Source organism: Gymnogyps californianus, chromosome 10 (assembly GCF_018139145.2).
Source record: "Gymnogyps californianus isolate 813 chromosome 10, ASM1813914v2, whole genome shotgun sequence".
Lineage (NCBI taxonomy): Eukaryota > Metazoa > Chordata > Aves > Accipitriformes > Cathartidae > Gymnogyps > Gymnogyps californianus.
In genome coordinates, this window is record NC_059480.1 from 12552666 (window position 1) to 12808617 (window position 255952).

General features: G+C 37.7%; 1 protein-coding gene across 1 annotated transcript; it reads right to left on the reverse strand.

Moving 5' to 3' along the window:
- Window positions 1-30086: 30086 nt before the first annotated feature.
- Window positions 30087-240315, reverse strand: SLC9A9 (solute carrier family 9 member A9). The gene is made up of 16 exons (XM_050902352.1): window positions 240141-240315; window positions 230708-230910; window positions 226541-226618; window positions 225850-225926; window positions 190663-190778; window positions 182429-182534; window positions 155778-155916; window positions 154838-154943; window positions 144376-144464; window positions 124070-124183; window positions 122105-122216; window positions 116417-116570; window positions 88713-88761; window positions 83141-83220; window positions 30842-30947; window positions 30087-30324 (listed from the first exon to the last, which is right to left on the reverse strand). Exons 1-16 carry the CDS (start codon window positions 240313-240315, stop codon window positions 30103-30105), a joined length of 1926 nt encoding a protein of 641 aa, XP_050758309.1. The 3' UTR covers window positions 30087-30102.
- Between the last annotated feature and the right edge of the window lie 15637 nt (window positions 240316-255952).

The following is a 255952-nucleotide window of genomic DNA, read 5'->3' on the forward strand; positions in this document are numbered from 1 at the left end:
ATTATAAAATTTTTCTATGTTGCCAGCTTGCTCCATCAGTATTAGCTCATTTGACTGAACCTTCTTACCCTTGTACCAGGAGGCCTCTTGGTGATGAAGGTGTGGGAAGATGATGGGGCTATTAGTACGGTGTAGAGTGTAATAACCTCACATCAGATGCGTGCTGCCTATATCTTGAGACATGTTTTAAAGTAAGTGCAGTCTCAAGTGAAAGTTTAGTCCTCTAATCTAGTAGAGGACAGGTTGCAGTATAGAAGGCTGGAGGGGTAATTTCAGGACACTGGTAACCTGTATGTAAAACTGCTGCCTTGGCCTCGAGGCTGGCTTAGTTCACCTGGGAACTGTATAACCAACTTGTATTGTGACATTGCAGACACCACAGAGTAAGTAATCTGTTTAATATTGCTTAATGGTGAATTTTTATCTTGAAGGTCCCTGTACTAGTGAATTACTGATAAGGGTAATGGGAGTTATGCTGACAAGCAGATCCCAAGGATTGGGCTTTCTTGTATTGTAGGCTATTCAGATCTCTTGAGTTTTTCAGCTATTAGTTTTTCCATGTCTTTAACGTGTTACCAGACAGAGTATGTCATAACCCAGGTGCCCTCAGCATTATTCACACCAAACCTTTCTTCTGACAGCAGGCACACTGTTCCAAGACTAGATCTTGCATCCATTAGCATTTCCGCTGTCAGAGCGAGAGATTTTGGGAGCAACAAAAAAGGAGATTGAGGGGAGGGAAATGCATTAAATACCTGAGATATGAGCATGTTTCTAAGCTCTTATTGCTTTGAAATATTTAACATGGTGAAAATATTTCTGTTGACATCCTTTAAGCGGGAGCATAGGTTTTTAACAAACTGTACCTCACAATTTGTTAAGGACAAATATTTTGAAGTTGCTGCTTTGCTAGGAGTGTATCAAAAGAAGGATGGTAATACAATCTTAGAAATTCCATTTTTTGTTCAGTTACTTTTTAAAATCATTATGCTTCTGACTTGAAGATATGGCATCCTTAGTGTATTGATTTTCATATTTTAAAGTATAGATTGGGTAATACTTACATAGCAGTACTGGTAGGTCTGGCATCCTGCAGTTAATCAGATGTAAGATAAAAAATTTATAGGTTGAAATGGTGTATTTTATTGGAATGGCTGATGCAGTTGGAAAAAGTCAGAAAGCTTTTGGGCACAAGGTCCCCACATTAGGCTTGACAAAATTAGTGCAAACTTCAAGCTAAGGACATTAGCTGAAGAGCTATTGCACTTGGCCTAGCCTCCCTGTATTAATCAGCTGAATAATTTCAGAGAACTGTATGGGTAATTGTAGGTGTGTAAAAGTGGTGTTTTCTGTAAAACTATTCATGTGACTGTTTTGAAGGGCTGTGAATGTATTTTGGAGGCAGGCATAATTGCTGGAAAAAAGATTTTTCAGCTTGTTTGTTTTAGGACCATAGGCTGCTTCGAGGATAAGGCTGCTTCAGGATAGTTCAACAAAAATATGTTGGCCAAAACTGGGATTCACTGTGAAATAGTCCATGTTTAATTTGCTGTGGTTCAGAAGGCTCTTGAAGAGACTTCTATGTTTTGTACCTTCTGGGAAAATTGCTCTGCAGCCAAATCTGAGCCTGTGACTAACAGCAGGATAAGCACTGCAAGTCATAATCCCACATTAAATTGTCAGTCATAGTCAATTTTTTTTTACAACTAATTAAGCTGTGGAGTTGTTGAAACATAGGGCTGATTCCAAAGGGGGAAGCATTTAGTTGTAAAATAGATGTATGGTGGATATAAGGCTTGGGGTCTGATCTGTTAATCCCACTCACAAGAGGAGAATTTGGAGACAGAAATCACTTGTTTCAGCATGTGCTTGGAGGGCCTGCTCATTATCAGGGGCTTCTGGCTTTGTAGTTATTTCCCTACCACTCAAGTGAAAACTCTTCTTGTAAGTAAATTCAGTCTAACATGAAGGCTAATAACACCAGAGCTAGAAGTAAGTTTAAAAAAAAAGCCATTGTGTGTTGATTTATGCTAGACAAATACTGAAGTCAGAACAGTACCTGGTTCTGTTTCCTGTGTGAGCCCATTTAAAGGCATGAGAAGAAATATGCTCAAGTATTTAACCTATGTACTCTAAAAAAATTGCAAACTTTAAAATACTGTTCTCAGATTAAAAAAACCCAACAAAACACAGTAGCCTGACACCAGTGTCACAGTGATAATTATTAATGCAAACAATCGGTGCTAGATGAAATAGGTATGACACTTCTAAATGGACTATTCTCCAGTCCAAACCTAACTCTATGGATATTTTGGTGTATGTAACTGATTCAAGCTAGTCCTTACATATTTTTCCACCCTGTTGTACACTATGAAAATCATTAGTGCTCAGCTGATGGAAGGCTATTCTGTACTCATAAGGAATCACAACAGAAAAGTTCCTATGAGAAACTGGTACTTGAGGAGGCTGATGCAGCCCCTGCAGCAGCCATATGAGATGATTCCCTTTGGGAGATGGATCAGACCCTTTGCAGATTCTCCTGTGTAGGATTGCCTGTTCCAGCAGCCCCGTGTCTGGAGACTCCTGGGAACACGAACCTAATGACATCCAATACATCTAAGCTCTGGAATCCAGACCCAGTCATTCAAAACCATATAATTGTTAGCAAGAAGTTATTCATCCAGTGTGAAGTGTCACAGGGGAACCTCTGTATTTGAACTTCTGTTTTGCATTTGTGCATTTTACTCTGTGGAAATATGTAAAATGAGAAAGGCAGCCTAGAAGGACAGGTGGAGAGAAGATGGGTAAGGGGAATAAAACAGTGTGGAAGCAACATCAACAAAGGGAAGAGGCTGAGGGCTGCAGTATTAATAGAAGGGGAATTGCTGACTGACCATGAAGTCTTGTGAACAACAGACCTTTACTCCACAAACTGCTGTAGTTTGTAGTGCACTGATACACTCTTCTTTTTCCTCCTTTCTCTCAATGAACTCTGCTCATGGCCTTGCTAAGGTTTAATTCTTTGCTTTGTGGCTCATTCTGGATCACTTTAAGGTCCTGCATAAAAGCAGATATTGTGCTGCTGGGTTGAACAGATGAACTTGCATTATTTGGAATGAATTTTTAAGTATAATTTATTATTTTTGAGATCATAAGTCTACAGTGTTCCCTTTCAGTAGAATAAAGATGTTTGGATAAGGATAGTGCGATTTACAATGCAAATAAATTATTGATGGGAGGCAACTAAAGAAATAATGTGGGCTCCTTCTGCCAGTTGGGGTTTAAAAGGCAAGAGTTGCAAATCCTATCTCTTCTTCCAGGTTTGTTAGAACCAAGAATATGGATGTGAAATATTCCCCGTACTATTAAAAGTCTTGGATGTGTTTCATTGCAGACCATGTGGGCACTGTTAGCACCATTTTGTCGTTCATACCTGTCAGCCATGGGAAGAAGAATGCAATGCAGGAAGAAAACTGACAATCTTGTCTTTATGTTGCTAACAGACTTTTGGTGTTATGCTTCAGTACAGTATCTGTATCAGTCCTACCTCCCTGCAATGCTACAGAGTCTTCTCCACCTCAAAGAACAACTCATGGCCACTGTTAAAAGCACTGGGATTAAAGGGGTGGGGGAAGGGGGAAGAGGCTTCTACAAGGCATATCTAAGTACTTAATACCACAACCCAGCATTGCTTGTTTCTTTCTCACTTTCATTCTTCATTCAAGTCTTTTTAAACATGATGACGGGTGTATTTCTTTGCTTTATCTAATTGAATTAGGTAGTTACATTAAAATTGGCATACAGTAAGTTGGCAAAACAGTTATTGCCTACAATAACGGAGCCTGGGTACTGAGCACAGCTCAACATCCTTTCCTAAAAAGAAAACCCACTCTTGAACCAGAGAAAGTGAGCTGAATTTGCAAAAATGTTACCTTTTATTCCTTGCTAGACCCTCTGAGATTGCTCCCAAATCAATTCACTCTGCAGAACAATGGAGCCATTGTCTCCAGGCTGGCAGTGGTCATTTGCGCAGCTTGCCTCAATGAATATTTTGTCAGAACGTTTTTTGCATTGCCAGTCTTCTATGCTAACTCCCACCCCCCCAACTTGGAGCTAATTAGTAATGCATAACAGAGGAAGTGCTGCTTTTCTTTTCCTCTCCCCAAAAGAATAATTTGCCATGCTAACAGATAACTCTTGGCACTATGAGAACAGGCCACAGAAATGTTTTTCTTATAGTAAAGATGCAGCAGGAGGAATGGGCTGTTTTCTGGAGGTTCTCTTGGGATTACTTGCATGTTGAACATCAAATAGACCATGGAAAACAGTTATTTAACTGACTGCTTATGTTTCTCAGAACTTGCTTTTTTCCCCTCTGCTCTTTACTGTGGTATTTCAAAATTGGATATTCTTATTATAGCCCTATTATAAAACCAATGGTTCACAAGACCATGCTCTGTCATGCCCACCATGTGTTAGTTTATTATCTAAAGTTCCTCTTTGCTTTCCTTCTTTTCTCTTCCACCCACACCCCAGCACCCCTGCAAATTCTTTTGTGGAGGCTGCTGCTGTCTGAGCCCTTTAGATGAGCTCTGAGAAAAGTATTGCGAGCAATGCAGTGGCCTCCTTCGGGCTGTGTCTCTTCGAAGATGGTAAAATGTAAATTAGCTGTGTTTGTACAACCTGAGATTCCTTCCTGTTTTATAGCTAAGAATGACTCAAGTAAAAATCTAATTTACAACATAGTCTGGGGCAAACAATTATACACCAAGGAGAAGTGGCGAAGGGGGAAATAACAACAAGCCCAAACAACATAAAAACAAACGTATGCTGTGAAAAGCCACAAGAACTGAAGGAGGCAATATAATAATTTATTAAAAACTGTATAGGTTTTTCCTTTCCTTGAAGGAAGAGAGCCACTGTGCATTAATGCTGCCCTGAACAAAGCCCTTTCATCTTCTGGGGATGATTTTGTATTAGTTGGTATTAAAATAATTCTAATTAAAATTAAGGCTGTCTTGAAATCACCTAAAGATACGGTCGTCCCTAATTCCTGATAACTTATTCTCCACATACTGCTTTTCATCACTGGGCATTGTGTTGTGAATTGCATCCTTTTATTCATGGGGAGTCTGGCTGCCATCTCATGCCAGAGTAATTCGTAAGGTTGCTCTTGATTTTGTCAGCGTAAGTGAGAAGTCATGTTTGTTTCCTTTATTAAAAATTCCAGCTTAAGGTGTTAATTACCGATGATAATGAAATGGATATAGCAGTAAACCTGAGCAGAAACTCCTACATTTGCTGCAGAACTTCTCATAATTGTTCCCTGGCTGTTGGAATTCTTGGATCTCTGGAATTTGATTATTTGTGAAACATGGTGCTTGCTTAGAAGAATGAATTCTGCAACCTGTAGAAGACCTCATCAAATTGGGTGAAACTGCACATGTATGAGTTAAAAGGGTTTTGTTGCTGGTTGTAATCTCTAGTATTGTTAATTAGTGGGCTGATGGACAAGACCTCTGTTACTGTCTAGATTTTAGTGTAGTAAAGTTATCACATGCATGATCCTCATCCTATCTTTCCATGAATGCAAAACTTCTATTAACTTGAATATGATTTCAATTTAGCATGATTTACTAAGTAAAGGTTTTTGTAAGACACTTATGAAATAAAATTTTACTGAAATAGCTGTTTGTTTGAACACAACAAAAGATGATGATGAAGCTACTCTAGAAAATATTTCCCTGAGAGCAGTTTTGGGTTTGCTTTTGCAAATAAATCTTTCTTCAGCACAGCTGAAAGGCAGTGTCAAAATGTGCTTGACTGTTTCAAGTTTGATCCTAGCAGGATCAAACTTTAGCTGTATATGGTTGTGAACTATCAGAAAGAGTTAGGAGGTCACAATCATGGAATTAAGAGAAGGGGTGAACACTGAGAGTGACTGAGAATGTGACACTTCTATCACTGCTAGAAACTAATATTGACACAAGGGGTTTCTTCTAAAGAATTATATAAGGTGTATGTTACTTTGATGGCATTCTTTAAAATAGTGATAACTTTTTCTATGTAAAGCTTGCTGTGTGGCATCTGAGAAGGTTGAACATAAACTAGTGTATGCTCTGAAGAGCTGGAACTCTTTAAGGATCATGTTTAAGCAATTAGAAAGACTTGAAGTCTTAGCCCTGGTGTCAGGACCTCGGACAACTGGAGCAGGGTCATCTCTGGTTGGTAGTGGTCTGTGGAGTTTTGCTTTTGGGCCGAAACCATGTGTGGCTTCTGCCCAGGCTCTGCCTGTAAGGCAGTGTGTAGGATCCTGTGATTATGATCTGATGACTGTTGACCATCCACCAAAAATCTTGTCCAACCTGCAGATGATCTCACTCCTGCAAAATATAGCAAATAACTTGTTTTGCACCTATTACGTTTTATTCAAGGGGATCAATGTGTCTTACAATAGTTCTCTATTAATTCTCCTATCTGCTAGTAAACTTATTTCATGGAAGAATACACTGAGACAGAAATTGCAAAGGTCACATAAGAAAAAAGTCAAAGAAGTAAATTCTCCTGTTTTATCTGTTTTTTAATTTTTAAGCATGACTTATGCATAATATTCAAGAACTTCTCCCCAGTCATGTGAGGCACTGTGCTTTCAGGTGAGGTTCTTCAGTAGCTTTATCACTAATATCAGCATTTGTTGGGAGGTTTCTGAGCAGTTTCACAGGAATGTACATAATCTTGCAAGACTGTGTGTTTATAAGGAACAGGAATGCAAAATTCTTCCAGTAGTTTTCAGGCACAGTTATTAAACTGTTTCCTGTTCTTCCAGTCCCAGTGATCAACTGTGGCATTAGCATCATGTGGGAAGTTGTGGCAGTGTGTCCAGGGTCAGCAGTTCAGCTTCTCTGAGGAAAAGCCAGATGCAGGCTTTAAGGGACTATGAGGAGTATACCTTTACTGCAGCCCAAGGTAGAACTGATCCATGTTGAAGACTCAAGGATAATAGCTGTGGTAAAGCTCCCCTCTGAAAGCAGCCATGCTTTGGGGGCATGGTCCAAGCTACTGAGTGCACACTTGGGATCCTGAATGGGCTTGTGCAGGCCCTGATGGATACCAGGAATCTGCAGTCTCACTGCTATGGATAACAGAGCTGTCTAGCTCAAAGCTAGTTTGAGTGTTTTCTCATGTACTGCAGATGCGGTTCTTGACTGCATTGCAGATAAACTGTATATATAACTTGATTTATGTATGTACATGTTTACTCACCCTGAAACAGAGAAACACAAAGATAGTATGCAGCATTATCCTTACTGTACAAAGTCTTCCAATGGCAATAAGCTGATTTCTAGGGAAGAGCTGTGCCTTATTTGCCTCAAACCAATAACATTTTCCAGCTGCTTAGTAGGATACCTTACAGTTTTGACATCAACTTGCATCATCCTGAAGATGAGTACATGCTTATGTGCTGCAAAAATAGTTGAGGAAGCTGTCTGTGACTTACCCTTCTTTGTGCCCTATGACACCAATGTAGTATGTGTGTGAGTTTCTTGCATTGGTAAACGTTGGGTGAACTAGATTTACCTCAGGTAACGAGTAAAAATTGGAGAGCATGGTGTATGCCCAAACTGTCAATGACCTTAAAACAAATTTTAAAAAGGCTTCCTTTATTACGGTCGTCTTTAGCTCTTTGAAGGTAACTGCAATTTCTACTTATTTTCAATGACATGTTCAAGCATGTGAAACTAGTAATATGCAGAGTGCCATAAACAATACAGTAATCTGTAACAAAAAGAACTGCTATGTGCACTCCTGGCAACCATGGGGGGAAAAATAGCAATTTAGCCAAATGTTAAGAGCAAATAATCTTGTGCCTTTTCCTGTCTTTTTGAAGTTTCTGTGAGCATACTGCAGAGCCAGACTTAGTTTGACATGGCTCTAATTAGTGGCTGAGAAAAGAAGGTGTATTTGTGTGCATCAGCTGGAAAAACGTGCCTTCAAGGACTCAGCTCTGTTGATCTTGGATCTGATTTCAAATTGGCTGACTTGCAAACCAGCCCTTTAAACTTAGATACTGCTTCAGAACGACTGCTGTCAAAACAGTAGAAAAAATAAACAAGAAAGTCCTATATATCTAACCCTGTAGTGTATGCAAAAAGCAGCTCTAGGAGCAGCATGGCTGACTGTGTTATAAATGATGTGCCATAGGCATCCAACTGTGTAGATGTAAGGCTTCTTCCTCTGGAAATGCATGTGCATCCCTTTGTTTTCTGAGGCATTATCCAAACTCAAATATACAATATTTTCTTGGGAATTGAACTGCATTTTAAATGCTCTAGTGGCTTCATCAAACAGTCTGGAAGAAACGCAGTTGGCTGCTATATACATTTGAAACTATAGGAACAATCGCACTTCTTTCAAACAGGGTCATGTGGGATAGAGATGAGAGAGGTAATGCTTGTCCACAGGAAATGGTGAGATTTCTGTTGTGTAACCTCCCAAGCTGCCCTGTGCAATTTCATCCAGCTGTTCCAGCAATGAATCCAACTTTTTCAGATGTATCCATACATTTATGAGATGATTCAAGCTTGAAGAGTTTTAATCTACTGCTGTTTTGGGCTAGCTTTTGCAAAAATGTATTTACCTACTTAGTTCTACAGTTATGAAGAGGCTGTAGGATTCAGAGAGCAGAGTGGTTTATAGACTGATGCTAGAAAGAGCTGCTCAAAAACTGGAACTTTGGTATAAAAACCAAATTGAAAACTTGAAAGGCAAACCCACCAGTGTTTAGATTAAATAAACTTTGTGCATGTACTTTTCAACACAATGGGAAACAAGTAAACACTTTAGCTGATCTGTTTTTCTTTGACATGAAGCAAAATAGACTTTTGGATTATTTCACCCTTCTCACTGCAATGGATTCTTAGAAATATGATTTCAGACAAGTTGAAGACTCATTTTGAAGATGTAAAAGCAAAATATCTTGGTATTTCCCAAGAGAATAACTTAATCTGAAAATGTCAAAATTAAGTATTTAAACCTCTTCAAGAATGCCCATCTACACTTTTGTTTAAAAACTGTTTGCTGAATTTGACATGGATTTGTGAACATTTTTGTTCCCTCAGAACTCCATTTCTCTGAGTTTGGTAATGGATGGGAGAGCAAATCCTCTATTATGACTTGTTATTTGACTGTAGGGAAATCATGCTCTCCATGTCTCCAGTGGTTGCGAGGGGACACTGCAGACTCATGTATTCAGTTATTCTTTCATGTAACAAGGCAAGCTCAGGCTTTGGACAAAAGCGGACCTTGTGGATTAGGTCTGCAGGGTTTTGTGAAGCTGCACGTAGTGTTTGGAAGCAACAGAGCTGGAGCAGCAGTCTGACTGATGCTGCAAAACAGAGCCATTATTCAGAGCAGTTCTGCATCTGTGAGTTAAGCTGCAAATTGCTATTGCCAAGCCTGATCTTCTCCAAGTATATACATATGTGTCAACAAATTAGAGCAGGAGTACAAGTAGCCTGGCACTCCTGGCTTGGTTTACTTCCAAATAAATGACCCACCGTCACAGTTTAAATTTCTCTTGGCTGCAGAGAAGCAGGACTTGAGTTTAATATTCTGGATAATAAACACAATACTGAATTAAAATCAGGATGATGCACCAGACAGGGAATCGTTTGTGCTGCCCTGCTGGTCTCTCTTTGGGCTTTTTGCCTACTGGCCAGCACCCAGGGAGCACAAACTGCTGCTGTTCACTCCAGGAGACCAGCAACTGAGGGAAACTGGTTGGGAATTAAGTCCTGCTTCCCATTCCTGATGATGAGAGGCACTTACTGAGTGCAGCAGGGGAGCTGAAGGTCTGTCTAGGAAAAGCAGCTTGCCAGGGCTCCAGAGGGAAGGGCAGCTGCTTGGGGAGGAGGAGCAAAGCATTGGGATGCAGTGGTGTGTAAGGCCAAGCCTGCAGCTGTAACAGCAAATGTTATTTTAGAAATCCTGAGCTGATTCAAATAACAGCCTGGCTGAACAACTTCAGCATGTAATACTGCTATGATGAAGGCACTGAGAGACCTGCCTGAATCACTGGGGCAGTTGTAGGTCAGCAACTAAGGAAGCAAAATGGAGCAGCCTGGGGAGAGGTTCCCAGGCTTGATCAGAGACCCTGTGGGAAGGGCAGGACTGTGGCAGCATTGGGTGCCCACCTGAGAGAAGGCACCCTATACCCAGAGAGAAACTGGGTGGGCATCAGGCAGAGGAGGCTGCTCTGTGGGTATGTGGGGACAGTGCAGCAGAGTAATGCTGCATGTGAGGCTGTCACAGGGCACTCTAGATGTATATAATGGTAAATACATTCACAAGGAAAAGACCATGAAAATGAAAGCAAGGGGACAAAGCCAGGAAGGCTGCTAATGTCCAATATGATGTACTCTAAAGTGAAAGTGGAGGAATGGAGCATGGAGGGAAAAATGGAGAAACTGGAATATTCCAGCATAGTGGGCAAAAGGGATTTGGTGGCTAAAAGTGTCTTGTGACTAAAAAGTATGCTTGCGGGAGCTGCTTCTACTACAAATGACCCTGACAACCATTGAAAAAAATAATTACATTCCTCTGTGCCATAAATATCTCCCCTTTGTAGAATGGGGACACTAACAATCTTCAATCTAATGTTGGGTGTGTGTGCCAGTTATTTGTGTGTGGGAATGCCCAGAGACCCAGGTCAGGGTCTGAGTCTTGTTTTACCAAGTGTTGTAAACAGCAGAAGAGCCCAGACAGCTTTAAAAATAATTAATCTGCAATTTAAGTGTATTTACTTATCACTGTAGGGAAGCTGTTTATAAGAGTCCCAGCAATATGTTATAGCTTAAAAAGGAGGACATAGGTGGGAAGTGAAGAATAACCGTGAAATGGCAAGAATCAAATAAATTAAGCTCACAGAATAGTAGTTCTTAGTCATAGACAGAAAATAGTGGGAACAGATTTCCCAATATCTGGCAGAACTGAGAATAGAGTCTTTCCTGACATTTCAGTGCAGATAAAGATTAAAACTAAATAGGACTTGGGATACTTAGGAGAAAGGGGCACAGAATTAGAATGGATTATGTTGCTCTTGCTGTGAGAACAGAGGTGATCCTAAGTTCTTAGACTAACTTCTGTGGCTAGATAAGGTGTGTACTGTTAATTTTGTGATTTGGAATCATGGTATTAAAAGGATTATTCAGTGTCCTGCATGCATTTAGCTGGCCCAAATGTGTGGTGTGTGTGTGGCTCTTTTCTAAATGAATAGTGTAGGCAGAGTGCATTCAATCCTGATCTGGTTAGAAGGAGGGTTGTTAAATGGGAAGTAGTTTATTGATTACTATTTTCACAAGCTGTGATAGCTTACCTTTATAATTTTGAGATTCTTGTTTTGCCCTTTCACTTAGTGCAAGGTCATGGAACAATTGATTTGGCATTTGGTACAATTTGCAGTTAAAGGGATGGAAACCATGGGTGAGGAAGTAGAATGGTTGCAGTGTTTGTTTTACTACTTCCCCCTGCTCTCCTCCCCTCCCCCAAATGATTACCTGCTGCATTTGCAAGGAAAACTAATAACCAGATTGTCAATCTACAGATTTCTGCTTGATCAGAGGCTCAGTTGGATCCAATAGTTCTTTCTCCAGCTGGTGCCGAAGACAGAATAGGATCCTTCTGCTGTCACCTACACCCTCCCTCCCCGCTTCACTAAGATAGCAGCAAATCATGTTGCATGCTTTTATCAAAAAGTGTAATACAGCATTTAGGGTGCAGTGCACGGTTATTCTTTATCCTTAGTTATTTTTGATCCTTTAAGTCTCTCATCTAACATGACATAGTTTTTTGAAGTTGTAAACCAGTGTAATTTGACTGTTGTCTGAAGATATAATTTAAATTTTTTTTAAAAACCACAACACACCACAAACCAACACCCCACAAACAATGCAATGCTTTCATAAGTGAAGATGCTCTATTGTGATGTTAGACACTAATTTGCAGTCGATGTAATCTGCCTCATAATGCAGCGGATTTCTCCATGGGGCATAGAGGTCCTGATGTAATTTGAGGGATGTCAAAGCTAGTGGGTATTTTCATGCAATATGGGTGGTAGCTTGGCTTTTAAGTTGGAAGCGCAGTAGCAGCAGCCCCGTGACAACAGCTCTGTTTGACACTTTTGCCATGACAAAGTTCCCTAGCAACCATGGCTGGCAAGCAGGGTGTGCTTGCAGGGATGCTGTACTCCCACCTCGGAAAGCTGCCCTCTGCATGCTGCCAAGGGATGGGGGAAGAAAATGGGCCAGCTCCAATCGGGACTGTGTGCCTGAACAACTGGATAGCAGCTGTCTTGCAAATGGCAGGCACCTGAAGAACTGCTTCTGTGTGCCTTGGTTTTCAGAGCTATAGTGCTCTCTAGGATGAAATACTTTGACAGATATTAGCCAGTGTTTGACTGCTATTGTCCAGAATGTATCATACTGGTTAAAGATTCCTACAGGAAACACTATTCTTGGTACTGGGGACAAGAATAAAATACAGACTGCACAGGTTTCTTTCCTTTTTCTTTATGAAGAGGAGTTTGTGATTAGAATAATCTGACATACAGCAGCTGCAAAAAGACAACCCAACCTCTGCAGTCTAGTGTCTAAGATCATTTTACTTTAAGGAAACACTGTAAGGAACAAACTGTCCCTAACTTTATTTTCATAATGAAAATAGAGAGAAAAATCTAATGAAGGCTTCTGTGATTAGTGATGCTCAGGCACTTAAGGTTCTCTGCAAATAGTAGCCCAAACCTTTCTGTGCAACCTCACTAGATAAGATTGCTCCTTGCCCTTTATTAGGGAATGTTTTCTGACAAGCCTGATTTACAGTGTGCAAAGAGTTAATTATATCCTGTGCTTAATGAGTTCTTAGTTTCTGAGAATTCCTCTGGCTGAGGCTGAGAACTGTTGACGTATTTCATAGGCAAACCATTTGCTGTTATCCCTGACTTGCTGAAAGACTGCAATTGCTTTACCTTTGTAGGTGCTGGTAGTGAAACAGAGGGGTGGATGATAGGAATGGGAATTCCCTGAGAAAATTGTGCTATAAAACACATGCTGTGCAAATTCCATGAGAAGCTGCTTAATTTTTGTAGCCCTGCTCTTTAAAGCTGCCCAGCTTCAGGAAAAGTAATTGTGTATAATGAAGGCTACCTGTGCCATGGAGCCATTTTCAGAGGAAAAGTGAGAGGAGGAGGTGGCGATTCCCCTACAGCTAGTAAAAAATGAAGATGCATGATTATTTCTTCAGTTCATAAGGGAACTGGGCTTCATATTTATGAGAAGACAAGCTTATTAATATTGCAGTAACCCATGGTCAATACAAGTATTACTTCATCTTGCTAACTACAGTTCAAGATGTGGGGAAGGCTTAATATGTTTCTTGTCATGCCTACCTAATTGTACCACTAATAAGAACTGGTGTTTGAGGGCTATTGACTTTCATGCCTCAGTGAGAGCTGGGGATGCCCAGCACTGGACAGGATGAAACCTTTTGGTTGTCTTTTTGCTGATGTAAGTCAGGAGTAAAAATCCACAGAGCTGCTGGCATGGTTATGGTGAAAGAGAGAAGACTGGACCACATGTTTATTTTTTAATGGGGATACTGGCTGTTGCAGTGGAAGTCTGCATGTATGAATGATAATGACGAATTGGGAAATGGAGAACAACATGTCAGGGAAACAGTCAGGAAATGGCAGTTAATATCAACTGAAAGGAAAATGGGCTGTGTACAGCACTTGCACAGCAAGGGTTGAAAAGGAGAGGAGCGATATAGTTAATATGGGTTCTCTCATCATATTTAATTTTTTGATGGGGATGAAAGCCTGAAAGTAAGCTGGAGGCAGCAGACTTTCTTGTCTAATTCCCAAGCACTTTCCTCTTTTCCAGTGTAACTAGGGGAACCTGGCATTAGTCATTACTTCAGGTGATTGGGGAGCAGGAGGGATTTATGGCTGAGAAGTGAAGGGTTTATAAGTCAGTCACAATTCATCTAATCACAGCCACTGAACTGACTTTAATTTGAGAGCATTTGGTATGTTGTTGGCAAGCTTTCCATTTATGATAAACAAAGACACCACACTAATGAAAATACTTGCCAACCCCCTTACCTCCTACACAAAAAACATTAAAAAGGCAAGTGGCAAAGACATGTCTGATGCTGAATTAATAGTGGCAGGGGCGGGAGAGCATCTATTGATCTGCTTCACATAAGCATGTCTAGAACTCAGATGGCTGTGTTAAGATGAAATAGCAGGTACAGAGAAGTGGTTTGATATTGGGAGAGAGGGAATCTGCCTCTAATAATTATACACATGGGCAAAGCAGCTTTTAAAGCAAATCAAAGTGAAGAGTTTGGTCCAAATTCAACTCTGCTACAACTCCACCGAGGGCAGTAGTGTTACACCAAGGATGGATTTATCTTTCAGACCCTCACAAAGGGGATGTTATTGAGGCTGGTGAAATGAATTGACAATATAGTGGGTCTCAGGAGGGGATATTCAGAGCAGTAAAAGCCCTGGCCTTTTTTGCCAGGCAGGTACTGCAGGCGGTGCAAAGGGCTCTGTTCCCCACAGTGCCACAGGGAGGGATCTTTCCTTTTGTGAAAGGGAAAGGCAGTGATGAGAGAGATAGATGGCAGCCTACCTGCCTATAGGAGTAGTCATTAACATGAGAGGAAATAATCAGCCCTTTGTCTGGGGGGGTGTGTGTGTGGAAACAGCCAGCAGCCTTGCTGAACCAATGAAAATGTTCAGTCAGGTTATGTGCATCTCTTTGCTGGGGCAGGAAAGGGAAGCAGTTGGAAAGACAGTGCAAAACTCATATGGTAGTGCTGTTCTCTGTTTTATTTAAAGTCCATAGCACTTTCAACTCCGAGTTCTTTGGCAACAGCTAAAGCTAAGCAGTACTAGACTTCCTCAGACAAACAACCTTCCACAAACAAAATGACTGTGAAGCGATTCTGTTGATTCAGTAAGTGGCACTGTTCTCCCTGGCTCAATCCTGTAGTGCTATGAGGCCAGGGGACACTGTGCTGTCACTTAGATCAGCAGTAATCCTGAGTTCTTGGTTACTTGTGACAGAAAAGATGCCTGCCCCTCTTTCTGAAAAATGTAAGAAATGTATTCATGCAGAGGGTCAGCTTCTTCAGCAACAAAAATGTAGGTTGTTCTAAGTGAGACTTACATCCATTGCTTTATCCAAGCCTGTAAACATGTAAGGGCTGAAAGTACTACTTCTCTGCTTAAATTTTCACTTTTAAAAGTGGAAGTAAAGAGAAAGGCATTCTTTGGTTTATGCTCTAGTCTCTTTCCTAGCTTAAGTGAACTTGGCTCAGGCGGTTCAAAAAAGCAGAAAAAGTAAACTCATTTTCTATGAGAACGTTAAAGCCTTCAAGTTTCTGAAGGGTGTAAATGCCAAGAAGAAAGAGGCTTCATTTTCATAATGAAGAGGAACATGCTGGGAGCAACAGACTGAAATTAAGGGAAGAAAAATTTAGGCTTTATATCATGAAACACTGTCTTTCAATGGAGCCTATGTGCCATTGGCACATTCTGAGGAAGAGGCAGAGCATGCCAGCAACTGGGTCTTTTAAAGTGGAAAAGGTGAAATGCTGAGCTGTGTAGCCACTGGTACTGGCAGTAGCTGGGGGATACCCGGTGATGGCATGAAGGTCTGAGACCTGCATGTTCAGTGAGACTCAGGTTGTCATTTTACTTGTGCCTTGTGCTCAGTGCTGGCAGGTGTGGCAGAGACTTGGGTCATTGCTGTGCTCCCCAGCATGAGTGATGCAGTGCTTTCCAAGCTCTGGGCATAGGTAGGCATCTATGGCTTCAGGTTTAAGAAACAGCCTGAAAAGCTATTGACTAGTTGTGAAATAATTTATTTTGATTTTTAATGCTAGTATGTTCCCCTTTAGCACTGGAAAGCTGAAGTACCTAGAGGAGATTTGGAGTCCTGAACTGGTGATTAGGTGCACTGCCTTGTGACAGAAACAAGGCTACAGAGATGAGGGAAATGGTCAAAACCAGCGTTGTAATAGGAGACTCAAACTGTGATTTGCAACCTTTTCAGACTTGAGGTAGAGACTATTTAGGTCTTGGTTCCTGGGGTAGGGACTGGCCCCTCCCAGGACTGGTAGTGCAGGGCCTGTTCTGCCCAAAGTGTCACAGTAATCTTGTGTGCAGAGTTTTTGCCAGAGGAGTAAGAAGCATCCCCTGATGCAATCTGCTCCCACCAGATGGGTCAGCTTTTATTTGCAGTGTTCAATCTCAGCTCTCTGCTAGGCATTATGGTGGGTTTACATTAGGACTATCTGTCTGAATACAGACTCCCCACCTGTCCTGGTTTCGGCTGGGACAGAGTTAACTCTCTTCTTAGTAGCTGGTACAGTGCTGTGTTTTGGATTTAGGGTGAGAATGATGTTGATAACACTCTGATGGTTTAGTTATTGCTAAGTAGCGCTTATCTTAAGCCAAGGACTTTTCAGTTTCCCATGCTCTGCCAGCAAGCAGGTCTGCAAGAAGCTGGGAGGGAGCAGAGCTGGGGCAGCTGACCTGAACTAGCCAAAGGGGTATTCCATACCATGAAATGTCATGCCCAGTATATAAACTGGGGGGGTGGTTGGGAGGGGCAGATTGCTGTTTGGGTATTGGTCAGCGGGTGGTGAGCAACTGCATTGTGCATTACTTGTCTTTTCTTGGGTGTTATTTCTTTTTTTGTTGTATTCCTTTTCATTACTATTATTATATTATTATTATTCTTAGTAGTGTATTTTATTTTACTTTAGTTATTAAACTGTTCTTATCTCAACCCATGAGTGTTACTTTTTTCTGAATCCTCCCCACCCCACTGGGAGGGGGAAGTGGCTGTGTGGTGCTTAGTTGCTGGCTGGGGTTAAACCATGACACCACCCCAGCTGCAGCTTGCCATACAACAGGAGCAAAGCAGCATATTTTTGTTGGAGTAAATGGGACCCCTCAGTTATCTAATGGTTGCTGATTTGCACATCATTGCTTCTGGCAAACGCAATTTGATGCTTTGAAATAAGACTAGATGAATTCAAGTTGTGCATTCATCACAACTTCCCCCCTCCCCTTGCTAAAGGCTAAGAAATGGAGCAGGAATGCACTGAACTGCATGTTCTCAGTAATGATGGTTCAGTGGGCAAGGAAATATCAGTGAATAAACCCTGTCTCAGAAACATTCTCCTTTAACTGCTCTAACTTCTCAGCTATGTAAGAACAGTGCCTTCAAGTCCCTTGTCCTCCCACTCCTTGGGGTACTGACTTTGGGTTCATCTTCCAGTTCAGCAGAAAAGATGACTTCAAAGGCTCTCTCCCAGCTTTGCCTCCCTGTGCCACAGCATGATTGGGTTCAGTGAAGGGCAAGCACAGCCTTCCCTGTGGGTTGCTTGGCAGCACTGGCAAGGAGGCCAGATGCATGCACAGTGGCATGTGGCGCCTGTCTGGTAAACTTTCTAAGCTACATTCTCCAAAATAAGGTGAAGAGGAGGCTCTGCTTATTCATCTGCTCCCCAGATGCAAAGGGAGGTGGTGCTTTAAGGTGAAAGGCAGACAGGGTATTTTTGACAGTATCCCCTTTAAGTTCAAAGATCAGCAAAATTATTTGATATATGCCTTCTGAGTTTTTAAATTCCTGAAGTCAAAATGGTCCCCCTCCTTCAAAAAAGTAAAATAAAAAAAAATGCAAACCAGGTTCCTAGTCAGAAGGATTTTTTCTCTCTGAAAAACCAATAGCCCTGGCAGTGCGTTAGAGAAATTGGCTGCACTGTCCAGATGTATGCTCTGTTCAATTCTTCAGATTGCTGTAAAACCTACTTTAGGTATTTGAATTCAAGCCACTGATGCAAGACAGGGAAAAGCAGCACCACAAAAAGGGAAGCATTTACAGGGCAATTGCCACTGCATGTGGCAAGCCCTTTTCTTAGCACAAGAACACTGTCGTCTGGGACTAACTTCTCATTAGGGTTAAACTTTTTTGCACATAATGATAAACCTGCAGCTGGATTCATACACAGATCAAGACTTCAGCAGGTAGATCTGAAATTAAGATCACACTGGGTCTCCATAACCTTCCCCTCTCCTGAGGTGAACCATACCCACTTTGCTTGCATCTGAGAAACAGGATGATTAAAACTTATGTATCACAGGGCTATTATGAACATTGCCAGCAACATCTGTATTGTCAACACTGGAAATAAAGGTGGGAGGCATGTGGGAGATAGCCGCCTAGGTCCTGGGTGGCCCTGCTCTGGTGGCAAATGAGTGGTTTCCCCCTGCTGATGTGCTGGGCAGGCAGAGCTGTGGTCTGCAAGCACTGCTGCTCCTTCCCCTCCTCTGGCACCCAGGACCCAATGCTGGTGGGAGCCCCTCTGTGACCAGGGCCTCCTCTCCTCTGAGTGTTAGAAATGTCTGTGTTAGCTCCTCTTGCCTCCCTGAAACTGAATGCCATTTCAAGTTTTAAAGTTTCCTAATTGCTCTAATTCATTTAAAATGGAAAAAAAATTGCAGAAAAATGGAAAATTGATGCTTCTCAGTTACTTTTACCCACTCAGCTTTCTCTCAAGCAATAACAGATGCAATAGATTTTATGGAAAAAGGCAATTATTCCACTGTTTGGTTTGAAACTAAATTTATAGTTTGGAATTATGTTGTCAAATTGAGAAAAGTCCAAGGGAAAAACTTTCAAGAAAATTAAAGCATTTCCTTCTCAAAGTAGAAGTCCAGATTTTATACTAGCAGAAGTGATTTTACTGGGGAAAGGATTCATATAGTTGTCTCTCAAAAAAAGTTTGTTTTCCTTTCTGTATAAACTTTTTATTATATGCATTCTTTTTTCCCAGAACTTTTATTAAACAAAATGCCAAACCAAAAAAACTTCCCAAAACCCAACTTTGCAAAGTATGCAAAAATCATACATCCCAAATGTATGATTCCTATTGTATAGGTTTCCTTTTGACATAGAGGTGTGATACTTGAAAATGTCTCCATTTTCTTTGTAAGGGGGGGATAAAACGAATGTGTTAGGCAAATGAACAGCTTATCTGAATGACTTATGATTTTATTTTTTAACAGAAATCTGCCAGCTATGTGCAGCTGGGTGTTTAATTCATACTGAATAACTTATGCAAGAAATTTCTTTTTCATATTCATAAATTCTTTTTTTAACAATCTTATTTTCAAGCTTAACTCCAGTTTAACAGATGCTTTTGCCCATGAACATATTAATAGACAGTTGTCCTTCCTTTAACTAGTGTGAGTTTCCTGGCTTTGTCGTCATGTTCCCATTTAAACCTCTAGGGGTTTTGAGGTCTTGTCATGGAAAAAGATGATTGTTGTGGGATAGAGCTTGTTTGGGTGAAGCTGACAGGGAGCCAGCAAAGAAGGGAAGTGAGCTGGTTTGAGAGTGCTGGAGTTCATGTGATAAATGACATTCTTTACTATCCTCTCACTGCTGGAGCAGAGAGATACTTCTTTATCTGGGAAGCCCTGTGCATGTCCTGCATCCCCAGTGGGGCTGTTGGCTGTAGCGGTTGGGCTCTGGGCCTGGAAGCAGCCTAAAAAGACTGTTAGCCAAGGTTCAAGGAGACACGTTGGTGTTTTTATAATGGCTAATCCTGGGCAGAGGGAGACAGAAAATCCTTGTATCTGAAGTCTTTTCCCCTATCTGAACTAGAATGAACTAGAAACCAGGACAAATGAAAACCTGAAATTTCTTATGAAGAACTAAACCAGTATTGTTTCATAACTTTCATCTTTTTAAATTTACTTTTGAATTTGGGTATAGTATACAATGTCAAATAATATCCCTTTATACTAATATTAATGCAGTAAGGATATAAATGTGCGAAATTTTAACCAAAACAAAGCAACAATCAAAATGATTAATATTGACTTCTGTTCTATGGAGCTTTTAGTGAAATCAGTACAGTATTGTGCAATGTTTGATTTTTGATGTAAAGGTGCTTTTTTTATTGCAAAACATCTGAACAGTATTTTTGATCAGTTCCATAGCAAGTGCCCTGCAACAATGAGAGCTAATTTACCTATGCCTGAGTTGCTCTGAATTCTGTAGCTTATAGACAACACTGCAGTGGAACAGCAAAGGTAAAGACTGTCCAAGGGGAAATGAAATAAGAAGGTGCAGAAAATGGACCATCAATGAATGTCAGTCCAGAGGACTTCTTGAGACAAGAAAGAATATTTTTATTGGGGGGGGGGGGGGGGAGAGACATGACTGATTCTGAGGGCAAGAGGGTTTTTGATTACCTTCAAAGGGGTTGATGCTTGCTGACCTTCACATGCATACAGCATTTTTCAAAGGTTTTGAGGCAGATCTGCCCCTTCTGAAGACACCAGGAAGGAGAGTGGGCCAGTGCAGGGGGACAGTTTGCCATCTGCAGGGAAGCATCAGCATAACACTGTGACAGGCACTGGGGATAAGTGCTGGGAATAAGTGATTTGTTTCTCTAATCTTCAGCGGTGGTGGCTTCTTGCCAAACCAGTTTACCTTGGAGGAAAATGTGGAAATATGAGTCCCTGCAGGAGGAAAGCGGGAAGGGTGTATTTCTTGTCTGCCTGGGATGGCTGTTGTCCGTGCAGGTGCTGGCAGGGCCTGGCCCGGCTCCTGCACCCTTGAGAGCTGGTGGAGCAGGTTATCCTTTGGAGAGGCCTTCACAGGAGCCTGCTCTAGTGAAGCTCCAATGCCTTATCCCCAGCACAGTTACAGGCACCTGTTACCTATAATGTCTGGGAAACTAGGGCAGAGTTTGTTGAGGCATGATGTGTCAAGTAGGTGGAAATGGGCCAAAAAGTCAGGAATAAGGGCTAGGAGCTGTACTTTCAGGGATGTAGATATTCATGCATTTTCTTCATGTGGCTATGGCTTAAAACTGTTTAAATTATATTATAGCTGTAGCTTAACTTGCTAATTATTTGGAGGTATTAATTTCTAGATAATACAAAACCTCTTTAAGGACAGTGTGAATATAGGTGATGTACTAGTGAAGCTGACCAGTTTACCTTCAATTAGAAAATCTTATAAGCCTTCTTAGTTTCAAAGAGTTTGGGCCTCCACTTAGTACTGCGGAGCTGTGTGGTGGCAAATTCATGTAAACCAGAGAATTGTTTCAATGTGGTGCAAAATTAAAGCATTAGAGCTTCAATCCTCAATTTACGCCTGAAGGAGAAACCTCATAGATCTTATGAACTGTTTTCCCTGTATGCAGTATATCCCAATATAAATTGCAGAGCTCATCTGTGTTTGTAGCTGCTTGTGGAGTATATTCTCTTCATGTTTTCAGAATTTGGAAGAACAGATGGTGAAAGCTTAGTCTAAATAAGCTGAGTCCCAACCAGGGTTCTCAACGTGAGTAAATCCTGGTTGTTAAAACCACAAAGAATCCAAGAGCTTCAGGAATTGCTTAACTCTAACAGCTACATCTCTAGCCTTGCACTACTGTGTCCTGAAGTGATACCTTTCTGTACAGGAAGTTTCTGAGAAAATCCTCATCAACTAAGGCTCTTATGAGCAAGAGTCCAAACTGTACAGAAGGCATATGCTGGAACAGCCATGGAAGAATAAGCTACACCACACATAGGCTTTCGCACAAATCCTGGCTCTCCTGAGAAGTCATGCAGGCTGCTCCACATTGCCTTGGCTGAGAGGCTGAACAGAAGATGAAGTCACCATTCCTCACGCTTGCCCAGGTCTTAGCCTAGTCCTCTCTGGGTAGTTGGAGTAGGCAGCTTATTGTGCTGATCAGCACAAGGTGTGTTTTATGCTGCATTTTTGTCTTACAAGCCATGCTGGGAGCAATGAGTGTTTTGGCACTTCCTATGGGCTAATTTCAGTGCAACTTTAAGGCTGCAATAGGTTTCAGTGTGAGCTGCTGGGTATTCATCACTTTCATGGGCTCCTAATTAAATAATCTAATTTTTGAATTTTAGGAGCTTGTTTAGATTCACTTTTAAAAATCATGGCTCAGTTTAACATGAAGCAAACATGGTTGGACAACCTTGGACTCTTAAAAAATTTAGTGGTGAATATGAACTGGGGGGGGTTATATGCTGCTCCAACCTATCCTTGATCAGGTTCCTGTAGGAAATGAAGGGGAAGTTACGAAGGGGAGGCTGTGCACTGCTGACAGCATCTGGATCTCCCCTGCCCCAGTCCTTGAGACTGGAGCAGTGCGATTGCACAGACTGTTTGCTGGCTCAGGTCACCCACTTAGCATGGTGGTTAGTGCAGCAGATTGAGGGATACTGAAATAACTTTCTAAGTAACCAGAAGTCATTGACAGGTCTAAAATCATCTGGAAAGCCCTAAGGACAGAATTTATTTCTATAGTGGTCTTCCTTACTCCCATTTCATACTGTGTTGAAAATTTTTTTAAGAAAAGCACCTAATGAAAGTCTTTGAGGTCATTCAGATAATACTCATGATACAACCATTTCTAAATCTTTCAAAGAGCCATGTTAAATCAGTGATGTGCTCTGGCTATTTTTAAGGGCACCAATGAATCTGTTTCTGTTTTTCTTTAATAAACCTTGTTAACCAGGGTTTAAATGGTTTCAGAAAATGGTGCCAAGTGTGTGTGGAATAAACCAGTTTCCATTAGACTTCTGATTAAGGTGGGACAGAAAACCAGCTTAGAAGTACATTATTACTTTGTTCATGCAAATGCATTCAAACTCTGTTTTGGACTGTATATTAATGGTACACACTAAGTGTGTCAACATTTGTTCACTGTGGATGTTGCATGAGCATAAAGGAATATCCCAAATGACTTTATAGTTATATGTACAGAAGGTGCAAACTTCTGTAAAATGGCCATAAGAGTGTTATTCCTTGGGAAGCTTAGCTGGAATACCTGCCTTTGGTTACAAACATATACAAATAGTGCTCCTTATGTGTTTTTTTTTTTGAAGTGGAAGTTAATTGTTGGCAAAGGTGGCTTACAGTTACCCTCCCAGAGCACCTGAACTACACTGAGTCAGAGAATCTGCAGCCATGTTCCTGCCTGTATAGTGAAATCCTCTTCCAGTGCTTTAAAATTTCAGTTTAGGGATAGACCATTGCATTCTCCAATGAACCAGGTCAGTGTGAAACCCTGCCAGATGCTGGCATGTGGGGGGCTTATGCAGAGGGGGAGGATGCTTGTTCTGAGCCAAATTTAGGGAGTTTGAGGGTCCATGGCAGATTCTCCATTAGTGGTGTTCAGGCCTGTAAATATCAGGGTCCTGGTGTTTGCAGACAGATCCTTGCAGTAAACAAAAGGGTTAAGAAACAGAACAGTGATTTTTTTTTTTTGCATAGGCCTTTTCAGCAGAAACTAGAGTACTAGTCTCAAGCACCCACTTCACACTAGCTTCCATCAGAAAAGGTGCTCCAGTCACTTCTCAAATCAACAGCTGCAGCAGAGCTCTGAGTACCAGGAGGCAAATGTGCCTGGACCATGAAATTAGTAGGAGAGCAACACCACTTTCCCTACTCTGCCAGCTGGAAACCTCTGCTTTGCTTGTTGCAGATAAATACAAGCTCTCCCATGGGTGAGGGAGCTTTGCCTCCAGGAGCTGCCCCAGGCTGTGGGAGTATGCACAAAGGGGGGAAAAGACAGCAGGTTTGGATTTAGGGTGTGTATTGGTGCTCTGCAGCTATTGTCTGTGTGCTGGCACCCCCCCAGCAGTGGGTGTAAGCTAGTGTGCCCTAGCTTTAGAAGGCTAAGCTGCCTTGTCCTTACTATAAGAAAAGAATATGCAGACAGATTGCTTGTATGACACTGACTGGCTCTGAAACCATGTCATGTCTGCCTTGCTGAGAATAGTTTCTGTAGCCTTTCTTAAGGGTTTTTGCTCCTCTTCGTTGCTGTAGTTAAAAATATATGAGCACTTGCTCTTAACTTTACTAGCCATAGTGAAGTGTCTAAAGGATATTGCAATGTGTTTGACCCACCTGTCTTTGGGCGTGATCTCTACTTGGGGTAGAAGTTATATAGTTCATGCACTCTTGCATCATATTGGTTTCTTTTGGAAGAACTATTAAAATTGTGTTGGGTGTGGATATCATGCGAAGGGGGAAAAGGACTTCATAAAATTTTGCTAGCCCAAGGGGTGGGGAAAGTAAAGTTTTCATCTTAAAATAAAGGTAAACCAGAGAAGGTGAAAGACAACTTGGTGGAAAAAAAAAAGAATAGCTGGTGAAGGAGGGAGAGATGAAATAAGGAAGACCGAAGAACTTATATCTTCAGTTGTTTTTCCACACTTCTGCAAATATCAGGCTTGTGTTGCTTTTATTGCTTTGCTAACAGTGCTGTTGAAGGATTAGCCTTTCACCTTGGGTCCTTTTTCTTCATTTTCTTTAAATTTGGTCAACCTTCAGCTGGCAGCAGTGGCTCCCTTTAGGCCTGTGGAATGCCTAAGTTTTTACAGTGCAGTAGTAATGTCAGGGATACGGCTCTAGCAAAGTTTTTAGGAGTGTTCTTCAAGCTAATTTTTAGTTTCTCACACTACTGGCAAATACTTAATTTGGGTTTTAGTCTGCAGTTGCTATGAATATCTTTCTGATCTTTTTCAATTTGAATATCTTTGGCACTGATTCTTCCCCCTTGTTCCCCCTTTCCTTCCTTCATCATTCATTTATTCATTTCCTTTTCTCTCTTATATTTTCATTTCCAGTCAGGCATGTATTCTAAAGTACTGGGTTATATTTAGAAGGTACTGTACCTCTGGAATAAGAAATCTCATTATGCTTATGGGATATTATCCTATTTCAACTCACTTGTGTATAACTTGTCCTAGGCCTGCATAATGCCTAATATCATGGCATAAGGTTATATCTTTCAGTGTTTAGATTGTTAGGCATAGTGATCTCTCTAGTTTCAAATCCTTATTGAATAAAGTACCAGTATTTTCTTTATGTCCATCTGCCTTTGCTGTAGCACACCAGAAGCAGACAGCTATGTGGTAAAGAATGATGTGGAACAGTAGCTGGAAAACACTCCTGGGTATTCTCTACTGCTTCTGGCACCAGAATTTCAAGCCCTGCCGGGTCATCAGAAGGATGATGTTAATTTGACTTGCTCAGATTTAGGATCCTCTGATGCCTGAAACAGATATTTGTTCTTCTGTGCCTCAGATCTGATTTTTGTAGGGGAACAAAGTTGACCAGTGACACTGAATTAGGTGGGGAAAATCTTGCCTCTGCTCTGACACTGGTGAAAAAAGGTTTATTTGTGAGCAGAATCATTCCTGTTGCACGTATTGTGCAGCAGAGCTTGTGCAGCACTCGCTGCCTCCTCTGGTGTGCAGAGGGAAGACTGCCCAGAGCCAGGGTGGGCTGATGTGGGAGGAAGCCAGTGTGGTTGTTAACAGTGGGAAAGCTGGAAGGGTGTAATTGGAAACATGAAGACTGTGGGTTTGTCCTGTGGAATTCCATGGAAGTATGAGACAGTCTTGGCTGGTGGCAGTGCAGCTGCAGTGAGCCCATGCTGATGGTGCCAAGGGGCTGTTAGGATCAGAGCCAAAGTTGGAGATGGAGACTTGACACACCTTGGGTTAACTGTAGGAATACCTTGGGTTAACTGTGCTTTTCATATGGCAAAGACAAACCTGGACCACTGATTGGCACCATGGAGCTGACAGACATTGTTTTGCTTTTTGAAGAATTTGTCTGTGCTTTGTAACACATGCCAGGATGTCCGGTAGGTTGTTTTAAATCTGGAAGTGTGACTTGCACCACCAGGCTGTTGAAGGGGATATTCGCTTGGCTGATGTCCATCGTTGCACTAGGCTGTCCTATTCCTTTAATCACTTGAAAGGGATGAATAAAGAGAAAGACAAGTACTGCATTGGCAGACAAAGCTTTCTTTCATACTATTCAGAAACTTGCACTCCAGTATGTGATTATGATGTAAAAAAATTTATATGTTAAAAACAAACAAAATCCCAAACACCAACAAACAAACAAGTATTCAAGGAAAACCATGTTCAGGTGTTTTGTATAACTCTCCTGAACAGTAATATCTACCATAAAGACTAACCATTGAGCTAAAGGAAGGAGGGGATTTCATGATCTGAAAATTGACTGGTATTGGGACCAAGGCTGTGGGCTAAACTAACATTTGCTTAGAAAGTTCTCCAGTTGATCCAAATTTCCAAGTTCTGAAAGACTGTTTATAAAATAAAAATGTTGACAAGTCTTTTACAGTTCACTGAGCAGAACTTGTGTCTGTTGGGATTATATTGCCAGAGATGAACTTGCTTGTGTTAAGTTATTGCAAATGCTCAGAACCGGCTTGCTGTAAGATGTTGAAAAGGGCTATTTTCCATTTCGCTAGAATGAAGTAGGGGAAAAACCACTTTGTCTTTAGAAGTAGTTTCCAATCTCTAAAGTGAGCATTCAGCATATTTTCTTTGTTCTCTGAAGTCCATAATTAATATTTGTATCCTAAGAATTCTCAATCTCTGTGAAAACAAAGAATTTTGAAAGCACAGCTTACGTGCATCTGAAATACACTTATGTATATTGCTGCATTTATGTTGTACCTAAATGTACACAGCAATCTGGATGTTACAGGCTCAGCATTACTTGATGGCTGATAGCAAAATACAGACCAGCTTTCAAAAGGAAGGACAGACCTACTGTACAGACTATCCTCAGCCCAGCAAGGCACATAAGTTGCTGAGTGGAAAGGATGTCAACTGCTCTCATGGCTTCAATGCAATTAGTTCAGCGGCTTAAGTTATGCACAGGGTTAATCAGTTTGAAGATAGCCCTAATGTGGTTACTATGGAAGAGTTTGAGCTTTTAACACAGCAACATAAATGTTTGCTTCCAATGGCCCCTGCTTTCAGTGAGGTTACCAAATGTTGCACTTCTCTGTGAAAGCTATCATAGTGACCTGATATTTTTAGTACAGTGTATTTTTGGACTGGCTCTGCTGTATATTCTGCTGCTTCTAACCTTAGCCAAATGCTCTCTGCAGTTCAGTATGAAATTTCAGTTATTCTGAAACCTGAAAGGTTTAGCAATATTGCAGACTTCCATCTTTCCTAACATTTTGGCCTTCATACTGACTATGCAGTCACTACATTTTGACAATATATTTTACATTTCATTTTCTAAGCAGCGTTTTATTAGATTAACTCAGATAGGAAGAATGGCTTCACATTCATCAGGAGTGACTTGCATGTTCAGTCCAACACTGTGTGATATTGAGTAGTTTAAATCTCCAGCATGTGAACTGTAAATTAACATTAAAGGCCTCTCTTAACATCGATTACTCTGTTTAAACAGTTGTGCAGAATTACTAGTTCCAGTAATTTCTCCTTGAATACAAATATATCATCTGTTCTAATGTTGTTTTAACTCTCTTGATCTGCATGTCATGAAAAGAATATCTTAAAATTAGGAAATGGCAAGGCTGAATAGTGTAATGGATAATTGCGGCTTTTATTGCCATTTAGTAGAAGTTGCATGTTTGCTTGCAGCTCAAATTACTAATTTTCCTAAAAGCCAATGATACTTTGGTTGCTGAGCATGGTCCCAGAGGATAAATACCCATCCTGCTAGGACCACTGATTCAGCCTCTTGATAGTCTTAGCATAAAAATCTGACCACTGAAAATGTGAAGTATGCACTCTTCTGTTGCAAGGGATGACTTCACTGAGTAAAGCAGCCCTTTAAGGCATCCAGGCAGAACAGTGTGGAGAGTATTCACTACAGACTTTTTTGATAAACAGAATTTCTGACCCCAGAGCTCTCCACTTATCACACTGTACAAGTGTGAGAAATATGGACATAGGCACAATAAATAAATCAGTAAAACCCCTGTGGAGTATGCTGCAGGATGCATTTCAGAGTAGAATCTAAGAGCAGAACTGTTGGTGAAGAGCTTGTTATTTCTAGTTCTTGTAGCAGTTGTGAAAACCAGCTTTGCATCTTCATAATACTGCAGCAGTTTATTGATTTGCACTAAAATCTAAGGACTGCGATCCATGCTTCCCAAGGAGCTTAGGAAGCCTGGTGACATGCACTCAATATTTCTGAAGATTGAAATGGGAAACTCTGGCTACTGAAATTGGGACTGTTAGCACCCATCCATGATGATACCTTCTCACTGTGTTGCCACATATTCACCTCACTGCAGTGTGTCTCTACCTGCTTATCCTGCCTCTATTATCTTTGTCTCCCACTGCATGCTGTAGGGTGCACAGTACTAGGCCATAAAACCTTATCTCCTTATCCACTCCCCATCCCTTCTTGCAACCTGCTGTGCATCTTTTCACACCTCATGCAGCTAAACAAGGCAAAGCAGGGAGTTAGAAATTCATTAGTTCTTCTCAGAACTTGTTATCATGCTTGAATATTACTTGTTTTAAACTACATGGGGATTAAGATCCTTTGAAGTTCCTTGATTAGTGTTTAGGGGAAAATAAAATGCCAGTTTAAGCTTCTGATCTTTCATAACAGCATATAGAACTCCTGTGTTCAAATTTATGCTTAAAACAGCTGTTCTAGAATCACATTTAACCAGAAATTAATTAGCCTGGAAAAGAATGACTAAAACTTGATTATATTTAAGTTTGTATTTCAGCTTCCATCTGTGGTGAAATCAAGACATATTCAGCTTTATGATCATTCATGGAGATGGCTTGATTTTTATTCTTATAGATTACAAATTTCTTGCTTGCTTGTTGTCTTTGTATATTAAGAATGACCTTATTTAAAAACTCCTTATGGTTTAACTTGCTTAGTAGGAACATTATCATGCACAGTTAGTTGAAACTTCTGTAGTGAGAAAAGGCATGTGCTCTAACAACAAAAGCCTGGCTCTATCCCTGTATTTGCACTGCTTAGCTGATATGTGCAAAAGCTGATCTGTGCTAATGCTTGATAATAGTATATGGCAGTTAGCTGTATGTATGGTTGAGCAGTTGTTTATCCAGTTACTGTGTTTATGCAGACACAATTAATACTGTCATACCTAAACTCTCCTCTTGTTTTTTTATCTCTAACCATCACTGTCCTCATCACTAGTGTAATATTGAGTGCCCAGCATACAGATAGACAAGTTTATCCTTGGAGCAATCAGTCTTAAGATATAGCTGTTTTGCAGAAATATTTGATTAGGAACAACTCACTTGCCTTGAACAATAAAAAAAAAGAAACAGTCTACTTCCTAAAGCATACATTTAGAATGATCTTGCAAAACAACAAAACTTTTCCCAGCATGTAAGCTGTGTGCTGTGAATCTATAAAGACAAATGCCTTGTGGAACTACTGCTGTTTAAATAGTGGTCATGCCTGTTCAGTGCAGCAATAGAAGGGGGTCTGTTGCTGATTTCATAGACTGCAGTATCTCCTACTATCAATGTTCAGTTTGTGGCAGCCTGGTGCAACCCTATGTGGACTAGGCTATAAGGTGCATTTAGAAAGCAACTGTGGGGCTGGTTGTCCAGAAAAGTCTATACTGTGAGCATGAAGGAGCTTGATCTATCAAAACTGAGCTGCTGCAATGCATGTTTTAAGTATTTTTAGATCACATACTCGTTGGACAAAGAATCTTCTGCTGCTTCCTTATAAAAGCAATAGCTGCTGGAGTAATATCTATCTGTGGATCTGTTCAGGACCAGCTGTATAAAAAGTGCTGTTGTCATGTGAGCACAAATATGTTAGGAGGCTATTTCTCTATTCCAGCTGACTGAAGACTATAAGCAACATTCAAAGGCCTATTTACATATGAGGGGCATGGTATGGTCAAGCACTATCTGAGACATGTGACTAATGGATTTACAGTGGGCTGGCAGTGCCCTACATGTTTATTAAAAAGCTGCTGCAGTCAGAAAACCTGCATATTGTTGTAGGTATATGGATGATGGTAAACTCTTTCCTGAGGGGAGCAGGCATTTAGTTGGTAAAAACTAAGTTTTCTTTGATTTTTTTTGTGGTTAGTACATTTTCTAGTCTCTTGTTCATGTAATAGTACCTTATTTCTTTGTTTTAGTCTTACTTCTTGTGATTAACATTACACTGTTCACGCCAATGAATTCATCTGGGGTTGACCTGCAGTGTGTTCAAGCTGGAGTTTGTACCCTCCTAATCCTAGGTCTCCTTCATGAATATCTTCCTTGCCTGTAGCCTGGGTGGAGCCTGTTCTGTCCTGCGCTGGCACTGGTATGTGAGCAGATGATTCATAGTTTTCAGTCAATTCATCATTATTTATGATGTGATCTGTGTCATCATCCTTCAGTTGATCCTGTATTCAAACAAAGAAAAAGATCTGTGGAAGGAAGACTCGAGGATTTTTGTTAAAGCTTAAATGAAGAACAAGTCTGATGCAATTCCACTTTCATTTTATTTCATGATTGGCTTATTTTTTTCAGGTGTTAATTTACCATCTTGCTGTTGATTAAAGCAAATAGTTGCTCACCATGTTCTGCTCTTGAGCAGTGCTGAGAAACATAACCTACCCTTCAGATCTTTAAGATAATTTCAGTGCTTAAATTTCACTGATGGGTAGCCAATACTTTCAGCATCTGGCTGAATTATTTAGAACATGTGACTCATATTTGAAGCTCACAGTATTAATGGCCATTCTTGAAAGCTTAGCACTGCACCTTCTGAGATCTCTTCTCCACAGCCATGAAGAAACTGTATAATTCTCTGCCTTAAAAGTAATAAGCTGTGGAAAAGGGACTTTTCCAAAGTGTTTCATTGAGTATGGCAGGCTTTGGATCACACCTTAAATGCAATTAACCAAGCTAGGTACTTACGCCATATGCACTGGGGCTGGTCAGAAGCCTGGCAACAGGATTACACCATTCAGGTAATGTTGTTGTGAGAGGTGGACCGGCATGGGTTAAGATAGGTTTTAGGTATCTGTGAAGTTTGTTAAAGAATATTTCCCACGCAGATATTGATACTAACATGCTTCTCTATTACACAAAGAAATTTCATTTTAAAGTATAAGGGAATCATTTAACTAAATGGAAACATAGAAAATACCATCTCTTTACCCACCTATTACTGCATACATTCACCTGTCATCAGTCTTGTCTAATGTTTTTAGTACCAAAAACAAACCCCCAAACCAAAAACAAACCCCCAAAACACTTGATGCTCAAAATCTGTCTTGAAGGGTACCAGAATGGCTGAAGGGGGTGTGTTGTGGGATACATAAACGCAGTAGGAGCTGGAAGAGAGGAAATGTGTACTAGATTATCCTGTTTACTATTCTCATGTACTGTTTGCTGTAAGTGTGATCTCATGCAATTTTAACAGGAAACAATTTAAGACGCAACTGTATCGGCTACTCTATGTAAGAACAGTAGTGAACATTTTCTTAAACACGTACTCAGCCTTTTGTAAAATCAGTGCATTTCTTCAATAGGAAAAGTATATTTCATCAAATAAGTTTCTTATTGCTGGGAGTGTACGTAAGTTGTTCTCTGTAATACTTTTTCAACATTCAACACATTTGTGTTACACTTCATACATCAATGCTGCTTTATATAAAATTATGTAAATAAGTTAGGAACAGGCTTTATGCTATTGTCTTGCACCTGTCTTTCCAGTCTTTTCATCCAAAAGTGCTTTATTGAGATAAAAGAAAAACCTGCTCATTTTGAGCAATTATCATCCTTGTATTTGTCAATAACAGCTCTCCCATGAGTCCCTCAAGTTGACTTATCTTCTCTGCTACTTTTACTCAAAGTAATTTTCGGTGTTCTTTGGGAAGCAGGTCTGTCAGCTACTTTTGCTGCTAGGGAAAATTTGCGTTATTGATTGTTGTCCCACTTTCTCCCCCCCCCCCGCTCCTTCATCTTGCTTTCTTGCTTGTGCTCTCTGCCTCCTTGAAGAGAGGAATAAATGTAAAACTGAGTAGTGACTTGAGCTCTGCAGCAATATTGTAGAAATACTAAGTAACAGTGGGTCTTAAACCTAACCATTGCAGTGCCTCCTTTTCTTTCATTATTGGTTGTTTATGGTATCACTGCTTTACACACAAAGTACAAATTCTGTATCCTGAAGAAACTTATGTAAGACATCCTTATGATCTCAGTTACAGATTGAAAGGCTAAACAACTTGCTCTGCTATCCTCTATACTACAGCCATGGAAGTTGTTCTATAGTATCTGGGTTTAGTGTGTGTGTTTGTATTTTTTTAAAATTAAATTGCATCTGTGAGAATGTGATTCCTTTATCCAAGTTCATATACTGAGTTAGTGTGAAAAATTGTCTACTTCAAAAAAGATTGTAAGACTTTATATTAAAGTCTTATCAGAACCATGACCAAGGTGGGAATCTCATGAGATCAAATTGTGTAGGGGAAGTTTAGATCCTCTTGGTTCTGTAAGAAGAAAAGCAAACCAAACAATCTTTTTCTGATCCACTCCAATCTTATTTGAAACCTCCAAAGTGTCAAGTAGTTAAGAGCTATTATTAAAAAGCAATGTATGAAAGCCATCAGAGTTGTTTTGTTTTCAGCACTTCAGAAAAACCTAATTAAAAGGCCAAAAATGGAAACAAGAGCCTAATTCTAGGTTTTTAGTCTTTGGAAATATTGGCTTTGTTAGTACAAACGAATTGTTTGAACTGGTTGTCAGACCTAGCATGGAAAATACAGGCTTGTAATGGAAGTTGCATTTGATTATACTGAGTTCTGTCTGCTCTGTTTTATTCTCTTACAGAGTAAGTAACTGAAGATGAATATTACTCTACATTTCCTCCTTAATCTGATGATCTCTGAGCTAGGCCTTACTTCTAAGCAGCCTTATAACTTTATAATGAGCTTTTATACCTCTCAGTAAAAATTTGAGTCCTGTTTTCCTCCCATGCTTGCATAAAGGCCAGCACTACACCAGACAGGAATAGGGTGTGCATGCTGAAATAGGCGATCTACTTGGCTGCCACAGTAGTCTTCAGTCTTTTGAGCCACCACCGCTTTTAGCATAAACTTTTCTGGTGTGTTTTAACTGGTCGCTATGTGTGTACACTGATGTTTTAAAGTTGAGTAGTGACTTCATTTTGGGCTGCAACAGGTCCTCTAAGTCCCCTTCCTTTTGCATTTGCTCTAACGTGTTCATTGTGTATTGTCCATGCTTCTGCTTTGAAGCCTTTTGAGATGCAGTTAAAGTGAAGACAATTTTCTTGTGCTTATTGTGATGCTTCTGATTCTGTAGTAAATTATTTATCTCTTTGTTCCTTATTTAACTAGTTGTTATTCAGCCCACTAAAGGAACTTAAATTGCACTGGCCTATTGTTTTAATAACCTATGCCATAAATGTTTCTTCTTTATTGTTGACACAGTTGCTTTATAGTATTACAGACATAATCACGTCCTTCAGTGCAGCATGAAAGAGGAATTCTAATCCATGTGTAGTGCTGGCATCTCAAAAGTATATCAGACATGGGTCTATAGCATTTTAAGGCTGGCAAGAAGTCTTATCACACTCCAGCTGCTCTGGTTGCATCTCCAGGGAGAAATAATTTAAATAGTGTAATAGAAAAAGGTAGGTTTTGCACTAAGGCTGCTTTAAAAATTGGAAGAAACTAAGTGTAAACCTCTTAGCATAACTCAGAAATTACTGCTGAACCAAATTCATGACTGCCTAATTCAGGGATAGGGAAAAGATAGCAGGAAAACACTGTGTCAGTCAACCCACTTCTAGATCTGCACTTCTGCCCTCCATGGGCAGAACAGCCCACCTGCAAGTCTCAGATTCTACACCATACAGTATCCTTGTGTTAATGAACATTGTTAATATTGTGAAGGTGGTAAGTTCTAAGTTGGGAAACTGAATTCAGGATGCCTGTATATGCACATGTATAGGATTTTAATCCATATATAGTGCTGGCACATTAGCATGCCTTACTTTCATAATCAAATACCAATTTTTCCATTGATTCCCCACATCTACAGGCTTCTGCTCTCAGTTTACATGCCCTGAAATGTTTACCCTGGGTCCCCTCATTGCTATTTGAACATCCCTTTGCTCAGGCAGTTCCAGTCTTCCCTTGCCACTAGCCAGGCACAGTTCTTCTCCCTTCCTGCCTCACTGACACCAGACACAACATCTAAATCTGTTTACCCCTTCTTGGTTCAGCTTCTGTCTCTTCTGAGTTTGACTCATATGATGTCCTCTTCTGTACTGCCCAGCAATAAGCAAAGATGACAATGCCATTGCAGACAAGACAGTTGGCAAGTATCTGAAAAATGTAGCCTAAAGTTGAACCACAGACAGGTTGTTTGCTGGGGCTAAGGAGGCTGAGCAATTCAAATAGGGGCTGTGGGAGGGTACAGCCTGCTCAATAGCAGCAGGACCTTCAGAATTTAGCTCTTGAAACGGAAGAGGGGTTTTTGTGAAAGTGTGTGAAGAGCCAATTTTTCAAAGTTTCACAGTGTGATCTAGTTTAGGCTGGAGTTTCAAAGAAATGGCAAAAGGCTTCTCCAGGGTGGAATATGAGATCTTTGCTCGAAGTATAGTGCATTTAAAAATAATCTCATGAGGACTTATCAGGAACAAAAACGTGGAATTGTGTGATTTTTATTTTTTTCTGCAAAACATTATGCCTGAAACAAACATCTGTTATGGAGATTTTCCTCCTATATAGCTACTGTTTCACAAAAACACAGGTAACCTGAACCAGACTTTTCAAGTGGGAAGTCTCAGGTAATCTTGATGAGAAACACTACTGCCACTAACCGTATTGCAGGACATTTAGGATTTCCATTATGCAGAAAATTCTGAGATTTTGAAATAGTTTTTGTCGTATCAGGATGAAAAATCAGAATCTCAATTTCTGTTTTCAGCCAATAAGCATCAAATGACCATACTCTGTTAAACTGATACGTTCTGTCCAAATTTTGAGAATGTTGGTAAAAATCACTATTTAACTTTTTGATAAAATGGCATTAGCATGTTCAAATAGGGAAAAATATTCTGGCAGAAATGTGGTGGCTGTTTTGACTCAGACTTAAAGGAGGTTCACTTTTCTTTGGAGGAACAGAGTCCTAGTCCAGCTGTGGCTCTGCTGAAAAGCATAGTAGTAAGTGAGAAATAACTTGTAATTGGGTGGGGGGCGATGACAAACAACCAAACCTGACCACAACAACAAAAAAACCCCAAACCAAACACCTCCCATGCCCCCTAACAAAGCAGATGATGTGGCCACAGTTAGAAATACATATGGCAGCTCTGCTTCAGCTCTCTAAAGCCCTGCGTTTGGCCCAGAAGGTGTTTTGCCTTTTGCCTCACCACACAATGGGGGCTCTGTAACTCAAGGTAATCCCATCCTCCCCAAAGGCAAATATGCTCACGCTGTAATATTTACTGTTAAAAATCCCCAAAGTACAGGAATTCTTGTGATACTAGTTAAAATTACATATAGCAATTTTTCCAGAGACTGTTTTCTTACATTGAACTGTGCTGTAAATACACATTTGTTAAAAGTATGTTATTTAATATTCTATTGCTAGGTGCTATATTTCTGCTGTAGTCATAAGCCTCTAGAGGTTAATGTCACCACTCCCAGAATCTATCCTTTGTGTGACATTTTTAAGATTTCTTGAGGTTTGCAGCCTTTTATTTCAAAGTGTCCCTTTCATGAATATTTTTATTTAAGTCTGAGTTTGTAAATTAGTTATGTCATGAGTTTAATATTACTGTTGTATTTATGAGGAAACATACATAAGAAAGGTATCAAAGAAAAGATGTCACTGCTGTTCAATCTTCTGTAGTAAGGACAAATGATGTTTTGTTCCTTGGTAGTTATTCTTTTTAAAAAGAGAATGGTTTTGATATTAGCTATATGATAGCCTAAAAAGCAAACATTTCCATTTTGGTAGTGTTTGAGTGGGAGCAGGCAAACCATGAAACTTTGATTATCTGGTTAAGTTCAGCATGTGGCTGGCTGCTGCTAACAGCTGACTGAGATTATTTGGTTACAACAGCTTGTGTGCATGACTGAGCTGGTGAGGCACAGATATCTCCAGGTCTTAAGTGCATGCACAGCGGATTAAAATCACCTGAAGAAGGAAAGGTTTTTTTAGAGGGGTCTCTCCTGACTCTTGCAAGAGAGGGTAATGGTTTCTGATGTACCATGGAACTTTCTTCAGAGGATGGGGATTTATCAGTGTAGACTAGTTGAAAGGTGCAGGGCATGGTTATATTAGACTTAATTGTTCGAATAACAGGTATATTTTTGAAAAGGCCATGAGATCCACAGTGGCTAAACATGTAAAGATAACCTAATCTGCACTGTGGAGAAAGCTGAGAAGGAATCACTAAATCTGGTATAAATGATATTTTAATTTATAGTTGTTACTAGTGAATTCTGTTCTAGTTCTTTGTGACTCTTCCTTCTTTTTATGGAGTGGTTTAAAAAAAAAATTCCCACTACTGTTGTAACTTAAAATACTAAACAACTGAGGATAAATGGAATCATACTGCAGTCCTGCAAAGTCAAATCAGGTCTCTTTTTTTTAGGTTCATTCTCTTTGTCCTTCTCATGTCTGAGAGCAGGGAAGGTGGATGAAAATCAGTGGTAATAAAAACTGGTTCAATGCATCCTTACAGGGAAGTCTGTCTGACTGTCAGATTCTAGAGCCAGATGTAGTGTGAGACCCAAAGAATTAACTCTGGCTTTTATGCAGAATATGGCTAAAAATTTGCTGCTTTCAACTTTGAAACTGGAAGCATTGCAGAAATGTGGGCAAAATGGAGGCAGTTAATAGAATTAATCTTAGTCGGGTCTTTTTTATACACAAATAGCTGCAGACTGAGAAGTGGCTTGTTCTCTAGTATGCACTGAGTAAAATGTCTGGGATATTTGCAGACCATGGGCTTCTAGTTGTGAGCTCACTGAAGCAGAGGAAAATTGAGACATCTTACTCAAGTTATTTGAAGCCTATTATATCCTGAGTATAACACCTCCATGCAAAGAAAAAATCTGAGACATAAATGGAGACTTGCTTATATAATTGCATGGGTAATGCAGCTACTTTTGAAAACAGAAGGATAGGGTATGCAAAAGAATAGAAGAATACTCATATAAGATTCAAAAGGAATATATGAACAGGCACTAATGTCAGACAAATTAACATTAGACAGAGCTTTTGGAAGATGCAGACTATGTGAGGCAGCTAAAGAGAAGAAAAAACCTCACTGATGTCAGTTGTTTAATACAAGGAAATGACCCTCCATCTAAAAAAATCCCCAACCAAAATACAACCAACTAAAAAAAAAAATGCACCAACAGAGATGCATAGGAGTTGGCTACATGCACAATGAAGAGATAAGACTGTTGTGCTAGTGACATCAGCATTGACATGCATGTGACTCTTCAGAAAAATGTGTGATTCAACGTTGACATCATTGGTAGGATTCATCTCTCCTATCTTAAGACACCTTATAGTAGGATATCTGAAAGAAATCTAATCTACCAGTCTTACTCTTTCATCAATAAAGAGAAATGGCCAAATCCCAAGGCAGTTAGTCTCATCCTGCAGTGCTGGAGTTAATTGGAATGAATTGAAACTAGGATGGGTTTCTTTCCCTTTATTGATTATAAAAGTCTGAACAAGTAGATTAGACTTAGGTGGCCAATAATGAAGTATCTAAAGTTTGGTGAAATGAATCTCACTTCAGGACATAACAAAACAGAACCCCTGATGCAAAATATAGGAAACCAAACACATTCTCCATACCAAGGAAACTAGGAGTGTATGAAAGGCATCCATTTGCATAATTAGAAAATACTATATTAAATACCTTTAGAAGAAAAAAGATAAAATAATGTAAACTTCTGTGTAATATGGCATCAAAGCCAGCAGCAGAAACAAACTTTAAAATCATTAAGCTTGTGAAAAACCTGAATGACCATGGAATTCATAAAAAGAAATTTCACCTCAGAGGAAACTTAAAGATTTCCTGGCATGTTTGAAGGCATAGAAAATTTCTCAGGACATTGCAAAACTGGTCTACCTGTGGCTTGGCAATAGGGTTTCTTTTCCTGCAGAAAAGGAACTTCTGCATATGGTACATCTTTAGCATGATTACAAAACTGGAGATACCATTGGCATGAGTAAGCTAAATTATTGCATTAGAAAGGATGAACACTGGTGTGACCTGGCTGTGCATAGACCCTTAAGGCCTTAAGACTCTGCCAGCTGCCTCAGATGAGATCAGTTACAAGCTCTTCACATGAAGTGCATTCATCGTATAAAATGCTTCGGCCCTGGTACTGGCAGAGAGAATGAATGTAGAAGAGCAAGCAAGTTAGCAGGGATTTCTGCACAGTGTGGAAGATTACATTTCATGAGAATGTCCTTGGCATCACCATCTGCCCGAGAAGTATTACAGAAAACAGATGTGTGAAGAATGAGGACTGGCAGTGGTTATGTGCCTTGCTAATGACAATCTAATACCAGTGGCACCACAAATCTAATCATTTCCAAGATGCAGGGAGAGTAAACCTTACACGCAGTGAAGTACAAGTACAAATTGGTTTTGATCAAGTGAATTACTTCAATTCCATCATAGAGGAAGAGAGAAAAGGTCTGATCCAAATGAAGTGAAAGCTATAAAGCTTTTAAAAACTTCTCATCAATAAATTATATCGGGTACAATGAACTTACACCTACTAAGACAGGTACTGAGGATAGCAATGGTTGTAGTGCCTCTACCCTGGGAGAGGAGAACTTGGGGACCAGGAGGCTGGTGGAAGGGAGTGGGTAGCAAGAGAGTAGTGTGAACAAGACTTTCCAAACAAGATGGGCATCATTCTGCTCAAACTAAAATCCAGTGAAAGCAAGGCAATAAAATGGCTGCTAGAACTTTGTAAGCAACAGCTGGAGTAATATTCTCGCTATGGCCCTCTGGTGACATGGATTGAGAGCTGAAGCCAGTGCACCAAAATTATACTCAAATAGGAAAATTATTTGGCATTTTTCAGGAAGTCAGATCAGGTATTTCATAATTACATAGATATAGCTGCATAATAACAGTTAAAATAGTTCACAGATCTGTGGAGATGGTTTTTGACAAATCTCCAGCTTCTGCATTACCAAGATTCAGAGGATGCTCTCACAGTTATAATGGTACAACTTGAAAGGGAAATATGATCCCCTATTGGAAAATCCTGTAAAGAACTTATTTTCTTGCACAATTTTGTTGAAGGATGAGCTATGAACATGGAAGAATGCTTGGAGGAACAATGCGTCTCATATTCTGATGCTTGCTTGTGTTTGTAAAGATGGTAAAGATGCTAATAAAAACAGAGAAACAAAAGTGATAATTCACTATCTTTTAGAAAAAAAAAATAGGATGATCTGTATAAAAAGAACAGAATCTCTCTTCCTCTATCAGAAGAGTGTGGAATAAGGAGTAAGGAGATGAGTGTCATGCCAGAAGGGAAGAGAACAGTAGCTCCAAAGAAAATGAAAATTCTGAAAAAGTGGTTTTGAGGACTGGTTGGTACAGTAGTGAAGATAGACTAGAGAGTTATTCTCTTGGCCTAGTATGAGTGTACAGACAGAGCTGTGATCAGGGATGTGTATATCCCTATAGAGCATAAAAGCAGGGCACCAAGGTGACCTGTGCTGGGTAAAGCCCATGACAAAGCTGACAGCAACAGAATAACATACAATGTATTCATGAAAATATATTCTTGCTTATTTGTACAGTTGTGAGAAACCATACTCATTCCAGATATGGAAGTAGATTCAAAACCTGTGTGACAAGATCAGGACATGGTTTAGCACTTTTGTGGAAGAGTATTTTACTCAGTAATGTGTTGTACTTCTGGCCAGTTAGTTAATGAGTAAGAGATGCTGGGAGTGACTTAAAAGCAATCTTACTCTCCCTATGCTGAGCTGCTAAGAGCAGCATAGCCTTTATAAAGCCTTGCTAATAGGAAGCTTGTTTAGTTTAATATATCCTCTGAGAATCTCTAGTCCTGCAAGCAGATTAGTCCAAAGATTTTTCTTCAGATTCTCCAGCAGCTTTTTCCAATGTGTAACCCATGTTATAAGCACAGTTAGCTAGCTGGATGAAGTTGGAAGTCTCTAATAGGTTTGTGAAGAAAGCACATCAAGAAGTGGAGGGCTGTGTTGAGGAAGGGGAGACATATTGCACAGGCATAGGTTCTGCTGTAATCCAAAGAAAGCCTTCTGGCAAGCCAGATCTTTGCTTTTGTAAAGATACTTTAAAACAGAGAAAGACCAGTTAGAAAACCCTTATGATACAGTGTTCTGTAAGAGGCATGCAAATTTCAGTGCAAAGAACAATTGAGGATAATGAATTATGGCAGATATCCTAGAAAAAAAAAAAAGATTTTTACTGAACGAGGATAATAGCAGCTTTTATACTGCTAGATGTGAAAAATGTGAGGTATTTATCCTAATATTACAGTTTAATTCTAAATAGATAAACCAGGATATTTTGTTTAGGAACAGTGGCAGATTAAAAGAACAGTCCAGAGGATACATATTAAGACATCAAACTGCCTTTTGGTGAGCGGAGAAGCTTATCAAATATAAAACAGAAATAGGAAAAACTAGCACTAGACTTCCAGTTGGGATAGTTCATCTCACTGCTGCTATCACCGTACTAGTCTGGAGCAGGATCACCAAACTCTTACTATCTGTCTTTGTACGAAAGACTTTCCTGTGAGCCTGTGAATGCTAGAGAAAAGTATGTTGAGTGAGGACAGTGTGCTGTGATGGAGAAAGCTTGAGACACATGGGGCAGGGGGCGGGTGAGGTGGGAACAAGATAGATTTTTGCAAGTGTGACAAGTGACTTCTATGGTTCTGTTAGAAATATAGTTGAACAAAGGTGGGAAAACAAGATTATTTTTGCTAGAGTGAAGATTTGAAGGGCATACAGTTTTGCGAAGCTATGGTATTCCAGATGAGAAGCTGCAATGAGAATTTCTAAGCCTTTCTTCTGTTTTACTACTTTTTTAAAGGAATGTGGGAACTTAATGAAATTAAAGGGCACTCACTTTCAGGCAAACAAAGATGTATGATTTTACAGCAGGTATTCAAGGTGCAGCAATCATTGCCTGAAGAAATCATGGAGCCTGTGATAAAGGGAAGTGTAATCTGATACTGTAACGCAATTACAGCTGTGCCAGCCAAGACAACAGCAGGTGCCAGACCTTAGGCCTCTGGGAGCGGTGAGGGAATTCCCCCACTCTTTTTCCATATGCACAAGATGTACTTGGAAGGTTTTATTTCTTCCATCTGCTGCTGGAACATCAGCATGATGGTATATAATGGATCTGCCACAGTACGAGGAAATCTGTGCCCTTGTAATGTTGCCATTGCTGTGTTTGGCTAAAGTATAAAATGCTTTTGTAATTCTTTTTAATGGATTATTTTGATGTGTTATTAGAGATGTTGCAGGTATTAGTCAGGCATCAGTTTCAGAGAGGTTAAGCTAGTCTCTTAAAGCTTGCCTACCTCAGGTCTGACAGTTCATTATGTTTCCAGTGAAAGATTCTGAAAACAGATTATGAAAGATATTTTTGTTTTAATTTGGCGTCATTTCCTTCTATTTATTGGTGCAATACACAGTGCACATGTACCAATGCTGGCACTGACCCAAATACAGGCAATAATAGAGGTGGGGAAAAGTACAGTGTAGCATGAATGAGCATGAGATTTTCTCATTCTCAGTGTTTCATTAGGGATGGAGAGGTCAGCTATTGGGGTTTCAGTCATGAGTTGCTCATAATACAAAAGCCAGCTATACTGTGTATGAGCAATTGTAGCTGTTCTGTGAATGTGATTTGGTTAAGAAACACATTCATTGAGGTCACTGCTTTTCTTTTCCTTTCCTACCTCTGACAACTCCTGCACTCAACTCCTAATCCAGATCTGATTTCAAAACTGTTTGCCACTCAGATTTCACCTTAATGGCTCGTTTCCAAATACCTTGACATTTTAATTGATTTAGACCTAGATTTGTATTCAAAAGCCTAACTCTATGTGCACTTATGTTCAGTTTATTTCCTTTTTTCACAGCTATTTTTTCCCCCACATAAAACCGATTTAATCACTTGCTTATCTCTTCTTTTTTTTTGGTAGAGGTATGGCCTGTTGTGATTCAGTGAACTTTAAAATTATTGCTTGGCTGTTGATGACAGCTTGGTTGGATGACAGCATTTGGATAGCTAAGCCTATTGATCTGTTTACCCCTGTGAAGAGAGCATAAGAAGGAATTTGGTCACTTGAAGGCACTTGACCTCTCCAAGTTCTTCCAAAATTTTGTTGTATGTAGAAGGGACCTGTTTTCAGCAGTGCAGTTAACTCCATCTAGCATGTTTACATAGCTCTGCAGTCTGCTGTGGAAGGGAGACAAAGCATGGTCCTTTCTTCTCTTGGGCTTCAGCTTTCAGGATTTATGTTAGCAGCTTGCTTGCTTTGGCTTCCAGGGATGCCTATGACTAAGACCTGGCAGATGTCAAAATGACTTCTAAGCCTGTGAGAGGAGCATGGATAGCCTGGCCCTGTAAGTAACTGATCTTCTGCAATGGCACGGCTAGAGCTAATTCAGTAACAACCAGAGCACTCTAGAGGACAGAAGATCAAGCAAACAACTGAAGTCTTGTCTGGACCTGTATTTCTCAAAGTGTGAAAGAGCTTTGAGCAGCAGCAGGTACGACATGCCTCCTGCTTTTCATATGAGCTAAGGCAATGGACCAGACTCGCTGTGTGTGAACTGCAAGAGTCCTGTAAGGTGTTTGGAAGTGAAAATCTGAATACAATATAGGTTAGTTTGATTTGCCCTTCTGAGGTGGTGTCAGTTGTGTGGTCTAAGGGCTGAATTGTTCATGTTGAAGTATAATAAGCTCTTGTCTAGAGCTTCACCATTAAGACTCCTAAGGCAAGGCATTCCCTGGCATGTCAACCAGTGACTGAGGTAATGTAGTCCTCCAAGCTCCTGTCAGAGGTATGCAATACTGCCACAGGCACCTGAATTAGCAAGGCTTTCCAGTACTCTGGTATGGACCACTACATCTAGATTTCTGACTTGTTAATAATCCAAATTGAAGGTTACCTATTATTTATTAGGAGGTTGATAACCTCTAATAGTTTTTTGAATCAAAATCCATGATGGTACCTTAATAAAAACCAACCCCCCCCAACCCCAAAACAAAAAAAACCCCAACCTCCCAAAAAACCTGTAGAAAGTGTGGAAACTTAAAACATATTGCTAAGCTCACTGGATATCTTAGCAGTAGCAGTCATTTTTGAGTACTTACTGCAGTGTTACATAAAATTCATTATAGAAATGGCTGGCATCAAGGTACTCTCTTAGAAGATACAGAGCTTGCAGTGCTCTACTAGGAAATGTGCTGCCTGGTTAAAGTCAAATTCTTCTAGCAAAAATGAAAAAGAAATAGGGAAGAGAAAAGGGTCAAATGTTTTGGTTTTTGGCAAAATTGGAAATTATTATTATCTTGCACTAGACATTGAAATTTTCAAGAAATTATTTTAAACTAGACTACATTTATCTTCACCCTGTTTACTGTGGAATCTGGAGACTAAGTATCAAATAGGCTTAATATTGCAAATTGTCAAAAATTATAAAAAAAAAGACCAGCCCAGTATTAGTGAATCACAATTAGTTTAAAAATCACATAATATAAATTTTAAAAATAAACTCTTATTTTCTGGTGTTTGGTACTAGAAACCTTCTCCAACCTCTAATATAGGCCTTGGAGACAGACCATTTTAGGCTGTATTTGGAACTTTTTTCCTGTGGCTTTCAAGGAAGAAAACTGTAACACAGTGACAATAACACCTATTTGACCTACATATAAGGCTGAGAACGTTTTTATAGAAAACAGATCTTGTCAGACAAATCTAACTTTATCCTTGGATGAAATTACAAGTTTGATAAAAATGACCTGCCTTTAATAGGCTTTGTTAAAGCATTTGGAATGGCATTATGATAAAAAATTAGCTCTCTACAGTATCAATAAGACATGCATTAAATTGACTAAGAATTGGCTGGTTGATAGACCTGAAATAGTAATTGCCAGTGGAGAACTGCCACGGATTGGTGAGTGTTTCAATGCAGGTTTTAGAGGGGTCAATAGAAAATTTGATATTCAATAATTTCACCACTATGAAGTTGCTGATGATAAAACACGTGGATAATGCAGACTAAATCATGATAAGGACAGAGCAGTCATGTAGACATACTTTGATTGCCTGGGAAGCTGGTCTTGTTCAAATATATTTCCTCTAATAGTGTTCCTGAAAACAAATAAGCAAGGAGGGCCAAACTTCCCTGCAGTGCTTGTGGGTTGCAGTGCCAAGACTTTTCATGAGCTCCACAGAAAGCGATGCATGCAAACAGTGAGTAGAGAATAAAACTAGTGTGCCAATGCTTCTGTATTAGACACTAGTGAGACCAGTGCTGGAATACCATGCCTAATGTGGTGGTCCATGTTTTAAAGTGGTTTTCAAAAAGTTGGGAAGGATGTAAGAAAGAACGTGCCCCCTCATTCTTCCCCCAAAACACTAAAAATGAAGGAAAAGGTAAAATAGTGACTCAATGAACTCTTTAAGTACCTTTTCATGAAAAAATACATGATACTAGAATGGTTTTTTTAAAAATAAATTAATGCAGACAATTAGCTAAATCTGTGCTAAAAGACACAAAACAGATGTTTTAACAGTAACTAACCAGTGGAAAATATTCCTAAGGCAAGTACTGAACTCTCCATTGCTGATATTTTCTCATCAGGAATGGATACCTTCCTGATACCTGGTATCCTTTAGCTCACACAAGTTTCTGAAATCAATACAGGATGAAATTTAAGAGTCTGATGTCCAGGAGTTCAGACCTGATGATGTAAGGCCCTGTGCAGCCTAAAATTTAAGCTTTATGAATTTAGTTAACACCTTAGAAGCCCATTGACACTATGGAAGTCATAGAAGTGCTCACCCAAGTTAATTCACTCTGGAAAGATAGTTGGCTTAGTATCTGAGAAATATTTAATCTTTAACCATCTTTTTTTGTATTTGCTTAATTTCTTATGTGCCTAGTTGTCCCAGGTTCTGTCTGTGTGACTACACTTGCTAAACCCTATCTTTCTAAAGCCCTCTCTTTCTAGTTACGTAGTTCTGCTTCATTTAGATTGCTAACGTTCTGTGGAAGCACATCATCTAAGCTCCTCTTTGTTCTCTACCAGTGAAATAAGTATTTCTTTATCTGTGTGTGAACCTGTAGTTCTTGAATGAGTTTTACAATACTGTATTGGCTTTGTACTCAATCATTAGTCAACAACAGACTGCAGAGGACTCTTAACCCATTTAGCATCTTGAGAAAATTGCTGTGTGCAAGGTATTTGGATTTAAAGTAACTTTGATTTTTTTTTAAACTCCTGTCTCCAACATATATGAATACAATTACAATAATGGACTATTCTCTCTTATTCTGGAAAAATATCTCCAAATCACATTGACTATCTCATGGAAATTGACACCAGTTCAAAGATTTGTCTATCTTTGCAGAACTGTGTTTTTAGTACGCTGTGGCAAGGCAGTTGATGGTGCATACGGAAAGCAGTATCCCAGCCAGGATATGATTAGTGATGGACAGCTTTCAGTGTGTCAAATGCTTATTTTGCTACAGGTGTCACACACAATAGGTGTCCCAGGCGATAGATACCTTCAGTGCTGTCACAGAAGCTGACTTAAAGCTGTGTTAACTAGACTTGATCTTCACAAACATCATGATGACAAACGTCTGACTGGTGAACAGTAGTAAAATTACCAGATTGTGGCAGTATCTACAATACTAGTTTTGTGTATGGCCCTATATCACCCTGGATAGCTGGGACCATCCTCTCTCCGTGCTGTGTCTTTCTTCACTCCTGTGCTATTCAGTTCCCACCTAGTGTTTTGCACAGCCTCTGCTTCTCCTGGAGAAGGGCTACTTTTCCCTCCTTTCTGCCTGGCCAGTGGTGCTACTTCCTCTGCTCCCCAAAGAGCCAGAGCAAATGCATGTGTGTGGGATCAGCTGGGGATGTCTGGACCTAGGAAAACAGCAGCAAAGAAGGAAGCTCTGTTGGGGCAGGGTGTTCCTAGTGCCTCTGCCCATGACAACTTCTCTCCTAGGGACAGATGCTCATCTTCTGGGGAGTTAGTGAGATGCAAGAGAGATACTACGTATGGTCTCTAGAAACCTGATTAGTTCCTTATCCAGAAGGCATAATAGCATGGCAGTAGCTAGTGTGTGATGTTTTGTGGGTATCAGTATCATTGAAGACTTTAAATGAGGTTGCCTCTCCTTAGTTTCACTTCAGCAGCCCAAGGGAACCCCCTGAGGGGACAATTTCCTTTCATCCATTTGGATCACTGGCATTGCCATGATCCAGATGAGGGATTATGACACCTTTACTAACAAAATATAATTTTTGCCTCTCTAGTTAATAATTTTCTTCCAGAGCACCACTGGAGCAGCTCCCTCTGCTACTTTTGGCATACACACCTCTAGGCTGCAGACAAGCTCTGTCTGCCCCTTCCTAAATCATGATTTTCTGTATGAGCATGATGGTGGGTGTTATTCTGGATTGTCATAGTAGCTCTTGACTATTGCATATCCAGGAAAGCTCTTTTTGATCAGAGTGAGAGACTCAAACTACAATTTCTGCGAGATGCTAAATTAACATTTATAATAGAAATATCTTTGATTTCTCAAATGAAAATGTTTCTGGGTTTAGATGCCTGACACTTCAATGAAAAGTCAGAATTTTCGAAGGGAATTTTCATTCAGTTGAAAGCTGCTTTTTCTGTTGAAAACAGTTTTGAGGGAAAATATTTGACCAGCACAGTTAAGACCCAACTATACATACAAATACAGCTTTGTCTGACCTAGGATAGTAGTCAACAAAAGAGGGTTTCTAAGTATTTTGGGTTGAGGATGGCTATGTAAGTCTGACCTCAGTACTAAGCAAAGTCTTTGAACACCTTTTGAAGGAAAAGGGTAATCCAAGGACATGAAGGTACATGGAAAATTGGATAAAATGCAATGTGTTTTTTAACAAAAGCCAATTGTGTCAGACTAGACCCGTATCTATCTTTGATAAGATAACTATTTGCTAGACAAGGCTAAAGAAACCTACATATATATTTGATCTGTTAAAGTAAAGCATATAAGGTACACTGCCTCATGGGAAAATATTATTCGAGAGACAAAAGGGAATAGTATACATTAGAAGATAGATAAGAAATTAATTTCCTGTTTGGCCAGCTTGGGTTATTTTACAAAAGGTGTTTAAAGGCGTATGGGGTGTGCCTCAGGCCCTACTCTTGGGAACAGCCCTGTTACATGTCAGTGAGGTGGTTGCATGAAGTAGTGTTCTTAAGCAGATTTCATAAACAGGTGCAAAACAAAACCAAGATAGCGTCACCAGTTCTGAGAAGGATTAGATTACTTAAGCAAAGAGATAATCTTAAGGACAGCAATAATGGAAAGGGAAGAAACTTAATAGTGTAAAATACAATCAAGCACCTAGTGACTAATAAAATGAGGACATGCCACAAAACACTCGTTTAATACATTTTTCTCCTTAGCTGGCAAGTCCTTATTTTTATATAACCAATAACATCACCTTGTAAGGCAAGGAGAGCTTCTTAGTAGTTGCAGCGCAAAAGCAGCATGGCTTTGAGTGTCAGTAAACATGCAATTTGCTCAAGAATTGCTTAGATAAATTACTTGGGCACAAGGAGATTTGTCATACCTCAAGAACAGCTTTTCAAGATGTTTCCTGTAATTTATAGATTTGGTTATGTGAAGATGCCACTTGAATAACATGGACTTATGTTTGTTTGCAACCCTGTGGATGTGTGTGCAAATATATTCAGAAATTCTCTTTTCAGTGGGGGCCATCAAGCATTACGGTGGAGAAATGGAATTTATTTGATTCATTAGGCTTGTGACATTTTTAAAAGCGAAAGCATGTAAAAAAAGTCAAAGCATTTGATAACAATGTTTTCCTATGTTTCAAGTTTGATTCTTGCTTAAATGTTTGCTTTAATCTTATTTTATTTTGACAAATTTGTCAAGTGTTTAATTACTAGCTGCTGTTTGCATACTTTTCACTACTAACTATACTCATAAGGTATAATTATACTTTACACTTCTGTCAGGCACCATATTTCAGCATGTCACAAATAATACTTGAACTTTACAAAAATATACCATCTTCTGAGTTCAGGAGATGGGAATCCTAGCTCAGCCAATGATTTGCCTTGTAAATGCATTTTTCAGTTTATCACTCTGTAAAACAGGATTACTAATGTGATATTTGACCTACTTGACAGGTCTGTAATCTGCTCTGTTTCTGAGAATTTATTAATGCAGTTCTCTGGTTCCAATTTAAAAGTATCTTTAAAATATCTTAAAAAGTTACCATTTGAAAAGCAGGGGCTTTTGTATCCATAGTTCAAACTCGAGATAAGTAGACAGATTTTTCAAAAGAACGAGACTTCTTACTGAGTATTGTGGCCTGTAATGTTAACTACTTTTAGTTCACACTGTGATTGTCCAACAAATGTGTGTGGGGTTTTTTTAAGGGGCTATGTTTTAAAACCTTAGTAGTATTATTGTTGAGACTGAAAGACTTGAAACTGGAAGAAATGAAGATCAAAAGGAATTAAAATAGGGTGACTTTTTATAAAAAAACAAGGTACTCTATCATTGGAGTGACTTAGTTCTAGTTTGAATGCCAAGTTTTTAATATCACCATCAGTTATGCTGATTTACAAAGTAGACAGAGGTAAAATAAGGCAGGTAGTATAACATTTTGGCAGTCTTAATCTGAGGCAGCATTTGAAATGAATGTGTTTAGGTGACACATGCAGAGTATGATTTGTGTCTTTATTTGTGGTAATGCCAACAACCTAAATAAACTTGAAACTTACTCTTACTCATTTTACTCAACTCTTTAAATCCACTTTACTCATTTGACTTGCAATCCTGGGTCTCAAATAGCTTAATCCTAAACCAATCTATTGAGAAGATGGTAAGAGGCACTTTCTATTAAAACCTCTAAAAAAATCTTATTGGCACAAGAAAGTTATCTGATTAGATCCTTTTGATGAAGTCAACTCTGACAGCAAATTAAGTTGCATGTCATAAGATTATGTTGTAATCTGAAAAAATCCCTCCCTCCTTTTGAACTGTGTGGTCTTTTGTGTATATTTTTGTGTCATGGTATAAAAGAAATGGAACAATACCAGAGGTTTGAAATTAGCAGTAGCAGATGGGTACTTAAAGGGAAAGGAATTGTACTGCTATCTGAACTCCTGTTTGTCATAATTATTTACTTCAGCTTCCTTATTGTAAGAGTTCATCCATCGTGGCCATTGAGCCTGCCTGTTCGTAAGTAATATAAATGGTACTTGGATACCTACACTATTATTTAAATGTTTCATCCGGTGTTGGCAACAGGTTGTGTGTACACACTGAGGAATGGTGTTTGATACCTAATCTGTTTTAGAATTAGGAAACAATTAATCTGAGCCTTCAGTAAAAGCTGTACATATTTAGCTTTGAATCTTTTAGCCTGTTTGCGAATGTTGGTGTTGTATTTTGTTTCCTAGTATTTGCGTTCATGTGCTTATGCAGTGGACAAAAAGAAGCATCTTTCATGTGCAATCTTTCATTTACAGCAATAAAAATAAGAGCAGCTAGCCAGATGTCCAACACACAACATAGCATTAAGGATACTCTAGAAGTTATCCTTCTGAACTGTTTTGCTGGTTTTGATTTTTGCTCTCTTCTGTAAGAATGGATCCACAGTATGTGGAGTTTACAGGCTTCCCCATTTTTTTATGGATCATGGAAAAGATTCATTAATCTTAATTAATATGGGTTTATGTGTATACTACCTAGGTTTTATGCATCAATTTTCTTCCAAATGTCTGAACTTTCCTAATCAATATTCTTTGTAGGGTTGTGTACAAGATACTTGTTTGGACCTACTAGAAATTCTGAGACTTCTCAGCTTTGAACTTGTTTGTGTTCTAATGAACAAAGTCCTGAGTGGCTGTAAAATACTTGATTTGATTCTTCATCCTCTTGACATGCTGACTCATGAATTCATGCAAGTTTGTTTAGGTTAATGGTATTATTGCAGATGAGTAGACACAAATCATTACACACAGCATATGAATCTGTCATCTAAACATTTTCCTTTCAAATGCTGTCTCTGACTGCTGAAGTGCTATACTGCCTGCCTTATTCTACCTTTATCTACTTTGCAAATAGTTTTACAGGATGCTTAGACAAAGATTTACCAGTGATATGTTATATTTTTATTATATGTTGCAAATGATTTCTCTTTTCCTACCAGGACAAAAATGAAAAAGGGAAAACTAATCATTGATCAGCAATTGTAAATGACAAATTCCAAAAAAGTGTGTTTAAAAAGAACTTAAAATGAAAGGGCTGACCCTTAAATTTCAAACTTCTCCAGCCTAGTTACTGTTCAGTGATGCTCTCTAGCAGGAGGAAAAATTGATTTTCTAAAAATCTGTAGACTATACTCAATAAGTTGGTGGTTTTCACCATATTTGCTAGTAAGGTAATGAAAACAATACTGCAATGATAATAGAAACTATGGAAATAAACTGTTGTGTTAAACTATTGGAGGCAGTTATTGGAGTAATATGACCCTGTGCTGATACTATGAGACATGATATTTTGGTGTCCTGTGGTAAACAATTTGGTGAACTCACATGATTTCCAAGATGACAGGTCTGCCACATTAAACAGAAAACTCAATCTGACTTTTATATGGTTCACAAAGCAGTGAAGTGTGTTGGAAAGTGTATGACACAAGAAACTAAAAGGTCTACGTTCTTCCTAGTCTTCTAATGACTTTGTTTCTGATATTTGACATGCCACTTAACTTTACCTATCTTCCCTTTTTTGTCTCTGATATTAGTGGTAAGGACAGTCATCTCATCAAGCACTTTGAAATCTATGAGTAAAAAACTTGTCACATATGATTCATAGGTATCCTTTTTGAAAGGTATTTGTGGAGGCGTTCAAGGGCTGAACTGGGGGGTGGGAACTGAGCCGCTCTTGCTGCCAAACACACTTGTTCCAAGTCAGAGCTGAGCATGGGAAGGTGGTGGTGGTGTACTGTAACAACATATGGCTGTCCTTCACTGTGTTTGTGAATATCAGTTACTATAAAAACAAGTTACACTCTCTCTCTGTATAATTCCTTCCTTTATTTTTTATTTCTAGTTATTTCTCTCATAGTATCAAGCTGATTGTCACTTACAGTAAAGCACTCTGACAATGTGAGAAAGGTGCCTGAGAAGCGCGTGCTTCCACTCCTGTCACTCTGGGACACTGAGGTATTCTCCTGTGAACCTTGTCAGTGAGCAAACTGAAAGGAGCCTGTGACACACGAAGTGGAAGGAATTTAAGACGCAGAAGGGTTTAATAGCAGAAAACTCTTTTTGACCTCAGAGTTTTGACAAACTTACAACATTATCTTATCTCAAGAGGCAAGCAGAAGACTTTTTTTCTGAAAGAAAAGATGACAGCACATTATCTTTTATGGCTGCAGTAACATTGTCTGAATGGGTGAATGAGGCTCCTGTGTTTGTTTAAGAATGAGACAGAACTTTGAACAGACCTAGCATCGTTTTGAGATGCTGTGTGTCAGGTAGTCTTATCTGCCTGCATCTCAGTTCCATCACTGAGGAAACCGAGACAACTCCTTCAGTCTTTAGCCATACCCTGCTGTGCTACACCAACTTGAGGTTCTGTCCCTAGCATCAACAACGTACAGAAAATACGGTTCTGTTTCCTTGAGGAATTGAGGCTGGCAGGTCCCAACTCCCAGGCAGTATTTGTGGCCCTGCTGGATGAAGTCATTCTGTTTTACTCTATATTGCATGGTCTTTACCTGCAGAGTTTGATTTTTCAGTTAAGATCTAGCAGTAGGTCCCTGTGTGTGTGTATGTGGGATAGCATTATGGGATGTCCTAACAAAGGGCGGAATATTAAAATACACAATACCAGTACTAATATTTTGATTCTTATTGGCAGTGTAGTGCTACCTGAAAGCACCCTACTTGGACTAGACAGTGTTGTAATCTAAATAGTATGTGTCATAAAACACTTCATGATCAAATAAAACATTATTTCAAGGAAATTAAGTATCTACACAATGGTCAAAAATGAGCTCTGTAGTACTCGTTACAAGTGCTAGTAAGTTTTACTTCATGGTATTCCTGTGACAATAGGAAAGTAGCTAAATTATTTGAACTCATATAAACATTTCCATTTTGAACATTTTTCAATAACCAAGGGATGATATTTTTAGGAAAGATTTGTGATTCACTTTCTTCTCCAGTTCTGGACCTGCCCTAATGATCTTTGTGTCTCAGATGCCAAGATAAACTATTGTACATGTGCATTTGGGCTTACACCATAAAACTTAATGAGAGCTTGGAGGGATTGGGAGGGACTAATAAGGGATGGGAATAGTGTAATTGGATGAATTTTGCATTTGGGTGTCTGTCAGGCAAGCTAGACAGAGGGGTTGGGGAAGGAGGCTCACCAACTTTGTTGTTGTCTTACACTCACTCCTGATATTTGGGTGGAGAATCAGGAGGTGAGCAATGCAATGGGAAGGCAGACGGAAAAAGGACTAGCATGTGCACTGATCACTGAAACATGAACAAGAGAGGTTTGAGGGAAAAAAGGATTTGTGGGAAAACAGTTTTTATCATAGCGCACACTGTGTACACAAAGGGCTGAATGACAATAGCAGAGATTTTCTAACTTTTGAAGCTGTAACACTGTAGCTTCAAAAGAAGAGCAAAGCATTTTGGTGTGCTGCTGTTAAGAGTGAGATCCTGCTAAGGGATTGCTGACTTATCCACTAGGTTTCAGACTTGGTGATGATTAGTCATGCTAAATCCCAGGGGCGTTCATGTACATAGTCTGTCCTCCCTTTTTTGTTTCTTTTGGACTTTCTTTTCTGTTCGCCAGATTTTCTGATTGACATAATTTTCATGGATTTGCCCCACCCCATCATCAATCTCTCACTCAGGATTAAGAGTTGTTCTTCTACTCTTGTCAGCGTCCTAGCTCACATTATCTACCTATTAAATTTTCCAGAAAGCATGTTCTTTATTTTGTGTTGCCCCTCATAGGTCCATTGAGTTTTCTTAGAAAAATACTTAAGACAAACTTTAATAGTTAAAGTTCCTGAAAATATTTTCTTAACTCTGTTATGTCACAGACACCCTTCTCCACCATACTCTCTCCAAAATCAAGCAAATCCTACACCTAAATGCCCAAATAAGATGCAATTATTGTTAATTATCAGTGTTTCAATACCCCAATCTATTCTGCTGTCATATACTGTCTGATAATTTCCTTCTATATCTTTCTCTGTCTGTATCTCCGTATGGTATTATATCTTGCAGGTGGTTGTCCTGTAGGGTGTGTGGGAGCTTTCTGTTTGGTTTCTGCACAGTGAGCATAGTGGAGCCTCCAGTTTGTTACTGAAGGTTCTGAGAAAATAGTATAGAAATAACAAAAATATAAACACATGATTTTGCATTTATATTGTGCAGGAGTTTTCTCTCACGATGTTAATACATACACTCTCCTTCACACCCCACTCCCAAATTTTAGGTATAAAATGAGATTTAAAATTAAAATGGTGCCCATTCATATGCTTGTACATTATTCAGTTGAAGATCAAAATTAAAATTAGAAAAGTAAAAAAAAAATCAAACCCTAAGAAATAATAAACAATGCTTTTATTGCTTTTCATTTTGTTGTCTTTCAGCTTGCTCTTATTCAGTACGCTTTTACCTAATGTAGGAGTGATTTCTTCAAAATTAGTTTCCCTTTGGCTTTTGGGCATTAATGTACTGATTTTTCTTTCTACTACTGAGTATTATCTGATCCTGGAACTGGCTGCAATGAATTACAGAATGTTCCTGTCAATCACAGCTGCTTGTCTGAGTTTTATTGGGGCTGAAATTGAAAATTCCTTAATAGTGTGATGTTGGAGCTTAGGTATTTTCTCACAAGGGCTAAATCGTGTTCTCTTCCTCCTTGCCGCTCTGCACAACCAGCTGCAGTGGTTATAATCTCATGCAAAGTGTTGGGGTGAACCTCTGTATGCACTTCACTTTGTGAGGGATGCAATAGTAGGAAGGAGGCATTAGCTGAGACTGGGAACTAGCTGAGTTCATCAGCTATTCTTAAGCACTGCAGCAACGCTATTGATGCAGCAGTTGCTGGAAGGTGAAGCTATTGCTGCCCTATAATTCATGAAGGAAGATTCTGACCCAATGCACACAGTCTCTTTTGCTAGGTTTTGCAGGATCCTGCTTGTTTCCCCTCTACCTGCCCAATTCCCAGGAGGTGCTAGAATAACATAACGTTCAGATATCTGTCCCCAAAGTAACAACTGTTATTAATAATTCATAATTTTGTTTGTTAGCCAAGGGTTGTGTTTACAAGGGCACTATAACTTTAAATCATGAGCAAAATTTAATGAAAACAGGAAAGAATAAAAAAGCATAAAGGTTTCATAAAGTGATGGTAGGAAATTAATTTGTAGAAAAGAAACTAAAACAAAATGCAATTGTGAAGTATGGGAAAAAACTCAACACTAAACCCACCATTTTCCTTATCTATGTGACAGAGCTGAGTAAAGGCAGTATTCATTTTTTATTTAATCTCTGTTTGTGCATAGCATAATATTGAGTCTAATTTCTGTCCAACTAAAGTATTGATCTCTGCTTCTTCAGAGAACTCATAAAGCAAAGATAAAACATCCTTTTTGCAAATTTTCATGCACCTTCTGTTGTATATTTGGTGTAAATAGGTTGTCACATACTTTGTGGAAAATCTGGCTGAAATTGATGAAATATAGCGTAAGCCAAAGCAGTCATAGGATTTCAAGTGCATCACAGTGGTATTTAGGAAATCTCAGGGAGTTAGCAAAAAGGCAGGATTCCAAAAACTGTAACTAGGAGGAAATAGTCTGCCTCGGGCCGGTTTTCAGACTCCCTTCCCTGTTTGCATTTCTGAGTAAATAAAACATCTTGGGAAAATAAGCAAGCAAAGAACCTCAATGTGTTAATGAAAGTCTGATGACACATTATCACAGCTGAGTGCAGTACTGTCTCCTGAGACTGTAGGCTGGTGCTGGATGCACCTGAGAGGTGCCTAGCAAATAAAAGGTATTGGCAACTGTCTGTCATGGTCTAAAGACAGAAGATGGTTATTGATGAACACCTGTCTAACAGCTTCTGTGAAGGGAGAATACCTTAGTCTTACAGGCAGAGTTCACTCTATTCCACCCTTTGGAGCACTGATATTTATGGGGTTTTTTAAATAATTTTTTAAATGGAGTAAACTCCTTCCTTTGCACCAGCATGACCAAATGTCACCTAGTCTCAGAAGCCTTTAAAAACATTCTCAATCTGAGTAATTAAACTTCATTTATATGATTAAAGGATTAATGAAGTAGCTTTGCTTACAGGCATGGAAAGATTGCAAAAATACTACTGAAAACACAGGGATAATCTCAGGTTTTGATTCTAAGGACTTAAGATAACTATTTATATGAAAGTTTGCAAAACAGGTGTAAGAAGTTCTCCAGTTTGTTTCAGAAACTTTTGGAGTCCTGTTCACATTGGAGTTTTTGATGAAGGCATAATGTGCCGATGGGTATTTGAATACACAGAATCCTATTAGCCTACTCATATGTCTGCACAGATGAATCTATTCACACCAGGAGCCAGTGCAAAACAGATGTTACCTTCAAACTGATTTGTTCATAAAGCTTGTTTATTCTGTTTGTGTTATTAAATTTTGGCATCTCTCCAAAGAACTACTAGAATGCTCAGACTTTTTGCTGTGTTTTGCTACTTAATTTGTTAGCTCAGGGCATGTTCATATTCAGAGCTGTACTACTGAAACTTAAATCAGGTAATTCAATCATAAATTAGGTATGTTGAGTGTGTAGTGCACTAAAGGTGTCCACTCAAGGTTTTGCACCACTTTAAGTCAGTTTTAAAATATCACCATTGAGCCAGTATGATTTTGAATAAAGATTGGGTGTAAGTTCTCCAGCCTGCTTAACTGGGTAATGCTGAGAACACAGGAAGAGAGATTTTTCATAAGTAACACTAGCAGACCAGCAGTCACATAAAACAAACTGCTAGCTGAAAATAGCTAGCAAGCTTATGCAACAGTCCTCCAAAGATGGATTGCTTCCCTTTTCTTATATCCTGTCTAGCCAGTGTGATTGGGCAGGAGTTCCTGTTCTGAAACAGGAGTACCCTGTGCCACTGCCTGGGCTGGAAACATCTCTTTTGAGAACAGAAAAACAAGTAACTCGTTTTCATAATCAGCTGTAAACAAAGTGTGGTGGTATTTACATAATAGTTTTAAAAATAATGTTAATGATGATTTACATGTAGTTATGATATCATTTTGTTATAATAGGTCAAGGGATTCAGTTCTATAGCCCTTGCTGATAATTGTTTTCTCACCAAACCCCCTGACGCTAATTTGTGTAGGTGCCATGTAGCATGTACAGGAGTTACAGAACTGCATCTGCTGAGGTTCTTATCAAAACTGTTTATGAAACTGACTCTTTGGGGTACTTGGGTGTTGTAAACACTCAGCACTGCACCACCTAACTCCAGGATCCCAAAGTGCCTGCTGGAATCATGGACTTTGGGCTCTATAGTAACAAGCCTTAGGTGTAGAGAGGCTTTGGAGTCTAGATGAGCGAGAAGCCACTGAAGCTGCAGAGGAATGAGATGCTGAGGGAGGGTGGGATGCACAAGTACCTCTCCCTGTTTAGCTCTCTGCTCTGGCAGGCATTCCTATTAGTGGATCTCTCTCTCTTCTTGGGATCTTGAACTGGAATCTGGTGTTAGACACCCTCTCTGAAAATAATGCCTCCTCCCCATAACTTCAGACACCTAATGGCCTGGGGGCTGGAGCACATTCAAAAGACTTGGTTCAGATTTACTCTGCCTGATCCTGGGCTGCAAGTTGAAACACAGCCAGGACTACATGGCATTCTGTGGTGGGTCTCTGTGTGTCTTGTCTGTTAATATTATTAATATTCATCTATTTTGACATGGTCTTGAGCCTCAGTTTTCTTCACATGAGGCACAGATGGGCTTTAGAGCCCATTCTTCTCTCTGCGTCATGGAGTATTTAATTACTTAGACAAGATAAAGTATCTGTAATGGGAGAAACTAAGATATCTGCACCTGAGGGGATTTCCAGAATTTTTTAAAAACTGGGATTCAGTCTCTGATGCAAAAGTGTGGCTCTTTATACCTTACATAGCCAGTGAGCTCTGCTGGGATGGGGAAAAGCTGCACTCAAATAGTCTTGTCATCTTCTGAGCATGCCTAAAGAATCAGAGCAGACTGGTGACAGAGGTAGGGGATGCCAGTTTTGAGTCATGCTCTAGGATGACAGCAGCAGTTATAGTTAGGTTGCTTGCTTTGCCCACTGGTGGAAATACAAACACCTGGGGCAGAAATTTAGCCACCACAAAATGTAGGTGCTTCTGGGGATAGTTCACAAATGAAGAGTATCATGTCTACCACTTAGGCTGATAATCATCAGCATGTGTAAAAGCTTGGAAGCTTCTAATTTGTTTTGGACACTTTCTTGGGAATTATAGGACTCTGGTATGCTGCTTCTCATGCCCTTTTACCTTTAGTTGAGTATACTGAAAGTAGTCCTTTAATTCAACAGTTTTGTCCCTTTGGGTTTATCCTATAAATTATGCTATAGCTATATGAAACAAGATTAGAGCCTAAATATACCAGGAGCACAATATATATTTTATTTTAGCTCAGCACTGCAACCATTTGAGAAAATTATTTACACAGAAACACAATAATAGTAGTAACTCATATGAGCCATCTATGCAAATCAAGGCAGCATATACTAAAAAGCAACAAGTAATTGATATCCTTGGGTGACAGACTAAAGAGGAAATAGAAAAGTGAGAAATATTGTACTAAATCTAAAAATTATTGTTAGAATTAGAAAGTCTGTTTAGGACATCTGCCTGCAAAGTGGAAGAATAATTTATGGAACTTCATTTACACTAGTTAGCCAAGAAGAGTATTTATTATGGAAAAAAGCCAGTTATTCTTTGACTTTGGGTTGGTCCTCTCTGCTTCCAAATGCAGTACAGTCCAGTGCTGAGAGATGTACTGCTTTCTGCAGGCTTAGATGCTTATCCAGAAGCTTATTGTCTAGTCATGCGAAGGATTTCCTGTACTGAAAAAGCCAGGTGTGTGGGGCATAGTATTTTCTAAGAAAGTGGGCCCTTTTCCCAGATTATAACTGCTTTTATTTTAGTATCCAGACAGACACATCCTCTATGTGTTTGAAGCTGGACACTAAAAAAAAAAAGTTGGTGGAGTCAATAAGAAAGGTGTTCATAGCAAACACAGGAAAATATAGCTAAATGTTTTGGAAAAAAATTAGCCTAACAGCTAGGTTTTGCCCACATTAGGCAGTTCTGCTGTAGGACTATTTTTGTGTAGTCCTAATGTCACTTTAAAATATTAGGCAAAATAATCATGCCTTACTTGGTGTCTCGTTAAAGAGGTGGAATAGTGCTCTGCCAGTTAATCAAAAAAATATCAGATGTACCTGTCCTCCCAAAATGTTCTTTATCCATAAGTCTTCTTGGACCATTCCTTCACAAGCTAAATGTCGTCTGCTCCTCTGCTTGGGACCCTGCTCCCCAGTAGCCAGGGTGATGGAAAGACGATCATCCTAAGTGGATTAAGCCACTGAGAAAAGCAGGAAAGGAGACAGCTGGTAGCATGGGAGACTTTCAGTGGGAACACGCAGGGAAAGGGGGAGGACTGTACAACTGGCTAATTTCCTTCCTTGGTCCCTCTGCTAGAATTAGATTCATCTAATATTCCTCATTTCACTGCTGAATTGAGCTAAGGCAATTTATGTGTATTGTCAGGTCACCATTTTAGTCACAGATAAAACAAATATCCTATAATTTCAAGTGAACCTCCTCCCCATTAGTCTTTTGCCTTTTTATAGCTTCTCTTCCAGATATTTTTCTCTTCCCCCATGATTCACTTTGTAATATACAGGTGATAACTCATCTTTCCCCCCTCCATTCAGAATTACATTCAAAATTTCTGCATTTAATATTTACACTGTAACTCAGCATCAGTAACAGCTGTCTTACAAAGAAAAGTGAAAAAACAGTATCTAAACCTGTAAATACTTTAAAAATAACTATAAAGTTTGACCTCTGATTACTAAGCCTGAAATTTGATTTTTATGTTTTTGTTCTATGCTTTTCTATGTCAGCTGAACATTATGATTGAATTAGGTTTGTGGATTACATTGCAAATTTCTTGTATAGTACTGAATACAAGTTGTTTTTGTGGATTAGTTATAAGTTACTCTAGCTTTTAGGAAAGCAAGAACTGATGGCACGGCTTGATATCTGTCCAAAGAACAGCAGGAAACATTCAAGTTTCTACTCTTGAAGCTAAATGTACTCTTTAGTTGTGACCTGAAACATGTTTACTAATCTACTGCTCTGCTGAAAGCACACTCTCCACTGAGAAAAAATTCCTTAGTGTTGTTTGACAGTTACTACAGTATGAGTAAAGCATGAAGATCTATTTTATTTTTCATTCTAGCTTGGATTTATTATCAGGCATTAGATCTTAATATTAGGGACTGAATAGTTTGTGCATTAGCCAGTATAAAATTTTATCTCGTATTATGCATTTATCATGTAATTCAATAGTATTTGAGACACATTCTGGTTCTCCTATGAGGAACATTTAAATAGTGTTACTTAGTAGAGAGATTGAATTAGTCCAGTATTTTATCTACATCTTCATAAAAAAAAATTGAGTTTTTAAAATGGAAAATGATTCCTTGATACTTCATGTGGAATGATACTACTTATCCGTCCTCTGTTCTGAAGTTCGAGATGTATATCTTTCACACCTATCAAAGTAACAGAAGCTCATTCCTCTGTATATGGCAGATATTACTGCAGGTACAGACATGTCGTCATGGTATGGTGTAAAGACACAGTGTCCTTAAATTGAAAGAAAAGCAAGCTTGTCGTCAAGAAAGTTGTCTTAATCTGGTTGGTAAATGTTACTAGATCAACATTGCTGATGGCATTTTGTTTTAGATTGGCAGACAGTATTATCTGCTTCACAGAAATATGACAAATACAAGGACAGATGAGGAAGATATCACTCACTCTGAGATTCTCATAGTGATCTCTGATGAAATTCAGAGCCACACCAGAAACTTCAAGATAAGAGAACTAAATCTAGCCTATGATAAAGATACCGGAAGGTCACATGTTATAGGTATATCAACCTACTGGTAAACATACGGATTCTTGAGAGGATTCAAAAATAGCAAAATAGAGAAAATTTCATAAAATGCAGATTAAAAGGAACAAAATATAGGGCAGGGCCACACTCTTTAGAACTTTTTTGAAGTCTAGGGATGCTAGTTAAGAACCAGGGCTTGGATCTATTCAGTTAATCTATGAAGCCTCTATGTGGCAGCTTGACATGAGATAAATCAGATGCTCAAAAAGCAGCATCCTGCATAAGCTTCAATCTGTTTAAAAAGTTGTCAACTAGTAAAGATGAAACACAGTTAATATTTTTAGTCATCTGAACAATGCAAGAAGGTGCATTTTAGCCCCATTTTTACCACCTGTAGTACTTTACAACTATAGAACTATTTCCCCCAAATTAGATTACTGCAAAGGTAAATAATATCACCTGATAAGAGCTGAAGGGAAAGAAATGCATGGTACCTCTCAAGTAACCTTATGTGCTTATTTGGGTTTTCCAAGAATAGCCAAGGTTGGCACTCCAGCTGCAGAAACCAGTGAATCATTCCCCTCAGAAAACATATACATCAGTTTTTCTCCCTTACAGGGGAAGAAGGGCAAGAAGAAAAACGTAATAATAATCCATGGAAAGGAAAAAAGTCTAACATGAATTTTCAAACAGTAAATCAAATGGTTATGTCAATTTTGGGGAATCTGTATTTTTAGTTACTGTAAGGTGTTCCTTTACATAATATTAAAATGTATTTTGTATTTGTGGTGGATAGGAAAATAAGAATAAAGACCTTTTAATGTTGGCAAGTGTGTGCATTTTGGAAAGGACAGATGCTATTAGATTTCTTCCCAGTAGGAAGTCCTCTGAAACCATCAGAATTCTGCATATAAGTAGGTCAAGGAAGGCTTCTTCCAAAATTTGTACATTTTAGCTGCAAATAGGAAACTATTCCTCATTTTCACGTCCAAAAGGCCATGTTAAACCTGACCTCGAGCTTATGTACAGTTTTGCTTGACCTTTATTTAGAATCTCTTCTGCTAGAAAATTGCCTTTTGCTGTCACTTAAAATATATTTCACTGTCAATGTTAGTCAGTATTCAGAGAAGAGCATTCAATCCAGTATAGAGGTACAGTGGAATCCTGACTTCACTGATGTCAGTGGAAATGTTTCCACCTATTCTGATGGCACTAAGATTTTCTTCCACCTACTTTATTATATCAATTGCTTTCATTAATTTTTTCCCCTTTAATTTTCCTCTGGATTACAAAAAAAGCATTCTTTTGAAAGCAGCATGTGTGTTTGTATATATAGAAGCATTCAGTTCTGTATTTATGCAATGACAGTTACATTTGCGTAACTGTAGTGTTTTCATCACTCATCTTTATGAAAGAAATGGTATTTTTTTGCTTCTCTTCAATTGCATAACATCTGCACAAAAGCAGAATTCTCAAACATGCTTCTTGTTCTGTTATTTCTTCTAAATATCAACTTTTTTGTAGCAAGAACAGTGACCCTGCCTGCAGACAGCATGCTGATAGCATAAGAAATGCTCACCTGGCCAGTTTTGTGGCTTGCTTCTCTCATGACACCAAATCTGATGAGAAAGTTTTGATAAGAGCTGGAACAATAGCAAAATAGGGATCTATCAAGTTACTGTTTTCTTTCCACCATTTTTAAGCATCTAGTTTTTCTCTTCAGACTGTCTACCATAACACAAGCATTTTTCCCATCTCTTGGCAACTACTGTTATATCCACAACTTGTGAAAAGAAAAAAAAAAATCCTCATAAAAGGTGTGAATCATCTTTGAATGCAAAGTTACAGGTGGAATTTATTGTTACTGCATCTGTACAAAGGGACATCTGGGTCAACAATTGGTACCTTAACTACTGTGTGTTGTGGTTTATTCAGCTGCAAAATGGGAACAGTAATATTTATATCATAGGTGATTTTGAAAGAATAAATATTGTAAGGTGCTTTGAGACCTGTGCTGACAGACTCTACTGATATATGCATTACAGACCTTTGGTTGGAAAACTGGGCCCCAAAAAAGCCCAAATCTGTATGTATTAAAATGGATGGAAAAGCTCCCCTTGACTTCACAGAAGTTGCATGGGTCATGATCAGCACCACTGAAGTTACACAGTGAAACTGTTGTGAACCTGGGAATGGAAGCCTAAGATCCCTTAACTTGCAAACCTCTGTCTTATGCTTAAATAGGTGGTAAAGTAGGGGCTTCCTTAAGATTCTTAAAACAGCAGGGGATTTCTAATTCGGCAGTTCTCGAATATTTTGCATATTTTGTGAAATTTACCTCCTAAAATTAGAGCCATTTTTAAGGGGGGGGGAATCAAAAGTTGTGCAATATCCTTGTTTTTTTATGTCTAAGCAGTATTAACAAAATGAAGACGTAGCAGCAGCATGAAAACAAACTTGCATACTGTTTTGATATGTGCTTCTCATGGAAGGATTGCTAATTGGTGAAAATGCCAATCATTACAGAAAGTGATTCATTCTCAGGAGTAGATGATATCTATTGATGCCACATGGCATAGAATCAATGGTGTGGGAACCAGTCATGACCAATATTTAAAGTATTTGGGAGAGATTTCAGTCTTCAAAGTAGGTCTTCCACAGAAAGAATTGCGCTTTTACCCTTTTATAAGCACAGAAAAGGAAGGGTTGCTTTTAGGGGAACACTGGAGTAAAGAAAAATAAGAAATTGCTGAAGGAAAAGGGGAAAAAAACCCAGAACTATGTATCCATATATTTAATTTTGGTAAGAAGGAAAAATAGTGCCTCTCACTAGTGGTGCTGGAGAACGAACAGCGACAGTTATGGGGGTGATCTGGTCTGAGCGCTGTCAGTGCTCAGTTGTTTCCCGATAGCTAGAGTAGGTGGGTCTTCCTAAAGCCCTGCACTGGGGAGTGGGGTGGTGCCGCCTCTGGGGACACAGAGCCACAGGGCAGAGCTGCTGGGTTTCACTAGCTGCATGTGCTGTGCTGAGAGAGGGTGGAAAAGGGAGTGGGTGAGCTGTACCTCTATTCTGCCCCTTTCTTCCTAGATACTTCCCTGAATGTTCCTCTGTGCCCTCAGCAGTGAAAGATCTTACTATGTATCTTATAAAAATTGTGTAGTCTCTTGTCCATTCTTGCCTCCCAAGACTGGAGACATGCCTTACCTCAATATTTGAAAAGCTGTCAGCTCTGTGAGCCAGGACATCGTTTTGTTTATGAAATGCCAAAGTTCATTCTTTTGATTTGTCACTTGTCCTCTAGATTCAATGATATACTTAGTACTGCTGTGAGAGGGGCAACTGCAGCTTCTGCAGGCTTCTCCTGCTACCCCCGAGCTCTGGGGGCGATGCAACAGCAGGAGCAGCATGGCTTAGCATGGCCCAGTTGTTAGGGAACTTACTGTTCTCAGGACAGGCGTTGCACTGCTAGAAGCAAACAGGCAAGAGTTGTCATAGTCATTAGTCAGATTTAGTAAGATACAGAACATGCTCTCATCTGTCAGGAATAAAGAGCAAGTTAAGTTTCATTAACAGGACATTATCAAACGCTTATGAAAAACAGAAAATAGGCTTCCATTCATCCAAGGTTATCAATTTGCCTTCCCCAGTAACTGTTAGTCACAGCCTGTTGGTATCACAGCTTATAATTTCCTAAGCAGTGGCTGTGCTGGTGGTGTATCTAAGTGAAGAATGAGAAACCTTGAAAGACTTGCACTTGAATTGTGAAGAACAAGATCTTTTAAAATTCTCTAAACAAATATAAGCTATTAAACATGTTGCAGCAATGAAGTGCTGATTTGCAAATGGAGGACAACTCAGTGCTTTTGTCAGAGAGGGAAAAAAAAAAAAAGGCAAGGATTTCAGCTACTTTGGAATTTCGCAGATTACCAGGAGGCAATTTTCTTAATGGAGCAGTGGGCAGCACTTCTCCTTTTCTTGCCATATCAAAACAACCATTGCAGAGAAAGGCATTTTATTCTCTGCCATGGAGATTTCTCCAGGTACTGGAGAAAATACCACAGTAGGCTTTTCTGAATCACAAGTTTGCTGGCTTGCAATTTTCAGGCTCAAGTTGGAGAGCTACATTTAAATATGTGATCTTGTATTTCTCCCCTTAGATCAGTTCAAAACACAGCAATTGGTCCTTGTGGGAAGAACAGGGATAATTACAGTGGTGGTAGACTCTGTGTGTAATTTTGGAACTCGCCTTACCACAGTAAATGGAGAGGTTTTAAATGTCTCAGTTCGGAGTTTTATTATATTGTATATGGCTTAATATTTATGAAAAGAGTTGTGCTTGGTTTTTGCATATATCTAATTCATGTCATTTAGTGCACAATCATATATGAAGAAATTTAAAAATACAGATTGTACTCTGTGTGTACGTATGGTAAAATCTGCACGTAGCTCTTAAAGTTGCCTCATGGCTGGTTTTAAAGTCCGTTGAAAATGCCATACTAATGGTTTGACTGAGAAAATGGATGATTCCAATAAAAACAATGAATCTTTGGAAATAATACCTGTTGATTCATGGAGATCTTTTAACTTACAGATTGGATCATCAAAATACTGTTTCTTCTATGCACGTGGTGTTATTAAATAATGGTTGACATGCAACAATTTAGATCAATCAAAAAAACGCTGTAGGGTGATCAAAAGGAAAGGATCTTACAGATTTTTTTTTTTAACCGGTCTACGAAGGAAGCATGACTTATGATGTTTATCAAAGTTTCAACTCTTCAGGTTTTATTAGAATCTCTTCAGACTTTTCAGAGAAAAATTATTGCCCACAGACAATAGTTGAAAGAGTCTTATTGAGGCTGAAAACATCAGAAATGGTATAAAGTAGTTGTGTTGCAATCTCAGTCAGTTTTAGCAGCAATTTATTAATTAACCTATGGTCAGATATTCTAGGCCCAAAGGATTCTGAAAAGAGGATGGGTTTCACAAGTGTGCCCCTAGAAGATTAGTATTCATTGGAAGCCTACTACAACTACAGAGTATTAGACAAGTGCTTATAGATGGTAGAATGGCAGCTCAAAACTAGCTACTTCTAATAAAGCTCATGTGTGTTTTTTTATTGTCTACAGATATAGGGGGATCTAAAAGGCCCACTACTTTGTGTCTCGTTGACTTTTCTGACCTTTGTGTGCCAATTTTTCTTTTCTTGTCTCTTCCCAGTAAAGCCTCATTTTAATTTCTAAATTTCTTTACAGCCACCATGACTGACCAGAGTTTCATCACGTAGAGAGCACATAATCTCCCTTCATAGATTTACTACAGCTTCCCCTTGTACTGTCGTGTATGCCGCAAGTACATCTCAACAAATAGTGAGATATATTCTGATTTTTCATTTTCTATACTACTTCTTTTGATACTGCCAATAAGTTATCTCAATGTCACAGGCATTCTGTAAGATTGAGGGTGTGCACATACTAAAATGTGTGCAAAGAAACCTAGATCTTATGAGATAGCAAAACAAATGATCAAGTTTTCATCTGAACTTTTGCTACTATTTTTTTTTTTGCTGCATTTAGCTAAACAGGTCATCTGTCCCAAATGCAATAGCGTATTAAGCAGAACGTCTTACCAGTAACCATGGTCTTTGTTTTGAAAAAAACCTAAAACTGAAACAAAACAAACCAACCTACTCAACATCTAAAAATAAGATTTAGGAAAAAATTATCAAAAGGCAATGAGGAAAATTAATAGTTCTAATATGAAAACATCAAGGTCTATTGGAAATTTCAACTTGAGCTGAGCTACAGATTTAAGGGCATTTCAGAATCAAATGAAGATGAAAGACAAAAAAAATAGGTAGGGAAACTACAATCACAACTGGATACTGACATAAGTGGAGCAAGAACTGGAGAACTGAAGTGATGCAGTGCTTCACAGAGGATGAAAGAGCTTGAAAGGAAAACCTAGATACTAACTCCTTAACAGTCACTAACTCAAAACCCCTGTGCAGAGCAACACTGAATAATTTCAATGAAACTGTAGTGCTGGTAGTAACATACGGTGATTAGAGTTGAAGATTTATTAGATCATCAAGGAAGAAAGCAGATATATTTTCAAGCAAATGTCTTGGAAAGAATTTGGCCATCCAGTGAAAAGGCTAGTGCTGTGACGAATGCAGAGATATCACTAACCAGTCTCTTAGAACTGAAGGAAATTTTGAACATGTTAAGGTGTGTGTATTTTGGCTACATACTGAAACTCATTAGGTGGTTAATCTTAAATCAATCAGTGTGAGGAAATAAGCATGCTAAAGAGAAATGTTAAATATATTCCTTAGCAGGAGAGCAAACTAGTCCCCTCAGCGCCTGAGAGAGAACTGAAAGAGGTTAACTTCAGTTCTGTAAATGCCAGCATGGGGAGGATAAGAGTGAAATGATGGTTAATGATTTTTCAAAGCTTGATCCATCATTCATGGCTTCTATGCAGATCTACAAATCATGATCAGCTGTCTACTTCCAACTGACCGATGTCGTCTTCCTTTGGAAATTGCAATAGGAAGGCTCTAGAATTAACTTTCTGCTGAAAGGTGGCTGTTCTCATTTCACACAGTTAACGTATCACCTTGTCTTTGTATTGTTGCATTGGTTGGTCTTGGCTTGTAATTTGCAGGTTAAGTTTGAAGCTGTAAGTGTCCTCAGCTTCCCGATTGCTGTAAGTTAGCATAGTCTGGCATTTCAGAAAGAGACTTGGGTCATATATTAATTTAAAATGCCATCATATTTGTGAATAGAGCAAATATAAATGAATGAATACAGCTTTAAATGTAGGCTGCCTTTTTCCCCCCCAATATATCAGTAATAATTTGCTGTAGGTTTTGTTGTGATATTTAATAATGTAGGAATCTTCAGGGAATACTGAAGCTGAGTGAAGTTTTTACTTGTATTTTCATTGATTACATATGTTTTACATGCACACTGACAAAATGTCTCTCTCCTTAATATCTGCCTGATCCCGTTGTATTGCCTGCTCTCTGTTCTGCTTGTCCCCACAACTTATAAATACTGTATATATATTAGGTTAAAAAACTAGCATATGCTTATGAGAGCATCCTACATCATGTAGCGCTCTACTTGGGTTACAGATCTTGAGGATGGTCCTTCCACTGTGAAAGGACACATGTGAAGGTTGTGCCCCTACTCTGCATGACTCTCTACGGAAGGATGGTAGCGTACGCTGGGTGCCCTGATGCTTTCAGATTCCTTGTGCTTAGCTTGGGTTTACTCTGGCTTTCACAGCAGACAGTCGAAAAGCATCTCAGCCTTCAGTAGGAACGGACTGCAAACACTATTCTTAGTTATTTCAGTGCCAGAAGAGCTCATTTAAGTTTAGTTTCTATGATTTCTGTTGCATCCTGGGGCAAAAGGGATCAGGAGTAGTTTTTTCAGCACCTGCATGTGAAGGAGGAGCAAGATCTTGCATACCAGACCACTCAGGTATCTACCCTTTCACTTGTCAGCACGCAGCGTACCTGTAATCTTGGCTATCGTTCCCAGTTAGTGATAGTTATTGATAAACACTTGTCATGGTTCAACCCTAGTCAGCAGCTAAGCACCACGTGGCTGCTTGCTCACCCCTCCCCCCTGCCACTGGGATGGGGAGGACGATCGAAAAAAAGTAAAACGCGTGGGTTGAGATAAGAACAGTTTAATTACTAAAGTAAAATAAAACATAATAATACCAATAATAATAAAAAATATAATTGTAATTAAAAGGAACATAAAAAAAGAAATAAAACCCAAGAAAAAAAAAAGTGGTGCACAATGCAGTTGCTCACCACCCGCTGACCGATGCCAGAGCAGCGATTTGCGCCTCCTGACCAACTCCCCCCAGTTTATATACTGGGCATGACATTTCATGGTATGGAATTATCCCTTTGGCTATTTTGGGTCAGCTGCCCCAGCTCTGCTTCCTCCCAGCTTCTTGCACACCTGCTTGCTGGCAGAGCATGGGAAACTGAAAAGTCCTTGGCTTAGGATAAGCGCTATTTAGCAACAACTAAAACCTCAGCATGCTATCAACATTAGTCTCACCCTAAATCCAAAACACAGCACTGTAACAGCTACTGGGAAGAAAATTAACTCTATCCCAGCTGAAACCAGGACAACACTGAAGTGTATGCTGGACCAAGCACCCTTCAAGACTGGCTATTTTTGCCTGGTACCACTATTGCATCAGTCTTCACAACCCAGTGAAACAACAGGAAGGAGTCACCAAGGAAAATTCTGCCCTCAGAGTAGTGTTAATACAGAATAACTGACTCCATCTGTGCTGGATTTAGCACTTGGAGCAAGAGCTAAGTTATGTCAGGACTCTTACCAGTTCCATTCATTCCAAGGGGCTTATTTTGGATTTAGTTTTTCATTGGGTTGTTTGTTGTTTTACTGACACTAATACAAGGTGGTAGTGAATGTGTGTGCTATTTTTGCATGTAATTCATCTATATACTTTTCCTGTATCTGATTTCCACAACAATTTGTGTAACTGTAATTTTAAAATAAAACATAATAGGCAGCATAAACACAGAACAAAGAAAAGAAGTCACCTCTATGCTCAGATAACACAACTTTTACAAATGTAATTAATGCATAGTCTAAGGGGACTAGCTGAAATTCTGTGCAGGATCATTATACCCCCTGACCTTCCAAGCTCTGTATCATTTACTGTGAAATTTGTTGCTAGAAGACTTTTCTCTCTCCTCTTTTTGCTTCTATTTCCCTGAAATGTGTGTGTTCTAGCAGCAATCATCAAAACTGCAGCTATTAAGACACAGGGTATAGAAACATAAGCATCCAATAATCTCCTGACTGTGTGTGATAGATCATAGCTCTTTAGAATTAGTCTTGAGCATTGTTTGATAGTTTTGCACACAGTAGCTCTAAAAAAATGTTCATTGCTGAGGAGCTTACACCCACCTCTAAGCAACTAGAATCCAAATTAATGATAACGAGAATTGTTCATACATCAGAAGGAGAAAAGAAAGCAAGAAAAGTAATTTCTCTCCTGAAGCAGCCTGTCTCCTTGAGTCTGTCAGGAGAAAGAACGCATACCTTAGGAAATCAGTCTTCTCTTGTTAATTCCAGCTGAAATGTCTCAAAAAGGTTTTTTGCAAGTGTTTTGACAGAAAGTACAGAGAAGGACGAGAGGCCTATTCCTCTGGTACTTTAGCTGGAACTAACACAGGAAGGCTTTTAAAAAGGAATATAGTGAGGGGGCTCCACAGTCAAAATGGGAGCTTATGCATTAATATCCAAGTTAAACTTCTACATCTGAAAAATTAAAAGCAAAACAAAATAAAAAGCAGGAAAACCTTGCTGAAAAACAGAAGCCTCTTAATGGATCAAAAATAGTTAACAAATGGAAATAAGGACTTAGACCTCTTCTCCAGTGTCCAAAAGAAAAAAGGGCTCACAAAGGCTGGTGCTGACAGCATATAATCTTACAAGAGGAAGTCAGGAAGGGCCCCATGCCCATAAAATGCAAAGCAAATAAGCATTTTAATTCAATCTGTCAAAATTAATTAGAAACAAGATTAAAAAACCCCTCACAATCAGATGAAGCATTAGCTTGTTAATGTTAATTCCTGTTCTGTTATTGTTTGTGATAAACTGAGTCATAGCTATTTGCTTTGCAGCTGAACTGCTCTACAGAATCTGAATTTTCTTTTTATTTACCTCTGAAAGTTTGAGTAGAAAATATCTGGCTATAGTGACAAGCTCATAGAGTATCTCCCCAGCTGTGGGGAGGGAGGTTTTGGGGGCAAGGTCTTGCTGAGGCTTCTGCTGCAGGAACTCCCCTCCCCACCCTCGGGAACTGCACACCTTTCAGGGAAGGGTTATGGGAGCGGGTCCCCGCTGTATCTTATGAGGAACTCCTGAGAAAGCATTTGTGATGCAATTGCGTTGAGCTTCTGACCCGATCTGATCCATGGCTATTTGCTACGGCTTCCTAGCTGTATTTCATAGCATACCTACTTGGTCTTTTCCTGCCATATGCACCCAGGACATAGTAGCTCTGGCTTGGCACTGCTCTCGTGCAGTGTAGCTTTTAGATTGCGATTCCCTTGCACATGGAGGCAAAGCAAGCATATGCATGCTTGCTAGTGAATGTGTAGCCATTTTTGCTCATTTACATTGATTAGACCTGCCAGTCTGTGCATGAAATCACACCCCAGACTTTCTTTATGCCTTGTGTCAGGTATGATCTGACCAATTCAGTAGCGATATTCCTGTAAACCCCACTGTGTGATGAAGGGCTGTTGTGCACTCTTGGAAGAACTGCTATGTGTCTGGACTGAGTGTGGTGAGATTTCGTCCAGGAGGTGTTTATTTTGATCAGACATATTTAATGTTAGGTAAACATTCTAAGTGTGTCATTATTGGAATAGCTAACAGATTATTGTTCTGTGCTGTACAAAGGGTGGATACGTAGATAGAGGAAGACTGAGAAAGCAGTCCAAGACATAATGCTCGTATTGTAGTTGCACCCATAATGTAAACATCCATGTATTTATGCTTAAAAAACCAGGATCTAGCTCTTCTATGTGCAAAAGTAAAAACACCACCATAAATACATGGCTGTCTTGTTGAATCTGTAGCAACAGAGCCTAAAGCAAAAACATATAGAGATGCAGATGTATTAATATATAAGAAGCTAAAATAAAAATGCAATTTTCAGCTATCTTTTATGTTCTTGGAAATATTGGCGAAGATGCATAGTCCAATAAAATGAACAGAGTTGGCATTTTACACTGTTAAGAATAAACCACAAGTCACCTGCATTATTAGCCACAAATCTTACGTTCCTAATCATATCCCTATGCATGGGAAAAGAGGCATCAAGGAGGTAGACACCTTAGTACCACTGTAATTTGGAGAGGGTTGTGGAGATATTTCATTTCTGCCTTATTTCCTAGCACTCTATAACATAGTAAGTTAGGTGTCCTTGTACCATCCCTAACTCACTGAGACAGCAGTGAACTCAACCAAAAAATCTCAGCTGTCAGATGAGTTACTGGCCATTTTTTACATAATAGTCTAGGTGTTAAAGCACTGATCTGGGAAGTGAAAGATCAGGATTTTTGGTTCCTCTTAGCTGAAGAGGGTTTGAATCAACTGTTTCTATTTCCTAAAAGAATATCGTAGCAGGCAAGATACAGACCAGCCTGTGTTGAGGCCATGCTTTCTCTATTGAATCCTGCTACTGAGGCTGCACCATTGTGTAAGTGAGAATGAAAGTGTGGGAAATGACAGTTGAAAAATATAGTCAATATGGACTACATATGTATGTATACATATATATTTTTTCATATTATTTTTATTCTTTCCTTATATTTTAAGATTTAAGGCATTATTGAATTGAGTATCACAAATAATTAAACATAAAAGCTGTATCTTTATATTGCTTCTTTAAATTTGTGTAGCAACCTGTGGAACAATCAGATCCAGAGTTGCTTTATGTACGTTTTCATGGATCATTAACAAAGAGTATTTGCTGCATAGCACAAAGTATAAGTCTCTAGTTTAGCTAGAAGGACCGAGCCCTAAAGACCAATTACATCTTTATTCACTCCATTTCCCACTGATACTGGCTATGATACAAAGTATCAATAGCAGTTTAACTATGTCTTAGCAGACTGTATATATGTATTTTTTACATCTGAGTTTTAATTAAATGTGAATGAACCTGATATGCATTCATTTGTGCAGCAATTGTAATCACATTTTATGCATTTGAAACTCTTGGATGCCTGCAGTACATGAAAAGCACTTTATGGGTACTTGCATTATTGCATATTTCATTATAATGTAATTCTATATTAGATATTCTATTTATGCAGAATCCAAAAATAGTTTGTGCTGTGTAGCAATGCAAATTTCAGTGAATAATCCACAAAGAATTTCAAAGCCTTAACCATTTGTGACATGCACTATTCTGTATCTTTAATGAGGACTCAACCTTTGAATAAATCATACTGGGCTTTTTTGAGTAAAAACCATTTCTGTGCTTCCTCATTAAAGAAGGGTCTATCATTTCTTATCTTAATCACATTGAAAATATTAGGGCTTATCGTTACTGTTCAAAATTCTTCAAACTGACTTCGGATGTTCTGTCAACCGTTAAAGTGTACATCAGGTTTCCGTACTCTAAGGCTGTGCTCCCCCTTCCCACGTGACAGCTGATCACTGGAGAATGAGAAACCATAAGCAGTTTCATGACCAAGGCTATGTAGCATAGTGCAATAGCTGAGGAAAAATCTACTTTCCCCATACTCTTTTCTCAAGGAATCCAACTTAAATCAAAGTAGAGTAGAGGGAATTTCTTTCCCACTAGTTTGGGGAAACAGTGGACATGAATAAGGATGCTCTGTTTTACCTAGTGTAACTGAGACTCTTAAGACACTGAAGCCAAAGACATGTCTGATAGAAGGCTTGAAGGTTGTGTATGTATTGACAGCTTCTCTTGTACTGGTGTAAAGACTAATGGACTACGGTTAAATTAATGATACTAGACTGGTGTAACAACTGCAGTTCAAATCATCTCTGACTTAAACCACAGGTCCTTAGCAGTGTACCAAACACAATACGAAACAAGGAAGGAACCTCTTCTTGAACTACTTATAGATGTTGCAAAGCTGGGGCTTTCTGTTCTTTAAAATAGGTAATACCGAGCAGAAGTTGGCTAATGAGGGTATAATAAATAACAATTTACTGTTTAAAACATCAAGATTATGGTCAATGTCAATGCGTTATTTTAAGAAATTCCGTATTTCAAAAAGTGTAGAGAAATGCTTCATTTTTCAACTGGTTTTCCCTACTTCTACATCCAGAATTAAATATTTAAAGTACCACAACATGGTAAAGAATCAGTTCAGAAAATCACCAGTTTGCTTTTAGCAGATTGAATGAAACACACCCTATAAATTTCTAATGAACAGACAGCAAAACACTCAAAGTCCATCAGCACTGGCTGGGAACTTTATAGAATTTGAGTGAGATTTTACCATTCATAGCACAACTGTGTTCTCAGTACATAATTACATGGAAGACCAAAAAAAAAAAAATCTGTAAAAATTGTCTGCATAAATAATACCTCCTTTGCAATAATTTTTAAAGAAATACTTAACAGATTAAAACTTTTTTTATCAGGTATAATAGCACAAGTTAAAAAAAAATTTGACCAAAATCATCACACCAAAACACTTATTCCATTCTTTCATGTAATTAAGTACACATTTCCTAACCTTCCGTGACAGTATTTCTTCCTTTTTGAAATAGCAGCTCCAGGACATTGAATCCACAAAATTTTGGTGGTATTTTCATGATCTTTTAGCTAAACTATATACACTTTTTCAAAGTTGTTATTTTATGATCTATCATTATTCTTCTCCCTCTGTGCACCTATATGACCAATTGTGACCAAGCCACAAAATAAGCATCCAAAAATGTTCTGTGTTCCCACCTATTCCTCTACTGTTCACCTTTAGGAATGGCTCCTTCTTCTAAAAGTAGAAGTAACAAAGTTCATAAAATAATTGTGCTGTCCCATGCTGTCAGAGACCAAACCCCCTCAGTCATAACATCTTCCTATGCCCCTCTGTCACTAAGAATGGAGAGTTACAGGTTTTATGGTTATGATGCTGGTATCAGAGTAGTAGAACTGGTGCCGTGATTGGAACTGCGGCTCATTTTCTTTATCTGTACGTCAAACTGGACTCTGTTTATGACAACTAGATGCATACTGATAAAGTTCTAAAAATACCATCACCAAAATGTCTTCAGCTTCTGGGCCTGTAGGAGAAGATTATATAAATCTGAATGCTGTATTTACTATGAGTAACTAAGTAGATCACACTGTGCAAAGAAGGTCAGGATGATAAGTTCTGTCAAATAGCCTTCACTGAGAAGTCCACAAACATGTTCAGCTGGAAGGAATGCTGCTAGCTTTACAGAAAAAACCTCTGCTAGGATGACTTAAATCTACAGAAATCAAGAGGTTCCTGAGTTCTAGGTCTATAAGAAAAATAAAAGGCCACAGCCTTGATTTTCAGAAGTGCTCTGCTGACTTTTTTAGGCATCTAAATTAAGACATTGTGTTCCTATGGGCACTATAATCTGACTTCGATTGTACTTGAAGCTTGTAATGTAATGCAAGATGAAAAGCAGCCTTTGTCTCCCCTTTTTGGGACTTTTGCGTCCTCTAACAGTATTTAAAGTGAGCTCATAAGATGTGATGATCTGCTACAATACCTCATGCAAACTTGTAGTCAGCCCTGAATCAGTATTTTAATTCTTCTGATTTATCCTCTCCACCTTCCCTTAGCATGCCCTTGAGAAGAAGTGCTGAATTAAGCACTGGTACTAAGATTTGTTGATTCACAATATATTTGAATGCGTGATGATGCACGTGTTCTAGTGAGTCAGGCACCTATTTCAATATCAGAAAATAGAAAATGGCTCTTGAGTTTCTCTGCTGCCAAGAATTGCGTTATTTTGAATCACTGATTGCCGGAGTGTTCTTAAAATTAGAGGCAAACAATTTTTTTTTTTCCTTGCACGTTTGCCTCAGCCTTGTTGGTAGTTCTGTGTTAGGGTGTGCTAAAGTAGTTTAACTCAACTCAAAACTGTCATAGCCAACACAAACTAAGGATACCAACAGTACTTTTTCCAGAGCAACCACCTCAAATGGGAAGAATGCCAATATACAGATGTCGTGGTTTAACCCCAGCCAACAACTAAGCACCACGCAGCCGCTTCCCCCTCCCCCTGTCCCAGCCGAAACCAGGACAACAGACTAAGCTTCCAAATAAGACCTGTATTGAGGGCCTCAGCCACACTCACTGAAGGCATTCGAACGTGTCAGCGACTTTAAGAGTTTTGCATCCAGATATTAGTTTTCCATAAAAGAGCTCAATTCAAGAATACTTTCTAATGGAAAATCATTAATGTGCCCTTTGGCATTCCTGGTAATAAGGATTCATACTGAATTCCTTTAGTCTCACAGCTTTTACAGGAATACCACTGTAATTTAACATTAATAATAGAACCTTACTAGGAAGTATTACCAATTTCTTGCTTAGGTGATGTTAGGATTAGCAATATCTTGCTGTGACAATTGTTGCTGTAAAAGAAGTGCCATTTATAGATGGTATTACATATGCAGCATGTGCTGCATGCATGTCCAAGCATTCTGATATGTGCTAAGTGACTGGAAAAGCAACAGTGAAATATACACATGCAGAAGAACATTTAAAACCACTTTAGATGTAATGCAAAGTAACTTTTTGCACATACAGGGCTATAAATGAAATAATGTGAGACTTGCAAGAAGGTTTAAGTTATGCTTGATTAAATCTGTGTTATAAGCTTCCGGTACTCTTATATCATACTTAGGTCTCCTGGGTGTTGTTAAGTATTGTCAGCCAACAAACTATAATTTCATGCTTGAGTGGACTAATACAAGCCTCGGCTTCTGCTTCTTTGTATGTTCAGACTACAGTATGCTGTAATAATAAAGTGAGAAGGGGAGGAAAAAATAAAGCAAAATACAAAATTGTCACATGGAATAATAATTAATACTTATCAGTAAAATCAGATAATGGCTTGAGCTATAATTTGTTGAGGTCAATAAACTGTGAGTCCATTTACTTCACTAGGCTTTAGATCAACTCCTTCAAGTTCTGTATTTTGATTTGACAGGTACTGTAACAGACAGCTATGCAGGTAGAAGTAAGCTGCAGAACTGGAAGGTGTTTTTTTAAATGTAGCAGTTTTTCTGGGTTGTGTCTTTTGTCCATGCTGGAACATTTGGCTCTTGGTTAATAGCTATTAATATAGCACCTCTATATAAAATATGCCTATAAGAGGAATCCTCTGTACTTAGTTCTGTCTTGGTAGCATATATGTGCTGAATTTCTCTTATGCTAAAGTGTAAATCTTGACGCTGTCTAGTTTTAACATGCTACAGCTGTATACGGTGGCTTCATACAACTGAAAATAACATTAAGACTGTAAGTTGGATTGCCTGACTGAGGCCTTAGTTGTATGAAGTGCTGTGTGCTCTTGGTGGGACTTGTACGCATCCACTGGTGTGCTGATTAGCTTCAGAAATGGCCCTTGGTAAATCTGGGGGAATGGCTTGGATATTTCGGCCCTCGGGTGTAGTGCAAAGGTTCCTCAGGTCAGGGGACTGATCACTCACCCACAGGCAGGGACGAAGCACGCAGTGGTGCTTTGCAGAGAAAGGGGCTTCTTTAATGCCAGCCACTAAAACATACTGAAGGAAATTAGTCATACTCAGTCAAAAATTTTCAGATGTGTTATCTCTGTGTCTAAAGCGCAGGTTTGCTGAAATAAAAAGTCACTTTCAGCAGTGTTGTGGACACAAGCTTTACCTGTTTCCTGCCCCCTTCCCCTTTACTCCCCTGGCTCTGGCAAACCATGTGGAAGGCGCATTAACAGCCTCTGCTGAGTGCCCTGCAAAAGCCAGATTTCTTAGGGCTCTAGAGACTCCAGTTCCACTTCTCTACTTTTTTGTCAACTTTCTGACCTACTTGGTAGGCTACCAGACTCCTATGCAGTTGATGAGCCTTGGAAACATTTCAGAAATACTAAAAACAAAACACTTTTGACTTTTAAAATGAGCGTTGGAGTTGTTTTGTACTGGAAAGATTAAAATGTTATATTTCTTCTATGAACAATTTTATTTTTAAATTTTAGAACTCCTTGTGGGGTGAGAATTGTAGTTTCTAGCTATTGCAGATTTTAATGCATTTTAATATATTTACATGAAAGAAACTGACATAGCTGCATAAAGACCCATGCATTTATATTGGGGCCACTGGGGTCTGTGAAACTGTCTTTATACTCAGTTGAGGTCCTTGTTATCAAAAATTGAGAGAACCACTTGAACAGCACAAACAAAAGGTGTGCTACGTCAAATGAGCTAGGATGTTAAATTGAAAACCTGGTGACTCTACTCTGAGTTGTCTAGAATAAGCTGTAGGCCAGGTTCTGCCTTAGATGCCATGCAAAACTGTTACAAAAATCAATGACCATTTGATGCAAAGAACAGAAAATAGAACCTGGCCCAGCATGTCTCTGATGGATGACAACAAAGATTCGATAGCAGCTTACAAAATGTTGTGGGTTGGTGTGGTTTGGTTTTTTTTTTTTATTTTACTGTGAATCTCTTTTCACATTAAAGCACTTCCCCTTTTCTCAGATTGCAACAATAATGACATGCTCTCCTTCTCCACTTGTCCCATGCCTGTACTGTTTAACTATTATTTTGAACATTGTTTTTTTTTTTTTTTTTTTTTTAAATCCCATAAAGTTTCCCTTATGTGTCTCTTTGTATCTTCCTTTAAAGGCAAAAGCACTGCATGCTACTATGAAGGCTTTAAAGAAATCAAGAAATTTGATATAATGGCTTTGCTACCAGCGAAGTAAAACCTTTGGCAAAAAAAGTCCTCTTTGAGTGACTTAGTTTTTGTATTATCTTATATAAATATAAGAGATAAAATTAGACTATGAAAAAGAATCTGATCTTTCTATTGTCTTCCCTTGTCAGTTCCTCTTCTCCCTAACTTCATTATTTTTTTTGCTTTTTTTTTGGCTTTAAACATGTAAATAGACTTTTCTGCAATGTACTGAATCTTAGTGTCAGGATGAACAATCTAAATAGTAAAAATTTCAAACTTTATCTCCTTTTGATTATATTTTGTGGAACCAAAATTCCTGCAGCTCCTTTCTTCCTTCAGGATCATGGTGGGGAAAGGGTGGGTTCAAAGACTTATATTTTGCAATAAAAATATCAAGAAACTATCACAAATAATCTTTACATATGTCTCTATGCAATGGAAGGGTGAAAAGGATCATGTGTCAAATATTGTAAAAGAACTAGAGATTTTTCATTTAACACTTTGTATTTAACTTTGCATTCATACTTGTTATTTAACTCATGTTTAGTAATTTTTTCTTGTAAAAATACCTGGACGTGAATGAGATTTTCAAAGAACTGACATGAGAGAAACTTTACAAATGAGAATGATTTTACTTGCATATTCAGTGTGGAATTGTTTAAGAACTATTTATCCAGGTTTCTTTCTGTGAATGGAGGACAAACTGAGGTCACTTATTATTCTGGTTAATCATTAGCCATGTTTATTTATTAGGTTAATTTGCAGAGTTTCAACAATCTTGCGTCCTTGGAAAGGGTCAGGAAATAGCACCAAATCAGATATACTGATTATCTGTGCTGTAAAAAGAACAATGCGTTTTTCTAGATCATGTGCTTGAAAATGTGTTGTTGGAATGAGTTTTGAACCAAGTTCAGGGAATTGTCGCTATTGATAAAATACCTTCTGGGGACCCTGTACTGCTCAAGTTTGCAGTGTTTGAGAAAGCCTTATATACTTATGATATAGTCAGCTGCTCTTGTGTCATGTTCATGTTATGATATCGGCTATAACTCATTTACTAAGATTTGTGCTTTTCTCTCAGCTTTTATTATGATCTGCTTGTAACACCTGCAAAACTGATTCTTGTGCTCTATTGGGATATCTATGCTATGATGTCTGCCTTTCCTGCTAGTCAACTCTACGTTACTGTTTGTGTGGTACCTGAATTTGCTTACATTGCATTATCTGATGCTTCTTTGATTCATAATTAGACTGAAGTCTCTCTGAGATAAGTTTGTCTTTTCTCTGAAAACTGTCTAGCAAAATGAGGTTCTGGTCCAAAACTAGAACGCTATGTGCTATTTTGCTGTTGTCACCAAAGTGATAAAGAATACCAAATCAGAATATTAGTAATTAAAAAACTTTTAGTTCTCAGGCAGGTAAAAGAAAATGGTGTGCACGTGCGTGCTTACAGCCTCTTGTCTTTTCCTTCCAAAGATGTGTCTCTCTGATATGAGAGTGGCAAGCCATCCCATAAAGAAAATTCAGCTGAAGACCACAAAATGCTGAATTTTTGATTGTCAGTTCACCCTGGAATGCACTTTTGCTTTTAGTAGCTTTTCCATTTTCTCACAGGCACAGAATAGTACTTATCTTACTTCATAGGCAGCCGTTATGCCTGTTTTATCCATGTACAAAGCGCAGGAGAAATAAAATGATAGGTGCGCTGATAACTTAAGGAGGATAAACTTTTGGAGTCTACAAATAATGCAATTCCTTTTGGCTGATTGATTTTCAGGTAAGTGCAAAGGACACAAACAACCTTTTTTTTAAACTGAAAGGAATGCATGTGAATAATGGATAGCTGCAGTTCAAGTATAAACACTTTTAGAAGTTGCTTTATGGAGAATTGGCTCACTCTGTCCCAGACTCCTGCGTCTATTCAGTGTAACTGAATGTTAGTTCCTCAGATTGAAAGGAAATCTCTAAAGAAGGAGAAAGCTCTCCTCCTCCTACTCTATTTGTGGCAGTGTGCATGTAAGCCACTCGAAAAGCAAAGCTCTGTGCAAGTTAGACAGCTACATTGCTATTTGGTAGCTTGGAGCAGTACCAAGGATGCAGTAGACCTGTCATTACAATACTTATAATACCCATACTAGCCAGCTAACAGCAATCATTGTATCTCTCTTGCTCCCTCTCACCCCTCACGTGTGCCAGAGATAGGCAGCATTAGTGCTCTGGTCATGTTGTTTAGTATTGGAGGACCACATCACACGCAATCTCATCCTCACCCCATTGCCAGGAAAAAAAAAAAGATTAGACCTGGCTGCAGGTGGGCCCAAGGCCTGTGTCTTGCAATTTAACACTTAAATATTCAAAGAAACTTACCGTGCATTTGAAGTCTTTGTCCCTCTTCCTTCCCTTCTTGCTTTCTTCTATTGTAATCTTGCACATGTTTTCCTGTTACGCAGTAACTATTTTTTCCTCAATGCAAGTTTCAGTGTGTACTATTAAAGCTCGTATCCTGCAACGTAATGTTGGCTTCTCCTTATGAAGACGGTGAGCATTTATGGTTGGAAACATCTTAGCACATACATTATGCTCTTTTTTTCTTTTCATCTTCAGTTTCAGTTATTTTTGCACTTTTGTGTTTTAGTGTAGCAATTCCAAATCCTTCCTTCTCCTCTCAGTATACAGCATGAGAAGCTGGGAGAACAGTGTAGTCATCTTCCTGACTGAAGCTACAAAACAGCCAGCGAGAGCAAAAATGCCCCACATGAGGAAGTGAGAATTATATGAATACAGAGAGAGAAAGAAGCCTTAGTGGACAAAAAGCCTTGTGTAAGATCAGATTGTGTTAAACCAGAAACAGCTGCAGAAGTTTAGTCTAAAGTAGCTGGAAAAACAGGTGAAGATTGTTTGCAAGACACTTTTTATTATATTAATTTTACCTTCATTTTTAGCAGCAGATTGTAACTGGGAATACAGGCCTCTGTAGAGGAGGAATTCTAACTGTAGTCAGGTACACAATGTCTTGGGACTAGGCAGGCAAAAAACAGTGATATTTGCTAGAGTAAGCAAGTAAAGAGGTTTGGGACTGAGAAGAGTTAAAAGCAAACTGCTACTAGCTGGGAGCAAAGTTACAGTTTTGTTGTGGGATGCTCTGGAATGGGACAACTTTGCTCACCATTTGTTTGAGCTCTGCCCTTAAATACACAGGTTCTTGCTCTTGCAGGATGAAATTTCTACCTACTTACTCATTTGTTAGTTAAACTTGGCTACATCTGCCTTGAAAAAAACAAACAACAATATAAAGCCTTGTATATAGTGCTGGATTATAGATCTTGTTTTTTCCCTTGATAAATTCTTGAAATACCTTTGTTTATTCCCTCACTTTTCTACTAGCCTTAAGTAGGATATTACAGCTTCAAATGGTAATGCATTGTAGGCTGTAAAAACAAAGAAGTTGAAATAAATTCACTGGAATTTACCTACTGTCAGATACCAAGTATTTTATTTTGCATTTTCCTTGTTTAAATTATTGAGATGAAAATCCAAGAGGATACCTCTAAGTACTTATATGATCTGTTCTTCATTTTTATTATTCCAATGTTAACATTTCTTAGCCTAGATTTTAGAGAACAGTATGTTTTTCTTAGATGTCAATACCTGATTCAAAGATACTTGCTTAAATGAAACAACCCTTATTGAACCCAGCTGGCTCTGGATCAGGCTCCTACTGTTTCTTTCAGAATAAAAATAAAATTTGATTCTCAAACAATTTCAGGGTTTTTTTGTATAGTTCTACCCTAGCGTGGCACGTTGCCATTGCCTAAGACCACTGAACTAAGTGGAAATCATTCATAAGGACAGCAAGGAACAGCAGAACTTTTTGATTTCCTCAGTGATATTTCCTCCCTCTTGCTTTTCCCTTGTGAAATAAATAGACGTAAGAGACGTTATTGCCAGAAGAGTAGGTAGATTTGTGTTAATGCCTAAAAGAAAATGTCAAACTATAGAAATGTCAATCTTGTATGCTTTTGAAGTATATAACCAGATATATTATTATTTTGCTGTATCTTTTCTTTGAAAACTTTATTATAGTACTCTATGCAATCTTGTGTTGGGCACAAATACTGTGCTACATGACAATTTCTTCTTCTAAATTTAGCAGTACAGCTTTAACATTAGGCAGGGAAAGGCAAAAGAACGTTTGGGTGGATAATTTCTCTCTCGCTGAAAAGAATGTCTTTCAGAAATAGTCATACTAAAGAAATGCTCAGAGCTGTGAGTCACAGCATTACTGGGTTGAACTATTATTCTGTGCAGGTATATGGGCATACATTTTCAGGATTAGTAAAATGTAGAAGTATTATTTGTAATAAAAATATATTTTAGGATAACGGCAGGGCTATAATCTCTGAAAATCTGAATTCTAAAGAAAGATTATGACTTGACTGGAACAGAGATTGACACTTAGGAATAAATTTGTTCTTTTAAGAATATTTTTTAAAAAATCACTTAAAATATTTTCTTGAAATGCAAAAGACATGGAAATTAGACCTTCTAGAATAAAGCATCAGACACCCATATCCAAGATCTCTACCATACAGGCCTCAGTAGGAATGTGAATAGAAGCACAAAGGCTCAGGAATCCAGGGAACAGGAAGCGAGCTCCAGGGAAGTCCTGGGAGCTACATCTTCACAATGGGTGCATCTTTCTCTGTTTGTAAGAGGTGTGCGTAAACCAACATTGTCTTATTTTTACTTTCTCTTGGGTAGCTACTGCTTTCTGAATATGCAGGCAGGCAGCAGCCATTGGGCTGCTTCAGTCTCCAACCTCCTGGTTTCCCCAACGCAGAATTTATACCCTATCTGATTAATAACTGGATTAATTTTATTCTGGAATTTAAAAAGCTTAATTTATTTAAACCTATTGTCTGTATACTACTGTAGGGCAGAGCTTCTTAGCTTGTTCTCACTCCCCATAGTCTTAATCAGGAATGTACTACCACTGCACTGCCCAGCTTCTCCAGACCTTCTGTTTCTTTGAACTTTCAAACTTTCTTCTCCTTACTAAACATGTTAAAATAAATTACGCTTTTGTTTTTGTTTTTAAAATTATGATCATTTTTGGATCCTTAAATATTTTGAAGGTGCCAGTAGTAATGCAACTATCATCTATGGCTTATAACAGAAAAGGATACTTATGGTCAAAGCCATACCATATTCTGAACAGCCATGCACTCTCGGCTTTGGTTGTGTTTTTATCCAAGTTAGATACACTCTGCAAAACAAACAGATGAATAAAGTGAAAAGCATTTTTATAACATAAATAAAACATGGAGTTCCAATATTAAAAATACATGTCAAACTGAATTACAATTAACTGCGCCTTTTTTTTTTTTTTAATTTAAAAAGCTTCTTTGGCATACAGATGTCATCTCTGTGAACCAGTTCAGGAGCAAATTGGCTCATATAGCACATTTCTCATTGCTATATACTCATTGGAAGAGTGCAGCATTTACTTTTATTAATGATTCCAATTTTATTAAGCAGCTGAGAAGCACTATATTCTGAGATCAATAAAATGATATTTCGATTTAATTGCCATTGTGGGATTACTTCAGTTTACTCCTACAAGATCAGATGCTTTTTGTGTATGTCTAACAAAATGTCATTCCCAAAGGGATCGTGACATTCTAATAATTATGACACTACTTTCCTTTCTGTGCTTCTTTCCAAGGCGAGAGGAACACGACTTGAGTCAACAAGACTCAAAACGCTGCTTTCCATTCTGCAAACTAATTCTGGGGCGTGCTGCACAGGTAGATAGATGCACTGTCCTTTTACTCAGGGTCATAATTTGGAATAATACGTTAGAAAGAGTCAACTGTACAAAGACAGCTAGTTTGGTTGTACTCTGGGCATCACATCAGTACTAGCGGAAGAATTAGTGGCAGGATGGAATTAGGGATGGGATTGCCAGTTCTCTAAGGATACTTCATTATAGTCTTGTTTGTGTTTTGCTGCAGGTTAGATTATTTTTTAATGGGAATATTTTTCTTTATGCAATTTTAAACCAATTTACCTAATAATTTTTATGTTTTAATCTAATAATACATTAAAAATGTAATTTTCTGTTATACATTAACATACATGTAAATTGGCTGATGATGATAATGTCAATGATCCTCAAAACTGTAAGGTCTAGTTCCAAGCCAACCTGCATATGGGAACTTTTACATTGATTTCACTGAGTTTTGAATAAGATTATATAGAGACAGAAACCATATTGTAGCTGTTATGATTTTGCTAATGTCAAAGGTGGTCACAGTGAACTTACAAATGCACCAAATAGGCCAAATATTATTAATGGGATCTGTTTCCTTGTTACTGAATTGAGTATTTTAGCAACTCCCCCTAGCAACTGGGGAGGCTGGAGGCAGGAAGAAGATGGTACTAGTCCCTAACTGAGCAGCAGAACTCTCTTCTAAGCCCTTAATATCTAATAGTGCATTTTGGCAAGACAGATACAGATTGGGTTGAAACATTTAAGCACGAAGTGTGATGGCAGACAAGGTCTATGTTAGGTCAGAACAACAAGAACACTGAAAGAAAGAGGGTGAAGGACTAGGGTGGACAGGGACAGAGATGAGAAAGAGGAGGACAGGCGTGGAAATAGACATATCATGGTGTGGGCTGCAGCAAGCAGCCAGTAAGTGCAACGCAGAGGAAGGCTAGTTAAAAACACAGAGAGTTCTGTAAATGGCCTGTGTGTCCTTGGTTTGACTACTGATGTTTCCAGAAGCCATAGTGTTGTTGGTTAATTCCTCTTTCCAAATGCATTGTATATCTAGTTTCCTCTTGCAGGAACAAGATTCCTCATACCGGAACACGAATTGTTCCCGTATGAAAGCAGTGGACAAGAAGTCTACACCAGAGTATAATTCTCCAAGAATTTGCTGGTCCTGACCTGAACCTGCTTTTATTTCTTGCACTAATGTTCATTGCTGCTTCGCTCCACACCTGCTCTGGTGGCCTGTAACCTCTGGCTCGTTTGAGCTCTGCGTTTGACATGTGTTGCACCTTCTACCTTTTGTATATGAAATCTGTGTTGTGTTATCAGCTTTTGCGTTAATGGGAATCTGGGTGTAGTTATGTGTAGTGCAGCTCCTGCATAAACAGTACAGTCAAGGGATGGCAGGAGATGTCGGGGTGAATGCTTTTGGGCTATTGCAGATCCTTGGATCCTATGATCTTAAACAGTAACTTTTCACTTTCCCTGCAGTTCAGAGAGGTAGAAGTAGGGGAGACAGTCCACCACCTATTCTGGACAACAATTTTTTCTCTGGGAAGTGAGAATGCCAATGTTTCTCATCCCTTACTTGGGAATTAACCATATGGAGATAATTCTCATTAGTGACTTGCAATAAATTCACCAACCAGCTGGCAGATGAAACTGATGGGGAAAGTATAAATTTCCTTATTATATGAATAAAGATATAGGGATGGTTAAATAAACTATGAACATTAGTTTGAAAGAGATTATATTGTTAGGTGTTTTGCAGGCTATTTAGTTTTCTTGTGAGATCAATACTACATCTACAACATTTTTCTAAAATGCTTGTAGAAAATGTATTCTTAAACTGTCTCAATAGAGATTAACATAGCAGAATTTCTGAGATACGTAAGCCCTCTGAATAAAATATGCTATTGACTATCTTTGCTTATGGGAAATTAGTTAAAAAGCTCACCGCCGTAAAAGCTTTTGCCTTTTTTTAATAGATCAACCTTGTAACTCTGCTTAGTGATTGTGTATCCTGCATTCTGCTTATCAGTTAGCTTTTGGTGTTTATACTCTGAATGCATGTGATATGCAGTAAACTGCTGTTGTTTATTTTTATATATTATTTTCTATACAATAATATATATAATCTGTAGTATGTATTATGTAATTCAGTTCTTTCAGAACTGAGCTATGACAGTTCATCAATAAATAGATATGAAGGAATAAGGAAAGACAAGGCAGAACTGACACAAAGAAACAGAGATGCTTTTGATGGATGAGGTCACGGTATGGTGAAGTCCAGATGCTAGTTATACATTAAAAAGCTCTACACCTTTGCTAGGGAAGGAGCCCTGGGTTCCAGGTCTTACAGCTCGAACTGGAATTTGCTGCTAGCTGACTGCCAAAATTACTGGTTGAGCCAGTCCAGAATTAGAGCGCAGTCAGAAGTCCAGAAACAACTGTGCACATGGAAGTCTTGACTAAATAAATTGAATTCCTTCAGAGAAGAGAAAATTGAATTTGTGGAAGGGAAGGGAGATCAAGATGAAGAGGTAGGAAAGGAAAAGGGTTATGCAGCTGTATAGCTGCTATTGCCTCTGACACAGTACTCATGAGGTGGAAGGTGTTTAAGGTTTTTTCTGCCCCTGAAAAATCCAGATCTGGTTACAGATATGGATTGAGAGGTTCCCACAGCAAGATACCCTGTGTCCTAGTAGTTAGAGTGGTCACAGAGGAGAAAGATTCAAATCTCTGCAGCAGACCTTGTGGCTTCCCCATTCTGGCTGAGAAGGGAAGAGCCTAGAGGCTTATTTTCTACTAATTTTGCTGTCTTTTAAACATCATCTTCTTGAGAAGATACTCAGTTCTTATTTCTGGTACAATCCCCCTGAAGCTCCAATGAACAGCACTGAGAGTTGGCATGTGGTTTAAAGTTCATCTGGGTGACAGCTTTAACTGGCAGTGGGAGATACTGGCAGTCGATATGTTATTTGTCCAGGGATATATGCAAGGAAAACAAGTGCTTTCGCTGTGAAGACACACTAACATAGGAAGAAAATGAAAAGTATGTAAACTAAATAAAAACATCATATTAGAAATAAAAGGAAAGAAAAAAAGACAACAAAGGGGAAGAAGAGGAATGAGAGATGAGAGGAAAGAGAAAATTAAAAGAAATAACCTGACATAAATTGAATAACCGTGATAGGTACTGAATTAAAACAGAGGGCTACAGAGAATGCAGCAAAGGTCTGAATTAGTAAAAGATTGAGATGTCAAATACAAAAAAGTCAGACAAATGAAAATAGAATACCACAGGGGGAAAAAGAATAATCAGAGCAGCAAAACTATCTTCCAAGATAAAATTTACTACTATAAGGAATGCTAGCTTGGACATGATAGGGCATGAAAGGTGTTACATTCATTTACACTTTCTGTGTTGTATTGCTGAGTTTTGTCAACAGAGATAGGTGTTAATTCACAGGGCACAGCTGGGACACTGGATGTGTTATTGTTATTCATAAACTTGATTATTTTCATTTTTAATAAAAGGAGAAAATTAGATGCCTATTGACTTCTGAAGAAATGAGCTTTTCACAAAACATGCATTCGGTCAATTTTATACTACATTCAGCATTCTCTGATCTTTGATAATTCACGAGTGCTGCAAAGTAGAATATTTCTGAAATGATATATCTTTAAAATCCAATCAAGATTAGATTAAGATTAAGGTTCTGTGTCCTGGCCTTGGTCAGAATTTGGGCAGAGGTGTTGCAGGAATTCCTACCAAGATGCTTAGGAGAGTGATATTAGTGATTAGTCCCCTCAGACTCAGAATAAATCAGTATCTTGGCGTGGTGCAATGGAGTGTTATGCTAGCCCTTTTAATAGTGACTGAGTTGTAAAACTAAGGATATGGTCAGATATGAATAATATTCTTTTTCCTTTTTTTCCAAGAAACATTAGGGCAGTTAGGCACCTGAATTCCATTCAGTTTCAATGCAAGTTGAGACCCTAAATGCCTTCAGATATGTGCAAATGTGTAAATGTTAAGAATACTCAGTATGTAAGATACATTAAAATTCTGCCTAATGATATCTTTAATGTATCTTCAAGTGAATAGAGTATCTTATTCATGTCTTGCCCTAACTTATTTTCTACATTTATATCACTGTTGGGTGATTTCAATTTCAGTTCCAGTTGTGCAGTCTGAAAGAGTGCATGGGATGGTATTACCTCGAAACAGGAACACAGCTAGTATTAGGCACTTTTTTGCTTTTTGCTTTGGCAACTTGTCAACTGTAGCATTGCCTTCTCCCTAGTCATACTGCTGTTCCACTTACCGTGCTGACGGACGTTATGTCTCTGTGTATTGACACTCTGTACATTTCTGCGGTTGTTGTAGGCAGTGCTGCGTTTGAAGCAATGCCATACATGTATGACAAAAAAGGGAAGGTGACAGATGAACAGCTGCAGCTTGTTAAATGGTCTCCTTTAGTTTAAAGTTTTCAAGTTCACAATGAACTTAGGGTTCCATGTGAACAATAACTGAAAAATATTTTCAGAAACCTGACCTACTAGAATTGAACATTACACATTCTCCTTTTTTATTCCAGGGGACTAAACGTTGTTCTGAGATGTCTCATTTCCATAAATGCAGCATTTGGAAGGTGACAAATATTTGGATTTATCAAGGCAATACTTCTATTATTTTGTTTATTAGACCTCTCAGGATATCTTTGCATTTATTTATAATTTTCTTCAAAACTCTATAACATTTTTGGCACAAAATTTTCATGAGTGCATGCACATTGAAAAAATATATCTCCTCTCTTTGTACCTTGTACAATAAAGATATTTTGCAACTCCTTTTTTATTTTCAACTTGCCTGTTTTAAACATTTTCAGCTATAACACTACTTTTGACAAACATGATCTGCCAACAGTTGAACAGTTTTTAATTCAGCATGTATGTCTAAAATCTTGACATACCTGGCTTGCAGCTTCTGCTTTCAGATCTTCATCTGGATCTATGCCAACTCTGTTAAAAAAACCACAAGAACAAAGACATATGGTAATGATCTGATGTATATTAGAGAGCTTTGAGGGTAGAAATGTTTCTCTTGTGCCACTCATTTCCTACTAGGTGAGAAATAGGGAGAAGAGCTGGCAAAACATTAAGGTCGCTTTTTAAATCAATGAAGTTCTTAAGTTTTTAGGAAACTTGAGATTCTTTTTAACTGCCACTCATAACACCTGAGATTAGATCTTCACCCTGGCTCTGATCCATATCTGGAGAGGGACAATCAAGTCATTAACCTGTGCTATGAAATCCTTAATTACTGGCAGAAAAGAGGCGTTGAGGAGGAACTGGAGTTACGTATGCGGAGGATAGGACTGCAGGACTGGCATTTCTTGACTGTGCTGCATTATGGATAGCTTGTAGCATTTGGAAAGGGCTTTACTTGGCACACAAGGTGCAGGGAAGCAAATCAGGGGAGAGGAGATTGCAGTGGGTGATTGGCCTGGTTTCAGCTGGGACAGAGTTAACTTTCCTCTTAGTAGCTGGTACAGTGCTGTGTTTTGGATTTAGGGTGAGACTAATGTTGATAACACTCTGAGGTTTTAGTTGTTGCTAAGTAGCGCTTATCTTAAGCCAAGGATTTTCCAGTTTCCCATGCTCTGCCAGCAAGCAGGTGTGCAAGAAGCTGGGAGGGAGCAGAGCCGGGGCAGCTGACCCAAAATAGCCAAAGGGGTATTCCATACCATGGAATGTCATGCCCAGTATATAAACTGGGGGGAGTGGGCAGGGAGGGGCAGATCGCTGCTTGGGCATTGGTCAGCGGGTGGTGAGCAATTGCATTGTGCATTGCTTGTATTTTATTGGGTTTTATTTCTCTCTTTATATGGAATACTTCACGAATTTGTGTGCAAGATGATGAGAAGCTGGGTGGTGTTTTACTAATATGGACAGAAAAAAAAAATTGGCTGTTAAAAGTGATGTGGTGGAAGAATTGACGTATTTTGAATATGGCTGATACTCAGAACTGAGGAGAAATGCAGCTGAGAGATGTTATGAGTTGAATGACAGAGGCTTGTGCTGATGTTCACACCAAGAAAGGAAGGAGAGCAGTGAGGGATGATGAATAACGAACCTTCTTATCACCAAAATCTGAAGCTCACAGCTAGGGTGACCAACAGCCCCCGAATGCCTCACAAACTCCCACATAGTATCAGGTCCACTGAGCCAATACAGAATTTACTGATGCAAAGAAAATGTACTCTTTCACTAGATATTCATTTAAGGCCGCTTCACTATTTTTCTGATAGTCGTCCTTCTTGAGTATATTTTTGCTTTTGGTAATAACACATCAAAATAGATTTTAAAATAATATTTAATATTAATAATTACATACCTCAGCATTCTTTCCCGTAAATATTATGCATACATGCTTATTCAGTCAGAGACAATGACAGGAACTATATGCAAAGTAGATGCTTTTTATATGTAAATACCAAATAGAAGAGAAAAAAAGACGATTGTTTCTATCAGAGCTCTTGAGCTTCAACAAATCTGGTTCTTCAGGCATAAATATTTGTATCTTTTTATTAAAAATAATGATCCTGGTGCTGACTCAACAAGGAGACAGAATAAATAGCTGTTTCTTTTCCTTTTTTTTGTCCTGTTCTTTAAATTGCTAGAAAAAGCTTCTGATGGCACTAACCTATTCATTAGTTGAGTAAAGCAAGTTAGGTATTTTCTATTTCATTAAAATGGAAACATTTACATCGGAAAAGAAAAAGAAACATTCCACAGAGGTTTAACCATCTATCTGACATTGGATTTGTTATTGTCATGTACAGAACAGTGGTGTCTGGGGCCTTATCTGTGCTCGGCATTGTAAAACTAAGCAGCGTGAGACAGCCCTGCACCGCAGAGTGTACAGCATAAGTACACCAGGATGTGAAGGCTGAAATAGTGGCACAAATGCAAGTGCGATGGTACCAAACTCATAAAAAAGATCAGAATCAGAAAGAGAATCCCAGTTTCCTAATTGCAATTACATGCCCTGTTTATTAGACTACGCTTATTCGCTCGATGTGTTCACCAGCAACACTACTTGGCCAATACAGAAAAACACCAGCAGTACAATAGTTAAGGGTCTGCACAGTTCTGGAAATAAAAAAATTCAAAGCATTTACGCATGATAGGTGCAGCTGAAAGGCAAGGCTACAGCACAAACTTCCCCGCACTCTCTTCTCCTTAATGAGCTTCACTTGACCTCAAAGAATCAGTCTCCTGGGACAGAAGTAATTTAGCCTTCATGCAGTTCTGAACTTACTGGAGTTGAGAAACTGCCAGTTCTGACTGATTGTGTGTGTTGGAGTTGTGATGCATTTATTATAGAATGAGCTAAGACAACAGAAAACATTTCACCCGGGACTAAAAGGACTGTAATAGCAAATGTGAAAAAGGGTAGGCAACGGGGCCAATAGGAAGCAGAGTTTCTGGCTGTGATATCGTTTCAGTAACAGTGATATAACTACTAACTAATCACATTGACAACAGGAATCCACTGGCATAGAAAAAAATCTGGATTTACAGAGTTTCACAGAATTTGTGGTATGCTTAAGCTTCTCTGCATGTATAATTTCTGATCCCTATAGTTACACAAATAGCTAGCTACCTGTTTTGCCTTGTTTATTCTGCAGACAATAGATTATTATAATATGGCACATATGAAGATACTCACATGAAATCTTAACAGGAGTATTATATTTAAAGCCAGAAAAAACCAGCAATAAATATGTAATGAAATCAGACTTCTGTCTTAGATTTTTCACATATGAAAAAGAAAAGAAGACTTCTATGCCACGTGAATGCTACAGAGCCACAGCTGATGCTTTCCTTTGGTCTGGTCTCTACTCTTGTTTAAAACACAGGGTCAGATGCCATTGCTGTTTTTTTCATGGAATAGTATCTCGCTACTGGAAATTAGTGTGGATAGCACAATCTTACCTATTGATTTAAAGTCCCTTGGGAAAAGGACCAGATCATTCTTTGCATTCTATGGGAGAGTTTTTAATGCATTAAAATAGCAATACATTTTTGTAATAATTTGAACATTAGCAATTTTATTAAGTATGCACAAAGCAGACTCAGTTCAGTCAGTTCTGAAATTGAGGCTAATTATTTCATATCCAAATATAGGCTTGGGAGCCTAACATCAGGCACCTAGCATTGAAAATCATGGTCTGCTATAATTAACTCTGATATACTTGACATGAACTAGAATGCTATTTTTACATTGTAAATGTTGAAAAAACAAAGCATAATAAATTATATGAGACAGTCAAGATAACTGAAATTAAGCACAGATATGCACTTCAAGTTTACATCCTTGACTTCCTCAAAAGACCTGCTAGATCTAATGCTATTGCCAGTAGAATTTGCAAACTTAAAATTTGTATAAGTTACTGTGAAGGCCTCTAAGAAATACTCCATTGTTTAATGTTTGTAGAAACATCTTTCCCCTTTTAACCTTCTCAGTTTTCCATTTCTGTGAGAAGATTTAATGGATGGTCAGAAAATTATTTTCTTCGTATTTTTTGTCCTTTCTTGCTGTCACCTTTGTCTCTGCTCCTGTTATCTTGTTTTACTTCTTGCAGTCTTCCTTTTCTGTCCTTCTGTACCACTTTTCTGGTTGCTCTCTATTCCTTGTTCATTTCTTCTTGGCTCTTCTAAATGTGGTATGCTTTTATTTCTGCCTTTCTATTTTTGCATCTTTTTATTCTATACATTAAACATTTAGGATGACTTCTCTTCCATAAAAACAAATGCAATGACTTTTTAATCAGATCTGTATTGCAGTGGAGTTTATCTACTCTATGTATTTAGATAGGCTTTAGTAAAGTCTTAGATTCAAATGCCCTAGATATGAAGGAATTAAAAATCCTGAAAGCTGCTCTGTGTTGTTCTTTTTTCTTTGGGTCTTTTTTTTGGGGGGAGGGGTGTGTGTGGTTTTTTGTTTTCAAATAATGGCTGGATCAAAACCTAGATTTAGAGGTTGTTCAAAGTTGCTATATTCAAAATCTGGAAGTGAAGCTTGTGACTTCAGCCAGCCTCTAGCAATTAGGCCTAAGCATTGCTAGGAACTGTGCATTAGTCTGCAGAAGTACCCTTTACAGTTGGCAGTATTTAAATCCCCATATGCTATCAACTGCATCATTTTTTTTAGCTACAGTCAGAATGCATTTGGTAATAAAAGGAGGAATTTGTCACCGAATACAAAGCAGTCGATAACATCTTTTCTTATGTGGTTTGAAATTAAAATGGATGGAAAGATAAATCCCAAATTGTCAGGGGAACCAGTAGTAAGAAATACAAAACCAATCCATAGGAATAGGGAATTGCAAATTTTTAATTCCCTCACTTCAAATCACCACAAAGTCAACACTGTAGGATAAAATCTCTGCTTTCTACAGTGAAGCCACAGAAAAATGTATAGACTCATGTCTTCATGAGGATTTAGGCATGCAGAACAGAACTTTCGGTGTCTATACTTACAAGTGTGATTCTCAGCCCTCCCTCACTTTAGGTGCCAAGAAATCTGTAAATAGAGACATTTCTCTGAAATCTGAATTCTAATTACTGAAATTCTACTTGTGGGCCTGTATAGGCTTTCTGTATTTGCAGAATGGAGCCTGGTTCATGCAAGTTGAATCTTGCTTGCGGTCCCACCTAGTCTAGTTTGCACCTACCATATACTCACTGGTTAGCTGTGCTCCAGATGAAGCAGCTAGGACTGCTTTTATTTGAAAACATGTCCTGAGAGCAAATAGTTGGTTCTATCTCCTTTTTATTTAATGAGGGATCAATTAGAGTGTCCTGCAAAGAACTGGGAAGCCTCGTTTCATCAGTCACTTCAAACCGAGGTGATTCTACACCACACCTCTCAGAAGTGCTGTAAATACTGGCCTGGGTGGCGGCACTATCCACTGTCCTGCTGATGTTGTCCTGTTGTACCAAACACCTTTCAACTTCAAGCACCAATGAAGCCCCAAGAAACAGTTGTTTATATGTGTATTATTTAATGCAGCTAATGATTTAATGAACAAAGCATCAGGCTTGGGAAAGTTTACAAGAGAAATGTCTCCTAATGTGAGTAACAATCTTCCCTGATCTAAGCGTATGATGGTGAATGTGTACCTGATGGAACATGATATTACAGAGCTGTCAGATAAGGGTCAGAATTAGCCATGTCTCTTCTAATTCCTTTTCTAGATCAATGGGGAAACAAAGGCAATTCAAGAGGTGAAAAGTCTGGCATCTCTTTCTGTTTCTGGCCTCATACTATAAAATGGGGATAATACTACTTCCTCCACCCCATTGCTCATCTGTTTTGTGTATTTAGCTTGTAAGTACACATGCTCTAAGCAATCTAGCTTAGAGCTATGATGTTGTTTAGAGCCCTAGGAGTGCTGCTGTGTAAAATAATTAATAACAATATTGACTTCTTGCTTGTCAAAGGTTTTACTGGAAGAACTCACCTTCTCAGTGCAATTGCCTCAGCCTTCCACTGGCTGTCTCACTGTAACTAAAAGAGTCTTTAAGCTTATGTCTCAAAAACTGCACATACCAGGAAGGGTTTTTTGAGTAAGTGATTTATAACCCAGTTTTCAAAGATGGCCATTAAACAGCATTTGCAACAGGAGTCTTGAATATTTTTGCATGAATAAATCTGAAGCTTGTAGTTATCCATCATCAGCATATTGTATTCAGTACAGAATTATTAACTGCAAAGACTAGAAACATGAGCAAAATCCAAAAAAGATTGTTTCACCATCTCTAATAAATCATTACAATTGAAATTAAAAAACCTTCAGGATAAGTAATGATTGCTCAGGCCATTATTCTTGTCCATGTGGCAGTAAGTGTGATGTGTATTCCTAACAAACTGACACCTAAAACCTGCTTTTGCTTCTAGATTGCTTCCTTGCTGCTACATACTGCTATTGCTGTGGACTGATGCTGCAAAAAACATCTGCTTTTTTTATAGTACAATATTTTGATTGACATAAACCCCATGGAGAATTATGGCATGAATATAGGTTCTTCAAAGTTCAGCTCAAGCTGATTTTGTTAATAAATGAAAAAACTAGTTTAAGGCAAGAATAATCACTTGTGTCTCAGCAGAAAGAACAAATCAGTTTAATTTCATGCTGAGAAGGATTAAAATAAATTATCAGGTAAATGATGCTTCCTAAATGGTTATGACAGCTGTTTGTCATGTGGCTAATGCTTTCTATCGTATATACACAACATACTGAAATAGAACAAAGAGTATGATTTTAAACCTGTAGAATCATGTGAGTAAGAGATAAGTGTGCCATAGTTTGACTTTTGAACTTGTAATTTCATAAAACTGGTAAGATAATTTTTTGGGAAATGCTACTGCAAAACATTAGTCCTACGGTCAAGGTCTATGGACCATTTTTGGTGGACATATGGAGAACTACTTGGTTGCAGAGTTGGTAATTAAATTAATATGATAACTGTATACTAAGTAAAGAAGGGCTGTGATGCATGAAGATAATGCATAAATGCAAATAGAAGATAAGGCTGAAGAAGGAACTGTAGTGCTCTATAAGAGATCCACAAGTTATAGTCTCTAGATGTGATCTTAAGTATCAAAAAGATTGTGAAATTGTGGATAATGTCACTGCATAAAATTTTACCAATCACTTCCCTACAGCTGTGCAGCTGTGTGAAGTAAAATCCTAAAATTTAAAAATAGATGATGGCTTACATTTACATTTATATCATGCACTTATGCAGATAGTAACTGGAACGATGAACTGGATCTCTCTTCTGTGAAACTCCCTCACTCTACTCTTTTTGCCCTTTGTTTTTGGTTTTCCCTTTATTTTTGTGTTTTCCTATTTATATATGCTTATAGTCATATGTTATTCCTGTAGCTTTCATTGCACTGTGGTATGAGATCCAGCTACCACGCTCTGCTTTGCCGAGTAACAATTCACTTGTATGTTTTATTTTTCTACTCCTGCCTTAGGGAGAAGAAAAGCCTTTCATAAAATGGTATTTTTAGTAGTCCAAATTTAGATTAATAAACTTTCTGTTTTGAAGTATGTGGAAAACTCCACCACTCTTCCCTCTTTTTTACATCCTTATCTGGAAAACGTGTATCTCAGATGCAATTGTTCTTCTAGGAACCTGGCAATGTTCAGATCCCTCTGGCAGTTCAGCAAAACTTTGTTCTGTTCATTCCTTAGTAAGGACTGGACCGTATGTCGTATGCTTGTGTGTCAGCCATTCCCCTCTCCTTGCCCCAAAAGAGCAGTTTTTCTTCATCCTTCCTTTTTCTAAAATGCCCCCCATGGTTTTTGTGTAGACTATGAATTGCAGTGTGAGGGGAGGTTTCCACAAGGCGCTCAGCATGGGCCTAACCGCTCCCATTCAAGCCAATGTCACTGGTGTCACTCTAATTCAAAAGGAGCAAAGTTAGACCAGCACCGAGTGTTTCCAAAGAGCCTTTCCTTAATATTTTTGCTATCTCTCAGCATTCCTGAGCTACACAGGGATGTGGTGGTCATTTTAATTTTCCACTTATTGTACTGGCATCACTCATCTGATGTAGGTTTCATTAACAGATTGACTGGTGAATGGCACTTCCTGGTATTGCTGTCATTTGCTATTTTCTCAGTGAAAGAAATAGATAGTTTCATGCAGCTCCTTTATGTAAAAAATGAGATCTATAGAGCAAGGTAAGCACTTTACTGCCTGCTTTTCAAGCTTTTAAATTTTGTCTGTAAGCTCCCTCTTGTTTTGAATAGCAAGAAGAGCAGAAAGTCCAGAACAGTGTCATAAGGTTACATGGCCATAGTCAGTTAATAGTCACTGCCCTTCTCAGTTACACTCTTTACTTATTGAACTCTTTACTTATTTACTTATGTGATTACTTGTAGGCAATCAGACATAGATTTATGGGCAAAGGATGGGAAAACTTGAAAGGACTGTAATCCTCCTAAATTTTTATTTTTAATCTCAGCCACAGAAAAAAAACAAACCCTCAGCAAATCCAAAATTTGGGATAACTCCATTGCTACCAGAAGCCTTCTAAAATGAAAATCTCATGCTAACAGTAGAATCTTTAATATTAAAATGTTACAAAATTATTAAAAATTGAGTTTGTTCGAAATTGGAAAAAATCTGTTCAGACTCAATTGAGATGCAGACACCTCTGGAGAAAAACGTGGTTACAAGGTCACATCACTCAGGAATACTACATTGCAATTAGAGAAACTGAAAAATAGTAACACATGAAAAATAATGTAACTTGAGTAATTTTCTAAAACTGCAAGATAAGTTTAAGCATGAGGAATGTGCATGATAGTAGCTGGGATATACAGTGCAGTTATCACTTTCTCAGTAAGGCTGCATTTTGCTATTTAGTTTTCATCTCAGTTTTGTGTCTCAGATGAGAGGTGGGACTCCTAGAATAAGAGGATCCCTTGATATCATATTATAGCATTGGTGCAGCATTGACTTAGGAGAAAGGATGGGATTTGGTACCTCTTTTAGTAGTAATGAGGTTGGTTATTCTCAGTGCCAACCCAGTAAATCCCAACAAAGTTGAGCTTTTGAAATATTGAAGCACAGCACAGAGTGGCAAGGCTGTCATGAGGTGACTGTGATGCCTCACATCCAACCTCTTTACCCTATAACTGTTATTAAAAAAAAAAGGGGGGGGGGTATGTTTTGATTTCCCTTACTTTAAACCAAATGATCTTGTATTTTGAATAGCACCTATTGGGACTGATATCAGTCTACATGTGTTAAAGACAAGTGATCGTGCAGAGCGAAGGAGGTACTGGTGCTTTTTTGCTTTAACTTAAGGTGTTGCAAAATGAAGAGGTGTAGACACACAAATGCATCTCTGTATCATCCTTTCAATAAGAGGCAGTACACAAAACAATATTGATCAGCCTCCACATGCTTTACAAAATTCAGTATTATTACCATACCTCTCCCCATGCTGTGAGGAAGTCTATAGATCAAATGCTCTGTACACAATTCTGAAACTGTATTAATAAAAAAACCCTGGAATATTATTAAAAATGCATTTTCAGTTAATGCAAAAAGACAGAAACACCACTGCATTACAAGAAGTATCATTTTTGCAGATAACAAATGTCCTAATTGCTACTTTTATGAACTCTATAGAGATGAATACAGCTTTCAAAAAAAAAAAAAGGTCAGGAATTAGGCCATTTTGTTGGCATCTTACTTAGACTACTAATGAGCTTTGCCAGCCAGGAAAAATGAGAACTGATTTTACAAAAGATCTGTATGAGGAAAAGAAACTGCGCTCAGATGTATTTTGACAATTTCCTACAGATGAGGCTAGTTAATTCTCGGCTTAGAAATAACAGTTCCCTCCAGTGAATTATGTCAATGATTTTTAGAGCAGTAAAATGTTTGTTCTGTGAATCACTTTAGGTGTCTGTTCCTTTATTTTCCTTGAACATAAACAGCACAGCTTTGGAAAGAAGCCCAGGCCATTGTAGATGCGTTACATTATTGCTAATGTGATTAACCCAAAGTAAAACATTAAATGCTCCTGGGGCGTTAGTCTAAATAATGAGATGACCAACTCTTCCCTGGGCTCACAGGATGGGGAAAAACGTATCATGCACTTCATCTTTCACATCGACATTTGAAATTTATCACATGAAGCTGGTACTAGGAGCAATTCTGTGTATAGCCATTGTAAGTGAAGAGTAATGCTGGTCAAGCTAAATGTATGCTACAGCCAAAACACACTGAGTAAATGCTACTGGCTTTGCTGCTGAGAACTGGTGGCAAGGTACCTTGCATGAAAGCTGTCACTGATCTTTCCATTTAGGCTGCTCTTTTCACAGGCAGTTTGTAAATTGGCTGCATTGCTTAAGTTCATGCTTAATTCCCTGTTTGAAATATGTTCACCTAAGTTCTGTCTGAAATGCTCAGAACAGCAGGAAATGATAGTAAGGACTTGTATGGATTGATTGACCCAAGGCTGTATAAAACAGATATATGGTATATTGGAGAATATACCTTCAAAGATATGCTGTATAATTGTTTTATCAAAGACTAAATCAAAATGGCATTTCTGAATTCTTGAAATGGTCTTAACCATGCAGCACAATGGCCTTTAGAGCTGATGTCACTACATTCATAAGCAGATACACTGCAGTTAGTAATCTGAGTAAGCATTGATAGGATTTTTTCATGTTTCCTCATCTAGAAGTAAATATTGTAGGACAGAAAGTGCTCAGTTAGCTGTAACTTAGTCATATAAATAGCCATATAAAAGAATAAAAAACCTGCTATGAAATTAAAAAATGCTTTTATTTTTATTTTAGTTATCTATTTTCAGATCAGATGCATACTCATTCAATTTTGCCAACTCTGGGCATTCACCTTTTTACATTTGAAATTACAAATCAAGCTTTATAAAGGAAAAACCTAGGGAAGTCTCAGAGTGAGTAAAACGTTATGTACTAAAATGGAAGAGTTTTGCCTAAATTTTCATTGTCTGATGTGTGCAGTGTCAACAATTATTAACCTTTCAGTTTTAACGGCAGAGAAACACCTCTGCATATTTGTGTTGAAACACTCTTTAAAGCCACTTTAAATACAGTAGGATAAACAGTAGTGTCATTTGTGAAGACAATGTTCTAAAACACTGCTTAATGGAAAATTTAACTTGTCATTCCTTTTACGACACTTTGCTTCTCAACATCAAAGAATAAAAAAATTACTCGAAAAGACAGCCATTTAATTTAATTTTGTTACTCTACCATTAAAAAACCCCCCTACATAGATTATATGCTCCTGATATAGTAAGTATCAATTAAAGTGTAATAGTCTTTTTGACAGAGAGTGGCTATATGGAAGTGCTGGAAAAGTATGCTCCCCTTCATCATCTAGTGTTTATCTCATTCCACGTTGTTTTTAATTCATGAATTGTTTTATTCCACTATAATCTTGGTCTGATAATTGCACTGTTTAGTTTAGACAGTGTAGATTTCAGCTGATTTTAAAGTTGCTTTTGCAATATAATCCTTCCTTCAGAAACTTGGCTGTCTTTACCAGTCTCAGGCAATACATTTAGATTTCATGTGGCTGTTTCGAATAATATTTAGGCCGTTCATATAAAAACTTATTGTCTCCAAAATAGATACTGATCTGTAGTCACACTGTTTACAATGCTAGACAATGCAAAAATTACTATTGATATAGATGTGCACGTGTGCATGCTCACAGACTCTCCAACTCTTTGTACTACAGAGGTTCCAGAGGGAAAAAATATTTTCTAGTGCAGTTGGCAAATTTGGACCAGATGTCATCCATGGTAGTGTAAGTTCTGCTAGTTACACAGTGATCATGGAGCAGTATATAGCTTCGATAGAACGTTATTCAGGTTTTTTGGTTTTTTTCCTTTTCAGTTTGCAGGAGAGTTTTACTTGTACAACAACAGTAACAAAGATATATACTTTTACCTTAGTTGCTGTATTTACCCAGAAGTATAGGAACTGTCCTTATTTCACAGTGTGTAAAGTCCCTTTCTAGAGTTCAGAAAGTACACTAAATACAAATTTTAGGCTTGTTTTTTTACTCTTCAATTTAGTAGTCTCACATTTTTAAATATGCATGACTTGGTAATAAATTCATTCATTTGGAGAGAATAAGAGCTTAAGTGGAACGGAAATGATCCAGAAGCCCAGGTCTGGTGCCCTAACATAGGTGAAATTCAACTTATATACATACATTTGCATTATGTCATGTTGTATTCAGAAGAATTTAGGAAATATCAGGTACTTATTTTGCATTTGCAAGTACTTATTCTGGGAAAGCAAAGGTTTCAAATGTCAATGCTAGCTTTTTCCTTTTGTGTCAGCAACTCAACTGTGGCTACAAACCTCTTGATTCTGCTAATTCCATCCACCTCAAGTCAAAAATTTCCTGATTTTCTTTTTTTTTGTAATGACAAGAATGCCAGTTCAGTTCTGGTTTGCTGGGGGCTCTCTCCTAAACATGTGCTGTTTTGAGATTTTTATGCTGCCTGCACCAGTCCTTGCGAGCCTTTTATGAGCACCCAGGAGGAGGGTTAGTCACCCCCTTGTTGGATAGTACATATTAACTGTGACACTGTAGTTAAGGTTGATAAAACACTTTCATTTTAATTAATTAAAGCCTTTATCTTTTTACAAGAGCATTTGGAGACACCCTTCAAACCGTCTAGTTTTGGGGTTTTGGGTTTTTTTTTAAATTTTTTTCTTCTTCTTATAACCATATACAGCTTGAGCATAAAGCCTGAAGCACCCTGTTGAAGTTGGCTGCCATTTAAAATGAGTGCAGTGGAAAAGGAGTGCTGGGAGGATGAGATAGGGAGTGTGCTATAAAGATTCATAGTTTTATTTTTGCTTCTTGTGTTGCTTTGCAGTGTTTTGGAAGGTGTTTGCTGCATTATGGTTAAGAAAGAGACTCCATTCCCATTGTGGTTTTGCCTTCTTGTAAAAATAAGAATAAACTACTGTACGTAGCAACTACGAGCCAACATCTGAATTCAAGCAGTGATGACAATGAAAGCAATAGCTTGCGTGAGATAATGAAGAGGCAAAGTGAGAAAGTAGAGTGAGAAATTGCCTCAATCGGGGATCCCCAAAGCACATTATACTTCTGCCTACAGGCCAAGAAAATAAATGAATGTTATTATGAGAGCCTGCACCAGCTGAGGATCTGTCCCCATTTATCCATTGCCACTCAGCTTCCCTGGGGCTCTAAGTAATTCTCTGTGGCTAGTGACTTCAGGCATATGTGATAGTTCTGTCGGTGTATTCATAAATATGTGATACTTTGATATTGGCTTCAGGTTCCTACCTTACCGAACAGAGCAAGAAAGCTTGATATAGCTGAAAGGCAAGTCTAATGCTTAGAATTCCACATGCCCTGCACCCTAATGAATCAGTAAATACTGTGAGATAGTACTTCTTAAATCTAAAGGATTTGCCTTGTGTTTGAGGTATAACGTTACGATCCAGAGAAAGCGTATATACAAGAGTTGAGTTGTAAACCACAAAAGCTGTTTTAATTTTTTAAAAGCCCTATAAAATATAATTTTTCCTCTTGTTGAGAGAGAACACTTATTGACAAAATCATCAATAAATTAGGCTTTTTAAAAAGGATTTTGTGTAATTTTTTGTTAGGATGATTGCTGACAGTCTGTTTAGTTTGGTACAACTCAGAGTGTGGTAGAAAATACCCCAGGAAGCTTGCTATCTAAAAGACAAAACTGGGAAGGTAAGAGACACTGTGAAACTCAGAAAAGATTAAATAATTTTACATTTTTAAATGTATCACTTCTCCTTTCTGGGACATGCATCTTCTTTCTCTTATGTAAGTGTAGTGCAAGTGGAGGTATATGTAATAAACTGGATTGAAAGCTGTGACATTTGCTTAATCTAAATTGGAGAACTTGTCACTTGTTTATAATTCAGATTTTCAATGTAAGTGATAGCAAAATGGCACACAGCCATTATGACTTAGATTTCAAAGTGATAGGGCAGTACAAAGAAACGCTCTGACAGAGAACCCAAGACAACGTTTCTTTCTCCAGTATTGCATTGAGCGTAAATAAGAAAGGATGTAGGCTGCAGACTGTCTTTTGGAATTAAGTTGAGCAAGTGAATGATTGTATTACTTATCCATGTGAGAGCATTAAAATAGTATTTCTGAAGATGTGAAAGAAGGAAAGAATGCCACTTTTTTCGTCAGTAAACTAAGACATGGCAATTGCACCAGATTTGGCAACTCATTTTATGGACTGAGAAGTTTCCTTAATACTTTCAGAATCGGTGAAATGTAAAACCATGCCCAAGCATCAGTTTCCAGAGGAACATAAGCACTGAGGAGCCCAAACAGCGCCCATTTAAAATGGGAGCTAGTCACATCAAAGCCTGAGATCTTCAGATCAATAAAGGACAGTCAGATCAATGGGAGATAATGTAGTCCCACTGATTTCAGGAGGAAAAAATAATGATCTTTGGTCTTTTTTAAAAACTTGATCTTAAGTAATTTCAAATATATGTATATGTAAGGGTCACTAGTTCAGAAAGCATGTGACCAATCATTCTTCTGTAGACTACTGAATAGGGTACTGGAAGACATGGATTCTGATCTTTACTACACAGAATATTACTGTATTTTAGTTGAGGACTCATTTTACATGAAACAGAAACACTTATTTGGACAGGAGCTGAAACCTCCCTAGGGAACACATTGTGACCACTAGTCTACAGAATAATTTTATCTCGTTTTCTAGTTCAGTTAATTAAAATTATTTTCTGACTTCTCTGCTTTCCTCATCTCATTGGATACATGTGCATACATGTGCAGAACTGGTGAGGTTTGGGCTAGAATTCCTCCAGAAAGGTGGAAGAAATACGTGTGAATTGAACGAGGCAGAGGAAGCAAACCATCAAGTCCGTGCCACTAGTCAATGCAGCAGGTGAGAGGGAGAGCAGGGCCTCTTTTGCTGTGTCTAAAATGAAAACAGAGGCTGCCACAGCATTTGTAGGAATCCCTTTGGGTGGAGATTAGAAAAGCTCAGGGACTGATCAAGACTCCGAGGATTCAGGCAGACTACCCAAACCTACACTGCGATTCCTGACCAGGCTTAATACACATGGATAAGTGAATAGCAAAGGCAACTGGGAAGTTTCAACGTCACAGTGTACAACACCTTGTCTACTTTGTAAGATTAGTTCAGGGGTTTTAGGATTGCTGTTTAGGGTATTTTACATAAACAGCACTTTATATATAAACTTTTATGTAAACAGCTGTTCTATATATTTATTTACATAGAAAATATCTTGGATTTATAAAAACAATTTTATGTACAATTTCAAGATTCCTTTATATATTATTTGTCATTACGTAACAAAATGGTGTTTGTTTACTCTTTGAGGAAGTAAAAAATGCAGAAACTGATAATATATTTTTAAGTGCATTGAAATCAATTACTTCTTGCTGAGATAAGAGGTAATTTTCTCATTTAAATCTCATAGATGTACTGACGAGCAAATCACTGTTGGGCTGTTTGTGCAGTGATAATTCACTACAAAAAGCCTGTATTATAGTGTAATTAGCTGTTTACTAAACGCTAAAAGCCTATATGGCTATACAGAGCCCAAGTTATTTAATATCTGCTTTAATTAACCTTTCACATTCAACTAATTCTGGAACAATTTGATAGGTTTGTTATCAAGGGTGCCAGAGTTTCCTTCCAGTCTACATTTTAAAAAAGAACAGAAAGTTCAGAATTTCCGGAGGAATGTTTTGGGAGAGTTGAAAGCTTCATGAAAGTTGAAGTCACACAGATCTCTTCTGTCACTAAGTTCTTCTGCAAACCAGTTATACCAATGTATGCTTTTATTTGTTTAGATTTACAAGAATATTTCTATCACAGCCCCATATACTGTATAAGTCCATTAAGGCATAATTCTCTTCCCAGTTAGCACCTTTTTTCTTGTTGGAAGGCAAAAGATATGTTAGTTTTTTTTTTTCTCTACACCTCATGTATAGTTTAAAAATGGAATTAAATGTTCATGCACTGCATAAAATACTTGCTAGCAGAAAGGAAAACCACAGGAAAGCTTAAAAAAAAACCCTGAGAAAGACTGAGATTTTTTTTTTCAGACTGAAATGATATTTTAAGTCGAAATGAAAACGTTCATCCCTTCAAAATGAAACATTCCTTTCATATTTTCTTGCTGAAGAAATTCCAATATTCATTCTTCTCCCCTTTTGCTTGACAAAGAATATACGCATTTTGGAAATTAAGCAAACTAACAAATGTAAAGAATATATTAATTTCATACCCTTCTATTTTTTGGGCCAGCTGACAGTATCACACAGTTCTTAAAATACGAAATTTCAGTGAGTTCCCAGAGCAATTATTTTGCAAAAAGCAACAGTATCTGATCAATAATAGAGAGGGTTAAGAGGTATCTTGATCAATACCTACAAAGCAGGGACATAAGATTCATCTTAGTAAATGTGGTCATTATTTTTTCTAGAGCCAGGATTTCGTACCATGTATTTATCTCAAACTTTTAAAGGCTCAAGTTATTTTTCTCTACTTTTTATTTACCCTCAAACAACACAGTTTTGGCATATGCTTGGAGTCAACTGGGTTTATGCTTGCACCTATTTAATTTTGGCAGACTAGTTAGAGATAGAGGTCCAAATTAATTTGGCATATTTTGGTAGAAAGTAATAAATCATCAGTTTTGTTCTAAAGTCCCAGATAATTAAGACGTTCCCTCGCAGTATTTCCAGATAGCTTTGTTTGATTCCTTATGTGTAGTTTGAACAACTTCATCACGTTGACTGCTGTATAGCAGCTACCTTTTGTGTGACAGGGAGATACATTTTAATGGAAGAAAAAAATGATTGCATGAAATGGAAGAAAACTTTTTTTTGCATACTCAGACATATCAAAGCAACAGTTTTTAAAAAGATAATGAAAGAAATACTTTAATTGACACAAATCCTGCTGGATGGATTCTATTCCAAGCTATAGGTTTATTTATAGTTTTCTGGAAATATCTATAAACTATTCTGGGGTTTTGGCATGTGGAAAATTCATCCTATCATTTATTCCTAGTAAACTGGAAGGCATAAATCTTTCTTATTGCTGTGTAATTTTCCCTCTCTCCTGTACCAAATATTCTAGCAATAAAAGTGTATCTTTCATTTCTTCATTCCTTTTCTGTTTTCAATAGCCATGTGGAGCTAGAAATACAACGTATGTGAGGTGGGATTTAAGTCTGCCACGTTAGGAGACTGTGTCCAAAATTAGACCCCTCTGGCCAATAAAGACCAACAGAGTTGACAGCAGGAGTCAGGTACGTGTCATGCACAAGTCACAATTGCAATCCAGAATCTCCCATTCAACAGCTGCCCAGGACTGCCTTTCACAGTCGGAGTTAGAAAGCCCAAGTCCTCTGTATTTTGGTCTTTTATTTTGTTATCAAGCACAAATGTTTATAAACCTTGTTTAGTATCATTCAGGCAAAATGCTATAGCGAATAACTCTGAGAGATCAAATGCACACCTTATCTTAGCAGGAAAGTACCTAGCAAATAAATGATAGGCATTTCAGGAGATCACGGAGATTCATTACCTGGGCGATTTCTCATTTTCAGATAGAAATGAAAGGAAATTATCCAATTTCTCTTTTTATAATAACATCCAATACATTTAACGTCCGATTTCATACTGCTGCTTGATTTATAGCATTTACCAGGCTAATTGTGCTCTAGCTACTATTATAAAAGCAGCTATTATATTAACCCTTTCAGCATGGGTGTGCCCCAAGAAGCATTTTCTTTGCTCACAGATAATTTCATGTGTGGTGCTGAACATCTCAGGGTTTGAAGCAGAATGCATTTCCCTAATATGTCTTTAGTCAGGAACACCAGACCATTTCCTATATTTCGTAGATACTATATACATACTGTGGGTATGCATACCCACAAATCCAGAACTGGTGGCAAAGACCACCAGGCAAAGGGAAAGTATCACATCTACCAATATTTTTGTATTAAAAAAGATTTTTAACTAGGATCTAAACCAATATTTTAGTCTGTGCTACTACAGGAGATCAAAGGGAATGAAGTGATAAACCAGAATCTGATCTTATGCTCTTTGTGACCCATGTCACAAGTAATCAATAGATTACCGTGCAAATGACTGAAATGCTTAATTACAATGATCTCTAATGTGCTTGACCAAACTTGAAATTGCTAATAGTTATTTATAGTGGCTAAATGTCTTATAGCTGAAGCTAAAACTCTGCCTCTTCCTCTGTCTTCCTGGATCCCTTGTTACCCATCTACTGGTGGACAGAGAGTGACTGACAGCCATGCAGTTTCCTAAGTTAACCCTAAACTGCTATTTTTCTGTTGTACCCGGAGTACTGTGTGGGAGCAAGGATGGGGCTCATCAGCAAAACTATGTGTCTTGAAGATAACACTCCTTTGATAATTGTGGGACAGTGTCTTCTCTGAGCCGTTGTTTTGGATTGTCCATGAACTCACACAAAAGCTTCCTTGTTAGTTTAGTTTTATTTGAATAATTTTCAAGGTGTTCTTTGCAATTGTGAAACTTACCTTTTAAATAGTAATGTAGATTTTGTGACCTAAGAGTCTGCACATAATATCAGTAACATCCTAATGCTGAGGAGAGCCTAGGGAGTCAGCAACATGGTTTCTCATGTATATGCTATTAGCATTTGTTAGTGCAGGAACATTCAAACTATCATCAGTATAAAAGATGCTTGGCAAAATGCTGTCCTTTAGATGTTCACAGGTGCAGACAGTTGGCCAGCTATGGGCAGGAGTAATTTTAAAATAACTGCAGCATTAATGGTTAGACTTGTTACATTAAATTACAGGTGTTTCTGGATTTCAGAGGTTTTGTTAAGATTTAAAAGGCTTTCCAGGCAAAGACAGTGCGATCTCTGTTGAAAGCGTGTCTGGGTTAAAAGGAACTCAGTGGGCTATAAAGAGGCTTGGCTGAAATTGGGTTCTCAAGAGGAGTGCTTATTGCAGCATGATTTAAAATACTGACTGTACTATGGTTAAAGAGGAATATGACCCTGGAAACAAAGACAGAGCTTTGTTTATTGGAGCTATTTCTGTTACTGAGGGGGGAATACTAGTTAGACTGATTATGAGTATTCTAAAAACAAAACAAAATAATAAACAGTACAAAGTGCACAGAAATATAACAGTACTTGAAAACATACTGCCTTTAATTGAACTGTTCATCTCTGTGTTGTGGTCGCTCGGAAATTACAGTTGAAGATGCTTAGGCTGACGTTCCATTTTCAATAGTAAATCAACAGATCCTTCGCTTTCACTAAATTGTTTTCCAGGACTCTAGAGGACATATGACCCAAAGGAATACGGGTATAGAAGACAGAATGTGCCAAGGCCAGGAGAAAACATTTAATTAAACCTCCTTTTCTAAACTGACTTACCTTCCTCTTGACAAATGGTGAAAGGAAAATGTGTTCAAAGGAATAAAAGTGAAACAATTAAGGTTCATAAAAATTTATAACTATTGAATTACAGATCATCTGAAGATATGAACACATGGCCTTGGCTGTTGCATTCAGAGTATCTCAAGGACTAGCTATGTTTCAGGAGGGATAATCCTCGTGCACCTATGTGAGGGTGAAAAAGGAAAGCTAAGATGCATTTACTCAGAGTAAACCTTCCACTTAATTTAGGAATAAATGAGGAGTGGTAGAGATCAAACTCCTACATTAATCTAATTCATAACAAATGACTGTAAGGAGACATACTATCTCATGCTCTTCTCTATGAGCAGAGCAGAATTAGGCAACGGAGTACAATATTCTGATGAGGCTTTTAACCAGGCAACAGGATCACTCCTCCTCGCCTCAGCTGACTGCAGCCTCTTTGCCTAGATCAGCTGTTAGGACACCATTCTTTCCAGTGCCAAGGTCACATCTCACCCCAGTAAGATCAGAGAAGGCATTGCTCTGCTTAGCATTACATGAAACTATCTAAATCAAACTTTTGAAAGTGACTTAGGAGCTTCACCTCCATTGAATTTCAATGTATTTGAAGTTTCTAAGCCACTTTTGACTACAGGACTTTGCAATACGGTGTAGAACATGTGTTACCCATGCAGCAGACTATTGCAGGTTGTGTCCATCCTCAGTATATGAAAGGCTTCTTCCTCATTATCAGGTAAAGATGCAGAACCCCACCCTGGATAGTGATGGAAGAAGCCTTACATGAGAGGAATTTCCTGTCAAGTTAAAGGTGAGCAGTTTCTGGTGATGGCTTGATCACTGAGTACGGTGTTGAGTAATACACAATTCTAGCCTTGTGCCCACAGCACAGCAGATGCTGCAAATAGAGGCTGCTATGAAAACCGTGAGTTTTAACATTGCTTGTGTCTTGTTTAGATCACTTTTAAGCCAGTTTGTTCTTGTCCAAAGACTTCTGTTTAGTGAACACTGTGGGATTAAGCATGGTAACATAAGAGTCCAGTTATATCACCACCTCTCCCATATATCCCATTCATACAGATTTCTACAAATGTGGTCTTGAAAGAGATAATTTTCTCTTATAACTGATTTGACAAAGGAGAGTGAATAAAGCTATCCAGATGCTACAACCATATGATGGCAAATCAGAACTTAGCTCTGGCAGAAATCAGAAATAGGTAGATTTTTAATAAGAAAGACTTGTATGTCATTATAAAAAAAGGAAGACAGTATCAATCTTTCTGTATAACTGGAAAAATATAGTAATGTAGGCAGCACCATCCATTTTGTCTAAAACAATCTGTTAATCCTTTGATCTAAAGTGTGTCCTTCTTTGTTCTTAGTCTGTGGAAAAGGAAGGTTCCTGCTCAGCACCTCCTGTTCTGGAGCCCTGAGGCTCAGTCATATTTTTACCACCATTTCAGCCCTTGAGATTTCTTACCACAACTGTTGCCTTTCTAGATAAGGCAGAACTCTTTCCAAAGCCCACAATATTTATTTATTTTTTTTTTTTTTTAATTTGAAGGGCCTCTTCTGGGAAGCAGAAAGAACAACTTTGGAAGCTTAAAGTACAGACCAAATCTGATCAAAGCTTCCTACTTGGCAGCGACGAGTGCTACCACTGTGGCATTGTAAACTGTCTTTCTGCAGCATCTCTTTGAACAAAGGGAATACTACTATAGAGTTTGGGAATAATGAAAAGAATATTTGTGTTACTGAAACGGTAGCACTATAATACTGGCCAAGGTCATGTTGTTACTCTAGTTGCTCTGTCACAAAGTTCTGTCTTTCAGCAGTCTATAACCAGTTGATAAAGGGCTGGGATAAGCACAGAATCTTACTCTACCAACTAATTTTTTTTTGGTAGACAGCCATGGTCACAAGCAGTCAAGCCACAGCATTTAGCCCCGCTGCCCACCTGCATCCCTAATGCGATATTCTGGTAAACATCCACACTACCTTAGCCTTTGATATTGGAGCAATGGATTAAAGTGTTGGATACCAAAGGAACCAAAATCTTGACTTCTTGAAAGAACAGCTTATCCGTGAAACGTTTTTATTGTGAAGGGATATACTAGCATTCTCAATGACGTTGAACTCTGCTGGCTCACGACTTTTGGGTGCTGATGTCTGCTGAACACTCATTTCCTGTTGTATTCAGTGGATTTGCAATATGGAAGTAGGTGGGAGTTTAGGAGTTAGTGTTTTGATCTTCCAACTTTTACACTGTAACACTGAATAATGTTATAATTTTATGTTTCAGATGTGATACAGTCAAATAGTTGGCCTTATTTCAAAAGCATTAACAGCTAAGCCAGATTCTCAAAATGTTTTGGATATAGCCCTATCATGTTTCTTCCTTTTTCATTTAGAAAACAGTGCTGTAGCCATACCACAAGGAAACCCCCACAAAAGAATCCGGTCTGTTTATGTTTTACAGTGGAACTTCTAAAAGTGGAACAAAAAAACCTCAGAATAAAACTTTAAAAACTTTCTTTAAAAATTTACTTTGCCAAAATAGCAATATATTATATGAGTTGGTAAGTCGTCCTCCAATAGGTCTTTCTGCAACTTTTAGTCTGAGTTCTTATGTTCTGTCGGTGTTATTCAATGCAGATTTGCCGTCAAAATAGATACAGGTAAACCGCTGTAAGGAGTATATATTTGGGTTGGTTGAATGATTCAGTCTATGAAGAATAAATAGACAAGAGACAAATCTCTTGAATTTGGTGGCTTCATATCAGTGATAGAGATATGTCTATGTGTAATCTGTAAGTGATTTTTTCCTTTCCTTCATGGCTGTAGATCTGGACGAGGGGTTACTGCATGCTTGACCCTTGCAAATGGCAGATTTTTTTTTCACGCTGATGACAATATTGCTCCCAGTTTACCTGCGCTCTACTCCTAGCCAGTCAGCATCGTTTCCTATACAAAACAGAAAAGAGTCTCCACAGCAATGATAGCCCTTTTGCTTATGTACTCATTTCAAACAGATCTGAGAACTCTTAATTTATAGGATGTGAATCCTCTTCTCTTATTCTCGTTACATGCATTAGATTGTTTTTTTCAGTTATATTTTTTACACTTGACGCATTTCTATGTTTTGTGTTCTCAGAGATCACTGGCTATATTAAGGTATGCTGTATTTATACCAGTGTAGTGTGAATGAACGACCAGCTGCTGCTCACCATCAGAGACCTTCTGGCTCCATCGATGCAGAGGAAGTTTTGGAAGTGTATAACCTTGACTTAGTTTTGTCTAGATGGGCAAAGAGAAATAGCTGTCTGTAGTTACAAAGCTGGAATCTGAACAGTGAAAAGAATAAGCAGAGCTCTGGGAAACCTCTGGAAGTGAATCCAAAAGTTTGGGTCAATTAGAAGTTAGGGAAGGCAATAGTTGGATATTAGAATAATAGTTTGTTTTGATTAATTTCATTTCCTGGGTTGGTGCTTTCTCATTGAAGAGTGCAATGAGGAGATTCTCCTGCTAAGAAAGTCAGTTTGGACAGCCTTGGTCATCCCAAAATAATGTGGTATGCCAGGCCTCTGGCATTACTATTTAGAGAAAGTTGGAGGTTTGGAACTGAAGTTTTAGGTGAACTAGAGATAGCATGTTTTTAAGGGCAGCCGGGCACATAGATATAGCCAGTTTCTAAAATACATGCCAAAGGCAATGGCCAGATAGGCACAGTATTAAAAGTTACTATTCAATGCTGCTTAGTATTTATTTAGAATATGGAATAAAAATCTCCTTATTCACTGAAGAACTGCTGCAAAGAGATGCACAAAGAGTCTGGACATCCCTTGACAAACATTTACACAGGAGGTGATGATAAATGAACAGGACCTAATACCTAGCACAATGCTTTTATAGGATGTGTTTTATTAACAGCTTTGTATTTTTGCTCTGCATGTCAGGAGAATCCTTTATCCCCAAACCTCTCATTGCAGATTTACTGTAAAATGTAGCGCGCTCTTTTTAATCAGAGTATGGGGAATGAAGGGAGACATATATCCAAAAGCATTAGCAGGTAATACTCAACATCTCTGAAGGCACATTTATTGAATACTTCAATTTGACTGTGAACTCATGCTTAAATGGCTATCTTTGTTTTGCTGTTGATGTATCATGATGATATTCTCATACGGTGATGCGGGTTTATTCATTGTCTGCCAAGGGCAGTATATTGTAGTCTTTTCACATGGGGAGTAAAGGCAATTTTTTTCTATTTACAACTCTCAGATAAGCCAAAAGACAATGTATTATTTAGGAACGTGGTGCAACCAATTCTGCTCACAGAATGCCAGCTGATAACACTGTAACAGGCTGTGCATATGCCTCTGTGCTCAGAAATGTCATGGTACTGTGCCAGACAACTGGGAACATTTAAATGGGACCCGATTTTCAGAAAGGGAACACTCAACACTTCCTGAAACTCAGAGTTTCAGGTATCTAAAAAAGGAGAGAGCTAAAATAAATAAGACATTTCTGAAAATGTATGTCTCATTCTTTTAGAACAAAGTTAAAAAATATTCAGACTTTGCCAAGAATTTTAAGACTCATTTTGAAGGCTACTCTGTATCGGTAAATATACTAGTAAAATAATGAGAATGATTGGTATGGATTTCTTTTAAAACTGTATTTTGACATATAGAGACATGCATACATAAGTTGTGCCATTAGCAGGTCAGATTTCCAAGGCTTTAAGAACCTTTCCTAGATTCAAGCTACTGTTTAAGTAGGAGCATATGTTTCAATATAATTTGCTTGTTAAATGAAGGGACCTACAATTGTGAACCTTAATAAGCTTGGGTGAACTCCTGGGATCAATTTAAGCTTCTTTTTGCAAAAGCTCTCAGCATAGCTGGCCTCTGCAACCTTGTGAGATAGTTGAGTGATATTGCTGCATTAAATGGGAGATGGAAATGGAGCCTTTTTTGGTAGCACATGGTTAGTTTTGATAATATATCTTACTATATGTTTTGGCAACAATTTGCAAGTGTTGTATAAGCTATACATATTCCTGGAATAAATCAGCTGGTAGTTATCTCTGAGGACACATCTTCATCTTTTCTCTAAAAATAGAGTGACAGATTATATTTACATTAAGTTGAATTTTAACTGGAAAAAAAAGAAAAGCAGATCTGATGCTATTGCTGTGAGGAGAGGTGGAAGATTATGGAAATTCCAGTTATTATGGAAACAAAGATTGATTTTTCAGAAGACTATTACTACTATTATTTAAAAATTGTCATTGTTCTATTCCCTTATCCTCTGTTGATATATGAGGAGTCTTGGTCACCATTATGAGAATTTCACAATGTAAATTACGGCGAGTGCAATAAATCATTGAAACATAGTATAATATGTAGACAATAATATACAATAAGAAGGCTGTACAGATCTTGAATACCGTCTTTTACCTTGACTAACACTGTAATGCATTATGGTAGAGCAAATGGTAAATATATTAGTTATTTGTTATTTATGTTATTTTTACATGTCTTCAACTTAATGGATGATAGATTTATTTGTGTTTTAAAACCAAAATGTGGATAAAGTTGGTCTGTAACATATAAACTCAAGCACTTATCTCTAGGATAAGACTGACTTGATCAGCCTTAAGGAGTTAAGAGCTGCATCTCCTGAACTACTGATAGGAACTGTAGCCTATTCCACATAGCTAGAGTGGGCACAAATTAAAATGTATGTGAATGAGATTCAATTAATCAAAATAGTCTCAGAAATCACATGTTCCTCTTTATTATCCTCTGAATGCCTCCTGTTCAATTAACTACATTACCTGCTGGATAATCATTTTATGATGAAATGGTTAATTGGCAAAAAAAGCATACTCAGCTTTGGACTGTTATTTGCTTGATCTCACTGTATTTTTGACCGTTCCTTTCTCCTGAGAAGGTTTACCTATACAGCAACTCGTAGGTTACGTAGGGAAATCCAGTGTAGTCACTGTGACCTCAAAGCAGCCATTCATATATTTTTCATTTCCTGTAAGTACTTAATTTTGATAATGTGAATAACTTTATTTCTAGTTGTTTAGATAAACTGATCTAGCACTGTGCTTTGGATTTGAACAATAGTGGTAAATCTGGTTCCCTAAAGCACTGGGGAATCACACAGAAGTGGTTTCAAACTGCCCTGGGAATGGTGCCTGACATAAGTTCACATCAATTGAACACTTAAGGGCTAGTGTGAGACCAGTCTTCCTCTTCTGTACTTACAGACATAGTTGCAGCATTTCACTGGCTTCATCCCTTTTTTCTGTAACTGATGACATACCAACCCATTCCAATGAGTCTCTTCACAGACAATCATATAATTTTTGTACTCATAATACAGTTTCCCTTGGCTTTTTGAGCTGAACCTTCCAAACTAGCATGAAAAATACAATCTCTTTCTTCTAATTTTATAAAAAAAAAAAAGTGGGGATAGATGCAGCTCAGAATTGCCGTTCAGGCACAGCTGCAAGCATACTGGGGGTAGTACACCAAGCAAGGCGGTGTAATTTGGAGCAGCCCCACAACTCTCTCAGCCAACCCAAGTCTGCTAGAATCCATACAAGTGTCAACTGGCATGAATTACCACCGCCTTTAAGTACAATTACTTAGTAAAATTACTTGACTAAAATGACAAATGCTGGTAGCTAAGGACAAAATTCCATATTGAGGTGTAATAAATTACAAAGACAGTTAAATATATTCACTAGAAAGAGAAATCAGAGCCTCAAGATACATTTGTAATTAAAGATATCTATTTAAAGTTTTATCTCAGTTTGACCACACATTCATAATTTATGAAGCTGTATGTTCTGATGTCAAGAAATTAAGCGGGAATTGTGAATGTAATAGCTTTATAGTAAGAAAATCTGTCTTCCAGTTACGAAAACAAATTATTTGATTGGTAAATCTGCCTGGCAGATCTGCTGGGATTCAGAGGATCCCCAAAGAGATAAGCATTTCAGACCAATAATGACGGTCTACTTTCAGCGTCTTTGGTAAAATCTATCGTACAGTTGGATAAAGAAAGAAGCACATGCTTGCACTGAATGGTATAAATAGTTAATATGAGAGTCAGCCCCTCACCTGTGGTCTTGTGGGCCTTCCCACCTCTGAGTAGTACTAAGTAGCAGAAGAAATGCCATTGCATCCAATTAAATTGCTCGTGTTAGTGAAAGCACTTGACAATGTTCATTTAAAAATTACCTAGAGAGCTAGACCAGGACAGGCATCTAGTGACCTAGGTCCTTAGACTAGACACATGACTACTACCCACCTCCTTTTTCCCTTACTGTATTCTCAAAATTATTCCTTAATCTCCTATTATAGTAATCCAAACCGATCTGGTCCACAAGATCTAATGAGAGTATTCCTTCTCACCCACATTTCTGTTACCATATAGAGCAACTCTATTGCTGACAGTGAAAAAGTGGCAAATCTCAGAAAGATGGCTGATAGTGGCAGAGTATATCCAAACTGTAATGAACTTGATTGACATTCTGGGACATAAGAGAGATGTCATGAAAAAGAATCAAACTGTCACAGAAATGGAAAGCCCCTATATTGCATATGGATGCCTGCATTTTATGCTTATACAGTACACTTGTACGCTAGTCCTTGTTTTTGTCTGCAAGCTTTTATCTATGCTCTTTGTTAAAGCTCCGATTTAGTTATCTTCAGCTGGTATTTTATAGCAACAGTCTGACACAAAGGCTTGTTAATCAGACGTAATTTTGTAAACAAGGAAAGCATATGCTATATATAGAATAAATGTCAAGAAATTGTGAATTACAAGCCTATCTTGATACTGAGGTTTTCTTTGGTGACCTTACAAACCATGGCAGTGAGTTCTAAATGGATTATGAAGTAACCAGAACTCAGCAATAGCATTACACTCTTACTGTTAAAGTGGGGTTTCAGAAAGCACATTTGGCAGGACACCACATTTAAATTGTACTCTTTATTCTACTTTCCTATTTCACTCTGTTTTCTCATTTAACCTCCCTTGTCATTCGTTGCTGTCTGTGAATACAAGCAACTATGAAGTAATTTAGAAAATAATATAGCGAAGAGGCATATATAAAACAATGAGTAATAAATTAATGGCTGAATGATGCACCAATGCGGGTAGATTTTCTAGTATATTCACATTATAATCAGAAATACATTACTTATGACATGTTTGTGTAATAAAAACATATTTTAGCTGCCTTTACAGCTCTTTCTTCAACAGTGAGGAGGACACTGCTAACATTTATTCACAGTTTTTAAAAGGAACAGTAGTGAAACAAACTCTTAGGAAATAAGGATGGGTCTGACCTAGGTCCAAACCCATAATGAACTTGGGAAGAACCTGTTTCTTATGGTCTGGAGCCTCTACCAGGTAGCCAAATGCTTCCTTTGTGCTTGTAAAACTCTATTAAAAAGCATATAAGTACGCCTTAGAAAGCTGTAGGAATTTAGTGATTGATCCATAGTGATTGAATTCTATTTTGATGGTTAATATTGTAAAGAGAGTACTAACCTGATCTGAAGCCACGCGAGCATTGGTGTTGTGCCCCCACCAAATACCCAGACTGTGAAAAACACAATAAGCAGTGCTGTTGTAAACATCATTTGTTTGGGCTGGGATTCTGTGTCTCGAATAGCCAATGCAAATGCTATTGCACCACGTAAACCTAAAAAAAAAAGACAAGAATGACAACTTAATGTGATGGAGAAACAGAATTTTACTCTTTTCAGCCCAAATCCAATTCCAAGGGCAGAGGAAATTTTTAGACCATGATCATACTTATAAAATGTGGAATTGTGCTAATTGAAAGGATGGTGTTTAATGCAATGTAAGTGACTTCGCAAAAGTGGACGATGAAACTACTCTCATATTCACATAATAATCACACATTTGTTTTACATCCACTGAATTCTTTGTCCTGAATAATTGCAAATTAAATAGTAATCTAGACTTTATGCACATTAAAAAAGAAATCTATTCCCTGTGGTTTTTTACTGACTTCAGTGGGACTGCTCATGAAATCAGGTGCAAGGGAGAAAGAGAGTTGGCATTAAAATCTGTACCCAAATAGGCTACCAATTTTTTGCTTGAAAAAATAGAAAATGTCTTTAAAATCTTTTAATGTGCTAAGAAGAGTCAGAAAAATTATGACTTAAAAACAATAAATAGTTTTTAAAAGATTATTTTAAGTATCAAAAAAGGGATGCAGAATAAATGTACATTTTTAGCTCTTAATGTACTCGAAATATTATAATAGTTGTAAAATTATACACCTACAGAGACTGAATAAACAAAAACTTACAAATGTGGAGAAAACAGCTAACAGTGAGTTTAAAAAAAGCCCCATAGATAGTAATAAGCTAACTAAGGAGGTCCTCACAGAGTGACACATTTAGAAAAAGAGGGGGAAAAAAGCCCGCTAGTGCCTCCAGCTCTTCGGATGCATGATACAAATAATACTCTACATTTTCCAATGCTTTTCATTTATCTATTTAAATTTACTTTACTGTTTTCTAAAAAAAACCAGGTATACAATACACACAGAATCCAAAAAATACTTTGCAAGTATCAAGAGATTAAATCTAATAATTAAACCTCTTGTAAGACACTGATGGTTTATGCAGAATCATTTAATCAACTGCTAAATGCAGCTATTTTTGGAGTCAAACTCTAAAGCTCTTTAAGATTATATAGCTAGAATGTGAATTATTTGGTATAGAAGATGGACAGTTTATCCAGAGAACAGTAGAAAGCTATTTCTGCAAGGAAGTACCAGACTGTAGTTACATTAGCTGAAAATGGTCAGTGGCAGCAGGTTTAAAATCTCTGCTTTTATGAAAATAACACTGCAGTCAACAAGTGGGTTTGTCCTTGACTTTGCTTTTATGTAAAAGACATCTCTAAGGATGCACATGCTTTACTATTTTCTTATGGGGAAAAAAATATCAGCTCATTTTAAACATGTATCTGAGGAGGGAATGAACCACTATTGAAATGGTCTTTTTCCAATGGTTACAGTGGAAATCTAGATGACTAGCCCAGATTAAATGCTTACATTATTGGTGGCTACATTCTGGTGGAAAACAATGCTGCTTTCCACAACTGCATCACAATGGTGTGTGCAATATCAAACCTAGAACATCTCTTCTGGTAAGAGGGAATATTAAAAAAAAAAAATTGTTAATGAATATGTTATGAAGACTCTCTACTTCTTGAGCGCTGGACTGGCTATTCTTCAGTTTAGAGAAATAGTGAGTGCCTTCACTGAATTTTTCATTTATAAAAGGCTCAACATGGTCTATAAGAGTTAATTCAGTTTCAAATAAAAACATATCTAGTAAAATAAATAATCAAACAAAGCATCTGCTTCCAGCTAAAGCAGTGGGAAGCAGATGAATATAACCTAAAATGTAAAGACTCAATGAGAAGCAAGGAACACTATTATATATATCAAAATACATTCCAGGTAACAACACAAAAGAAGGAAGGGAATTTTAACAACCTCAGAAGATGGTAAGATACTGAAATAGACTGAAGATAAGGAAGGTTAGGTTTTCTGTAAAACCTTACGGAAAAATACCAACAAAGCACAATAGAATGATTGGCTCCAACGGACATTGGTACCTCAGCTGCACCTGGAGACAGTGGCGTGGTAGAAGGAAAACGCTCTGATGAACCATTAGCAGAGATTCTCTCCCCTCATCTTTCAGAGATGCTGCACTGACAGCAGCTCCACATCTGTGCTGTGATCCACTGATCCTTTGGGCTCTATCACAGATTTCCTACCAGATTTTTCTGCTAGCTGTGCCAGCCATTAGGGATTTATCTTTAAGAGATATTCTTTAATGTGTCAGGGCCTCTAAAGAAAACCACACCCAGGGTTAAGCTTCAGAGGCCCACAGAATAGGAAAGGTGTGTCCTATTGGGCTGTTATCCACCCTTTGCTCACACTCCACAAACACACATCCCTCCAAACCCATCCCTCTGAAGAGCCTTTGAGGGCAGTAGTGTTTGTGGGTAGTGTGGAGAGAATCTGCCAGGAAAGGAGACTTTTTCTGTGTGTAGATCTGGTGTTTTGGTTTCAGCTGTAGTTCTCTGCGCTTTTCTTCCTTGCTTTCTTTTCTCTTTAGCTGATTTTTCATATCTATCTTCTTGGAAAAGTTCACTTTGGCACTTCCCACCACCATGTATGTATAAGTGTGCAGATGTAAATGCCTGCACAACAGCTGCCTGTACACAGGCATTCTTTTTCATTTTTCTTCTGCGTTTGTGTTCCACCCTTTCAGACTCTGCTGCTGCTGTAATGTCTTATATTAACAGCAACCACCCCTGTAGCACTGTGTCCCACAAGCTTCCCTCTTGCTGATTTATATGCTGTAGAGAAGAGGAAAGCACAGTAAAAAGTAAATAGAGATATTGGAAGAAGAGTGGAAGGTGCAGTACTGTACCTGTGAAATAGTCCCCTCCTGGTCATGTGGCAGTGATGCCCAAATATCAAACATGTTATTGCCATTAATAAATCCATCTGGATCTATTTTGTTTCCTTCCCTTTTAATTTGATTACCAGTTAAAGGTATCATAGCAGGGTCTGAACTGAAAGGAGGCAATTTTCATGCAGCATAGACCACTAGTTTACAGTGATAGCTCCCTTACAATTTAAGACATTAAAATACTTCTTTTTCACATAAGCAGAGACTGCTGGCCTGCTCATTTTAGCTGATGTTGAACTTAATTTGAGAAACTCAGGCTTAATTATACAAGGACTAATCTAGTTTTGATTTACCATGGAATATTATCAGGAATCCCAATTAAACATAGTTGTAAAAGTGAATCCATCCTCTGTAATGTGGTGTTAGAGGAGTGGCAGAAGCAGATGAAGAATAGAATAAATCAAAATGCTACATAATCTACTTCTAAGCCTAACTCTTCCACCTTTTCTCAAATATATTAATAATCCTCAAAAAGTAGAACTTAATGACTTCAGTAGAATTCTTTGTAGAGTAAGGTATACTCAAATACTAATCAACAATGTACTTGCCTGACCTTAATTGCTTTTTTCAGACTTTGATATTCATGGTGATTATGGCAGTAAAACTCAGTAAAGAAAGCAGTAAATGTTTGGTGCATTCGGTAATGATAAGATGGAAAACAAAACTAACCCCAAATTCGTTGTTTTCTACATCTGACTGTGTGATGCTGTGGTGAGTGAAGCCCTGTTTTCCCCGGGATCGACTAGAACCTGATGCTATACCAGAATATTGCTGCTGATCTTGTGCAGGCAATAAGTGTCTTCCTCCAAACTCAAATTCCATGCCTTGTTTAGTCATATCAGAAATGTGTCTCTCTTCTGGCAGTCATTGTCTTCTCTGTTTATCACTATATACAGTCTGATCAGTTTATAGTAAATAAGAATGTTATTGATAACTAAGCACAAATCTTAGTGCATATTAAAAAGTGCAATTACACAGAAAATCCACATATCCTAAGTGTTCTGTGAAGTGTGAACCTGCTGGCAGTGTGAAAGGCAGTCAGTCTTTATCGCTGTACTTGCAGATGATGCCACTTTTTTATAACTTTGTAAAGACATTTTTCTCTACAAAATACAGTGTTTCTTTGAAAACAATTAAAAATTACTTTTCTGAGTATTTTAACATTTACATTTTAGAAGTTTTCAGTACTACTCTTTTCAGTTCTCAGAAACTGAATCTTTTCCAGATTGTACTGGAAAGCTAACATGTGAGTGTGAGTTCTCACGTTCAGTTGTTGGCTGCAGGCTACTTTGTGCTCCTAGTTCTGTGGAGAATGAAATTTGACTGGAGAAAACAAGGACAGAAAAGTTGAAGAATAAGATATATTTTAGAAGATTTTTAATTCTGTACTTTATGTGTTGAAAAATAAAAGCCAAAACAGAGCCCAGAAACTAGATAACTAATGATATGAAGTTATTTTTTATGTTGTTGTCTAGTTGGCCACCTGCTTGCTTTACTGACTGATCTACATATACATCTTATGTGGCTAACAATCATAGGTGAGCAGGTGGTCTGAAAGCCAGTTCCTAGTGGATGTATGTCATCATCTCTCACTACAATCTAGCTGGTATTAACTGACATTTTCAGTGGCAGCTTTTAGCAGAAGGATTGAATGGATATAGAAATGAACTACTGTGTTGCTCTCTAGAGAGATGGAATTATATAGGCATAAATGAGGCACCCTGATGTGGAGTACTCCTGATGAGGAAGCTTGAAATGTGGTGCGTTGCATTTTACTTGTTATCTGGCTAAGTAGATCAGTGCACATCACGGCTGTCAATCTAGAACTTTTATCCATAAAAATTTGGAATAGGTTTTTGTATAAAAAGCAGGAAAATGAAGAGAAAAAAAAAGTGCTGACTTTCTAATTTTAGAAAATTATTTCATAAATGGCATTGGGGGATCTGTGTTTCTGTCTTTTACTGAACAAATATTTTTAGCTTATAAGTGAGTTTTTCCTAACTAGTATCAGAAAGTCAAGTGGAGGTATTTCTAGCTTGTGCAAGTCCAAAGCCCCAGAATCCAGCTGAGATTTTAACAGTTCAGGGGATGATGCACAAACCAGAGTAGAACATGGCTCCCTCTTCTGGATTTATTCTTTCTTTTAATTCTACAACGTTAACCAGAGTTAAAAAACAATAAAATCTGACTTAGGAAAATAAAGTACTCAAATATCAGGCTAGAATACATATGAAAAGGTCTGTGGAATTAAAGTCTCCTAGTCTCATGTTTCAAAGTAAAACTGTTCCTGAAGTTAAAGGAATTGCCAAAGACTCTGTCTGATTTGAGTATCAGTACGGACACCTTCAAAGTTGGATATTTATTTGCTGATATGTAAGCATACTGTCAGGTACACTACAGGTGCCTCTAAAACAACACAACATAAACCCATGGTATTCCCAAATTGTCATGGAAGTGTAGACAGATGGGGGACAATGGGTTGAAATACTGGCTTGCTGGGTGGTAGGTTTCCAAAAAGTTAATTAAAATAGGTCCAGAGCATAGAGAAGTTGGTGAGAATACATCCGTTTCCTTCAGTAGCTTTGAAGAGAGACTGTCTTGAGTTTTAAGATAATGACTTCTTTGTGATAGATGTGGCTTTTCTGGTGATAGATGACTATCTTTGTCAGTTTTTAAATGTGGACAGGAAAAATACCAAAATAGCACTTACCTGAAAACATCATCATGTGCTGAAAGTTCCTGGGAATCTTTTGTTTTCGACCCAAATTCAAAAGGAAAGAAAGTGGGTATATGTTGCAAGCTCTTGCTACAAAAACTGCCACCTAAAATGTAAGATGTTGAGGAAAATGGTGGAGGAACTACTGACAAAAACAGAATTAACTTAAACCCAGTATTTCTCCAAAGTTATTTTAAAACTGCAATTAAAATGAATATGAGATTATCTTCCTTCATATTTTACATGTCAGATCCTTCTAGTTCCAATTTCATTATAAAACTGTGCAGTGGCACAGATTGTCTTCCCCAGACATCCTGGTTTTATATTCATCATTATCTATCCCACTTCAATCACTCTACTTTTACTCATCACATTTGTATCACATGTGACTTCATCTTCAGTCCTTCAGTAAAATGCCCATCATCAATTGCAGAGATGACATTATCTCCTTGAGCAGCAAATTGCAAAGAATAAATGTGCTTTTGGACATGATTACTTTCTTATTTCCTTACAATTCATATTGTCTATATCCAGCACTCTCTGCTTTTTTTTTTTCCCTTTTTCTTTGGAGATTTTTCAAAAAGAGTTCTTTATTACTCCTCTGTGGAACGATCACAAAAGTTGCCTTAATTTGAAACACGAGGCTATTTCAGATTAAAAAAAAGACAATCAGAGCTCCTTATACATGCTTTTAGCAGGTTCCATCCTCCTGTTGTCTTGTGACTCTTAGGGCTCAATTATGGCACTCTTAGTCCGAGACGTGCTGTGGACTGTAGAATAGATGAAGTACTTGAGTGGCAATGTCTGTATGTATCATACCTCCTGGGCCAAGAGCTGCTTAAAGCTCCTATGGAGTTGGGAGAATATGCATTAGCAGTGGTTGCTTCACATGCCCTGTGCCTCAGCCGTCCAGTGCAACCCTGTCGCAGTCTTTGGCTCTTAAGAGAGCAAACGACAGAGCCAGGTCCCTGCCGTGCTCTGCAGCACAGTCCCCATCTGGGGTGCTGAGTGCTGCTCTCACGTTCAACTGGCTTCCTCTGCTAGGAGGGCAGGACACAGTATTGCACTTGCCTTGTGGTGGTGGTGGGGTGCAATAGGCTCTTGGAGTCCTCTCTGCCATCTAACCCAACCTGTAGCCAAGGGAGCTGTGATGCAGTTCTTCTTATTCATTTGGAAATTACATATAAAAATTACTGCAAGTAAACAGTATGATCCCAGCTTTCAAAGCTATTACAGTTCATCAAAAAGTGATAACCAAAGGGCTGCTGCTCTGAGCGAAAAAAATCATTCTGTAAATTGTCAGCATGAAAAGAATCGATACCACTGTACAAGTAAGCAACAGCTTTGTTGAGAAGCCGTGGCAGAATTAAAGACACAGACTCTTTTTCTTACCAGTCCTCTTAGGCACATGATGGTGTAAATAAATCCATGTACACTAGAGATATCAAATACAAAGAAGGAAGGATTTGAACAATGCAGAACTGTTTGCTTTTTAAGGACTTAATATCGTTTAAGTAGCTTTGGGGAAGTTCTGCCTATGGCACACAGAGGCAGCTCCACAGTTTGTGGATCTGCACTGGCTCTGGACAGGGAAAAGGATTTTGTGTGCCTGCACCTGTCCCCACAAATGTGTCCCAATACACATCCCAATTTCCCACCCCCCTTGTTAAACCAGTGGCAAAAGTTCCCCAGCTGGTTTAAAGCTATCTGCCTTGTAGCAGATCTGCAAAACAGCAACTGTCAAAAGACCGTGTGCTTACGTGCATTGAGCCAGTTATTGAGATATACATAATAAAGATGATTGCCTTTGGACTTGACAAAAAATTGATTTTTAGTATTTAAGGAACTGATTGGTTTGCTTGTTGACATTGTTTTTCACATGGACCACATATTCTTTATATATATATAAAAATACATATACATGTACATAGATATATACTTCTTTAAAGCAAAGGATACAAATGCACCAAATATAAAAAGAGGATTGAAGATATGATTTTGAAACGTGAATAGTGCAAGTCCCATGTAACAGAAGATGACATTCTCAGCCAAAAAATTCATGAACTCGAACAACTTAAATGAGAGAGAAAGAACACAATTATGACTCATGTCTGTAACTAACTACTGTTTATCACCAGGTTCCCTTGGAATACAGAACTATTTAGATGAAAGGAACAGAAATCACACCTATTTCAAGGGTGGATTTTAAAACCATCTAATTTGCTATACAGTATACGTGGTGTCTTTTAGCTTTAAAAATCATAGTTGCTTGCATGTTTTTCTCTGATTTGTGTATGAAAGCTTGACATAGACAACTGATAAAATACATAAACAGCAAGTAAGTTATACAAGCTTCAATGCAAACTACAAGGAAGTTGAGGGAATTTAACTTCACTCATGTTTACACAGGTGAGCCTGGGAAAGGGCTCCTGATGACACACATGGCTATGCGTAAGTACAGTACTGCGTATGGGTACGCTAAGGCCAAGAGAGAAAAAAAAAATCCAAAATGGACTTTTAAGAACCTGTGCATTTAAAATATAACACGATCTTTTTTATTACCATCAATATTATCCTGCAGATGAAAACTTTTATTGCACTGTATGGACATCAATATCAATTACTCATTTCAAACCAAACTATTTAAGATATCATTTAAACGTATTACAAAATAAGCCTAAAATACATGATTACGGTAGGATTTCTTCTGTGAAAAAACAAGCAAAGCCAAAATATTCATTTGCCTTGAAGGGATGTTCTTGATTGCATTTGCGGCTGATTATAAAAACTAATAAAATAAATTTTCATTTTTATCCATATCTGGAAAAAATCAATCATTGCTGCCAAATAACTACAGGAGAGAAAAAGAGATCTTTTCACTTCTGAAGTCACTTTTGGGCTCAGGAGACTATGCTAACAAATCCTGATGCAGAATTAGGGCCAAAGTTTGTCAGTCTGTATACAACCAGTCATACATCACTATCTGGAATGTTACTATGGAGATATTTTATTCATCCTTAACGGGCTTATGTATTTTTTGTAATATGTTTGTGCTTCTAAAAATAAATATCCAACAGCAGTCACTAAGATATAACAAAGGAAAAATGAGAGCTGTCAGAATCATTATTTGAAACAAATTTCAGAGGCAAAATGGCATAAAACCCAGTAGTATATGGGAAGATATTTTGGACCCCATGGCAGCACCATCAGTTACACCAAGCACATATTCCACAGCCCCGTTTTTGTGCTGCAATGCTGAACAACATGAAAACAAACACAAGAAATATTTGCAAGTTAGTAGACTGAAATTATTTAAATTAAATTTAAACGAGAGAAACCAGTTGTCAAAAAAACTCGAATATGGGATCTTGCGACCTATAGAAGTTATTATGATAAATCTTTGCATTTCCATTTTGGGAGCAAACATGATCCCACTGCTTTGTGGGAATGTCATCTGACACATTTTTCTAATGCTTTAAACAATGTATCAGGAGTGTCATGACAGGATCTACATATATATATATAAAATATATATTTTTGTATATATAAAAATCTTTTGAGGGGAAGGGTACTGTTATGAGGAGCCACAACTGCATACTTCAGTTGTTGGGATAAGATAAAGGTGCTCCAGATGTTTTAAAGCTGAATGATATTTCACTCTTCATTTACAAAATCTCATTCAAGACTTAAAGAAATGTAAAGTAGATCTACTATTGACGCATTTTGGAAACACAGTTTCTGAAACTAAAGTTTCTTCCTTGTATTTTCCAAACTTTTTGTTGACATACATCTTTTGAAGGAAAACAGATTTTGCTATATCATTGCTTTTGCTGTATACTCTTTCTCAATAATCTTCAACAGTGAATTCAAGCTTTTACTCTTGCCTGAAGTGCTTTCATGACATTACTGCTTTTAAACTTCTCACCCCTTGTCTCCCAGTAATCTGGTCAAGATGCAGTCTTTATGTATTTCTTGTAAATTCAGTTTAGTGCATCTTTTACATTTCCCTACAACTTTACCTCCTTTTCTGGCTATATGCATGCTGTTTTTTCCTACTTCAATGCAGCTTCAAATCTCCAGCATGATTTCAGTAAGTGATTCGTAAAAAGAAAAATCCCTAATTCTTGACTGTGTGTTTCCAATCAACATGGACAATATATACTTCCTTTGCTCACAGGGCCAATGTTTCCTGTGCCACCAGCACAGGTCTATTAGTTTTCTTAGCCTATATTTACAGTGTATGTAACACTTTTTAGCCGTCATCTATGTCAGATACATGCAACACTGTAATCTACTGCAGTTCTTGAATCATATTGCTGGACATCTACTGGTTTGTTTGCAAGAGCAAATACAATCCAAATCCCATGTTTTTTTCTGTGAATTTTGGTGCTGAACTGTGCTGGGGTTTTTTTCCCATCTTATCTCTAGTTTCTTTGTATTTTGATCTTCCACTATCAGAGCACTGCCTACTTGATAGAGGATTAAATCCAGACTAGTTTCCTTCCTTTTTATAGCAAAAATCCAGGTGTTATTTCAGTAGCTAATTTAGAGTAGACTCCTTCCTATTCCAGGCATAGCCGTGATATGCTCTGTCATGAAAGATTCAGCTCCTTAGAATGGTAAAACTAGCTCATTAACTTTATTCTTCTGTATTCCCTATATAGTTTGTTCTCTCTTTTAAAAAGTATATCACTAACATGACACATTTATTCATGGAGTGCAACCTATTCAGATTTCTCACCCTGAGTTATAAAAAAAAAAAAATTTAAAAAATATCAACTGCTTCAGAAATAGTTATTGTCATAAAAGAAGTGATATCTGAAGGCCTCTTCCTGGAACACGACACTTGTAGATATAACATGAAACTTATCCACCGTCCTCCAGACTTCACTTTTATTCCTGTATTCAGCGTAGTGTTTTATTTAGTGTTTCTTCAACTTCTGTGTTTTGTTCAACAGCAATACAGAGCCCATGGAGATACTCCATTAAGCACTTAACTGTCAGTGCTGCACAGCATAAATCCTATCAGAACAAAACAATTTATTCTAAAGAGATCTTCTAAAAACTGTGTTAAGAAACAGCTTCCATAGAAGCATTTTCCCAAATTGTCATGCCTTTCACACAAATGTTTCTGTCACTATTTTAAAGATGAGATGTCAAGACCTTTTGATGAGAAGCAGAAGAATAGGAGGAATAGGTTTTCATCTGAAATTTATAATTTCCTGGGACACCCAAGGAGTTCCAAGAAGAGTTGCACCATATGCATTAGCCTCTGAAAAACATTTTTTTTGTCTGAGTGGCTATAAGCCAGGTCCATGCTATGGTCCATGAGCTGCTTAAATGCCACTCAAAAATTTCCCTTATTTTGAATATATGTACTTGCAAGTGGAATTACTTGCATGGGGGGGGGGGGGGGGGAAGTTAGGCTTAGAATCCTAGATATCGAGTCCTTGGAAGTATTTTGTCTATAACCATAAATTCCCTTCCCTTGCCACCCGCACAGATGACTGACCTCTTTCTACTCTAAATGAAATTGGCATTAAATTGCTCATATGCTGCCATTAGTTTCCCTAAGGCTATCAGAAAATTATACTAGAAACCATTTTAATATACACATAGTAATAAAACATTTTTTCTGCATAAAACTAAAAAACCTCATTTGTAATGTGCTGTTTCTACCTCTCCACGAAGTCTATAAATCTGCTTATAGCTTTAAAGTAAGAGTTGTAATAAATCACCAGTGTCAACACATTGCAGAGTAGAGTATTAATTACAAAAAACACTGGTTCGGAACCAATCTGGGCACTTGGTTTAGGTGTTTAGCTCAGTGAGTTACTGAAACTGGTCTTTGCTTTGCTTTAGTTATTTTCTCTGTAAAAAGTGGATATTACAAAAGATTTATATTAAAAATGTCTATTAAAATTGACATAATATGTATTTAAAACCATGTCATTCACAAAATGTGCCTAGTTTTTCTATTACTCAGCCATTGTAAGTACTAAGAGGGATGTGCAAAAAATCAGTTTTAAGTTGGGACATTCTTCTGGGAAGCACCACTTGCAGTTCAGTTCTCACTGGCAGAGGAAGGAATCAATCCAGGTTATCTACACCTTAAGCCTTGCTGTAACCACTGAGTTTATCTTATACTGATGTTTTATTTTAACTCAAGTGAAAAATTTTATATGATATGAAAACTGTATTAGTTTTATCTTTTGAGCGAGATAAGGAAAGCACCTTCTTTTTTCTTCTCCTTCCTTCCCTCCACCCCCACAGTTAAGTTCAAGCGAATTAGAGAAACAAGCTACGCCAAAATGGGTTTTGCAACTTGATCCATTTTATAGAACTACTTAAATTTTCACTAAGTGTTAGAGAGATTATCTAGGTAAGTAATTAGTGCGCCTGGAAGATGGGACACACTAAGTTCCAATCTCAGCTCCAATAAAAATAGAATTCTTTAAAGGAGCATCAAAAGGAGAAAATGAACATATTCTATGCCACAGTTCCCTTGTGGTTGGGGAGATGGAAAATGGAAGATTTTTCAAATCCTAATATTTTAAACAGCATTTTTCATCTCAAGGGAATAAAGTTAGTATGAGAGTACTGGGTAAGAGCAGAATTACGAACAGCATTCTTTAATCTCAAGAGAATAATGTTAGTACGAGGGTATTGGGTAAAAGCTGAATTACATCCACAACTTATTTCCAGCAAAATTCAGTGAATTTTACTCACGGATGGCCATATTACATTCTTTCACTTGATTTAATACCTACTGAAAGAATGTCATCTACCTCTTGCAGGTACCTGCGAGCCTTCTCTAGTTGCATTGATTTTGCTAGCAACATGGAGGAATGCCGCCTCTCTAGGGGTTACATCTTACAGTGATATATTCTTGAATGACATCAAAATAGAGAGAGTTTCAATAGTCCAACAGCAGCTAGGAAGCTAGGATGTAAAATTGATTATACTTTTTAAGAGAGATTTGAAGGTGACAGAGAGCTATTAAAATCCCAAGCAGTCAACGTTAAGTGATGGTTATAAAATTTATTATATTTGAATAATGCTATTTAATTAGAACACAGCTATCAAAAATGTTCCATGAAGTCAATGATATTGATAAATCAATAGTTGATGAAAACTGCTTTTCCCTAACTATTTTGAATTAAAATGCAGTGAGAATTCAGACTACCATAATTTTTCTGGGATTGTAGAAGCCTTTATTATAGCCTAATTGCTTTATTTAATCTTTCTCTTTTGATTAGAGGTTTCAAAATCAGAAAAAGAAGGTTTGAATTTGAACCTCTTGCCTGAAATCCTTTATACAGCTATGATGAATCTTCACAGCATAGTGATACAATGCTCATTTCTAGAATAACATGCTTAGATGAAAGAATTGGCAAAAGTAACTCAAATTTATAATAGAATATAAACTTGTTTATGGTGCTGATTTTGATATCCAAGCATATTTGACTGTAAACTTACAAACACACTAGCAGAGAGAGATTCTTAGAAGATCTTTTATGTCCTGGGGCAAAATTCTGGCCTTTTTTATCAGTAGGCTTTGCTGCTGAATTCAATGAATTTCACCCCAACAGATTTATGGAAGGCTCACAATAACTTTCTGTTTCCCTATAGAGCTGAGAGGTTTAAAAGATTCGTAAGGCCTGAGGAAGAACTGGGAAAGTAAAAGGAAAAAGAAATAAAGAAAACAGCAGCACCAAGGGAGAGAAAAGGCCAGCAATATTTTGCGTTTACACAGTGTGGATTATTCTTTCTGGCATGACCTACACACCACCACCAAAGTTCAGCTTGGGAGAAGATGGATAAACTACTGGCACAGAATACACTTCTGACTAGCAACAGTAAAGAAAAAATCTTAGCCCCAGACATCAAGGCAAATCCTTTCTATTATTAAAAATGCTACAGGTCTTGAATGCCTTTGCTGGACAAAAGAAGTTTAAACCAAAAATGTTGAAAATTAGACAGCTAAATGAGATTTTTTTTCTTGTTCTAAACTACTTGGGGCAATGAAAATTGGAGGGAGAATGACTTAAAAAGTAAAACATTCAGAACTTCTAAAAAGGTTTGACCTCAGGGGTGAATGGAAGCTTAGTTTGGTTTGTATTTACAATGAATCTGTCAACATCATTAATTACAGGATTCAAATTAACCCTCAGAAAGAACTTTTTTATTAAATTTTATCAATTAATTGACAGGTAAGTGACTGTTCAAAATCTAAGGCTCAATATACTAATTTCTCATATGTCTACGGCATGGAGAGCAGTAGAAACTTTGGTGTGCACTTGTGGTAGTATAGCCAGATTCAGAGCCTCATGAGAATTTATACGTTGCCTTCAATACACTTTGGATCTAGCTGTAGAAAAATTATTTATTCTATCATTAGTCTTGCTAAGTTGCCTAGGAAAGGGGGTTTCTGCAAACTTTGTTGTTTTTTTTCAAACATGGATCAGTTTGTAAGAGAGGGAACCTTTTTAGATCACTATCTCCCTTTCCTGCAGCACAATCAACATTTGCTGTTATACATCAGGCATTAAGTTGTACCTAAAGATAACCCAAGAATGACACCTTAATGGAAGGTATCGCCGAAACAGAGAGGATGATGCTGTTGCTCCTGCAGCTTGTCATCTAAGTTATTATTTGGTTCACAGACTAGAAATACCCGTTTTCAAAGTGCTTATTTATCTTAAGTTCCTGAACTGAGATGTTGCAGGGACAAAGGAAGGAGGAATCATCAGTGCTCTGTTGTATCAAGATAACGTGCTCAGGGATTACTGCAGTTAAAGCTCTCTACATTTACTTCAGCTGTACTGTATTCTGTATTAAGGAAGGGTTCTGCTCAAGATGGGGCTTAAGAGAGTGTAGCTGGAAAATTGTTTGAAAGGATATAAAGACCTTTTGACTGGTCAGCAGTCAATGGTGGTACTAGAATCACTGTGTTGGGGATGAATTTGGAAATCTTTGGGAACATTGATGGCTGTTCCATTCGCTGATAGAGGGATAATTATGGTAACGGAAAATGAAGAGGCTATGAACAGCCTGTGCTGTCTCGGATTAAGGTAGTATTCTTATAAAGCTGAAATCAGAGAATAAATTATGTGTAGAAGAAAAAGACTAAAAAAAGCTGCAAAATAATAAGAACATCAATAAAAATGAAGCTTGAGTCTATGATCTATTCTGAACAACTTGAAAGATACTTTCTTAGAAGGCATCCTTATGGGGCAGTAAATGACCAATGAGGTGGAAGCAGGGACATTATGCACTGACAGTTAAGAGCTGTATGGAACAATGGTTAAAAAAATAAGCAAAAGAAAGAAACAATTTGTGGCTTTGCCAAAGCCAGTTTCACGTAACAAAGGAGACTTAGATGCTTTAAAATACGGCTGTTCTCCTTCTGGTCAAAGAAAAATAGTAATGTTATCAATATAATCTAGTTGTCCCTAAAATTGCAATGAACTAATACATGTTTTGGGTTTCTGCATTTATGTTAGAATTAGAGGAACTGCTGCTGATTTTTCAAAAGTAAATCACAAAATCAATCTCATCTTCCTCTTTTCACTCCTCTCAAGTGTTTTTTTTTTTTCCATGACTTGCCATCACAGTCCTAACTTTAAGCGATCAATTCAATTTCTAAGGAGGACAAATGCAATTTATTGCATTTCAATTTGCTGAGAGGAAATATTGTTTAATATTAATTCTTGAAGTGAGTTCATAAAAACAATTTCTTTCCTTGCCAAGTTTTGGGTGTTGGAAAAAAATTCAGTTAGTCTTTGACATATTAGGAACTAGTAACCAATATGAGTTCCTTTAACCTATCAGGAAGAAAAAAAAAAGATTCTGGTGAAGTCTATGGCATCTTTTCTTCACGCTTTCCAGCAAGAATCAAGACTGCAAAAAATTATCTGATGCTCATGACTGTAAGATTTCCAGTTCACCGCAAATCCAACATACTACAGGATAGATACTTGCTCTTTTTGCATCTGTTCTATAGAAATTATATTGCGGCTTCTATCTACCCATATTGATGCTTCCCTTTACAGTCTGTAAAACTGCTTCTGTGGAAAAATGCTGTAGAACTGTAAATCAGGAAAGACTCTATTTTACCTTAATCCAGAAAACAGTAGCAGTATTTGCATGTGTTTTTCTGATGACATGTTGTTTTGTTTTGTTTTTATGCAGTGCCTAATCTAAGATAAGAGAGTGTTTACTGAATAACTTCTCTACTTTCTGTGCCACAGTTATTTGTTCAGGGTTTTCCATATATATACTGTTTTGTTATATGTCTGTTTATAGAGGCTGGAGGGGAATGGACACAAAACCTCTTTCTAACCTTGGGAGAGCATTCTCCCTCTGAGAACTGTTCTTGCTCTACCTGGTGTTGAATAGCATGAGATCCTGATGATATTAAGCTCCACTTATTATTCTTAAAGACCTATTACTGATGAGCCAACTTTTAACTACATTACCTTGGCAGAATGCTACCCTATAGTTATATTCAGCAGTATTATTTGCAATTACTCTGCAGATTCTAGTATCAGTTTCTGAAGCAGGATACTGGATTAGTAGGTCCACTGATCTGCTCTTATATGTTTGGGGTGGGAATTTGGGGAATTCTTTTGTTTCATTTCCACAGTCATCTTTAAACAGCTTCCCTACCTTTTGACGTAGGCTACTATTCAAGAATTGATGATTCGTTTGGACAAAAAGACCGAGAAATGTGAATAGCAACTATGTTTTTGTGTGTCACCTTTTTTTCTTAAGTATTAGAGTACATGACTTTTCTCATCTAACAGTTCTCTATACTTAAAGATATAATCTAGAGTGCAGACTGTATGGAGATGAGATGAGACATAGAATGTGAGGGGGATTTGCTTGAACGTTAAGTGTGAAAGGTCCCATTTCTTAAATACAGAAAATGTCAGATACTTGCTGGTGGCGTACTTTTTGAAAACAGTACAACGGACCATCTTGTGGATAAAGCACAAGAAAGCTGTCAGCTGTCATCAAATACAAGTTAGCTTCGAAGTGGCTGCAACATTGGTACTTCCACTGTGAGTCAATAATTGCCTGTGGTGAAGGGCTGTCTAACACCCTGTGCTTGTATCTGTGAAATATATCAAAAAATTGTAGATGAAGGATAATTGGAGAAAATGAACTTAGAGGAAATTATCAGTGCTGTTTATATGTGCCTTTTGCATAGCACAGAATGTATGTGTGCGCATGTGTGTATGTGTCTGCCTACACTAATAGTATGTGTAAAGGCCAATGGAGATGAATATGTAGTATTAAGCACTAACAGGGCAAAGATTAATAATGTCAAAACTACAAAAGCTACAGCAGTTGGATGTTGTTAGGGTGCAAAGACTGAAAAGTGAAATCTTGCCCTCAAAGTAAGTGTACGCAAACCCAAAGCGAGCCCATGGCTATTTGAATTTAAATGATAGTTTCATAATTAATTTCAGTGGGGCAGGTTTGCATCGGGCTATAATGTGACTGGCTGAAACCAACAGAATAGAAGCTGTTGGAGAAAGTATCGTAAAGCTTTCCAGTGTTTTCAGGTCTACTAAATGGTGACGTTTTACTAATCCCACAACTGATATCAGCCAAAAAAAAAAAAAAGAAGAAGAAGAAAAAAAATAAATGCACAGTAAAACAAGCAGAAATTAAAAATCCTAAACTAAGATACACCTTGAACTGTACTTAAATCAGAAAGGTCAGGACACTCTTTATTTTACATAAAATTAAGTATCTCTAGTGAAAAGATACAACTAGTCATTCTTTAATGCACCTTAAAAATAACTCCTGATAAGAATCTGTAGGAAAGCAGAAGGTGGGTGGACTAGGGATGTACCATCTGGCACCTCATACAGAGAAATGTTTTTTCAAGAAAAGTATTAGTCACTACATGAGTGTGTGCTTCTGAGGATGCTGAATGTCTGTTTGGAATTCTCAAACACTTGGAAATCTTCTCAAGTTCACTGTAGGCAAAGGGTGGTCAATGCCCCCTAAATTACTGTGACTGAAGCAGAATTAAAAGTCAAAAGCTTAAATAGATGCTCAAACTTGCATGCTATTTTCATTATTTTAGGTGAATGAAAGTAGATAGGTACCAAAACACATGGAAAGACAGGGCACTTATTTGAATCCTAGTCATGATTTAGACATTTAATCTGAAGGACTTTGACTAAGGGCTTTTTAGCTCTTAATTATTTCCACAGACGGCACCATGAGAAAGAGATGAGCTATAGTCAGCTGTTTAGTATTTCTTGCACTGTGCTACCATTTTGTACAAATGTCTCTTTTGAAGGTAGCAAATCCATTAATCGTGTAATGGAAACACAGCTGTGCAGTCACTAAAAAGATGGGATGCTGGCAAGTGCTTTAGACTATTATAGTGCCTTATTTACATGTATTTATTTTCTTCTTGCAGCTTATTGTGCAACAATTTCAGTGTTAGCTACATACTTCTAAAAAGTTTTGACCAAGGCTTTTGTGCAGTTTTTTAGCTGACATGGAATTTTGCGGATGATATCCCTAGAAAGAGATTGTGAGGGATCAGAAGTCATGCAAGAATCATATAAGTTTAAAAGCAGAGATATATAAAACATATTTCAGATTGCAAGAATGGATCTTTGTCAGTAGCAGTTTGGTAATGTCAGAAATCACACAACAGCTCAGATTCCCTAAGGCCTCCCATTGCCCCAAGATTCTCTGGGCAGGGCAAAAGCATTGCCGTTTGCAGGGGAAGCAGAGGCCTCAAAACATCAGTAAAGCTGCTAGCTCCCAAACCACGCAGACTTCTTTTGGTGAGGTCAGTGCACATTTGTGACAAAACACTTGATGCTCTATAAAGATCACAATGTAACCTATCTAAGCATGCAAGAAATAGCTATCTTAATTTCTTTACCAAACACAATGTCCCCACGGTAAGAGCAATTATGAACACATTGACACGTACTCATGCAAGTGTAAGGCAACACAGGGTTATAACAAAGGAACCTATTAATAATACCCTCAACATTAAAAACTATGTAAACCTATGGGCTTAATAATTTTACTGCATTCCAATTTAGCAGTATAATATACTATGCATAGATGCACAAAACAGATGATGTTTTCTAGAGGTTCATTCCATAATTGGAGAATTTATTGATAAATCCTGTACTAAAATCACCTAACACAATAACGTGAAGTGTCAGTGTTTCAAAGTTAGAGAAAATTATTACCCTTAGGACATAACTATATTTTAAGAAAGAATCTGAGTGTTTTTACTTATATTATCAATATATTTGGAACTTCTTCATTTATAGCATAAGCCAAATCTCAGTAAAGTCAAGGGGCTTTGGTTCATGACATAAAACTCTATTAAATTAGTTTACCTGTATGAAAAATGAAGAAAGGCTTAAATGAAGAATCCTACCTTTATTTTTTCTCTCTGCCACAAATTGTCAGATGAGAGTTGTGACTGACTACACATTTAAGGGAATGTTGTAATTGTCAACTTTAACAAAACGCAAAATTGAAGAAGATATAATTTAAACTAAAGGTAACCATACATATACTCTAAGTATGTGATCTTAAACTGCACTCTGCTCTGTTTCAGCACTACATGTTGACGATGCAAGAATATGTTCAGAGCTCAGGATTAGGTTGAGTTTGGTTCGCTTTTTCGCCCTGTGCATTCCATGGTTGCAGTGATGAGGAGGGTGGCAACAATTAGGAAGGAACTTGATTTGACAGCCTACATACTTAGAGGAAATTCTCTTCACAAAACTACATGTGCTTTACAGAGGTGGGGTACAAAGCTCGATATTTGCATGGATGCAGACTTAAAAACTAGGGATAAGTGCTAGCTACCCACAGTAAGGAGAAACATTTCAGAGGTCACTCTTCAAACCTCTTGTGAGAAGATCGAGAGAGACACAATAACATGATCTGTGTAGGTATATAAACCAGCTTTTTGATTCTGCAGTAGCTTACATAGCCCATACAGTTTGACTCCACTGCACAGATGAAGACATACGAGAGTCTCATTTGTGATTCAGGGCGCCTTTCAAAGAAACTACAGCATGTGTCTCAGTTTGGAATTTCATTACATATTTCTCCATATGCCAATGAGATTTTGGCCTATAGGTTTTAATTCCAATTGGTATATGTTAGCTAACTGCTGGCATCTGCTACTGTGCTGTAAAGAGTAAACTATAACCTTAACAATCAAAGAACTTTATTAATATTTAAAGAAAATGTTTAATGTTTAAACAGATTGTAAAAACTTTAATGAAGCCATTTGGAAACTAGTTTGCATATGGCATTATGCTCCTTAGCCTACCAGCATCAAAAATGACATCATTTTTCAACAAGACAAGCTTCTCTGTAGAAATGTTGCTTTCGCTACAGTTCTGGGTTTCTTCAGGGTATGAATTACATTTCAGCATGTGTATTTTCCAGTTCCTGCACTTAAGCAAAAAGAAGGAAAGTTGTTTTCCTTTGTTTTTCAAGGGAAGTTCTCTTTTTCATAGGTCCAAAATACTATTTTTATTCATGGTGGGGGTGTGGGGTGGGATGTGTAAGATAGTAGAATATGGTATTCTGTACAAAATGCTGATGACAAAGGGACACATGCTTGATGGGAACTAATGAGGCCAGAGTAAATCTGCGCATTCCCAGTTAAGGAATCACTAAAGCAGGTATGCAAAGACAGATGAAAAATGGAGATTAAAGAGTGAAGCATAGAACTGAATATTCTAATGTGATTTCTGTATGTGGACACCCAATATTTTCAGTATTATGGATAGGATAGCAGCTAATTTATAATATAAATCATAAATTATGCAGCTAATTACTGATATACCATAGTTATAAAGTCTACTGCTATCAGTTTACTTGTAGCAATGTTTCCTAGCTGTTTACCATTCATCATGTAGCTTACAGCTAAAAGAGATGAAACAGTCGCAGCATTTCCACATAAATTTAAGGGGAGCCGCATGTAAAGAGTCTGCAGATTAACATTCTTTTAGCATGGTTAAGTAATTGGGAACATCAGTTAGATAATGAGGGATTTTGTTAAGAAATTCAGATTGAAAGACATGGTAGTATAATTCCTTTTACAGAAATCAAGATTTTCTTGTGTTGTTATGATTCTTCTTGTTAAACCCATACAGTAAGCAGCTTTAGCTTTCTTTATAGCATTATACTATTCTACAGGGTTCCATAAGATCTTATGGTACATCTGGTCAAACAATGCATCTGGCATGTTTCCAATCTTCAGCTTTTTCTGCTAAACACAGAAAATAGCTGTGTAGAGAACTGGAATTCATTGTACACTTCCTGTCAATTGCAGTCCATTTTAAAGGTAATAATTATTACAAGCACTATGCATGTGGTGCATATTCAATTAGAGATAAGAAGGCAATTTATAAACGAGGGCAGCCTGTTTTTAACAGACCCAGTGGCTCTGTAGAGATGCATTGAGTTAGCAAGCTATGACAGTCCAGCTCAGGAATACACGATTTAGCCAGCATGCCTGTGATGCAGCTGGAGCAACTTAGTGCCTCAGGAGGGAAAACTGGAAGTTATAAGGGAAAGCACAGGACAAGAATGAGGGGTTGCTTCTCTTCAGGGTACTTAGGCTAGAGCTGTAATGATAGCTAATATCTAAAGACGTGATCTTTTGGACTTTTTGAGGGGTCTAAGACTGTGACTTCTGTTGTTTTCGATATAAGTTAGGTGTCTTAGCAGAAATTTCTACCTACAATTTCAGGTATCTACTCCTAACAGCCATATGCTAAATGCAGTATAAGCCATTCTTCTTTTTTTTCACTCTGTGCTTACAACCTTTTTATGTCTGTATCATTTTCTTCTCTCAGAAAGAAAAAGAACAGGGGCATTTCTATGTCCTCCCTGATCGTTTTGAACAGCTGCAAAATGAAAGTTTTGCTATAGGCCTTGTCTCAAAAAAACCCCCAAACCAACCTGGGTAAAATATAAGAAAACAAGAGTAAAGTTTTTCCCTGATGTAACTCATTTCCAGAGTGTTTATTTTAAGCAAAACTGGCTAAAACAAGGGCAAAACTATACTATTCCCATACAAATAAATCTTCCCAAATGCTATTTTATTTTCTTATTCTTGTTATGAAGTAGCTGCTTCTTCAGACCTTTCTACTGACCACTGTAAGTTGGTCACCTGGACTTTTTCCTGAGCAGCACTGCCTGAAGCCCCAGTCTTTATCGCTTTTGAGTCTGAACTTGCAGGGGTTCAAGGAGTTTGGAAATTAGGGTTTTTTTGTTCAGCTGCAGAAAGGGAACCATGAGACAGAAGGAGACAGTGCCCATCAGAGCTAACTTTTATGCTCAGTCTCCACTTAAATGGAAGAAAGTACTTCACGCATGCAACCTGTTTAATGCTAACTAGGACCTCTTGTATACTTTTTGAAGAGTGCCAGACCTGAGTGCCATGTATTAATTAAAAAGAATTTCCAGTTTACCCTCAGACAGAGTATTAGCCATCAAATATGTTATCTTATATCAGACAGCCAATGGTGCTATATACCTCAGAAGATAATGAAAAAACATTCTAGTATGGAATTTTCCTGCAGGCACCGTGATTGTGGTGTGCTGGAAGAAGAGAGTCCTCCTGCACAGCATATATGCAAAGACTGATTAGAATCTGGTACTGGTGGTAATCTTGTTTGAAAGAAAACTTTCTTTTCTCTCAGTCTTTCTCTCTGCCAATCATTTATGTGGAAACATCTGACCTCTTGCAGTGCCTTAAAGGTCATTTTTTCCTAAGTGAGCAGCTGCCAATTAGGTTGCTCATCTCAAAAGGATGCAGAGAATTATGTTTTGTGGTGGTTGCTGCTTTGCTAATTATCGAGGACATTTTGCTGTAAGTAGGGTTTTCCTCAGTCTAGAAATACTCCCAAATTTTTTTAAAAGTCAAGAGACTGAATTGTAAGAGCCATTATATCCTGACATTTTTGTGGCCTTTTCTTCCTAGAAGTGTAAGCTAATTATCTATAAACATTCCAATGTCTGATAACAGAAAATAGTAGGCATTAACCAGAGATAAATTAATAGAGGCTGTGTGCTTTAGAGGTAAGCACAGCTCTAATTGTTTGGTCTCTTAAATACTCATACAAATAGCGAGACCAAAGCCACAGGGCACACACATGTCCTGTGACTGTGGAGGGTTTAAGATAAGGGCACTAAACCCACTTCTTTTTGTGCTGTTGTTCCCTATGATTTTAGAGGGCTGCTTCTCCCAAATACAATGTGGGTGCTAGGTATCTGCAGTGGGACTCCTCACAAACAGCAGATTGATGCAGTTTTGACAGTAGTAGTACATAGCCATCTCTACTCAGCTGCTCCCCGTCTCTCACAGAAAGATAAAAACAGTAGCTGCAGTTCCTGGTGTGTGCTTTTAACAACAACCTCTGCTACTGCAGCAGAATTTGCAGTGCATTATTTCTTTTCTTATGAAAAGATAGCTGATGGAAGAATCCTGTAAGATAGTCGTTGTATCATGTATCTAGAGAAAGGAGATTTGTTGTTTCACTTCTGAGTGTAGGTCTGCTTGTAACTTGTTTATGAGATATTTAGGACAGCAGAAAAGCAGTAGAATGACTAGATCACAGTGATGGTGCTTCATTTGGCTATAGTGAGCCAAAACCCGACTTCAGCCGCCTCTTTGCCTTTAGTCCTACAATGCTCTTTTTACTAAACATTGTCTGATGCTGTTCAGGAACCACTCCTTTGATTCATTGATTATTTTTTTTTTTTTTCCCCCTTTCAGTAGATTTGGACATCTCTATTGCCATACTTTACTTTTTAAGTTATACTCTCCTGTTCTGATTTGCTTCAGAAGTGAGGCTCTAATTATGGATGGAACAGCATCAAGTCTAAAGTCCATATTGAGGCTATTAGATGACCTATCAGGGTCAAGAGACTATAATGATTTGATTTACAGTTTTTGAGGAATTAAAAAAATATGTTTCATGACTTTTGTCAGCATGTTTCAATTAATATGATTAATTAGCATTAAATTAATATGCTTATAAACACAACCCTTTTACACCAATCTGTCTTTGGAATACAGCTCTATTTATGATCCAGCAATCAACTGATTGTTCCCTAGTCTGTTTCCTTGTTGGAAAATGTATAGCTATATCATAAATGAGCTAAGCAAGTTTTGAAAACTTAATGTATTTCCAAGGGATTTCCAGGAGGTATTAGCTGCTCCTCTGCAAAATGATGACTTCTAATAATCAGAGATAATCATGTCTGCTTTGTAGTGTGGAGATTAAAATTTGAAGCAATCAGTACTGTGGCCATCAGTAAGCAAAGCCCAAGGACCAGTCTGAACTTTCAGTCCTTCAGTGTAAGTTAATTTGCTCAAGCAGTCCTAGTAAGACTACATACTTTGGTAAAGTTACTCAGAAGTTATGCAGGACTGAGTTCTCTTGTTTTACATTTACCCTGTTCTCATGTTTATGTAAAACCTTGGAGGTAAAGGGCTGCTGAAATCTTAATGCAGCATCTTGTGCATACTGCATGCCCAGTGCGGCTGAACAATCGGGCCAGAAGCTTTTGTCTGTAAGGCAGGTGTTCCCTGATGGGTTTGCTATCAGGATCAGCAAAAAATGTAACTGTTTAACTAGTAACGTGGTTAGAAAGGCTGTTACACCTAATCTGAGAAAGCAACCTTCACAAGCTTGTTAGACACATGTATTTCAGAGGTGACTATGTAAACAAGAGTTAGGCGGGTGGAATGAATGGAGACGGGCAGGGCATTGTGTGGCATACCCCGTTGCTGGCTGGACATGCTTTCCTGTGCTCTCTAGTAATTCCCTGGCTCTACTTCTATAGGAGATGCATTTCAGAATTCCCTTTCCAGAATTTATAACTTGCTGGCATTGTATTTTGTCTGAAAGCAGAATTCTCTACACCCTTGCACACTTAACCAAAGAGAGGTATTGCCCTGTTCCCTGGTCTCTTCATTGTGGCTGTTCCCTGGAGTTAAAGAAGCATAACCAGAAAATGATATAACTCATAAGTATGATGGATAACATTTATAGCCATTAGAGAAAGTGAGAAGCCTCTCTTAGTACTCTACCACTAGGAAACTGTGCTGGTCTTAGCTTGGCATTTGAGTGAAACTGATAGAGGGCAGAGAGAAAAAAATAGCGAGAAATATCTTCTCTTCTGTAGAACACACAGTATTGTCCATGCGTCCCTTTCTAGAGCTGACCCGTTGGGATTTACAGTCTGCTCACTTTCACCAAACCAGTAATTTCTATTTATCTAGCAACACCCTGCCCAGCCACTGACTTACTGGCAACTGTTGTCTGCCTGCAGCATAACGTGAGGTTATACTAGCAGCTGTAAATAATTCTAGAGAAAGCTGCACAGAATCAAATAGCTTTCGATCAGGTTCTAGCAGTTTCATCTTCTCCTTCACTAAAGATATATTGGACAAATTAAACTTTAAATGTATGAAACTCAGGAGCACTCTGTTTGACCTAACCTTGTTGCCACGGATGGCAGTGTAAATTTTAATGTTAAAATCACTATGACCGTAGTCAGGTCAATGATGACGACTTAAAAATACTGCCATAAAACATCACTCATGTTAAAAACAAACAAGAAAAACACACAGAGAGAATGTTTATAAATGCTTAGTGAGAACTGGGATAATTGGATTGAATGAAAACTCTCTAAAGCCTACATTTTCACTAAATCTTTCTTATCTTACTTTTCTTACGACTGTTAAAATAATCCATTGTTTGTGAGAAGATTTGTGTTACTTTATACTTTCAGATTCTGTAAGTTTCAGCTGCTTGAAATCTAGTATTTCTTTTTCATGGAATGTTAAACAGTGATTGACTGGATAATAAAGGATACATGGGGACTAATAATTACCTGGCATCTTTTAACAGGCATTCTTAATAGAGGTTCTTATTCTCCTTTAAGAACTGTAGATAAGTTGTCATTTTATATCAACATCTGTAGAAAATCATACCTGTCTTTTTTTTCTTATCTTTTTTTTTAGAGCAAATGATGAGGTATTATGAGAAACGGAGAACTTGGCATCATGGCCAGAAATACCACCTCTATCGTTGTATACTGAATTTTACCATCAATCTATGAAATTTTAATAGCCAATAAAAAAACGTAAAGAAAATTGTGCAAAGCAGTAGAGAAAAAGCATTTGTTTAAAAACAGCTAACATAATTTCATGATCTGATTTACAGTTTTAAATCTAATTTCCATGTTTTTTGTTAGCTTTAGCTTCAGCCTTAACTCACTGTTTTGTCAGTGTGCATTACAGTTCACCAGTCCTTATTGAAAGATCTGTCGTTGTAACAAAAGAGAGAGACTGTTTTGGAATAATTCTATAAATGAACTGAAAAGCCCTTGATTTTGGCCAGTAACGAGTAATAAAAATGACTTAGATTGGGAGCAAAGCCGTCTGTCTCGGCAACAATATTCATTTAAAATGCACTGAAGTCACATATGATTATGAGAATGCCAAGTGTGTGGCTTAGTAAATTTGCTTGAAGAGAATTCTTGAGGGGAGAGAAAGAAAGAGGCAGTGCAGGTCTCACTGAAACAGCTGCATATGAAAGGGTAATCTTTGGATCAGAAAATAAATTAGAAGAATTCAAAGGAATTCAACATCAATTTTTGAACCATATCGTAAGGGAGGCTGAAGAGAAAAACAGAATAGAAGGGGTGCATAAAACTTATAGCTCTATAGAGAAACAAAATCCCTTTTCTGTGTGTTCAAGGGTAGATACAGTTTATTTTCACTATTTTGTTTGGCACTGTTGAATGGGAGGGGATAAAAGAGTAAACGTGAACAAAACCAGTATGCATTTAAACTAAATGTTAGTTAATTCTGTAGTTGAAAAGGTTCCTATGTAATTAAAAATACCATGGCCTTCCTGTTTCTCTTTCTCTCTCTGAGGCTATGCATCACTAAATCATGCAGATGAATCCCTGAAAAAGCCTTGTATTCAAATTGTAACAGTTATATGCAAGGATAGTAATGGTATATGCAATTCAGTATTTCTGCAAAATAGAAACAATTCTATAGTAGATATAAATGTTATTCCCTTATGATACAGTTACCAGAGAAAAGTTCTCTTCTCTGCTGGAATACTTTTCGAAAGCATCAGCCTCTGCTGGTATGAAGAAATGCAATTGAGAAGACTTATCCTATTCAATAGCTAACACTTTATTCTGGAAGTACTGACCAGAAACTTTTTTGTGATTTAAAATCTGAGAGAGTCTGACAGTTGAACTGATACTGTGGCCAGTATTTTTTCTATCAAACTGTTTTTGATAGAAAATTGGATTTTTGATTAAATTGAGATGTGCAAGAAGCAATGAAATTTTCTACATAAAACTTCCAATGCTTAAAACAGAGGAATTGCTGAAAAAGGTACCAGATTGCATCATGAAAATTATAGTCTCGGACCATATGTTGTTTCCATTTTGTTCTAGGAGATAGATTTTCTACAACCTGGGGTTCTTAGGACACATGAGTCAACGGTAAAAGAGAAGAAAACTGCATTTAAATGACTTCTCACAGGATCTAGGTAGTGGTGAGGTAGTCTAAAATTATTCCTTGTGCTGAAAAGTATTTTGAACATTGCAATGCCATATATGTAGTACTGAGAACAGCTCCAAGTTTTAAAAAATAATTACAATTGCACTAGTCACCTGTTCAAACAAAAAACAGATGACCAAATTTCTCTTGTCTCTAAACTCTAAATAACACAATGGAAAAAAAAAATCACTATCTTTCTAATTATGTCAGATTTTTAATGAGGCAGAAATGAAATGATGTCATTGCTCAAGTCTGTGGGCCAGACTGCAGTTTATACAGTCCCTTTGCAAAAATCCACATGGATTTACTCTCTCAGACCAATTCTCTCTTGTTTACCAGAACTCTTTGATTTCCTTAACTTCATAGCATTTTTGTATGGAAGCTAGCGTAAACTGTTATCTCCTTACCCTTCATCTCCTCGAACTGACATTTCAGGTCTCTTGGGAAGAACAGACTCTTATAGTTTTTGCTTATCCAGAGAATTGTTACTGTTTTCCTGGTAAAATCTCCAGTCTCTCCCTTAATGAAGATATAAGCCTCTTCCTTTGCATTAATGAAATCCCATCCAGCTATATTCCAGTGCCTCTGTCTATTCCTTACACCAGTTGAAGACACAAAGCCGGTTAGTTCCATGCCCTACCTGTTTAGTTCTCATTTTGGAATCTGGTGACAGATTGTTGTAGGTATAATGGGCCTGTGTGACTCCACAGAAAAGGACTGCAACAATACCTGAAATTCAAAGAAAACCAGAGTTAGCTGCCTCTATTTTCTTACTTAGGTTTGTCAAAGGGCTGCATAAAAAAGCTAATTAGTTAACAGCATTTTATAACAAAAGAACTTTAAGATATGTTTTATAAGAGCATCTTTCAAACAAACTAGAATTTTTTTTCTTTGCTAAAAATCATGAAGGTCTTGAATCTTCTAGCTGGTCCATCATGCATTCATAGCATTTCTACTGTTGTGTATTTGGCCCAAAACTGTAGAAAATTTGTTTGAATTAATACATGGTAACATCTGACCATAATCTGACTGACAGTTAGGCAAGACTAACATAATTGTAATATGAAGGACTTCAGAGTATTTGAAAATTTTGGCAGAGCCTGAATAGGAAAGGAAAAAATAATTTTATTACATTTAAATGGTTTGAGAGCGCTTGGTACTGAATGACTGCAACAGGGGAAAGTAATTTCCATCTGTGCCTGATTGTTAGCCTTATCGTAAGCAGTGTGTAACAATGTGCAAGGTGGACAACACCACATTGCTTAAAAGCGATGCTCTGGCAGGTGCAAGCTGCATTGCCCAGAATGACTAGGCCAATGACTGTAGCCATGTGACAGTAATTATACTTCCCAGCTTGTGGAAGGTCTCAAGGAGCAGGGCAGCAGGTTTATAAAGAATTATAATAATAAATTTGTATTATAGTGATATTTCTTATTTTTGAATACTTCCTCCCTGGCCCTGGTCCTAACTCACTAGAATCATTGAGTAATGCCACTGCTGTAATGCAGTATTATAATTAAACTGGCTGATAAGATTGTGACTGCAATTTCCTGTCAGCTCTGGACACAGATAAGGCAGAAGGAACCCACACAGGGAGACAATGGAAAACCAAAAATAAGCGTCCACCAGTAACCATATGTAAATGCCCATGGAGGAAGAAAGCTCTGTGCTTTTCTTAAACTTGGGACATGTTTTCATTGATAATTATTTATGCAACAGCTCAGGGCTTGTTCATGCCCATTCTGACCATCATTCCCCTGAAAACCTCCACACGTGTTTGGTGAAGCATGTGGAGCATGCAAGTTCTGCTCGGTTTCTAGATGCATACCACATGAGCAATGACTGGTTTTGCACAAAGCCAGCCTGCACTGCGTGCCTGTGATCTCCAGGGCTCACATACAGGCAGTTCTCCGCCACCCACTCCACAGTGCTTTAGTTCTTCTGCCTTTCAGCCCTTCTACTCACTGCCTCCTGTCTAAGAGCTACAACATGCCCCAACTAGCATTTTAGTTCTGCTTCCTCATCAGCTGCTCTGCAAATTGTTATTTAATTTTCAGCTCATAGGCTGCTCACATGTACTGAAATAACACTGATGAATCCAAGGAAACACATTGAGGCAACAAAGCAAGCAAAAAGATACCTGTCCAGGTTTAGGCAATATCTATTCTTGCAATGTGACTGTGCAGCAGCTTTCTAGGCATTTATTGGGTTAAACTAGCATGAACTGAAACATATAAACTAGTTCTACTGGAAGCAAAGAGCATGAAGTAGAATTGTGAAAATAATCCGAGTCTGTGCCTTCAGTCCTGGACTTGAAACGGGATAAGGCTTTCTCCATCTTCTCCAGGATGGTGACTCCTGAATTTACAAATGCCAGCAAGAAGAGGCTCAGTAAGGGGGCAGAATCGACAGTGCTGCAGGCTTTAGCATGGCAAAGCCGATATAAACCAATCTGCTACTTCAAAAGGATTAATAGAAGCAGGCCAGGCTTCACACAGTCACAGGAAACAATGGATGGTAATGTACTGAACAAGTCTCAGGTGAAAGTGCTGGTGCCTCAATAGGTTCCTTAACAGGCTTATCCAAACCTCCAAATGTTTGAATTTTAGCAGCAAGAGGGCCTGGAGGTAGGTGAAATATCCTCCTTCCCTAAAGCATGGTGTATATAAGGAAACATGGCAAAGTAAAAATTTAGACAATGCTGAAACTATTTCATTTGGGGGAGCGTGTGTGTGTGGGAACAGCACATTGCCACATAGCAGTTAAAGTAATTATTACTTTACCATGTCTTTCTCAAGTTTCTGACTCTCTCTGGATTGCTAACCATGAAAATATTGCCCAACAAAATCCAACTTTCTTTACTTGCAAGCCCCTCTTGTTTCTGGGAAGAACTGGGGCCTGGCATTAATATGCCTTTGATGGAAGAAAAAAGTATGGAGTAAAAAATTCTGAGATGAATTTGGCACAAGGGATAACTGCCATCAGAAAGAAAATGAGAAAGCAAATCTTTATTTTCCCACAAAACACTGTGGACATTTTCTTTGCTTCTGGGATCTCTTTATATTGCAAATTTACCTGTACTACTTATACAGAACACAATCTCTGTAGCCAAGAGAAATTCCACTGAGCTTTAACTGCTGTGTCTTTGTTTTTAAATATTTTTATTTTCTTATGTCTGTTTTGATATTTATTTTTTTCTAACTACACTAAGACTTTTCTTCACAGCAAATAATGTGGGGAGTAGTGAGATTGTTGCTGCCTAAATACGTTCCGGGAAGTTGATGTTTTTGTGAGGTCTAATTGTTCTTTTAAATGCGTCTAAGACTTTTTTCTCAGTAACTGTATTGGATTGTGCAGAACTGATCTGGGGAGTTTAAAAATTCTCAAGGCATTAATAATATGCAATGGGATGCTCAAACAATGAAATTTCAGTTAAAAAATACAGCCAATCAGTACTGTTGCTAAGTATCACTAGCTCCAGGCTCAGTAACAGAAATGAAGATAAGAGTTTCTGATTCACTTTCTTCTACGTGAATCATCATCATGCCAAGTCTTGCATTTTTAAAATTGACTATTAAATTCATCTAAGATTATAAAATGTTTTTTGACTGCTAAGAAACTGTTAATTATGGGTAGTGAGAGAACTGAGAGAGTGACATGAGGAATAAAATGGCCTAAATCTGATTTTACAATAGAAATAAATTATCTGAACCGTGCAATTATGCAAGTGTAGAAACCAGCTATCCTGTTTCCAGGGAAGACGGAGGGAATGCAGTGGAATATTACAATTGCTACAATTGAAGGCTTAATATGTACCAGCCATGCCTCTCGCAATGAATGGTTCATTAAAAGGCTTGGAGAAAATTGCTTGTAATGCATTTCCATAAAAATGATTACTTAAGAGTAATGACCAATTACATGTTAATACAACTACAAAGGAAAGAGAAGTACCTAAAGAGGCAAAGAACTTTTTAGTTAGAAGGAAAAAACAGTCTGGATTTCTTTGTAAGACTATTAAAGCTGGGTTTTGAAGTTAGCTGGGTAGCAAAATATTGTATGAACTGTGTATGGCACATAAATTAAGTTGTTAAATTTTTGCAGGCTTTCTTTCACAGAGAAACAGGTAAGACCAAATATAATAATACTGGAATTATAAACAGAAAGTATTAGATGCAGGGAGGCAGATGAAGTGAGATGGTCCTTTTACCAGTCCTTAGTGCTCAGTGCTTTAATTTCAGTGTGTTGGAGACTCAGCTCACTTTTTCAGTGCCATTACATTGTTTCATTTTTAAGTGGCAAATTTAGCAATTACTGAGATACTTAGTACCACAATTGCTGAACAAAATGCTAACCTAAAGCAAACATGGAACGTTTTGAGTTGAAATGGGTGATCAGTTGTTACGTGCAATACAGCTGCTTGTGTTTATTAATAAAGTTGCTGAAATTTTTCCCTTAATATAAAAAATGAGAAACCTCACAGTAAAATGTTTATAGTCACTAGTAAACTTTCAGCTGCAGCTCAACCTCTTTGAAGAGGTTTTATTAGAAATAAAATCCTACCATTTTATTTGATTTTTTTTCTCCTTATATAACAAATAGTGAGAGCTTGTTAGCTGTTAATACAATTAGAGAACTTATTCTTACATTAGTTTTGCCAAATATTTGTACTTGAAATTGTTGTTAGGACAAAAGCTAGTAATATCAAAACATAATATAGGATAAAGGAGTAACATATCTTTAAAAGTATTTTGCTGATGGTGTGAACATTAACGTGATAGTGTGAGCATTAATTTGTAAGTGTTAATCTAAAAATAATTCCTATATTGTCACTAAAAGACAAAATCTTTTTTTGGATCATTTCACAAATAGGCAAAAGGAAACGTACCCTTGCTTTTCAATATCTGGTGCTAAGAGAAAAACTGGAAAAAAGTCTGTCTTTTTTCAGAGAAGGGCAGCACGCGCCGTGTGCTTTTAATGCAAACCTAGAAGTGACTGGCCACAATTTAAACTTCAGAGTTTGCTAATCTCAGAGGATAAAACTGACATTATGTGTCCAGCTGTCAGGTCTTTTAGTGGTAAAAAAAGGAATTTAGGAAAAAAAACCCCAAACCTCTACCTTCTGGGGAAACAAGGGAGTGGATAAAATGTATAACTTCATTTGAAATGATCTATAGGTAAACTGACTGGTTTTCATCCCAACTTTTGAAGCATTCCAGAGCTTCAGGGATGCCTCTCTAATGATGCACAACGTACTGCAAATCCCACAGTAAAACAAGCAACAGGAACTGGTCTTTCATCAAAGGTGGTGAAACGTGTAGAAAAGAGAACAATGAGGACTGAGTAATAGAGAAATTATTTAAATCAGATAACATTTATTTTGGAGTCATATTTATGTCAGAATATCTCCACAGCACCTACTGGGCACATCCCAGTGCAGACTGAATGTGTGAGTGGCAGGAAATGAGGCACTGTCTTCTGCATTCAATTGTTGCAGTAGTAAGGTTATAAACCCAGTAGCAACCATGTCCCTCTTCAGTCTGTTTTCACTGAGGGTATGCAGTGTGCCTAATCATTTTCTTGATACTAAAGCAAAGATTTAAGGCTTCTTTCACCAGACCTGCACCAATGCAGAACCAAAGCTGGGCTTTGTTCATGAAGCTTTAATCTCTGGAGTTGTCTGAGGTTGATTTTATGTTGAAGTGACAGAAAGCAACAAAAGACAGAGCTGAGGGGATTTTTTAGGCCCTCATCTGAGGACCGATCATTGGTATTGCACCTGGCAAGTGAGACCTGAGCTTCAGTGTTGTACTTTTGTAATCCCAAATGAATTGCTGAATTCAATTTAGATTGGAACTCCTATGGTGAGACATAACAGGTTTTATTCTAGACACACTAAGAGTGCTTGCCCTGTTTATCCTCAACCTATGCACTAGCCATAAGACTCCACTATCCTCACTTTATGCAACTGATCATTGATCTCAGCCTAATGCCATGCTAGAATATGTACTTTTCTCTAAAAACAATCACCTTTCTCTTTTTCCCCTTACTGTCTTAAAAGGCTGTACCTACAACACAACCTAAATTAGCCAGACCTAAGCACTGACTCAAGTGTGTGCATAATCTGGTCAAGTGATGGTGTTGAAAGGGCGAATGGGATAACTGAAACTCCAAAGAGTATTGGATCTAGCTTATATGTCGCCAAAGTATGTCTAGAGCTTCCTCTAAAGTACGGGATCCACCTGACATTCCCCATCTTAGAATACCACATAGATTATCCAGAGCCATCTCTGAAGTCCTACAGGCAAGTAATGGATTAGTAATTTGTAGCAAACTAGCCCAGTTGTCATCTGTCTCTGCACAGCAGTGCAAATGCCATCTTCTTATCTATGAAGAGCCTGCTTTCCTAATTAGACCTGAATTTCATCCTTTCCTCCTAGGAGTGGCAGAACTACAGCTTAAAAGAGTTGAGGTCTCTTTCTTTTTGACCTCGAAGCCAAGCTATCCCTTCTCCCTCGTTACTGGGAGGAGTCTGCCTACTTCTCTGTGTGACACAACATGGCACATTACTTATGAAAAAAGGAAAGAAAACCACAAAGTTTAGAATTTAAAGCCCAGAATAACTTCCTTTTATAGAATAATGTCAGCTCAGTGAACTAAAGTCAATCAGGTACCAACCTGCATTATGCTCACAGTGCTCAGGCCTGCAGATAGAAATGGTTTGGTAGATCCCTTCTGAGAGTGATACAAGAAGAAGAACTAGTCACAATATTTTAAAAAAGCAATGAGGTAGATGATGGATCCAAGACAAATTACAGCAAGCAGATAGGAACAGTGAACAGCCACGAGAATAAATGCACTTTGTCAGCAGTACCAAAGGAAATGGGAGTCGGTGACATTTGTTCTTGCTATGTCCTAAATACAAAGGTAGCACAAAACTGCCCCAGTGAGAGACCAGGTCTTTGGACTTGTCCTGAGTACATCAGTCATAATAAGCTGCTTATTTATTTTTGGAGGAAAAGCTTTCTCACTAGGTAGACTGTGCTCTCCTGTGAGCCCCTGAATAAGAAGGCAGGTGTCAGATGTACCACGAAATGTTCAGACATGAATTGCTGAGGGTAAGGAAGCAGCAGTAATTTATTATCACAAGCTATTTCCTTTATAATGATCAGAAAACAGTAATTTTCGGCTGGGCTCTGAAAACCAGTAAAGGAACAAAGATGATCCCCTCCAACATTTTTTCCTTCAAGATCTATTGGCTTTCTTAGCTTCATAGCACAGGTCTTTGGCATGTAAAAATCAGAGGCGGTTGGCCGTAATTTTGATGGTTTTACACTGCTAAATTCTATATGACTTTGAAGTATACATTAATTGAATACGTACACACAAATAAATTCACATACATATATTTGAGTGCATTTTGGCAGGTATATTAATCTTTTTTTCTTTGAATATCTACTTAGTTCAAACAGCTGTAGATAGAGAGGGTCTAACTGAGGTGAACATTAAATGACCATGTACATCATGGAATCTTTCACAGACTAATGACAGAGTCATTGTTTAAAAATTAGCAAATTTTGTTAATTATAAAGTAAGAGAACAAGCAATTAATAAATGCAAGATGTACTTTCCTCATTTATTTTGACAAGTGTTTAATTTAAATTATTTATGATTTTTTCCATAGCCTACTAGTAAATACTCTGTAATGAAGTTTGAAAATGAAAGCAACTATATTGACACTGACCTTACTACAGTACTCTGTTATTACAACTTTGCTCAGCAGTCAGGAAGGGCAAATCAGAAAGTGCACAAATTAGATTCTACTGTATAAGAATAAATTTATCATGCATATGTCACAGCTTGATGATATAGCTATAAGATTAATAACCATAACATTAATTTATAATTTACAGTTATCAGTATAACAATAATTGTGGAGTCATCCCAGATTTTTATTTTGATTTGCTGGTTTGATCACATCCATTTTTCAACTAGGGTCAGGCCCATATATTGTGTGTTATATATCATGGGATATCTTGAGGTAGAGGAACAAAATATTTTATAAAATGTTGACCTGTACTAGTCTCCATTTACATTTTATTTAAAAAATCTGTAAGCTGAACAAGTGAGCTCTACCACCTACTATACCTACACAAAAACAGTATAGCCCCTTATTTATAAATTATGACATACTTCAATATTAGATTACAAAAGGCTCATAGTGATTGAAGAACTAGTGTCAAAAGCATTATAAAAATAAAATTATTTTGCAATCACATTACTTAATAGCTACAGGGAAGTACTGATGTCTAGTGTTAATCCTTTGAAGTTCATTTAGAAGGAATGAACAGAGGAAACACAATTATCCAAGAAAAACAAAGATGAATGTAGGCGTAAATGTACAATGGATCAAGTTAATTTTTGAATCAAGTCTACTGAAGACAAAGACTTCAAACTAGGAATTTAGGTCATTGAATAGAGTGGTCCAGCAGTTTCATTGCACGGTTATGATGCTCTCTTAATTCTAATGATTGCTTTTGAGGACAGATACACTTGAATGTAAAACCAGACGATGTGTGCATTAAGATGGACAAAGGGCAAAGTAAGCAAGCTGGAAATGATAGACTATGGATTACGAGTTGAGTGCATTCTGAAGGATGACTGGCTTTTTGCTGGGCTCCCCATGCCTTCTGCAACAAGTGCTTCGTACATAACATACCCATGTGGGAGGCTGCACGCAATAACTGCATTTTAGCCAGATTTCCGTAGCACAGGTATGAGAAATCAGAGCCACCTCTGAAATCTATACCTCCAACAGAACCTAAGTCAGCTGAAGATTTCTTAGCCAATACAGTAATTCTGCTGCTGAACTGGAAGTTTAAAGTCATATTTTGAAAGGAGGGGAGCTGGAGCTATTTCAGATGAGACTGAGAGAAAATGAAAGCAACATCAAAACTGGTTAAACCAGACAACTAAAAATATCCACTCTAAAGTGTAACGTTAGCACAGTACTAATAAAGTCAATGCATTTACAAAACACAGCTTTGAACTTCTGAAGCTACAAGAAAGGCTCCATGAGTTTTTACACTCTAACAGCTTCTGACAAAAGCCGTTCACAGAAACTAAATGACAAAGACTCAACTGATAAAACTTTCAAGATTAAACTTTGCCTCCTCACAACAGTGTAATTAAACAAGTTCCACCTGGAACTCAGAACACACCCATGGAAAAAAAGGCTAGTGACAGACCTAAAAGGGCTTGATACATTTTCCTTGGAATTTGTGTGTTGGCAGAGCAATTCTTTTTTATATGCCTATATCAATTCTTTCATTTATAAGAAATAGTTATATTTCCCAGCAATTTTCTATTTTTTCCCCTTAAATTGGAACTTTACTTTGGTTCCACTCTCTTTCTCTGGCTCTCCCTTTGTCCGTTTAAAATTCCTTACCATGGCTACTGCAAAAACCATCTGTGGTGTTCAATAATTAAGTCTTTTTTTCAGATATTTTATATATTGCAAAAGAAAAGAGAAATGAAACACTCTTCAGAGTGACTACCAGGAGAGACTACGCTATCTGTCATCATATTTGCAGTATGCAAAAAAGACATATACCAATAATTTTTTGTCTGGACATATAGTCTGTTCCTATGCCCAAGAAATGGAAATCACCTTTGGTGTAGCACCTGAGGCTCTGAAAGATATTAGTGTTTCCCTTACAAATCTACTTTTGGGGTATAATGTATAACTTATCAGTTGTGCATTTGCTGAAACAGAGCATCCTTGTTCTCAGCTAGGAATGTATTTTAAAACAGTCTTTCCTTGGAAGTCATTGGATTAGGAAATCAGTACCTCCAGTAGGAGGAAAGTGATTAACAATCATCCTTCTTTGCTTCCATTTTTATGTAGGAATCGCGTCACGTTTTTAAGAGCTGTTAAGATACAAAATGGACTTTTATTCCAACTGGTACCTGATTTTCTCTATGTGATGGAATATCACCCTTTTGTTCAGTTCATGTGCCCCTCTTTTTATTCATTGGCCTGAAGATTTTGGCAGTAAACAGGATGCAAAATTGTATATTTAATAAGGCAAAGGTGCCAGAAGATGCAGATGTTAATACCCATTCGGAAATAGTTTGATTTTGTGGCTAATATTAAAAAAGTAACATGCTGGCTCCATAGAAGTCAGTAAAAATATAACTGTTGACTTCAAAAGGCTTTGAACAATTTTGCAAACAAAACAGCATAGGCTGCATCAACACTCCATTAAGCAGTTTTCTTCTCCTGACTCTCCCTGACATTAATTAGAGCACTAGATTTCAGAGGTGACAGCATCAAGAACATTTAAAACGATCAGGGTCTTACAAACTTTGTTCTTTCAAATCACACTATACAATAGGTTGCTGTCTAGGTAAACTATATCCATTTACAATTTTTGCCTAAACTTCCGTGGACTCTTTAATGCGGTCCCTGGGTATGTACTTGACTGTGATTGTACCATTTCTTTCTCAGTGTTAACGAAAAAATCAGATCATACATCTTTCTACCTATCACTGGGTCACGGAGGGACATGACTGTACCTCTCCTGTTGCAAAAGGTGTTTATGTAGGCACACTGAATAAGATGAAAATTAAAAAAAAAAAATCCAGAGGTGGCTGCAACCCACTGGCAATGTTGAGGATGACCCTGTCCTCTGTTTAGTCATTGATAGTTGGGAAAAAGGAGGAGGGACCAGTCCATGCAGAGGAGCACACAGTCTCCGACAGTCACATGGCACTGTACATTTGCTTCCCTGTACTTACCATCACCTTTGTTCCTATAGCTGGGCAGAAAATAGTGGGATTAATAGTGGGACTAATAGGGATGGGACAATGTAGGGAAGGTAGGGAAGAAAGACTGAGGACTTCAGCCTGATCTAATAAGTCTTTGTCTGGAAGAACTATTCAATGTCTCTACAGATTTGTTCTCAAAGATGAAACCATCTCCAATATAGCAACTGGCTTTTAGAAGCTTTATATATGATGTCAAGCCCAAAATAAACATGCCATTTTCCCATACTAGAGGCATATTATAAAACTGCTTTTATTCAATAAAATGCAACACTTACCTGTAAGACCAGCAGCTTCTGCTGATAAGAAGGCACTCCAGGATAGGAGGAAAAAGAGACCTGTCTCCAACATAGGAAACTCACACAGCTTTGTAAATTTTGTCAAGTGCTAAAAGATTACTAAGGAAAAATAAAAACCCAACTGTTTTGTAAGCTAAAATTGCCCCCAACCTGATAAAGGATGAAAGAAAGAAAGCTCCCCCACCATACTCATCTATACAAGTTGAATTCAGGAAAAACTGCACAGCTTCTAAATTATCTCAAACAAAGAGGAAAATCCAGCACAGGTTTTAAACAGGTGAATTTCACAAGTCGGCTATTTCAGGTACTTTTGTGGTTTTTGAACTAATGCCTAATTGGTTGCATTTGATATTCTTTTCCCAGAAAAAGAGAAAAGAAAGTAATTTTGTCCAGTTTTGTAAACAAACTGGCATTTGTTTACACTTGCATCAATGCAAGAAAGATGAAAATCGCTGCTCTTTCTACAATAGTATTTTACATCAAGAACTGTAAAACACAAGAAAAAATGCAGAGCAACAGATATGCCTTTTATTTCTAGTTTAGGTAAACTGCCTGACTTGATTTGTAGTCTAGTGTTTGCCTTGTATTTTTATATAATTGCTGCTAGTCTGTAGTTCATAAATTCATGTTTTAACCTCAAAATACTTCAAAACACTTTCCTAAAAATATAATTATTTACCAATAGTAAAATAAAGACCAGAGTCTTGCCTAACGTTAAAAAGAAATTTGCATATTAAGTTCTTTGTGGATTCTGACAAGTGAAATTTCCTGTCAATTTATGATTTGACTGTTTGTTTGCAAAGTCTTGAATCAACAGTGAAAAGGTTCAGGCTCAAACTAAAGATGGTCAGTCTCCGGTATCACACATTTTTTCCAACATATATAGATTTTCTCTCTGAAAACAAACCATAAAGGATATTAAAGCTGTGACAACAGCATAAGAGGACCCCATGGCAAATGATCCAGCAAAGATCCCCAGGAAATTTCCCACTGACTGGAAGAATGCAGCAGCATCAAACGCATTAGGATTCTCCTTAGGACTGTAAATGGATATAGAGCTGAAAAGAAAACAAAGGGACGGGGGAGAGGGAGAGAAAAAGAAATAATGAATTCAATCACATTGTTATGATTTTGGAATCAATAATTGAAAATGGACATTTTTAGGGACTCAAAATGCAAAACAAGGCTTCTCTGGGCTGATAGCAGATGGGAGAGGAAAGCAGACGGAGGCTAGGGGGGGAACAGTTTATTTTGAAAGTATCACACTGGAAATCAATAGTCTACTGCCAGTCAGTAAACATTTTTATACTAGAAGTGCCATAAAGAATATTGTTTCCAGGCCAACTAAACATTAAAAGGTGGTAGGTGTATAAGAAAACTGCAGGGAAGATAGATAACCTTGAATTATTTATTGACCATATGTCTTCAGAGTAGTTATATATTCACAAATATTCTTGATAAAAAGTGCAGCTTTATGGCTGAGGCTCAAATGGGTGACACAAATCACAGGAGGTACCAGATCTGCAGCAGCAATCTTATAAACCACCTAGTAGTTCCCTTCTTGGTGTAACCCTTCATAAATAGAGCTGAAACCATATCAAGAGCTCAACAACAGGAAACCTTGCGGACAGAGTGAATGTTGTCCCACAGAAAGCAACCGCTGCAGTTGTCAAAGGTCATCTCCTGTATCCCACCACTGAGTACAGCCATCAAGAGTAGTTTTGAATGGGAAATGACGCCATTAAAGGGAAGGCTGTGCACTAAAGCATTTTTGAGACTTTCAGGGTTGTTATTTGCCATAGTCAGTTGTTGCCTACAACACTAGTAACACCAAGTATGTATGCCTTTTTTCTTGTTGAAACATTAAATTTAACAGATATAAAATAGCTCTAAGCCTCCCAAACTAATTAAGCAACATTTTAGATCTTTGTGGTTCTCTTGCTTTCAGTACTGTAGGTTTTTTATGTTCGTTGTCAAAGAAAATGTAGTGAGCTTGGCATTAGATTCTAGAAAGCAGTTTGGATTGCGGGAAAATGATTGGTATTTTAAGCATTAAAAATTTAGAATTTTTAAAATGTTTTGAATATTTTAAGCTCTTGCACATTAAGAATGTGATCCCTGCAGTCTGATGTCTTCCATCTGGAGATGAGGTTTAGAGATGAAGCTCTGTATGGAGGATTTTCTAAACAGTTGCATTCATTTAGGAATCTCCAAGTAACATGAAGATACGTGAAAACTGATTTCATGCTTTTAGTCTGTAAAAAAGGCACAAGGATTCTAAAGGCATATGGTGGAGCACCACTAAATATGAGTGGTGAATACTTATCCACTACAACAGAAATTACTAAGCACCAAAATCTGATATCTCCAGTTACACTGATTAGCACCACTACAAAACTAGTGAGATGATTTGTACCGGAAAGTGCTATTAATATAAGTACACAAAATATTGTTCCCAGAGGAAATGCTAATCGACAACAAGTTGCTGTCTAAATTTTCAGTCCTCTTTCAGCTGTGACTCTCTCAGACCAGAGGCCAGTTATAATTCTTTGTTTCTCTTCCCTTCAGATGATTCTTGAAACGTTTGTCATTGTCATCTCTGGCCTACTCAAAAATTATTGTTCTAGACCCCATATGAAATAGAGAACTATATTAAGCCATAGATACATTCTCTAAACTGATGGAACAGCGCTATCAAAGGAAATCCTATCAGCTGTGATACTGTATGTTTATAGTCTAATTTACTAAGTGTATTTTGTATACTTAGGGAGGGCTTTGGTTTAGTGATTTAAAGTTGAAACTATTTGGTAGTGTAACTGAACTGTTAGATCTAAAACTTTTAGGTGTGTCTTGACAGCAAAGCAGCCACTTGGTTCTCTGATATTTGCCTCAAATAATTTGCAGCTGCTGTTCTGTATTGCTTAGTGAATTATAAATCCGGAAATGATCTTTTGTGCCACTGGTGCTGCCACAAGCATTGAGTGGTGAATTCAGAGAGGTCAGCCTGACTACACCCTAAAATCAAGGAAAATTGTTCTATTATATTGATGGGCTCTGCCCACGGAAGGGATGCTCAGTAACAAAAAGTAAAACAAAAAAATCTTGACATGGAGTGAAAGTTTAGTAGGCAAATGTAAGCTATAGCCATTAACTGACTTTTTATTAAGTATGTTAACCTTAAGGCAAGAAAAGTTGACTTTGTTAAGACCAGTTAGGATTCCAGTTTGCTCTCCAATTTACCAACAGCTTTCAGGTATGGAGAAAACTAGAAGAAAGCATCCTATTCTTAATGTAGTTATTTCAGCAACAAATATGGAGTGACTCATTCTCACTGGGAAATTTTTTTACTCAATATGCCCCCCAAACCCCATGATTTTTTAAAAGCAGCATAACACAACATATGTTCATTATGCTAACTGTGGTTTCTGGTCTAAATCTTTCCAGAACTCAGGTTTCCCTGCAGCTCAAAGAGTATTTAGTTCTGTTTTTCATTTTGCATTATTCTGTACTACAGCTATTATTTCTTTTTCTGAATGTTTCTTCTTTAACACTAACTTTTAATCCTTTCAAGCATCTAAAATACATACTAATTTACCTGATAATTTTTCTATATAAGCTGTATTTCAACAGAACAGGATTTTATCCTCTTTATTCCAGTACTTCCTGCCAAGCCAATTATTTGACCTAAAAATGAAATTGCAAAGTTTAACACTGGAGAGAACCATAATTAAACTTACAGTGCCTCTACTCTTCTTCTTTTTCCTCAGAGAGCAATTCAAGAAACATGCTGGCATGACTTGCCATTTCCGCTATCTGCTCTCTGTGCCTGATACAAAAGGGGTTGATCGCAGTTCATTAACAACCAGTGTGTGAGTTTGATACTAAATTTGAAACTGTGTTTAGTTTTTAAATATTAGAGGCTTTCTAATTGTTGAACTAGTATAAGAAAAAAAAGGGTTTATTTCTGTAAGTTTGTATCAGAGGTGGATTAAGCAAATCCTGAAAATACATGCAGTAGAAAACTGTTTTCAGAGATTGATAAATGAACAGAACTAATGGCAAAGATATGCTTTATCCTCTTTATCTGCTACCCATAATAACATAGAGTGGAGGGATAGGAAATAAAAGATTTTTGTTGGGTCCTTACTGAATGCTTGACAGACATATCTCACAAACACCTGCCTCAGTCCCTACTATCTATCTATATGTAAGTTTGGTAACCTCTGCCTCTCCTTCAGGTTGGAGTTAAGAATAATACTTAGCTTCCTTGCTGGTTCTTATAAGGATTAGCCAGCACTCTGTACATTAGAATACTGTTTAACAGATCCCTTTTTCTTTCCAGTTCTTCTGTGCTTCCTTGACCAAATAACAATGGACAGGGTCAAGTGCTTTCACAGCTTTCAAAAAGGAAACATAGGCAATATTTATTTATACAATAAATTGCAAATTAGGATGGTAGCTTTTGCTCGAAACAGAAAGAAGGATTAACAGTTTGTGCTAGTTGTACCACACTGATCATTCCGCTTCTTCCCTCCCCTCATCTGTTAAGTCATTTTAGGATGAAAGCTCAGCATGATGAAGAATGTTTCTTTCTATGGACTTATATAGGGATATAATAGTAAAGGTCTCCATGACAAGCAGAAGTGCTATTGCAACAGAAAGTGTACAGTCACGTTTCCAGTTACATCTTAATTGATTACTTTTTACATCTCCAGTTATTCTCAAGGAAAATCTCATTTATTCATAAGATCCTTTTCTTCCTGTAAGTTTTCCCAGCCTGTGAATATAGCACAATGTATTTCCCTTTAAAAAAAATTTTAAAGCATTTAGGACTAGAGCAAAGATTTTTCAGTAAGTTATGGAAGTTTTTTGAGGAAAAATCTGTAGGTGAGGATAAATCTTGTATTCTACCTTTTGTTCCTGTCAAGGCCTGACGTGCCTAGGGCTAGTGTGGCAGCATCAAATAAAGAGATGTTAATCAGTTGTAACTAGCGGAACAGCACAAAGATTCTTGGTTTTGATACAAGCCAAAGTGATGCAACACATGTATCAGATGAATTTTAGAAAAAGGCAATATGCTGAAGAAAATACGCTCAAGCATCAGAAGGAAAATGTGTGCAAACAGCAGAAAATTTCTAATAGAATGATGTGGGATCAATGATTAGAAATAACCAGTAAACAAACTGTTTTATTCCTTTCTTCCTCCTTCTGTCTATTTGACCGACATGAAAAAAACCAGCTTATTAACTTTGGAGAGGAAGATTTCTACTTGCTAAGTCAAAGGGCTTCCTCTTGTCCAGTGGCCTCCTTCCTATTTGCTGCACTATCATGCGCCACATAATACTGCACAGAAAAGAATCAGAAACAACCTAAAGAAAAAAAAATTGTACCTGAAAATACAGGAAGGTCAGGTATTCCTTAAAATACCTTCATTGAATGAAGTGCGATCTCCCTCAGGTGATAAATAATTATAGAACTATATGGTGATTTCATCAGCTGCTAATTAAGAAAAATAAAACAGGCCAGGAAAAAAAAAATATTCCAGAGTTCAAGGTTATTTTTAAGAGGGAAAGAAGGTTATTTTTTCCTGATATTATACAGAAAAAGGTAGGTCACTATACTGTGTTAGAAAACTCAGAGCTTTCAGAGAAGTGGATTGAACTGAACAATTTCTGTTCCCACACAACTTTTTAACTATATAGTTTTCCTAAAAGTGTTGGAAGAAAGCCAAAAAGACAGAACTGTAATTTTCCCACAGTGCAAGTGTTTGAACTAGAAGCTAGATGTGAAAGCGCATGCATAGCACCAAACACCTACACTTTCTCTTGGCAAGTTTTAGGTTGGTAAAGCCTTCCAGTCTTCCTCATAAAATAGCTCCTCACACAATAATAGTAAGTAGATGAACTATAAAAATGAAAACAAATGAGAGAAGTTTGGGATGTGAGTATGCTAAGCCAACAAAAGCACATATGAAGTAGAGAAGGTTTGCAGACAATTATGGGAAAGCAAAGAAGAGACACACCAGTGCAGGAAGGCTTTAGGACTAGCAAAAGCAGCCAATTGTAACAGTAGGTTGAGACAAATATATAGAGATCCTCTAGATGAAAATTTCCAGCAACAAACAAACTTACTGTATTTTTCAGATGTGTTTAAAACAGTGATCAGTAAGCAACAAAAATGCACAGAAGGTGCATTAAAAGAACACAGATGAGTCTTCTGTACATCCTTCTGTATAAAGAAATCTGTCTCCCTAGAATTTATTCCTGACAATATTTGCAAATGTTTAGAGAATTAAGGCTCCAGAAACATGGATTTCACAGAAATATACATATTCAGCTTTCTATTTATATGTGTATAAGAACTGCAAAAAAAAAAAAGTTACTGGTGGCTGAGTCACTCCTCAAGTGGCTAGCATTTGAACCTTCATTTTTCTGGATATCCAAAACTTCATTCTCCTTGGCAATACATCACATCATGGTTTTTATTCCACTCACAGCCTGGTTTTCAGCAGACTACTAGCAGTGCTATTGGTTTTAATTCTAGAAAAAAGGTCTAGCAGTTATTTTAGAAACTATCTTCTAGGTAGGATTACACTCTGTTCCTTTTTCTGTGTGTCGTGGCATATTTGCTTCCTCTGTTTTCTGTCCTTACTTTTGTTCCTTTCTAGGCTTTTCCAGACTTTATAAACTATTATAGGACATTTTATTTTGATTACTTTAAACCAAACTAACACTTACGGTTGTCGTATATAAGGCTTTTACTGTTTATGGAAACCTTTCTCAACATGGATTTGTTATCAGTTCCAAAGTGGCTAGCTGATGGCAGATGTCAAAGCACCAGCCGTGCTGGAAAAGTAAACCTCTCATAGACTTTATGGAAAATGTAAGTTCTCCCATTTATGAGGAAAAGCAACATCTGTATGAAAATAAAAAAAGGAAATCAGGCTCTCTGCTAGATTTTCACTTAACATAAAATATCAAAGGCTAGTTCTACTGATAGACTCAGGCTCCTTTTTAGGTGACACAAAGCATTCTCAGACCTGATGTAACTGGATAGCTTACTACGTTTGTCAGCGGTATTACAAAGCAGCTGCAGAACTTGAGTGACTCTGTCCCTTAACTTGGGCAGTCAGAAATCAGTTTAGCTCATCAGGAGTCATTTTTGGCAGCTAATGATAAATATTTCCTACACTGGTAACTATTTCAGTTTTCTTCTGTGTTCAGGCCTGAGCTGACACACGGCAGCAGCTTGCAGTAGTCAGAGAAAATAATGAGTAGTTTGTGTTCTTCCAGGTAGACTTTTCCTAATGCAGATCTTAGTTCTCATCTACCCTCAAACATCAGGGACTGCAGAAAATCTGTCATTCTCCCTCCTTCTCCTCTGCCTCCCTAGCCATTACCCTTAGGAAGCCTGCTCTGGCTCCTTAGGGAGCCTTGGAAACCATCTCTTTATCATGAGGATCCCATTCTTGCCCTGAAAATTCCACTACCTTTGCCTTAAAAGGACCTGGTAGCTCACCCACCTTGATGGGGTCGAACCCAACATCCCGGTGCCCAGAAAAATCCTCTGCGAGCCCCTCCTGACAGAGGTGCTGGGAACACCCCCTCCCTCTGATCCTGATCAGAACGTGGTCACTACAGGCCTGTAGTCACTACAGACACATAGAAAGGAGATGTGATATGATAGTTTTGATAATGAGTAATGACCTAATGGGCCTGCAGGCTGAACAATTTCAAGTCTAAAGTCATATCTAATCTGGTGTGGAGCTTCTCTACCCCTGTGCATCTTAGAAATGGTATGTGCTGTCCTAATGTATCTGTACAAGTATCTTAACTTTTGATTACCTCGTTCTAGGTAAATACTACCCTATTTTTATCTTTGACAGAAAGAAATCCTGATGAACAGCAACCTGGACTTAACATTCTTTGTAAAAGAAAACTAAGGCTTTAATAGTAAAATATGGTTGCATTTATGTGAGGCTTGGTATAGGAATGTTTCATTCTTAAATGACTGCTATTGCTTCTAGATGTCTAATTTTCATAAATCTATTTGAAAATATCACAGTCATTTTCTAGTGACAACTCTTTTGCAAAAGGCCTGTACCATATCTTTGAGAGGAGTGAAGCACATCAGTAGAAAACAGATGACTGATAGTGGGTTGTCTGTGACAGCATGTGCTGCATTCTGTGTTATGCTATTACCAGTGTCTGACTGTCCTTACTTACGAGCTGATGATATCAAAAGGCACATAATTTACAGATTTCTGTGCCTGCAACTATGATCCTTTCTCATTTGGATATCAGAACTGTAATCCAACTCAATGTTTAATTTCCGTTCTTTTCAAACATTGCATAAAGAGAAATGGCCTGTGTATCTAGAGCAGCTTGAAATCTGTCCTCCCAGTTAGGGAGCTCTTAGTGGCTTCATCAACTGCAAAGATGCATATAGTGCAAAGAAAGTAGGAACAAAGAATCAACCACCAAGGAACAGATATATATAAAAGTAAATTATTATTGTATTACTATGAAGAGCTGGATTTCTCCTCTGCCTTGCATCTCTCTGTAATCACTTATGCCTACACAAAATAGAACTTACAAATTAGAACAGTACTGTAAAAAATATGCAGTTTTTCTGCATAGAAAACATGACTGTAAAAGTTACAAACCAGTGATGTATCCACCAACCCTCTGAGTTAACAAGAAACAATGAATGAGGAAAAAATTCTCCAATCAGTATCTGGAGGAAAAAAGAAATAAATTCCTATATGTTATTTGAACCAAATCTGCTGTATCATGCTAATTAAACAACCCAGGCAGAGCATATCCAGTGAATAATAGTAACTCATACTTTGTGAAGGCATCTTCAGGCACCCAAGAATTGCAATAATCCCCAAGATACGTTTCAGCTAAAACTGTTTCCTGAACAAAAAGAAAACGGTAAAAACCAAAAAAAGAACCTAAAATTTAAATGTGTATATTGTGCCATTAAGGGAATTAGATGTGCTGTATATGTTAACACTATTACTAACATTTGTCTATGAGCCTGAACTATCTTTTTGCCTCCCTACTCCTGATACCTGCGTTGAGAGCTATCAGCCACTCCCAGCTCTCACACCTCTAGACCCAACCTTCTGAACTTGTAAAATGATCTAATGATTTTTATTTCTCTGATAATAAAATACCGTGCAGCACTTATTTTCTTCATATATGGCTGGATCTTTATCTCCTATCATCTTTACATTATTCTTCTTCATTATAGCATTATTCACCTTTGTGTTATCCTTCCATTTCTTGTCTATGAGCCGCTAGCCTCCAAAGTTACTCCGAGCAGAGTTGATAAATATTTATCAGAAACATTTATACAACCTTCCATTTGTGTGACAGTTCTTGCCACTAGTCTAGGGTGATGAGACCCTGTAATAAGGATTTTCAGTGAAAATTATATATCTCTTTTGAAAGACAAAAATTGAATTAATGTATAATTGCAAGTATTCTATGAGTGTGGGGAAAAGAGTTTAATGTGCCCTTGGAGGCCTAATTCCATCCACAGCTCAGGTTTATTTGTACAAAAGTGGCAAAACGTGATACTATGGGACTTAATTTACTCTACGCACATGGAGTGTAAAGAATAAAACATCAGAGCACACTAATAAGATGCTGACTTATGTGTCCATAAGAGGTAGGGAAGGTGATTACTGGAAGGATGGGTGGTCTTAATTAAACCCCCCTTTCATACTAAAATTGTTGGGATAACTCCAGGATGAGATAACGAAGCCTTTCAACTACCCTTATCGTTTACAGTGACTGCACTCTTGCAAATAAATGTGACATTTATCTATGTCAATTGAATTCTACCTCCCTGTTGATAAAACGATGTAGCCTGATGGTTGCTTGCACCGAGCGATACATGTTAGAACGCTGCAGCAGATTACCACTAAATGACTATGATTTACTGTCATACTGCTTGAGCGCTCTGGATGAGAAACTGCCTCAAACTACCATGACAATGATGAGTATCTGAAGTAACTCCACTGATTCAATGCAGTTGTTCCAGATTTACACTGGTGTTACAAAAAAAGTAGAATATGACCCAAACACTTTAAGGAACATTTCAAGGAGCTCAGTTAGCCATGAAAAATCCTTTGCCCTTACGGGCAACTAGTAGAGATTAAGTGGAAACAATTTGCGCTAAACCTTTATTGTAATCGTAATTTTCTTAGAATCATACAGCCCATGATTTTGCTCAGGAGAAGCTTAAGACTGAAATAACAGAAAACTATGTATATTTTATGCCAGACAGTACTCCCTTCATTTAGGGTTTGACTCATTGTCATAACATTGTAGCAGAACTCACTACACCTGTCTGCAGTGTGAAATACCGAGGGATGAATAGCAGCCTTCTATTTGCAATAATAGCTAGTCCTTCTCCTTTACAAAATGCATAGTCCTACTCACATCACCCTCCTCTGGGGTTTAAATCAGCTTGTCCCTGAGAGTTAGATGGTTAAACAGTACTACAGTACACTATAATCTTCTCTGAAATCCCCTTGAATGAATCTGAGCGACGGGGTGGACAGGCAGTATCAGATTGCTTAGCTGATCAATGAAAGAATATATACAGTAGGTTCTTATTTAATATTCAAAGAGCTTTTCTCTTCTGTGGCCTCTGCTTATGAAGATACTGAGACTGATGCGTTCAAGGGTCATGCGTCCAATTTCTGTTCACAGACAGCATTCCAAATTCACAGGAGGCCTGTCTGTAGACAGCTCAATACTTCCAGAGACAGTGTGAGGAAGCTATAAGTGCCCAGTCCTCCTCATCTTGAGGAAAACAAATAGCCTGTTCTTTCACTGCTTCTCTCCTCTTTGTCAGTAAAACAGGAAAGAACCCCATTCTTTCCACTGGTCTGCCAACCTCAACTGTTCCATGTAACTGCCCTGTTTTAAGTGTAACAGAGGGTGTAAAGCTTACCTATGAATGTCGAAGAGGAAGGACAGAATTGGGAGCGTGCTACTGGTGATATGCTACAAAGAATTCAAAGCATTAAGTGAGGGAGCAGGAGAAACTGAAAGGAAACTATATCTTTGTGATTTCTACCAGATCTCTTAAAAATATAATGTATGAACCACATGCTTTCATAGATTGTTCTCAGGCACAACAGAAGTTGTTTTGGGTTTTTTTCTGTTTTTCCTCTATGTTACCTCCCTGAAATAAACTGGCCATGACACAAAAGTAATTTAATGAAGCTGGACTAAATGATAATCTTTGTTCAGAAAAAACCTAGCGTTTAGTAAGTAGTCGATGAAGTATGGGTACTTTTTGTCTGTTAAGAGATCTGTAAGTTACTGTTTGTGTTTAAAATATTATATTCTAGATAGAGCTAAGTCTGCTGCTAGAGGATGCAGGTAGTTGCTGGAGCGGATGGATGGTCTATTGCCGATACTAAAGTGCTGTGCCAAATTTCTGGCCTATCAACAGCCTCGGGCATTTTCACTTCCAGAATGTTTTCTGTAAGAGATTAAGAAAGGAGCCCCCAGTCTCCCTTCACACAACTTCAGCATCTTCAGGAACCTGTGAATAGAGCAGTACACTGAGGGGCCTGATGCTGAATGCAACTGATGAACTACATTAAATCCCATAAAAATTAGAGTGAAAGGAGTCTGAAAGTCTATCTAAAGTTTTTTTCTATTTCAGTGTTCTCCTTCACTCCTGCCTAAGACTCTCTGATGTGTAATAAATAGGAAGAAATGTGATCCTTGGTATGTGTCCACAACATGGTATGTGGTCCCTGTACAGTCTGTGCTTGCAAAACACATTTTATCACGGTCAGAATGGGTTTAAATAGGAAAATAGTTTTACATTTCATGTACATTTTCAACATCTGGAGTACAGTTTGTTGATCTTCTACCCAGATTCTGGTGGAGATTTAAAAAAAAAAGTTTAATGCTCTGAGAAATATTGGAAACAGATGCAAACAAAATGGGTCATGATTTCTAACATACCTGGACCATACTTTGGATGACCCTATCTCAATCCTGACTTGGAATAACATGACCTTGAGGTCAGTGCAAAACTTCCCTCTTTAGCCCCATTTTAATAGGAAAAATAGTACACTATTATCTCAGGTAATGTAGTACATTGTAAATGATATGAAGCAAAATCTTAAGGGAACGATAGTTCAAAATGAACTACTTTGGGTTAGCATTGCAAACTGCCTATGAATTTTTCCTTTACATTAGACTTTAGCACTGAAAAGTCACATCTTTCCCCCTCCCCAGTGAAGACCCACCCAGTGCACTCAGTTTGCTGTCTCTGTGCTTCAGTTGACAATATAGCTAGTATGGGAATGAGATTTTTAAATCTCGGTACCCCTATCAATTTTTTTCATGTGCCCACCAAACAGATAATTTTTGCCTCTTGCTAATCTGGATTTGAGATGAGCCAGTAATCTAAAGAAGAAAATCTTTTTAATCTCCTGAGCTGTTTAATCCCACCTACATTTCATTATTGAAAATATTTTCTACATTTTTCTTTTAAAAAATGGAAAGGCTAGGGAAAAATTACTCTGGTGTTGTCTGAATGAAATACTATCCTGATAACACAGCTTCTCTCACAAATATTAGTTCCACTTCTATAGCTTTATAATAAATGGTTGCAGCTGTTGCCATGGCAATTTTCATTTTAAAAAATGTATCCAAGTGAAGACGAGAAATGCAGCTGTTATCATCAGAAAGTCTAAAATAAATCCAGATGTGAATTGTATGCTCTAGTGTTGGCAGTAATAATGTCAGAAACAAAACATGTTACATGCTTTGTCGTCTTGATATACTGGAGCTGAGGATGGGGATTTAGGGATATTCTGAATTGTAGGTCTGTTCCTGATACAAATACAGCAAATGAACAGAATGAAATTTCACCTTAGGGAAAGGCGTTCACTTGCTAGAAAAGCTGGTCAGCCTTGCATAGAGAATGGCAGTAATATTCCTGTAGGAGCAAGACAGGCCTGAAGCTCTTCTCCTTTACCTTTCTGATCATATGCTAACATTTTGGTTTTTACAGCTTATAAAAAGAAAAATCCAAGCTATGGCAGAAATTTAAAAATTGCAATCTTACCTATTGCATGTTGCCTTATCACTCTGTAGCCTAAAGTTCTTCAAAATCACTGCTATACTTTTAATGTTAAACACAGAACATCCAAACAAAATTACTGGGCAGTGCTCTACAAAGAAGGTGTAATTCAACAAGTCCCAACACATGTACTAATAGTCATCTGCTGGAAAAACGCACTGTGTTGGGAAGGTATAGTCCATTTAAGTCACTTTAGAGAAAAAACTATTTAAAGAGAGAATTTCTGAGAAGGTGATAGAAGAATAGCTCTGGACTTATTGCAAAGTGAAAAAAAAGAGTTTGGAATTACTTCTCTAGTAAATGCTGACTGAAAAGCAATTGCCCAAAGCATGAACAAGAGAGGTGTTTAGAGACAGACTGTGTAGTCTGACAGACTACGGGACTTGGGCAGGATGGCAGATGGGTTGAAAGGTGGCTTTGCATCTGTCTTGTACCTTTTCTCCTTGCCTAGGAGCTTCAAAAGACTAATCTGGCTGAAGCCATTCTAAACTGTAGCTGGCTATCCACAGCCCCAACGGTTCATTTCAGCAGCTTGGGGCTGCTGAGAACAACAGAGATGTAGCTGCTGAACCTTGTGGAAACTGTTTTGCTCAAGCGTTAAGTCAGTGGTGATTATGATACCTGCAAATACCCTTTACTCTGGAGGATTACTCAACCTCAGTTGTGGTCAAATAAAACAAAGAGGAGGAATCACCAGTTAGGCAGTGAAGTTGACATGGACAGAATTTCAGTCCCAAACTCTAAGGCAATCACAATGGTAAAAATTCTTTTTATCCTTAAAGATTATAGCAAGAAAAGAAATACTAGAACACACAGATTCCATATTTCTGACTTCTATCTTCCGGGATATTTTTCTCAAAACTCTTGGTACAGTCTTTATTTCCCCATCCCTGGTACAGGAGTTTCAAATGATAAGCCAACTTTAAGCAGTGCTACATAAATACATGCCACTCTTGAAGAACAATCTAAAAGATAATTAGAATCTTGAAAATAATCTGGATAATAAAATCCTAAAAAAACCCCATAGTTCCCTAAATATACTGCAATTCACTTAAAGAGACCTTATACAAAATATATTTGGGAGTTTGGGATGGGAGTTCTTGCTTTGACAAGAATGCATTATTCATAAGTATATATGCTAAGGGTTTTGGACATATAACTGGTAGCTGGTCATGAACTATTCCTCAACAGTAAGATTAAAAGAGTTAAGTAAGATCTGCCTTTGTTTAAAATTAAGGTATCTGCTATTACTTGTGGCCTAGATCCAATGCACTGTGGAAAATCTCACAGAAATGATAGGCAGCCAAACAGACAATTTTTCTTTCTGGATTTGTGAAGACTCCATTGATTTATGGATAAACATTTAGTATAATGCACTAATTTCCACCACTTAGTTTTAAAATAGATACTTTCCCTCGACAGGCAGTTCCATGAGGCTTAAACATAGCTATTAATAAAATGAAAATAATTCTAACTAGCTTCATTACCCTCATAATTCCTATAATGAAGGAGTCTTGCCTCACTAACTTTTGCATTCACCTCACTCTAACAATGCACAATGAAAACACTCTCCTAGCTATGGGCTAAGTCCTGCTAACTCTAGAAATAGAATGTAAAACTGTGAACATCCTAAAATGATGGTTTAGAAATACCTTTAATATTACTCGGTAGGAATAAAAAAGCTGTATCTGTAGGAATAAAAATGTAATAAAGATGATGTACACTGTTAAATGGTCCAGGAGGCTGAAATATTTTCTTCAGGAATATTTTCTTCTAGCTATAACCCTTTCCCAGTGTGTCTGAGGCAGAGAAGAGCAGCCTGCTAGGCACTCCATTATTCTCATCTCTCTCACTATCGTTTCTGGCTGTGCTTGCTACAGATCAGTAGAACAATGTAGAAAGGAAGAACTGTTCAGTTTCTTTTAAGTGAGTATAAATACGCAATGAATGGGGATGCAAAGTGAAAATGCTGTATGTTTAAAAATTATTTCATTTTTGTGAGATTTTGTAATGGAGAAATTACTAAGGGAAAATTGCGAATATAAGTTTATTCAATGTATAGTTGGGATGCTATTTTGTTCAAAGTTTTAATCATATTTAAACCTTCCTTTTCAAAATCCAAATTATAATGTCATGAGGTCTCCCCAGAAATGTACTGAAATTTCATTATGAGTCTAAATAACATACACATATGCATATTACGTTCAGAATATGTAGATCATTATAATTAACAATTAGTTAGGGAACATCAAAGTACCAAACACATTAAGAGGAAACTGATAACAAGACTGGATTTTTTTCTTTGGTACAACGGTGTTTACAAGAAATGTTCATATGTCCCATTTCCCTAAAGGCAGTAGAAATGAGCAAGCTTTGTCACACTGTCCTCTCTCAGGGCCACTTGCACAACTGCTGCCCCGAGTGTTTCTTGTCTTTCAGTCTAGCTCGTACCTGCAGCATGCCAGGCAATGCCCTAATTTTATTTGGGTGTTGTTTTTTCATGGTTTGTGACTTTGCCAAAATGACACCATTTAGACTACATTTCCATGTTGCATTTGCACTTTTCATGAAGGCTTTTTCTTCTTTTTTTAAAATTTAGCTATTTTGCAGAACCAGTAAAGAGAGAATACATTGTGCTTATCTTGGACAGAAACCTTACAACCACATAATTACAAAGCTTTCTCACTGTACCACTCTGAAATTCAGACTTGTCACTTCTAAGGGGAGGAAAGAGGAAATTACCCATCTGTTACTCATGTGTCTTTCACCCTTGTGAAAATGTGCCAAATTGAGCAATTTTTTAACATTTCTGAAATGTTTAGTTGACAAATCTCAGCAGAGATTTGATAAACTTCATCAGCTAAAAATCTTCTAAGATCTCATTTGTATTAGGCATGTACCATCTAAAACTTAAATATGATTTTTTTTCCTGTAACTGCTACTCCCCGAACTCTGCCATCTACTGTTTCACCAGCCTTCAGAACTGACCAGCAGCATCACTCTCCCTTGTCCTCATTATCTCCTCTGTTTGTCACAATGTAATAAGGAGGATAACAAAGAGGTGTGCATATCAGAAATAAAGACAGGGTAACTCTTGGCTTTAGGGAATGAAGGAGATTGGGTTAAGAGCTTACAGTCCTAGCTTATCTTTAGAAACAATTTCTTTCCATCTCAGATGGGAGACAAAAGGACTGGTGACTGCAGCAGAGGTGGTGGAGTAGGTCATGCAATCAGGGGAATGGGTAGAGCAAGATAAAGATGGTGACCCTTGTCTATTGAAAAGATAAAGGAGAGAGAAGGAATAAGATTGAGACCAAAACAAAAGCAGGTGGAAACAATGAGAGAGTGGAGCTCTATAACCATTGGAATAAATTCAAAGAACAGAAATTTCCTGAGTCTCATCATTTAAGTAGCTATGAAATGCAGTAGCTAGAGGGATGCAGTCTCTCCCCCTGCTGTGCCTGGCACTCAAGGAAGGCAGCTGCATGCTACTGTTATCAATTATTCTCTTTGCTCAAGTGACAAAAGTACATTCTGAAAACATTAAAGTTCCTAATCTAAAAGGTGAAACATGCACACTGAAATAATATCTTGGGTATGGAGAGAGGGAGGTTTCTGTGTATGAAAAAATAAACCTAAAAATTACATTTGATTCAAATGTTTACACAAGGTGCCTCTCAACTCCTCTTCTGCGAGACAGGAAAATCTTGGGGCATCATGTAACTTTTGAGTACTTGATAACCTTTGTATTTTTTTGATGTGCTTTATGGATGATTCCCTATGCATGCATAAGTATATACATGCACGTGCACACGCAAAAGAATTTCATGTAGAGTTACGTCGATTCACTCTAACAGACTTAGTAGCTTAAGGATTTGAGTCTTAAAAGATCAAGGCTTGCAGTGGGAACCAGTTTACCTGATGTTGTTGTTAGTAAAAAAACCAAAAGGACTTAGAGCAGGTTAGAGTGATGAAATTAAAATTAAATTGTATTAAGAGCACATAGCTTCTGGAGGAGTTCACAGAGGGATCACTAGAGACTTCAGTCTTTCCTAGTGCTCCTGGGTAGCCACTGGAAATATCCAGTCCATTCTCCCACAGTGTGAACGGGTTCTTCCTGCATGTAATCACAACCTGATCTCCAAAGAATAGAAGAATTTTGATCGGAGCTTATCCAGTTGTAACAAAACCTCTGTCGTCTCTTCCATACTGTATTTCTGGAAAGGATTTGAACGGTGAATAGGTATTGGTGGGTACCCAGTAAATGAAATGGCAAGCTCTCCCTCACCTTTCCAATACATACTCCTCTTCTGTCTTCCTTGCCAAGAAGACTTGAAAAATATGTTGATCTACTGCAAGTACCAGACAGACTCTTACATACAGTATCTCATCCAGAGAGGATGGAATGAGTTTTCTTTTGGAACACTTCAAGGGAAATAGTATCAATACGTTCATTTTAAACTAAAAGGGAGTTGTCTCTGTAAGTAGAATTAGGCTCTATATGTAATTATCGTGCTCTCAGAAAATCTGTCTTATTCACTAGAGAAAGATTATTTGGATAAGAAAAAACATCTGGAAGAGCTCAAAAAACCAAGCTGACTCGTACCAGCGTGTACTTCAGTTCTGAAGAGTTCCCAATAGAAATCTTTGAAATTAAGAAGCTTTGATGCCAATTCGGTCATTTGTATGGAAAATGTAGCTAAATAATTGCCTCTTAGATGTGATTTGCAAGCAGCGCTCTTAATTCTGAGCTTGTATTTCATATTTTTAAATGTTATCAGTTTGTTTGTGTATAAGTGGACAGAAATACCTGTAGCTAGTCTGATTTGATTGGATATGACAAGTACAGACATTCCCAGCTGATTTGAGCTAAGCTACATTTTCATAGATCCCTAAGGGCAATCGCCATAACAGTACTCACTGAAATCTATTCTAGCTTAGCAGACTGCAACTGAAGGCTGCCTATTCAAATAAATTGCATAAACAAAACAGAGCCAATTAGATAACTTATAGCTAGAAAGACCTTTAGCATGTATTAACTAGAAGCTAAGTAGAATTTTAATGTGGATCTGATACTGGAAAAAGGGATATGAAATATTAAAAAGTGAAAAAACCATAGTGATGAGAATTACCTCCCGTGAAAACATTCTGTTCCAAGTCTCCATTTTCATACTGAAATTCCAGCTATAACAAGCATTACAGAAATTCCATAGCATTTTCCCCCCTGATTTAAGCACAACACTGGTCTGTACAGTAAGGCTTATGGAGAAAAAAGAAGGGAAGTTTTATTAAGCAAGGACACCACCATTTTATGCGGGATTTCCTCTATTCTGGGATAGAAGCTCTTTTAAAGTTCCTGCTAATAGCAAGTTTGGTTAGTTTCCTAGTGCTCACATCTCCTGTTCCAGATGGTTAGTGACGTGAAACTCTACTTATCATCAACAAAATAAGCTGGGACTAAACCCTTCCTCAAAAGTAAAAAGAGCAGATCAACAACCATAATTTCATTATTATAGAAATAATAGATGGAAAGGATTCCTCATCCACCTTTTAAAATCACTCGCTAACTTGTTGCACAATTAAGTCCTTGGTCTATTAATTTATAAGTTACTCTGTTATTTGACTGGTTGAATGGCTGCTTGGTACATAAGCCTTTCTAACAATATTGGGAATAGTAGCCAAATTCATCTTGTCTAAGCGGAACCAGTAAGTGAACTGTTTGGGCTGAGATTCCATCCAGTATTTTGCTTTCTTTCAGATTTTCAGGTAATTCTATTTCATTCCCCTCCACAGTATTACAGTCATCCCTCCTCAGGAATCTTAGTGGGAATAAAATCACAAATAGTATTTATCTGGAATGAGGCAATGGCTGACTCCAGAGATCCAGTTAGTCATTTGTCCAGATCTGTAGCTCACAGCCATTGAAACCCCTAAATCTTTGTCAAGGATTCAAGGTCATGCAAGTCAGTTCCATGGAGCAACTCTTCCTATGCCTGTTGTGGTCTAGTGCTGGTGTTACTTTGATCTGTGAGTTCTAGGTCAGGTTTTGCAAAGGCAACCACTCATCTAAGCCTGCCAGTGCTCAAACTGAGCTCATAGAAGCCTCAGTTCCTCCAGTTCTGCCAAATTAATTTACGTAAAGACAGCTACAAAGAAAGGATCTGGGGGCAACTCCCTGTGTTTCTGGCAGAATCTCATTCCTTTTCTGAATTCAGCTTCATTACCTGATTGCAGTGCACCACTCTTTAGAACTGGCTGTCCTAATTCCTATACTTTTCACAGTTTCTTTACAGTTCAGGAGCACATTTTGATGTACTACTTAAGGATTTCAAACATAGACATTCCTAACAAAACAACATAAAACTGCAAAATCGTACCAGAGAAAAATAATTAGGTTTTCCTCTGCATCCCTACGAGTAAACAAGCTTTTCTTCCCTCTAAAGAGTCCTAGCTACAGGTTTATGTATCACTGTCATGATCTGTATTTACGCAGTATGCCTTATCTGTGTTTCTCACCATGTCTTGTCTTTTCTCACTCTTGCTTCTTTTTTTCTAGCCATGTCTTCACAATCTCCATTTGTTGCTTTCACCAGTTCAATTTCTTACTTGTTCTTTCATCTCCATTTTCCCACCCTTAGAAATCTATATACCGCCTGTTTTCTTTAAGCAGGAAAATGTTGCATGTGTTAATCCTTTTTACCTTTTTGTCATCTGTCTGATGGTACAGGTGCTTCTATTTCCCTCTTTTCTTCCTTGGCTAGAAGCATGTCTCTGCACGCTTTGTACAGTAGTTGGCAAGGAATGAGCCTTATACATTTTTCAAAAAGAAGTACCTAGGCTGAACAGCTTTATGTGTAGGTATACTAGAGCTATTAACTGTGTGCGCATAAGGGCCCACTTCTGAATAGAAGTGGTTTTTTACACTATTACTTACGTACTGATATGCCTAGGATGTGTGAATAACATCTTGTCTGCACTCAGGTACATGTCGGAAATAAATAGAACTTAAACGAGTTTCTTTTTCACTCCAGTGGCTGAAATAGTGTGGTAAAAGGCACTAAGAAATTGCATGAATACATGGTTAAAAAAATGGCTAAAAATACAAAGGCAATAGAGAAACAAACATTCTTTTTTCATATGTGATGATTCAATACTGAAGAAATCATATTTTTGGCTATTTGCTAACAGTGCCTAATAAATCTCAGCAGGAGGTATGGAATACAGGCTAACAGACTTCACCATGTTCTTAGACTGAATGAACTCCCAGTTACCTACAGATGAGGAGGAAACTGAAACAAAGTATTGCCTGATAGAAGAGTCTTTGTTTCTTAATTGATTACACATGATAGAAAAGCTTGTGAGATAGTACATATGGAAGCCCACAATGTCACTTTTAATGGACACTTTCCAACTATAACTGCAATTTAAGGGAAAAATATGATATGAGAACATTCAGCTGTCTTCCTCTGCAAAATTTGTTATTCAATGGGTTCAGGGATCAAAGTGTGGCAAAATCTATACAGAATAATGCTCCAAAAATGGAAGGGCAAAGACATAGTCCATGACAAAAGAAGAAAGCTTAAAATAATCATAAAGGGAGTCTCACATCTACTGAGATATGCATCAAGGAGACACCCATATAACTTTCAAAGCAGATATTATTTTCTGCAAATCCCAGCTCCCAACTTCATTATTCAGCATTATAGTTACAATATCTTTTCATGTCCTTTATAGGACTGCTGATTTTAATATATAATATACAAGGAATCACAATTAGAAGTTGTGAAAAGTAGGAATGTAACACTTGCATATAATGGATAGTTACCTCACGAGGCCAATGACCAAGTGAAACATAAACTGAATATTTGTACCTATATTTGGTGTTTGTCAAATGTCTGTTTCTTCAGTCTCTGATTACATTTTCCTCCTGTGTAAACTACCTTCAAGTTCAATGACATAATAACAGAATTAAAACCACAGAAGTAATAAAAATACAGGTAAACAAATAAATAAAACCAGAAAGGTTTAAAGGTTCTTATTAATTTTCTATTTGAGGTCCATTTGATCAAAAGAGTTTCTTATATTTTGAAGAGATCTGAAGTGAACTAAAATTAGTAATATCATGACTGTACCTATCAGTAAGAATCACCAGTGTGACAGAAGGAATTCTCTTGACTTCCTAAGGCAATTATAGGGATCACTGTCTAAGAAATGTCAACCTTAGAAGGTGCTCAGCACAAACTGAGCTGAACTCTGGCTTCTGAGTTACTTCCCCTGGAAATGGGTACTGTTTTTCAATAAATTTGTTTCAGTTACCTTTGCTGTGTTATGTTAGAAAGCCCCATACAAGCTTCCAGGAGAACTACTGCCAAGAAAGAATGGTTTGAGCATGATATTAACTTGTATAAGGTACTACTAGACTAGAATGAAAGTATTTTTTGAGCAGAGAAGAGATATGCTTTGACGTGTTGGTACATGTCCATCCTGGAAATACTTAGGGGAGCCATGAAACTACTTTTACAGTTTCATGGGGGTTTCCTCACTGGGTATAGTAAAGCTGACCATCACCTTTACCAATTTGCCCTGCCCCTTTTCCCCTCAATACTATGCCCTGGTATCACAAACACATTGAATAATTAGAGTTACTCCTTTATACTTTATCCTACTGTAGTGGATAAGCTCTGTTTATGCTAAAGAAGGAAAGACAAAAGCAAGATGAAATGGGCAATCTCCAAACTATTTGTCATAAATTTCAAGCCTTTTAAACTATTAAAAAGGGGTCTGGATTCTATGGACGGTCAATTTACCAAGCACAGATATGGTGTCATATGCTGTAGCTAGATCATGAAAAATGGACTTGAAATATATGTATTGTTAGAGAAAAATTATATTCGAAGAGCTTTGGAAAATGAAGTTTCTTCATCATGGTAAACTGGTTGGTAAATCTTTGAACCAATCCATAGAAGCTTATTATGTAGAAGGGGGTTGCAGTACCCTTCTACCAGCACAGGTTGTTCAGGGGCGAAAAAAAAAAGCAATGTTACCTATTTATTCCAGACCATCTTATCTGGCTAATAGAGGCTCACTGAATTCCTGAAACAACTGCATCTGTGATCATCAGTGGAAATATGCATCTCACCAACAAATACTGTTCTTATCAGCAAGGGGTCATACAATAACAGGATCTGTTACACCTCCAGTTCTTACCTAGTTCTAAGAATTTAGCCTTTTGGTGTTCGTCTTAGACGTTTGCAAAGGGAGCCTTACAGCCTGACTGCGTCAAAATCTGGGCCTTCCATTGCCTAACTTTTGCTAATAGGCATGAATGAGCTTTGTGGAATCTATAAAACCAATAGATACTTTACAAAAGAGGCAGGATATCCATTTCAAAACAATCTAGTATTTTTTATTTACTTTCCTCTTCACCTTCTTCTGAACCTCCAAGATTATAATCTCTTCCTTTACATACCATTTAAAGTACTTAAAAACAGCAAGCCAAACTTCACAAGAAAACTATGCTTGCAGTATTACTTTTCTCTCTGCCCAGAGATATCTATACTTCTAAGCCTTCTAGGGCAATTAGCATTTTGACATGGGAGATCTTCATTTCATATGTCAGCTAGTTTCTATGTTCTCTGGCTTCACTGCTGTGTGATCCTCAACCACACATTTTATCTCCAGGATTTCCACTTCATTCATGTATCAATCTGTTCTTGATTGCATATAACAGAGCTAATAAATCCATTCCTTGCCATGTCACACACGTCACAATGTCACATGTCCTGTGTCTCCTGGCTGCCACTCATTTGTTTTGATTACTTGTGAAAGACACTGCCATATGTTGATGTCCCTGCTGCCCATGTGACTTCCACGCTATCACCTCTTCTAGGAAGGGGGTGAAACTCGTCAGGCCCACTGAGCAATGGTACAGAGCCAGCAGAGAAATGAAGCCATGTCTTTCACATAATGATGATACAAACACTTCTGACATTGGCTACAATGGAAACACCTCATGTGTAATGTTCTCTTAGATAATTTGTGAGCAGGGAACACGTATCAGTATTCATTACTGCTTTCCACGTCCTGCACTCACTGAGCACTCGGCACGAGAAAGATTAAATAGCTCTGCTAAATATACTGTCTCAATGCAAATAACCTGTTCAGCTACTTTTCAGTCACATCTCAAGCTATTCAATGCTTTTTCTACAACTTCTTCCACACTTTCTTCATCAAATTTCTCTGCAAATGTGCAAAAACTATGCCAAGTCCAAACCTACAGCATGTGCGCTCAAAATATATGCAGATGTTTTTTTCAACAAGTGATATATTGTGTGAAGACAGAACAATGAAATAGGAATGAAAGTGAAATAAGAGGTTAATCTTATTAATCAGATTCTACAGTCTTCATCACACACAACTCCAACTGAAGTTACTGGGATGTTTCTCGATTTTGATCTTTAGAATGTGGTCTACAGCTAGTAAGTGCCTAAGTACACAGACAGTTCATTGTATTTGTCTGTAAAGTACTATCTACAAACCTAAGCAATGACAAACATTCCTGGGTCTGAAATTTATGAATGAAATAGATCACCTTGAACGTTGCGTCCTATAGCATGAATGCCTATGCGTATCTAAAGCTGAACAAAGCTGCTTTATGATGTTCAGGGAACTGGATGGCAGAAGGTTAAATTTATAGCTAAGAGAACAGCTTTATGTGTGCTGGAACATTTGTAAGCTAAATTTTGTTAATATTTTTGCAAAAAAGCTGAAGGAGTTGAAAACCCTGGAGTTAGAGGATACAAACAGTGGTAAAAAAGCTGTCTGGAATCTTTTATGAAAATATTAACTATGTTATAGACCAACCCCCAAGAAAGCAAAAGAAGTCATTCTATGCAGTATATATTATGATACAGCGATACAAGAAACATAATCTTAAATGATATTCTTTCATTCTGGAAGCTACAGAATAAACTCAGGTAAACTTCTTGGTGATGAAGTACAATGTATCTGAAGAACTGAGAATGATTTGTCTCTTAAAAATTGTAATAAAAATATGATTGGAAAGATCTTTTCATAAATAGTTGCCATAATCTGTTGTCTAAAATTAAATTCCAAATAGTGAAACAAACTCTAATCATGAAGTTTATAAGCATATTTAAACACACCTAGAATAAGCTCAAATATCTTATTTTTCATACATATGTATTATTTGTTTGTTTTAACGTTAGCATATATAAAATACTTCTACAGATAAAGCTTATGCTGTAAATAGACATAGAAAGCGGACATGGGTGCCAAGTCAATTTCCTGGAAAACAAAGTACGTAGGAAATATTCGTGGCATAATTAGTCATATAGGTTTTTCTGGGTAAAAGCAGACATGTTTAGTCATCTAGCAAGTATTGTCTTGTAGGGCTCTGTTGTTATTTTTCTTAAATATCTTGTATCCTTGATATAAAACAGGCTCAAAAATTACTCATTTTGAGTATTTAAATCCTCATTTTCTTCCAAAATGTTTATTTTCTGTGAGAATTCTTACAGACTTTTTATTAAAAGGAGACTTTTGTCCTAATAATGAAAAGTTGTAAGCAACTCTGCAAGTCGCTTATATAGGAGAAAATCCTTGTTACATCTGCAATACCCTTGCTTATAGAGGCCCTTGTGTGTATGAGCTCTCTCAGATGCACAACAGCTTGTCAGCCTTTCTGCAGCCACTACTGTCAAATTGATTCACAGTGATCCCTCCTGCACAGATTATCTTAAAAGAGCACAGTATAAATGAAATCTTGCAATTATCACAAACACCCAGGTGTTTGGTACGGCAAGATGGCCTATAGGAGAGTTGCTTATTTGGCCTGGAGAACTTATGTGCTTGATCAGTATTTTCTGAGGGCAACTGGCCACAGTGTCTGTACATACTGTTGCAGCAACACACAGCTCATGTGACTTACTAAATCCATATGAAAAAATGTAGGCGTAGCTGGTCCTGCTGCTGTCCTTCTTAAACTAAATTATAAACAGCACAGGAAAAATAGAGGTTGGAGGGAGAAGCTGAAGGAACAATATAAAGCCTTGTTGGCAGACAGCCATACTACCTTCACCTTTCCAAATTGCCACAGCCAGCCATAAGGGCCTTCCCTCTTTTCTCTTCCTCCCTTTCCTGCAGTGAGTCACTCCTGCAGACATTAACTTGGTTATTCTGTTAGTTGATGAAAGACACTGCACGTTCTCTTATTCTATTTTCTGTTTACAATTACATAGTGTACAAAATGACTTATTATTGCTTTTCCAGATTTGTAAACATTATTCTCACACCTTTTTGAATAGTCCCCTGTTACTGTAATGATGAACATATTGTGTTTGCGCCATCCTGAAAAGTGGTATGTGTTACAGAGAAAAAAACTAGCTGTTCTTTTGTAGTGACAGAAAAATAATATTCTTCATTTAAACTGGGTTTGGTTTAGTGGGATGTTAATGCACTGAAGCTGATGCTATTAACAGTGTATCTTTACTTAAAAGCCTACAGGAAGGAAGATCACGTTAGATTGCAGAAACATTGTATTTGTGCAGAAGCTGATTATTTAAGCCAGAAGTTAATGAAATGTGAAACTGATGATGCCATATATTCTTTTCAGTGTCTACAAATGACTAAATATGTTAGAGAAATCAAAGTACTGGTCATGCTGAATATACAGAAAAATACACTAGTTTTCCAGTGCCAAGAGATTCTATAGTAAAAAAGAGTTGTAATCTCCCATGTACAGCAAAGAATACGTGAGAAGGAGATAGCCAGCTTCTGCATCAGGCATCGTTCCTATAGATTTCTGTATCCATGTGCAGGCTGAGGGTCATAACCTAGGCTTGAGTACTGGGAAGAGTAGGGGTTAGAAACTCATGAATCACGTACTATCTGATAGTACTTTTCTTTCTACATTTGCTTTGCAGTTGAGTTGCACCTTTGAAGAGATCCATGTGCTTTGACATCACAGTGACCGAAAACGAGAGACCCTTAAAATATTCTGGGTCTACTTGAGTTGCTTGTAGCCTAACTGTTCCACAGTCTATGGGAACCTTGCACTAACAGCTGAAGAGTCTAAATGAGCTATAAATGTCTAGGCCTTTATTAAACAAAGCCAAGTGACAGAGAAAAAACATCTCAGACTTTTTATCACCTACATGCTTCTTTCCAATTCTAATAGGTGCTTTAATGCTTTTCTATCTGTTCTCTCTACTGAGGTTTCTATTCTTTGCTTAGTTTTCCTTTTGCGCGTTTTATTATCTGATGTACTAGATGATCTCCTAAGTGACACATTCCAACCACAGTCACTGAATGTGACAGCCACGCTGTATCTAATCATGAAATGCTGTGCTCAGACACTTGACAGCACTTGAAAATATTACTCTTGCTCTAAAAACAATGTGAGGAGTTTAGTGTAGGTGAATGTCACTAGACTGATAATTGGAGAATGATTAATTAAATAGGAATACTATTTTTTGTATTGTGAAACAATTTTGTTTGGGTTTTTTTGCAATTCAAGTATTGTAAGTTTCTCCATGGGGCTTCAGACAAAATATAAAGCTCTTTTTTTAACGACTGTAAACTCTGTAAAAGTCTGTTTTTCTGAAGGATAGGATAAATCCTAGTTCAATGAACTGTATTTTAAGGAGAAAGGTGGCACTGAATTGAGGGTTACTGTGAAGTGTCTTCAAGCATCCCGGAAAACTGAATTTGATTTTGCAGAGTTCTGTAACTTTTAAGATTATCTGAGAGGATTATTTGTATTTCTAGCAAAGCTCCAGGAAGCATATAATACATGTAGAGTGGAGTTAACTTGACATCCTGTTAATCATGTACTTAGCATCTGTGTTTTTAGGACAGCACATACTTGTGTGATTTTGGCCCATCATTTGTGATCTTTTTGAGGATTCCTGAGAATAAAAAAGCTATATATAAATTTAAGATAATATTATCAGCTGAAGCTCTGTCTGATTCAATAGGCAGAAGTAGATAAACTGAGCTGCTGTGTACCACTTTGTGGTCTTTAATCTTGGCAAATAACAGATTTCAAAAAATAAAAAGAACCTGTCTCCAATTTTATAGTTGCCCTGTGTCCTAGATGCTCATTCAGCATTATTTTTTCAAGATATCTTGTTTAGATGAGAAAAGAAATCATATTAAATTAAATTTACACATTTTACAGAATATACTGCTTTCTAGGTTGAAGAAAATGAACTAAAATTGCATTCTGGATACACAGTTACCATTAACAATATTGGAATTCTGGTGTTTAACAAACCAAGAACAACTCCAGAACAACACCTCTGTAATGAAATCTTCAAATGTTATACCTATACTTGCGCAAACTATATCAGTGAGAATTGTATCAGCAATTAAAGCCTGTAATTGTCTCACCAAGTAAAGAATGGAGGTGGGTGTACTTACTATGTCAGCACGATAGCCACAGCATCATTTAGGACACTCTCTCCAAACAGGAATGTGTACAAATCTGTATCCACATGCAGCTCATGGAAAATAGCAAGGACTGTCACTGTATGGAGACAAAGCAAAGTGAGTTTGTTATTTTCATATTCCTCTGGCAGTTCAAGAAATAAAGCAATGTTAGAATATGGGTTTTGAGAAGTCCAGTCCGCTTTATAACCTAAGTGGATAACAATAAGTTAAAAGGGATCAACTGAAGCATATAAGAACCTTAAATCCAGCAAGCCTATGAGTTTTGGTGCTTCAGCTGAGTTAGGAAGAAACTTTCCCTCTCACACAGAGAATCATGCATAAATGAAAATGTCACAGCATATTTTACTATGCGTAAAGGACTGTGATGTTGTCAGCAAGGAGAAATAAGGGTGCTGAAAAGACTTGGGTTTTGCTATGGACTTTGCGTGTGATGAGAGTAGCGGTTTACCTATTTTAAGAAGGATATACTAACGCTTATCCATCTGTTATGTATGTTCACTGAGGAACATGCATAATAACCTCATGCCCTGTTCCACCAGCAGCGTGACCACTTTCACCTCAAGTGTAGCGTATCTGCAGTCATGAAGCCCTCTTATCCAGATCAGGATATCTGATACTTGTAACCCATTTTAAGGTTCCTTCCTTCTCCCTGAGTTATATGCTATATTTGATTTTGACCTTACTAGTGCAATAGAAAAAAATAGAGTATGTTGAATTTAAATTGAAGTTGGGCAAATCATTTAGACACACATCCTCAAGGGCATTTAGACACTTGGATCATATTCAGGTAATTAAGTCCTATAGATATTAAAGGATGCCTTAGTTGTTTTATGCCTCAGTTTCCTTACCTGTAAACAGGGGATCGCAATCCTTCCCAAGATCTACCTAGCACTTCAGAATCTCCAAATGAAGAAGGCTATCTATGTTCTGTGTTGATATTATTATTCTCTTTGCATGGATGAAGCAGAGCTTTCTCTTTTCAAACTGAATTTAATGTAAAGGCCCCCAATTATTTGTATGGTTAAAAATTACATGGTAACTCAGTGCTTCACTGGTGCTCATTCTACTACATAATTGTACAATTTACGCAATCCTCATAGCCCGGGAATCCCAAAGATTAGGAGTGCCTCCGGGATGCCATGTTAACATTTGACGTTTCAGAAATTAAAATTATATACTTTTACATCGAGATGACTGCTGATAATTCACACAAAAACATGAACAGGTGATTATGCTTTGTCTTAATAACATTTCTTGGAACTTTGAAATCATTACTGATAAGATTTTCTAAATGGCACTTAAATATCTGTGTAATCTAAAAATCAGATTATAAACCCAAAATAGAGTCTCAGTTCTCCTGTGAGATTTTATGTCAAAGTGATATCTGTTGATGTGTTATCTTGGAAGAATTCTGGAAGTGTTATTCTACAGAAGACAATTTAGGAGATGTGTGTAGCTGAACATTTGCTGATATAGCTATATTTAAATTTGCTAGTTACATTTAACAATCCTGGTAATGTCGCCCATCTACTCTTAGTGCAGTTATAATTTAAACTAGGAAAAGAGTTCTTTCCCCAGAACAGCTCAAAGGTGTAGGAAGAAGTTTTCTTGGCAAAACATATTTTCTTGGCTCACCAATATCTATATTCAGGTTTTTGCTTGATTAGCAACGCTGCCGTAATGTGCTAAATGTGGACCCAATTTAGTCTCCCATTCTTTGATGTCATTGGCATAACAGACTTGTTTTCTAAAAGTATTTGCCACTTCCAGCTTTTGCTTATTAGCTAATTAGTTTGGGTTCACATTAATAGTCCCTGCAATAATGATAGAAGGAAAAGAAAATAGTAATCGAAGTCCAATGTACCGTTGGTATGTATGTGTAGCAGGCCAAGCCAATTAGACAGATGCCTACACATTCCTCTCCTTCTTCTTGCCTCCTAAGAAAACAGCTTTCTCTTCTTGTTTTCTCTCCTGGCTCTACCCCAAAAATCTGACTTAAAATCTTTTCAAATTAAAGCAAACTAATAAAGCAAGCAACACAGTAATGCATCAATTGCCTCTTCTGGGAGAGACTCCCCAGTTCACCCAGTTCTCAGAAAGTATCTTCCATTTCAAATGTTTCTCCCATTCCCAATGGAGGTTATTGGATCTTCTTTACAGCATTGCCTGTCCCTGACTGAAGAATTCTAGTCTCTGCTCTGTCCCTATGTTTGTCTGGCCCAAGACACAGCAAGCTTCACCCATACCACTGCTGACAGATATTTATCTGATCTGTTTTTAAAGAACTGAAGTGATGCTGGTTCCACAAATCCCAAGGGAGACTAACCTGTTCTTCAGTATTCATACAATTTATAAATGCAGTTATTCCTGAATGTCTAACCTACATCTCCCCTCCTGCTCTTCAAGTCTGCAATTTCCATTCCTAGCCTGAGACATTAATTATTTGTCACGTTTATTCCCTTTTTTCCCAGCAACATTTTGCCTATTCAAAGATTCATTTCAGACATCTCCTCCCTCAACTGACTCACTTCTTTCAATCTCCTCCTTTCAGTAACGTTTTCTAGCCCTCTAATCACTTCTAATCAGTCCATATCTTTCTTGAAATACAGTGCCCAAAATCAGATCCAAGTAGTGTAGTTGACACTTGCTGTCAAGAAATAGAGTGAAAAGATGCTGTAGAACATGTTAATAAATCCTGTTTTCCTTTTTTTGCTATGTATTGCTACTGATGACTCATTTTCAGGTTGTAAACTTGAAATCTTTTTCAGCAGTGAATGCTCATTTCTTATCTTCTATCTATGAAGTTGATTATTTCTAAGTGTAGCATTTATCCTTGTTGATTTTAAATCATTTCAAGAATTGTAGAGTTCTAATCGTGTTGTTCAAAGTGTTTGCAATCTCCTCTCAGCATAGTATTATACATTAAAGAAGCATCCTCTATTGCATTAGCCAACTCATTAATGAAAATGTTAAATAGTGTCTGCTTAAGAACAGAGAACTGCATAATCTTTAGCACACCCACCCCTTTTAAGAGTTCAATAAAACATTTTCACCTTGTTTTGCTAGCCACTGTCTAGTCATTTCCTCAAGATCACATTTGCCTTCATTAATTACGAGAATCTATGGATATAGTTCAGAATGGGCATATTAAAAGGGATGTGATACTCTGCTATGGAAGAAAGTTAATTTAAATTAGTCTCTGGATAGAATAATACTTTATGAATAGTCATATCATGTTTTGTCTGATGGACGACTTTAAAACTCAAGGGAATTAATTTAAAAATTCAGTATTCGCTACTCTATACTACAGTAACATATCTAATCTATGAGAACTTTCATATCTAAGTAAAGATCATAGATACTACATTGCAGTAAGTATGCCTCCCTGGCTTTCTGAAGGCACTTTTGAGGAATGATAAGTAGGGCTTGTTTTTTGTGTGGTAACTACTCAACAACTTGTAATAATTCATTTGATACAATATGTATTATAAAAATACCAAACTGCTTTTCATTAAAGTACACAGCATCTCTTCATCTCTTATTTCAATCTAAGCATAGGAGGACAGAGATAGAGACAGGTAAAGAACTAGATGGCTAGAAGGACAGGTAATTGGGGGACAGCAAACAAACATCTTTTGTGGCAGTAGAAAACTGACACAAATAGAAATAACATGTATCAGAGCTCCTGACTCAGAAAGGGTTGTGGACTTCATTAAAAAATTCAGTGATGGGAAGCATGAAACAGTGAAGCATCTAAGATTTTCACAGTACTTGTGCCAACAGAAATCTGATTCACTTCTTCCTTGATTTCATGGACTGAGGTAACATCTGTTAGATGCTAAGCCTAGCATGATTTTGGTTGTACCCAAGTCAGAACAAGTGTCTGTGGAGCTGGTTTGTGAAAGATATCTTTTGACATATGTAGAAACAAATCGGCTTGTTATTAATTGCTGTAAAAAGTATGTATAACTGAAATATCAGCAAACTACAACAATCCCTGAGCTAACTGTATCCAATACTTCTTTGCTGTTATGTTTGAAAAGAATAAGGAAGCTCAGAAAATAAATAAGACCATTATATAAAGTACTGGTATTATTGTAGCTCAATCTTCTGACTAGAACTATTAATATCTTTCATAGCTTATGGGCCTAAATTCTTTTAGGAGGGCAGTATCAAATGGGAAGAAAATAAGATGAGAGAAATCTCACTTATATTTCCTATCCATTTTTCTCTAAAAATAACAATTCCAATTTTAATTATAGTCATCTTTCCCTACTAATCAGTCACACCACTCACAGATGAGTTCAGTGGTGAATAAGAAGAAAGCATAAAAATATTTCAATTAAAAACACATTTATAAACTTTCTTACATAACAAGTGTATAAAATGTATTACCTTGCTGTATTTATAAATTATGCTTCTTAATGCAAAATCCCTTGATTTTATGAGAAACAGAAACTGCTCTTTCTGATAAATATCCAATTTTATCAATAACAACAGCAGTGCAACTCACATCTCCAGTTCAGCTGTAACCATAGTAACTTCAAATAGAGAAGAGCCTTGTGATTATCAATATGACCAAAGGTAAGGGGGTTCATATAGCTCAGAAATAGCTGTGCTTCAGCAAACCTTGTGAAGGTAAATCTGTTTTCTATGCTTGAAATGTCAAAAGTTAAAAAAAAAAGAAGCGTTAAAGATACATGAAATATCTTTGGATTGGAAGGTCATTGCACAGAATGTGTTAATAACAACAGCTAAGACAAACTGCCAAAGTTGTACTTTTCAGTTATTTTTTGGTGGCTAAGGCAGAGGTCAAATCTTTTCATTCATGTGCCAGTTTTGTTCTGTCAGTCACCTTATTCCTTTACAACCACTGCTACCCTGAAGCAGCCTATTGCTGGGGCTCATTGCTGTGTCTGCCTTTCAACCACAGAGGACAGTTGTTGTCAGAATATGCTTATCTGTGCTCACGCGTGAGGCAGTTTCATTTTGCAGGTCTCTGATGCTCAGGGACTGAGAGCTGGGGGCTCCACTCCCCACACCAGCACATTTTCCATAGTCTCTTTGCTGCTCTTGACGAGTGACGCATGTACCAGAACACAGGGAGGAACTGCTCCATCCCCTCTGAAGGGATCACAAAAAAACTTCCAGAGTCAGGCTATATTAGAAATCAAAACACAATACTAACACAAGGGAAACCCTTTCAACAGCGAAACAGTGAAATCTGTGCTGTTTTATGCAGATGAAATAACAAGAAGAGATGATTTTCCCAACTACATGATAAATGATACCTATTGATCAGAATAAAGAAAAATATAAATACTGGTCTGATGTTTTAAATCAAAGACTAATGAAGGGAAAATTTGGGAATTTTAAAATTCTGTTCCTTAGAAATAAAACCTCTCACTTGAAGTCTTGAAATTAGAAACTTTTTCTGCTGAAAATGATAAATTATTGGAAGGAGATATTTCTTGTAAAATGAGTGATTTATTTGGAAGTAACCTTGCTTTGTCCCTAAAGTTTCTACCTTTTCTTTCTAGAGACGTGAGAGGTTTTTGAGGCATCCCTAAGTATCACAGATGTTTAGGGATCACAGTCTATAATGCAAAACACAGTCCTAAGTATATCCGGTCATAAATTCATTTCTTAACCTTAGTTCAAGTGCTAGTTTTCTGTATAAGGGAACACATAGCATATAAGAGCAATTCTTCTGAACTAATTTTATGCAAAAACCTCTTTATTAAAGATCTTCAAATACCCTTCAAAACTAAAACCTACAGAGTGCTATGACATTATTTCCTTCTTCCTCACAATATTAGCAACTTTTAGCTGGCGTAGATTTTTTTACTGCCCTGGTAGTAAAATCCTTCATTTAACATGTAAATATCTACTAGTCATCTTCGCTATTACAAATAAGGAACTCAAAACAATTTCTGTCAAGTCAACAGATCAGTTTTTAACACCTTTTGAGACTTAATTGCTTTCCACAGCCAAGGGAAATTAAATCTCTTTTTGAAATGAGCTTATAATCCTACACAGTGAAGAATTAAATGAAAAATCAGGTAGCAAATCAGACAGGAATTTATTATTTCATCTTAGAACAGTAATTTATTATTCTATCCTACTTCTATAACACTAACAACATTTTACCAGAGATTTTTTTTTTTTTTTAAAGCTAGATATCACATATAAAGTCATTAGACTGATTATTTTATGCCCTAGTATGTATCAGTCCTCCAGGGGACCATATTTTAACTGATTTTGGAATTCCAATGAGCTCTTTACATGGCTTGAGATTATAATTCACTAGCAAATCCTACAACACAATGAAATATTTTCAGCAATGTCTACCGTTTAATTAAGCAAAAATTTCATTCGAAATTCTCTAAGTCTTTGAGGGACTGAAATTTACAGATAAGATTAGTAAAAACATGAAACAGCTTAGAATATTGTGAATAGATAACAGAGGGAGCAAGACTGAACATTAAAAAACCTCCTGGACACGCACAGACACTCTATATAAGCAGAAGAGTAATTAGAAACAGTATTAATCAATGATAGTTTGTCACACTAAAAGTAGTTTTCTCAACTGCAGTGTTAGCTTTTTAAGGCTATTTAAAAATCTGGGAAAAGTAATCCTTGTCACTTCTTATTCCTTCCAGTGCAAGGGGAGCTTCTCTCTTTTTTTTCTCATGATTGTTCCAGATTAATCAGTGGTGATTTCATACCATTATAATCAAAATCAGTGCATTTGTCTTATATATTTCTCCTCATAAGTCAACATGTTCATTTGTGAAACTAAATAGTATTGGACTGGAAAATGGGAAAAGAAACTAAGCCAACTGCAAAACTATTCATAGCACAATCAAGAAATGTACTTGGAAGCTGTAAGCAACCTTTTATTCCATAAGCAATTTATTTTCCTAGGTTTTCTTTGTGCTTTCAGTTTCTGTGTTTTTCTCTTGCGCTGAGGATAGGCTCCAATGATGTGCTGAATCTTATTAAAGTAGTTGGGCGATTTTGTAAGTGGCAGCATACTGGATGCTTGGATTAATTTGAGAATAACAATTTGATGCAGCTTTTACAGCAATCTTGCAACAACCGGTTTTGTGGAAATAAATTGTTTTACACCATATTTTTAAGCCATCAGAATGATAAATCACAAGCTCAAGTCTTTTGTTAAATATTGAGGGTTCTTTTAAAGAATGGAACAAATTTGTAGAACAGTGTTGCTTTTTGTCATTTCTTTTAATAGCCATGAATTTGAAAGATTTATTCATAAGTTTCTCAGAGAAGCTTCTCAAGGGTAGTTAACACTAATGCAGCATGTCATGTGCATCACAAAATGCTTTCTGTTCCACTTCCTGTAACAGCTCAACTGAAAATTTTGCAAAAATCCAATGTACCCTTGCAGACTTTGTACTTTGTCTCTGTAGATAACATATCAAAAAATTCTTTTTTCACCTCCTCCTTCACTATTGCCCCACAGATGCAGAAAGCAATACTTTCCTTTTAATATCAGAGCACTCTTATTAACATTTTCAACGTCACAAACCTGGACAAATCTCTGAAACCTAGGCTAACTTTGAGGTTAGCCCTGTTTTGATTAGGAGGTTTGACTAGAAGACCTCCAGATGTCCCTTCAAATCTAAATGACTCTGTAATTCTGTGATTCCAAAATTCTCTGAGTCTGTTTCCCAGACTTGGCTATTTACTGTACCTTTAGGCTTTAAATATCTCATCTACAAATTCAAGCCAACCTGTTGCTATCTATCTTTTTGGAGTTGTATTTATAATGAAACATTGCATTCAAATTGTAAACTGATACCTTATAAACAGTTATTTATATGGACAAATCTGAAAGCTACGTTCTCCATATCTTTAAACTGGGTTAGATCACACATGAATGCAATGTCTAAATTATTAACCATGACGCTCCAGTGTTACAGCAGTTCTCATATCAGCAATGAACAGGTAGATGTACTGAAGATTGGAGAACAACATTTTTCCAATCTCCCCAGCAACTTCATTTATAAAGTTTGTGAGCTATAAACATAGGTAAACCAGTTACTGAAACAAACACAAGGGATCTCTGGAGCCACTTTGACTTATGATTATCAGAATATCAGACATTTATCATTCAGTTGTTACGTTCTTATTTACTCTTCTGACTTTTGAAAAAGTAATTTATTTTAAACAGTTACCTGGATCTGTGGCAGACATCAGCGATCCAAAAAATAAACAGTCAGTGAAGTGGAATTCCCATCCTTTTAACTGGCCAATGTGTACCATGGCCTTCACAAAACCATACATTATCAACCTGTCAGGGGAAAGGTAAGACAGCCATTTAGACAGAGTATATAACACTTATGCTTAATTTACGGTATTAAGCAGATTCTTATTCTCTTCAGCTTCTTTTAAATAAACGTATCACGTGAATACTGAACATAAACTGCTATCATATAAAAATTCTATTTCCTATTCAACTGTTCAGGTATTGTATTGAAATGTCACAGACAATTCCAAAGCAAAGACTTTTCTGAATAATTGTCATCTGCTGGTAGCAGAGGACAATGCTTTTAGCTGTTTATTTTTCAAAAGAAAAGATAACGTAAGCTTAAGAAGACATTATTAAGACTAATTTGTCTAATGTTGTAGAACATTTAAACAAGGCAGTTCTACTATCAGCTCTGTGGCTTGCTCTAATATTTCTAAATGAATTGTTTTATTCTATCAACTTTTAAATGTTAGCTGTATTCAAAGTTCCAGATAAGGTCTCCAAACGAGACAGATATTTAACAACTCACAATGACAGTGACGCAACAAAGTCACACTTCAAAATGCACTGCTAAATCCTCACTAGTTTCACAGGAGATGTTATCATTAGTTTATATAACTAGGTAATGCTATCTGAGATGAGTATTCTAACAAGAATCTTGAAATATCTTGAAAAAAGGAATTCACTTGTTAGAACCTGTAGTAGATTTTTAAACTTTTTTACATTTCCAATCTAGTTAATGAAAAACCCCATTGCATTCAATACCTTTTCCATAAACACAACACACAAATTGACAACTGTGCTCTTCTAACTACAGAGTTTTAAAAAATCACTTAGAGCTACATGCATTCACGTACTTAGCTGCATCTTGCCCTCAGCTATACTCCTAAGATGTTCCTGAAGTCATATAAGTACAGAATATCGGAGTGACAGATAAAGTGCTACTAAACAAACAGCCTGAGAGTTAATTTACAAATTTTTCAGATACTTTACCAAGCTGTAGATTTTCTGAAGTATAGTAACCTTATTACATTAAGAGGGAAGCAGATAGGTCACCACAGAATTCCCCAATGGTCCTAAGTATTTATGTATGTATTTACATAAGCTGTCTAGCAAACAGCCACCAATTGTTCTAAAACAATTTATCCAGCTGTGGGTCTCCTTGATTGATAAGCTCACTTTCTCTCCATTCCCACAGAATAATAATTCGAGACCCTGTAGTGAAGTTAAGTCTTTTTATCCCCAGCACAAATATGTCTGCTTTAAGGAATGAGTTCTTCAAAAACTGCCTGTGGTGCTGCTATCCTGATTTGCAATTGTCTCAAAAGTCAACAGTAATGGAAGTGAACATATGCATGCCTTTTAGAAATAATTGCCCAAACCTGCTTGCAGTTTTGACCAGAGATACTCTTCAGATTCAGTTAAAAATATTTTAAAATAATAAATAAGTTTAAGTTTTTACTATCTGGCAAATTTAGTCATGATAATTCTTTAAATACCCAGTGTAGACATCATCCTGGTCTTTAGCATTGTTTCTTATACTTTACTAAATATTTTCAGTACGTCTCTGCTTACTGTCTGTACAAAGTTGCAGATGAACTGGACAAAATTGGATTCAGGAGTCTTTCATTGATATAGCAGGCCTAAGTTCGCCATAAAGTTTAGTACAGTAGAAGACCTACAGAACCTGGTCTTAGTTCACATACCATTAAATTCTTGGCTGCACTGAAAAGGGAAATAAAACTGAAGATTGGACTAAACAATGGTGCTGATTTAATCACTGAGATGTTAAGACTCATCCAGCAGAGAAAAGAGAACAGCAAACTCAGAATATTATGCTTTTTTTTTTTTTTTTTTTTTTAAATTCATGAACTACTTAATACCTTTTGGTAACGCTAAAATGGCAAAGGTCCGATTTTTCAAACATAAAGCCAACTAAGTGCAGACACGCATTTGGATTATGTGAGAAACTGCCAGCTTAAATAAACCACAAGAATCTGTACTTGTACCTTCTCCATCTACCACATATGAAAACATGCACAGAAATAATTTCCTATTGTAAATTAACTTTTAAAACACACTGGTTTATCTTTTTTTAAAAGCTTTATATTTTTAATGAAGGTAATACATTAAAGTGATCATTAATCATCATTTATCAGTGATTTCTTACTAGACACAGCCATACAAAATGCAACCTCCCCTTCATTTTAAATAACTTTACAATAACTTTAAAATAGAAATAATTTATTTCATTTTCAATTATAATTTTCTAGTAATCTCAAAATTTGGTTTCTTGTCATCTTCAAACAACACAAAAAGTTCATCTAGAGGCTATTTTGAAAACTAGAAATCAAAGGGCAGTTCTGAACTAGAGTAAGTTCTTTGGTGTTTGTAAAATTAACAGAACTATGGCAGTTTATACCAGCTGAGAGTTTGCTCTCAGGAAAATAATCTACTAAATTCATTGTAATACAGGACATATGCATCCACTAAAAAAATGGAAATTTACCTTATTGTATTTCTCTAGATATATCACGAGCTGAGTATGTCATGTGTTTAGTATTTTTTAAATTTACATTTTAAATAAAATTGCTTTTGTTATCCTGCATATGACATCAGATCCTGTTCTCAGTTTTACAGATTAGAACGAAGAGGAATTCCAATTCTAAATCACAGGAGTTACTCTGCATTTTAGAATGGTAGAACTGAGATCAGACTTTAACTCTGCGTATTCCAGCTTGTAATTTTTTATTATTCAAAAATGTTACTCTGGCTTTATCATTGTCTTCAGTGACAGAGATTATTTGGGTGACACAGTCTAATGTATAGTCAAATTTAAAAAATAAAGCAATTTATCTATGAGAGATGTTAATAACAACTCTTTTTAGAGTACTAGTTGATGATGTAGTGTGACTTTTCCACTACATATTGAAAAGGTGGATCTCAGCTGGATACCTGAGCTCCCAACGATTGTGATATTAAACATCATCCAGTACTACACAACATAACTGTTCTTAATGGAAATCCAGTGAGGAAAGCATACCCCGGTGACAGAAGGACATTAATCCCAAGGAAACACCCTGCACTGATGCCCCTATTGCTATTATAAACTAGAATTGAAAAAATAGCCTTACTGATTTTTAGGGCTGCTGTCATATCATTTGATACATCTAGGTTATTTTTAGCAAGTTTACACCCACCAAGTTTCAGCGAATCTGATTGCTTTATTCATCTTCAACAATCCATTTAATATATATGTTAAAAAAAATTATTAAAATATCTGCTAAAAAGTTGTAAATAAGTCAAAGTGCCAGTAACTGAATTTCCTCCAGAATGTTCCTGTCTCACTAGAACACATGCCCAACCCAGTGCTCACTGTTGACACAGAGCAGGCTATTGACACAAATCAAGTTAACAATATTAGGAGCTCTGAATCTGTTTAGTAGGACAGTACTTCCATCTTTCCAATTCCTGCCGGTGAAATCATCTTTTTTACTTTAGTTTTTTACTAATCTAGAATGCTAAATTTTATTTTTTATTCTTTTAGAATATCAGAACTGAGATCTTCAAGGCTGCATAAAGGAAATAGAAGCTGAGTTGCAGATCAATGTAACCCTAATTTCCAATGTGGCTTTGAAAATCTTAACTTTAAAATACACCTGCAAAGTAATTTTATTTCATATACTTTTTTAAATCTTGCTTTTAATCTATATTGTAAGTTCTTTGGGAAAGTGGTTGCCCCTTAAACTATGAGACCTTTATCTCTATGTTCTACATGATACTTCTCCGATAATAAACATGACAAACTAACTGCTGTTTTCTGTATATGTCTGGATTTTGCATTTATACTGTGAAGTGTACATCACTTAGAATACTGTATTAGCCATATGAGATAGTGTTCTTTTATTTTGCAAAAATGAAGTAGCAAGTAGTACTCTGTGGAACAAAAAGAATGAGGCACAGATCTATGAAAGGACTTAGATAGGAGACTTCTACTTCTGTTGAAAACCTGAATCCTCAGAGCTGCTGCCTTAGAGCCCTACTACACTTAATTTTCATCCATAAAGCCTCTTAACTCCCAACAGGTCTTTTTGGAGGGGCTTGTCCAGCACTATGTAATGCACGTACTGGTGGTCTAAAAATCCTTTGGGATTCAAAAACTAGTGAATGACCTGTCTTGCCAGTGAGGTCTGTTAGAGAGATGCTGAGACCTGGCCCTCACAAACCCCAAAGCTGAATGAAAAAGAGGTGGTTCCACTTCGCAGTCCCTTTTCAATCAGCTCTAATAGAGCAAGACGTGAGCCTCAGATTCAAAACCCTGCTTCACCTCATTCACCATCAATTTTGCCTAGATACTAAGAACATGCCAAAGAGAGACTCTGGGTTCCCAGTGCCTAGAAGCTGCTCCACCTTGCTTATCATTAGCCATTATTCATTAAACTAAACAGCCGGGAAGCGCGTGAATGTGAAAGTGTGATGTGGTATCAGGTGATTTGGGTCCTCGTCCTGCGTGATGGAAGTCTGAGCTTGAGCCTACACTTTGAAGTCATTCTTTTCCCCTCTGTCCCTCTAGCTTTGTATAGGTAATTTGAAGCTGTGGATTCTGCTAGGTGACAAAGTGTCCCAAAGGATGTGGTTTTTTGCATCTAGGAATATATGACTGTTCAAGGAGCTACATACAATCAATACAGAGCAGGGAGTTGATTTGGGGTTGCCCTGCCTCCTTATCAACTTCTTATTGTCATGAATAAATATGCAAATTCAGCAATTTATTTGTGTGATCAGAAACTAGATGATTAGAAACATTATACTTCAGAAAGAAGTGGCAAGTGAATTGATCAGTAATAAACAGTTGCTGAAGACTTCTCAATTGGACTTAATGATGGTTCAGTACTGCAAATAATATTTGTGAATAACTGATTTCGTCATGGATTTGGAACATTAATAAAGTAATACAATAGAAGAATAAAACTCTGATTAGCTTTGCTGCAGGAGAGCTGACATTTTCTACGCCCAAACATTTTTTTTTTGAAAGTGTGGGGAGGAGCCCACCAAGCTCAAGCAAGTATTTTGCCACTTCAACAGGAAAAGAAAAAAACAGTTATGTAATGAAACACAGGAGAATTCAGAATTTTCCAGATTATGCAACTCTGGCACTTACAAAGTGTTACATACAATGCTGTCATTACACAGTAGATGAGATACCATATAAATATTTGACTTGCTGAAGTAAGAATCATCTTCTGGGAAACTGAGCTTTAATTACCATAATTTCCAGTATGAATCGGCAAGTACACCACATAAAATCTCAGTACAACAATGCAAAAGAAACTTTCAACTGACAAAAACGCAAAGTAAATAACAGACGCTGAATAACCAGAACAAAAACTCTGCAAAGCTTTAATGATTCTGAGCACTGGGTTGTTGTCCTGGTTTCAGCTGGGATAGAGTTAATTTTCTTCTAATACAATAATAATAATAATTGTCATGAAAAGGAATATAACAAAAAAAAGGGGAAAAAAAAAGAAATAAAACTCAAGGAAAAAAAGCCCAGTGATGCACAATGCAATTGCTCACGACCCACTGGCTGATGCCAGAGCAGCGATCCGCCCCTCCCGGCCAACTCCCCTCTGTTTATATACTGGGCATGACGTTCCATGGTATGGCATACCCCTTTGGCTAGTTCAGGTCAGCTGCCCCGGCTCTGCTCCCTCCCAGCTTCTTGCACACCTGCTTGCTGGCAGAGCATGGGAAACTGAAAAGTCCTTGGCTTAAGACAAGCGCTACTGAGCAACAACTAAACCATCAGCGTGTTATCAACATCATTCTCACCCTAAATCCAAAACACAGCCCTGTACCAGCTACTAAGAAGAAAATTAACTCTATCCCAGCTGGAACCAGGAAAGTTGTCCTTACATTTTTGAAGCTGGACTGAATTAAAGCTTGCCTGTTTGAAAAAAGGTGGAGGAACCTCCATATTTAAAACATCCAGGTTTTTTACTACCACAGTTCTGCTGCTGCTAACCTTTTATTACCATGCATTGAGGAAAGGAGTTTGGAAAGCACATTGGCTGGCTGGGTACTGCTGGAAGCTTCCAATGAATTTATTTACAAAGCTGCTTTCTAGGAAGGCTACTCTGGGATTGGGACATTCTTGAACTAGCTGCTGTCTAAATGTAGAGGAAAAAAAAGAGCCCTCTCCTAAGGACTTTATAGAGTAATTACTACACAAGAAACTATCTAAATGCTCAGGAAGAGCTTTAGATGCAGCTCAACAGAAGCCTGTTTTTTGCAAGTTTCCTTTAGCAACAGCTGCTTTTAAGAAGGGATCTAAAAAGAGATAGTAAAATTGTTTTGGGGGTTTTTGGGAAGCTCTTGTCAGAAAGTTCTAAATAGTAAAACTTCTATCCAGTATACTGCTAGTAGAAGAGGTAATTTGTAGTTTTAAAGTAGAGGCAAGCGGGGTATGTCTGAAGCAGAAGAGAATGGGGAGGCTGGAGGAAAGATGCAAAGAAAGAAGCTGTCAAGGGACTGGGAGAACGATTTTAACAGAAGCATTGTGAATAGCCACAAATGGGATCAGACCACATCTGTGAAGGAAAAAGATAGTGGAGTCATCAAGACAGGAAAGATGAAAGCCTAGCAGGAGTTTTAGCCATATAGGTGGATGAGAAAGGCCATATAAGAAACATGTCAGTAAGCAGCGCACCCGACATCTAAACATATAACAAAAGGCTGTACTATACCTAAATGCAGCTGGTAAAAAAAACCCCAAGTTACCAGCATTTCTGGTAACACAAGACAACATGGTGTCCAGAAGAACTGTTGAGAGGGGTTATATATGCATGAACAGTGAACAAAGGGGACCAAGATGACAATGACAAGCAGGCTACCTTTGCATAAGGTAGCTTAGGTACATGTGAGATGAGACAAATACAAGTTGAAATAAATCCTATAAATCTCTCATGGTAAAAATATGCCTGAATGGTGCAGTCAGGTGAGAAAACTTGTGCTGAGCTTTGCTTCCTAAAAAATCCTGGCCAAATCTTCAGCTTGCAGAAACTGGCATCACAGCACTTATCCCTCTGCGTTAGAGCAAACTGAAAAAATTATGGTAATAAATACATATTGGCAGGTTGGTTTATAGGATGCTGCTTCTTTGATAAGTAACTGCATCCTCACATGCAAGCTAATGGGACAACCTATCAGTTCTAAAAGAATCTACTCTTAATTTAAAGCTGTAGGGGACATAATTAGAATGTAACAGAAACTGCTACATGAAGATGTACAATACACATGCCATGCCCTCAATACAGACAGCCCCATCTGCCTGATGATTTTATCAGCAGTTGTATTTTCTTCAGTTTTGTTATTCATTGCAACATCACTGCTGAATCTCACTGCTAAGGGTCTTTATTCTATCAAAGGTTTAAAAAGTGTAATTCCAGATTTAAAGTGTTTGTGCAGTTATGCTATGTAGCATGAATGAGACTTGTAATTTAAATCTTTCTTGCCAAATATGTTTTCTAATCTGCAGAGAATTTTTCATCTCATATTCTAACTCCCTAAAGAATCTTACTCTATCTAGACATGATTATCTTGTAGCCTGAAGCCAGTTGAACATAGCTACAGATTGTAATCATGCAAGCAAAAGAGAAAAAAAACCTGAGTTGCATTTCTTTCTTTTCACAAGGAATAGCAATAAGCCAACAATAGAAAAAGTAGATGATTTTATTCTTGCTTGTGTATGAAGTAACATAGTGATTGACTGATCGATATCACAACAGTAATAAAAAGTCACTAGTCAGAATTTAAAATGTATGCTGAGAAACACAAATAGTAGAGATGAAAACAAAATACTCATTCCTTTATTCTGATCTTTCTATTTCTACCATACCAATATATTCCTATAACTTTTTCTATACAGTGGAATGCTGCACATCAAATGTTTTGGCTACAGTGATTCATTATTTCAAAGTGCTCTATGTACTATTATATTCTTCTTTTTGTCATCTTTTAAATCAGTTTTGTTGCTAGAAAGGGTATTATCGTGGTATTTTTCTTGAATAAATAATCTGCTACCTAATCAAAGCAAGAGAAAACCTCAGTGAAATGTCTCAGGTAACAATAAACCAATAATTTACCTTAAGCTATTCTGTATAAATTGCACAAGAAGAAAACCCCTTTAGCTATAGAAATAACTGGAAGAACAGAAAAGAAACTGGCTTTACAAATCTACTGCATACCTAGTTACCTGAGGCACAATGACTGTTCAACAGCTATAAGCACAGCTTTAGCATCTATAGATCTGACAAACAGTTCAAGTCAGCACAGCTGTGCTTCTGGCAGGACATTAGGTGACATCACCTAAGAAGTGACACAAGAAGTGCTTTTGCTTAGGATTTCCCAATGAGCAATAGAAAAGATCTACCACCAAGATTTTTTTAGTAGTCACAGATTATCTTCTGTTTGCTTCTTAAATCAGAAGTTTTGATGGGAAGGCCTAACGGAGAGAAACACACTATACACCTCAGGGATATGATGTATGTGGGTATGAGTAAGAAAGGCTGCATTTCAGTAACCATGGTACTATAGGTAGCTTAGCTCGTTAGGTATTCCTGTGGTATTGGACTTTTGGGAAAGTGATGGCTGTTCAGAGTTATTCAAACAATCAAACAAACAGATTCTGAATGTGGATGAAAAAAATCCAGCCCAGGTTTCTGTATCAGTCAATTTGAGGGCCACTGGTGACAGAAAAAGTGAAGAGATCTGAAACATGCTTCAAAATACTTAAGTTCTACAACCCACCTTTGTTGGTACAGGACCAAAGCAAGAGACTGTTCGTATGCTGAAACTGGGAGAGATCAACTGAAACACAGGCAAACATATCCAATCCTGGGCTTCAGCAAGGTGTGTGTATGCAAGATGGTAGCAGGGGCTGGTGCTAATCTGTCATCACTGTATCACTGAAAGCAAGCTCAGAGGTTACTGTGTTTGCTACATCTGCACCCTTTGCCGTAACTCTACCCAATTGCAAGGCTGTCATGCCCGAGTGAGCCAAGTCCTTTGACTTTAGGGAAGACCAACCCTATTTGTGTTTGATGTTTTAGGACTGGCTTGAATGAGACTATACAGAACGCCCAAGTGGTCAGAAAGCCTGAATGTCTGAGCCTTTGCTTACTTAAAAACAACCTCCTATGGAGTCATGCTCGAGAAAGTGAAGAATTACGATATGTCAGTATGAATTTTATTTTGGTTAGTCCTTTGTAGTACATTTGACCATGGAAAATATCTATTGAGATATAGAGATGCTTTCCTTTAAAATGGAAAAAACATTTTGCCCAGGTTCAAAATTTCAAGATGCAATTGTAGATTTTGCTAAGTAATGCTAACAATGTAGCAAAAGTAAGTGAGGAGTGAAAAAAAGGGAGTAAGGTGTGGACCTATGTGAGCTGAAAAGTTAGTTGAGGTCACCAAACATAGCTGGAAACTCTGTTCATGGTATTTCAATGTTGTTTTTTTTTAAAAAAACTAAGTAGCCCTTACTGTACTGTTCTACAACATTTTGCATCAAAGACATACAATCCAATTCACCACAGCTCACAACTGCACAATATTATTTAATGTGTTTTTAATATTCCTCTAATGAGTATAACACAGCTTCAGGACCTCTGTGTTCCTGAGCTCCATTTAAATGAGAGCCATTATACATTATATACATAAAAACCTGAACCGCTTTGCAATGAAAAAGCTGTACTTGATCTTTGAGTGATGACTAAAATCTCATAATTACTTGGGCAAATGAGCCACGAAACACTGTTAACAGTACTGTGTCCAAATCATAGTGCCACTGAATATTTTATTGCACTACAAAGATTTAAACATTACATCATGATTTACTTTACTCAGTATGATTGAGAGAACCTCCAATAGATAATGAATAATTGACCATCTTACACGCATATTTTGAGACAGATATCCTCATGACTGTAAAAATAAAGTCTAAAAAACTCAGACATAAGATTTTCCAGATGCAATAATGGTATATTATTTTAGAAATGCCTAAATCACCATTGTACAGAAGGTGGTGGAATTCTAAGAAAAATATTAGTGACACTAAGAGACTTCCATATGAAAAGAGAAGGACTGAAAATACCTAGTTTACAGAGGGAAAATAAGATAGTGACGGTATTACCTACAGGAGTTAAAAACATTGTAATTAAATGTCAATAATTCTGAGTTCTCAGATTACACAACTGTTGTCACATACTGAACTGAAACATGAAGTCAGTCAGCGTGTCAGGTAAATCAGATTCAGTAATTGGCTAATTCATTCAGTCAGCAATGAATTCAGTTCACCAATGAGTTATTTCAATGATTATCATTATTATAGCAATCATAACATGCAAGATTCTTTCTTTACCTACAAGATGTCAATATCCTGAAGAATTTAGCCTGGTCAAAACATTCAAGAGTTTTGTAAGTTCAAGAAAACCTGTTGCAGCCAACTATAAAATTGCCTTTTATAAGAGAAGTTTCTTTCTAGTTCTCAGCTGAGCGGGTGCTTTGTATTCTGAAATGTGAAGACCCCTAATCCCATCTCATTATCAATATAAATGTCTGACTTTATTAAAGACTCTGCTAAATCCATGGCTTTAACAACATCTGATAGCATTAAGTATCACAGATTAGCTACGGACCAAGAACAAAAGTTTGTATCCGTTTTCTTCACCTTTGAAGCTTCAAATGTGCTAACCTTTAATATCATTGAGTATCACCTCATTATTATATTGACAGAGGGATATATGAGGATCATTTTGTCTTTTCTTTTCAACCTCAAGAACATTCCCTGTGTCAAAAAAACTTTTATATGAGTTTTCTTCAGAACTCCATGTAACAGCAAAATCCTACTTTCAGAAATAGGTTTCAAGACAGTTGAGAATGTTAGTGTAAAAGACCTGTCTAGGGAAAGTCTTCAAACCTCACTGACCTGAATGATTAAAAGGAAAAAAAAAAAGTCTGATTCAGCAGAAATTCAGAAGAAAAGTATATTGAGTCAAGAAAGTGAGAACCAATAATGTTTTGAACTCCCTCTCCAAGTATAGAAACATTGCTAGATACTAATGTGCTATCAATCTATGTGGAAGACAGAATCATGCTTCTGGTTATTATTCACGCTAAACTAATTCATGAATAATTCAGCTATTCTCTAAATTTCAGAATGAAAACCCCTCAAAGATTCTGAAACAGCAATATTTTTGCCCCACATTTAAAAATACGGTGTAAATATTGAATTTTACACATAAAATATGAAAATATTTCCATTTAATATTTCCCATCAAAATACATAAACCCCATGATCTTATTTGCAAGGACCTGTTACAGTAGGTTTTCACTGGAGCACCTGATGTTCCCTTTAAATAAGCTTGTATTACTATTGGAAGAAAATTACTATCAGTTTGTGATTTCAGAATAATGTAAATTAGATTAGAGAATAACCTGCTGTAAAATAGGGCATGAAATGAACTATAGAGAAACATGTTTGAAACCATTTTAGCGTTTTTATTGGATTAGCTCAGTCAAATAGTGATACAAGTGCTCAAGAACAAAGAAAAGAGGAATTCATACCCATACCATAAATGGAGATTGTCAGGTACCCTAGATGGACATTTAATTTATAGTGCAGTTTTGAAATGTAAAATATATTGTTTGATGAAACAGTTGAATGTTTTTAGGACAGACAGGGACCTTGCTAAGGCTTGAGGGTTTTCAGGTATCTACTTGGACTTGGTCCAGTCTCCCACAGAAATAAGGGACACTTAAGAATATCAATCCTGAGTTTCACGTTTCTAAGTTAGGGTGTGGTTACCTCTTGGGATATGATTCAGTCTTGTGCCAGATTTTCTTCCTTAGTAATTGAAATCCAAAAATTAGACCTCTGAAAGTCTGAGAATCTCTGTAAGTGTGTAGACAGGAAAAGAAACCCATCCAACCTTTAACAAACATATTAAGTTTGGTTTTATTTTTTAAACAGCATCCTTGCTATAGCAAACAAGGATGGAGGAGAATGACAAGAGTTCTTGTGTCCAGGCTAGCTCCTGTTTCTAGGAATATAAGAGTATTAATATGCAATGATGTTCATTGGTCAAGTGAAAACGGTGATTTTTTTTCTTGGGAAAAAAATTAAAAAATTAACTGAATGACAGGCATACAGATAGGTCTAATGTGACACGAAACTGGTGTGATAAACTTTCAGAAATAGGAACCTTCTAGGCCAGTAAATAACTTCTCAGGGTGAAAGTATTTGTCCTGATACGATTCAGAATGAGTCAGCAGGACACGAGCTGCAAAACACTTACTTAACTTGTAGCAAACAGGTTATCTCCTGCTTATACTGCTATCCTTAATTGGTTGTGCTGGATCGAAATGTTCTTTTAATACATTAAATACAGCAGCAGAGTCCCAAAGAAGCCCACTATTGTGCTACTATATTTTTATTTTAAAACACTCTTATTTAATAGGTTTGTGGCTTCTGAAGTTATAATAATAAAAAATTTGACAAGTATCAGTGTACTATAAAGAAGCTGAGTCTGCACTTATGAGTCTGCAGTATTATGATAGTTGTATCTTCTCCAACCTGATTATATTACTGTATCATACAGATCACATTATTCAGTAGGTACACAAATATTTTAATCAGATCCTTCACACAGTGTTGTTGGTTCTGCTCCATAGACCATAGCTCCTTCTTCATTGTAGTTTTGTTATTTTTATATCAAAATGCATCAAATATGCATCTGTTGAAACAGTTCTTTAATTATGGCTAATTATGATAATGATAATGTTGTGCTGAAGATTTGACTTTTTTCTCTCTGATGCCACAAAATGTCTATGGCAAAGATAGCTCAATCAGTTACCATACCTGAGGAGCACTGGGAATGGGGGAAGAGTGAATACTGGGTAACTAGATAGAAATCAGAAGACTTGTGTTTCTACATTCACTGACCATTCCAGCCCGTACTCCTCAGGCAGCCTCAGGGAGTGGTTTATGCCAGCGACTGGCCTGAAAGAAGGTCCCAAAAACTTCTGCCAGACTGCTTGCCAAAAATGTCTACCTTCAGCCTCAAGAGGACTTTAAACTAACTTGCTCCAGCATTTTCGCAGAAAATCCCTTGGGGCAAAGACTAATAATAACCAAACACATTGCATGTTAGGCAACCGCTCTTTGTGGAGAGTGTGAGGGATGGGATTAGAGAAGTTATTCCCTAATCCTCTGCTTTTAAGTATGTTTAAAAGCAACTGACAAGTTCAAGGTAATGAATAGCAATGCAAATGAAAACCTCCTGTCCACACTACCAAGAATATACTAGATATTCAGAGTGCATATTGCTTTTTGTCAGATCTGGACCATACCAGAGTGATCCATAAACTGCCTCACAGGCTTTAACCCTGTAAAAAGCCCTATGTTGAAATTATTTTTTTTCTTCCTTTAATGGAGTTCATACTGCACGAACCCCAACCACACAGCAGTACATTCTGTGGCTCTATCCTATACCCGTGCTCCTCACTGACAACAACCAAGGACAGGTCCCATTTAAGCTTAGGAATTGCCAGGAAATTTGGTTAGTTATTGCTAGTAGAAGGCAGTAGGTGGAAGTTATTGCTTGTTCCTTCTGGTTTGTAGGATATAAACCTATAGGATCCTGTAGGATATATGACTGAACCTCTAGCATAAATCTACAGATGTGTCAAGATCTACTCCACTCCCTCTCCAGTTTTTCATTTCCTTTCCCTGAAGGCAGAACAACCTTCTAAAGAATTGTATTTTATTTTACTAGCACGAGGATCCGATTACGAAGACTTACACAGGTACAAGTCAGATGTATAAAAGAGAGTTTTACCACAGCATTTCTGAACAGTTTGTGGAAGTAACATCTTTAGGACAGATTGACTTGATGCATTTTATGAAGGGCACTTTTCTAAACTCCAAGGCTTGCACATGCCCAGTTACAGGACATACTATTCCCATTACAGGGTCTTCATAATGGTTGTGTGTCTTGTTTAACAAATAAAATTTCCCATTCTACAGGAAGAGGTTTGACAATCTTTAAAATCTAAAGCTACTACTGTAGCTTTCAGTTGAAATGATTAAGTGGAAAATTGCCTTAAATGTTTCCTGGGTGAGACAAATTAATGATAATTAAATTGATTAAATGGAAATGCAGTTGTGAGGTATTGGCTGCTTTCACATGGAAAATTTACTTTGTAAATATATGAAGAATAAATGTTTTTGATGAGAAAAGATTGAGATATTTGTATGAAAGATTTTGACTTTGGAACAGCTCTAACATAGTGACAGTGGATTACAGGGGATATAATTCTTAAATGTGTATGTAAAAACATCAAACTGGGGGACAAATGATTTTTGCCTAACTCATGTGAATTACATATCGAATTAAATACAAACATGAATAAGGCAGGCATATGGGCTTTAGCTAGCTGAAAATAATGCTAAAAAACTGTTGTGTCTCCTTTTCTTCACTTGCTTAGATTGAATATCGCTCCTAGACACTGATTCCTGTCAATAGGGTGTAAATGTGGAGTAACCGCACGAATAACTTTGGACTTACATCGCTATTCACTGGGCATGACTGTCAGTCCCTGACACCACTCTGAACAGGTTTTGCATATTTAATTGATCTTTGAGTATTTAAAGAGCTTGCAAAAAGAGTCCTCTCTTCTTTTCTAGGCATGAACAATTCTGTCAGGTGAATCATGTAAACATTTGCCTATCAGTAAACCAAATGCATGTGATACAATGCTTTATAAGACACAGTGTTCACTAACATAAATTAACTGATAATAAAAAGGAGGAAAGTAAATTCAACTTCCCTTGTAAGAACAAGCTGATTATTTCATTGCAAGTTACACTTTTTGGTTTTTTTCACCAAGCCTATGACAACTGATTGAACATTTTCCCTTTATGTGGTATATTAGGGTTCCTTCAGCTGAAGCAAGGGCTATCAAGGAGTGAGCAGAGCTGGAACTTAGGAGTAATGAATGATCTGTCCTGACCTCTAGCATGTCCATTGCTCACACGAGCAGTTTGACAGTGTGCTAGTTCTGTGCTGTTTCAGCCACCCCCTCTTCCTATAGGGATCTTCAACCTGGCCAGGTTACAACATTTCTGTGCTGGGTGATGGAAACAAAGAGGCTATATCAGACCTGAGAACTGTGTACTAAGCTTAAACTGACCTTAAATTTCCAGGTTTGTGAAGGCAGAACACCACCACTGATTGGTAGAAGAGCAGGTGCAACTTACTCAGATTCAGGGTAAATTTATAAATATGTGTCACATTGTGCAGTTATGTTTGCATCAGAATGTAGTAGTCGCTCAATAGTGCTTATCACTCCGATGAAGCACGCAGAACAGGGCATGAGAAATACAGCCTACAATCAAAACTTCAGGGGAAGTCTGGGTGAGAAAAATGCAATGTAATTATTATGGGTAAAGCTAATAAGGACATTGGGGCAAATGTCACTATTCCTGCAAAAGTGTGCAATGGGATCTTTATACGTGCATTATTCAGAGTTTTACAGTTCTTCTAGAAGCACAGTTACCCTTGCATGTTATGCTGGGCAGTATCCTATTAGAGGCGAAAGGAATATTTACTGAACCACTGACACCGCTATATTATGTTTCATACACGCCAGCATTGGCTTCAAAAATTCTCACCACAGCCCTCTACTGATGTGGGCCAGGACATGGGTGGAGTAGAGTGGCTATGTAAGTAATGCACTGCAATCAGACATAGATTTGACAAGAGGCTGGAAAATATTTTTCTAGCAATAGGACTGATTAGACATTCACAGCTAGAGCTGAAGCACTGTAGAAATGCAAATAGATTTGTTCTCTATAATGGCAGCAATTACTCTTTGCTTCATCCTATAGCTGGATCAAAGCAGAGAGAAAATGACTGACATTGCTGCACACTAGAATTGCTCCTTCATTATTTCCATGCTCCCAGGTTTTTATGTATACTGGACAAAGTACCCAAGAATGCACTGCAGAGTAGCCTTTTAGGGATGGAATAATGAGCTATATGGTCTAATAGCTCTTTTCTTGCTCTAATTTCTGTGCCTCCATGATCTACTCCTTCATTTCATCACTTCAAAGATCAGAGAAAGATTATATTCCTAAACGAGCAAGACTGAAGAACATTCCTTTCTTGGGAGGACACTGCTATAAATTAACTGATATTACCTCACTGAGCATTGCCTACTATGAACTACGGTAACTTTTGGTTTTGATATTATACAGCAGCTGTAGCCCAATTTGTTTAACACACAAACACAGTTTTACAGAGTATCTATTTAGACTTCACTGTAAGCTGTAAGTTGCAGAAATATTTTTTTTTCTTCAATCTCATATGGACAATCGATTACTCAAAATGCTTGCCATTAGCAGTTTGTACTATAAGTTGAACCACAGTTCATGAGATACTGCTCATATCACACTAGAGAAGTCTTTCTTAAATCAGGCCAGGGCTCTACAGATGGGAAAAATTTTTGAAACTACTCACAAAGGTAAAAAGTGCTTCAGAAATAAGTAAACATTAATTGTTTTAGGCTGCCTGTTGGTATAGCTCCAAGTAATCCAGTTAGTAAGTATTTCTGGAATTTCTTGACAAAACTTTAAAAATTGGCCTTAAGATCTCTACTTCCTTCAGTTTGGAGTTCTTGCTATGTTAACTTATATCTTATACCTTTCATATTACATTTCAGGTTTTTATACACATGCACACACACAGCCTGCTTTCTTTATAGCGATTTCTCCTGTACAATAATCACTGGTCTATGTTTTGGAGCACTGAAAGGGTTAGAGACATTACAGAATTACACTCGTCAACAGATGTTTGGGCTGTACAAGGGAAGAACGATGACAATGTTTTTTCTAGTAACTGAATGTATGGTAAAAACCAAACCGAATATGAAAGACAAGACAGAAGAGCACAGCAGAGCTGTCTGCAGTTAAGCAATAGCACTAACAACAAGAGATCAGGGAATAAATCTTGATCCCACATGATAGATGAGGAAGCCTCAAGACTGGAAATGAATGTTAAATACCCGTTCAGCTGCACGAAGCCGCAGGGGCTGGAGGGGGGCGCCCACCAGCGCCCACCAGCACCCCGAGGCCGTTTGTGAACTGCGCTTTGCCACCCTCTGCTGTCCACATCCTCCCAAGCAGCAGTTAGTCACTTCACCGAGTGAAATGCTTATTTGAAGCAAATTGTGTTTTCTGGGGCACGTAACTGAAAGAGTGGGTATCATTATCTTCCAGTAGCCTTTTACTTCGCAAAATGTTACATGAGCTTGGCTCTGGGGTGTTCCCAGCTCCCAGTACAAACCCAGAAATGGAGCGCTAAGTATAAATTTGGTACATTCTGTTTTCAAATACTTCAGCTGACTGCAGTTGGGACGAGACACAGCGTCAAAAGGACAGGCAGGATTCTGCACCAAAGCTTCTGGCCCAGAAGCCAATCTATTGCTACCATGCAGCATATGACTTTAACCTGGCCTAAGGGGTCCCCGAGGATGGATTGTTCCCAATTTTCCTGCTCTTCCCCATCCTGTTGCAGCTTGAGCCTGAAGAATACCCAAGCCTTGTTTGTCCTAGAAAGACTGTTTGTACATGCTTTTGCTGATTGAAAATATTTTCGATCACAAATTAATTTTAGTGAGTGTTAGAACTTCTAAAGGATAAAAAAAAGATCTAGGAGCTCCATTTACATTCACTGAAGCTTGAATCTATTTGGTGGCATAGAAAGCAGAACTGCCTGCAACACCTTGCCAGGAGAAAAAGCACAGATGAAAGGAGGAATCACAGCACTAAGGATTTTACATTTCCATTGCACTTTGATGTTCAGCTCTCGCTCCCCTCCCTACCCCAAGCAATCTAACACCACGGTGTGTGACTACATGCTTCTAAGTAGTTGAATCTGCCTCCAGGCACTCTCCTCCTAGTCTTCCTTGCTACATTTGAAAGATCATCTGCCTCCCCAGCATCTGTTCATGAGTGATGACGATCAATGCTAAAGAGAAAGGGCATCCCAATGGCAATTTTATCAACTGGAAATCATACATGAGGCTTTCAAAATGGGCTAGCAAGAGGAAATTAAGAATAAGTTAGACTATAATGATCAAGCAGATCAAAGAAGTGAGAAAAAGAGGGGAAAGTAATTCAGATGTCTTTTTAGAGGTAGAAAGCCCTGCGGAAAAGGAAGTATGAAGGCACAAATATCTCAGCACAGCATCTTGACACTGCGCTGTTACACATTCCCTTGAGACAGGGCCTTATATAGTATCACCATGGAAAGAAGAGAGCATTCCAGCAGGGATATTGGCTGAATAACACAGCAGTGTTTCCATCCCCAACATGTTAGAAAAAACACCAAAAGATAAATAATAAGTCCGCAAACAAGATTTTTATTAAATGACATAGTTTGTAGTCTTTGGATTGTTTAGCTTTTAGTTTGCAGTTGGATCATGTTTTCCAGTTTTTCTTCATATGAGGCATTAAAAAATAATTGACTATGAGGTTTTTGAACAACAAGAATATCCTCAAGTGTGGCACTTTAATTAAAATATCAAAGATAATGAAGTTTGCCAATAAAACCAGGTTTGATAATACAGAGGTGTGGCACACCTCTGAAACGTGTGGCCTGGCTTCAGCCATCTGTCTCCTGGCTGTTACCAAAGGTTTTTGTCCTTGCAGCACAATGGGGTTAGTTGTTTTTGAAGAGAGACATGTAGGCAGAGTTTGAATAACTAATTCTTTCAAAGCAGAACCTACCCAGAGGCCAGTACCTAATGAACAGAAGAAGAACACAGAAGAGAAACAGTTTTGAATGGTGTGGCTACAGACATCTTGTTTACAGCCCATGACAAGCTAACCTCATGGTGTGGCATTTTTTTCTCCTCAGCAGAGAAGCCCTTCCTGAGGCTCTTTAATCAGGGGGAATGTTATCTGAGAAGCTTTGTGGAACTGTTTGTCCTTCATAAAGCATTCGTGGGCAATTATTGGGAAATGTGTTAAACTGCTACCAGTGTGCTCTACTGGTGCGGAAGCAGCCTGCCTGGATGCTCCACAGCTTTCCCAGGTCAACCTAAGGAAAGAACAGCCTAGTTTAAAGAATCTATGAGAAAAATTGGAATTTTTCCTTACATTATATTGAACATTTTTACCTTTAGAACCCAATGGCTGTTTGTCTCTACCCTGCACTGAAAGCCTATGAACTGACAATTCAGCCAGAGAATGAGGGTGAATACTCTGAAGGAATGAAGTCTGAATAGCTTATGAACCTTGGGTGACCATTGCCAGCTGTCCTATTAGGCTGTGTTTTCTCCTGGCCAGACCCTAACATGGATGGACACATATTTGAGCCCTACAGATTTTACTAACAGGCGCCTGTTCTCAGGGCAAACACTGAAACCAAAGGTACCCTTCCCTCACAATGAGCTTTGATCACCAGTTGATGACGCTCTCCTTGCTACTCTCATAGCACATTGGTTTGTTATCCTGGCTTTGTTACTCTTGTTACTCTTTTTTTTCCTACTCAATTGCTCCACCAGCAGGGGAAAAGTCTTGCTACCTTCTTAGCTCCCAGATGCAGTTAAGAGATAATAATGCTCCTTCACTACATGCATACCACATGCTTTCAGCCAGACTGTGGTGTGAGGGACACATGAGGGAGTGCTTGTGGACACTTGTGGCAGACCTATTCCTGATTACATAAATTTCTTGTATTCATGGAGTACATGAACAGGACCACCTACTGCCTGTCTGATAACAACTGATATTGCCCTATAGTAATGTTAACGTATTGCAGGTCAATGTCATTAATAGATTAATCTATGCTTTCATTTAAAAAAAAATTATATACGTCATCCTTGTCATATATAAGAATTATATAGAACATCCACACCCCTGAAGAGACAGTTTTGCGGGGAGAGGAAGTTACTTTATGTTACTTTATGTGTCTTGGCTCACTGGGAAAATATGACAAAATTTATGTGCTTACAATTATCATTAGATCTTAATTTTTGGCAGGTTTAACTACTGCCTTCTCTTCCCATTTATTTTTAAGTGAGTTGTGTGTTCATGAATGTGCCAGCTTGATAGCCCCAAAGACAGAGAGCATCTGTTTGCCTATAAAGGAAATATATTTACAACATTCACTTCCACAAACTGCTCCCAATAGAGCGGTTCAGTCACACACTTGAGGGGCTAACAAGAGGATCAGTAATGTAAAACCCCCGTCATCTTGCCAAGATTACTAATTAGGCTGCAATTTGCCAGTGAGACATTGCAACTGTAATGGGTTTTGCAGTCTATTCCTTTTACTAGAAGGGCATTGTAACAACTAGTTCAGGCTTCTGAGTCACTTCCAATCCTGCAAATGTTCCCATAACTAATGCAATTTTGTTAGTGATGTCCTTAAATCATTGTGTCACGATTCCAGTAACTAAGTCCATACTTATAAAACTAAGTGAAAACATTTGAAAATCAGGCTGATTACTAACATTGTGACATTTAGGCATACTGGACAACAATTTTAGCTAAAAGACTCCCTCATATCCATGATATCCTTAGTTTTCTAATAATAGTTCATCAGAATTGTTTCATTTACTGTGTTATTCAGAATCCTTGGGTAGATCAGTGTTTGAAGAGTGACATGTAAAGGGTGATGCTTGTTTGGTAACTCATAGTATGTACCCTTACAACCAGTGCTCAAAGTTGGAGAAAAAAAAAGTGAGCGTCCTGGCTCCTGCAGACTTTGGAAGGTATTCCTGTCACACAATAAACAAGAGAGCTGGCACTGACTCTTCGTGATTTGGAATTGGAGCATTGCCTCATTCCAGTTATCCTGAATCTGGATGCCCCCAAACTAGGCCCACTATGTGGATAGGTGCCCCCACCACTAACCTAGAGAAGAGCTCTAAAAAGAAACCAGGCACTTGGAAAAAAATTTTGTTTGAGATAAAATGAAATGTTACTTTCCCTCCTCAATTTTTTCTTTAATCATCTAAAAACTAACACAAAATCTGCCTTTGGATCAGCTTGACATTTCTTCTACCCACTTTCCCCGCTTAGCCGTGTACATGAGTTCACAGGGAGTGCCGAGGAAACCCAGGCTCCGAAGTTTAACTAAATCTTGCTTTTCTCCCGCCAGCCTGACGACCTGGGCGGGATGCCGCGCAGGACTGCCGATTGGGGCGCTCACCAGGTTTCCGAGCCAAACACTCCGCCACCCCCCCCCACCCCCCCCGCCACACAAACACGACAAACAGCGATGGGGAAGGGAGGAGCGGCGGGATGGCTGCCACAGCGCGGCATTTAAGCCGTCTCTAGAGGAACAGCATATTAGAAATGCACTCCGCGCTGCGGCACCGCCTCGGCGGGCGCTTTTTGCCCGGCTGCCGGTGGGGCGGGGAGCGGAGCGGAGCGGAGCGGAGCGGGGCCGGCCGGGGCCGGGGCCTGGGCCGGCGCAGGCGCAGGCGGAGCGCGGCCGCCACCTGCTGGCTGCCGGCGGGCCCGGCCGGCGGGGGCTGCGGCCGGCGCCGAAGCGAGGTCCGGGGGGCGCCTGTGTGAGACGGGAACCAGGCCCCCACTGCTGGTGAGCCAGCAGTCCCCAGGCAGCCGTCCCATGCACGAAAGCCTGCACCATGTTAATTTTTTCTCACTGCAATACTGGATGCTATCGTTAAATACCTCTATTTGCTGTTTCTCTCGTTTATTTGTATTTTAAAAGTAGTTAAGATGCGTTTTTTCTCCTCTCTGATGCATGTGGAAAGAAATGCCGATGGCCTGTATCTCTTAACAGAGAAAAAGAGCTTACAAACAGCACAACCACACGTGCTGCATGTTAAACATACGACAAAGTTCAACAGCAAAATGGGACCATTCAGAGTCTTAATAAAAACCATGAGTAAGGCTCTTGCACTGAATGTCTGACTCAGGATCAAGCACAAATGTTGCTGTTGGCCCCAGCAGAGGGCTGTTGTGGAAAGGTGCCAAAATGGGATGGTGATTTGGACAGGAAACCAGATCCTGAGTAACCCAGCTACATCTGTAAGGCCTCTGGCTCTGGCAGTGCTCTTTGATGCTGGCCTCGCTGAGGCTGTTCTCTCTTCCATTATATGTGAATTTTTGAGCCACCTGAATGGTGATGGCAAAGAAGTGCTTTTCAGATACTCGCAGTTGTACAGCAAATGGTGTACCACAGCCCAGTGATTAGAGCAGGCCATGGGGCTTCGGAGTTGTCTCCCAGCTCTGCCGCTGACACTGTGTGAACAGCCACATCCCCTAACCTGTCAGCAAGTGCATTTTTCCATATCTAAAGTGAAAGCAATATTCTGCTTCCTAGAAATCAAGCTGAATTTAAAAGGTATTTTAACATCTTTGAATGAGAAGGTCTATGTAGTAGGCAGGTTAGACAGGTAATAATGGTATGCTATAGCACAAATTGTGGATTTCTGTATAGGCCAGATAAGATAGCATTAATAGGAAGATTACTGAAAGCTGGTTAAATCAAGTCACTCACCATGGAAAGACTTGTGGGTGGAAACTCCACTCTCCTGCTGGGCTCAAAAAGTACTGAACATTGGTTTGAAATCCAGCTGGCACTTGGTTATTAATGCTATTCCTCAGAGATGGATACTGAGATGCATTCAAAACTTGACCAGACAAGGCTCAGAGTAACCTGCTCTAACTTTTGAAGTTAGCCTTGTTTTCATCATGGGATTGGACCCGAGGTCAATTCCACCCTAAGTTATGCGATGACTGTGACAAAAGAGTGGTGAAGAGCAATCTCACTCAGAATGTTGTTTGAAGGGAGAGAAACTGAAATCAGCTGTATTCATACCCCGATGAACAATGGAGGGCAACTGCAGATGACATGATTTGCAAGAGGACTGAACAATATCAGATAGATTCTGCTGCTTTCCTAATTTCATTTTATGATACTTAAGTTCCATAGAGATTGCATAAACACACACTTTTTCATCTCCCAAAATCAAATAAATGAAGATCATTCTCAGGGAACAAACCTAATGTTTTCACGTGCAGTCTCACTTGGATTAAATCAAACAGGCAAACAGAACTCTGAAAATAATCCCTATTCCTCAGCAAAATGAGTCTTTCCTTATTTTCACCACTGAGTGGGTTGTAAGGTTAGGTGAAAGGAAGGTGAACAATTTAAAAAATATTTTGTTTTTCGTTTTCAGTCTGAGTAATAGCAATCCTCTCATACAACACAAGCGGCCTACAAAAAGGCATCGATGGTGTAGTATCTAGGTCAGTCAGTGTGCCTATGTATGACCTTACATTCTTCTTGCAGAGTCTCACTATTAGTCATTGTCTTTTTACAGATCAAGTTTTTTTTACCAGTGACATCATCCTGCTCAAAATTTGCAGCGTGCACATAAATACCACATAACAGATAAAAGCACCTATGCTCCCAATAAGGGAGAGGTCAAAAAGGAGCGGAGATTGTGGTCTTTTAACATTTCAATTTTGGTTGCTGCTAAGCTTCAGAGAGGGTGATTAGCTGGGGAGAGGTGATAGTGCAAAGAGCAAGCAAGTGCCTAATCAGTATATTACAGAAATGAAAGTGTTTTTTCCTTTTTAAGGTATGGAGCTGGCTATGAACGGAGGCTAATTAGCATTTTAAGAGCCATCTTCATGCATCAAGTCCTTGCTGCAGCAGGAAGTGAAATAATCCTAGTCATTTTTTTAAAGTAAGACTTTTTTACTGCAGACTCCATATTTCAAAAAAAGATGAGGAGAAAGAAAAGCTGCCTGGGAAGCTAATTGTTGGGTATGGGATGATGGGGACCAAGAGAATTGAATCAAAAGTGGTAGTAAAGTTGAAAGTACAAAATGGCTGAAAGGAATGGACTAGGGGCAGAATATGTTCTGCTGTAATGTATGTTATTTATAGCATCACAGAATTGTAGACTACCTTAGGTTGGAAGGGACCACAGGACATCTCTAGTCCAAATTCCTGCTCAAAGCAGGGTCAGCTATGAGATCAAACCAGAGTGCTCATGGCTTTAGCCACTGAGGTCTTGAAAACCTCCAAGGACGGAGATTGCACAGCATCTCTGGACAACCTGTTCCAATGCTTGACTGTCCTCATGGTGAAAAAGTTTTTGCTTATATAAGGTCAGACCTTTTTTAAATTACAATTTATATCTCTCAATTTGTCCTCCCACTATGCACTGCTGTGAAGAGCCTGGCTTTGTCTTCTTGATAACCTCCCCTCAAAGCCTCTCTTATCTAGGCTAAACAAGCTCAGTTTCTTCAGCTTCTTATAGGGCAAATGTCCCAGCCCCTGTCCATCTTGGTGGCTATCCACTGAACTTGCTGCAGTTTATCAACATAGTCAAATGTATGGAGTATGGAGTCAAATGTATGGAGTATGGAGTCAAATGTAATGGAGTTCATCTCAGAGGGAAAGTATTAAGAGGAGAGCCAAGACTAGGGAAACACCTTAGATGGTTCGTTGTCATCTTAATGCCCAGAAACAACCAGGAGCTGAAGAAAAACTCCGTATACTATTTAAACGTTATCTGTCTCTCACTGTGGAGAATCTGACTATCTGATCAGACCAGCTTTTGTAGGTTCTGTCTCCACTGAGCATAGCATCTATCCCAGAGCCATCATGAAATCTGGTGTGTCTACAAAACATGTCAGCCTAATAGCAGTTGTGTGCCATAAAAGATTTATCAGATGCAAACGTACTATTTGACCAACTGGCTCAGAAGAGGGATGTGCAAAATGGTGGTGGGTGGGTTAATAAAGCATCCTTTAAGTTGGCATATTATGAAATTTTCAAGGTAATGGGTAGGAGATGTGTCACCCTCTCCCTTTCTGCTCCAAGTCAAGCACACCAATGAGCTACTGCCTGTACACTTCCAAATGTTGGTCAGTATTTTATCTGTCTAACAGTAAACTGGTCAGTTTGAAGAGACTAAAGGTTGCAGGCAGCTCCATGCTACTGAAGTAGAATAGGATTTTCCTCCTCTGTTTTAAATTTCTGTTACACCTTTCACCCTGAAGCAGCTCAAAGCACTTTGCAAACAATGCACAAATTCCTGTGTACATGATTGAGGCCCATCTTGATTCAGAAGGAAGTGTGGCATGGCTTACTACCTAGCAAAGCCATACAGTTATGTATGGCCTGAAGCAATGCATAGTATGGGCTGAAGTAGGGATATCTTCCTCAGCCATATGCTTTCTGTGCAGGTTTCTCATGCAGTGTGGAAGAATATCTGTAGGAGATGGAAAAAGAACAAATACACCAGAGTCAGTATACCTCCTTCTCCTTCTGCTTTTATCTCCTCTGTCGCCTGGAATTGTTCTGAGAAGAGGGTATGCACTTCTGAGAACGGCAGTGGACTGTCAGGATATGGGGCCAGAAGTGATGCATATTTTCCATTTCACCAGCTCTGTAAAGATGTTTTCCCTGAAAGTTAATATAGAGACTGCGAGAGTAGTCTTCCAAACTTGAGACTTCCAAATGACGCTGCAGCCAAGGAAGCTGGGTTGCACAGGTGTATGGGTGGTCTATAGCCAGAGAAATAGGGGATGGCAGTCTTTGGAGACCACATTGGGTGTCAATTCTTAAAAGATCCATGAAGATCAGGGAAGAAGACATTAGGAGATCTATCCAAAAGTATTCATTCCTGCAGTAAAAAACTTCAAATTCCAAGGCAACTGGGAAGAAACTTTGTGAAAAAAACCCCAAAACAAACTCTTCCCTCCAGTGTGGGGTTTCTTCTTGGGAAATATCTGGACTTGAGTGTTTTTCCTATTGCTATTGTTCCCATTTGCAACAAATGCTATTTGCATGTTTTTCAGAAGAATGCATGATTTAAATTTTTTGCTGGATTCCTGGAGAACCTACTGGGTATCAAATACCAAATTAAACATCCTTTTGATTTTAGATGAGTCTCCTAGTATTCCAGGTTCTGTTTGTCTCTGCAGTCCCACACCTTTGGCATTCCCTATAATAAAATTCTTTCAATATCCTTAGTATGCTGAAAGGTTCTTCTGGAAGATACAAATAATTACACCCTGCTGTTCACCACATCTGTTTATGAGAAGAAAAATTGTGTTTTCTGCATGATCAACTCTGCTGCAGTAAACAATGTCAGATGTTTATTGCGAAATACCTACAAATTCTGACTGAACTTGCAGCAACACACATACTTGAATGCATCGAAGTACTCTTGGAAGAACTTTCAGCTCTGTGTGGGTGTTAGTGATCTGGGAAACACTATTTTATATCAGTGTCTTGATTTAATACAGCTTTTTATCCATAAGTTGACAGGTCATGCAAATTAGAGGCTTTTTTTACTACTTTACAACTTTTAGAACTGCTAGAACTCTCTGAGAATTATGTCTATGAGAAAGCCTCTTCCGTTTTTTACTCCCTTCACAAAATTCCTATACCCAGATATCATAGCGGGTATATATTTTCAAGCTTCTCTAAACTCCTACTTTACTAACCCATTTTGGATTCACCAAACACCTTTAAACAAAAGTGATAAGCAGGAACTACCCCTTGCAACTGCAGCTGTGATTTGCAGTTTGCAACTCCACAGACTGCAACAGAATTATTTTAGATTTGGACTGAGCAAAGACTCAAAGCTACTGCACTGGAGCGCTGAGCTGGACATTAACAACTAAACACACCAATTCTTTTCCTGCTGGGGCTCAGTGTTAGGTTGCCTTCTTTGGAGAACTCTGGAGAGACTTAGCTTGATTTTTCAGCTAAATCATGCCTGTTGAGTTTCCTCAAGTCAATGCAAAAATGGTGCAATACTGCCTCATGACTGAAAGAAAATGCCTGCATTCACTCCAAGATGGGACATGAAAGCAGCCAAAAAACCAAAAAAAGGGTACCAACACAGGTACTATACTCTTACAAAAGTTATACTACATTCAAATGAATGTCTCCTTACTAGTTTTGTCTTTATTTCCAGTCATAGGCTAAATATCTGGCTTCAAAAGATTAATAGAAATTATTAAAGCCAGACATCTGATGTTCAGGGGGTTTTATCACTGAGGAGGGCAAATGGTCTATATAATTTTTCCCTCTCTCCCCCTCAGTTAATCTGTACAGCACCAAGGAACTTTAACGCTCCCCCTCACCAGTTTCTGTTTGTACCAAAAATAAAGCTTTTATTCTTGCCTGTGGGGAGGTTAAGTATTTGCTATTTACATGTAGTGTGTGGAGGAAAGATGGACCTGGTTTCTTTTGTGTCATTTGGTGGGAACCTGCGGTAGAAAACAATATTTTAATTAGAAAAAAAATACTACTTTCCTTGTACATGAACTAATTCTGAATTAATACAAAAATGATCATCTGGGAAGGCAAGAGCTTAGTTGGTGTAGCGGCAGATAATCTGTGTATTGGTATTTGCTTAGTTTATGGAGAGCTCGGTAACAGAGAGAAGATTTTTTTCTGTTACCCTTAACCTGGCCCCATTTTTCCTTGTAGAAACAGTTTCCAAAATCCAGAAGAATCCCATAGCACTGTACAGTAGATTCAAGCCAAACAACATTTGGTTTTGCTCTGCTGAAGCACATAGCTACAACTGTTTAGTTTCCAAGTTGTAAAGTCTATCCATAGCCCTCAGATGAGAAAGAATAGTCAGATTATAAAATCAATTCTGTTTCACATCAGCAGACCCCGTTTGTATATTCCGTTAAGCTTCAGTCAGAAAGTAATATAAAACACAACCATAGCCTAACTAAACATCCATCTAGCATTTGCCAAACTACCAAAGTATCTATGAAATTAAAAAAAAAAAAAAAAAAAAAAATCCCCAGAGTCATGCAGTGCTCAGTAAACATTAACTATTGTATGCTGAACCTCTCAGGTGTGTGCTGCCGCATGCTTAATGAGAGATGGAACCTGTGTCTACTGAGAATATGTCAGTATATCAGCATATCAATAGTCCTGGCTCATGTTCCTATGAGGCCAGAGCAAGCTACTTGTTGAGAAGAAGGTTGTAAAATAAGCTGACTTTTCAGGAGGAAATGAGTACAACATACACACACACACACACACACACACACGCACAAAGTCATGCTTTTTTTTTGTTTGTTTTGAAAGACTGGTTTCTACTAAAAATTATTAATTGTAAATAGTCTGTTTAAATGGTATGCCAGTGGAAGGAATTTGTCTCCTAACCTTTAGAAGTACGTTTGGATAGGTATACTGATGAGAGAACTAAATCTTTGACTGTATAGTTATGTTAGGATGCATCATACCCATGTAAACTGTGTAAAGAAAAGTTGAACTTTTCTTGCTACTGCTGCTTTTTAGCAACACTGTTATTAATTCAGCCCATCCCTTCCTCCTTTAGGAGGCACAAAGAGGGGCTGTCAAAAGTGTGCGGTTAAGAGTGAAGAAAAAACATTTTCATGTGATGATAGAATCTCAATACCACGGACATTTGAATGGAAAATGTCTACTTTTACAGAAAGGTTATGATGGAAACCCCAATCTCATGCCTTTTTTTTCTCAAAAATATCTGGAGTGGTATTTGATATTTCTTGATATTTCTTTCCTTCTCTCTGATAAATTTGTATTTATATATGTGTATGTCTGTGTATAGAAATAAAAAATCTTTCAAACAAAACCATTTGAGATTCAGTTTTTGAAAGAAAGAATTTAGAAAATATTATTATATTATACTATAATCTCAGCTTTCAGCGATCATATGCAACAAGCATTTGAATATTCATTTGTAGAATGGTGAGGAATGGCAAGGGAAAGGATTCTTGACTGCCTATGAGAATCAAGTATGATGACTTATTCCTTACACTTTAATTTAAATGTCAGAAGAGATTTCTTTGTCCAAACTGTTAGTCACTGCAGTTAAACACAGATGCACAAAGAAATATTTTGATTCTATGTGGTTTTTTTAATTAGAAGTTCACTTTTAAGCACTGATTACCATGAAACAATCTGATATGCTTATTCTAAAGCAAGCATCCATGCGCTCACAGACTTGTACTGGAATTAATCAGGCCAAACTAACTAACTTTGGCTCTAGTTGGAATATGGAGAAGTCCTATCTCTCCAGCCAGAGAAGGCTATGCAAATTGACTAGATAACATAAACACCTACATCTTTCCCCTTAAAACAGTGATGATCTCGGAATGACTCTTCGTAACACCAGTATTATCAGCTGTTTGTATTTCATAACTTCACTGTCTTGAAACTACAGTTAGTCTATTTTTTTCTGATCCAAACCCTATTTTATATCTCAGCTTTATTCAAGCAAAATTCTCACTGCAGCCACAAAGACAGATCAAACTTGGCCTAAGTTGTCTGCAAATACATTTGAGTTGCACACTCAGAGAGCTTTAAATTCCAGAAAAATCAGGCCTTGCCAAATGTACTAGGCAGGCTGGAAAAATATCAGTAAGTGACTGCAAACATACTGCATTCTGAATATCTAAAATGTGGCTTTGGCATTGCAATTTGAGAGAACCCAAGTGAAACTGAATCAAAAATCACAGATAAGGCCAACTTTATGATGTCAGTGCTCCTGTGCATAGGTATCTTGGCCCTGGCTGGCACTGAGAATGCTGATTTAAGAAGTCAAGATGATTTCAAGGGGGGAGAAATGCAAATCTTTCTAATCCCCCTGCTACTCAGTAGCTCATATGTTGCTCTGATAGGTTGTTACCATAGCGTCAAGATTTTTCCAAATACTTGAGCACTCTTCCATTATCAAAATTGAAAATATCTATCACGGGCATCAATTCTAGAAGATGTATCCCATCAGATAGCACAGTTTATTAAAAGTAAAATCTAAGGGAAGAGAACACTATTCCTTGCAGAGACTGAAGTTAGGTCCTTCTCCCTGCCTCTTCCGAAAAGGTAAAAAAAAAAAGAAAAAAAAAAGGCAAGAGTGGGGTGGATGTTCATTGAATTTTTCAGCAGCCCAGTTTTCATGGGCTCACTGAGTACCATCAGCTCAGTGCTGCTTCAGCTTACAGTCAGTCATCAATACACAGCTAATATCCAGATATACATTGCAAAGATGGAATAACCCCATGCAACAGTCACACAGGAGTGTGACTGGCTACATAGCTATGTGCAGAAAACCCCTGGAGTCCTGGAGGATATCAAGTTGAGCATGAGTCAGAAGTGGACTTCATAATTGCAGCTACGAAAGCTAACTGCAAACCATGTTGCGTTCATGGAAGTATAGTGAGCAAGTCAAGAGAAGCGATTAGTCTCTTCTTGGCACTTGTGAGGTGGCATCTGGAATAATGTGTTCAGTTTTTGACCCCCAGTACAAGAAAGACTGATAGGAGACAGTCCAGCAGAGAACCACCAAGATAATTAGGGGGCTGATAGGCATGATGTATGAGAAGAGACAAAGGGCTGAGTTATTTCAGCCTGGAGAAAAGCAGCTTAGCTTTCTCTTGTAACTAGGAGGGGAGCTAACTGCTGTCTTCAACTAATAGGTGGTTATAGAGACAATGAAGCCACCTTCTGAGGAGTGCATAGTGAAAGAATGGGAGGCAACGGTTACAAGGTGAAGCAAGGGAAATTCTAATTGGATATACAGAAAAACAATCTTTGTAGTGAGGGTGGTTAAGACTGGAACAGGTTTCCCAGAGAGCCAGTGGAATTTGCATTCTTGGAGATACTCAAAACTTGGCTGGACAGGGCCCTGAGCAACTGGATTTAAGTTTGAAGCCAGTCATGCATTTATTAGGATGTTGGACTGCAAACATCCAGGCATTGCTTGCAACCTAAATTATTCTCTGAGTCTATGAAACTCAAGTAGTCTGCTACAGCAAGAGACTGCCCACCCTGTATCAGAGAAAGCCTCAGAAAGACTTAACCTGTATGATTTTTCTTAGGAGTAAAGAGCTGTCTCACTGATCATCCCACACTATTCTTCAGGAGATGGGAAGCTGGAACCACTGGCAGAGAAAAGATCTGTTGAGAGACTGGATCTTATATGATCTTATATCATGCAGATCCAGAGTCAGCAGACTCTGTTCACCATGAAGGGGACAACTTCAGCAATTCTGCAAAGCCAATATGGCTTGGAGTGGGGGAATTTCTCCTTTCCCTCATGGGATCTCTCTGCATGGATCCTTGCTAGTCAGACTTGGTGCAAAGAGCATAATTTGGCCTAGCCGGGAGAGGTTGGGAATTACTATAACTTGCATGCGTGTTAAGTGGCTGAGGACAGTATTACAGCTAACATGGGCAGGCATTCCTAAGAGCAGTATTTAGTTGAAAGCAATGGTGTTTCAGCACTGCCTTCACTAAAAAAAAGCAATCCCTCTTACCCCTCCTTCCCCTGCCCTCAGTGGGAATATCTGATTATAGCCTTCTCACTTAAATTCCACACAGTTCCTCTTTCTTGATGCCAGAAGAGAGCCTTTCACACAAAAGCAAGGATTTACAAAGAGGAGACAGGCACCATTGTATCGGCGTGTTCTGTGGCAACTTCTTAGCACTCTAAGAGTTTGCAACAATCCAAATGATGTTCCTGTTCTTTATTAATGATATTTCCCAGCTGTTTCTGGTTTACAAAGGAGGTCTGGTCCTTCTTTGTTACAGGCTGTAGCCTGTCACTACAGCAAGCCCCACAGGAGGAGTTCACAACGGGGTGCTTTGTCATTCCCTCAGGCAGGAAGAGCACAGTCCCAATCAGAGGCTGCAGATACACAGAGTCTAAGCCCATGTATATTGATGTACTGTACATGTATATGTGCTGTGCATATACAATAAAAACTAAGCACATCTTAAATCATACCTATGCACAAAATATTTGTCTACAGCAATGCAATCTAGAAGTACCTTAGGGTTCTGTCCTTTCTTTTGTAACAACTATAGCTCTTCATCCCTTCTCTCGTAGGACATGTTTGTCTTTTAGGACTTATTTTTAATTCCCTTCAGTAAAGTTTTTATATCATCTTTCTTCTTCATGCACTCATCATCTCATTCTTATCCTGACGTGTACATTATGCAAACATGCTTCACATTCACATAAGCCCTATTCTGAATATATTACTGCCTTCTCTGCAATGATTTCAGTGGGGGTTGTGGGTTTGTATGGAAACAGTACAAGACCCAGTGCTGCTCAGTGCTTACTCCTCTACCTTAGGGTTTCCTTTGGAACTTTATCCCTGACTATGGGCTTGAACTTTGAATTGCTAGCAGGAATTGTTCCTAGTACGAACTTTCTGTAGTAGATTCTATCTGCATTTATTCTGTTTTAGGTAAAATAACATAGATACAGGAATGACAGTATTTGGAATTTAGGCTAAACTCAATATATTACGTTTCTTTTAACAAGCTTATCAAAGCTGCTCTGGCATTTTTCATTTACAAAGGGTAATGACACAAGTCAGAGCTCATAAACCAAATGCATGTTTAAGAGCATCACTGGGCTGGACAGCCCTACTGCTTTTCTGCAGTTTCACAGAGCTATTAGCAATTGGTTTACAGGAAAGAAATGTTCAAAGGCTAAGACAAGTGAGAGCAAGCATAGGAAGAGTCCTAATGAGATCCAGAACCACTGTTACCTCAGTAATGTGCTAGCATTCAGCTCAAACTGTTATCAGGATGTAGATTTTTTACTGAATTTATAATTCCAACCTTAGGGGTGCTATTTGCCATATAAATGGGTATGAAAAGAAGCAACTCCAAGAGCTAGGGTCATATGGAGGTGTATATTACTGCAAATAAAGACAGGGGAAAAATATGAGTGGTGTAGCTGTCCAAGCTGTGATCTTCATGGATCTATGAGCAGGCATTCACCCCCCAAGTGACAATGCTGTGATACTGATGTTTCTCTTTTATGTGGATAAGTGCTTTTGGAGCTCTATCACAAGCTGTAGAGCCTCACAAAGAAATGAATAGAGTGGTTTAAATGTAGGGACATCAAGCAACCAGGCAGGAAATTGTTCTGATTGTTTAATTACGTCATTTTGTGGAATCCTGTATATTCTGGGTCTTTAAAACTCCATGCCTGTTCCCGTTAGAAAAGAAGGTTCCCCAAGATCCAGAGCTTTCTGCCTCACATCCTTCTGCGGAGGAGAACAAGCAATAGGAGAGGTGAGAGGATGAGGTGCCATTTCTTAAGGAAAGCAAAATTTCAGGAAGAAAAGCAAGATTAAGCTTTTCCTCTCCAATAAGTGAGACACATGGCACACTGTCTCCTGGAGTTACAGATTTGTGTCTGAAACTGAAGGTATCATTTCTCCTTAGCCCATAGATGTTCAGCAGTTTTTCTTACATGAAGGGGAAACAGCCACATACAGAGCTTACACTCCTTTGTATTTCAGCACAGAAGGTGATAATACTTTGAATGTTGCTTTTCATTGTGGAGTCTAAAATTTCCTGACATTTGGAATGACCATAGCTTGCAGAACATTTAGTAGCCACAGCGCTTCAGGTACATTATGCTTACTAAGCTACTTGATATTAGGAATCTAGGATGTCAAGATAGATGTGATGACATACCCATAAAAGAACAGTTTTAACATCATTGAACTCTAAGTAATAGGTCATTCATGTGGTTTACTATTATCAAAATGACATTAAAGAAGAAAGTTCCATCTTACAATAATGCCAACAAGGAGCTTATATCTTGATGCAGCACATACATCTTTACTTAAACGTCCATTATAAAGAAAGGGAAGACAGAAATAAAAAATTAATTGCTTCTATAATTTGAAAGTGCAGGTACACTAGGTACAGAATTTTGACCAGTTTTAAATTCAAGCACCCTCACAAAACCTGAAATGTTTCCATAAATCTTTCCATATCATGCAGAGATGTAAATGGTACATTTCAGAGTTCTACAGCCCAGCTCAAGCAAGTCCTACAAGATGCAGTGTACTTCCTAGTCTAAAACTTGAACACCAGACAGTTCCATGACTTTTTCCCATTTTGACTCTGCACAATCCCAGCAAGATCAAGGCCTCTCAGCAAGACTTACTCACTTACATGCAGCACTGCTCCATCACCTCCACAGACCATACAGACTCAGCTAGCTCAGCTGTCTCTGCACCACTCCGTAGCACAGAAATGCCATGGGATGCCTAATGATGCTAAGGTTAAACTGTGAATAGTGCATGCTTCTCTCAGTAAGGCTCTGTGCTGGCACAGATACCCACTCACTGCAGAATCCAACTCTGGTCATTTGTTTTCACCTGCATCAGGAATTTTCCCGGAACATGAGTGCTGAAGTGTCTGTGTGGTATTCATAAATATTGTGAAACACATGCACTTTTAAGATCCAAAAGGATTTTTAAATGGTTTGTTTAATTTTGACTGAGCTAATTAAACAGACAAACAAAAGTTTCAAATCATGCCAGCCTGGAAATATATAATCCATTTCTGACTAGCAAATATTTTCTTTAATTAGGCAAATTTTGAAACAAAATCAGAAGCTTTTCACTAAAGAAGTACGGAAATAAAACAATCTGCTTTTTTCCCTTCCTCTTTTTCTACAGAAGCCATTTAGTCATATCCAGGCTAAATTCACACATAGTTCCAGACTGAGGCTTTTCGCGTGATCTTCAACTAAAAAGCCTTTGAAATTACTCCAGTTATTTTACATATATGCCACTAGGTATCTGTTCCTCCCCCTTTTGAGATTTAAAGTCCTTCCTCTTCTGTTAGAGATCTGCTCTCCTCTAGAAGGAATTCTGATTACAAGCATGGAATTTCAATCGAGAGAATGGTTCTGTTTCTCAGGACAGATAGTTAAAGCTACAGGGTTGTAGAAAGCAGTTCATGCTTACATCAGTCACAGGCCAGAAATGAAGGACATAATTTCCTGAATGCCCTGGACAGTTCTTACTATCCAAGAGCTTTGCCTTTTGCATCTCAGCATTCCCTGATAAGGAATTACTTTATCTGTTACACAAGTTGTGAAGTATATTGACCATGCAGGGTCCACAATTCTTCTTACAGCTTAGTTTTTAATTGAAAAAAATACCAAGCACTAATAATGACTTCAGCAATAACAGCAGAAGGCATTCACTTACCCTATGACAATGCAGGAGATGGCAGTTCCCAAAAAGGCGTAGGTTAAAATCGATCCTAAGTTACGAAAAAAATGTCTCTGGGGGAGAAAGTTTGAAAAAAAGTCCTTTGTAATACAGTCAATAGAAGAGCGTTCAGACCAAGTTGAAACACTGCATCTAGAAGTGCCATTTGTTACAACCCATATCTCAAATATAAGATGAAACAATATAGGCTACATCAATTATTTTGGAAAATACAATTTAAGATGATTAATTTTTTGCCTGGTGGAATGCCATCGAAATTCCCTCTTTTATGTATCCAGCCAAATGCTTCAGGATCATAACAGAAGTTCACATTGAAAGTAACTGATGCAAACAGTATCATAACCCCATCCCTTGAACAAAGTCAGTCCTGATCACGCAGTATGTAAAACACAGATAAGCTGCTGCCTACATGCAGTGTCACCAGATCCAAAGAGGTCTTTTCTGAAAACAGGAATGCCCAAGTGTTATAAACCGCACAATCAAATCTTTGCACAGATGCAGAAAGGGAGCAGAATGAGATCCATACATCTTTCATTTTCTTCCATTCCTATCAAGTTCTTCCCACGCAATATAATTAACTGACTCTTTTCTCTGTCACTGGCCTGTTGGATCTACAGAGTAGCAATCACATTCAGTCACTTTTGTAATATAAGAAAGAGACACATACCTTCTTTAAACTATATCCAGCATGAAATATAATAGGTGGCAGCAAAATATTGAAGAAGATGGAAGGATCAAATGTCATCTGCCAGAAGGGACAAAAGAGAGGGTAAGGACAAATAAAGTAGCATTTAATGTGATAGGATAGGTTTTAATTGTAACTTCTTATCAGGATTAATCTCAGGATCAGCTTCAATGTCTGCAGGCCAGAATGTTATTCTGAGTTGTTTTCTTACAAGTATTAATGTGTAGTTCCTTACTGCTTATATATGTAGAATACTACTTGAAAAGCATTCCTTAAAGAAGGAAATCAGTCATGCACTATTTTACAGGGAACACATACAAGCAGTGTTACCTGTGATAGTATCTGCACTACCAGACATCCAACTTGACAGTCCCATGGCTTAATTCCTGGTTCAGACAAGGACTTCCTGTTCAGTTTCAGGACAGGCACATCATCAGTGTTGTGCCTCAATTCCCCACGTACAGAATGGCAATAAAAGAAAAGGCCTACACTACCAAAACCGATGTAAAGTTTCCTTTGAAGCCTATTTATTTAGGCACAGACAGAGCTCGCTAATGTTGCTTAATGAACCACTGGCTGTCAGCTAATATGTGCTTTCTTGAACTACTGCACATGAAAACTGTGCACACTTTGACCATCTTCATTACTTCACTTGAGTTAACCCAAAAGTGATCAAAAATATATTTTACCTCACATTTTCAGCAGGCAAGGAACATTCATGTGGCTAGGTAATGTAGCTCAGATGTGACATAACTCATTAAACTATAATTGTATAATCAGTTCTGCTAACCTGCTAGCACAGGTTTCTATTGTCCTAAAGTTTCTCAGTAAATCTGCTGACTGCTTCTTTAGCATCATTTCCATTGTAACACATCTTGTAAAATATAATTGGTCCAATCCAGTCAATCAGTTTTGGCCTGACTGCAAGAAAATCAGCTCTAGACTCTCCACAGTAACTAGCTATTTCTACTTCCTAGCAAAATGTAAGTTTAGCAAAGCAAAAATTGTCCTTTTTGGCAAAAGGACTGCCTACACAGTCATGAAATTCACAAATGGCATAAGCCTTTTCTTCCAGATTTAAATTTGAGGGTTTTGTGATGGCCTTAATTATTAGCAGCTCAACTAATTTACCAGTAACATCCTCAGTTCCTTGCTGTTTTTTCTATTTCTGTATGTGCTGACACTGTAAGTCATATTGTCATGGCAATTAAACTGTAATTTGCTTCTGGTGACAGTTATCTCTCTCTGTGTTACTGAAGATGCAACATATCACTGTGTTAGAAAATCTGAGAGACACTGATGCTGTCCTATTGCCTACATATCTTGTATCTGTTTTATAGGCAAAGGGGTTTCCTTATATCCTCAATAAGCTAAGGACTAGATTCAGCCATTCTGCAAAGACTAACTGGATTTTCTGCAAAGACATAGCTAAGGCGCTATTTGCTTTGAGAACTGAAGGTATGCTACTGGGTTAGTCTCTTCGTGGTTCCTGTTCCAAGCCACTGGCTGGCACAGCAGCAGACACCACTTTGTCCTCTGTTATACAGTTTTTTACACTCAAATGCCTGTGTAATGTCAGCCCTGTTCATGTGAAACATACATTTTTATTTCTACAACAGCCAGAAACAGTTTATAAAATACCCATTAAAATTTTTAAAGTAATGCTAGAATGAGGATGATGTTAGGCAAGGCAAAAAGTTCTTATTCCAGCTGTTGTTAGTACACTGTTCATATTTGCCTTCAACTTCAGGCACAGAGAGAGACCAAGGACAATGTTCAGTCACTGCAATTCATTACAAGTAGCTTTCAATAAAATAGAATCCTGTTTAAAACCACAGCATTGCTGGAGAAAAAAAATATTTTAATAAGCCTGTGTGCTGTTTACTGTTCTGTCAGCACGCTATATTATACCAATACTTTTAAAAGAGACAGGATGTAATTAATGCAAAGGCTTGCAGCTTCTTTGTTCAGATAAAGTGATATTTTAAGGCTACAGTATTCTAGATGAATTATTTAGCTTCAAAACAGTAAGACCTGCCTACAAAATTACTTCTGTCTTCTTACTAACAGATAGCTTGATTTGATAAACAGGAAGTGAGAGCTCAGCCTTTTTTTCCATTCTGCTTACTTTGAATTATAAAGTTGAAAAAAACTAGCTGGCAAATAATGTGCCAGCAACTTTAGCTATGGTGGTAACTTCATTGAAAACATGATAGAAAAAGGATTTTCTTCATTTATGAACAAACAGCCTCAAATGTTAATTTTGGAATTAATTCAGCAAATACATTAAAATATTTTTTCCATAGGCATCAGAAATACTGACTGCATGTTTTATTATTCAAAACCATGTTCTAAAGAATACACGTTTGTAAGTCATGGCACAGTCTATTCTTTCTGATAAACGCACTTAGTAAACTCTTATACTGAGGTCAAAAGGGAATTACAGTTGTACAAAAACCAGAGCATGGTGTGATCATGTTTTCTGGTTTTTATGTTAGTGCTTTTGCCAGTCAGGAAGGCTGCCAGGCATTGTTATTGTCTCCTAAATACTGTTGAATTCCTCCCTCTTTCCTTTTTTATTTATTTTCTTTTTAAGAGGGCATTTGCCAGTTAATTTTAAAGGAAAAAGGAGTAAAAATCCAGGCAGGCTGAGGCTTCTCCAGTAATATAGAGAAACCGACAATTCACAGTTGAGACTTTTAAGAATCTTCCAGCAAAGTGAGACTATGGAAAGAAGATTGGGCAATCCCCTGTAAGGGCAACAGAAACTTCTGTGCGAGTTAGTGTTCCTCCTTTCTCATAACACAAGTCAGCTTCAGTATACCAGGTTTGATGAAGATGTTCAAATGTAACGGATTAGTACATATGCCTTGGAAAATAAACACACACTTGGACTAAGACAAACCTCTTGCAACCAACTAGCAGGAAAAAGGATGAAGATTCAGCAAAATCTGACTAGTCTGCCACAGTATTTTCCTGTCTCCACCCACCACAGCTCTAATAGTCCTTGACAGTCTAGTTCTTTCTGAGAATGGCAAGAGTCGGGCAGTAACGACAGACAGGCACACAATGGTGCTGCATCAGCAAGGAATTTGAGCAGATGGTTAAATCCTAATTCTGCTGAGTTCCCCAGTGTACATTCTAAGCATAACTTTAAAGTTTTTATGATAACCACTATAATACACAGGAACATGCGTTCCTGTGCTAGATAAACAATAATACTTGGAAAAAAGCAAACTAATATATTGCAATATTGTAAAAAAACACTGGTAAGGGCTTAGAAGCTTCATGTGAATACGTGATGTTTTTGAGCATAAAATCCAGGTTTTAAAAAGTCCCTCTGCACTCACGAGTTCTTTAAATTGCTGTCATTTTCAAGAAAGTGAATGTTACAAGAAGTAAATATTGCAAGGGTGGGGAAAGAATATACTAACAAAGTAAAATATTTTAATATTTATATACTGGAAAACAGAAAAGGCCATGACACTGTAAAAGATTCTGTAAACTTCCTCCCACACTTCCCTTTTTGCATCCAGCCTGAATTGCCACTATGCTGTCTCCCCAAGCTTGGGGATAGCCAGTGAAATCACTGCTAAGGACCACTGCAGTGCTGAATGAGTGTATGAGAATGTTGTAATGCATTTAAGCATTATAAAACCCCCACTTATCTATGGAAGTTTACATATTTACAAGTTTATATGTTGTAAAATGTTTAGAGTTTGTAGGTACCTCTGCTGTATACAGGAGGTAAACCTCCCTTGCATTATGCGATCAGAGCAAGTCACTTTTAAGACAGAGGACAAATAAAGAAATCAGTGGTGTTTATGAAGTTTTGGTGGTGATGAATCCAGGGTAACAGCTGCATCTGCAAGTGAACTCAGTGTCTGCAGGAGGTGGGACTGTCATCTAAAAGAGTTCAGGCAACTATTCTGCAAGCATACAGCCAGCTGTGTGCTAAATGATGGTCAGGTTTTTACTGCACCTTATTTCCTTTCCTGTTCTCCTTCCTCACTTACCCTTCTCACCCTATATTCAGAATAGCCTCTCTCTCTGTGTCACATTTTAGCTTGAAACTTGTTTTCCTCTCTTGAGGGTGTAAAGAAAAGAAATATCTTACACAGTTTAGAACACAAATAAGATAGGTTTTACCTTTTGAAGCATTGCATTGCCCTGGTGACCATTGACATTGTGGTGGCTGATCTCTCTTTTGTATTGATATTCATAGACCTGATTAGTTATATTAATAAGTAGAGTGGATGGCCCAGATTTCAGCTTGTCACATTCATAAACAGTTCCACTTTCAACATCTGATGCTTTTGTTGCATATCGTATAATTAATCCCATTACAAGGCCTGGAGAGTAAAAAAACAAACAAACAACACAAAACCAAAGAGATTCAGGTATTTTTAAGTATCTGATGCTACACAATTACTGTCTTGGAGAAAAATGAACTCTATTAAAGCTAGGACACCACACTCTCAGTGTTTCCACCTTCACAGAGGTACACCTCACTCAACACTTCATGGATGACCATAAAATATTCTTCCAAAATGGTCATTTCATTAGAATACAGATGTTGGTTTGACATATGCTCAGTTGTACTCCCATTTTTGTGATCCAGTTGCTGGAATCATTCTGATATAGTTATTAACTGAGTTGCTCATCCACCGCATTTTCAATAAATATTTAGAGAAGGGGGATACCTGCATAACTAATGTGCTGTACTGAGCATATAAAAATCAGCTGTGCTTTTGGTAATTTTACACACTTCATTTGTGGGGCAAAACTCTGACACAGTATCCTCAGGCACATTCTGCTTTCTGTAGAAGACTGTGTATTTTTGAGACTGTATAAACATGGGAAAATAAAAGCAGGAAGAAGGAAAGGAAGGTTAAGACTGGGATTAATTGATTTGATTATCTACAATTTAGGACTCTTATCTAAGATAGACATTTTGGCTCCCTTTACAGTTAACAGAGAGGAAAATGTACTGCAATTGTCCTCGGGAAGGTACGCTTCTTTCTGTTGCCTCTAGTGGGAGGTTGCATGATTACTTCAGGAGAGGTGACTAATATTTAGCTAGATAATATTACTGAGATTATTTCCACCCTCAGAGACTTGGATTTGGTTTCAAATTTAATTTCCATGCTTCTTTTATGTCCTATGTGCTTTAAGTCCCATGTATATGATGAACAGATTTACAGTTACTGATTATGAACACATTCATAAAATGCTAAGAATGCTCAGATTAAATATTGATGGAAGACATCTAAACATCTAGATAGATATACTTACTAATGAAAGATAAGAAAGAAATTAAATTACAGGAAATAGCTGATAAGCATCTGAAAAATATGATGTTAAAGTTTTATCCAGTAATCAGATGCCATGGTGATAAAAGTAATCATAAATGCCTAGAGAGATAAATAGGATGTCTTTGTTATTGTCGCATTTTCCCGTAACAGAGACTCTCTGAACTGCAGATTTCTAGCATACATGTAAGGCAAGTTTGTAGCTTTCTGGACTGGTGCTACAACAGAGTAACAGCTGTATTGCTTGTTTAGGATGCATATGGATTTATGCTTGTTTTGTATCTATTGTTTAGTATGCTTGGTTTCTTTAAATGGTAGAGGATTTAGATAAGCAGTAGAAAATCCCAAGGCTAGTTTCTTAAGTTATACAGCATTTGTGCATAAATCAGATAATAAATCTAGCGGTAGTAAAAGACAGAATTCCTCAAAATTTTAGAGGAAAGCACGTGTGGGAAAAGGGAAGCAAGCACTGCATGCGCTACTATGAAATATGACTTCTACAGCAGTCAGCCCCAGATGTCCAAAATCATGAGTCAGAGCCCAGGAAACCATTAATTAGTTAAAACAGTCAGAATTTTCATCTTATTTTTATTAGATTTCCTCTAGAAGAACCACATATTTCATTTTCAAATTCAATTTCGAATACATTAAAAATTCAACTTCATTTGATGCTTGGACAAGACTTGATGTTTCCTTCTCATTCTCTGGAATAGAAAACTTTTAGGTTTTCGTTTACATTTTTTGTTCCTATCACTCAATGTTTTGAACTATAGCCTCTGTTGCACTTCTGTTATCAGGTATTAAATAGACTTAATCAGCTCATATTTTGCAGACGTCCACCAGTGCCTGTGCAAGGACACTGGCAGAAAAAGACTATTCAAGAACAGGAATATTTGGCAACACAGTTCGCTAGAATCAGTTATCAGGTCACAAGATGGAATAGGTTTCAAATAGTCAGGAGAAAGAAGTGTTTGGTTAGACGAATGTGCCGTTACAACCTGTTCATCCATCCCATCGTCTCCTGTTTCATTTCCCTTTTCTTTCCTTCTGCATTCTCTCTGTCTGCTTACCAAATTTCCCTGTATGTCCCTCATTATCTTTCCCAGACATGATTCTTTTGTGCTTGCCCAACTTCTTGTCTTGCTGCATTTCCTGTTCTCTAACATTTACCTGTTCGTTTACAGCATCTGTCACATTAACCTAACTTTTTCTGGATAGTTTTACCTAGACCTTTGCACTATGTCTTCCAAAATTATGTAGGACAGTAATCTTTTTTCTACTATCCTTGTTTCTGTTATACTGGCAACAATGAGCATCATGCTTATTTGTACAAGTAACAGTCTTTTTGCTACATACAGAAGGCAAGACTTTAAGGAACTAGCGCTATTTTTAACTGAGAGCTCAAAAATCATGAATGAAGAGCTAAAAACATGAAAGTGATTTTAAAAATAAGAATTTAAATCCTACTATTCAGAGTTCTTCTTCTGATTTATTTGTTAGCCTTTGAAGTTTAACTGTTTACATGGCTTGTACACATAATGACTTTCAGAATGGCAACATGGAACTGTTCAAGGGAGATCAGCAGAGACCGGCTGACACTGCCTTTACTGTCTCTGTTGTACAGCCAGGTGGACTACTGTGTCCTACAACATTCTGAGATTCCTACTATGTGTGTTATATTGGCTAATACAGCATATATTTTGAACCAAATTCTGTCTGATTGTTTTAAAAATGAAAATGAATGTTCTCAATTATAGTAATGCAATTGCATTGAATTGTTCAAGGGCAAATTATTTCAACCTGTAGTGTCAAGTTTAGACTAGGAGTAGAGGACTGTTCTTATTCTGTATTCTGAGAAGATATGTTATCTTCAGTTGTAGTCTCAAACTGCCTCTATAGGAATTTTCTGGAATGGAAACAAATGCAAATATCATAGATCCTAGTCCTGCAAGACAGCTCTTGAGTATAAATAAATACATTTGCAGAAAAGGAATATTTTAAAAATATGATCACAGTAGCTGTAGAGAAATAAAGATCAACACTGACTGAGATTTACAACTGGAATTCAAGTTTGCCTTTCGGGTTTTCTTCTACCAGCTTTAGATCTTATCCTCTGATGGAGTCCAGATCCGGCTAATATACAGAGCCACACAAATAATGAAATGATAATGAAAGAACAAGGAAATTGTGAGAGTATGCAACAGCATACACATATTGGAGAAATTACATTAGAGAAGATTCTAACAATCAATATTCTCAGGGCATCAATGGGGCTTTGAGGTCCTTGCATCTCTCAAGGAAATTCTATAATGTATTAAATTTGAACAACATGTGGATGGGATCCTTAATGATGGGTTGATTCAGAATATTCTCAAATGCTCTATGGCAGGTTCAGACAAACACAATTGCTATCACTACACTATATTGCAAGAGTCAGTATAAGTGATGGGATTGTATTCTTCCTTCAGTAATAATAAATGTGCCAAAGACCCCATATAAAACCCCCAGTGAATTAAAAATCTGGGAAGAGTGTATTTAATATTTTAGTAGGTGTATCATTTATGGAATGCACTTTCTGCTTTAAATCATTATATAACATTTCTTTCATGACAAAATTCAGGAGCCCAGATCATATTCTAATAGAAATAATTCATTTTTAAATAGCTATATAATGTACTCTCCACTACTCCCCCTTCCAAACTGAAATCATGCTTTTGTAATGTATCTTCTGAAACATTCTTTATAGTTCATTTAAAGAAAAAAAAAAATTGGGAAATATCATTTGGATGTATCTACTATGAAAAAAGACTAATAATTTCTAATTTCCTTGCAATCAGTGTTTTGTGGAAGAAAAATTAAACATGAAAATTTTCTCACAAAGTTCTATGGACTTTGGTATGTAAAAACATGTATGTAAAAACATACCTTCTGTACAAATAGTTCTGATTTCATAGTGGCATGCACAGAAAGCCTGGCTTTACCATGTAAATCTAGGAATTCGGCAGTTAAAACTCCCTGAAGATGAGTCAGGAATGATGCTGCATCTGTTACCTGACATCACAAGTAGCTATTATACTAAGGTATTGGTTAGCATGAATAAAAAAGTTTCAAATAGTATTACATCAGTTAAGGATGTAGGTAATTGTAAATGTAAACTCGTATGCAAGGCTAAACTTGAGTGTACTAGCACAAAGTAGAGTATCTATCACGTATTTTAGGAGTCCAAAACCAATTATAAATGTTTTCAGCTCAGCTTCCCCTTATTTAAGACATTTTCCTTCAAAACTAGTACGAAGGCTTCATTTAATTCATGTTTTAAGCACGCTTATTTAAGTGCAGGATTGAAACAGAAAAGGGTGTTACTAATGTTACAGATTTCTTTAAAAAAGTCTCAATTGTCCTTTGAAGTAAGATCTTGCAGCAAAATCTCACTTTAACTAGAGCTCAGTCATGTTTCAACTGAAGGCAATGCAGGTTTTCCAGCTTCTTCAGTGGAAGCAGGATAAAATCCTTAATCATAGATGAGAGCATTGGAAGGGATTTCTTAAGTCACTCATGCCAAACTCCTGAGCTAAAGAGGACTATTCTTTCCCCAGGATTTTTTCTAGTCAGCTGTTAGATGCCTTCCTTAATAACGACACTCAGGGATGCAGTTTTAGCCATTACTTGATTTTCCCAAATATTTTAGAATTTCTTCCAAATTTCTTTGTTTGCCTCAAGAATGCTATTCCTTTCTTCACCTACCCACTATAAAACATCAGTTTCTGCTTTGATCATGATTTTCCTATGCTTTCCTCTGAATCTGACAATCTCTCTTCATTATGAATGTTGTAGTCAGGAAGACAATGAAGTATTCTATTTTATCGAGGGCTAGAGATTCCTCTTTCTGGGACTTGTTACATCCATTGCTGCCTTTGAGAATTAGGGGTACTCAGAACACACAATCAGAAGGAAACTACAATTATTTCACACAAGAGGCATAATGGATTTAGGAGGTGCAAGAATCATATTGCCTAATCATTAGACACCTCCACCAAAGTTGAATCAAGAACTCTGATTGTGCCTCACTTCCAAACATGCTGCATGGGATCCTCAGAAGAGGCTGAGGAAGGGCTACGGTGAATCAGCTTTCCCATTGCATGCCTGTCGAGAGCTGAACAATTGAAGGGAAGGAAAAAAAAAGAGCGGTAGACCTCCAATCCCACCCCTCCAACCCCCTCAAAACTTCAGGAAGCATCTCTAACCACTACAACACAAAGCCGTTCCTTGTGAGGGCTACAATGACTGTGTTCTGTCATTCATCCTTTTTATGTTTTCCTTCCAGCCTGATCAAGTAGTCCCACAGAGCACAACTTTGAAGGCAGGTACATCTTCAATTGGCCTCACCTCCACCCTAATGGGTATCACACATTCCCTAGGGGTGACAACTATTCAAGCTGAGAACAATTTCAACCAAAGTTGCTAATTAACCTAGCAGATAAAAGGCACAGATTGTATTGGTGGGTTGGTGTGGGGGGCTTTTTTTGTTTGTCTGTTAGGTTTTTTGTTAAAGTCTAATTCTATCTGCCTACCTGCAGGAGTGCTTTAGCCTCTTACTCAGAGGTAACTGGTGGCACCTGTATGTAGCCCTGATACCTAAATTCTGGGGAGAATGAGAAATTTGGATACTTACACTCAGTTTTTCATTGTGCTGGCTCTGGGCTATTCCCTGACTAATGTGGATGGCCATGACTTATGTATTGCATAGGGAATTTGGCACCTAATGTTTTATGACTGGGGTATCTAAAGATACCAGGCCCTGCAGGAGCTGGCTAATAGGCACTTAAGTCTTTTATTGTCTAGTTGTCTATAGTCTAGTACTAAGAGGCGATCTTCTGGGGTCTGGTGCTAAGAGAGAGGCCACCTACTCTTATCGGAGAGAAGTTTTCATTAGTGCTTGTGTAGATAATGTACCACACTAATTCTGACTATGCTGTTGTACAGAAAATTGTGCTGATAATGTATATAAAGGATGCTCTTCCCTTTCTGGGTGGCACAAAGTTACTCTTTCATATCCACCTGCCTCCTTGATATACAGAAATCAGGAATTAAGTTGAGTTTACTATTTGGGATCAAGCTACAGTGTGCAGAGAAAGTTGTTCTCTGAGATACTGGAAAACAAAGGAAGGAAGGAATGAATGAACAGGTAAGTCTGTATTCTTCTTCATTGTTTGTGAGTGGTTCTTCAGTTTGGTGTCAAAACAAACAAAACAATTTGAGTGTTTAAATACTTTCAAGCTAAATACCTTGAAATGTATGTTTATACATATATACGTACACATAATTTTTTTGTGAAATAACGTTGAATTCCTGTTGAAATAATTGTTGTGAATTAATTCTGGGTTATGCTAAATGCTTTGGGTTTTTTCTTTGCAACTGCAGAAAGATTTTTGATTGAAATACAGCTATATTTAGTGTTGAACCTATTGCTTTGATAAAAACAAATTAATACATCTCAGTTTTTAAAGTTTCTAAATGGACAGTTTTCCAGTATGGGCTTTTTTTTAGCTGGAACTATTCAGCCTAAAACTGCATTTTCCTACAAAGCTTATGCAAAAAAACCCAACCCCTAAACCACCATTTTATTTGTTCTATACTTTAAATAGAACTTTATCAGGCTGTTCCTAGTGTTCCATTTGTGGCTGTTCAGCACTTTGCAGTAACTGTAAAACTTCTTCCTGTTTTTGTATTTCTGTGGGTTTTTTTTTCCCTCGTCTTCCTCATATTTCACTTTCTCTATCCTTTCCACTGCTATACCCCTAATGGCACACGTCTTGATAAGGAATACAGACCCATCTATCATACTGTGGGACACAGTCTGCAAGCAAGTGGCCATACTCTTCTATCACTTGAAGCAAAGTTACCGGTTTCTTGTGCTGCTATTCACGTAGCTAGCAAATAGCTTAATGGGCTGGAGTAAAGCAAACTGTAGGGCAGAGACTTTTGGTTTGTACAAAGCAGGTATAAACCAGAATTGTTCTGATAATGAAGGCAAAAAATAAGTGAGGGCAGGATTTAGCTCACTGTCAGTGCTTGGTGCCATGAAGATTTTCTCCCAAAGTTGCTGCCTGTTGATCTGACATCTCTATCATGACCTCTGAAATTCCCCTTTCTTTTCATTATTGCTATTCCACAATGCTAAAGATATCTAAATCCACATCCAAAATTTCTAAGGATAAAAAGGACATCACCAGCTTTTTGGATCCTACGAATAGGCTTTTTTCCCTGTTTGAAGGCTGCCATAAATAATGCAAGACTAAACAGATAGTTTATTTACAATCATGAGGAATGTTTCCTTTGTTCATGAATGTTTTAATAATTCAAAAGCTCTGTCCTGCTGGAGCACTAATCTCTTAACTGATGAAAAGAATATCATGAGCTGGTTATCCTCATGATCTGTAGATTATGTTCTGGGTAGGCAGCAAAATAGAACCAAAAGACAGATAAAACTCAATACTGATCTATATGTGTAATGTTGTATTCCCCCATACTTAGCTTCTATTTTGATAGGCTTTTCAACAACTCTTCAACAAATGTCATCAGCCACACATGGGAAACAGCACAATAGTGTAAAGGAAGTTACTATAGAAGAGTCACCCATGTAATTAGAAAAATGTTGTAAATTACAAGTTGATCATAATGAATATATTGCACAGTGTTTCATGGTTTTCCTTTTGAGAGATGCTAATAGAAATGCAACAAGCAAATGTATTCTCAGTGGTGCTATGTAGCTTGTACCCCATAAGACTGTTAAACAACAATCTAGGTGATGTCTGACAATGAAAACCGTTGCATTTAACTAAGTATCATGTGATGTGTATTTCAGTCTCAACTGATTCAGTTGAAGCGTGTTTTCTATGTGCAACAGATTGCAAGATTAGAAAAAGGGCATATTATCAAATAAATACTTTTTCACAACTTTAAAATAAATTCAAGGCAGATGAGAATTAAGAGATCACACAGACCCAGGTGTTAGGGGCTCAGTGACTGGCTTAATACAAGAATTTCTTGTTTACTTGCTTTCCTTCAAAGTATCAAGTCACTTGTGAAGACAGTGAGCGAGCCAAGAAGATGAAATACCCTGTGTTCTTGAAATTTCATACAGTTAATTTATCTAATGAAATAGTTCGAAAGGGATACAAGGAAGACTGTGATCTTCAGCTGCAGTCCTCCTATGGAACTGAGACCATCTTAAAATGCTTGATATAGAAAGAACCAATGAAGCTTTTATCTTAAAATGTAGGGGTCAGTTGCCTTTTCTGTTGCAGGCTTGTAGTTGAACTTCCATAGAGTTTTTGTATGTGGTGTGCCATGATAAACAAAAATTCTTCAGAATATGCAATCTTAAAACCAGTCTTGGGTATTATACTGCTAGAATATATGATGTGCACAGAATGAGTCTGAGTCAAAACAGGCTGGCATTTAGATACGTAATGACTGAGCTGTTGATTTATATCTTCCATTTTGACAGTGTTACCCTCCTATATGTGTTTTATGGTAACAGAAATGGCAGTTACAGACTTCTCTCAAAGTGAAACAACAGTAAGAGAGAATGACAAGAGAAATCATTATACATGTAAATGTATACCATTAAACTAGTGAGTACTTCTTATCAGTGGACAATGCAGAAAGCTCTACATGAAAGTGATACACAATATCGCGAAACTTCATAAAAGATTAGAACTAGACAGGCAAACTGAAATTACAGTACAAAGACAGCATTCAGAGAAGACTTGAGAGAGGCATTCTTCATAGTGTGTTTTTCAAAGACACAGATTAAAACCAAAAGAAAAATCTCAAGATCATTTAAACTTTATTAGATAACATGGCTGTATCCATAAGGCTCCTTAGTCTTAACACCTTTGAATGTTATACAAAACAATTATGGAAAATAAGCAAATTAAATAATCTCTTTCACTGAGGGCATTTCATTGTTTTGAAACAGTAAACTCCCTAACTCCCAAAGTGTCATGCAGTGGCTGTCTGCCCATAGAGGAACATAACGTGCACATCGTGAGGGTAACCAGCTCATGATAGTCTCCCGCTTAACAAGTCAGCCTCTAGCTACTTAATGAGAGATGCTGTTACGTTATTATTTTACTGTGCAGTTATGGAGCTGATGACATTTCATTCAGCATGTTTTCTGAGCTTTGTCAGCACTTGATCTCAAGTGCCTGATCATAAATATGCGACTAGTCCCATGTTAAGCTGGCACTTGAATTTATACTCACCATAAAGCATAGCTCCTCCAGTTTCATGCAGAAAGCGGAATCGATGGTTTTTAAACAACCAAATTGTTAATATTGTAAGAATGAGCAGAAAGTTAAAGACTAGCAACTCCACAGCTCCCTGATGATAAAACTGATCTTCATCTTTCACTGATACGTATTTCTTCAACTTCTCCATTTCACTCCCTTTATGGAAAATATGTGCAAAACAAAAGAAGAAAAAAAAAATCACAGGAAGGAAGGTGTTATCACCTCTGGTACAAAAGGTCCAGATACTACAGAAATTCACAGCAAGCACATCTGTTTCATTTGCAGCCTCATAGTAAAGTGCCCCAGCTCAGAATTCAGCTGGATTCTGGTTACAGCTTCCTGTTTCTCTCTTAAAGCTGCCCTGTCTCATTTTTAATGTTACGGTTGCATCGCTGGACTGCGCTTGCTCCAGCTGTAGTCACACGAATCTCCTCCAAGGCTCAGGCTCTGTCAATTTCTAAAATTCTGTTGTAAAACTCAGTCTGTGTTCATAACGTTTGCTCCTATATTTTATAGCATAATCTGAATCCTAAGAATCATATTTTGTCTTGATAGTTTAAGATGGAAAAAATGACATTAAAAGAATGGCATAGCAATCTTCACTACATTTTGGATGTTTAAAAATCTTATATCTTTCCCACTTTGAAATGTAAGTGACATAGAATAAAGGTGGCACTTTACTATGGTGCAAAGACAGAAGAAGAAACAAAACAATGAATAAGGATTTCAAGATTTGGGCCCTGAACTTGTATTGATCCTGCAGGAAGACAGGTCCAGTTACCTAGAATTACAAGCACTTAAAAAACCCTATCAAACTGAATAAAATGCAGTGGAATTTACTTTCCACCATTTCTGCTGTTTGCATGTTTTCATTTACATTACTCAATTAAGCCAGGAAAATAGAAATTGTCTTACTAGTTATAGCTAATACTCATGGAAGCTTTTCTGTCTGAGCCCAAGGCTGCAATCCATGTATTATACCGGAGAATTCAAAAAATGCCTCTCATTTTCATGAGAAAAAAACCTGATTCTGCTTCTCATTAAAAAAAGGACAATCTTCTCATTTTTCTGGTCACAATCTCATAAAATTTATTTTTTAAAAACATTTTGGGCCAAACTAATCTGTACAGGATCCATTCCAAGTCAGGTATTTGTCAAAGGTGAATAAAACAGAAATACCTAGATATCCATACTCTCAGTAATTTCAGGGCTGTAGCTCATAATAGTATGAGTGTTCCTAAGGAGGCACTGTTGCTTCAATCTACAGTGTTTTAAAATAATTTCTGCTTGGTAAATGATCAATTCTGTCCTCTGTGTAAACTAATTTCATCACACTTTACAGGTTTTCATTTTTTTTCTTTCTCTTTGTATGAAAAGCAGTTTCCTTTTTTAATTAATGCTTTTTCTTTCCTTACCAGATTTTTTTTTTTTCAATCTCTATCACTGGTTTTACTCTGTCCTCTCCACTGTTTCACTTTCTCCTTTGTTTCCCTCATTTTCTCTTTCTTTTTGTAATTTTATCTGATAATTTGCAAACATAGTCACGATTATTTAAGTCAAAACTGTATTTCTGGACTGATTATCAATGGAGTCTCTTGTGAGATGAAAAGGTGGCAAAAAACCAGCTGATACTTCCCAAATTAATGAACCATGCAACTCAGTTTCAAGTAAGGATAAAACTTTGATGTTAACCTGTATTTTTTGAGAATTATTCACTACTGTATTTTGAATGACAAAATAATGTATAAGGGAATTAAGTGTAGCAATTTCATTATACAACTGATGCAACTCTCTTAAAAATGTTAGTCACATAGCCAAGGCTTATAACTTTTATAGAGAAAAATAAAAATGAAGACTTGATTTGGATATCATAGTCACAGTTTAGAAGCGACAGTGACCTTAACATTGTGAGACTGATCATCTATCGCTAATGTGGAAGTATCAAAAGCAAAACAAAAATAATTTGAAAATAACCACATTCAGTATCTATCACAATGAAAAACAAAGATTTATTTATTATGAAAACCAGAGTTCTTTGCTACTCTTGTCAAACAGGTAATTTACAGGCACTTATAATAAAATCAATGGAAAAGAAGCACAAAACAGTGAAAGGAGGTAATTTTGTATTGAGAATCTCAGTGATTAGACTTTCACCTCGGATTTGGGAGACGAGGTTCAATTCCCTTTTCTATTTGAGTTTACCTGAACCCATATTTCTCACCAGACAATAAGGAGTTCCTCAGTCTTACTGCTAAAGCAGTTGCAGTACGAAATATTTTAAATGCATAAATGTTAATTTCCCAAACCTGCATTTCCCCTTTAGCAAAATAGGGTTATAATTCTGCCCTGTCTCACAAGATAATCTGATGGATGTTTGTGAAACAATCACACGCTATAGCAATATGCACCATGCCAGAGCTTAAATGGAAACAAATAATTTTAGATTTAGTATCAGATTTGGATAATAAACATATTTTAATTTATTGACCCATAGCAGGAGATGGAAATGACAGAAATTTGAGTTATTTGTTCTCTGTGTCCCATCCATTTACATACTGGTCACATCAGTTACATTAAAAAAGCCAGTATGTGATCATATGAATAATAGGTATATTGCTTAGGAGCAAAGGGGAAAGAATTTAGATCGCATAAACAACTTGAATTCTTTATTTCCCAGTCTTTTGCACTCTCTCTTTTAATATGAAGTATTTTAGAGTGTATTGAACATCCTGAGAAAAATATTAAGAAGAATATGCTGACTATTTAAGTGTGGGTGTTGGTTTTTTCCCCTTGAACTATACTTTTCCATCTAAAAAAGCAAATAACCCCCCCCGAAATCTAACTTATATGGTTGTTAGATAACCAAAGATTGGACTTTGTTCAGAAGGAATTTTCTAAAAAATGGACACACTGTGAAAATAATTAAATTGTGTAGTGGTTGATCAGTCATGTTTTTGTGTGTGAAACTGTTTTAGAAAGAACTATAAGGTCATCGGAGAGAATGGTGCTTTGTTTTTTTAGAGAAGTGCTGAAGGCATTTTCAGATTTCTTTTATGTAAGAAAAGACATCTGTGTCAGGAAAAGCTTTACTCAAAAAACATCATTGTCCTCAGGAATGAGAATTTAGACACTAGTAATCTTGCTTTAGACATCACAAAACCTTGCCCTTGTTGGGAAAATGTTGGGGTTTTTATGTTTGTTTGTTTAACTGGTTTTATTTGTTCTTTGTTTCTACTGAACTAAAAATCACAGGCTTGTTCCAAGATTTACTTTTTCGGTAGGCTATAAGTTTCTGAAGTTTGAATCTTAACAACATAAGGGCTTCAAAAAACACTGTATCTGAAAAGTAAGACCAAGTGTCCCAGCTCTACAAACTTTTCAGCATGTGCTTAACTCAAGTCAGTTAAGTCACTGGTTCAAGCTTCACTTACTGAACAGGTTTTGGACTTAAATTAATCTAGACACATACCAAACTTTCTCTTTGCTGATAGTTAAAGGGTTATGTTTCCTTAATGTTGGCATAATAAAAAGGTGCTTATACTTCACGAGCTCATTGCTGTAATGGATGACGGATAAATTACGTATTTTATCACATTAACTGCTTCCACATTCTGGGTTGCATAGAAGTGATTTATTTTAGTAGAAAAACCCCACACCTCTACAGAAAATAGCTAAATATTTCAACGCAGCCTTTGAGGATATATAACCATAGTTTTGGATCCGAGACCAAATGTCTCTTGTTCTTTAAACTACTGGAATATCTGTGATAGCCACAAAAAGGTTGGGAGAAATTATGAGAATCAGGTTTTTACCTCTTGCAGATAATGGCTTTAAACACTAGGCTAAAGAGTTCTGTTCCTACACGCGCTCTGAGTTTGGCAAGTGATTTTTTTTTTTTTTGAATGCTTTCCTTCATGCACAGATGCACAACACTAGACACTGGGGAAACGTTGTAATCCGAGTTTTCTATCAGCTGACTGAAAGTTTTAGGCTTGCAGGTGTTGGGCTTGGGGCTTTAATTCTGCCAAAGACTCAGCACAGCTCCTTATATAATTTTGGAAAGATCTGGTTCTAAATAACATTCATCATGTTACAGCATTGGGCTTTTAAGTATTGCTTTCCTCTCAGAGATGCAAGACAATTTAAAATCAGCTTTCCAGACATAGCCACCCATCATAGTTGCTGCTTATGACGAATCCAGAAATGACATCCAAAATTGTTGTTTTTCTTCACGTTCTCAAACATTGTATTAATCCTTCACAGAGCCATGTATACTTGTCTAATCCTATAATTGTATCCCTGTCTGCAGCTGGCACTAATAGAATTTTTAGCTTGCGTGTCTGTTACACAAAACAATTGTTTTCTTTTCTTTTTGTTTAAAGATAAATTTTGATTATTTGAAACTAAACATTTCTCTTCCCCCCAAAAATGATAAGATCTACTTTTTTTTAACTCCATGTGTTGTTTTTTTTTCCTTTTTACACTCTAAATTTCTTCAAATGGCTTTTTTTGTCAATGTTTTTCATCTTCCATTTCATTTGGTGCATAGAGCATTCTCTGTGAATTCCAACCAACAGATAAGATTTCTGATTCCTGGGCAAAGGCATTTCTCCAAATTATGTATTAAGGGGTTTTTTTTCTTTCTAAATGAAATTCATAATTTATGTGGATTCATTCTATCTTGATGAAAGATTTATCATAGACATTTATTCTCCAGGGACTTTGTCCTAATGGTTTTAACAAAATTCTGTTCCCCTCCAACCAGAACAGTTTAGCATTCTTAGTATATATTTGTACTGTGCTGTTCTAAAGAAATTAATGCAGTTTGCATCAGTAGACCTCTTTTCCACATACTGAGTTAATCTTACATTTTTGAGGAAGGGGATAAAATAGGCTCAGGAGTGAACTTATTGCCACTACTAACATTCATGAAGCTTCTAAGGAATCAGGTATTTAAAATGGCCATGTTGAAGCAGTATAAGCTTATCCACAGGTAGATCTCGGAAGAAATTCTTGTGCAGTGCTAGCAAGTAGAAAGCTGATGTTGCAGACTTTTCCAGTGACTGAGTAACACAGACTGAAACATGCAAATACCTTTCATCAGGTGATCTGTGCTAAGGGCCTGGGCTCAAAGAGAATACTTTAATTTTTTTTTAAATACAGAGAAAAATATCACTGTGTATATAACTGAAAAATGTCACGTGTCCCACAACAGGGTTGTTTCCTATTTGACAACACGTTTACCAAAAGTGACCATTTTTCTTTCTAATCTTTCTAATTTAATGTCATCATTCATTCACTATGAAGAAGTGCTACAAAACAAGAGGTAGCATGGTTTTTTTTCTATAAAACACAGGATACTTGCTTTTAGTCAACTGCTGCAATTTATCTACATCTGTAGAATACTATTGACTTAGCCTGATTCCTTACAGATACTATAATGCTTTTTAATTTTAGGATTAGGAATAGCAACGTTTACATCGTTCACAAGGCTTTTTAGGAATGCATTAATATTTGTAAATGGTCTGAGATTATTGAGTGAAAAGTGCTATCTGGATAAAAGGTAATCTTAGTATCAGCTTATGGCATTCATTTAGTTATTTTAAGTTTCCTTTTCAAATAGAAACTGGTGCTTATATCCTATTCCTTCTGTATCAGCTAAGGCATTTGAAAAATATCGTAATGGCTGAGGACATACAGAAACAAAATTTTCACATCTGAGTCTTAAGTTACTAATATTTTTCTAAGTGGGCCAGATGTTCAGCTGCAGCAATCCACATAAGAGTTCACTACTATATTATTGCTATAGACTATCTGAAATATGCAAAAAATATGAAGATATGATGATTAAGGCAAGCTAACTATCTGAAACTTATTTGCAAGTCGGTATTTTATACATACGTTACTGGGGGAAATATGCTGGAACTAACTGGTACAGGACCTTAAGAATGCTTTTTGCTTTTATCAATCTGATGACATTTTGGCATGTATAGGCTACTCAGAAGGATGCCCCAAATGTTCAAGGTCGTACACAGAGAATAGCTGATGTGAAACCTGGAAGTAATAAAAAAGCCTGTATTAAAAGTTTCAATCCAGTTAGGTTTTTTTTATATTTTGTCATGAATCATATGACTGTATTATTGTTCTCTGTATGCCATATTATTTTATTAGAAATACAGGTACACAGAACCAGATATCTCTTGAGCTAAATTAAACCAAATTGCCTCTCCAGTGTTTCTTCAGGAATGTTTTGCTAAGTACAGTTCTGGAAAAAAGGATGAGTCTGTGTAGACGAGAAGCAGCTCTGCTGGAAAAAGTAGAGCTATCTATGAAAAATACACAGAAACACAGTATGGACTCAGAAAACCTTATCAGTGTTTGAAGTAAGATCTCATTTGAAAAAATGATTGGCAATGTGACCAGATAATCCGTTTGATTCTTTCTGTGCTCAGGTCTTTCCACGTTCTTTTATGTAACTACATTTTCAGTGGTATCCAAGCCCCTCATCAGTTTCCCCTCCTAATTGGAGTAACTTCTCTCCAAGGTTTGAAGGTCAGATAGAACTGATTGTAACTCATTTTTAAAATAAAAAGTTACAAAAGTTTTCACAGGGAAAATATTTGGAATATTATTTAACAGGCCAAAGACAGAGCCAAAATAAGTTAAAGTTTCTGTTGGAAGGTAGTATGTCAAGTAATTCTCATAATACCATGCTCTCGCTACAAATAATATTTGCTTCATCTCCCTTGGTATGTCATTTTTATGAACAAGAGGTAGTCGTCTTGCTTATTTTCTGTGTTCACCTCATCAACTCTACTTTATGAATTTCACAAAAGAATAATCCTTTCCTCCCTTAGCTTTGCAGATGTAGAAGTCTGCTCTTACAGAAACTATCAAGATTGAATAGAAAGCAAGAGGAGTCTTGTAAATCAGTAGAGAGATTCTCATCTTGGAAAATATAAAGTCAGAAAAGGAGCACAATGTAAAAATTGTAATTAATTATAGTAATTATAGTCAGTGGGAATTCCAAGCAAAGAGACAATGCTTTAGCAAGGCTGGCAATTATGCAAGCATAGGAAAAGTACAGCCAAAACTAAAAACAAACATTGAAAACAAGTGCATCTATATCCGTAAATAAAAAACCGAGCAAAACCAACTCCGAAACTGAGAAATCAACCACATTGCCAGTGCACAGATAACAAACGTTCTGTCACAGCTCCCTTGCCTAAAATCCCCAGACAGACTGGAACAGGATTAGTAGGATCACAACTGGTTATCCTTCTCTAATCCATTCCAGCCAAGACGATCTGCCTTGCTAGCTCCTGTTCTGATACACAACTGCTTATGAAATACTGTGGGCTAAGGCCACTTAAGGCCACTAAGCCCACAGTGGTGGGCTAAGTGTCAGTTTATAACTGCCAGGCCTTAATGCATTTTGAAATCTGTTCTACTGCTTAGAAGAGCCTTCCTATGAAATCAGTTTATTTGCTGGTTGCTATTGATCTTGTCCTCCTTTTTTTTCCGGAGGTCAGACTCTGGTTTTACTATTGTTTATTCGGTATCGCTGGCATTCTATCTACATGGGTCACAGAGTCTCTAGTGACAGAAGTAAGTCCACATAATCTATATATCTAGTACATTACAGCTATTAGTCTTAGCTGAAATAGCTTCAAAAATAATTTCTGCTTACTGGAATACAGCTTTTTATCCAGAAGGCAAAGCCCTTTTCTTTTTTTTTTTTTTTTTTCCTTCCCCCCCCCGCCTCCTTGGTTCGGAGCCTGTTTTACTGCCTAGCCAAAATACAATACTAATTATGACGAATATACAATGAGTTGAGTGGAACTGGACTTTTAATCTCCCAAGAGAGTTTTGATATTTCTGCTCATATGTCACTGTCTCCAGGCATTCTATTAACATAGGAAAATCTTTTCTCCCTTTTGAACACCAATGAATTCAATGCACCCTGTGATGTAACGACCAGCTCAACACACTGTAATCATCATGCTGGAACCAACCTTTACAGACCAATTTCAATTAAGAGAGAGCTGAAATGCTCATGTGCATTTCTCTCTCTGAGAAGACAGAAATGCCAGCACTTCTGGAGAAATTAAAGCTCTGAAAGAGAGAACAGTTTGCTTCTATGAGTTATCAAAGTACAGTTGATCTGCTCTGTTTTAGACAGTTTTAGCCAATGGGTTCAGAACTAAGACAAATTCTTATGAAATTCTGAGAAACTGATATTACCTATTTATACAGTTTAAATTAATCCACATTGTTAAATGTCAGGATCATGAAGGAGATATTTCCAAGTTTACTTCTGTGGGTTTAATGTTAATTTTCAGCTTGAACTGCTGCCCTGTGGGGTTTTTTTGGTGGTTTTTTTTTCATATTTCAAGAAACTGAAAAACAGTCTAGATAGCAAGATTTAACTTAAAGATGCCAATTGTAAAGATAATTTTTAAATTATATTTTCCTGGTGGGAGACTACCATGGGGAGCTAAAAAGGGGAGAGGGGTTCACTATGAAATGTAATGTTCATCCACTGAAATCTCAGGACACATACATAAAGGTTGATTTGCTTTTTATCTCAGGCAGTCCATTTTAGGAAGGACTGTAGCACACTGCTGACTCATGTTCAACTTGTGGAACCATGAACTTGTGCATATCCACTGGTTAAAGTTTAGTTTCCTATAAAGCAGGTAATGCATCAGTCCCACAGACTCTGCTGCAGGCTGGGAGGTGTGAAGGCAAACTTTACCAGTAAAAACTCAGGCAAAAAGGTCATTGAATACCTATGTCTTTTCCATGTCCTTTGTCACTAGTTTAAATGCCCCACTGAGCCATAGGTCTACATTTTCAATAGCCGCTTTTGCTGCCAATGTACTCATAGAAGCCCTTTTCCTTGTATCCCTAGTGAGTTTCAACTCCAACTGTTTAAGCATTTCTCTGTATGCTTAGGCAACATCTCTATATTCCTCCTGGGTTGCCTGTTCCTGCTTCTACCTTCTTAGTGCTTCCTTTTCCTGTTCGAGCTCAGCCAGGTGTTCCTTCTTCATCCGCACTGGCCTTATGCCATGCTTGCTTGACTTTCTGCATGTTGGGAGGTTCTTGTGCTTTGAGGAAGCTATCTTTGAAGATCAATCGGCTCTCCTGGGCTGTTGACATTAATAATACCACACCCTTCCATACGAACAGTTATATCACATCGCTGATACAATTGTGTTGGATATACAGCAACTACAGAATTGCAACCGAATCCATGACTGCCACTCCACAGCAGCAAACATCCTGACTGGTTGACATTTAACTCTTTAAAAAAAAAAAAAAAAAAAAAAAAGGCTGCCTGACAAAGTATATTGCTATAGTGCTTTTTGTTTTTCTCAGGTACGTTGTTCAACAGTATGCCATTTGGTGACTTTTCTGTTTCAGATACAAATTATATTACATTGTACTGTGTTGTAACAAAATGCTACTAAGGAAAGTGGGAAAAATACCTGATTTAACTGACTTAGATGATATGGACTATTCTTTTTCATGAGTTGAATCTGAAAGTATATTTCACTAGAGGGCTCTCTTTACACGTGAAATGAAAATCTGACTTCTAGCAGGACTAGATCTTCTATCAGTTCTTCAGGTTAAAGACAGGGGTTTTGGTTTATGTAAGAAATGTATTGTAGTGCATCAGTATACTGGATAGGACCCTGTTTGGAATATGTAATTATTTTGTGCCTTCATGTCCTGGTTTTGGCTGGGACAGAGTTAACTCTTTTCTTAGTAGCTGGTACAGTGCTGTGTTTTGGATTTAGGGTGAGAATGCTGTTGATAACACGCTGATGTTTTAGTTGTTGCTAAGTAGCGCTTATCTTAAGCCAAGGACTTTTCAGTTTCCCATGCTCTGCCAGCAAGCAGGTGTGCAAGAAGCTGGGAGGGAGCAGAGCTGGGGCAGCTGACCCGAACTAGCCAAAGGGGTATTCCATACCATAGAACATCATGCCCAGTATATAAACAGGGGGGAGCTGGCTGGGAGGGGCAGATCGCTGCTCTGGCATGGGTCAGTGGGTGGTGAGCAATTGCATTGTGCATCGCTGGGGTTTTTTTCCCTTTTTTTCCTCTTCTTTTTTTTGTTATATTCCTTTTCATTACTATTATTATTATATTTCATTATTATTATTGTTAGTATTATATTTTACTTTAGTTATTAAACCGTTCTTATCTCAACCCACGAGTTTTACCTTCTTTCCCAATTCTCCTCCCCATCCCACTGGGAGGGGGCGGGGATTGAGGGAGCGGCTGCGTGGTGCTTAGCTGCTGGCTGGGGTTAAACCACAACACTTCATTTTCAGAGGAAGCATGCTGGTCCAACTGAATTTTTTTAGTCTGTGAACATGAACACTTTGGATAACTTGTAATTAAACAGCTCACCCAAATTCATATCTCCCTGAGGTCAGGAGGAATCAGATTAGGTCAAAATCATTACTTTATGGGTTCTGCCACTATTATTAAAGTATTTTTTGGCGGGGGTTTATGTTTACATATGCTAGCCTTTCTTATGTGACGATAACCCTGCTATCTTCCTACCTGAGAGCCTAAAACTGTATTTTACTCATAGACCTATGATGAGCAATGCTGTTTTCATCTCTATCAGTACCCAAACAGCAGCTGTTCCTTTTTTCATTTGAACACTATTTAAAAATGTGTAAATAAGAAACATTAAGAACAGTTAACCATCGTTTCTACATCATTGCACTGTGCTATCATCATCAGCATTTCAAGAACACAGGCTGCGTTCCTCCATGCTGAAGGGAAATAGGGCTATGTTTGTAAAGAAATGTAGGCTCAAGAAGTGAAGGCAGGTGCTTTTGAAAATCCCAGTGGACTTAAACTCCTATTGCAGACAAGGTTTAGCCCTGCTTCTCTCCTGTAGTAACCAATCTTTCTTTAAGAGAATTATGTCCAAAACATAACTAATTTAGATCTGGGAATATCTGCCTAGAGTGCCATATTGCTTCCCTTACCCAAGGGAAAGCCTGAAATGCTCCCTCTCTCATCTCCAGTCCAGCCCTTGGCCTGTGCTCTCTCTTCCTTTGCCATTGTCTGCGTAGGTTCTGGACAATCATTTCTCTTCACTGTGAGCCATGTTTTACCCTTATGTTGCTTTTGGTTCCAACCTTCTTATTCACAGACCTCTTTTCTTCCAACTGACAGTTTTCAAATATTTTCCTCTTGTTCTCCGGAAACTGTAGTTGCTATAGAGACACCTGATGATTACAGAGACAGTGACTACCTTTGTTAGAACCTCAGTTGCTATAGCAATGACTGTTGGCTAGGGGTTCAATGAAATCTGCTACATGGTTCATGCCCTTTTACACTGCAATACAGTTTGTAAAAGCGTCTTTTAATTGTTATGCTCAGTAATGAGACTGTGAGCCAAGTTCTGTTCTAATTGAAGTCAGTGGGAGTTTTGCCATTAACTTCAGTGAGACCACAGTTTGGTCCTAAACTCCCATGTGCATAAATAACAAAAGGAATCTACTTTCAGCACAGTGGCAAACAGAGTATGGTTTAATTCAGTTACTAACATCTGAACTCAGTAACAAAACTTGGATGTCTGTGAGGGTATTTTAGTAAAGACTGACTTAAATGAATCTCTTTTGGAATATCATAGAAAGAGTCAATTCTTAGATCAAAAATATCATGGTCCTTGGGGGGTGTGTGTGTATATTCTTTCAGAGAGGAATTGTGAAACAAAAATGTTGCCATTAAAATTCTTAGATCATTTGTTTTTCTTCAAGGAGAAATGTTTCCCTATTGTTGCTTTGTGGAAATAGTGACAAGAGAATAAACATTTTCAAGGAAATATCTTCACATCACAGAAGGGGTATCCCTACTGAAAAGGCAGATATAATGCTGTTCTTCCAAAGGCCATTATTTCTTGGCAGTCTCCCTGAATATTTTTTTGGCACTATGGGAATGACCTCTGAAGAATGCCTTAAAGCCAGCTTTGCCTTTGAGCTATTTCTGTTCTATTTAAGGTATCCTGGAGATAGTTTTAAAGTTGTGGGAATCCAATTCAAGTACAAGTTGAGATTGGAAAGCGCTATATTTGATGTGTCCTTCCACTTATGTTTGTTTTGTTAGGTTATACCCAAATTATCATATATTATGACTGTTGTAGGCACTGGTTCCTTCATCTGGTGGCCTTTTCAGGAACTCATTACTGTTCTCCTGTTTACCCACTGTTTTTGTGAGGCTATGTGGAAATCTGCTGTGAATTTGTGTCAGAAGAACAGAAGTTCTTCCCCTTGATCCCCTCAATAAGGTCTAAGTTACAGGCAAGATTATAAAACGTCTAATTTTCAGCATGCTCAGAATAAAAAGTCTGACATGCCCACTTCAACAGCTGCTGCAAAATTAAAGAACTCCAAAGTCCTCTTACAGACTTATACCACACATATTTTGTATGAAAATCTGCTCATTTTAAGCAGGTAGGAATAGATGAAAGAAAATAATGAAAATACCTGAAATGACTACCATTGAACCTTTTCTAAAGATCTAGGCCAAAATGATCACAGTGGAGTTTTTCATTTGCTAAGGGAAAAGTATGGAATGGAGAAACATTGCCATTACAACAGAAAAACTGAAGTCTTTAGTAAAACACACCTTGTATCAGCACATATTTTGTATAGATTTCTACTAGAGTCACTCCCCAGGTACTGTCAGATACATGCAGAACACTACAACTCTGTGTGTACTCCCATGCTTTTGGTGTGTTTACTGCTCTGTAGTATTTTTTTGGACCCAGGCCAAGACTCTGAGGGAATCCAGGCTCACTTATCTTTCCTTTTCCTTCATATAATTTCCTCAAAATTTGGCATTTCTTCTTGCTGCAGCAGTCATTTCTGTTTCTCTTTCTTCTGCTCTCCAAAGATAAGCTGTGGAAGACTCCTAAAATAAATAATGAAAAAAATCCTCTTACAAATTCTGCTCTCCTCTGGTGATCAGTCTCATCTGATGATCAAAGTCCATATTAGGCATTTCTTTGTTTTGATACTAGCCGGTTGGGCAAACTGGTTGTTCTTGCTATTTATGCATGCTAGGTTTTCTGTGAATAGAGGCTCATGAATTGTTAACAACTGTCTATTATGAATCCCATGCAATTATCTTCTGGAATTTCTGATTGATTTAGCATCGTAAAATCAGAATGAAAGAATAATTCAGGTTTGAAGGGACTTCTGGGGGTCATCTGGTCCAAAGTCTGAGCCAGCTTAGATCAGGCTCAAAATTGCTCAATGCCTTGCTGTTTTTTTTCTCTGGGTCTTTAACACGTAGGTAGAGAAGAGAGGAAGCAAACAAGTACTGCATTCAAATTAAGTTAGCAGTTTGAAGAAGTTATATACGCAAAAACCATTTATAATGTAGTGCTGAAATTCAGAAGTTATACATAAATTCCATCGTAATCAAAGCATCACATGGTGACTCCTGCATTTTTGTTCCTCTGTCAGTCTGGTCACGGAATAACATTAGAACTATTGTTTTTGTTGCTGAAGTTTCCCTTTCTTAGGCATTACATGAACATTTTCCACCAATCTGTTATGGCAGACACAGGAGACTGAAATACTGAAAATTCTTGGGGACCACTAATTTTGGTGAGATTTTCTGCTTTGCAAGAAAAAGCTTTATGAATTATGTACTGACTAATCTGTTCTATTTCTGAGGCATGTGAGGAATTCTGTCCTGTCTTCTAACATGCATACACAATGTATTTTGGATTATTCACATACTCTGCTTGGATGCCTAGTGCATTCTTGTATGATTTATGGAGAAACTATATTCTGGTATTTGAAAGAGATATATTATTTTCCATATCCTTCTAGTACGAATACACTATCTGAAATGAGCAACAAACAAACTTAAGGCTATGTCTGTTGCTATCTGAGGGAGAACAGATAATAATTCCCTGCTTGAGGATGTTCTCTCCATCCATGCCCCATGTTAAAACTTATAGCAGTTTTCTGGCACAGGTAGGGAGAGGAACTACAGGGCTCACCATCCCAGTTTACTAACGGCTTGGAACAAAGCTAGGTTTGTGTGTCTTCAAATCACACATGCTGTTCTGGCAAGTGCTCCTTAAGTGCTTAACTGATTAACCAGTGTGCTTCCAGGACACTGAGACTTCTGTGGATGTTCGTGTCTCTCACAGCTTAGGTGCTTCTTAGGAAAAACAGCGTATCTTCTCAACATCCTTAAAAGTAAAAGGAAATAATTATAGGAGAAACCAGCTAAGTATCCCAGATAGGAAGTGGCAGGAAGTTATTCAAGCCAAGCTAGCACTTGTGGTATTGCTGCTTTGTTCTCAGACTTGCTGTTAACAGTGTTCTTTATCCACGTTGTTGTCCCGTCTCTTGCCAGGCTTCTTCCATCTCCATTGGATGCAGGCCAGGAGAAACAGTTGTTCCTTATAAGGCAGCTTTAGCAAAAAGAAAGAAAAAGGGTGTTGAACTTGTATTTACATATTGTTGTTGCTTGACTTCCCTCCTCTGGAGCACAGCTTGAATTCTTCCATGAAGAATGTTCTCTCCACCATGTCTGACAGTCTAAACCTGGCAACACTCTACCTACTGAGTAGAGCCCTCCAGGTGCACAGAATATTGCAGGATAGGTCCTCACCTACCAGAACCAAGATTCTCTAAAATGAGAAGAGCCATAAATAAGGGATTATTAGATCAATGTCTCACAGCAGTCCTTTTTTGGTTTGTTTTAGTAGCAGCAAAACCCACATTTTGTGCATCCACATACTCTGTCACTCCAAAGTGGAGTGAATTGAACTGGTCCTGGAAAAGAGGAAAAGTTGCAGCTTCTTGACCAGCTGGATTTTACTGGATTTGGAGAGACAACAGTCATAAAGATTCAGCACTCCTCTTGTTGCTTCCATCTTCTTCCCACCTTCTAAATGTATAGAGAAATAGCCTTTCAATGTAGTTCTTCATATATTCCATATGGAGAAGACCAGGGTCTTTTGGGGATGTTAAATGGGATGTATTACATCATGAAATGTTTGCCAGGTTTAGTTAATGTGCAGGCTTAAAGGTTCTCTTTGTGACTCTGGAAGACTCTGCCAGTGAAGCACAAGCTATTTTGTTTGAGTATTTGTTAAGTCTGGTTTTGAATATGGCCTTTTGTCGAAAGTCACATTATGGGTGAGCAAAAGGTCAGTTATTGGCTCTGAAAGAAAGTAATTTCTTGGGTTACTTGGGTTAGCATCTTGCATACTAATTAATTTTTAGGGGTTTTAAAAGAAGCAAAACTGAAAATACAATTATCTGGCTTTGTGAGTTGTTATCTAGGAATTATGCATTTCAAAAAAATAACATTAAATATTTGGAATGTGGATATTGTTTTATAATGACAGGTATTTTTCATGTCTTAAGATGGCAGAAGAAAAGTGAGAGTATGTTAGTATTCTGCTAATACAATGGGTTGCATTTTCCTAATGAAAATTCAGATTTCAGTGTCCTCCTAAATCCCTCATAGAAATCAGTTCCATAGAATTTAATAATTCACATCTCACATAAGGAGCTAGTCTTTAGGAAAAAAGGCAGTAAAAATGTTTTAATATATTAAAGTTACTAATATTGTACACTGAGAAATACCTTTTACTGCACTGCTTTTTTTAAAAAAAAGTGGGTCATGTAACTTTTCATGTGATATTTCAAAAGATATATGGCATTTTAAAAAGATATGATAAGAGCACATCTTAAACTGAACTGCAGTCATAGTAGGCAAAT

Bases quoted from the DNA above. Each gene is read 5' to 3' on its own strand.
- SLC9A9 (XM_050902352.1), bottom strand. From the start codon at position 240,315: ATGGAGAAGTTGAAGAAATACGTATCAGTGAAAGATGAAGATCAGTTT. The intron at 144,465-154,837 runs GTAAGTGTTGCA...TTTGAATTTCAG, and splicing joins AGAAGCTGCTGGTCTTACAG to GTATTGTTGCAGTCCTTTTC. The intron at 30,325-30,841 runs GTAAGTACCTAG...GTTTGAATACAG, and splicing joins CCAGCCCCAGTGCATATGGC to GATCAACTGAAGGATGATGA.